General features: G+C 52.7%; 21 protein-coding genes across 34 annotated transcripts; 15 read left to right on the top strand and 6 right to left on the bottom strand.

The window, feature by feature from the left end:
* The first annotated feature begins 3,349 nt into the window (after window positions 1-3,349).
* Window positions 3,350-18,825, top strand: CD4 (CD4 molecule). 2 transcript variants are annotated; one of them, XM_082304784.1, is made up of 10 exons: window positions 3,350-3,623; window positions 12,653-12,790; window positions 14,933-15,088; window positions 15,174-15,317; window positions 15,544-15,819; window positions 16,259-16,621; window positions 16,741-16,983; window positions 17,074-17,192; window positions 17,432-17,499; window positions 18,747-18,825. In XM_082304784.1, exons 2-10 carry the CDS (start codon window positions 12,730-12,732, stop codon window positions 18,760-18,762), a joined length of 1,446 nt encoding a protein of 481 aa, XP_082160910.1. In that variant the 5' UTR covers window positions 3,350-3,623; window positions 12,653-12,729; the 3' UTR covers window positions 18,763-18,825. The 2 variants fall into 2 exon arrangements, with proteins under 2 accessions (XP_082160910.1, XP_082160909.1); XM_082304783.1 differs by lacking the exons at window positions 17,432-17,499; window positions 18,747-18,825 and having other exon boundaries at window positions 17,074-17,347.
* An 11,591-nt stretch (window positions 18,826-30,416) lies between these two features.
* Window positions 30,417-33,815, top strand: GPR162 (G protein-coupled receptor 162; the record flags this gene model as incomplete). Its single annotated transcript, XM_082334441.1, has 4 exons — window positions 30,417-31,256; window positions 32,071-32,260; window positions 32,830-32,981; window positions 33,148-33,815. 4 exons carry the CDS (start codon window positions 30,417-30,419, stop codon window positions 33,673-33,675), a joined length of 1,710 nt encoding a protein of 569 aa, XP_082190567.1. The 3' UTR covers window positions 33,676-33,815.
* Window positions 33,816-35,789: 1,974 nt separating this feature from the next.
* P3H3 (prolyl 3-hydroxylase 3) lies at window positions 35,790-46,838 on the top strand. The gene is made up of 15 exons (XM_082337948.1): window positions 35,790-36,246; window positions 36,520-36,672; window positions 37,396-37,585; window positions 37,713-37,844; window positions 38,756-38,889; window positions 39,179-39,268; window positions 39,599-39,651; window positions 39,859-39,917; window positions 41,092-41,216; window positions 41,341-41,436; window positions 42,413-42,563; window positions 42,737-42,854; window positions 45,288-45,363; window positions 45,774-45,914; window positions 46,210-46,838. The coding sequence occupies exons 1-15, from the start codon at window positions 35,830-35,832 to the stop codon at window positions 46,414-46,416; spliced, it is 2,142 nt and encodes a 713-aa protein (XP_082194074.1). The 5' UTR covers window positions 35,790-35,829; the 3' UTR covers window positions 46,417-46,838.
* A 5,994-nt stretch (window positions 46,839-52,832) lies between these two features.
* Window positions 52,833-57,730, top strand: GNB3 (G protein subunit beta 3; the record flags this gene model as incomplete). The annotated part of the gene is made up of 9 exons (XM_082337958.1): window positions 52,833-52,889; window positions 53,445-53,483; window positions 53,656-53,762; window positions 53,874-53,937; window positions 54,054-54,216; window positions 54,318-54,384; window positions 55,219-55,420; window positions 56,557-56,773; window positions 57,624-57,730. The coding sequence occupies 9 exons, from the start codon at window positions 52,833-52,835 to the stop codon at window positions 57,728-57,730; spliced, it is 1,023 nt and encodes a 340-aa protein (XP_082194084.1).
* A 1,789-nt stretch (window positions 57,731-59,519) lies between these two features.
* CDCA3 (cell division cycle associated 3) lies at window positions 59,520-61,987 on the bottom strand (the record flags this gene model as incomplete). Its single annotated transcript, XM_082304943.1, has 5 exons — window positions 59,520-59,660; window positions 60,059-60,180; window positions 61,402-61,590; window positions 61,669-61,798; window positions 61,874-61,987. 5 exons carry the CDS (start codon window positions 61,985-61,987, stop codon window positions 59,520-59,522), a joined length of 696 nt encoding a protein of 231 aa, XP_082161069.1.
* Window positions 61,988-62,437: 450 nt separating this feature from the next.
* USP5 (ubiquitin specific peptidase 5) lies at window positions 62,438-78,752 on the top strand. Of its 3 annotated transcripts, none has more exons than XM_082304382.1 (20): window positions 62,438-62,547; window positions 63,955-64,080; window positions 64,372-64,438; window positions 67,304-67,437; window positions 67,741-67,886; window positions 68,186-68,370; window positions 68,964-69,058; window positions 70,011-70,204; window positions 70,366-70,437; window positions 72,259-72,340; window positions 72,530-72,655; window positions 73,074-73,227; window positions 73,643-73,817; window positions 75,163-75,251; window positions 75,462-75,584; window positions 76,199-76,342; window positions 76,502-76,647; window positions 76,735-76,888; window positions 77,511-77,595; window positions 78,306-78,752. In XM_082304382.1, the coding sequence occupies exons 1-20, from the start codon at window positions 62,440-62,442 to the stop codon at window positions 78,397-78,399; spliced, it is 2,499 nt and encodes an 832-aa protein (XP_082160508.1). In that variant the 5' UTR covers window positions 62,438-62,439; the 3' UTR covers window positions 78,400-78,752. The 3 variants fall into 3 exon arrangements, with proteins under 3 accessions (XP_082160508.1, XP_082160507.1, XP_082160509.1); XM_082304381.1 differs by having other exon boundaries at window positions 75,462-75,653; XM_082304383.1 differs by lacking the exon at window positions 67,304-67,437 and having other exon boundaries at window positions 62,442-62,547; window positions 75,462-75,653.
* Window positions 78,753-79,087: 335 nt separating this feature from the next.
* On the top strand, window positions 79,088-81,866 carry TPI1 (triosephosphate isomerase 1). 2 transcript variants are annotated; one of them, XM_082334383.1, is made up of 7 exons: window positions 79,088-79,275; window positions 79,878-80,001; window positions 80,087-80,171; window positions 80,302-80,434; window positions 80,683-80,768; window positions 80,940-81,027; window positions 81,295-81,866. In XM_082334383.1, the coding sequence occupies exons 1-7, from the start codon at window positions 79,164-79,166 to the stop codon at window positions 81,411-81,413; spliced, it is 747 nt and encodes a 248-aa protein (XP_082190509.1). In that variant the 5' UTR covers window positions 79,088-79,163; the 3' UTR covers window positions 81,414-81,866. The 2 variants fall into 2 exon arrangements, with proteins under 2 accessions (XP_082190509.1, XP_082190510.1); XM_082334384.1 differs by lacking the exon at window positions 79,088-79,275 and adding an exon at window positions 79,665-79,686.
* A 4,942-nt stretch (window positions 81,867-86,808) lies between these two features.
* LRRC23 (leucine rich repeat containing 23) lies at window positions 86,809-92,417 on the top strand (the record flags this gene model as incomplete). Its single annotated transcript, XM_082336756.1, has 7 exons — window positions 86,809-86,904; window positions 86,981-87,093; window positions 87,880-88,133; window positions 88,230-88,360; window positions 91,148-91,284; window positions 91,865-92,087; window positions 92,379-92,417. The coding sequence occupies 7 exons, from the start codon at window positions 86,809-86,811 to the stop codon at window positions 92,415-92,417; spliced, it is 993 nt and encodes a 330-aa protein (XP_082192882.1).
* A 3,582-nt stretch (window positions 92,418-95,999) lies between these two features.
* ENO2 (enolase 2) lies at window positions 96,000-102,111 on the top strand (the record flags this gene model as incomplete). 2 transcript variants are annotated; one of them, XM_082337615.1, is made up of 11 exons in its annotated part: window positions 96,000-96,084; window positions 97,044-97,139; window positions 97,434-97,492; window positions 98,517-98,586; window positions 98,741-98,874; window positions 99,567-99,789; window positions 100,225-100,422; window positions 100,551-100,752; window positions 100,959-101,067; window positions 101,634-101,692; window positions 102,015-102,111. In XM_082337615.1, 11 exons carry the CDS (start codon window positions 96,000-96,002, stop codon window positions 102,082-102,084), a joined length of 1,305 nt encoding a protein of 434 aa, XP_082193741.1. In that variant the 3' UTR covers window positions 102,085-102,111. The 2 variants fall into 2 exon arrangements, with proteins under 2 accessions (XP_082193741.1, XP_082193742.1); XM_082337616.1 differs by lacking the exons at window positions 97,434-97,492; window positions 98,517-98,586.
* An 11,193-nt stretch (window positions 102,112-113,304) lies between these two features.
* On the top strand, window positions 113,305-141,514 carry ATN1 (atrophin 1). 3 transcript variants are annotated; one of them, XM_082303896.1, is made up of 10 exons: window positions 113,305-113,390; window positions 132,355-132,548; window positions 132,748-132,885; window positions 133,269-133,382; window positions 134,704-136,712; window positions 136,957-137,173; window positions 137,282-137,999; window positions 139,257-139,400; window positions 139,671-139,851; window positions 140,278-141,514. In XM_082303896.1, the coding sequence occupies exons 2-10, from the start codon at window positions 132,471-132,473 to the stop codon at window positions 140,309-140,311; spliced, it is 3,633 nt and encodes a 1,210-aa protein (XP_082160022.1). In that variant the 5' UTR covers window positions 113,305-113,390; window positions 132,355-132,470; the 3' UTR covers window positions 140,312-141,514. The 3 variants fall into 3 exon arrangements, with proteins under 3 accessions (XP_082160022.1, XP_082160021.1, XP_082160023.1); XM_082303895.1 differs by having other exon boundaries at window positions 113,318-113,525; XM_082303897.1 differs by lacking the exon at window positions 113,305-113,390 and having other exon boundaries at window positions 132,507-132,548.
* A 746-nt stretch (window positions 141,515-142,260) lies between these two features.
* On the top strand, window positions 142,261-143,034 carry LOC309586787 (protein C10). The gene is made up of 3 exons (XM_082304273.1): window positions 142,261-142,367; window positions 142,443-142,619; window positions 142,710-143,034. Exons 1-3 carry the CDS (start codon window positions 142,316-142,318, stop codon window positions 142,856-142,858), a joined length of 378 nt encoding a protein of 125 aa, XP_082160399.1. The 5' UTR covers window positions 142,261-142,315; the 3' UTR covers window positions 142,859-143,034.
* Window positions 143,035-148,716: 5,682 nt separating this feature from the next.
* Window positions 148,717-160,580, top strand: PTPN6 (protein tyrosine phosphatase non-receptor type 6). Its single transcript, XM_082304272.1, has 15 exons — window positions 148,717-149,434; window positions 149,704-149,826; window positions 150,133-150,327; window positions 153,440-153,662; window positions 154,352-154,468; window positions 154,638-154,751; window positions 155,149-155,245; window positions 155,646-155,725; window positions 155,817-155,966; window positions 156,086-156,217; window positions 156,485-156,639; window positions 156,918-156,985; window positions 157,388-157,539; window positions 157,697-157,794; window positions 157,906-160,580. Exons 1-15 carry the CDS (start codon window positions 149,427-149,429, stop codon window positions 158,012-158,014), a joined length of 1,821 nt encoding a protein of 606 aa, XP_082160398.1. The 5' UTR covers window positions 148,717-149,426; the 3' UTR covers window positions 158,015-160,580.
* A 5,042-nt stretch (window positions 160,581-165,622) lies between these two features.
* Window positions 165,623-170,325, bottom strand: PHB2 (prohibitin 2; the record flags this gene model as incomplete). Of its 2 annotated transcripts, XM_082304880.1 has the most annotated exons (9): window positions 170,160-170,323; window positions 169,994-170,078; window positions 169,816-169,895; window positions 169,535-169,719; window positions 167,576-167,705; window positions 166,996-167,099; window positions 166,520-166,597; window positions 165,878-165,954; window positions 165,623-165,647 (listed from the first exon to the last, which is right to left on the bottom strand). In XM_082304880.1, the coding sequence occupies exons 1-9, from the start codon at window positions 170,284-170,286 to the stop codon at window positions 165,638-165,640; spliced, it is 876 nt and encodes a 291-aa protein (XP_082161006.1). In that variant the 5' UTR covers window positions 170,287-170,323. The 2 variants fall into 2 exon arrangements, with proteins under 2 accessions (XP_082161006.1, XP_082161007.1); XM_082304881.1 differs by lacking the exon at window positions 165,623-165,647 and having other exon boundaries at window positions 165,874-165,954; window positions 170,160-170,325.
* A 184-nt stretch (window positions 170,326-170,509) lies between these two features.
* EMG1 (EMG1 N1-specific pseudouridine methyltransferase) lies at window positions 170,510-172,830 on the top strand. Of its 2 annotated transcripts, XM_082304899.1 has the most exons (6): window positions 170,510-170,722; window positions 170,809-170,910; window positions 171,240-171,381; window positions 171,764-171,822; window positions 171,988-172,137; window positions 172,507-172,830. In XM_082304899.1, the coding sequence occupies exons 1-6, from the start codon at window positions 170,573-170,575 to the stop codon at window positions 172,618-172,620; spliced, it is 717 nt and encodes a 238-aa protein (XP_082161025.1). In that variant the 5' UTR covers window positions 170,510-170,572; the 3' UTR covers window positions 172,621-172,830. The 2 variants fall into 2 exon arrangements, with proteins under 2 accessions (XP_082161025.1, XP_082161026.1); XM_082304900.1 differs by lacking the exon at window positions 170,809-170,910.
* A 214-nt stretch (window positions 172,831-173,044) lies between these two features.
* LPCAT3 (lysophosphatidylcholine acyltransferase 3) lies at window positions 173,045-187,988 on the bottom strand (the record flags this gene model as incomplete). Its single annotated transcript, XM_082304898.1, is given in 14 exon segments — window positions 173,045-173,393; window positions 173,524-173,650; window positions 173,756-173,914; window positions 174,449-174,596; window positions 175,142-175,308; window positions 175,627-175,713; window positions 176,435-176,543; window positions 176,976-177,154; window positions 178,226-178,263; window positions 178,385-178,478; window positions 178,632-178,738; window positions 178,858-178,965; window positions 187,792-187,945; window positions 187,947-187,988. Coding segments are annotated over 13 exon segments (1,509 nt in total). The 3' UTR covers window positions 173,045-173,393; window positions 173,524-173,533.
* A 9,478-nt stretch (window positions 187,989-197,466) lies between these two features.
* C1S (complement C1s) lies at window positions 197,467-205,527 on the top strand (the record flags this gene model as incomplete). Its single annotated transcript, XM_082304919.1, has 10 exons — window positions 197,467-197,625; window positions 198,905-199,082; window positions 199,348-199,473; window positions 200,140-200,339; window positions 200,559-200,712; window positions 200,946-201,061; window positions 201,294-201,372; window positions 201,620-201,757; window positions 202,268-202,342; window positions 204,431-205,527. The coding sequence occupies 10 exons, from the start codon at window positions 197,467-197,469 to the stop codon at window positions 205,222-205,224; spliced, it is 2,019 nt and encodes a 672-aa protein (XP_082161045.1). The 3' UTR covers window positions 205,225-205,527.
* A 3,937-nt stretch (window positions 205,528-209,464) lies between these two features.
* Window positions 209,465-216,637, bottom strand: C1R (complement C1r; the record flags this gene model as incomplete). Its single annotated transcript, XM_082336748.1, has 11 exons — window positions 209,465-210,541; window positions 210,771-210,845; window positions 212,437-212,577; window positions 212,997-213,075; window positions 213,672-213,793; window positions 213,878-214,025; window positions 214,523-214,719; window positions 214,867-215,010; window positions 215,192-215,384; window positions 215,611-215,839; window positions 216,630-216,637. The coding sequence occupies 11 exons, from the start codon at window positions 216,635-216,637 to the stop codon at window positions 209,739-209,741; spliced, it is 2,139 nt and encodes a 712-aa protein (XP_082192874.1). The 3' UTR covers window positions 209,465-209,738.
* A 6,299-nt stretch (window positions 216,638-222,936) lies between these two features.
* On the bottom strand, window positions 222,937-224,975 carry RBP5 (retinol binding protein 5). Its single transcript, XM_082337863.1, has 4 exons — window positions 224,844-224,975; window positions 224,413-224,591; window positions 223,838-223,939; window positions 222,937-223,455 (listed from the first exon to the last, which is right to left on the bottom strand). Exons 1-4 carry the CDS (start codon window positions 224,914-224,916, stop codon window positions 223,402-223,404), a joined length of 408 nt encoding a protein of 135 aa, XP_082193989.1. The 5' UTR covers window positions 224,917-224,975; the 3' UTR covers window positions 222,937-223,401.
* Window positions 224,976-225,742: 767 nt separating this feature from the next.
* Window positions 225,743-241,013, top strand: CLSTN3 (calsyntenin 3; the record flags this gene model as incomplete). The annotated part of the gene is made up of 18 exons (XM_082337833.1): window positions 225,743-225,833; window positions 228,465-228,587; window positions 229,559-229,754; window positions 230,400-230,608; window positions 230,909-231,058; window positions 231,718-231,903; window positions 232,340-232,609; window positions 232,899-233,011; window positions 233,082-233,244; window positions 234,351-234,407; window positions 235,193-235,350; window positions 235,533-235,681; window positions 236,135-236,361; window positions 237,432-237,602; window positions 238,626-238,771; window positions 238,906-239,041; window positions 240,290-240,507; window positions 240,592-241,013. 18 exons carry the CDS (start codon window positions 225,743-225,745, stop codon window positions 240,760-240,762), a joined length of 2,934 nt encoding a protein of 977 aa, XP_082193959.1. The 3' UTR covers window positions 240,763-241,013.
* A 307-nt stretch (window positions 241,014-241,320) lies between these two features.
* LOC309603532 (solute carrier family 25 member 36-like) lies at window positions 241,321-250,532 on the bottom strand. Of its 3 annotated transcripts, none has more exons than XM_082337646.1 (8): window positions 250,455-250,532; window positions 245,026-245,202; window positions 244,495-244,572; window positions 244,074-244,174; window positions 243,370-243,436; window positions 242,887-243,170; window positions 242,591-242,786; window positions 241,321-241,958 (listed from the first exon to the last, which is right to left on the bottom strand). In XM_082337646.1, exons 1-8 carry the CDS (start codon window positions 250,493-250,495, stop codon window positions 241,952-241,954), a joined length of 951 nt encoding a protein of 316 aa, XP_082193772.1. In that variant the 5' UTR covers window positions 250,496-250,532; the 3' UTR covers window positions 241,321-241,951. The 3 variants fall into 3 exon arrangements, with proteins under 3 accessions (XP_082193772.1, XP_082193774.1, XP_082193773.1); XM_082337648.1 differs by lacking the exon at window positions 250,455-250,532 and adding an exon at window positions 249,706-249,906; XM_082337647.1 differs by lacking the exon at window positions 244,495-244,572.
* Window positions 250,533-258,306: 7,774 nt separating this feature from the next.
* PEX5 (peroxisomal biogenesis factor 5) lies at window positions 258,307-271,344 on the top strand. 3 transcript variants are annotated; one of them, XM_082304224.1, is made up of 16 exons: window positions 258,307-258,348; window positions 258,823-259,042; window positions 260,107-260,142; window positions 260,315-260,447; window positions 261,137-261,271; window positions 262,428-262,533; window positions 263,776-263,866; window positions 264,197-264,313; window positions 264,699-264,791; window positions 264,966-265,085; window positions 265,652-265,795; window positions 268,769-268,839; window positions 269,010-269,225; window positions 269,368-269,533; window positions 269,729-269,886; window positions 270,242-271,344. In XM_082304224.1, the coding sequence occupies exons 2-16, from the start codon at window positions 258,893-258,895 to the stop codon at window positions 270,441-270,443; spliced, it is 1,938 nt and encodes a 645-aa protein (XP_082160350.1). In that variant the 5' UTR covers window positions 258,307-258,348; window positions 258,823-258,892; the 3' UTR covers window positions 270,444-271,344. The 3 variants fall into 3 exon arrangements, with proteins under 3 accessions (XP_082160350.1, XP_082160352.1, XP_082160351.1); XM_082304226.1 differs by lacking the exon at window positions 258,307-258,348 and having other exon boundaries at window positions 258,671-259,042; XM_082304225.1 differs by lacking the exons at window positions 258,307-258,348; window positions 264,197-264,313 and having other exon boundaries at window positions 258,793-259,042.
* The last annotated feature ends 459 nt before the right edge of the window (window positions 271,345-271,803 follow it).

Here is a 271,803-nt window from a genome sequence, read left to right as displayed (position 1 = left end):
AGGGGAGAAAACAGGGAAACAGCCAAAAACGTGGCTGGGGGGAGCGGTGGGTAGTGCTCAGGCTCCTCTCACTCCGCCGCAGGGTCAGCGTGTGACGCTGGATAAGCCCCACTTTCCCCATGGATGCAGTACAGTAACTGTCCCAGCGAGGTGGGAACCAGACTCGCATGGAATTTAAAAACCAGTTAAATATTTATGAGAAATATTACATTCAGAAGAGAGACTGGCTGGCTAATATTATTCATCCCTCCTGGATTCTGATGTTTTATTAATGCTTGCAACGGGTTTTGAGATGCTTGGATGAAAGTGATACAACCACGTCACCGCACGCTGCGACCCTTGGTCCCAGCGGTACCTGTTTGCCACACAGCTGTAGCAGCTCTGAGAGATGAGGCTCCCTCCTGAATCCCTCCCCTGGGCCCGTGTAGGGGCCAGGCCTGCAGCTTTGTCACCTCAGACCCGCAGCCCTGCTTCTCCTTGCAACTCTGCAGCAAGTTCAAGTGTGTTTTGGAAGCTTCACCCCTTCAGGGAATGCTGTTTCTGGTAGATATTTGCAGTGACATAAACCAACTGTTTAAAAACAAGCCAGTGTTTGTACATTACAGCATGCTGGGAAGACAAAACGCAAGCCAGAATCCGTGAGAACTGAAGCATCAGCTCGATGCCCCGCAGCCCCAAGCCCCGAGACACCAGGGTCTTACAAACCCAACCTGACTTTTCTCAGCTCTGTTTTTCCCGGGACAGCCCCTCTCTGGCAGCTAGGGACCAGAAGGGACATTTCTATTTGCAGGCACGTGAGAGCGTTTTGAAGATACCGAGGTGATGTGGCAGGTTCTCACCGGACAGCCGTGTGTCTGAACAGGGCTTTCACAGGCTCCGGACACTGGCAAAGCGAGCGCCCATCCCATCCCATCCCATCCCATCCCATCCCATCCCATCCCCTCTCACCCCATCCCATCCCTTCCCACCCCACCCCATCCCATCCCATCCCCTCCCACCCCACCCCATCCCACCCCATCCCCTCTCACCCCATCCCATCCCATCCCATCCCCTCTCACCCCACCCCATCCCACCCCACCCCCTCCTACCCCACCCCATCCCATCCCCTCCCCTCCCACCCCATCCCACCCCATCCCATCCCATCCCCTCTCACCCCATCCCATCCCATCCCACCCCATCCCATCCCCTCCCACCCCACCCCATCCCACCCCACCCCATCCCATCCCACCCCATCCCGTAGCCTGTATCCCACTGGATAGTTCCTGTCTCACACAGGCAGCTCTTTCCCTGTGATGGGACAGCTTCATCTCTCCCCAAAGACACAACCAATGGAGCAGTTGTTGCGCTCGAGGCCTGATCAGCGCTGTTCCTTTCACACCTGGCGGCACATTACCAACCTCAGTGCTGTGTCTGTCTGTCCATGTGTCTGTCCCTGTTCCTCCAAAGCCTGGTTGCCTCTCGCACCCCCATCCTCCAGACAAAGGGGCAAGTCGCTGCCAGGAGAAGAGTGGGCGGCACAGAGATGAAATCTCAGCCATGTCTGGGGCTCAGTGGGTTTCCGCCGTCTTGGCTGAGGCTGGGATTCAGAGAGAGAGACACCAAATGTGGGTGGAAAACCACAAAAGCCCCCTCCTCCACCCTACAGAGAAGGGAAACAGCTGAGATTCAGTAGTGGTACAGGTTGTCTAAGAATAACCTTGTACTGGGTTTGCATGGCAAGGTTTTGGTAGTGGAGGGGCTGCATGGGTGGCTTCTGTGAGATGTGAGCAGGAGCTGGCCCCATGTCAGAGCTGTGTCCAGCCAGCCCCAAAACAGACCCACTGCAGGCCAAAGCTGAGCCAACCAGTGATGCTGGTGGTGCCTCTGTGATAACATATTTAAGAAAGCGTAAAAACCACTGCACAGCAGCTGTGAGAGAGAGGAGTGAGAAAATGTGACAGAAACAGCGCTGCAGACACCAAGGTTAGTGAAGAAGAAGGGGGAGGAGGTGCTCCATCCAGGCACCAGAGATTCCCCTGCAGCCCCTGGAGAAGACCATGGTGACGCAGGCTGTCCCCCTGCAGCCCATGGAGGTCCACGTAGGAGCAGAGATCCACCTGCAGCCCCTGGAGAGTCTGCACTGGAGCAGGCTCCTGGCAGGAGCTGTGGCTCGTGTTGAGGAGTCCACAATGGAGCAGGTTTTCTGGCACGAGCTGTGGCCCGTGGAGGACCTACACTGGAGCAGTTAGAATCATCAAATCATAGAACAGCCCAGGTTGGCCAGGACCTTGAAAGATCATCTGGTCCAGCCTGTCATTGGAAAGGGGCCCTAGATGAGATTTATCTAGCACCCTGCCTTGAAAGCCTCCAGCGATGGGGACTCTACCATGACCCTGAGGAGGTTGTGCCAGTGAATGATTGTTCTCATTGTAAAAAAAGTCTTTCTTACGTCGAGGTCAACACCAAGAACTGCAGCCCATGGGAAGGACCCGCACTGGAGCACTTCATGAAGGACCCCACGGTGGAGCAGGGGAACAGCGTGAGCAGGAAGGAGTGGCAGAGACGAAGCGCTATGAACTGACCACAACCCCCTCTACCCGTCCCCCCGCGACACCCAGGGGGAGGAAGGAGCAGCAGAAGAGTCAGGTGTGAAGTTGAGCCTGGGAAGAAAAGGGGGGTGGGGGGAGGTGGTTTTAGCTTTGTTTTTATTTCTCACCCTCCTACTCCATTTTTAATTAGCCATAATTTAAATTAATCTTTCCACAAGTTGAGTCTGCTTTGCCCATGATGGTAACTGGTGAGCAATGTCCCTGTCCTTATCTCGACCCATGAGGTTTTTTTCATCTTATCTTCTCCCCCTGCCTTGCTGGGGAGCGGGGGGAGTGAGAGAGCGGCTGGGTGGGGAGCTGGCAGCCAGACAAGGTCAACCCACCACTGCTATAAAGTAAATATTCTCTCATCTCACCCCAAATCTCAGCCATACTCCACAGACAGGTGCCCCTAACATATCACCAGGGGTCCTCTCTCCCTCTGTTATCATCCCTGTCCAACCCCTGGGGTCAGGTCCATGGCCCGCTCCTCAGAGGTGCCTCCTCTTAGCGGTGATGCAGGAGACAGCCTGGGAAATGGAGGTCAGCTTGCTCATATAGCGTATCAGAGGTGTGGGCTGGGTCCGGATCTGCTCAGCTAACATGTTAATTTGTGAGCTTTCTTTGTCGGTAGAGCAGAACTGGTTTCCAACTGTTCGCTTTTAAGTTTCAGCCCCGTCGCGGCCTCCCATCAGCTGCCATATGGCCAATAGGCTCTCTCTGTTTTACACACTCATTCTCCCCAGGCGCCGCAATACATCGCCTTCCGTTATGGTCTCCATTTCTGTTCGCACCCAGAGTTGAAATCACATGCATCTGGAAAGCCACCATCTACCTAGAGAAGTTGGCAGATGTCAGCAGAACCTGGACTGGCAGCAAGACCTTGCCGACACTCCGACTGGAGAGGAGGAGACATCAAGGCCGACGTCTGTTGAGCTGCTTTCTGAACATCAACTTAGTTCTTCTTTTGTTTCAGCTGTAGCTGGGTGAGATCAATTACGGCAGGTGACGAACACACGGAGACAGAAACACAGAGGCAGAGAGGAAGGAAAAGAGGTAAGGAAACTTTCTTTCTTTCTTTCTTTCTCTGAGAAAAGAGGCCAATCTGTTTTCGTTTTTTTTAATGTTACGAACTTTACTATTCCACGCAAGTTGCTGTTTCGGCACGGACAGATTGGTTTTGTCCCACTTAAAGATCTGATGTAAAACCATCTTGAACTTCTGACTTGATAATACTTCTGGCTGTGCAATTCTCCGAGGTGTTTTAGTTTTAACTAAGAAGCGTTTGTCTCCCTGGATTTTTCCCTGAAAGGGGCAAAAAAAAGGGAGCTACAAAAAGCTCAACCTGCCTCGGGGCCTGGGGATCTCACAGATCTTTTAAACCCATGTATAGGGAAAAATGTCCAATATGAGGGCCTGGCACTGGTGACTGTATATCCCCAAGGTCTGGAAATGCACCGGGGAGCAGCCCTCCACCAGCTGCCACTTGCTATTACCTTCTCCACGTGTCCTCCAGGAAGGGGAACTTTAAAAAAAGCCTGAAAAATAAGAAGATGCCGGTCGCTAGCTAACTAGGGACGTCTGCTTACATCGGTACGTGCTGAGACCGGAGGGGTCTGTTCTGCTAATCCAGGCTGACTGGCTCACTGCCTGACACCGGCTGCCGATGCAGCCTGATCTCCCAGCTCAGGGCTGAGCGAGCAGGATTTCTTGGAGAAAGAGGGATCCTTTCAATTTAAGGACACCAGAAAGAGACTTGCCTCCCCCTTCCATGGGCTGCCGCACTGTTGAAAATGGGAGTTTCGTTTCTGGTTGAATTTTTCAACTTTCAGGTGGCGTATCCTATTCAACCTTCACAGCCACCTCAGATATTCCTCTACATGGTGCATTAAGGTTGAGCTCAGGTTAATACTTAACGTTCTCCACTATAAACTGAAGAGTCCTCTTAAGTCCCTGGTGCACGTTAGCCTCAAATCAATTTGCAGACTTTTCCTTTATCCTCCCCAGTCTTTCACAAACATGGCTGCCAAAGCTGCCTGCAGTACGGCAGGGCTTGCCTCATCTACGCTGAGCATCCATCCCGTTCCCGCTCGCGGTTCTCAGGCGCCCAGGGACGGTGCTCACCCCATCTGCCGCAGCCTCGCGTGGGGTCCCTGTATTCACCAGGGAAAAATTAAGCAGGGATGTATTTTTGGTCTGAATGGGCATTTTGCTCTGAATACGCCATTTTGCTGGGCTGACCTTATCAATATATGTACAGACCCTTTTCCTATCTGGGCTGCACATCAAGTAAACTGCATGGTAAGATCTCGCTGTTTCTATTTTGCCGGCTTCATTAATGATACCTGAACGTCATCCCAAGCACACACATGGCTTGGGAGGGTGATGGAGGGCCTGCCTTCGGAGGGCATCTCAGTGCCTTTGCTAGTCACAGCCTCCAGCGGCTTTAGAAAGTCAGCTCTGGGTTGCGGTCGTGAACTGCAGGATGAAAGATGGTTTGCGGAGCCAAAAAGAGGAGGGTTAGGAGGAAAGAAGAGGGGCTAGGCGGAGGGGGGAAAGCTCAGAAAGCAAATGCTGAAATGTCTGTGAGGCAAAGGCAGGTCTTGGCTTCCCCTTAGGCCGCCGGAGGGGTTAGAGGCCGTAGCGAGCAGCCCGGGCTGCGGAGATGGAGCCACTTCTCATGGCCTCCACATGGGTCCAGGCACGCGGCTAGGCCAGGGGGACTTCATGGCTGAAGAGAGCTCAGCTGGCGCTGACACAGCGGCCTTGCCGTCCTGCCTCGTCCTGACCGTGGGACGTCTCTCTCGGGGAACCGGCAGCTTTCGCCCGCCTCGGCCCCGCGGGTGCTGCTCCAGCACCTCCCTCTCAAGGGCAGCAGCTGCTCTTGATGAACGGCCAGAGGCGCTCGAGGGGAAATCGAGGCAGGGTCGGCCAGTCTTGGGGGGAGAGGGGGGCCCGTGAAATGACCTTCACTGCTATCGTCTCTTTGCTCTCTGCTGGCTATTTTTGTTGCATTTGGTCTCTTACCCTGCCTGCTGCTCACATACGTTTGCTTTAACGTTAATAAGTAATTTCAAAGAAACCGCTACTCAGTAAAAGAGCCAGATCAGCTTTGCTTTAGGAGTTTAAACTGAGAAAAAGAGAGGTGATCCTCTGTAACCCACAGCCCTGAAGCCAAACCCAACTGATGTGCAGGGACGAGAGGCAGCTGTGTCCCTCAACTCTCGCCCGGCAGCCACCGCGAAGGGAAACGCAGAGCAGCGGCGGAGGCTGAGGTGCGGAGCCCTTGTGCGGACGGACGGATGGCTGGGAGGCCCCCCCGCCCCGGCAGCGCAAGCGGCTGCCAGATCAAAAGCACAGCCACAAGCAAGAGCGAGAGAAGAAAACAAGAAAACCACACTGCATGAAAGAGGCACAGGAATGCACCGAGAGAGGGAGATGGCCTACTCTGCATCAGGAGCGGTTTCTGAGTTTTTGGTTTTTTGGGTTTTTGTTTTGTTTTGTTTTTTTTTAGTTCAGTTTCCTCCTGTGTCATGCCAGTGCCAGCCTGGGGGAGAGCTCTCTGCAGCCCTTGCCTGCTGGGGCTCAGTGCCGGAGGGAGCGAGGGGCTGCCGGCCCCTCTCCTAGGCAGATGTTCTCCAGGCCAGACTTGATCCTGTAGGACATCATTCCCCAGAGCAAGACAGCTCACTACCTCAGCTCTCCTTTTCCTATCCCTCAGAGAGGCAGGGATCATTAAAATAAGTCAAGAAGGAAATTAAACCAGTTTAATAAGAGGGGGAAGTTAAAATGAAATGGAAATCAATGTTCGCTTGGGAGGGAGCCTTGCTCCTCCATCGCTAGATGTGCTAATAAATCAAGTATGCCTGGACTGTTTCTGGCACAGAGGCCAACTGGCATGAGATGGTCTGGGTTATTAAACTCACTTAACCTCCAAAATGAACTGGCTACATGCCAGCCGCCTAATGGGAGTGGTCCCTGGCCCATACTAACACCTAAATGCATCCCAGGAGTTGCTTGGGAGAGCGAGAGTTGTCCTGGGCCAAAAATGTGTCAGGAAATGTTCTAGCAATTTAACAGGACTGATGAGTGTGTTCCAGCGCCTGGGGACATTCCCTGACACCACTTAATTTATGAGTACCACCATAAGATACAGCTGGGCTGCCTGTAAGGAGGCTGCGGGTCTGCCACAGGCGTCCGCTAATGAGAGCGGCTTGCTCAGTTAATGTAGCAGAGCCTTGCTCACCGAGATCTGTAAACTCCAGAGGAGCATTGCCTGCGACCTGGCCTGCAGGGATGCAGAAGGAGACAGAAAGACCAGGGAAAAATAGGAAGTGGCATGAACGAGAAGGAGAGAGAAACAGGGAGAAAGGGTATGAAAGAAATGCTAGCTGAACGCAACCCGTTTTCCCCACTGACTTGTAACATGTAGGTGGTAAACATCATGTTGTAGAGATCTGCCACAGAAATACAAAGATTAGTGTGAATGAAGTAGGAATGCAGAACGCGTGAAACCATGAGAAGAAACAGAAAAACAAAGGTGCATCCATCTGCATCTACCAAGCTGCGCAAGGTCGGCAGTTCAGCCGTCCCACGGAGCTCTGCTTGGGTGGCTTTGCTCAATAACCAGGTAGCAAGAAGGCAAAGACCAAACTGAAGCCATAAGATGACAGGAAAACAGAGATTCCCAGCCGAAACAAAATGATGGGGTGTGACTCAGCGATTTCAGTCATTTTTACCTGTTCCATTACCTTCAGGTTTTACATAAAGTGGAATGACTTAAAATATTTGAAACCCAGCACTGACGCTGTTAATTTGTAGGTATTGCTTCAGAGTAGGGGCTGACTTTTCCTGCTGGTCCCACTGGGATGAGCGACGCAAGCGTTCGCAGCGGGGACGAGGTTTCTTCTGTCGTCTCAAGACTGGATCTTACTCAGGGCTCTCCGCCAGTTCTCGGTTATAGATGGTTCTTTGGAGTGAGATGCATACAGATGCCTCGTCGTTGCCCCTTTCTTTATTCTGTAGCGTAGCCCAGCAAACTGCTTGATCACTGCTACTGCATCTTGTTAGAAGTGATCTCCCATCACATGCACTGGCTCCTTTGATTTACTATTTTCGCACAAAACAGCTCATGAAAATATTACCTGGGGCTAGGATGGGTTTTTTGCTTTGCAGAAGGCAAGCCACAGGTCTTCTCTGACTGTGCCTTTGCCACCTCTCTCTCTTTGGATGGCGCACGCGGCTGCTGCCTTGCTTTTGCATCTGTATTTTTCATATGTGCACGTGCGTACATCTGTCTAGCTGTCAGATCGTCGGTCATGCTGACCTGATCTCCATGTAAATGTAGGGCTGATGTTTTCATCTACTCTTTGATAGTTCCATGTGTTCTGATCATTTAAATTAATTTCAACACTAAATTATTCTCTAATAGAATATATTATACTTAATTTTGCATATAATACATATAAATATTGTATAAAATTATTCTTGCATTTCTTTTGAGTTCAGTCCCATTACGACTCCGGCCTTCAGTCTAGCATGCTCTTGGCATGGGAGTGCCTGCTTTCAGAGAAGTGAGGTCGCCTCGCTGGTTTTGCTTGCTCCCCAGGCCAGTTAACCTGCTTGGCTTCCTTTTTGTGATATATGCCTTGCTTTAGGGATAGCGAGCTCGGCAGTCGCCTCACGCCAGCAGCCATGGTCCCCTTCACCTTGTCCGCCCACCCAACTGCAGCCGATACCAGCACTTGGTCTCTGCTACAGTCAGATACTTCATCTCATTTGATAACCGACCTTAACATGACAGTTAGCTCCCAGTTCCCACTTCAAGTTTTGTTACCATCAATGCAACTTCTTCTTTCGGACCTCGTTCCTCCCTTCTCCCCAGACCTTTTGCTGAACAGTCCTAAGAATTCAAGCAAGTCTTTCCAACAACATCAGACTTGGTGGTTATTGAGATTTTTAAAGTAAGAAATAAGTAGACAAAAAACAAACTAAAGAAAAATATGAATAGCAGCCTAAAGATGGCCTTAATCATAGAATCATAGAACCACCCAGAAATATTTAGATGGCAAGGGAGCTCTGGCGTTCTCCAGTCCAACCTCCTGCTCCCAGCTGGGTTGACTCTAAAACTACAACACGTTGCTCAGGGCCTTCTCCAGGGAACTTCTGAACATCTCCAAGGGTGGAGATTGCCTGGCATCTCTTGGCATCTATTCCAGTGCTGAACCACCTTCATCGGGAAGAAATTTTTCCTTATATCTAGTCAACAGTTCCTTGCTGCAACCTATGGCTGCTGCCTCCTGTTCCTCTCCTATGCATACCCGAGAAGAACGTGGCTCCTTCTTCTAGGTAATATCCTTTAGATAACGGGAGACTGAAATTAGATCCCAGCTTGGCTCTCTTCTCCCTACCAAACCCAGCTTTCTGTCTCTCCCTGTATATCATGCGCTCCAATCTCCTCACCATCCCAGTAGCCCTCCATCGGATTCTGTCCAGTTTGTCGGCATCCATGTTGTACTGGGGGCCCAAAACTGGATCCTGGATCCTAGGTGAGACCTCATGCGTGCCAAATAGAGGGAAATAATTACTTCCCTCAGCCTGCTGGCTGTGCTCTTGCTAACGCAGCCCTGTGTGTGTTTAGCCTTGATCGCTGCAAGAGTGATGATAACCCACTGTAGAGAAGTAAAAAAGCACAGAACTCTTGGCAATATAAACACCTGCAGTCCAAGGAATGCCAGAAACCTAGGGATGAGTAAAATGAAATGGTTAATACCAAACCCTAGGGGGAACATTGCAGCTGGATTCTTTGCTGAAACACAGGGCTCTGGTGACTTTACCAATGCGTTTCCACTTTGCTGCACTGAAGGATGGTGGGTGCTGACTGGGAACATAGGCACCAGTTACTGAGCTGAACCAGCTGAACCGGCTGAACATCAACCATTATTAACAGAGCATTAGGGTCTTCCAGGATAGCATCCCTTGGCAGCGACGGCATTTCCAGCCCTGCAGTCCGCAGCAGGGAGGAGCGTTCCCGCATCTTGCCCTGCCCGGACTGGCCCAAGAAGGAGCGTTCTCACATCTTGCCCTGCCCGGACTGGCCCAAGGGCTACTGCGTGGGCTACTCTCCTGTTTAATTTCTTCAAAGGCTTGTTGTTGCTCAGGGCCCCATTTGAAATCATTCTTCTTCCGGGTCACTTGATAGAAAGGAGTTAAAATCAGACTATAATTTGGAATATGCATTCTCCAAAAACCCACAACGCCCGAGACAGCTTGTGTTTCCTTTTTGCTAGTTGGTGGATACACGGCTGTTATTTTGTTGATCACATCCATTGGGATTGGACGATGTCCATCTTGCCATTTTATTCCTAAGAACTGGATCTCCTGTGCAGCTCCCTTGACCTTACTTTGTTTTATGGCAAAACTGGCTTTCAGGAGGATTTGGACTATTTTCTTCCCTTTCTCAAAAACCTCTTCTGCTGTGTTGCCCCATACAATGATGTCATCAATGTATTGCAGGTGTTCCAGAGCGTCACCCTGTTCCAGTGCAGTCTGGATCAGTCCATGGTGAATGGTGGGGCTGTGTTTCCACCCCTGGGGCAGTCGATTCCAGGTGTACTGGATGCCCCTCCAAGTGAAAGCAAACTGTGGCCTGCACTCTTGCCGCCAAAGGGCTTGAGAAAAACACCTTAGCGATGTCAGTTGTGGCAGGCCACTTGGCTGCCTCTAACTCCAATTCATATTGAAGTTCTAGCATGTCCGGCACGGCAGCGCTCAGCGGCGGCGTGACTTCGTTCAGGCCCCGATAATCTACTGTTAGTCTCCGTTCTCCATTAGACTTTGGTGCTGGCCACATGGGTCGTGTGCACTTGACTTCATCTGGATCTTTGGGTAACTGCTCGTTGTCCAGGTCACCATAAATCACCTCCAGCACAGCTAATTCCCTCAGGTACTGGATACCTCTCTCCATGGTGGTCCGCTTGCCTTGGGTGACATATAACGTCTTCCCTGAAGGGATACCTTTCCTTCACACCTGACAGGAGTCACCTCCAGAGGCTGAGGGCTTGTGCCCCTTTTCCAATCACTTTGTCAATGCCCCCTTTCCTAGAAAGGGATCCCAGCTGCTTCGCTTCCCTGCCCTCTAATTCCAGGCTACTGGCCCCATTATCCCAGCATCAGAGCAGCCAGGTGATGATGTGTTCGCCTGGACAAGGGCTGAAATCCTTTTGCATGTCTCGCAGCTCACTCAGGGATAGAGATTGGGTGGTTGCCATCTCGTTTATGAGTTCTTCCTCTTCTTCCTCCTGTTCTCATGATGGCCCTGTTTTAGAGTAGCCTGCCTCGCGCTGTCGAGACAATATGCTTCTTCCTCCTGCTTCCTCTTAGCTTTCTCATCGCTTTCTCAACGAGCTGACTTCTGCTTCCAAGATTTCTTCTTGTATGTAGGGGCGACTGATACCAGCACAGGTTGGTTCCCTCGTTTATCCGCAGTGCCTGTCGCCAGGGTCTGAGTCGCTGCAATGCCTGTCACCAGGGCTGGAGTAGCCACAGTGCCTGTCATGGGGTTTGAGTAGCCGCAATGCCTGTCGCAGGGGTTGGAGTAGCTGCAATGCCTGTCACAGGGGTCTGAGTAGCTGCTATGCCTGTCGCGGGGGTTGGAGTAGCTGCAATGCCTGTCACAGGGGTCTGAGTAGCTGCTATGCCTGTCGCGGGGGTTGGAGTAGCTGCAATGCCTGTCGTGGGGGTTGGAGTAGCTGCAATGCCTGTCGCGGGGATTTGAGTGGCTGCAATGCCTGTCGCGGGGGCTGGACTAGCTGCAATGCCTGTTGTGAGGGTTGGAGGAGCTGCAATGCCTGTCACGGGGGTTGGAGTAGCTGCAATGCCTGTTGCAGGGGTTTGAGTAGCTGCAATGCCTGTCACGGGGGTTTGAGTAGCTGCAATGGCTGTCGCGAGGGCTGGAGTAGCTGCAATGCCTGTCGTGGGGGTTGGAGTATCTGCAGAGCCTGTCGCGGGGGTTGGAGTAGCTGCAATGCCTGTCGTGGGGGTCTGAGTAGCTGCACTGCCTGTCGCGGGGGCTGGAGTAGCTGCAATGCCCGTCGCGGGGGTTGGAGTAGCTGCAATGCCTGTCGCGAGGGTTGGAGTAGCTGCAACTAGCCTGAATGAGAAAGGGAAGGTGAAGGGGTGGGGAAGGTGTCCCCCCGTCTCCCCATAGATCGGTTCTCCAAGGAGAAGAGGTAAAAAGTGTAATTATTAATAGTTTCTGAGAGATGGCTCCCGAAGTACAGGGATAACAGCAGCGATGAGTACAATTTCATGACCGATAATTTTATCATACCATAAGCCAGCGTTACGCAGTACAGCAAAGCGGTAGCTTTAATCCAGCTCCCAGAGGTGATAAACAGCAGCACAGGGAGCGCACACGGCAAGTAAGGTGCTACATAACACAACTCTGAGAGCAAACAAATCAACATTGCGACCAGCGACTATTAAACTCCTATAATGAATGCTTATCACAAATTTGTTTTAACACGCTCTTGTCAGATCTGTTGTTATCTTGAACCCTACGGCTCCACGTTGGGCGCCAAAAAGGACCATTGTGGTTTAACCCCGGTCGGCAGCTAAGCATCACGCAGCCGCGCGCTCACCCTCCTGCAGTGGGATGGGGGAGAGAATCGGAAAAAAAAGTAATATCTGTGGGTTCAGATAAAGACAGTTTAATAGCACAGCAGAGGAAGAGAAAATAATAATAATAATACCAACAATAATAATGATTAAAGAATATACGAAACAAGTGATGCGCAATGCAACTGCTCACCACCCGCCAACCAATGCCCAGCCCGTCCCTGACCAGTGATCACTGCCCCCCGGCCAACTCCTCCCAGTTTATATACTGGGTATGACATCATATGGTATGGAATAGCGCTTTGACCAGTCGGGGGCAGCTGTGCTGGCTGTGCCCCCTCCCAGCTCCTTGTGCACCGGGCAGAGCGTGGGAAGCTGAAAAGTCCTTGACCAGTGTAAGCCCTGCTCAGCAACAACTAAACCATCAGTGTGTTATCAACATTATTCTCATACTAAATCCACAACAGAGCACTACACCAGCAACTAGGAAGAAAAAGAACTCCATCCCAGCCGAAACCAGGAGAGGAGGAGCGTTCCTGCAGCGATGGAGTCACATGGCACGGTGGTGAGCAGCACGCTCACCATCTTCTTGGTTCTACACCTGGGTGAGTCCTCGGCTCAGCGAACCCTCCCGGTTCTTACAGCCTTTTCACAAGCCTCACAACATTTGGAGCATCACCAGGTTTGGGGAGCTGCCCTGTAGAGATGCAGGAGTGGGGTTCCTGGGAGAGCCAGGCTGCACGCCAAGCACGGAGTGGAAAATACCGCCCTTCACCCTGCCTCCAGCTGCCTGGGCAAAACTGTGTCTTTCTCATCACAGATTTGCCCTACAAATGCGATGCTACCCGCTCGCTTAGTTTGACTGAGGTCAATGTTATAAGATTTAGTGGACTTTTTAGTGCTCATTTTCCAAGAAAGGAAGGCAGCTGAATAAGGCCAAGCCTGCATTTCTCACTCAGCTTTGATTCCTCTGGTTGCAGAGGCAAGACTGGAAATCTTTTATGCACCCTAGAACCAAAAGCAAAGCAAAAGATACCAACTCTTATTAATAACATTTATAATTTCACAGTTTAAGACAAAATAATTATTTTCTGAGGTCCAATGTGTAATTATTGAAAATCTGTATTGGTGATGTTGCAGATCACCTCCGCTCTTGGAGGAATATGTCACTTGTGGAAAACCCTCTGTTAAACTCATGTAAACTTTTTCTTTTGCTCTTCTGTGGCTCTCTAGTACCAGGGTCACCTGGGGGATCTGCAGGTTTGGCAGCTCTGAGAGCTAACCAGCAGTGAGGCAGGAGACCACAACCCCCTTATTCCCAGTCCTACCTCTGGCAACTCCACCTCCTTCTTATGGTCTCCTGCAGAAATCCTCTTTACAGTGAAGGAAAGGAAGTCGTTCTTCCAAGAAACCACTCCTAATGTTTCTTCAACGCTATACATCCTACTGCGGGAGGAGCGGCTGGAGAGCTGCCTGGCAGAAAAGGGCCTGCGGGGGTTGGTCAACAGCCGCCTGAACATGAGCCAGCAGTGTGCTCAGGTGGCCAAGAGGGCCAATGGCATCCTGGCTTGTATCAGGAACAGTGTGGCCAGCAGGGCCAGGGAGGTGATGGTGCCCCTATATTCGGCATTGGTGAGGCCGCACCTTGAGTGCTGTGTTCAGTGTTGGGCCCCTCACTCCAAGAAGGACATCGAGGTGCTGGAGCATGGCCAGAGGAGGGCAATGAAGTTGGTGAAGGGTCTGGAGCACAAGTCTGGTGAGGAGCGGCTGGGGGAGCTGGGGTTGTTCAGCCTGGAGAAGAGGAGGCTGAGGGGAGCCCTCATCGCTCTCTGCAACGGCCTGAAAGGAGGCTGTAGCGAGGTGGGGGTCGGTCTCTTCTCCCTAGTAACGAATGATAGGACAAGAGGAAACGGCCTCAAGCTGCGCCAGGGCAGGTTTAGGTTAGACATTAGGAAAAACTTCTTCACCAAAAGGGTGGTCAAGCATTGGCCCAGGCTGCCCAGGGAAGGGGTTGAGTCTCCACCCCTGGAGGTATTTAAAGAACAGGTAGATGTGGTGCTTGAGGACATGGTATAGATGGACTTGGCAGTGATAGGTTAACGGTTGGACTCGATGATCTTAAGGGTCTTTTCCAACCTTGACGATTCTGTGATTCTATGATTCTACTTCTTTTACTGTCACATAGCCCTCATCCCAAGAACAGGAGCCTGACGTTAGGCCAGCCTTCTTTCTTTCTTTTTAACTTTATCCTTTCGTTTTCCTGGGCCTTCAGTCTTGCTCCATGCAAGAATTGGAAGAAGGGATGGGTAAATTTGCCAGTGCTGCTTCCAGTCTTGACAGGGGAGCGAAGGAGGGCTGGCATATGCTCCCCTGCCTTTGCTACCAGTAGGACAACTAAATCTTGACCAGTGGAAAAAGGTTGTTTCAGTAAAACCATTGACATCTCAGAATTGTGAATGATGGTGAATCCACCACAACCAGTGGTATTTTTCCTATTTCTGAACGTATGTGAAACAGAATAGCTGTTAGCCAGGTAAAGTGCCCAAAGTGGAGGGGAGGGAAGCTACGGAGCCAAAAGGAAAAGGGATTGATTCATTGATGAGAAAAAGAGTGGAAAAAATCAGAAACTGAGGATAATCTTCCCAGTATTTGGGAGAGGGAGGAGAAATAGCTGCGTCTTTCTGGAGGGCTGGAGCCACCCTTCAGAAAATGACTGCATGCCTTTTTTGGTGGGTATTGACTTTCAGGTCTGATCCCCGTTATGGCTCAGCAGACCGAACTACAGATCGGGATGGCAGGACAGGTGGTGATCCTGAACTGCAGAGGCATACCTCCTAACACAGGTGTCACCTGGAAGTACTCTAAGCTTGTTATAAGGCTCTTTACGACTACCCATTTGAAAGGTAAGGCTTCCAATTCATCACCCCTTCTCCCCATTATATGCCTGAGAAACCTCTTCCCTCCTAACCAAGCTTATTTTTTCAAAAGGCAAAGCTGCCATGACCGATCGATCTGAAATCATCCCCAGCACTAAACAACTGAAGGTGTTGGACTTAAAGCTCTCCGATGCTGGCATCTACACCTGTGAATATGGCTCTCACGCAGTCAGTATCTCACTGCATGTCTTTAAATGTGAGTGATTAGAGGGCTTTTATCCACGAGGAGGTGAGGATACTGTAGAGCTTGGAGAGACATCTCTGCTGGGATTCTTTAGCCAGCCGTCATTTCTTCTGGCCTGGGCTAGCATAGTTCATTTCTCCTCCACCTCCAGGGCACAGTCTCCATATTCTCTTTGCTGTGACACTTGTCCCTCTCTCAAGAGGAGCTGACTTACTGGCTGAGCTTTTTCTTTTTACAGTGACAATCTCTTCAGATGGGCGCTTCCTGCCAAATGAAGTCCCCAGGCTGACTTTAATACAAAATTCACCCGATCCTCTACCCAATCTCAGCATCACATTGTTTAACAGTAACAACGAGACAGTAAGACCAAAACTCTTACAAAGCAAGGCCCCTCAAGAATACATACTGGAGTTAAAGAAACTGGAGGCTACGGACAGCGGGGCATGGATGTGCCGCGTCCATTCTGACTCTCCATTGATTAATCAGGACATCCCCTTTGATGTGAAGGTATTAGGTACGTGTCAACAAAAATGCAAATCACACACAGGCTCGGGAACCAGGGCTCCCTCCAGCTCATGAGCTGAGCTTTTACTTTCCAGCATCCCAAGCAATGGTGCTCCAGGGTCGATTTCCCAGGGCTTCCAACACTGCAGCTTGGGGAGTGCTCTGCTGCCTGAGCTCTGTTCCACACTTGCTCCCATTTTCCTCTTCAGGCTTGGTGAGGAGAGGATCCTCCTCTCCTTGCGGTCTGTTCTCAGCTCTGGTGAGCTTGGGAGCTTTGGCTCTTTAAACTTAGACACTAACGGTTTATCCTTCCTGGGGTATCTCGTGGCTTTTCTTCAAGTCCCCTTTCAACTGAGCACAGCGTGCATCTCTCCAGATCAAGGGTGGACATGGGGAAGTGCAGCCATGGCTTTCCCTGCCTCTGTATTCCTTGTCTCTTCTGAATCCAGGTTTTCAGAATCCAGATTTCGAAAGAAAGTACGCAACTGTTGACAGCACTGTCATCTTGTCATGGCGTCTGAACTTCCAGAAGATAGACTGGAAAGAAGGTTTCACAGGACAACTGAATTGGAAACAACAGGAAAATGCAAACACTCATGAGCTGCTTGATTTCAATGTCACGGCACGAGGAAAGCAGCATGAGACCAAAAAAAGCAGCCGCTTTCGGTTTGAGATACCTGAAAGCAAACCTGAAAGTACCATAGAAGTGAAACTCCCCAAAGTCCATTTCAACCACTCTGGGCAGTACCAGTGCCAGCTGGCATACAACAGAAGACACGTGCAGAGCAAGATAGAGCTGGTGGTGATGAAAGGTGAGAGAGAGAGAAGTGGGTCAAGAGATGAGGAGCTGCAGAAACCTGGAAGCCACAAGAGTATGGGTGGACCCATCTTCCCATCCTCTCACTCACGTGTCCTTTTCTTACCTTTACAGTCTCAGCTAACTCTGTTGGGCCACTCCCCAGAGGGGCCGAGATGACCCTGATCTGCCAGGTCTCCAGTCCACTCCCATCCAACGCCCACTTGAGCTGGGAACGTGTGAACGGGACTCCGACCGACATCAAGAAGTCAAAGCAGCATGAAGTAAAGGTGGAGGTGAAGGTCAGGGCTGCAGGGCTGTGGAACTGTCACCTCATGGAAGGCGATGACAAGAAGATCAGCCTTAATTACCGCGTGGGTATGGAAGTTAGCATCCCATCCCTGCCTCCACCCAAAAGCCTTGAAATGCTCTTTGTTTCTGTGTCTGAATACTTTTCTCCTTCCACAGAGGAAGCTCCGGTTTGGATTAGATATGTGATAATTGGAGCGAGTATTGGAGGCAGCGTACTGGCGTTTGGCCTTGCGTGCCTGTGCATCATCAATGGTATAAGCTGGCAGCGGAGAAGGGTGAGTGCCCTGGTCCCTGTGAAAGGTGAAGAGATGGCAGTGTCCCCAGACCACGGGAGGAGTCTGATTTTCTGTCTGAGTGCGGGGCAGAACAGATAAAGGGTCAATCCTTAGACTCAAAGCAAGTGATTTGAGATGGACAGTCTACAGATGTCAGACAATACTTTATTACCACTTCAGAGGAAAGCATTTGAAGCATAAAAATATCCAATCGTTGTTTATCCCTTCTCTCCTGGCAGCAACGGGCAAAAAGGATGGCACGAGCAAGACAATACTTGCTGGAAAACAAGACGTGTCAGTGTCAACAGTAAGTGGCAATGAGGGCACCCAGAATGGGCAAAGACCCTGGTTTCAAGACAGGGGAGCTGGATGGTCGAGCGGGGAGAAATGGAGCTTGAGCCTGCTTGGTGCTGCAGTACAGCTGCATTTCAGCATTTTCAGGTCTCACTCATGTTAAGTCGTGCTTAAGGTTTATTAGCTCTCTTTAATGAATCTCCTGTTAACTGGGAAACCTTCGAGCAGAGAGGTTTCACCTGAATGACCTTGATGTTGAGAGGTGTTAGCCAAACCCAAGCAGGAGCTCCAGACTCCTTTGATAGGTTCCACAGTGGATCTGGGACCTGGATATCGAGGTTGTGGAGGTGGAAGGCACACAACCAAGCTCAAGGATGAAACCCAAACTTTAAAAATCCATGATGTCTATAATGTAATTCCAGCTCTGCCAGCACAGTGCTGGGCTGCAGTCTGTGAAAATTGCCAATAACCTCCTGGGAGCAAGGAAAGAGAAGAGAAAAATCACAGAACACTGTGAACCATGCCCTTTCCCAAAGGCTTTGGCTGATACACCATCATGTCCTGGCCCTTTTCACGGGAGCAAGGATTTCTCAGCAGAGAAGCTGCCCTTTTCCAGGTCTTTAAGCTTATATGGTATCAGGCATCAGAAGCAGCTGTGGAGAAACACCGACAGCTATTCTGTCACTGAAAGTGGAGAGCTAAGGACAGTATAAATGATTGCACGAACAAATTAAATCAATGTATAGGTACAGAACTGGACTTCTGCTTAATTTTCAGTGGTGACAGTGGCAAACTGACAGTTTCACCTATTTTTTCACTGTCACTGAGAATGCAGTGGGAGCGTTTATTGGCAAATACTACTTCATAGCCGGGATGTATACATGGTGAAGAGTTGGTTGGCATAACGTGTCAAAGAATTCACCTCGTTTTCACCTACTTTTTCTCAAGGTTAAAAAACAATCCCCATAAGGGAAGGACAAAGCCCACACAGCTACTTCGAAAACTAGATAAATCTGTGCAATACAAGTGCTGATACAGTTGTTCTTTAACTCTCTTTGTCAAGTAAGCAGCTCAGCGTAACTGAAACCTAAACCGCAGCCATGGGGATGCACAAGTAACCATTTGCATCCTCAGCTACAGAGCCGAGCAGTCATTCTCTACACCACACGAAAAACTGGGGGGTTGGCTGGCTTCGAGGTATCCGAGTGAAGCCTTTCACCTCTACAATACCGGTACTCACATAATGCTTTTCTCTTGCAGCAGGCTGAATAAATAGTATTGCAGCACCGGAGTCAGGAGGACTGAGGAAGTCTCTGCCTGTACCTAAACACCTGCCAGCCCATAGTGCTCTGTGAATCCACCTCCCTTTCTCCTGGTTTGATGTAATTCTTTATTCCTTCATCATTCCCCCAGTCTAATGCCGTGGAGGAATGTTGTCTAGGAGTCGATGGACAAGACAAGAAACCCTTAAGGGTTATGATTGATCCCCAGTTCTACAATGAGAGACACTGAAGAGAAAATATATATACACATATATATATGCTTGTATTTTGCTCATGCACTTAATTTGACCTTCGTGTGGAACCAATTTTATGTGCTTCTTTTATCCGCCTGAGCTACAATAAATTACTTCGGGGTTGGGTTTTTTTTTTTGCAAGCTGGAATAAATTTTCTCTGAGACACTCTTGTCTGGTTCAAATTCACATTTTTCCCTTTCCTGCTAGGATGTGGAATCCTGATTCTCACTATCTCCCACCTCCCTGGCTGCCACGAGCCTTCCATAACGCACCGGCCCTCTGCTCTCCGGGAAACCTGTCCATCCTCATTTGCTCTTCCCGGGCAGTCCGAGCCCTACAGTACCCCCAGACCCATCCCTCAGCCTGTAGTCCTCACCTCTCCCACAACAAACCAACGCACGAGCGAAAACACCACGAGCAGTGGGAAAATCCAGGACTAATTTTGTCGGGAAGGCAGTTCAGGATACCAATAGCTTCTGGAAATTGGAGCCTGAAGAAGCTGTGAATGCTGATCTAGAAGGTAAGTTTGGGAAGGGGGTGACAAAGTCATTGCCTAGGAGAACAAACCAGCCTTGGACTGAGCAAGCCCACCGAGTGTAGGGAACAGATGCTTCTGAGAAAGCCACCAAAAATGGTTCTCACCAAAATGACTGTTTGTTGGCTCAAGCAGATGGGAAGAAGAAGTGAAAAGCCCAGGAAATTTAGGATGGAACTAAAAGCGTGTTGCAGAGATGCCAGAATGTCCTGAAAGAAAAAGAGTGTTAAAGTATGTACACAGAAGCCTTGTGTTTATAGAAGTTATCCCACTGAATGCTAGCGGCGGGTCAAAAAGGCCTTGAGGTCCTACAGCTGTCACTGGCTGCGGTCCAGGTTTGTCTGTCTGCACTGGGCTTGCTGGGGGGAGGCAGAGAGGGGCACTGGGCTGCGGGAAGGGGAGAGACCCCCCCAGGATGGCCGGTGCTGGAGGAGGGGGTTTCTCTGTAGCGGTCGCGCCAGCATCACGCTGTTACCGACAGAGAAAAGGCAGGTGGCAACAACGGCAGAGACAACACCTGTGAACTGGGGGAAGTCTTCCCCCCCCCAACCCCATCGCTCCCGTGCAGCGGGGACGCAGCCCCAGGCAGCTGTGGCAGCAGGTGCGGGCCACCGCCGCCGTCACGCCCGCTCCTCCACCATCATCCTCACACAAACAGGAGTGACGAAGGCCCACGCTGATGCTGTTTTCCTTCCCGTAGCTTGTGCTTTTGCACACAAAAGTCCGTTAATTTGGGAAAAGCCTTGGTCTGTATCCTGGTGCATGCCGTCGCTCCTCCTGCTCCTGTCCTGTCCCTCAACTGCCAGCGTAAATTGGGTGCTGGTTGAGGCCCATCAGTCTGCTAAAGAAGGCATCATCAGGGCTTAAGGAGAAGTCAGTTTTGGCAGCTGTATGAGAGAAAATGAGTGCAGGGTCAGCGGTGGTCGATATAACGATCATGACAAAGTGCTTGGCATAGTCCCCTCAACAGAAACCAACCCCCGCTCCTGCAGTCCAGACCCTTTTCTTTAAATAACTGCTCAAATACCCAAGTCTGCTCCTCTTTCCACTCAGCATGGGTGTCCGGAGCAGAGGGATTCTCCTGAACCACCTGATCCCCGGGCAGGACAAAGCAGGACGCTGGGTGAGCATCCATTGTGAGCTCCTCCAGCGCTGCAGCCATCTCCAGTGGTTCTGATGCACACCTGAGACTCCGGCAGCTGAACCAACCCCCTCTGTACCTAAAAACACAAGCCTTGACCTTTTCACTGAGATGCTCAGCCCGACAAAAAAAAAGACTAAGCTAATAGTGCCTACGTGGCCTCCAGCACAGGGTCCATCAAACCTGGCCTGTCCAGGATGAAATGCATGGGTAGCGGAGAATGCCCGCACCGATGGCTCGGAGAGCATGGAGGTGCCCGCGCTGCCTGGCAGCGCTGCCCGCAGCTGTCGAAGCCAGGAGGCAGCACAGCCGCCCCAGCACAGCCCTGATCTCCTGCTAGCAGGCGGCAGCGCAGTCTCCGAGCCAGGCTGGTCCTCTCATGGGGTGAGGAGTTGCACCGCGTGGACGCACGACCCTTAGGAACCCCAGTGCCGCGTTCTGCTCTCTTCCAAGGGCTGGAAGAGGGACGCTGAGTCCCCGCAAGCGACCAAAGGCTGTGTCCCCACTCACAGCTGGGATGGACCTTCAAAGTGCCGTCAGGCTCACGCCCCCACCATCGGTGCAGAAGGTCCCTCCGCTTGTATCCAGGTGGCCTGGCCGGTGTTACAGCGGACGCGGTGGTGCCACTGGGATGCCTGTAAGTGCACAGCCGCATCCACAGATGCACAGCTTCCAGTTCTCCCATCTGGATGGGCGTAAACAAGAATGATAAGCCTTCCTCAACACTGCACGTTTCCTCAGTAGGTCTCCCGATCTCAACAGTCGTGACCCTGCCCTACTCTACTTGAAACTCACCTGCAAGCACAAACCATTCTAGGCTCCGATCTCATAAATCTCTTTTTTTGGCAGCTCTCCTGTCTGTATCTTTTCATATGATGACCTTCTTTGTTCCCTAGATGCACAGACTGCCCTGATTGAGAGAAAAGTCATCCACAGAGCGAGTCGTAGACGGGCTTTGCTTTCCACCCGAGTGCAATACTGAAAGCTTCAGTGTGGGCTTCAAGGCAGTACAGAGGTGGAGATTCAGACCACATAAGAACAAGCTTGTGCAAAACGTGTCTATGTAGATGTACTTGACGAGTCCCCGGCTGGAGTGGATTGCAGTAACGTCTTGCCCAGGCCGGGGCTGCAGTAATACAGCAGCACGTTCCCCTTCGGACACAACACGCTGCCTTCGCAGCCCGTGCAGCAGGCAACGCTGTGGCAACAGCGCTCCTCTGCGGCACTGAAGACAGAGATGAGAAGCCAGGTGTCCCTATCAGATCACTTTTGTCTGGTCCCTTCCTTGTGGCATCCCAGGGCTTTACAGGCTATGTTGCACGTATCCTGGTCCTCCTTCTCAGGAGGCATCGAGGACTTCTCCCTTTGCTAGGTGCGACGAGGGTGTATCTACACTATGCAACAGAATACTGCCTCTGCCTGACGCGAACCACAGTGACGTACAACTCTACAAAGCAGCAAACACAATGACAGACGCATTTCATCGTGTGGCGACAGCTCATCAGAGTAGCCCTGAGATGATGGCAGCACTCAGCAAGGCATACACGGCAATACTTACAAAACGACAACGGCAACCAGAGCTCTGTGCAGTGATGTGGAAACATCACGGAAAGCAAGAATTTAGAAAAAAATGAGAAGTGCTGGTTTTCCCTAACGTGTTGGTCTTTCTGGTGCTACTGTTCCCCACATTTCTGGGCTGCAGAAGGGAAAAAGCACATGCTTCAGTCCTTTGGACCCACCTCCAATGCATGGTCCCCTGCCAGGACCCACAGACCTGCTTGCTCCAGCGGAGGACGGGGCTCGGACGCAGCTGAGGCTAATCCGCCCTGTCCAGGTTTGCTGAACCAGAAACACGTGGGCTGAAATAACCCCGGCCCATAGCTCTACCTCCCCGAGCCCCTCCTGCTTCCTAGTTTCTGCCTGGCCTTTGAGGGCACGCGCGGCGGTGGTTCGGTGGATGCTGTCAGCCCGGATACACCGAGGCAGTCCACGTGACTCACGCTCCCCGCGGGCTCTGCAGCCAAGCGCTCGCATCCCTCGGCCTTCAGAGTCAAACGACCCTGTGTGTTTCTTTGCGTGTTCCCAAGGTCTAGAAGGGAGGAAGCTGTGCACTTCAGGCTCTTCTAATTTCTTTTTATCTCAGGGGGGAAAAGAAAGAACAGTTTTCAGCGTCCATTTGAGTGGCTCATCAGCTTAATGCAGCTGCAGAAAGAGAGCAGCTTCCATCTGCCCGTCTCGGAGGTGAGGGTAGAGTAGGAGTACCAGATCCTTGCAGATGCTCAGCTCTGGACTGCTTCCTTTCTGAGCGCATTCCCACGTGCGTGTTTACAAGGAGGGACCCCAGGGTTCGTTAGTGCGCTCACATCCCAGCAACCCCTTCAAACCACGGCGGGCTGCCTTTGCCTCCCGCGTGTCAGCATCCTTCCCCAGCGTCTCCCCTGAAGAAGTCTTTGGCTCTCCTCCTGTTCGTTTTTTATCCAGCTTGGCCAAGCCTTAGACATGCTTCCAGATTGGGAGAATTAGAGAATAGCAGAATAAGAGGTGGTGGCAGACTGCCTCGCTGGCAAGGAATCAAAAGGGAAGAGAGGAGAAACCCCAGCTCCTCGATGCTTCGGCACCAGCCGGCCGGTGTCAAAGTGCCCGTTTCAGGCTCCGGTGCTGGGAAGTCCCTCCTCTGAGCTTATCTGTGAGCTGCGTGGAGGTGAGGTCCTGGAGATGAACAGCAGGAACAGCGATGCTGGCTCTGGAAGGACCACGGCTCCGGAGGGGCCACCACACCAGCTGGAACGAGGAGGGAAGCCAGAGAGCTTCCCTGGCACGGGCCAGCTCCTGAAATCCCAGCCTATTTTGAATTAAGAAAAGATTGTCCTGGTCTTGAGAAACCTCAGACATACTTAGACAAGCTAGGGGAACAGGTGGTAAACTGAAAATTGCAATTCTGTGTTACAAATCCAAAGAAAAGAAATCATTTCAGCTCCTTCCAGATATCGTAAGTTCCCCGATTAATGATTCAAGAGCTCCTAATTATCCTTTCTGTGTATGAGAACAAACAAGGAAGCGTTCAGTAATTTTGGAAAGTGGCATAATTAAGTACTGAAATGACATTTTTACATCCTTTACAGACTGGAACTCACTGTGCTGGGCTATCAGTGAGGCCGCAAGGGCAGGAGGGATGAAAAGGGGGTCAGTAACACCGAGAAGAACAGACACGGCATTACCTCGGGCGGGGAGGGGGGCGAGGGAGCGGGAGGATATACAGACCTCTGCCAAACGGCCGGCAGCGTCACAACAACCTCGCATCTGAGAAGCCTACCCTGGTATTTCCTTTTCTCAAGGAAAATATCATATTTATGTATGTGACAGAGGAAAAAAAAATCTGTTAGAAGGTGCCCAGCTGTGGAAGGAAAAACATTCAGCTGTAAACAAGCCCCCACAAGTTCCAGTCCTAGTTTTTACATTGCAAGCCTTTAATATTTCTGTGTAGCTCACAACCAGCATTATTCGTCTGTCCCCTGATGTGAGCTATTACCACTTGCCCATTTTGCCGATGAATTATCCAAGAAACCTTCACTAAATCTTTCCGTACGGTGCTAGAAATAGAATCTAAGGTTTGGATATGACAAAGCGACATCGCAGCCGCTGTCTTTTCGGAAGGAATATGCTAACGCATCTGCTTGGCTGGATTCTTGTTAGCCATTAACCGCGCCCTGCTCAAAGAGCCAGGAAGGATGCCAGGAAACCTGCTTGCAAGCACACCAGCCTAGCCTCACAAGAGGCCGTGTAAGCCACGTTGGGGCTCTCAGGATGGATTTAATCGCGTCCGTGATCTGCGAGAAACGTGTGTAAACCTCCCGTGGTCACTATCAAAGTCCTGAGTAAGCTGCGAACCCTCAAAGCCCCGTGAAGTCAAGCTGGCTATTCTGTTAATGCTTTTGCTTTTCGGATTCTGGTGTTTGTTTCTCGGTTAATGAGCTCTGTTCCTTTAAAAATCCAGGGCACCTCTGGGAAAAGCATTTCCCTGGACCTGCAGAGCTGCTGTCCAGAAAAAAACCTGATCTTTATGCAATGAACTTTTCCAGAAAAACATTTCTTACCCTGACATTGTAACAGTGGTGTTCCTTTGGGCCTGGATGCCTTAGGATATTCTAGTGAGCTACTGAGCCTTTAGACAACAGATCACTGGTCGGAGTCCAGCCTGGTTCTGTACGAATTAAAAATCACTGCCAGCTCTGTAAATCCGTCTAGGAGATGAGTCGGGGGGGTCTCACTTCATGCCAAGACTTGCTAGATACAGAGGGAATGCTGTACCCGCAGGGAACCCTGCACCGTGGGGCTTCAGGATCCCCAGAGCCGAGCATCGGTGCTCCTTTGGACGTGCACTGTCAATACACGGCGCATACACCGCTGCGACCCACCGCTTATCAACAGCAGTGAAACCAGGTGTCTGGAAATCCTAAGCAAATAAAGAGAGTCTTTGAAATCCATTTCGATGAGGTGGATGGATGGACGAGCATCTGCTGGGGAGTATGACAGCCCTAGGGTAAACGCACTCCTCCTTCCCACAGAGTTCATTCTGCTTCCCAGTAAATCTTCAATTTTGTGCTTTCGTTCCAACGAAGAACCCAGCCACATTTGCAAACACAAGAAGCCTCCTGAAGGCAGGAGGACCTGTCGCCACCCAGCTCGGCTCACCAACCTGTCGGGCGTAGCCCAAGCCATGACGAGGTCCCTACCTGAGCGGAGCTGAGGCAAGCAGGCAGCATAGAAAGTGCCGGAAACTTGGTTCGCTGTTTCCCTGAGATAACAAGAGGATTTATTCACCCACGCAGGCAGGCTAACAACTCACACTGAGGAGACTCAACTTCTGAATCAGAAGAGGATGGTAATGTGGAAGTTATCACATTAAGTGATTCATACAAATGACACAATGGGAGATGCACAAATGTTTACATTTGTGGATACAGACCTTTGCAGTTCAAGGCACAAACCCCCCGCAAATGCGAGGAGTTGAAAAGAAATGATTGATGGGGGCCGTAATTGTCCCTTCTCACGTCTTTGGCTCCTGCCATCGCTGGACCGATCACCGAGATGAACCAGCTCGGGGCTGGTCCACCGTGGCAGGTCCGGCGTGCCGGAGAATAGCCACAGCAGCCCTGTCACCACCCGCCTGCCTCAAAAACCTCTCTTATCACCTACCTGAGGCAAAGCTGGGTCTGTTCTAGCGGTTCCTGATTCTACTCACTCGATGCAAACAGGTCTTGTCGCAGAGATGATCCCTTTTATACCTCTGGAACTGCCTTCACCGCTGCCCCTAGGCCTGAGAACCCGCAGCACCTCCAGCTTCCTTACTCAGGAGTCTCTCCTTCTGCTGACCATACAAACCTCAGACGAAATCCCGTGGTATCCAAGGCACTCGGCATCACCTCAGACAATATTTAGAATGAGGTATGAGATCTGCCCTGTCAGAGGGGGTGATAAAGCTGAGCAGACCCTGGATCTGTAGGGTCAGGTCCACTTTAGCAAACAGGGTGATGCAGCAGGAGCAGATCTGTAGGGGAAAAGAGCTGACGCTGAGGACTCAGCGGCCATGTCTGGGGGCTTCCTTCAGACTAACCCTGGCCCAGGGGTTAGTCTGGGGTTAGTCCCAGCAAAGCTGAATTCTCATAGTCCTCACAGCACCTTTGCTGCAGACCTTGCAGGTCCTTTCACCTGCATTGCACATGTTCTCCTGATCCAAACGGGGGTGCTAATGCAGCTGCACCCTAACAGTCCAGAAACATGGACTCCCATCCCACCCAGTTCAGATGGAGGAGTAGACATCCCTTCTTAAAAGGAACAAAGACGAGGAAGGTGTTGGTGCCTTCACTTCAGTAGCAAGACGGTAACAGGAAAATGAGATGCCTGTTGCCTCGTGAAGACTTTCTAGCCAGGCTTGCCCTTGCTGAGGTGAGGCAGCTGGCGAGGGAGCTTTACCCCTCCGACGCGACCGACCCACTCCTCTGAGCACAACTCCCGCTCCATCTCCTTCCTTCTCTTCCCCTTTCCCTGTTCGTGGGACCACGCTGCTGGCTGGCGATGGAAGAGGCCATTGCGGCAGCTGAGCAAACTGAGTCACCTCCGCTACCAGGGCTCACCCTGGGCACCCAGCGTCCTGGGCACCAAGCGTCCTGGGCGCCCTGCCCTCCAAGCAGCCCTGGCGGCGCCCCGTTAGCACTAGCTCTTTGCCTTTCCCCTCACATCAGCATCCATCCCCTCGACGTCTCTTAGGGCCTGGCTGCCTCCTCGTAACCCTCTTTTTCTTTGGGAACGGGAGCCTGGCACCTTCTTATCCCGTGACTCCCGTTCCCGGGCGCGGCCGGGCTCGCCCCGTGGGGCGGGAGGGATGGATGCGGGAGGGATGGATACGGGAGGGATGGATGTGGGAGGGATGGATGCGGGAGGGATGGATACGGGAGGGATGGATGCGGGAGGGACGAATGCGGGAGGGACGAATGCGGGAGGGATGGATACGGGAGGGATGGATGCGGGAGGGACGGATGCGGGAGGGATGGATGCGGGACAGATGGATGCGGGAGGGATGGATGCGGGAGTGATGAACGCGGGAGGGATGGATACGGGAGGGACGGATACGGGAGGGACGGATGCGGGAGTGATGAATGCGGGACAGATGGATGCGGGAGGGACGGATACGGGAGGGACGGATGCGGGAGGGATGGATGCGGGAGGGACGGATGCGGGAGGGATGGATGCGGGAGCAGCCCCCGCGGCTGGGCCCTGGCCAAGCCCGGCTCCGGGAGCCGCGCGTAGCCGGGCAGAGCCGGGCGCAGCCCGGCCCGGGGCCGGGGCCGGGGCCGGGGCCGGGGCCGGGGCGGCGGCTCCCGCTGCCGCTGCCGCTGCCGGCCGGCCGTCCCGCCCCCTGGCTGCTCGGCCCGGCGGTGCTCCCGCCGCCGCTCCCCGCCGCCGCTCCCCGCCCCTCAGCCCCTCGCCGTCGCCCCGCCTGGCGGATGGCCGGAGCTCGGGGCCGGGGCGGCTGCCTGCGGCGTCGGCTGCGGCGGCCGGGGCCGGGGGCCGGCAGAGCCGGCGCTCACAACCGCGCGGGGCGCCCGTCGCCATGGCAGCGCTTGCTCCGGCGAGAGGTAAGATGGGTCCCCCCGGCCCCCGCCGCCGCCATCGGCCCCCGCCGCCGGCCCCCGCTCCGCTCCGCTCCGCCGGGCGCAGGGAGGCGCCGCCGCCGGCCCCGGCCGCGCCCCGGGGGCTCCGCGGCCCCGGCCCCCGCTTCGCTCCCCCGCCGCCCCTCCGGCCGTGCCCGGGCTGCCGGGCGGGGGGCGAAGGGAGGGGGCGGCGGGGCCAGCACCGCACCGGCCGCCCGCATCCCCCGGCCCCCCCCGCCCCCCGGGTTTCTCCGCTCTCCCTTGCCGTTATTCTGGGTCATCTTCCCCCCAGACCCCCGCCCTCGCCTTCCCCTGAGTCAGCGGCCCCTCTCACCGCTGGTGGGATGAAGAGGGGGGGCTCTGGTCGGGGAGCAGGGCCAGGTGAGGATGGGTTTTCCCCGACCCGGCCATCCCGCATCAGCCCCGGGGCTCTCCCATCTGCGGGAGCGGGAGGACCGCAGCTCGGAGCGGAATTGGGCCCCGAAGGCAGCAGGGCAGGAGGGTTCCTGCCTCATCCAGGGAACAGCGTGGGCCACCAGAACAAGCTGGGTGGGAAGGGCGGCAGAAGGAGGTGCCGCAAGGAAATTCATTCCCCTGGGATTATCAATCAGGGCCGGCTAGCTTCCTAAGTGTCTCCAGAAGCCACAGGCCTAACTGCAAGAGCGGTGGCACCGAGGGGAAAAAAAGATGAACCAGGGCAGAAGGGGGGCATGGCCAATCCAGCCACGGCAAAGTGCCCCAAGCAGGGAGGAAAAGCCTCAGGTGGTTACGGAGAGGGTGAGAAAATAGGGAGAAGCAAAAGGGGAGGGGTGGGAACTGAGCCACTATCTCAGACTGAGGGGGCACGGATCCATCCACAGAAAGATTAAGTTTACATCTGCTCCGGACAAGGAGCAGGCCTATACCTTCCTGGAATATACTGCTTGGGCATCCCCTATAGATTAAGACAGGAGAGGGGGGTCTGGGCTCGTAGGACCGGGGGTCACTGGCAAAGGGGAGTAGTCTCAGGACTAGGTTAGCCGTCCCGTTCGCTGGGTTGGTAACCGCAGGGTGTCTGGAGACCAAAGCTGCTTGAGCTCAAACGCCCTAGGGCGGGTGAGGCGTGCGGCCGAAAGATTGGTGCTTCGAGACCGCGGGATGGCAGGGTGTTGCTGGAGTGGTGGCACGCACCCGTGGATGGGACGGGACGGGACGAGAGCGGCAGGTTGCCATCCAGAGCGCTGGCGGAGAAAAAGCTGAGGTCTGAAGACTGGCGGAGCTGCGGGAGCTGTACAGCGGGAGCGAGGGGTGTCGGAGCGGGTGCGTGGGGAAGGCAGGACCCGCGGGGCGGGGAGCGAGGCGAATCAGGCCTTCCATTGCAGAAATGGCGTGAGTAATGCTTTGGGTAGGGAGCCTCAGACTGGAAGGGCAGGGAGCGCAGGGGGTCTCAGCAGCACTGGAAGGAGTTGCTGGGGGCCGGAGGCCAGCCTGAGGTACGTAGGGACTGGTGCAAATCTGGCTCTTCGGCCCTGAAAGACACGGGGAGTGCTCTGCACAGCCTAAATCATGACCAGGTGTTTCTGTGGGCAAGGAGAGAGGGGGATCCGGGGAGAGAGAATGATCTTAAATTACTTTTTCTCTTTTGTCTCTTCTACAGTGAACCTCGTGCCCTGAGTCTCCAAGGGAACCTTTGAAAAGGATCTTCCCCTCCCCGCCATCTCCTTATTGTCTGCCAGCTCTGCCCTGCGCTGTGCAGGGAAGCTTGAAAGAGCAGGCTGAGCCCTGGATGACAGCAAAAAGGACAATGTAGCGAGCGTGCTGTGAGGTCTTGGATAGGGAACCCTCTGAATCTTGTTCCTCACCCTTCGCTCTCCGCTGACGGCTCTCCAACAGCCTTTGGCAGGAACATCTACCTGGCCACGAGCGTGGCATTTGGCGAGAGGGGGATTACGCACGGTGTACGCGCCACCCTCACCATTTCCGCGGGACCTTTGTCCTGCCGCCCGTCTTCTCCGAAACTCTTGGCTAGCTCCTCGTTCACTAGGACGCTGGGCAGCAGGCACCTGCTCCTACCAAACTGTTCGGAGTCCCCAGCAGTCCCTGTTTGCGTGTGGCCTTCACCAGTCCCAGCAGAAGGTGGTCCCTGAGAGAAAAGGTGCCTGGTGGGCACATGAAGTAAGGAGAGCTTTTTCTTTGGGGGAAGAGCGGAGGAGGGGGATGAAATAGATGGGGAGGAAAAAAGAAAGTGAGCCCAAGCGAGTGAGGGAAGAAGCACTGGCAAGCGTTCATGAGAGAGAGAGAGAAAGAAGGTGGAAGAAAGAAAAAGAAAGAGAACAAGGGAAAAAACAGGTGAAGAAGTTAGAACAAGGGAAAGAAATATAAGCAAACAGAAGGGAAAGGGAGGACTGAAAGTGAGACGGAGTTGACGGCTGCTCCGCTAGCACCTGGTGGCAATGCCTTGAGGAACCCCTCCGGCGTGCGTACACCTCGCGTCGCAGCAGCAGCAGCAGATGAGGAGGGACGTGGCTCCCCCAGTGCGGAGTCCCACTCGCCCTCTCACAAAATCCCAGCGGCGGGGACAGGGTGCAGCCTAGCAGGGGCGGCAGCATGGGGGACTCTGAATCAGAGTCCACCTTGCACAACAACTCGCTGTGGTGGCTGGCGTGTGGGATGTTAGCGCTGTTGGCCAACTCTTGGATTATCCTCAGCATCACGGCCAAACAACAGAAACACAAGCCCCTGGAGCTGCTGCTATGCTTCCTTGCCGGGACCCACATCCTTATGGCAGCGGTACCCCTCACCACCTATGCCGTGGTGCAGCTGCGGCGTGAGTCCTCCGACTACGACTGGAACGAAAGCATCTGCAAGGTCTTTGTCTCCACGTACTACACCCTGGCGCTGGCCACCTGCTTCACAGTGGCCTCCCTTTCCTACCACCGAATGTGGATGGTGAGATGGCCAGTCAACTACCGGCTGAGCAATGCCAAGAAGCAGGCTCTGCACGCAGTCATGGGTATCTGGATGGTATCGTTCATCCTCTCCACCCTGCCCTCCATCGGCTGGCACAACAACGGCGAGCGCTACTATGCCCGTGGCTGCCAGTTCATTGTCAGCAAGATAGGGCTGGGCTTTGGTGTCTGCTTTAGCCTCCTGCTGCTCGGAGGAATCGTCATGGGCTTGGTGTGCGTGGGTATCACTTTCTACCAGACCCTGTGGGCACACAGAAGACGCCGGCGGTGCCGCCATCAGAGGGCGGAGGAAGCGTCATCCTGCTCTTCATCAGCGCACACCACTTTCAACGTGCCGGCCATTGTAGTGGAGGACGTACGAGGCAAGAGGAGGTCTTCACTGGATGGCTCTGAGTCAGCCAAGACCTCCTTGCAGATGACCAACCTCATCAGCGCCATTGTCTTCCTGTATGACACGCTCACTGGGGTGCCTATCTTGGTAAGCAACGAGTTCTCCCTTTCCCTTCAGAGTCTGCAGTTAAACTAAATTTCAGTTCCTCTCGAGTTTTAAAGAAACTCTTGTCTTCTTTCCAACAGCCACAGAGTTGCCGCATCTGAATCTGTGTTATTCTGAGGGTCGGTTTTTAAAAGATTGCAGTAATTCTCTCATTCTTCCGCAGAAGCATTTTCTTAAGACAAATCAAAGCTTGGGGCATACACACCACGCTGCTAAAACCACTGGTGAAAGTTTTAAGTGGCTAAGAGGAGACGAAATTATTCTGCAAACTTACAGGGGGATCTACCTCTGTAAAAACAATGAGATTTCTGTTTCTCCGGTTTGCTTCTGGAGAACTGATACACCAGCTTTAAAAGCTGTTGCAGGCAGGTTTTTTTTTTGCTTTTATGGTCATAGTCAGCACTCAGGTTTTGGCTGGCTGGTTGATTCTCTGCAAAACTGGAGAGCTGGGGAAGTTCTCAAAGGGAACCATTAAGAGAACAGAGGCTTAGTCACAGCTTTTTTTTTTTTTTTCCCAGTGGCTGTGTCCTTTGTTAGCACCTATTTAGCTCCAGCTCGTAATGTGCACGGGGAAGAAGGGATGCTAACACCAGGTCTCACGTTAGAGATACGACAGCTCGCAATATGGCCCAGCAAATCTGGGGCAACACCCCAGGAACAGTTTTTCAAAGGGGCACAGGGTAATTGCTTGATGAATCCTTTATAGACAGATTGTGTTCTACAGAATTGACTCCCATTATCTTGATCCCCGCTTCTGTCTTCTTTCTCGGCATTGTTTCTCTCTCTTACCTCGAAGGTCGTGAGCTTTTTTAGCCTGCGCTATGATACGGCCCCCACCTGGATGGTCCTGGCTGTGCTCTGGTGCTCCATGGTGCAGACCCTGCTGCTCCCCTCCTTCATCTGGTCCTGCGAGCGCTACCGAGCAGATCTCCGCACCGTGTGGGAGCAGTGTGTGGCTATCATGTCTGAGGAAGACGGAGATGATGGTAAGCTCCTCACCACCCCAGTCACCTTTCTTCACCAACCCCCTCCCCTGCAGAGGAAAGAGGGGTCTGCCTTGGGAAAAGGACCTGACGGCACTAGGAGTGGTGGTGTGGGTGGCTAGGCAGGATTCAGGTGATAGCTTGGAGATGGCAACCACGAGAAAATTTATTCTGGAGAAGGCTCTGCCACTCACTTGCTGCCTTAGGACTCACTAGCATCCAGGAAAAATTAGTGCAACATCCTTCACAGTAGATGCAAGAGTAGAGACGATGTGTACAGCTGCCAAACCGCAACAAAAATGACACACCGGGCCTCAGCCCAGCTCGCTGATCCAAAGGTTCAAGTTCTGGCAGTGAGCGATTCAAAAGTGAGACAGAAGAAACAGGGGAGTCTCTGGGTGCTTTAGTGCTGCTGCAAGCAGAAAGACGAGGTCCTTGTTCCGAGGTGAGCCCTGAGGGCTGCAAGTAGGGCAACAGAAGTCAGACAAACGTTAGGATGGCGTCCAGGTGCCCTGACAACGCTCCTCTTCTGGCTGAAAAGTGTTGACTGCCATTCTCCTCTTTGCCAACAGATGGTGTGTGTGATGATTATGGTGATGGCAGGATCTGCAAAGTGAGATTTGATGCGAACGGTGCTGCAGCTGTGAAGCGGGACTCCCGGGACATCAAGCTGCTACCCATGCACCACATGTTGTTGCCCCAGGACAAGGTGCACTATCTGCAGGTGAGCCGTGAGCTAGCAGGGGCAGCCCCACAACCCACTGCCTTCTCTGTCAGTCTCCCCCGCCTTGGTGTCCTCTTGACTCTCTTCTCTGAGAAAGCCTCAGCTACTCCCCTCCTGTTCTGTCTCTTCACGTCTTCCATCACCTTCCTCCTTCTCTGTTTTCCAGGTCCCTATCTCCCGGAGAATGTCACATGATGAGACTAACATCTTCTCCGCCCACCGCTCTGCTCCATCCTTCCTACACAAGTGGTCTTCATCTGACGACATCCGCATTTCCACCCCCCGCAAGCCTGGAGGCCCCGGCTTCTTGCCTCCTCAGCTGCACGACTACCAGCACCGCCGGCGGCCCCCAGAAGATGAGCTGACGACCCTACGGCAGTTTTTGGAGGGGGGGCTGATGCCCCGGGGCTCCAGCTCCAGCGCCTGCTTCTTCCGAGATGAGATCACCATGTTCATCGACGAGACGCCACAACCCACCCCAGCCTGCAGCCCACGGCACTCCCGTCTCCCGCTCGCATCACGCCGCGATCGCCGCCTCTCCCTCGGCAGCAGAGAGGAGGAGAACGCCGACCGGCCACGGCGCTGCTCCTTGGCTGGCAACGAAGCCTGGCATCTGCAGGACGGAGAGCAGGCGCCGCGTGAAAGGACCCTTGAGGCCTGCGAGGCACAGACCTTCCAGGATCCCAAACTATGAGAGACAGCATCGAAAACATTCAGTGCCATCACGATTTTTAAATAAAACTTCAAGTGTTCCCTTTGTCCCCGGACCCGATCACTAATTTGCATTCTCATCTTTCTCGCCAGCAGGCAGGAAACACGGCACCCCACGCTGGTGGGGGAAAAAGAAGTGGGACAGACCCGCAGACGGGAGCTCGACGACGGACGGACGGACAGACAGCCTGTGCCTGCTCTCAGGTTACAAACACACCCACCGCTGCCACCGCCACTTGGCACCCTCGCCAGTCCCGTCCCTTTGTGAACTCCACCCTCGCATCCGCTCTGCCCTAAGAGACAAGACAGGTGCAGAATGGTATTAAAATTCTATATTTGGAGTGTCAATCGTGTATCTGTTTTTATATATTAGTAATAATTTTGTTTCCATAGAAACAAAATGACTGGCCCAATGTTTAATGAAGCTTCACAGGCTTCTGGAAGGGAAATGCGGAATGTGCGAGGCTCCTTTCCTCCCTCTCCATCCCTTTCTTGTCAGTGCATCTGGAAGGCAGCAGATGCTTAGCAGCCCAGGGAAGGGAACGAAGCCCGTAGAGGAGTTGTCATGGGAGACTGGGTGAAAAGTTTTCCTGTCCGTTTCAGGGGAGACTTAGGGTGCCTACAGATAAGCAGGAGCGGCCTCTGTGCTTTCTAATATCGCCCAGCAAAAGGTATTGCTTTGAGGCAACCCCAGGCTTGAAAACCATTAAATTCTCTCCAAAAAAACCCTGACCCATAACATCTTATTTCATCGGTGCAAACTTGTTGATTCCAGTGCGAACTTTGCGTGAAACGGGATGGCCCAAACTTCTCACCCAAACAGGAAAGCTGACAGAGCCTTCCAGGGGGAAGGCCCCTGACCGCCCACGCCATCGAAGCTGGGAGCGATGAGGTCTGGAGCAGGTTCCTGCCCCGCGCAGTACTCTTGGAAGGGAGGTGCAGAGGTAGCGTGTGGGAGATGGACCTTCTGCCCGGTGCTGGCTGTAGTTCCAGCCATGGCCAAGGGTTTCGCTGTGTCGGAGGGGCTGTGGGAAACAGGTAGCCCTTCACCTCCAAAGGGCTTCTCCATGTGATGGGGCTTGGTCTATAGAATCATAGAATCGTTTAGGTTGGAAAAGACCTCTGAGATCATCAAGTCCAACTGTTAACCTAGCGCTGCCAAGCCCACCACTAAACCATGTCCCCAGGCACCACAACTCCCCAGCTTTTAAATACCTCCAGGGATGGAGACTCAACCACTGCCCTGGGCAGCCTGTGCCAGGGCCTGACAGCCCTTTCGGGGAAGAAATTCTTCCCAATATCCAGCCTAAACCTCCCCTGGTGCAACTTGAGGCTGTTCCCTCTCGTGCTATCGCTTGTTCCTGGGGAGCAGAGACCGACCCCCCCGGCTCCAGCCTCCTTTCAGGCCGTTGCAGAGAGCGATGAGGGCTCCCCTCAGCCTCCTCTTCTCCAGGCTGAGCCCCCCCAGCTCCCCCAGCCGCTCCTCCCCAGCCTTGTGCTCCAGCCCCTGCCCCAGCCTCGCTGCCCTGCTCTGGCCACGCTCCAGCCCCTCCATGGCCGCCTTGGGGTGCGGGGCCCAGCGCTGAGCACAGCATTCGAGGGGCGGCCTCACCAGTGCCCAGCACAGGGGCACCATCACCTCCCTGCTCCTGCTGGCCCCATGAACTGTCAAAGCGTGCCTCGTCCCCGGCGTGGGTGCTGATAGATTAACCACAACCTCTTACGAGGCGCCTCGTTGGAGGGCTCTGGGTGCCCCGTACCAAAGGGAGGGTCGGCGCTGGGCGATGCTTGGCGGGCGCCCGGACGAAGGAGCAGGGCAGCCAGGTTGGTGCCGGGGCTCTGCTGGCCCACGCAGGACCAGCACCGCGCCGCTCCAGGCGCCCACGAAGCGGCGGGCAGGCCTCAGCCGGCGCAGCAAGGACCCGCTCCCGCCGAGCGACGCGGGGACGGCGGGGGCCTGGCCCCCGCCCGCCGCCCGCTCCCTCACCTGGAGGCCGAGCCGCCCGCCACCGCGGCCCCGGCCCGGCACCGCCCGCCGGCCCGCCCGGCCCGGCCCCTGGGTGGGCCTAGCCCGGGGCCCGCCAGGAGGCCCGCCCGCCCCGGGCCCCCTCTCCTCCTCCTCCCCGGCGGCTCGGCCATGGCCTCCCTCCTCTGCCTCCTCCTCGCCGCCGCCGCCGCCGCCACGTCGCCGGGCCGCCTGGTCCCCTACGACCTGCTGTACGCCGACGGGGTGCGGGCGTACTTCGCCCGGGATTGGGGACGGGCGGCCGAGCTGCTGCAGCGCGCCCTCCACAGCTACGCGGAGCTGCGGGCGGCCCGCCGCGCCTGCCGTGCCGCCTGCCGCCGGGAGGCGGCCTTCCTCGGCGGGCCGCCGGGGGCCGGGCCCTGGGAGGCCGCCCTCTTCGGCCGGGTGCTGCAGCGAGCCGACTGCCTGCAGCACTGCTTGGGGAACCGGTTGGGCGCCGCGCCCTCCGCCCACCGAGCCAGCCACACCATCCGCCGGGACTTCGAGCAGAGGGAGCCCTATAACTACCTGCAGGTCGCCTTCTTCCAGGTGGGGACCGGTCCCCCCCCGGGGTGGGCTTGGGTTGGGAGTTGCCACCCCCGGGCAGTCGGCAGAGGCAGGGTGCTCTCCTGCAGGGCCACCGGCCGGCGGGGAAGGTGGTGGTGGGCAAGGGCTCGCCAGCCCGGGGCTGGGGCTGTCGGGGCGGCGCAGGGCACAGGCGCCTGGTGGGTGACTGCGGGGAGCAGCCGGGGCGAGGGGTGGGTGCGAAGAGAAGGGGGGGCCCGCAGGAGCGTGACGGGCGCCGCTGCCTTGTCTCCACAGCTGAAGAAGTTGGATCAGGCCGTCTCCGCCGCCCACACCTTCTTCGTCGCTAACCCCCAGCACCTCCAAATGCGGGAGGACATAGAGAAGTACCGGCGTATGTCAGGGGTGAAGTCGGACAACTTCCGAGACCTGGAGGCCACGCCGCACTGGGTGAGGGTGCAATACAGAGCCAGGCGTCGGCAGCTCTTATCCCGTCCTAGGGACCAGTCTGGGACTCTGATCTGTTCCCACACAAGGGCCATGGCTTGAGACAGGGTCCCCGTACATAGAATCACAGAATGGTTTAGGCTGGAAGGGACCTTTAAAGATCACCTAGTCCAACCCCCCTGCCATGGGCAGGGACATCTTTCACTCGATCGGGTTGCTCAAAGCCCTGTCCAGCCTGACCTTGAACGGTTCCAGGGATGGGGCATCTACAACTTCTCTGGGCAGCCTGCTCCAGTGTCTCACCACCCTCATCGTGAAAAACGTCTTCCTTATCTCCAGTCTAAATCTACCCTTTTTCCCTTTAAAACCGTTGCCCCTTGTCCTGTCACTACAGGCCTTGGTCAAAAGTCTAGTTCAGTCTTTCTTATAAGCCCCGTTTATATTTGAAAGGCTGCAAGAAGGTCTCCCTGAAGCCTTCTCTTCAGGGTGAAGACGAACGCTTGCAAGTGTGACACAGAGACTTTCTGGTGACAGTTACGGCAGGCTACGGGGCCTTGGAGAATTATATTTGGCTTAAGTCCAGAAGATTTGCTGTCACTGCGTGGTGGGCTGTGCGTGATCAGGCGGGCCCCTAGATGTCAGCACTATCCTGCGAGCGACTCCGAGTCTCGGGGCGTCCTTTGGTGTCACCCACACTGATGAGGGACCTGGATCTGTCCTTCGCAGGAAGCATATGAGGCTGGGGTGCAGCACTACAATGCAGATGAGTACCTGCAGGCTGCGGCCAGGCTGGAGGAGTCACTCACAGAGGCACTGTCAGCACTGGAAGAGTGTCGTGCCCTGTGTGAAGGGCCTTGGGAGGATGAGGACGAGGAGGAGGAGGAGATGCAACCTGGCCTGTACGAAGCCATTGCAGGTAGCATTAGGGGCACAGAGGGCTGGGTAGGAGGGCCATGCTCTCCATACTGGACAAGCCCCATTTCCCAGCGCTCCTGTCTGGAAGAAGTGTGAGCTATTGCCTTTCTTGCTCCTCTCTCTTGCAGCCCATTATATTCAGGTTTTGAAGTGTAGACAGCAGTGCGTCCTTGAAATTGCCACAAAGCCGGGACGGATTTCTGCCACAGAAGATTTCATACCCTCTCATCTTGATTTACTGCAGTTTGCCTACGATCAAGGTGAGCGGAGTCACAGCGGGTCATGCTGTGGCACCCCTAAACTTGCCCTTTGCCTCTGGACTTGGAGGGCGGCATGTCATGGGGAGAAGTGGCACACTGACCTGAGCTCTACCTCTCTCTCCCCTCTTCTCCCCCCCAACTCTTCCCACAACCTCTCTTCTCTTGCTCAAGCCTGTGGCCACCTTGTGGTCCCTTGGTCCCTTGTGGTCCACTTCAGTCTCTTTGTGCAGCTTCTGTAACGTGTGGCCGTTCCCGCTTCTTTCCTCCAGCACTCTCAGTTATTTCAAGTCCTTGCTCCAACTGTCCGCTGTGTATTTTATACCTTCCTTGTCAGTACGTGGCTCCAGACCAGGCCCCCACTTCCTATCTAGAGCGCGCGCATCTCATCTCAACCGCGGTGTTCCTTCGGAGTCAGCCCTGCCTGCCTCACTGAACTGGTGGCCTGTCATGATATTGGTCATCCTGTCACCCTGTCACTCTCACACATCCCCCGGCTCTTGGATACCTCTGCTCCTTCCCACACTGACCCAACAGTCTCTCATCTCCTCTGTCAGACCATTGGTAAAACTTGTATCTCAAAGAAGCCTCCAGACCCCTCATCGTGTCTGTTGGCTGAGGGAGGTGGGACCGTCTTTCTTCCAAATATATACTTATTTTTTCTCCGTCTCCTCTGAACAAGCTTCCAATAGGTATTGAAAGCGGGCCCGTTCTTCACCAGGCTCATTCCCTGTATTCTCTGCCCATCGTTGGGTACAGGCCCAACTAGGCAGGGACTGATGTGTACTCGGTGTAGGGTCTCCTACTGCCGGATCCTGACGGGGGCGTGGGGTGCTGCTGGCCTATACAGATTTGCTGCTAACGTCAAGTCTTTCAGAGACATATCTGTTTGTTCTGTTCTTTCCCTGCCCAAGTTGGGAACCAGGCACTGGCTGCTGAATGTGCTGCTTCCTACTTGCTCTTCTATCCCACGGATGAGCCAATGTTGGAGAAAATGAAGCAGTATCGCACAGAACTGGGAGAGGACACAGCTGTCACAGCCAGAGAGGTAGTTACAACCCCAGGTCTGTACTTTTTGACCCTCCCCTGTTCCATACGACAGGATCACAGTCCAGGAGACAAAAAGGGGAACGTGTTTCACTGCGGATATGTGCCAAGCCCAGGGCTGAAGAAACAGGAGCCTGAGTTTACTTACAGTCTGTACCAGGCAGTGTCCCTTCAGGATAGAAGCAGGCTTTTGTAGTGCACAGCAGTGTGTTGGGGCAGGTTTCTGCCCTGGACAGGGATGGGGTTGTCTTTTGTGGGGTGGTTATTTGACAGCCTCTTTGCTTCCTTAGAGTATTCAGCATTACGTGCAGAGATCTTTGATGGAGAAGAAGTTGATTTATTACGCAGTGGAGCATCTAGGAGGAACTTTTAACGACCCTGTAAGTAACGGTATCATCTTAATCTTCCTGCCCTGATCTCACCAAGACGGTTGCCAGAATTCACTTCTGTAGCACGTGATCCAGAAAGGATCAGATGCTGATGAGAAGGACCCCCAAGTCCTTATGAGGTGGATCTTTAAGGCCTTTCCACTGCTCCAGGACTGAAGTTAGTTTGAAATTGCTGCTGTAACCATATGCATTAGCCCCATCTGGCTGTCATCAGAAGCAGGCCAGAACCATCAGGCTGATATTCACTGGAGAAGCTGTTTGACGTGATCCAATGTGGGAGAAGTTTGTTGTGTACTGAACGGTCTGCATTTGTTCCTACAGGATCTTTGGACTCCAGATGAGCTGATACCTGAAAGCCTAAAGGAGAAATACAGGTAAGGTTGGCCAAGTCGACTAGGACTGAAATCTAAGTGTCGGAAGTAGGGGATGGGGTTGGACTGCAGGGGTGGTACAAGGAACAGTAATCCTGAGGAACGGGCAGAACAGGAACAGGAAGGGTGTGAAATGCTACCGCAGAGAAGGTTTAGGCATAGCTCTGTGTACTGACAGCCCTGGTCTCTGTTTTTTCCCTTGCTCCCGAGAGAGGATCAGGAGAAGCAAAAGCAGGAAACTCTGGATGTGGAAGAGAGGGAGAAGAGGGGTGAGTAAAAGAGCTTGAAGAAGGACTTGGATGCAGTCAGCCAGGCTTAGTCAGGCTAAGTGCTGTCTTTTCTTCCATCCTCAGACATTTGAATGCTAGCATAGATGCAGACTGACTCGAATGGCTCTGCAAGTCTTCTCACTGTTTCTTTTCTCCCTCTTTGATGCATGTGTAACCTTGCAAAATCTCACTGCGTACATCTCTGGGATGGGAACTCAAAGAGCACTGTGGCTGGAGAAGCTGAGAGCAGTGGTGCCTGAATACGTGCCAAGCCTGTGGACATGCAGATGTTCAGTGTGGCAGGAGTGTCTACACCAAACCTGGTTCAACTCCACCAGCCCAACTTCAAACAACATTTTTCTGAAGGGGACAAAGAGAGAGGCAGGGGGAATGGAAACTGGAAACGGACTATTCGGCTTGGGCAAGTCTTTCCCTGAAAAACACAAGTCGAAATGATTTGTGGCTGAATGCTATAGGCTGCCGTGCAGAGTCCCGTGTTCTCGCTGGTCCTCTGGTCTTATGTGTGGACACACAGCCTCTTGCAGGGCTCTGGCGTAGAGTCTTTGCTTGAAGTGACCCCAAGTGGTTCTCTGCTGTGACACGTGGGAGAGCAGATCATTCTGAGGGCCTGAGTGCCTTGGCATTCCTGACCATCCAGAGGTCAGAGGGGGGGGGAAAAAAAGCCAAAGATCAAAAGATCAAATCACCGACTAATACCCATTGCTTCTCTTTGGGGCTGAAGAAAGTAGAAAGCTTCACTGGAGATCATTCTGGGATAAGATGTGTGCTCAAAAGGAAGGTTGATGGAGGTGTTTACCTGCTTCTTTTCTCCAGAGCCTCGCCCCAGTAGGCTGGACCTGTTCTGCTGCTGCGATCCACAGTGCACTCAACTTTCCCCAGCTCCCTGCTGCTCTCCCAGCAAGCCCCAAGTTTCTGCTGGCTCCTGAAGCACTCGCTGTAGGCCAGCTTCCCCAGCTGATGCTCTGGTTCCCCTGAAGCATGTGAGGGGTGCAAGTGGCCCAGGTCTGCGAGGGATGGGCCCTTCTGGGGAACTGTCCTGTCTTCTCAGAGAATGTATAGTGTCTCTCCACTTCCTTATCCAGGCTGGGGGTTGGTGGCTGAGGGCTTCTTGTCCAAAGCTTGCTCATGCCTATCTGTACTTGCTTCTTGACAGGTCCTTTGCCTTTTGAGGGTATTGCTGTCACGATGGATTCCCGCCGGATGAATGGTACCCAGAGGGTTGTGTTCGACAGAGTGCTGACGGAGTCTGAGTGTAAGGACCTTCTCCGGCTGACAAAGGTGAGGCCTGGGTCTTGTAGGGGCTCCTGTATGTGTTCTTTCCTCCTCAGCAGGCAGGGTTGTAGTGTTTCCATGGAGGAGAGATGGCAGCCTAATGTCTGTCATCCGTATCCTTCTATTCCAGGCAGCAGGAGAAGCAGGAGACGGCTACCGGGCAAGGCGGTCACCTCACACCCCACATGAGAGATTTGAAGGGTTAACCGTTTTGAAGGCCATGCAGGTACGTGGCTCTGTGAGTCTGCCGCCGCCTTGATTGTCCAGAAAGAGTGTTCGCCACCCGAGCGTTTTTCTCTGTGAAGTGCGCTCCGGATGGGGTCATGGGTGTGTTATCTTCCTCACAAGCACATGTGCGGTCTCCTCTGACCCTGTTGGTCCACGATCACGTTTAGGCACGTTGTACATGGAGGGCTTGACAAATGCTTTCTCTCCTTTTCTTTCAGGATTGCTACTTGTCCTTGTGCGGTAGTCTTACAGACATGCTTAGCTTAGAATTGGGGAATAAATTAAGGTGGAAGGAGCCTCTGGAGATCTCTAGTCCGACCCCTGCTCACAGCATGGCTAATTCCAAAGCTAGATGAGATCCCTCAAGGCTTTGCACGGGCAAGTCGTGAACGTCTCCAAGGGTGGAGATGCCCCAGCCTCTCTGGGCACCTGTTTCAGTGCCGTAGCACTCTTGGGAGGATGAAATCTTTCTTAGTATCTAACCAAAATTTCCCTTGCTGCAGCTTTTGCCTGTTGCCTCTTGTCTTTTCAGTGTTTCCCTCTGAGAAGAGACTGTCTCCGTCTTCTCTGTAACCCCCTTTTAGGTGACAGGAGACTGTAATTAGATCCTCCTTTGGCCTTCTCTAGGCTGAAGAAACCCAGCTCTTTCAGCTTCCAAGTCATGTGCTGCAACACTGCTGCCATTTTAAGACCCTTCACTGAAGACTCACTGCAGTTTGCCAGTGTCCCTTGTGTACTGGGGGACCCAAAATGATGCTGCGTTCCAGATGTGGCTTCATGTGCTGAGTAGAAGGAAAGAATTGCTGTGCTGTACAGGTGTACTCCTGACTTATATTTACATGAGAAAGCACGTTATTTTCTTACATGTGTGACCACAGGGCTTTACACAGGTCTCTTCTGTACTGTGTACGTGTATCATTTCTTAGAGTATCTTTGTATGTAAGTATTCTAACAGGCTTGTTTTTCACTCGCAGCTGGCCCAGAATGGGGACGTGGACTGGAGAGACGCCAAATTGCTTCTGCAGGCCAGTGAGAAATCGCGGAAAATCATAGAGTCCTATTTTACTCCTGGAAAGAAACTCCATTTCTCATTCACACACCTTGTGTGCCGCACGGCTGTAGACGGTAAAGAATCTTTCACCCTGTTAGTCCCTGTGTCCTGGAGAGTCTCCTCAGCCCCAGCCACGTGCTCTCAGGAGACTCTCTTTCCTTTGCTCTCACTGTGCCCTTTTCGCTCTGCCTTATTCTTCCTTGCAACTGAAAATGCCCATATTCTTTTTTGTAACTTCCCTTTTCAGAGGAACAGGAAGGTCGCATGGATCTCAGTCATCCTGTCCACGCTGATAATTGCCTCTTGGATCCTGAGGGGCAAGAGTGCTGGAGAGAACCGCCTGCCTACGTGTACAGGGACTACAGGTAAGAGAAGAAGGGGACCTGCATTAGATCATGTGGAGATCAGAACATCTCCCCGGCCCCATCAGAGGATGAGCTCAGCTTATAGAAACCAGGTGATGGGTTGTTGGCTCAAAGCCAGCCAGGACTGTAGCATCAGGCCGCATCGGTGGCTTCAGACCGAGGTGTGAAACACCTTCGCTAGGCTGGGAAGAAGATCTGCCCTTTCTCCCTCCTCCCAGCCAGCATTAATGGAGAGCAGAACCAGGCTGGGAGGCTGCACGGACATGTTATCAAGTTGTTGTCTTGTGGGTCTACCGCTACAGTCCACTGCCAGCCCTTACGACAGTCTGTTTCTTCTAATCAGGTTCTGTCTTTCACAGTCTTCCGTGCATTACAGAGGAGGGAGAACCAAGCTCCTTCATTTCCTTTCTTTGAGCAGTCAGTGTACTTTGGTGACTATTCTTTCTGTTCATCTCTCTCAAGATCCACCACCAATACTTTGTGTTAGGTTTTTCCGTTCCATGTGAGAGTTTTTCTCCAGCCTGTGGCAGGTTTTGTTACTCATCTGTGAAAGAACCTGAAATGTATTTTAAAGATGGTGGCGATTGTTGCACGCTGCGGCCAAATGAAGGCAGTTCACTACAGTTGATTCCTCCTATTTACCATCCCATCCCTGGGCATCCAGATATCTTATTTGTCTTTTCTTTGAGCGGTAGCTGTACCCAGAGCAGAAATCTTGTCTGAGCAGCCTGTGGTAAGGATGTGGGACTTAGAGGGAATTCCAGTATCACTGAGTCCGTTTCCCTGCTGATGTAGGTGTTGACTTAGTATAGGCAGATTGTAAAGTTCTCAAGCTCTGTCATGTAACCGGTTAGATCTCTGTCCCTCTTGCGGGAAAGCTGTCCTGTCACCTCACTCCTCCCTGGGTAGTGGGCTTCTCTGGCTTCTACTTGAATGTGTGCTAAAATATCTTCCTAAAATATCTTCTATGCCACTGAGCTATTTCCAGGAGTATTCCTGTCCTCTCGCAGAGTGAACTGTGATTGACCAACCAACTCACAAGGCCTGAGCTCGCTCTTCCAGCGTCCTTTTGAAAGCGGTCCCTGTGCTCCAGACTTCCCGGATCTCTTCTGTGTATTTGTGCTATGGTTATTAATGAAACGATTGAACAGGATTGGGCCCAGGGGTCCAAGAGGCCCAGGCGATCCTCCTCCAGGCAAACAGTGCTCCTTTCGGTGCCGGTGGTGCGCTAGTCGCTGTGTGCTGTTCACGCGCTCTCCTTCACCTTCTCGGTGTTCGTTAGTAATTTCTCTAGCGGCACCATTCTGAGTGCTTTTACCCGAGTCCGAACTGCTGAGATCGAGCGTTGTTGTCTTTCCCTTGCAAATCGACTGTTTTGTCAAAGGTTGTGTGGAGGTCTCCCAGTCTGCTTGTAGTACCCCTGTTTTAAGACCGTTTCGCGTTTACCTCTTCAATTATCCTTCAGTTTACCTTCAATTATCCTTCTCAGAAATGGAACCTAAAGCCCTGCAGACTACTGAGGTCAGGCGAACGGGCCTGTTTATGCTTCAGCCGTTATCCCTACCCTCCTGCCCCTTCGTGCGTGCAAGAGCTATCCTTGTTTTTCTCCAGTCATGTTACCACCCTGACTTCACGGTCTTATTAAAACCCTATGGCAGAAGAGCTATAACGTCCCGGGTTTCAGGGTTGGTAATCCTCTCACTGCCCTTATGTCCTTAACGTTTTGCTTCAGCAGCCACAGTGTTGATTTCGATTTCTTTCTCCCGGTCCCTCTCTTGCTCCTCTGACGTTTTCTATCAGCTTAATTGAATACCAAGAGGAACTCAAGTAGTTTGTGGTCCATTCTTTCGCCTAGTTGACTGTGGTCTCACCTGCACTGCACAGTGGCCTCATTACTTCTCTTTTTGTCTAACATTAGTGAAGAAATTTCTTGTTTTCATTTTTTTCTGCATGCACTAAGCCTCTCTTTGACCATTCTTAGGCTACCCTGAAATTCCTTGACTCTCAAGACATGACTTTCTTTGCTGATCAGTCTCCTCTTCCAGGCTTTGAATTATTTCCAGTCTTAAAACATCATGTCATGCCAGGTCAGAACCAAGGTCCGTCTAGCCCAGGGCATTGTCACAGCAGTGCCACAGATGCAGGCTGCAGGGGATTAAAGAAAAAAAAACAAACCAAACGAGGACAAGCACGTAGATCTAACTCCCTGGCATACTCTCCTAGCCTGCTGTGGCTGGCAGCTCGAGGACTCCCCTGAATGAGGCACTGCCATATTTAACACCCCCAAATAGATTCTCCTGTTAACTGGTCTAGTCACTTTTTGAACCTGTGGGATCATTCAGGTGCCACAGCCTCCTGTGACGAGGAGCGTGGGGAAGCACCTGGGAGGAATGAGCTTCACCCTCCATATGTCGTCTTTCTTTTTGTCCACAGTGGCATTCTCTACCTCAACGATGACTTCCAAGGTGGGGGCCTTTTCTTCACTGAAATGGACACGGTGACTGTCACAGTAAGTCTGGGACTGGCCAAAAGAAGGAGGGAGGACTGAGGGTGAGACTTAGTCTGGGCAGGAGGAAATTAGTTGGCTATTGGATGCCACCGCTCCAAAAACAATCCGGTGCCGTGGCAGATTCAAATAGGGACAGCTAAAGGCAAATTGAGGCAAATCTCAGAGGAGAGGTTAACTCCTTTCTAGCTGAGATGTTCCAGGCTCTTGCAGTCTGTGGGTGTCTGTGCTGTAGGTTGTCCCTTTGACTCTCTCTGCTCCCCAAGGTCTGTCTTGCTCGCAGACTGGCAGTGGATGCCTGGTGGATCTCCGCTCTTCCACGTTCCCAGAGGCAACCTTGCCTCCGTACAACGACCGTATACCCCAGAGCAGGGGGCTGCTGGCTTCATTGTCTCTTCTCTCTCTCCTGGCAGGCCGAGGTGCATCCGAAGTGCGGGAGGCTGGTAGCCTTCAGCTCTGGCAAGGAGAACCCCCATGGCGTGTGGGCAGTGAGCCGCGGCAGGCGCTGCGCCATTGCTCTCTGGTACACGCACTCCCGGGAGCATGCTGAGCAGGTAAAGGAGCACGCTGGAGAAATGGATACGAGTACCTCTGAGCTAGATCAAATCCCTCTGAGGAATGGCTTGTGGGCTTTCTCGGGGGGCAGGGCCTAGTGCAGCAGCTGGGGGTTGTCCTCTGACAAGGTATCTGGTGGAGGGGCCAGCCTGTGATGGGTCCCGCAAGAGAGAACGGGCTCTGGGGGGGTTGGATGGATGTGGCAAAGGCAAGATGTGTCTTGTCAGCCCCTGCGAGCCGGACGAAGACCCTTGCAGGGAAGGGTTCACATCATCCCTGTCTCTGTGGCTGCAGGAGCGGGTGAAGGCAGAGGAGCTGATGGAGCAGAGGGCTGTGGAGCAGCCTGGTGGAGAAGAACGTCAGAGGGCTGATCACGGCGGCAGATCCTCCTCGGAGCTTCCCGTTCCCAGCGGCGGCACCGGGCCCACGAGCCGGAGACACAAGCCTGGCTCAGACAGGACACAGCAGCCCAAGGAGCTGCGGGCCAGAGATGAGTTCTGAGTATGCGGGGCCCTGGGGGCAGGACTGGCACGCACCATGGCCTGGCAGGTCATGGTAGCACCGGGACCGCAGAGGCCTGGAGCAGTGTATTAGCATGCTAGAGCCGTAGCGATGGGGAGGGATGCAGCTTTCTTCTCTGTGACATCTCAGCAGCTGAAAAATGGGAGCAGGGACAGAGTATTAAAGTCAGTGACACCAGGAACTTTCTTCACTGCCTCACCGACGTGTTTGTGTCACTCAGAAGTAAGAAGGCAGGGTCTCCTCACCCCACTCCTCTCGGTGCCAGCTTCTTGGTCATCCAGGGCCAAATCCGAGAGGGGGAGGAGGAGCCTGGGGTCTTGGAGCAAGGGCTGTCTCACATTCAGGAACTCAAAACAGAAGCCTCTGGATTTCCTAGGTACCTGCAAACTCCAGAAACTCACAAGTGGTCTGAGAGAGGGAAGGTGAGGGGCTCTGAATATATGGAATAAAAGCAAAATGCTGGACAGAGATGTTGGTGGGAGCTTCAGTCTGTACACCAGGAGGGAGACATGCACGCTCACTGCTGATGGAAATTTAATTAACAAATAGCAGAAGGAGATTGAGCCCTCAGTGAAAGAAAACAAAGTATTTACCCAGATGCCAGCTACTTCCAATAAGGGAGAGCAAGAGAAAATGTCAGGTCTGCCATGACTGGAAAGGGCGGGGAGTGCCTTTAAGGAAAAACACTGTACGCTCCCATTTCCCTGCAGCAAGGCCTCTCTTCCTTTTTTTTTTTTCCCCTGTTCCATGCACCAAATTGCCCCTGAAAGCAGAAGAGGTATTTTGTCTATCATTTTCCACCCTGATACAAAGACAATCTGCTGTCACTGCCCAGGGGATTAGTGTCCCGAGATGGGATTATATTGTAGCCAAACAGGAATTGAATGGGGTGGAAATGGAGTACCAAAAAGAGCAGTGACCCTTTTCCTGGGAAGCTTCAGAGCCAGAGATCAGTCTGTGGTCATGACATACACAGGCCGTGACGAGAGCTGTGCGTGGAGACCCCAACTGCGGTTCAGCTGGAAGAAATCTGTAGGGCCAGGGCCGGTGGTGGGAGAGGTGGGTGGGTGATGCTGTTGGCACAGAGCCTCTGCTCCGTGGAAAAGGAAGCCTTTCCTCAGCCTGAATCCCGGCGCTTCCTTAACATGCAAGCTTGGGAAACCTGCACCGGTAACCCTTTTTGCCTCCCGTCCTCCCCAGGGTCCCAGGAAAAAGATAATTTGGTGTGTGCCTTTCCAATTCCCTCTCCCTGGCAGGAGGTCCGTCACATCCCAGCACTCGCATGTCCGTCCCGATGACTTCTGTGGGGGCACTGGATGGTTCCCGCTTGACGGGGACGTGTTAGGGGGTGAGGGTCCGTATCTCTGGCTTGCTTTGCCCAAAGGTGGCTTGGGTGATTAGACTGATGGCCTCCTGACGTCAGATGAGATCCGTTAAAAGGTATTTATCTCGGGCTTGGGCCAAAGCTGCAGGAGAGATTAAAAGAGATTGAGGCCAAGATAATCCCCTCGCAGCATCCCGCTAAAGTGGCTGCCAAAAGGCACGCCACCAAATCTTTTGCCGCCCCTGGCCCCTGTGCCCAGTTCTGTTTTCCCCACGCGGAGCCCAGTTTGCTGCCCGGAGAGGGTGCGACCCCAGCCTCGCCACAGGTTTTCCCTTGGCAGGGCCACCGTGGGTGGCACCATCCCTCTTCCCGCCCTGCCCAGGATGCGAGTGCCACGCTGTTCCCGGGAAAACGGGAATTCCTGTGGACTGTGAGGAGCAGCAAGCCCTGCCCCAGCAGCTGATAATCCTAGCCTGTTCCGGCTAATCTTCACTTTATTAGTTTGTTGCTGATATAAACGGAGGTAGTCAGATCCGCCTGGTCTGGTTTCTTTCCCTTCAGGAGCAGCATGCTACTCTCTCTTTTCACCCCTCCCCATCCACCTGCTTTGCATTACGTCCCAATCCGATTTCCCCCAAGTCTCTGGTGTCTGATTTAATTTGCCTGACGCTGCTCCTGGAATCAGCCCTCCCCCAACCCCTCCCGGCCACAGCCTTCCAGCTCCCCATGGGGAGATCAGTCCTGGGAGAGGCTGAGGAGCAGAGAGGGAGCAAGGCACTCGCCGGGTGGACGGGCAGGACTGACTGGAGAGACCGGACAAGGACAAGGGGCTCCTGGCCGGCGGGGAGCCATTCTCAGCGGGGGACGCAGGCCGTGAGGGTCCCATCCAGGGGGGACTGCAACCCACCTCGCTCTACAGATCCCGGTAAGGATGCCGCCTTCTTGTGGTGCCTGAGGTCACCTTGGTGAGCCTGGCACTTGGGACCCTGGGTTTCTTGGTGTGATGCTGTGGGTTTTTCTACGCGGGCTGATGGCATCTGAGGATGTGGGAGGGAAGATCACGGTGGGGAAGGAGTTGGGGTTAGCGCTGAGATGTCTTGACGATGATGGGGGGGTTTGCACTGGGATGGGGTTGCTTGGTCTCCCCTTGGCAGGTAAATCTCACCAGTTTCCAGACTGGAACAGGAGGGTAACGCCTCCCCTGAGGGACCTGGCACTCGCTCCCCGTACACAGTCCCGCGCTCCCGCTGCGCCCCTGTGCTCACCGCTTTGCAGCTGCCTGCTTTTCTGGATGGAGAAGGAGCCCTCAGAAAGCGAGGAGCAGAGCAGGGTAATTCTACCCTGGCCTTTGATCTCCATCCCAGGAGAGGGGGATCATCTCTGTATCCGGCTCTGCAAGGAGCCCAGGGTCACCAGGCCGAGCGTGCGAGGCCAGCCAGGGATTACACAGAGCCCCAGGGATGCTGCCTATTAATACTCAGGCATCGCTCCTGCACCTTTCCCTTTTCTATTTCCAGCCCTCTCCCAGCATCCCAGAGGGAGCACTCCCTCCCCAGTGCGGGGAAAACTACCTGGAGGATAGGAAATAAGGGAGTTCACCTCCCCTTTCTTCCCACCCATCACTTGTGCCCCAGTCTGCACAAGGGAGTGATGCAGGTGGCTGGGTAGGACAGCCCCTGGGGCGCAGGCTGGGCCCCCGCCGTGGCACGGTGCGAGGGACGTAGCCGCTGCCCTGAAAAGTCATGGCGTGGCAGCAAAAGGCAGAGGGTGGATGATTCCAGACCCCCCTCAGCCTCACACCACGGTAGAGGCGTTTGGTCTGCTACGAGCAGGCGCCCAAGGACTCAAGATGGGTCTGGTTGCCCACAGACAGGAGCACTATGGCAGGTGCCGCCAGCGAGTTTGTCAGAAAAGGCAGGAGGGGGAAAAACTGTCACGTTGGAGAGCAGAAGAAATGAAACGTGGTTTCAAAAGCCAGTAACTCTGAACTGGATGAGCACAGCCAAGGCAGAGCTCAGAAGAGGGCTGGCGTGAATTGGCTAAGCCCAGGCTCTGTTTGGCTGTGCCGCTCTCCTCGGTGATGCTTGTAGGAGGCACTGGACCAGTGCTGGTGCCAAGGTCCTGCTGTCAGCAGCTCTTTGCAGCGCTGGGGGGGTGGTGGTGAATTGCTTTTTCAAAGGTACCTAAGGACTTTGTTTCCCCTACTGCTTAGCATCCACCAGAAAGAGCCCTTACTTCCAGAAGGCACCGAGCGTGCACCATTTAGAAGCCTTTCCCACTAAAACCAGGCTGGGCAGCTACCGTGAGCAACCGCGAGCTGATCCGCGGATCCACAAGGAATGCACATCCCTAAGGTCCCGCTGGTCATGGCAGGAACGTGCCTTGGCCAGACTCCAGACTCCATTCCCCTTTCCCCTGTTGTTCCCCCATGTCCTGGCCTAAATTTACACGACCGTGACGAGCTGCTCTTTCGCACGCCGCCATGGGCCTCCTGGGAGGCAGCCGCGCTCTGCTGGGGACCAGGTACCTCACTCTCCACAAATTGCACTGGGACGTGACGGGTGGAGGCGACAGGCGAAGCTGGAGCTATTATTATTGCTCCTCTGTGGCTCCTTGTCCTTCTGAGGCTGAGAACAATTCCCAACTTCATTTAGAGCCTTCTCTGAAAGGGATTTAAAGGTTTGGACAGAGTCCTGAACCTGAGCTGCACCTTCTCTATATTTAGCTCTTTTTATCCGTCCTCGACACCGTGCCCCCGCCCTTTGATCTGCCTGCCAGCTCCGAAAGCCCCTCATCTGGTTGTGCAACTTGAGAGAGCAGGCGCCCGTGAACCGGCTCTCCTGTGCCAGCGTTGAGAAAGAAACACCCAGCGAAGAGAAGGGGATGGTAAAAAAGCAGGAGAGATGCAAGGAAGACTGGGGAGCCGATGGGTGGTGGGGAGGACACGTGGAGGCAGCTTCACCTGGGGCAGAAATTGGGAGGAAAAGCGAACAAGGCTCCCACCTCCATGCAGGTCTGGGTGGGCAAAAGCAGAAGTCCACAAACACAGATTAGGGCGGGCGGCTGGATGATGATCTCAGATGGCCAACGGTCTGTGAAATGACAGCCTGGAGAGCAGAAAGCCAGCGCTGATCCAGCTGGGAGAAGCTCTAGGAAGGGATTACCATGGGGAGGCCAGGCCTTGGGGACCAAGCAGAGGAGACTGGAAGGAGAGAGTAGAGAGGGAAGAGGTGGCCCAGCAGGAAAAGTCAATCCAACACTTACAGTTGATGGAGGGGACGTAGGATTAGTCCTGGGGAAAACTGAGAAAGGGGAAGGCGTGGACCACGGTGGCTGGAAGAGTGGCTGGAAGTTCAGGTTTGCCACTTGGTGGGCTGGGAGGCAGCAACCAGAGCTGGACACAGGCTCTGCAGCTCGACTGTGCACCAAAGCTGAGGGGCAAACCCCACAAGATAAGGGCGATGTGCCTGGGAGATCAAAGGAAAACCACAGAGATGTTCAGGGAAAGGGATTCCGGAGGGAAACTCGAAGAGCTCTGCGAAGCAGCGAGCAAAGGTGGGACTCGGGAGCTATCTGCATGTGCTTGCCCACAGCAAGAGAGCAACCTGGCATGGAAGGACCCAAAACCTCGTTGGCTGGAAGAAACAAGGCCTTCAGGCAACAGGCCGGAGGGGAACGGAGGCGATGTGGCTCACAGGGACTAGAAGGAGAAATTCTGCAGGTGCTGCTGGAGCATTTCTTGGGCTTGGGGAAAGCGCTGGTTCTAATGACGAAGAACACCTGGAGCACATCTGGACACTCATACCTGCCCAGGAGAAAGATTGAAGCAATCAAGACCAGATTTGTCTGCAAGACTGGGAAATGCTAGAACCACTGATGAAGTTTTAAGTGCACGTAACAAGAAAGAGAGACCAAACCAGAGATGCTGTATAATCATATGGTGCACCTGTATCTTGAATGCGGATTACAGTTCTGGTTCATTGCCCTCTCTGCAAAAACATAGCATCTATACTCTGTAAACAACTGAAAAGGGCTTAGAGAACAACAGAGGTAATAGGATGTAAAAGCTTACATGGGAGGAATGACTAAGTGTACTCTGCAGTCTGGAAAAGAGATGGCTGAAGACGGATAAGACAAAGATCTATAAAAAAACCCAAGTGATGCTGAGGTGAATAGGCATCAGTTGTTTGCTGATTCTTCCAACTCAAAAGCTAGGTACCACCACGTGGAACTAGCGCCATGCGGGAGTAACAGAACCAGGAACTTCTTCGCAGAGCGTGCCATGAAGCCGTGGAAGTCCTCACCACGGAGGACGCTAAATTTCAGCACGGGTACAAAAAGTGTGTGGACAAACACATAGAAGAAAAAGTCATCGAGAACTTGCACACAGTAATGCTGCCTCTAGCTTCGGAAGTCAATGAAAAGCTGGGGCTAGGAGAAATACCACTATCTGCTTACGCTTAGATCATTCCCTAGGTATCCACCTTTTTTTTTTTTTCTTTTTGGATGGGAAACTAGAAGGGAACTCTGACAGAGCACCTCAACAGCCTCCAGGTTTCTTTGGTGGTCAAATTGCTGGTGGGCACTGACTGGTGATGCTTTGCTGAGGACAAATGATAGGGAATAGCCTCCATCAAGTTTTCTCCTCCCGGAACTGAGATGGACGGCTTGGCCATGGACAGGGAGAAGCTGATGAAGAGGACCCAGGACTTGGTAGGGCCTGGAATGGGGAGGTTATAAATAAAGAGGTGAGGGGAAAAGTGCAGCCAGAACCTCAGCAAGAGGCTCTGGAGGTCTTCAGCTTCCCAGTGTACATGTAAGCAGGATACAAGACCAAATGGACCTTTGAGCAGGCCCAGTACAAACTTTCCAAATGCTAAGGGCTTTGACCAGGTACAGCATGACATTACCAATCGTTCAGCCAAGAAATGGTCGCTAAGCCCTTACTGGCAATGCCTACATTTGCATAATTGAGCAGTCAGTGCCCTCTCTACCTCACACCTCTCTCCTTTGATTTGCCTCCCCAGAACCAAGGCTGCCCCAGTGGAGGAGCCGCCTCTAGGTCAGAAAGATGGGGGAAATGGAACAGATGAAGCAGGAGGCTGAGCAGCTGAAGAAGCAGATTGCGGTAATGCTGGCAACAGTCGTGAAACTGCTGAGAGAGTGTCTACCCCCCTGTGTCCAAGTTCTCCTCCTCAGCCACAACTTGGAGTTGAGCTTTCTCCGTCTGTATCCTTGGAGCCCTCTGCAGTTCTGCACAGCCTAACGGAGATCTCCATAGCATGGTGGGGGGAAGAGGGGGAGAGAAGAGGGGACTCTACAACGGTGAGAAGGGAGTGGCCGCGGGCATCGTGTCTGCAGGGCGGCAGAGAGCGTAGTGTGTCCCCAGGACCTCCGCTGTCTGGGAGGCAGCTGGTGTTTTGCCAGGCGGGAGGATCCATGGGAAGGGTGTAGCATGGGGAACTGCATGCTGAGTAGCTTTTGGCTCACCTTCCTGATGTTTGACTGGTGCCGTGGTGCCCTGGTCACAGACCAGGATCCCCCTGTGCTGGCCACAATCCGAACACAGAAAACCCACAGTTCCTACCTCTAGCAGCTCCCAGGCTATGCCCTTAAATTTCACGTGTCATTGCCTTCATCACACAGCTTTCTTCTGTCTCATCTGCTCTTGTCTCTTCTCCAGGATGCCCGGAAAGCCTGCGCAGACACAACGCTTGCTCAGGTAAGGGGCAGGGCTGGCTGGGCAGGTGAGTGTGTGCGGGGGCCAGCTAGCACCATGCCAAGGGGGAGGCTCTCCAGTTGGGAAGCAGAGTTAGGAGGCAGAGATGTGGGGAGCAGTACAGCTCCTGCCAGTCCAAGATTAATCTTTTTTCTCCCCCCGACTCTTTCCCCAGATTGTCTCTGGAGTGGAGGTTGTTGGCCGCATTCAGATGCGGACCCGAAGGACCCTGCGCGGGCACCTGGCCAAGATCTACGCCATGCACTGGTCCACGGACTCCAAGTGAGGGAGATGCTGCTGATCCGCTGGGTTCAGGGCAGCACATGGGTGTGAAGGGCAAGAAAGCTCCGATGGGAAGAGAGCCACTAACATGATCTTGTTCCTCTCTCACAGACTTCTGGTCAGTGCCTCACAAGATGGGAAACTGATTGTGTGGGACACATACACAACTAACAAGGTAGGAGTCAGATGGCCGCAGCAAACCGGGATGCTGGAGTGGATCCCCTCGGAGCTGGTGCCCTTGCCGCGCTCTCTCTGCTGCCGGAATCCCGACGTGGTTTCTTGTCCTCCCAGGTTCATGCCATCCCTTTGCGTTCTTCTTGGGTCATGACCTGTGCCTATGCTCCCTCGGGCAATTTTGTGGCCTGTGGAGGCCTTGACAACATGTGCTCCATCTACAACCTCAAGACTCGTGAAGGCAACGTCAAAGTGAGCAGGGAGCTCTCAGCCCATACAGGTGTGTGTGCTGCCTGCCTGCAACCTGGGTGCCCTCTGCTTCCAAGCCTCGCTCTTCTAGCCCTGCCCCGTTTCTCATGTTCCCCTGTTCCCCCTTCCCAGGTTACCTCTCCTGCTGCCGATTTCTTGATGACAACAACATTGTGACTAGCTCTGGAGACACCACATGGTGAGTGTTACCTTCTGCGTCCTAGTGACATGACTTCTGGCTCTGAGAGGCACAGCTCACACCAGCAAGCGCAGTCCTTTCGCTCTGCAGCAGTCTACTATCTAACGACGAATTGCTCCTACACAGGGAAGCCATGCAGACACTTTAGGAAGCCAGATCCATTCTTCCTTGGCAGAACAGGTACTTCTTTTCCCGGTTGAGGTCAGGTCAAGATGCAGATCTATTGGTGAAGCAGTAGGGACCGTGTCGTCAGCTCTCACAAAACACAACGTCGTCTATCCCAGGACACAAAACCGTAAATTTATGTGAAGGCCACAGGCACGCTCCACTTCTCAAGTCTGTGCAAGGGACACCTGCAAAGCCAGTGCCTGGATCCTTTGGTTCCTGGCTCTCAGGTCTCGCTGTGCTGTGACTCCGAGCGGTGCCCAGTCTTTATTCACCCCCACCTCATCCCAACATCTGCTTTGGAAGAACCTCTTGACCAAGGTTGAGTCAGGATGTGGCACTTCCATCAGAGATCAAGGTTACACAGGGCTTGTTCACCTGGCTGTAGTGGGGGAGCCCAGTGAACACGGCCCGTGCATCCTACGATCTTAATCTAACGCTTTTCAGGTCTTAATCTAATGCTGCTTTGGCAAAGGTATGACCAGCAGCAGCTGTGAAGCCATCTCCTGTTGTGGACAGCTGACTCCAGTGATACCCTCACCCATTTTCCCATGCTGTAGCCAGGCCCGTGGCTTCCCTCCTTCCCTTTGCGAGTAGGACAGCTCTTCACCCCAGCTGTAGATCTGTTCTGCCTGGGTTGGCTCTCAGAAGTTCTCTCCTCTCCCGCAGCGCGCTCTGGGACATTGAGACGGGGCAACAGAAGACTGTGTTCCTGGGTCACACCGGAGACTGTATGAGCTTGGCCGTCTCCCCAGACTTCAAACTCTTCATCTCTGGGGCCTGCGACGCTACTGCCAAACTGTGGGACGTGCGGGAGGGCACCTGCCGTCAGACCTTCTCAGGGCACGAGTCCGATATCAACGCCATCTGCGTATGTATGCCGTCCACACGACGGTGGGGAGGCAAGGAAAATGGAGGGCGGAGCAGCTCTGAAATAGGGTCTTGGGATAAGGTTGGGTGAAAGAAGCTGTCACAGTCATGTGGACAGCAAGGGTCTCAGGAGACCTTGGCCCCATGATCCAGCCTAAAGCAGGGAGGGCCTGAGTTTGTTGAAGTTTGGAGGCTGGCTCTTCCCAGGCACCGGGGCACCAAAGCAGCTACGTCTGGCAGCTGTTCTCAAAGCGCTGCTTGGACCCAGCCAGCACGCCGTGGTCTGTGGAGCTCAGCACCCCAACACGGGTGCTGGCGCAGCTTTGCTCATCGCAAAAGTTCAGGCGTGCTCCAGGAGCCCCGGCACAAGACACGAGTGAGGCAGCAGGAATACCTAGCTCAGCTGAGGGTCAGCTCCGGACAACAGAGGTGGTCACTTGGGACCACAGGGAGATCATCTGAAGATGAAATCTTCACAGGAGGCAGGTCAGACATTTGCCCTCTCAGAGGCAAGGATTCGAACCAGAGCCCTAGAGGTGGCAGGACAAGAAACTTGTCAGTTTAATCCCTTTCTGCTAACCAAATGATCTCCCAGCTTCCTGCAATGTTTGCTGCTTGAACCACCCTCCACTGACTTCAAATTAGTACAGCCTTTCTCAGCTCTCCCATGGCTCCCCTGCCAGCCGTATGGTTTTCTGCCACACCTGCTCCTGAGGAGCTCTTTTTTGCTCCTCAGAGCGAGGACACACAAAAGGAGTGTGTATGAGAAGGCTGGGGTGCGAGGATCAGACAGAGGAAGGCTCTCGTAGCGCTGAACCGTGCCAGACCCCGTCTGGGGGATAACGGCTGAACATTTGTCAAGCCCTGAACTAGCGTTACAGAGACGATAATCCTTCCTCAAGCACTGGGACGTCTTGCAATAGCTCTAGCCCCTCGGCCATTGGCTTTCTTGAAGTGGAAGGGGACTACTTGGTCTTAGGAGAAGCATCAGTCTCACCCTCCAGCAGACTCAACTTTTACGAGCCAGGGTCTTGTCCCACTGGGTTTTCCTACCTCTGTTGTTAGCAGGGAGGTGAAGATGTCGAGGAGATCTGTAAGGCACAGCCTGATTAAAAATCTGGTGTGTGCCCTCCTCAGTTCTTCCCTAACGGTGAAGCCATCTGCACCGGCTCAGATGATGCCACCTGCCGTCTCTTTGACCTCCGGGCAGACCAGGAGCTCATCGTGTACTCTCACGAGAGCATCATCTGCGGAATCACATCAGTCGCCTTCTCCCGCAGCGGGCGCCTCTTGCTTGCTGGATACGATGACTTCAACTGCAACATCTGGGACTCCCTGAAAGCAGAGCGTGTGGGTGAGTGGCTCCTGGAGGTCCCTCTCCCATTCCCTGCAAGGTCTTCTGTCCCTACCAAGGCAAGGAAAAGGTCCTTATTTTTTCTAAAAGGGACACATCCTATACTGACTGAAACCCAACAAAGCTTCCTCGCACTTAAGGAGCACACCACACCATAAGTAGTACAACTATCTTTTGTGTAGAAGAACGATTGTTTTTAATGTTAAGGAAGTCCAGGCTTTAAACAACATTATTTCCAGGGGGAAAAGAAAATGAAGGTGCCCATTAACCAAACTGCTCACAAGCACCAGTAGTATTCCCTACTTTCTCCTCTCTCTTTGCTGTTTGCCAGTTCCAGCTACTCACAGTGCCTCTTGGTGGCCAGGCACTGAGCTGGGCACGGATCTGGGCTTCCATCCAACATCTTTGGATACCCTGTGATGCTCATACACAGAATACACCCAAGTGCCATTTTTCTTCCAGATGTGGCCCCTAGCCTCTGAAAATTGACAACGCAGCCCACCAACGGCATTGCTATTTCTCAGTCTTACCAAGGACGCCATCCTTTCTTAGTCCTACCATCGCTCCAGGGTGAAAGCAGTTGTATGAGGATTCAGCTAGCCAGACCTTCCCAAGCACGTTGTTCTTTGGCCAGTCCCCGTGGGTGGTGGTTGTCCCCCACGCACTAACGTTCTTCTGCACGTTTGTTCTTATTAGCCACATACTGACCGTAACACGTTGTGCGGGAACAGCCATCGTGATACGCAGGGGTGTAGGTACACAGCCTATGATGAGTGTCCTCAGCGTGGTCAACCCCTTCATCTCTCCCAGGCCCCGTTTCTTTCCCGACCTCTCTTCTTTCTCCCCATAGGAATCCTTTCTGGCCATGACAACAGAGTGAGCTGCCTGGGGGTGACGGCAGACGGCATGGCCGTTGCCACCGGCTCCTGGGACAGCTTCCTCAAGATTTGGAACTGAGGACGGCAGCAGAGAGGGAAAGAGCAGCGGAAGCATGGCCCACAGCCCACGCAAACAGCATCGTCAGCTGATCACAACAGAAACGTCTACTTACTACTCCCGCTTGTCTCTAGACACAGGTCTCTTGTAGGGGTCTCCCAGAGTGAAAGGGAAAGGAGAGGTTGGGGAGCAGGAGGAGCAGGAGCACACACACACTGGCCCTCCTCTCCACCTCTAAACAGGCCCAGCAGTTTCCAGCCTCATGCAGGCTTGAAGACCTGCAAACCACTCTTGGTTATGTCTCAGGACTTTACAGTACAGTTCGGACACCCTGCATCTTCCTTCAGACACCTCTACCCACGTTGACACCCATCCTTCAGAGGACCCCTCATGCAAGAGCTCCGGCCCAGGCTAAGCTCTGTCCCTGATTTAACTCTACCTAGCTTCTCTGTGCAGCTGTCCTAGATCCCTGCAGACAGCCTCAGAGATGTACTGGGTTTGAGATTTCTGTCACGCGACATCAAACAAAAAGGTAGTGTCAATTGGGCTCATTTTCCATCAGGGAAGACTTAGCTCAAGTCTTATCTATGCATAAATGGGGGAAAGGTAGCCCTCAGGCCTGCCAGAATACTAAGGAATATTATCTTTCTTCTTATTTATTGTCTGCTTCTTGCTGTTCCTTCTCTTTTTGCCTCACTCCTGCATTGTGTGGTGACCCCGTCTAACCAGTAGCCATCAGCCCCTGTTTTCAAGTCTGTTCTAGATCATCATAGCCCAGGCTAATAAAGAAAGCTCACATAAGCGCTGCAGGCTGTGTTCTTTCCAGCATTGCTATGAGCTACCTGCAAACATCTCTCCTCCTGTGAACACTGCCCACTGACCCCATCCAGAGAAGACCTCATCCACAGGCCTTGCTCCAGCTCAAAGTCCCCAGGGGAGGGTGTTCCTCACCTCTATTTGAGTTGAGAAGAGGCTGCTAGTACCAAGGCTTGCTGCCCTAGAGTTGGGCTAGAGAGCTGAAACTGCATCCTTGCAAAACTTGGGGATCGGAGCTCAACTATAGGACACAGCTGTTGTATTCAGCCCCTGTTCCACTTGTTGGCTCATAGCCACATTCCAGGGTCCCAAGGCTCTGCTAGGGACTGTCGAAGGTCAACAAGGTGTAGCATCTTATCAACAGGTCAAGATATTAACGCACAACGCTATCTCATCCTATTTTGGATCTCGCCCTCATGCCAGAGCCTTGCAATTGGCTACAGTCCTCTGTGTGTGTTAGTAGGTCCAGCAAAACCCCAGCAATTACACTACATACATCGGTCTCCTGCACAGAGCTGCCAATCCCCGACCCACTCCATAGCACATGGGTTCAAGGTCAGACCCTTCTCAGCCCAGCTCTATGGTGGCACATTACAGCCAGGAGACAGAGGTTTAGGGCTAATGGAAGGCTGAGCTATTTGTTTCTGAATCCTTGTCCCCAAAGAAAACATCGCACTGGGCAAGCAAGGGACTCCTACTGTCCTAGCAGGACATAGATACAGTCAAAGGTTTAATACAAATTTATTTGCTACAGATAAGAACTCTACAGTAAGTCAATAGAGCTGATATACAACAGAAGAGCCAACGCCTGTACTGTACATAAGACATGCAAAGCTGGGAGAGAGAGAGCGTGCTCTTTCCCCTTTCCCCAACAGGGGCAGGTGAGAAGAGTGACCACAAATCTGGAGTTTCAGCCTGTTGCAGGATTTCTCACCCCTAGGAGCCTCTCAAAACATAGAGGCAAATTACAGCAAGATCCTGGGAAAGGAAATCTCTAGTTCTCCACAAAAGGACACTGTTGGTTCTCTTTGTCCAAGTTACTCCAAGCACAGTTCCCAGATTTGAGGCTCCTGCTCAGATCCACCGTTACCTCCTTCTTCTCCCCAAGGTTTTCTCCCAACACGTGCCTCTTACCCTGGAGAAATCAAAAAAACCCAAACGTACAGTGTAAAACACAAGTTACCAGAGGGTTAGTTAATTCTCGGTGGAACACAACCCATTTCGAGGTCATTCAGCTTTGGCGCTCTTGTGATAATGTCCAAGAGTGACAGACCTCTTTCTACAGCCTAAAGAGAAAAAAGATGCACCGGAACGGGCAATATCATGGTAAGGCCAAAGACACAGCCATTGAAGAAGCCTTGGAGGCACCCAGGGACAAGACTGACCCACAGGAAAATACTTGAGGTCACCAGGCTCTACAGGCCTAGGAGGCCACAGTTCCAAACTGGGGCCCTGCAAAATACAGAAATTGAAGGATTTGGGGTTTCTTTTCAGCCCATTCTCCCTCCCACAGGACGACTCACTAAGCTTTACCTGGCGAGGGGCAGGAGCACTGGGGGAATTATCATCTTGTAGGATGCTGAGGGGAGAGCGGCCAGTTCCACCAGGTGTTGCCATGATTTTGTTGTTGGTCTTGCGTCTCACAGGCTTGCTCCCTAGTGACAGAAGGAAGCACGTCAGTCGATCGCAGCAACGCTAGAGGGTCCTGGATTTTAAATGCCTCCTGGCCTTTACGATCTAGCTTGCTTGCCTGCACAGCAAAGACTGTTAACCCAAGGACTTCCAGGTGAAGGGATCACAGAAAGGTTGGGGTTGGAAGGGACCTCTGGTCCAAACCCCCTGCTCCAAGAGGGCCACCTAGAGCCAGTTGCCCAGATGGCTTTTGAATATCTCCAAGAATGGAGACTGCAACCTCTCTGGGCAACCTGCTCCAGTGCTCAGTCATCCTCACAGTGAAGAAAAGTGTTTCCTGATGGTCATAGAATCACTTAGGTTGGAAAAGACCTTTAAGATCATTGAGTCCAACCGTTAACCCAGCACTGCCAAGGCCACCACTAAACCATGTCCCTCAGCACCACATCTCCCTGGCTTTTAAATCCCTCCAGGGATGGGGACTCAGCCCCTGCCCTGGGCAGCCTGGGCCAGGGCCTGGCAGCCCTTTCGGGGAAGGACTTCTTCCTAATATCCAACCTAAACCTGCCCTGGCGCAGCTTGAGGCCATTTCAGATGGAGCCTCCTATGTTCCAGTTTGTGCCCGTTGCCTCCAGTCCTGTCACTGGGCACCACTGAAAAGAGCCTGGCTCTCCATTCCTTATACCCTCCCTTCAGGTATTTATACACTTTTATAAGATCCCCCCGAGCCTTCTCTTCTCCAGGCTGAAGAGTCCCAGCTCTCAGCCTCTCCTCATAGGAGGAACGCTCAGCACGGAGCTTTCTGAAGGATGGTCTCCATTAAAGACCCTCGGCGCCCCTCAGTGCTCCCGCCCTCGCTCCCCGGCTCTTCCCAAGGAGGAACCGCAAGGTCCCTGTGGCCAGGCCTCCGCGAGGACAGACCTGTCTCGGAGAGAGGCGGAGCTGACATTTACCTCTCAGAGAGGCACGTTGACCTCTTGATTTTGGCCGCAGATTGCAAACATCATTTTTTTGATACCTGAGAGATGCAAGAAGGGTCCCCGGAGGGGCCGCCCACCTGCAGAGCCCCGAGGCCAGGCTACCTGAGGCGGTGGGAGACGGACGAGGCCTCTGTAAGCAAACGAGCCTGGAGGAGCCTCACGGACCGGAGGGTGCCGGGAGCCCGGACCCGCTCACCCCGCCGAGGGGCCGCTCCCCGGGGCCCACGGAGCCGTAGCTGCCTCACCCCCACACCGAGCACTTACCCGAGGAGAAGCCGGGCCCGGCGGGGCGGGCTGGCCGAGCCGGGGCCGTGCTGGGGGAGGGCGGCCTCTCCGCCGCTTCCCCCGGAGGGGCGGCAGCCTCCGGGCCACCGGAGGGCGGGGAGCTCCGCTGGGCCGCGGCCTCCGTCCCGAAGGCATCGCTGAGCTGCTTCACCAGGCGGTCCACGCTGTCTGCCGGGGAGGGAGGACGGGGTGAGCCGCCGGGCCGGGCCGGGCCGCCCCCCCCCCACCCGGGGCCGCCTCACTCACCACTCGATACGGCTCTCATGGGCGTGCGGGAGATGCCGGGCGTGGGTGAACGCGGGTCCCGGTCCTGGCTGGTGCCCACCGCCGGTTCGGCGGGGCCGGGCTGAGGGCTGGCCGCCGGGGAGCTCGCCACCTACGGAGAGGGCAGGCGTGGGGGCGGCGGGCCGGGGGGGTGTGGGGGGTAGGGGGGCGGCGGGCTGGCTCCTACCTCGATGGGGGTGCGCAGGATGCCGGCGCTGGGGGAGCGGGGGTCGCGGAGGTGCGCCAGGTGCTGGTGGCGGGGGGCGGCGGGGGTGGCCGGGGCGCTACCGGAGACCCCCATGGCGGCGGGGGCCGAGCCGCGCTCCTGCCCCGCCGCGATTCAAATCTCCCGCGCGTCGGGCGGTGCCGCCCCATTGGTCCCCGCGCCTCGGGCGGCGCCTTCCCATTGGCCCCCGCACGGAGGAGGGGCCCGCCCCGCCCCGCCCCCGGGAACGCCCATCTCTCGCGCCGGCACGGGGCGGGGGGGGGGCCGCCCGGCCGCTCCGCAGCCCCCGCCCGGCACGTCCCCGCCTCGCCCGCTGTCAATCTTCGGGGAGCTCCCCGCCCCCCCGCCGCGCTCTACGTCGCCATTGGTCGAGAAGCCCGGCACCGCCTCCCAAGGGTGGTTGCGATTGGGCGAACCGCTCTACCGGCTCTCCCGTGCGGCGCGGGATTGGTCAGAGCCCGGCGTGGTCAGGCGGGCTTGGATTGGTTAGGGTGGGGCTGTGGGCGGTGCCGCAGTCAGCCGCTGTCATGGCGGAGCTGAGCGAGGCGCTGCTCTCGGTCTTGCCGTCCATCCGGGTGCCCAAGGCCGGCGACCGGGTCCACAAGGACGAGTGCGCTTTTTCCTTTGACACCCCGGTAAGCGCGCCCCGCCGCCGGCCCGCCCGCCCGCCCGGGCTGCCCCCGCTCCGGCCCGCTCCCGGCCCACCCGCCCGCCGGGGGTGGGTGGGTGGGGGGGGGGTGTGTGTGTGGGGGGGGGGGTGCCGCCCGCGCGGGGCACCATGGGATTTGTAGTTCCCCGGCGGCCGGAGCGGCCCGAGGCCGGGCGGAGCGCGGGGCCCTTCGGGGACTACAGCGCCCGGCGTGCCCCGCTCCGCGCCCCTCCCGGCCGCGGCGCGCTGGGGGATGTAGTTCTGGGGCCGGAGCGGGCGTGGGCAGGTCGCTCGCCCCCTTCGCCGGACCGGAGAGCGGGTGCCCCCCCCCGCTCCCCCGCACCCGGCTGCGGGGGCCACGCCGGGAGCCGGCGAGGGGACCGGGGGTCCCGCCCCGCCCGGGTCTGAGCCGCCCCCCTCCGGCCTCACCGCGTGGCGTGGCCCGGCAGGCGGGGGGCGAGCCGGTGCTGTGTCATTAAGATGGCAGTGGTCCCTTCTCCACCCGTCTCCACCCCGCCGGCATCCCTGCTCCTCCCTCCCGACCCCCGCCTGGCCTCGGCGGACCCGCGGAGGGCGAGGTCCCCCCGCCTTGGCCTCCTCCGCAGGCTCCGGCCCCACCAGAAGAAACGGGCTGTGGCTGGAAGAGCGGGGTCCTTCGGGGGAGCAGCGCACGGCAGCCTGGCCCTCTTGCCCTCCCCGAGCCCCACGGCCATGCCTGGCCCTGCGCTCCCCGCTCCGACCCTGCCCCAGCTGCTGGGAAGCCGGCTGAGGGCTTCTTTTGCAGCCTCTCTATTTGGGTCCCTCACCTCTTCGGTTTAAAAAGGGTGTCTCTGCCGAATGAGCAGGGCGTTTTCCAGGTTCTTCTGGGATGGGGAGGGCTCGTTCCGTATCCGTTTCGGAGCTGCTCACCAGCTTTTGAACGCAGCAGCAAAAATAAACGGTGGTCTGTTAACCTTCCTCACGCTGTACTTCGCCAAAGCCCCCTACGGCACTGGGAACTGGCGCTTTCAGACAGGGCGGCACAGGTTTGCTGGTCATGATCGTACCGCGCTCTGCACGCGTGAACTGAGCGTGCGAAGGGCCTTTTGCGAGGTGAGCTTCTGAGGAAGCTCAGGCCCTCCTGATTCGGTAGCATCCTGCCAGGAATGAACAGGCAAATTGGTTTTCAAATCCGTCATCTTGACAGCAGTACCTGTTTTTTGGGGACAGCCAAGCTGGGGCTTGCCATCTTAATTCTGACTAGCCACTAAGTGGCTGGTATGTAGGAATGAGCTGTAGCCATGAGTTAATGAATAACGAATGGTGTTCCTAGAGGTAAGCCTGTGCCTGTCCCAGCAGTTGGGATGGCGTTCTTTACCACCTCCCTTCAGTTTTTGTCTCTCCTTCCTTCCAGGAGTCCGATGGCGGCTTGTATATCTGCATGAACACGTTCCTGGGCTTTGGGAAGCAGTATGTGGAAAGGCACTATCAGAAAACAGGCCAGCGGGTCTACCTGCACCTCAAAAGAACACGTAAACCGGTAAGAAATAAAAATACCTACAGTGAAACTTGTTCTGAAATTGAGAGCTGGGCTATGTTTCTGTATTCAGTCAGATATGGAGTTTTCTCTCCTCAGATATAACCAATGTTTTTCTTGGTGAACTGAGGTGCACCGGTCCTTCAGCTCTGCTTACGTTGAATTGTTGTATGGACTGCCCGCGCTATTTCTGCCTGGCCTCTTTCCCGCGTAGCTTAATTTCAATCCTTAGGGCCTTGCCACAGCTTGCCTGTCCCCCTAACTCTATTTCCCTCTCTCTTCTCAACACGATAGAAGGAAGAAGACACCAACTCCAGTGCTGGGGACCCCCCAAGGAAGAAACCGACTCGCTTGGCTATTGGTAAGAAAGCACTTGTGTACCGTTATCGTCCTTCTCGTTTTGGACCAGCTCCTCTGGAGCTGCCTGGCTTCGTGGCACGTCTCTTTTGCCTTTCTTCACCTTTTCTAGCGTGTCGTAGTTGGGCAGTTACAGCAAACCAGTTGTTGAGGTGGTCGTTTTGTTCTGCGTTCAAAGTTGCATCGTGTTTTCTGTAGACAAATATGTTTCGCATCCTCTCGTAACTCCGCGTGCCTGAGTCAGCCTGGTGTGGGTATAACCAGTGCGGGGCTGTTACTTTATGCATCCAGTGTGAGGCTGGAGTAAGTTTGATGAAATGTGTAGGTCTGAGAAAAGTGAGTTGGAAGTTTCTGATAGAAAAACTATTTTTTAAACCTCTGAGAAATTGAACTAGGGTTATTTATATAGACGGGGAAGAAATTACTGGTAAATGCTGTATTAACGCTTTGGGCTCGATAGTTCTTTGAAATGCAAGGCTGATGCTGGAGGAAACACACGTGAACATTAAAATATTAAACAGAAGCCCATTTTTGGAAGAGCAGGGCTGGTGTTCCATTACTCTCTCGCACCGACTGCGAAGGCTGTCTTGGCAATCGGTGAAGATGCTGCTTATTTGGAGCAGTAATTTCTGAACCATTACGGAGAGCCATAAAGCAGAGGATAGGAACATTTTTTAGCAGTAACAGGTTCTTGGCTTGCTGGAAGCTGACCACTAGAGGGAAATCCAGAACCTGGACCATGCACGTCTTGCTTTTTGCTCACTTTTTCCCTGGCTGTGCCATTGTGTGGCAGACGCCCGGCGACTCCAGTGCTGCCACAACGCAAACACCAACGTTAAGACTTTCAGCTGCTCCCTGATTTTATGGTGAGGTGAATGAAGTCCCAAAGGTTACGTCAAGCAAAATTGAGACTAGAATCTACGTTTCTCCCGATAGCCGGTGCTTTTATGTATATGATTGTGCTGCTTTTGGAGAGGTGAGGCCCAGTCTGCGTTATGAGTTATTTCTGCATTCTCGATTCTACAGAGGTCTTGAGACCAGTGTTGTCACTGGGTCAGCAAATAGCTGCCTGTGATAACAGCTTAGCGGCGTGAACGGAGCGGGAGGGAATAAAAGACAGTATTAGCCCTGCGAGGCAGCGATCTTAAATCCAGGAGAGATTTTTTTTTTTTCCCCCCTCTTTTTTTGCTAAACTGTGGTGGTTTAGCTAATCCTGACATGGGAAACTTTTTAAAGTACTAGAAAGATTTAGGAGCAAAATGTTACTGGCTGCAAAATGTAGCCCTTGATCTCTCTGTAGCTTAGCTTTCCCTCCCCATGGGGAAAAAAAAAAAACTATAGCGCTTGCCTCCCATGCCCGCACGTTGGTTGAACGACTTTCGGAGTTTGCGGCGCTTCGATACAACCGTGGAGAGGGGGGCAGCGTGCCTCGTGGCAAGCTGTTGGCTGTACGTGGGGGGAAAAGGGCTAGGAGGCAGTCTGCTGGCTGAAGACCCTCTTCCTCATCCGGAGCCTCAGAAGGTTCACATAACCACCCGAGGGGACCTCAGTTTTGGTTTGTTTAGAGTTCAGGAATTGTGTAATACCCCGAGGGATTGTGTATTGCTTTACTCGATGAAGTGGTGACAGGAGATCTCTCTGGGGTGTGCCGAAGAGGCACAGAAGAGGATTATTTGGGTACGTTGTTGCATGACGCTAGTGACTGTTTTCAGGTATTTCTAAAATCATTCAGGCTTGCAGCATCTGCCTTCGTACGTGGCAGTTTGTGCATAGGCTAAAAATGTAGGTATTCGAGGGGAGAGTTGCAGGAGATATTGTGGGAACCGGGTATTTTTGTCAATGTTTTAACTAAATGCAGTAACGGTTACCAGAACTGTGTCACACACAGGATTCTGGAGGCTGAGGCATTAAACAGCAAAAGCTCGTATTCCCTTCAGAGATTTGTTGCAGCAACAGATCTTCAGAGATCTGTTGCCGAGATCTATTGCAATCACGGCATGCCGTTTTTAAAGAAATAAAGGAAATTCAGTTAAAAAAACCATAGGGGGTTAAGGCTGCTAGTAAGCAACATGTCTTCTGCCTGTTCCCTTCTGGGATGTAAAGTGTCAACGCTCGGAGAACAGGAAAGGCCAAGGTTTTTTCCTGAGTACTTCTATAAATCAGAAACTGTTCCCTCCACTGCAAATGTCGCTTTTTGGTGACCGTCCATCATGACCCTTGACAACTGGCAAATAACCCCTTATGTCTGGAACTCCCATTTCTGTTGCAACCTCTGGAAAGCATGGCTAGGTGGGCATGAGAAACTACTAGCGCTATACCTTTCCTAAGACTTTTTCTGTAATTCTGGATGTTCTGGCTCCAGAGGAACTCCTGGTTCTCCTTGCTTAAGTTCAGGACTCTGAACTGTCCTTCCTGGAAGAGGCAAGAAGCAGAGCCAGGCTCCTTAAAGATGCTGGTAGATCAGACCTTCGAGCACGGTTAGAATATGATCTCTTCATGCACAACTCCGTTCATCCTCTTGGATATACCGCGAAGGATGAAGAGCGGTGCTTTCTCATGGCTCTGTTCTGGTGACCGTCTCCCTAGAGCAGGGCTTTTTTTCTGGTTGTAGTCAGGGTCGGGAGATTCCTTCTAAGCGTCTGTAAAAAAGAGCTGGGAAAAGCAAACCTATTGTCGCTGGGCTTGTATTTGCTCCTGTGAAGTCCACGCCTCCAGCAGAAACTTTGGGATCCAGAAATAGAAAGATTGTGGATCGTTGATCTAGAGCTTTGCCTTAGTCATGGTGCCTTATTTCATGTAAGCTATGGGCAAAGAGGCCTTGGAAGCTATTTAGTTTTACCTGTTACCGTAATGTTTTTTCTTCCTGTAGGTGTAGAAGGTGGATTTGACATTACAGAGGAAAAGTTTGAATATGACGAAGATGTAAAAATAGTAATTTTCCCAGAGCATTTGGATATTCCTCGTGATGGGCTGGAGGGACTACCAGACATGGTCAGAGACAGGGTATGTTTGGGTGGAGGGCTGTGTTTTCTATTGGTAAGGAGGAAACGCACCGTTACAGAGAAGGAACGCTGTCCTGTAAAGGGGGTCCTGCAGAGCCGCTGTGAAGTCTCAGCTTGGAGTAAGCAGGGTTGTTCTATGTTTATACAGCGCTTTATATTTCGGAGCCCTGGTTTGTGACTGAGGCTCCCGAACGCTGCCCTAGCACAACTGACTTGCCAATCTGAGCCTAAATGTGGAGTGTTGTGGCACTGGAAGCTTCTCGCCTTGTGCCCTTCATTTTTTTTCCTGCTGTCCTAATTCCAGATTGCCAGTGCAGTCGAGGCCATCCTGACAGCAGATTCTGCCTCACGGAAGCAGGAGGTGCAGGCTTGGGATGGGGAGGTTCGACGCGTATCCAAACACGCTTTTTCCCTGCACCAACTTCAGAACGATGTCCGCATCCCACCGTGGTGAGCATAGTACTGAAACGAGCCGTGTCGCGCTCTATCCCAGACCCGCCCCCATCACCTTCTTCTGTCCTGGACTGCAGCAGCAGATGAGACTTCTTTTGCCAGTCTCTGAGCGTGCCTTGTCATAGTAAATTCAGGGGAAATGGCAAACTAAGGTAATTCGGGATGCTCAGTGTTCTGAAGTAAAAGAGGAATGAGATTGCTTATGCTACGGTCAGCGGGGAGTAATGGAGAGAGCTTGGGAGGCAGAACCCAAAGGTTTTCACCCCCATCTCTTTTTCTCTGTTCCTTGTCAACAGTGGCTGGAAGTGCAGCAAGTGTGACATGAGGGAGAACCTGTGGCTGAACATGACCGATGGAGCCATCCTCTGTGGTCGGCGCTATTTTGATGGCAGTGGTGGCAACAATCACGCGGTTGAGCATTACCGGGAAACTGGCTACCCGCTGGCTGTGAAACTGGGAACAATTACTCCTGATGGGGCTGGTGAGAAGGGGGATCCGGTGAGGGTTATAGACGCCAGGCACCGCTCAGGCTGACTGTGGTCTCTGACAAGGGAAGTCAGGGAGGATTTCCAGGAATTAGGCTGGTGTTGCCCATCTTGTGACCTGGAACATTCCGTGTCATCCTCTCATGAACTTTCCTGCTCTGACCCGCTTCTTGTGGCAGGCAAAGAACCAGCTGATAAAACCTCGCCTTCCTCCTCCCCTCCCTTGTAATTTGGAGGGGTTTAGAATAGTTACCCAGGTTGCCGTCTTATTTTCTGTGGTGGGATGTTTATCAAAGAATTTTGTGTGCGAAGCCTGAGTTGAGAATATATGGCACAGTAACCCACTTTCCTCTCTCCAGACATACGTGTGCCTCTGTACCTTGATCAATGACGAAATTGTTGGTCTTGTCACGTGTTTTGGAGGAACCTCAGTATTCTGTCTTTTCGTGCTACTCTCCTGAGAAAGGAGAGAAACCCCAACTGCTCAGTTTGTCAAAACTCCCGGTTCCGAGCACTCTCTTCATCCGGCAGTGAACGTTAGATCACAGGCCACTGAAAGTCTCTCCTTTTCCTCTGTGTTCCTGCGCAGACGTCTACTCCTACGACGAGGATGACATGGTGTTGGATCCCAACCTGGCAGAACACCTCGCTCACTTTGGGATTGACATGCTCAAGATGCAGAAGGTGAGGCGGGGGGATGCTCCTCCGTAGGCCCAGAGGGGGAGAGAAGCAACTCCGAGGTGTCTTAGCTGGATCCCAGCTTTTCTGTGGCTATGCAGAACCATTCCTGGTCAAGAAACCCTGAGTTTTGTCAGGCAGTGAGTTGTCTCGTCTCCCTCTCTTCTTTCATTGCCTTTTTTGCCTTTCTTTCCTGTCCCTCGGGTTTCTTTCCTTGGAGTTCTGTGTCGGTACTGTGGGCAGGGAGGTTTCCAGGCGCCGCACTTTGTTCCCTAGATTCAGTGTTAGGCTGTGATTTCCATGCCCCTTTACAGGGGGTGATTCAGATTTAGAATCATAGAATTGTTAAGGTTGGAAAAGACCTTTAAGATCATCGAGTCCAACCATTAACCCAGCACTGCCAAGTCCACCACTAAACCATGTCCTCGAGCACCACATCTACCTGGGTTTTAAATACCTCCAGGGATGGAGACTCAACCCCTGCCCTGGGCAGCCTGGGCCAGGGCCTGACAGCCCTTTCAGTGAAGAAGTTTTTCCTAATATCCAACCTAAACCTGCCCTGGAGCAGCTTGAGGCCGTTTCCTCTTGTCCTATCGCTTGTTACTGGGGAGCAGAGACCGACCCCCCCGGCTCCAGCCTCCTTTCAGGCCGTTGCAGAGAGCGATGAGGGCTCCCCTCAGCCTCCTCTTCTCCAGGCTGAGCCCCCCCAGCTCCCCCAGCCGCTCCTCCCCAGCCTTGTGCTCCAGAGCCTTCACCAACTTTGTTGGTTTCTTCCTTCTTTCTTATCATTCCTCTTTCTGTCCCAGGTATTCAGATATTTCTTGTATCTTCCTCCTCTTCTAATTTAATAAACCAGAACCGATTTAACTCTATGTTTCTCTACAGCATTGCACTTTTCACACCTCTGACGTTCCCTTGAGTCCTCTTTGAGGTTTTTTCCTGTTCTTTCCCTCCACAGACAGACAAGACAATGACAGAACTGGAAATAGACATGAACCAGCGCATCGGGGAGTGGGAGCTCATCCAGGAGTCTGGCGTGCAGCTCAAGCCCCTCTATGGGCCTGGGTACACTGGTATCCGCAACCTGGGCAACAGTTGCTACCTCAATTCTGTGATGCAGGTGCTGTTCAGTATCCCAGACTTCCAGAGAAAGTAAGTGAGCTTAATCACTCCTTTCCATTAGCTTGGGATCCCCGGGATCGGTTCAAAGGTCTCCTAGAGCTGGGAGCTTCTCTTACAGTAATCAGGCTCAGAACCGTGTCTTTGCTAAATGAACCCATATGTCCCTTAGATTGCTCCGTTTTGCTTTGCAGGTACGTGGACAAGCTGGAGAAGATATTCCAAAGTGCACCTTCGGACCCCACACAGGACTTCAGCACACAAGTGTACGTAGAGTTTTGGTGAGAGAAGGAAGGCTGAGGCTGCCTGGGTGCGTCCCCTCTGCGCTGCTACATTGTGCTTTGCTGCAGGTTTCTCCCTCGAGCCTCGCCTCTCTCTTTCCGTGTCCATCACCAGAGACACTGATCCTCAGTGATCAGTAAGGATCTAAGCCAAGAAAGTTCAGCTGAGTGCCCTAGGTGGAGAGGACAGAGCGCACCTCAGTGTTCACGAGAGGCTCTTAAATGTGTGGGGAACGCAGTACCGTGTTACCGCGGGGGGATTTCTGGTAGGCGTATTCTGTCTGTGTGACAACAAAAAGGACCTTGCTCCCTGCAACGGAGGGAGATGGCTAAGAGCAACGAAATACACGGATTTAGGCAACTTTATTCTCAGTGGATAATTTATATATGCTTAAAGAGGCTTCCTGCAAGAGGTATTGTGCGAGCAATAGCAGGAGAATATACAGAAGAAGGAACACAAGATTTGGGAGGGTGTTGCGTTTTAAATACGTGAATTCTGTGCTATATCTGCTCCAAACCAGCCAAGCAGTATATGGAGGTTTGGGGTGGAGGAATGGAAGGTGGCATTTGTGGAAGGGAGTTCAGCGGTAAGAGAGGAGATTCTAAATTTGGACAGCCTGGGGTGAGGCGCTCACTGAGGAGGGGATTAAGCTGAGACAGCCAGAAAGATTTTTTGCCTGGGCAAAGGGAGGAATCAGTAGGGTTTGGTTCCAGACAAATGGCAGCAGCGATGGGGAGGAGCTGGAGTGCAGTGGAATAGCAGGAGAGTGAGCACAGGAGGAAATCGCTGAACGTTACTGTTGTCCATTAAGAGCCTCACGCAGTCATTCTTGATCTTTCCCCTGGGAAAATGTGATCAGTCTGCTCGCAGCGATGCTATTTCTGGCTCAGACAATTTCACCCTGCCCTGTTGTCTCCTACACGGATACACCGCTACCTTACCCATGTCAGGCTGCAGCTTACTTTGGCTGTTAGGCAGCTGCGGTATGGCTTAGCACCAGCTGCCCTTCTGTGGGGAAAAGGAAGCTGTTCCCTTCTGTGCTCCCCACTGGGCAAGCAATGGTTGAGATTGGTGCCCAGAAGTCCTAGTAACTTTGAAGTCAATGGTGTCTCATGGGACCAGAGAGCAGACCAAGATCATAGAAACATAGAATCGTCAAGGTTGGAAAAGACCCTTAAGATCATCGAGTCCAACCATTAAACTATCACTGCCAAGTCCATCACTAAACCATGTCCTCGAGCACCACGTCTACCCATCCTTTAAATACCTCCAGGGATGGAGACTCAACCCCTTCCCTGGGCAGCCTGTTCCAATGCTTGACCACCCTTTCGGTGAAGAAGTTTTTCCTAATATCCAACGTAAACCTCCCCTCGCGCCGCTTGAGGCCGTTCCCTCTCATGCTATTGCTTGTTACTGGGGAGAAGAGACCGACCCCCACCTGGCTACAGCCTCCTTTCAGGCAGTTGTAGAGAGCAATAAGGTCTCCCCTCAGCCTCCTCTTCTGCAGACTAAACAACCCCAGCTCCCTCAGCCGCTCCTCATAAGACTTGTGCTCCAGACCCTTCACCAACTTTGTTGCCCTTCTCTGGCCACGCTCCAGCACCTTGATGTCCTTCTTGGAGTGAGGGGCCCAGTGCTGAGCACAGATAAGATAAGATGATCTTGGCTGCTGCAGCAGAGAAAGCTGATCTCTGAGACTGACAGTCCATGGCAGCGTTAAAGCTGGATGGGTTGGTGTGGCTCCTGGAGTATGTGGGATTGCAGAAACCTTTTTGATGCTAACAGTGACTTCTTCATCATTCCAGAGCCAAACTGGGCCACGGATTGCTTTCTGGGGAGTATTCAAAGCCAGCTTCTGCAGATGGGGAACAGCAGCCCGATCAGAAGGTAAGACTTGGATACGGCATCCTCGTGATGCGTGTGTTACGTGGGGACGGAGAGAGAACCCTTTCTGAAGACATTGTTTCCAGGGCCCTGGCACCTGGAGAAAAGCATGGCTAAGAGTAGAGTGCTACATGCCAGGACACGTGCTTAGCAAATAATGACCGCCTTCCTCTTCCACCTTGTTATTTGCAGGGTATGCAGAACGGCATTGCTCCACGCATGTTTAAGTCCCTCATTGGAAAGGGGCACCCAGAATTTTCCACTAACCGACAGCAGGACGCCCAGGAATTCTTTCTGCACTTCATCAACATGGTGGAGGTAATGGTTGAGTTTATCTGTCAAATCGTGGAAAAGCCCAGCTTTGTTTTCTCCCCACAGCAGGGGGTGAGGAGCGGAGGTGAGAAGCTGGCAATGGGAGCGGAGAGAGAACACGGGGAAACGGGCCAGCTGGCACCTGCGGGAGCAGAGGAGGAGTTTTCAGGGCTGATTCCTTGGAGGAATGTCTTTTGGGAATGGCACAGCTGGAGATGTAAATTGTCTTCTTTAGGAGCAGGGGTGGTGTGGGTGCCTGGGGTACAGAAGTTGGCTCCAGTTTACCCTTTGCTGTCTTTTCCAGGGGCCTGGGTACAGAAGTCAATACTCTTTAGCCACGTCCTGTGTGGAACCGCTGCTACTGCAGATATTTCTTTCTGCCGTTCTGATGTGACATCTATCTTTCTAATCTCTGCTTCTTCAGAGGAACTGCCGCAGCTCGGAGAACCCTAATGAGGTCTTCCGTTTTCTGGTGGAGGAGAAGCTGAAGTGCCTGGCCACAGAAAAAGTGAAATACACCCAGCGCGTGGACTATATCATGCAGCTGCCTGTGCCCATGGATGCTGCACTCAACAAAGGTCAGTAACGTGCCAAGGCCAGAGCAGTAGCAAACACGATTACGTTTGGATATTGTACTTTTATTACAGAACTCCTTAAATGAGAAAAGGGCTTCCTGTAGGCCTGGCTTTGCCACTTCTGAAGCCAGATCGATCCTTCACCTGCCTTTGTGGGATCGGGCTGATTTCTTCAGAGGCGGTGTGACGCGGTGATGTCCCTCTAGAACCTTTCCCTCCGACACCATGAGCCGGGGTGTGATTCAGCAGCAAAACAGGACTGCTGTAGCAGAACAGCGCTCCGGAAGACGTTGTCTGCTCTGTGCTCCGTTCGTGATGGCGGGCATCCATAGGCCTATTCTGCCTCTGGCTGTAGCTTACACCAGGTGCTTTGTAGGTACCTAGAGGTGGTCCTTGACTCCTCTGCTTTATTCTCTAGATGAACTACTGGAATATGAGGAGAAGAAGCGGCAGGCGGAGGAGGAGAAGCAGCCGCTGCCTGAGCTGGTGCGAGCCAAGGTGCCTTTCAGCTCCTGCCTAGAGGCCTATGGAGCTCCAGAGCAGGTGGATGATTTCTGGAGCACAGCCTTGCAGGCCAAGTCTGTGGCTCTCAAGTGAGTGGGTGTGAGTTACCAGCCAGGCTGTGACGAACCGGCAATAGCTGCATCTTTGGGGACTTCTTTTAGTTGCTTGGGGAAGAAGCGTTACCAAAGCTTTGTAGTCCTCCGCGCCCTGGGCCCAGGGAACATTGAAGCAGAGGGGGAACGCGTCTGCCGGTGCCGAAGTGATTGCCCCCACAGGCAGACCAGCAGTGCTAGTGAAATCCTTAGCATCTGATTTCCGTTGCTGAGGGGCTACGAAAATACTGTGATATTCCAGAAAACTAGCAGCTTTTATTCTAAATTCAAAATTTAGCTTTAAAATCAGTACTGACAGTGTGGCAACACTGGTCTTGCATGGTCTCTAAAATTTCTTTCAGAGAGGTTTTTAGCTATTAAAGTTTGAGCAAAACATTGAGTGGAACAGACACGTGAGTTATCTTAAAGAATGCTAACTTAAATGCTAATAGCAAGGTTTAAAAAGCAGCTTTAATTTGTCTCGCTGCCTGCAGCACATGCGACAGTGCAAAGGGGTAGTGAGATTACAAACTCAAGCAGCTTCCTGCTGTGATGCTACCGACTGTTCTTCTGCAACGAAAGAGTGGTCCTCAAAGAACTGGAAGTGTTTTTCTAACAAATATTCTGTTATTAAGCAATAGCTACTATAAACGAACAGTCAGTAACTCGATCACATTGAAAAGTAACATTTTATTTTGCTTTTAAGTAGTGAGTCATGTTCAAACACTTTGTAGGAATTAGCATTGCATATATACCGTTGCTTAAATTAATTTTACGGCATGTTACAATTATCCCCCGATAATAAGTATCTGTCTCCCTTATTGCTGCTTCTCCCTTCACAAACATTCCCCTCTGTTTCATAGATTCCAGACACCCCCTCTCTCAAATTGTCTAACTAAATAATGTTCAATCAAATTCAGTTAGCTTAAAATTCTCTGCTTTGTATCTGAAGAAGTGCTCTTGTGCTTGAAAGGTTGTCAGTTCCTGCAGCTGTATCTGTCGGTCTAATAAAAGATGTTATTTCCTCTACATTCCTTAAGGGTTAGACTTGTAATTAAATACTAAAATCTGAGGAGCCTTGTGAAATACAGGATTGGAAGGTAGAGAACATGTACTATTTTTCCTTGTCCCCCAAGATTTTGTAAATGTTGCATTCTGTCTCATCTTGTCAGCGCATCTGCTTTAGGTTCTGCGGTTGAGGAGCTTGAAACTCGGCATAGGAGAGCTGCGCAGATACATGTATCCCCTCTTAGGACGTGCCTCCATCCTGCTTTCTTGAATCAACTAGGTGCCCGCAATCATTGCTGCCAAAGTATTTAAAAGTATTATTTCTCTCTTTCAGAACAACACGATTCGCCTCTTTCCCGGATTATCTGGTGATCCAGATCAAGAAATTCACTTTCGGTCTGGACTGGGTGCCCAAAAAGCTTGGTAAGAAGGATGAGAAGTATAGAACGTATAGGTTTTGGGGGTCATATATGGGTATCGTGGTCATTACGGCAGAGAGGAACGTAACTACCCCAAAAGGAGCTGCAGACTGTAGCCTGTCGCATCCCCAGGGACTTACCCTTCCAGGTCTCCCAACCCAGTCCTTTGTTTCTGCCCCGATGGGGAGGCTGAGCAAGACTCTCTCTCTTGCAGATGTCTCCATTGAAATGCCAGAGGAGCTGGATATCTCTGCGTTGCAGGGAACAGGGCTGCAAGATGGAGAAGAAGAAATGCCAGACATCGCACCCCCACTGGTGACACCAGACGAGCCCAAAGGTAGCCTGGGGTTCTATGGCAACGAGGACGACGACTCCTTCTGCTCCCCTCACTTCTCCTCTCCGACATGTTAGTGATTCTCCTCCTCTCTTCCTGATGCCTGACTCATCTCCTTGCTCTCCTTGTCTTGTCTCCCATGCTAGCGGTTTCCACCTGCTCAGACTTTCCCTGTTCCTCTGTCAGCGAATGCCGGCTGCCTCCCTTGCATCCCTGTTATGCAAGGGAGTTATGCAAGGGAGTTTGTTGATTCCTGTTCCATGGAAGATGGGGAGGTGGCATGTCTCGTGCGTTTAGAGGGGGCAGAGCTGGGGTCGATACAAGATTTAACTGGGAGAGGTATTTTGTTTTCACAAAACGCAGTGGGAGGTAAGGTTGGGAGGGTAGGGAAGAGCCAGTGCTCCTGAGTTCATGCGTTGAATCCTTTTGTTCCCTGGGGTGCCTGTGTGCGAGACTTCTGAGGAAGAAAAGTAGCGAAGGATGAGAAAAGCAGAGAGATGGAACCTGAGTGAAACGAAGGCCGAAAACGGCGGCTGGGGGGGGTGTGCGACACTGCGGAAAACGCAGCAGGCAGGGCTGGGTGGGAGTGGGTGGCTCTAATCTCTGTCTCCCCACAGCACCCATGTTGGATGAGTCAGTGATTATCCAGCTAGTGGAGATGGGTTTTCCCATGGATGCCTGCCGCAAAGCCGTGTATTACACAGGGAACAGCGGGGTTGAGGCTGCCATGAACTGGGTCATGTCACATATGGATGATCCAGGTATGAGACCACGTGGCTGCGGTGAAGCTTATTGCATCTGGGCCGTCATACGTCCCGTCCCGCTGCCGCAGTGGAAAACTGAAGTAGTTGGGACCGCAGACTGTATCCCTTTTGGAGATATCTGACTGCTCTGAGCTGTAATTCTGTTTTCTGCCGCAGACTTTGCTAACCCGTTAGTTCTCCCTGGATCCAGCGGACCAGGGTCAACTATTGCCTGCCCGGACCCTCCTTCAGAAGACAGCGTGGCCACCATTGTCTCCATGGGCTTCTCCCGGGACCAGGCTATGAAGGCGCTTAGAGCCACGGTGAGAGGGCGTGGGTAAGGTTGGAGTGAAAGGATATCCTCAGGAACAGGCATTCCCGAGTTCAGCGTCTTCTCTTCTTCCTTCCAGAACAACAGTCTGGAGCGTGCTGTGGATTGGATCTTCAGTCACATTGATGACCTTGACGCAGAAGCTGCTATGGACATCTCAGAGGGGCGTTCGGCAGCCGAGTCCATCTCTGAATCTGTCCCTGTGGGTCCTAAAGTGCGCGACGGGCCTGGAAGTGAGTTCCAAGCAGTAGGAATGTGGATTTTGGGGTTCAAATTCAACATGGCTTTATCCTCCCTAATCCATGTGGTACCACGGGTTTCAGCAGCAGCAGCTGCCACAGAGCTGGTCTGGTTGGTGCGGTGGAAGCAGGGAGGAAAAGGAGAGGGATGGCAAAGTAGGGTCTACACCCTGCGAGCCAGTAAGAGAGAGGCAGAGGAGGCATCATCAAGCGAAAGATGGGAAGGGCTGTGCTGCTTTTTCCCAGTCATCCCGGGAGGCTTTTCTGTTCCTCAGGCTCCCGTTGAAAAACCAGGTTCCAGTCTTCGTGCAGAATGGGTGCCAATGCTGCTCGGCCGCTGGGTGCCATAGAGAGGGGGAATCTCTGCCGATACCCACCCGGCACCCACGGGCCAAATAAACCGTCGGAAGAGAGGAGGCTCAGTGGCAGTTACCGTCTCCCGTGTGGCCTTCAGACCAAATCCTCACAGTCACGCCTGACGGAGCCCCGCTTCTAAATTATTACCCAGCAGAGCTCCCTTCAGGGATCCTTTTCTAGAGAGGGCCTTGCACAGGGTGTTTCAGGGTAAGAAGCCTTGCTTTCTCTCATCGCTCCTCTCTTCCCTTCTCCTCCCAAGAATATCAGCTGTTTGCCTTCATCAGCCACATGGGCACTTCGACTATGTGCGGACACTACGTTTGCCACATCAAGAAAGAGGGCAGGTAAGAGGGATTTTCGCAGCGTAAGGAGACTCTGAGGTACAGCTTTAAGTCACTGTCCTCCCCCGTTTCTTCAGAGGTGTTGGGGGGTCAGGGACGAGAGCGGGCGAGGGGAATCAAGTCATGTCTTAGCCACAGAATGGCATCCCTGAGCTCCCCTTCTGCTTCTTTTGCCCCTGTATTTGGCACTGGTGAGGCTGCCCCTTGAATCCTGTGCTCAGCGCTGGGCCCCGCACCCCAAGGCGGCCATGGAGGGGCTGGAGCGTGGCCAGAGCAGGGCAGCGAGGCTGGGGCAGGGGCTGGAGCACAAGGCTGGGGAGGAGCGGCTGGGGGAGCTGGGGGGGCTCAGCCTGGAGAAGAGGAGGCTGAGGGGAGCCCTCATCGCTCTCTGCAACGGCCTGAAAGGAGGCTGGAGCCGGGGGGGTCGGTCTCTGCTCCCCAGGAACAAGCGATGGGACGAGAGGGAACGGCCTCAAGCTGCGCCAGGGCAGGTTTAGGTTGGATATTGGGAAAAACTTCTTCCCCCAAAGGGCTGTCAGGCCCTGGCCCAGGCTGCCCAGGGCAGGGGCTGAGTCCCCATCCCTGGGGGGATTTAAAAGACGGGTAGACGTGGTGCTTGAGGACATGGTTTAGTGGTGGCCTTGGCAGCGCTGGGTTAACGGTTGGACTCATGATCCTAAGGGTCTTTTCCAACCTGAACGATTCTCTTGCAGGTGGGTGATCTACAACGACCAGAAAGTCTGTGCTTCTGAGAAGCCCCCCAAGGACCTGGGCTACATCTACTTCTATCAGCGGATTCCCAGCTAGAACATCCTCTCGCCGTGGGTGGCGGGGGGCCAGCGGGCTGAAGGCGAGGGGGGGGGGGAGAAAGGGGTGAGGGCAGTGAGGATGAGAGCAGGGCCCTTCTCTTCCCCTGCTCCTCTTTCCCCACTCGTCCCTTCATGGCCTCTCTGTGGAGACACGGGGGGAGGCAAAGAGTTCCCTGACCGGGGGCTGGAGCCCCCGTGGACGTGAGTGAAGGGGTCTGGGGGGGGGGAATATCTGTTTCTATAGGAAATGTCCTCACTGTCCCCACCCCCCTGTGCCACACAGCTTTGCTGCTCGGTGGGGTGATGCCCCCTCCTCGCTGTCTGGAAAGGGGAGGAGGGGGCTTGTGTGTACGTGTGGCTTCTGTCGGGGGGGGGTTGGGGGGGGGGGGGTCCTGCCGCCTGCCCTGCCGGGGCGGGCAGCGAGGCGGGCCGCCAGCAGCAGCCTGCCCTTCACATGCCAAAATAACCCGAGGGACGAAATAAAAGTGGAAAACACCCTCCTCCCCCTCACCTTCCCCGCTTGGTTCCTGGCCGCCCTCTGCGTTGCGGCGGGTCTGGGGGCGGCGGCGTGTGGCGGGAGGGCGGGCGGCGGGGGGGGGGGGCGTGGCCAGTGTGGGAGGGGCGGGGCTTTGAGGGCGTGGTCAGGGGAGGGGGCGTGGCCCGGGTGATAAAAGCGGGCGGCGGGACTCGTGCGCGCGCGCCGCCGCCGTTGACCTTCGCCTCTCCTCCGGTACCGGTCGCCGCTTCCCCCGCGCTGCCGCCATGGCGCCCAGGAAGTTCTTCGTGGGGGGTAACTGGAAGATGAACGGCGACAAGAAGAGCCTGGGCGAGCTGATCCAGACGCTGAACGGCGCCAAGCTCTCCGCCGACACCGGTGAGGGCGCGGCCGCACGTAGCGCACGTCCCGCGCGGCGCCTGAGGGCCCGGCGCGGGGAACGGCAAATGTCAGAGGGCGGCGGGGGGCCTAAATATAACCCGGCGGCGGGGCTAAATATACCCGCGAAACCGGATCCGCGGCTGCGGGGCCGGCGGACGCGTGCGGCTGCAGCCCCGGGGCCCCACGGCCTTGCCCCCGCCCGGCCCCGGAGCCCCGCGTCTCCGCCGGGGCGGGCTGCGAGGCCGGGCCCCCGCCGAAGCCGGTTACAACCCCGGGCGTAACCCGATGCTGCCCTCTCCGCCCCGGCCGGGCCCTCGCCCGGTTCCTCGGCTGGGCCCGCTCCGAGGGACCCGTGCGAACCGGCGGGGGGGCCCGGCCCTCGGCCTGACGGCGCCCGTCTGCCCGCTGGTAAAGGGCTCCCTGCCTTCTGTCGAGTCATCAGATAGCGGGGACGTCCCTGCTGCGGAGGCTCCCCCAAACGTCAGGGAGAGCGGGCTGAGCCGTCCCGGGAGCGAGGGGTGACCTCCTGGGGCCGGTGGCTGGGTACGGTGTCTGCCCTTCGCCCGTCCGAAGGGTAACCCACCACCTTTGCCTTCCAGAGGTGGTCTGCGGAGCCCCTTCCATCTACCTCGACTTCGCCCGTCAGAAGCTCGATGCGAAGATCGGAGTCGCGGCGCAGAACTGCTACAAGGTACCAAAGGGTGCTTTCACAGGAGAGATCAGGTGAGCCTGCGGGGAAAGGTAAAGCCGGGGTGCCTCTGGGACAGAGATTCCCCCCAGAGGTGCGAGTCATCTCCTTTCTTCCCAGCCCAGCTATGATCAAAGATATCGGAGCCGCCTGGGTGATCCTGGGCCACTCTGAGCGAAGGCACGTTTTTGGAGAGTCCGATGAGGTGAGTGACCCTGGGATGGAGAGATGGCCCAGCTCGGGCGGGCCTGCGAAGGCCGGAGGGGTGAGCGGTTAAAATCTGACTGCAGGAGTAGGTCTGACTACCAGTTCCCATGTTTCTTTGCCATTCCCAGTTGATTGGGCAGAAGGTGGCTCATGCTCTGGCTGAGGGCCTTGGAGTCATTGCCTGCATTGGAGAGAAGCTGGATGAGAGAGAAGCCGGCATAACGGAGAAGGTCGTTTTTGAACAGACCAAGGCCATTGCTGGTAAGGGAAGGAAACGGGTGCTTTTTTCCTGCTTTGGACATTTGGGAAATGGCCATTCTGGCCTTAACTGGAAGGCCATAGCGGCCGTCGTGGCCTTCCCTGTGAGGCTGGCAGATACGTTGCTGCGAATGTTCACGTGCAGTAACGATCCCGTTCATAAAAGGCCTGCGTGTTCCAGAAAGCTTTCCAGCTCTCCCCTTCCCAGCACGGGGTACTGTGCTTGCTTACACCTTCTCCTTCCTCCCCAGATAACGTGAAGGACTGGAGTAAAGTGGTTCTTGCCTATGAGCCGGTTTGGGCTATTGGGACTGGTAAAACTGCAACTCCCCAACAGGTAGGAGCAGGGAAAGGTGGCTGACCCTTCCCGCTCGAGATCCTCTTAAAGATTCTCTCTAAAGACTCAAGATTTAGAGGATCTCTAGGGATTCTCTAAGAGATTCTCCCTTCTCTTTGGAAGGGAATTGTATGCGCAGCCCTCAGTAGGACTCTTTCTGTTCCCTTGCAGGCTCAGGAAGTTCATGAGAAGCTGAGGGGGTGGCTGAAAAGCCATGTGTCTGATGCCGTTGCTCAGTCAACTAGGATCATCTACGGAGGTAAATGAATCTGAATCTACTTTCCGGTGCAGGAAGCACTTGGTTTCTCTGCTCAGTGCTGCATCATGCTCTGCTGATGAGGAAACCTGAGGTTGGCAGAGCATGAAGAACCACCTACTAGCTTCTTTCGGTAAATGGGAGACAGTTTTACTGTCTGCAGAGTAAGGTGTGGCTAGTCTTTGTGCCCTGGTTCCCTTTCCTAGAGCTGGCTTAAAATACTGCTCCCTCCTTAAATACTGCTCCCTAAAAATACCGCTCCCTCCTTAGGCTCGGTCACTGGCAGCAACTGCAAGGAGCTGGCCTCTCAGCATGATGTGGATGGCTTCCTTGTTGGCGGAGCTTCTCTCAAGCCAGAGTTTGTGGATATTATCAATGCCAAACACTGAAGCAGCCCGTGAGGAGCAGTCCCTTGTGGTTAAGAGCAAGAAACGGAAGCAAGAAGGGACCTTTCATTGCACACGTCTTAGTCCAGCGGCCTCCTCTGAGGCTTTTCCCCCTCCACGGTCATTGTTCTACCTGTGCTGCTAACCCCCGCCACCACGTTGCAATACGGTTAGCGGGAGCCTGTCTCGGCAGAGTCGTGACAGCCTCCTCTCTGAATCGGCAAAATCCTCGGTTGCCTGTTGACTCGTAAGAGCCCACAGTCAACCTGGCCGGTGCCTCCCCCTTTCTCTGCAGCGCTGCAGGGAGAGGGGGCCTCTGGGGGGAAGGAAAATGGAGCTCCAGTCTCTTGCATCCTTCAGCTCCATCAGCAAGGAGCCTGTCAGCTTCGACCCTTGTGAGATGTCTTACCTCACCTGTGTCCCGTACTGAACAATAAATGAAAAAAAGCAAAGGCATGTCCTGGATCTTATTCAGCAGCAGCTGGGGGACAAGCAGGGTACAGAATTTATTACTTCTGGAGGTAGCTGGTTGAAGAGAGGGTGGTGTGGGTTCTGAGGGCTTTTTCTCTGAGGGCTTTTTCTCTGAGGGCTTTTTCTCTGAGGGCTTTTTCTCTGAGGGCTTTTTCTCTGAGGGCTTTTTCTCTGAGGGCTTTTTCTCTGAGGGCTTTTTCTCTGAGGGCTTTTTCTCTGAGGGCTTTTTCTCTGAGGGCTTTTTCTCTGAGGGCTTTTTCTCTGAGGGCTTTTTCTCTGAGGGCTTTTTCTCTGAGGGCTTTTTCTCTGAGGGCTTTTTCTCTGAGGGCTTTTTCTCTGAGGGCTTTTTCTCTGAGGGCTTTTTCTCTGAGGGCTTTTTCTCTGAGGGCTTTTTCTCTGAGGGCTACCATTGCCCCAGTAGGTGTTGCACAGGTTCAACCTCAATCTTGTTATCATAGGTTTCACCTGCAGCGCACCCTGAGCATCTCGTTTCTGTCCTGTTACAGCCCTTCTTTGGGCCCATGGTGATTCATGTGCGTCTTTTCCATGTGTGTCTCTGTTCCAGTAGCTGCTGGAGCACCTGGCTGTCCCATTAGTGAGCCGGTCTTTCCAGGCAGGCTTGGGAACGCGCTCATCCCTACGCTGTGTGAGGACTGGTAATTGATTTTGCTGCTCATTAAATGTGGAGCAGAGCAGCTCCCTCTTGATGAAGGTCTTTAGGCCGTGTGCGGAGCTGTGCTCGCTGCCTGCTTGCAACCCTGTGCTGATGGGTGAGAAAGCACGACTAGGTGTTAGTTCCCAGCTGCTGCACCAGCTAGGAGATCTTTAGGCCGTACTAAGGGTCATGAAAAATGAAATGCCTCGGGAGGAGGAGCCCGCCTGCGAGGCAGCGGGTCCTTGGGAGCCTGCGGGCGGTGCGCTGGCAGGGCGCAGACGTGCGAAGGGGCGCTCAGCCTGTCCCTGCGCATCCGAGGGATCCTCTTCCCTTTCGTGTTTCTGGTCTGCAGTCGTTTTTGCAGCTGTGGCATGGTTCTCCCCCGATACTCCGGCTGTCAGCGTGTTGCCCTGCCAGCATCCCCTGAGGGATGAAAGGCAGGAGGTGAGGGACCAAGAAGGAGAAAATCTTGGGAAGCCCACTGATCCTGCAGAGTGGGAAGTCCACTCCTGGGAAGTGGACTCCAAAATCTTGGGAAGTCCACTCCTGGGTTGCTGAAGTGCTGCTAACGGCGTTCCTCCCTCCTGGCTGGGAGGGACAGGGAGATGAGAGCCTCTAGCTCTTCAGGGGCGTCTCCTTCCCGGCTGGGAGCAGATGTCTGTTCCCTGGCCCTGCCGCTTCCTCGGCAGGAGCCTTTCAGCGAGCAGCGTGGGCCGGGCCATGCTAAAATGGCACCGAAACTGGCGGTGGGGCGATTGGGGTTACGAAGCACAGGGTGATGGGCCCCTCTGCGGCGAAGCTCTGGTGATGGAAGCAAGGCCATCAACCGGGGAAGGGTGGGAGATGATGGCCTGAGAAGGAAGAGCCTGACTGCAGCGCAGAGCTGAGAGCTCCTGGCTCTGGGTGTGCACAGAGTGATGTGGAAAGGAGGATGCTTCAGAGGCAAAAAAAAATAACAAAAAAAAAATGCTGAAAACTCTGGTTTCTACAACCGGAGTGTTTCTGAGAGGCTGCTGGGGCACGGCTGTAGTTTGGTGCCTCAGGGCACTGGGGTCAGGATGACCGGAGCGGGGGTGGCTCGGTAGGGATGCGGACTGTGCCGGAGGCTGCCGGGAGCCGGGATCACTCGGGCATCGGCTGCGGGCTGTAGCTCCGCTGTCGGTTCCCGCTCCTGCCCACAGAGCTAGGCAGGAGCCCAGGAGAGTGACCTACATAGGAAAAACCGGATGGGAGCTGAGCATTGATCTTGCTGTTGTGAGGAGAATACAGAGGCATGAAAGCATTCGTTTAATGAGGAATAAACTCATGGAAAATAATTTCTGCATCAGCAGGAATGCCAGATCTTGTTGTTTGGTTTTTTTTTTTTTCCCTTTTTGTCTGCTTTCTGGCAGGCCCACAGCTCTGTGGAGTGGAAATAACTGCCAGATTCTCACTGCAAATTGTAGTCGTTGGATTTTAAAACAGGTTGCTGTTGGGAAGAATGCGCTGCGCCAGATGTGAGAGCCCGAGAGAGGCTGCTGCGGCTCCGCGTCCTCAGCCCCAGCCCGTGGCCAGGCTGAGCTTGCATTCCCCGTAGGCGCAAACACGCATGTACACCACGTACGTACACGGATGGCTACACGGATAACGGCCAGCCACACCGAGCGCTCCCACGAACACGGCACCGGCAGCCTCAACCCACCCCTCCTCTGGCTGAGGAGGATGGAGGTGCACTAGTGAGCATGCGTATATATGTGCATTTATACATACACATATGCATATGTGCAGCGTGGCTCCCTCCAGCAGCTGGGCTCAGGCAGTCTGCCCAGTAGCTGCCCTTCGATCCCAGTCTCTCCAGTCCCTGTGGTCCCCCAGTAGCCAGCTCCCCCGTGGGGCTCAGGCCCCGCAGCCTCTTCGGCAGCTGCCGGGACCCCCCTGGCAGCCGTCTCCTCCCTCGCAGGCCCCCTCGCCGGCTGGTCCGGCTGCATCCTCGCTGCCGCTCACACGCTTGCCCGCATGCCTGGGCACCCGGACTCCCCCCGCAGCCCCTGCCTGTGGCAACGAGAGTCCCTCGCCCAGGGCACAGTGGGAAGGGAGCTCCGTGAGAAGATGGGACAGGCCGCGCTGATCAGCGCCGGGCACGGCCAGGCAAACCGTCACAAACCATCGACACGCGACCGCACCTTTTTATTCCTGTATCCCTCTGTTCCTCCACGAATCGCCTACATCCCTCCCTTTCCCGCCTTCGGTTCCTCCCCTGACGAGTCCTGTGCGATCCCGATGCTCTCCCCCTGCATCCCATCGTGTGTCCCACCCCCGAACGCAGCGACCCCCGGCCCTGAAGGTGCTCGGGGGGCTGAGGCTCCCCTGGGACAGCCCCGGGAGGGGCCCGGACGGGGCCTCCCTTCCTCCGAGTCCATAATTCGGGTTCCCGCCAGCCATCGTGCCCCTGTGCTCCTCTGGGACGGCGGAGATGGGCCTTTGGTGGGCTGACGGCTCCTGGGACGGGCTGGGAGCAGCCCGGCAGGGCGCTGCCGTCGTCTCCCTTTGCTGACGAGCTCTTGTCACACAGCCTCCTTAATGACCAGTATAGTTAGGTTTGGGATCTTTTTTTTTTTATATAACCTGAATACAATTTCTCTTTTTTAAAGATGTGGGTTTCCTTGTATAATTTCTCTTCTTTCTTGTAAATTGTTTAGTCATCTACGAACAAAGCCATTGACCCGTATGTTCCTGTCGTAAGACTAGATAAAACGTGCATAGAGGCGCACACAACTTCTACCAGTCCGTTAACGTACAAAGGGACAAGGGACGGGAAGAAAAGCATGTCACCGCTTTTGCGACATGCAAAAGCGATGCACCGATTTGCTGAAGGGCTCCTTAAAGCCTTGGAAAGCAAAGGCAAGAGGAGCTGGAGTGCTTTATGCGTGGAGGTGGTTTGGTTTTTTTTTGCAGGGGATATAGTGGAAAACCACATCATCTGCAGGTTAACGACCAGGGAGGGAATTCAGCTGGGGCGAGCGTAGCACGGGAGGTCAGTGCCGAGGAGTCAGGCGGGACGAGGCAGGGGACAGCCCTGAGCACAGCGGGCCGCTTTGCAGGAGGGGCGATGGCTGGCAGACGCGTTGCGAGAGAGCGAGGTTCGTGTCTGACAGTTGTGTGTCCAGCTCAGCTTGGACCAGCTTATCTAACGCTGACGTTGCCTGGGGACTGCGAAGGAGCAAAGTGCACCGGAGGGAAAGGGAGTTGAACTAACCGCAGCATTCCCAGCGGGCTCTGCTCGGCAGCCGGCGGGGGCACGGCCACCCGCGTGCCCTCGGTGCCACAGCTGGGCTGGCACCGATGGCGTCTGCTGGGCACCGGCAACCTCGGCGTCACGGGCAGCCGGTGGGGACACCGTATCCCAAAAGCGGCTTCCCGGCATCCGGGAGATCGCGTCGTGGGAGGTTTCATGCAGAACCCAAGCCTAATTCAGCTCAAGGTGTTAATTAAGCATTTACCGGAGGGAATGTCTTTCCTCAGAGATACTCACCACTCAAGTGACCACCAGCCAGTGCAGCCCAGCCTGACTTTGAAGCTGGCCCCATTTTGAGCTGGGGGGGGGGGGCCAGGACGGCCTCCAGTGGCCCCTTCCCACCGAAATGATCCTTCAATTCTCCGGATACGCTCCTAATAATTGCGGATGTTACCCAGCTGGGAAGGGCCGGGAGCACTTGGGAAAGCAGAGTAAGATCACAAAGTCCTTCCAATGAAGGAGAGACACGCTCTGAGGTCTCCATGCAGAATTTAACACCAAAAATGACAAGCTACTGCGGCAAACGGACCCAAGCGGTCCGCTGGGAGGAGTATGGCCAGCAGGACGATGAAAAAAAGAAACCCCGGGGAGCTTGGATGGCCGACGAACGGCAAAACCCGCGGCGCCCGCGTTGCCGCCGGAGATCGAGCGGGACGCCCTGGCCGTGAGAGGCGAGCAGTCTCCTTTTGGAGGGGTTTCCTCCGAGCTGATGAGACTTTGGGTTTCACATTCTGTCGGGAAAGGTGAGGATTAGGGGGGTGGTCGAGGACAACGCTGGTGAGAGAAGGGGAGGCTCTGGGCAAGGCCGCAGGATGAGGCCGGCGCGGCTGAGGCGGCTGAGGGGAGGAAGAGGCGCCCGCCCCGCCCCGGCGCTGTCACTCAGCGCGGTTGCTATGGCAGCGGCGCCGGGCCCCGCCTCCCCGGTTTCCATGGCAGCCCAGGGTGGCGACCGCCGGCGGCCCTGAGGGAGCCTCCCGCCCTCGGCGGGGCCTGCGAGGATGGAGGGCGAGGAGCTGGAGGGGGACGAGTACGGCCTTCAGGAGGAGGGAGAGGAGGGAGAGGAGGCGTTGTCGGAGCAGGAGGAGGAAGAACAGGTGAGGGAGGGGGCCTCAGCACCCTCTGGCTGCCGTTAGGCCAGCGCTGGCCTTGGGCTCTCTCCTTCTCTCCCAGGTGCCGGCCCCGCATCCCCTGACGGAGGAGATCTTGAAGGAGGGTCTCTCTCTCCTCTGTAAGACCGGCAATGGCCTGGCCCACGCCTACGTGAAATTTGAAGCCAAATACAAGTGAGTGTGCAACACCCGCCCCAGGAGAAGGCATCTCTCTGTAGCCGTGAGGCCACCGGTGGGGCAGGAGCCTTGCCAGGCCGTGTTCTCCAGCTCTCTGGCTTCCAGTCTGCGCCTCAGCGTAGCTCGTCCGTCCGCAGCCCTGAGCTGGGGACTGCCTCCACCGCAGCCAGACGGACTGGTGGGAACGTCGGCGTCCCCGTAGATCGAGGGGAGCCCGTCCATCCCTCTGGACTCCGGTCTAGGGGGACCTGGACAGGGTGACCTCCCCACAGCCATGTTGAGAAATATCCATTAAGCATCTCTCCTGTTAACTGCTAACTTTTAAGGCAGGCACTTGTAAATACAGTGCCACAATGGCCTGGGGACAGTTTGGAGCCAGTGAGACTGTGTCTTTCAGCAGCCTCATAGGTATCTCAACCAGCTTTTTCCCACTAGGAAAGTCCTTCCACACAGTCCTTGGTATTACTACTACTGTCTAACAGCCCCATCCCCCAAATTTATCCTCTTTTCTGCTCTGGTCTCCTGAGAGCTACATTTCAATGGGAAGAAGTAGTCCTTGTGCCAAGAAAGCAGGTCGAATCTTACCATTTGGCCTTGTTTACAGACTATTTGGCCTGTCCCTATCGCCTGCCTTTTTTCTCCTTCCCTCCAGCAAGGCTTCCTAGGACAGCAGGGAAGTGGGAGAGGAGGATGCCCTCCCTCCAGTGGCGGTGAGGAGCAAACTGAAAGCTGGTAGCAGGGGGAAATATGAGAGATGTTTTATTCACATCCTCCCTCCCACAGGGACTTGACAGACATCAGCCTCCTCGAACACTTCATTCATCTGCGGTATGTGGATTTGTCAGAGAACAAGCTGCAAGATTTGTCTCCGCTGAGCAGCCTAACCCACCTGCTTTGGCTGAAGGTGGATGGGAATCTGCTTAGCAGCGCCTGCATGCAGGAGCTGCCCTACCTCCAGATCATCAGCTTTGCTCACAACCGCATCAAGGATACGGCGGGCATTACTCACCCCCGCTTAGCCAGCCTCTGCCTGAAAGGTGACACAGACCATCTCCCTTCATTCTTGTGCACATGGGATGCTCCCTTTGGGTGGGATTAACTCTCTCGTCGTTTCTTCCCCCTCTGGCACTCAGGAAATAAAATCCAGACAGCGCTGGGCCTCAGTCATGGCCAATTGTTCAACCTGCAAATCTTGGAGCTGCGAGGAAACATGCTAGAGAGCACAGCAGGGCTCAGTCTTCCCAAGCTCAAGAACCTCTACCTGGTAAGGGATCAGCCAGCTCGGGAAGTGGGACAGAGCTGCTGCAGAGCCCGGCACCTCCAGGCGCTGGGAGGAGGGGAGGAGGCTGTCCCCTTCAAAGCAGCGGCATTTTTGTGCTAGCCCATTCAGTTCAATCTTCTCAGCCCGAGCGAGGAACAGATTTCAGAGAGCTAAAGAGACAAAATCACTTCTTTGAGGTAGCTCCTTCTACGCTGTCTGCCCAGATAGTGCGAAGGGAGTAGACGGTAAATCCTCTGCAGAGAGCGAAGGAGTTGGCAATGTTCAGTGCGCCGGGTTCTTCCCTCCCAGCCTCCTACGGGAGAGCAGTATTCCCCTCCGGCAGCGCTGGGCAAGCCTGTCTTTTGTGTGTCCCAGGACCCCGGGAGGTCAGCGGGGAAAGCAACAGGTTTGCTCTGGGTGACAGGGGGAGGTGACGCCTGTGTCTCCTCTCTGATGAGCCTAATCAAATACCGGTTCACAACCAGCACAATTATATGATTCACACCTTCAGCTGCCAAAACAGCAACGGATTGAAGAGCGCAGTGAAACTAAGATAGGAGAAGCAATTTCTTAATGCCATAAACAATTGCTTCAGGGAACATTTACTCCTAGAGACGCAAGTGAAGAAAGCATGTATGGCTTAGTCCCATGCATCACACCATGCTACAGCTTACGAAGACTGGATGGGCGTCCTGAGTCACTGCCTCTTAAAAAGCAGTTAAAGATGATAAAGGCTTTGCAAAGCTGTATGATTTCTTTTCATCGAGGCTCCCTGGCAGAAAACACTGAGGAGATTGCTTGCTGAGATTGTCTGCAATTTTCTGGTAGAAAACTGACATTTTAGGGCTAGAGGTGCTGGGAGAAGGGATGAAGTGGAGAAGTCACTAGATACAATACAGAATTTCAAAGTGAAACCAGCCACTTTAGTGAATGATTGGGGGGACGCAAACACTGCACCGATATTTAAAGAAGGTTCCTGGCATGATTGAGCAATTTCTGAGCTGCGCATAAGAAGCGGGCAAATTGCAAGACGTGATTATTAAAACTAGAACAACTGACTCATTTCTCAGGAATCTTTGGGGCTTGAATTTGTCTCCCATGTCCGCCTGCTCACTAAATCATTTCAGAGGTGGTCTCTCCCAGCGCTGCTTTGCTTTCTATATAAAGATTTTGGTATGACTTGAGCCATGGATAGGTGAAGCTGATGCCTCAAGGACAGGGTTCAAGACAAAGGGTTCAATTTAAAGGCCCTGAACCAAATTTGGTTAACGTATGACATAGTCGCAGATGAAATTCAGTGTTAGAAAAGTTATACCTACTAGCGGGAAGACTACGAGCTGGCTGCTTACCGTGCGGCACTTGCATCGGTTTGAGGATCGCTGCTGTCAGCAGAGCTGTGTCGGTTCCTGGTCGCTGTGCAGCGGTGGTGACAAAGGCTAGCTAGGGCAAGGTCAGGTATGCAGGCAGGGGAGAGGGAATCATGGGAAACATGTTGTAGTAGCTTTCCGTAAGAAACGGAAATCACGTCTATGTGAAGAACTGGTATCTAAGGTAAGGTGATGATGCGAGCGTTTAATTAAAGGAGTCATATGGAATGTTCTTTGATTGAGGGGAAAAAACCCAACCCTGAAAAAAATCCATTCGGCATTTGTCCCGTTAGGGCTTGCAGGGCCAGAGCCGTTAAAATTATTCAAACTGGAGTAATGAAGAAAGTGGGAGTGATGGGAGGTTCCTATCCATTTTACAGACCAGTGGTCTGTGAGCTCCCCACCCCATTTCCCACAGCAGCTCCTGGTTTCCTCTGAGGTACAATTTACCGATCCGTCCTGGTTGTTAAGTCTGTTCACATGACCTTCGCTACATCTCCGACTTTCCTCTTTTTGTCCTTGTGTCACCCTCTTTACTTGGCCCAGCCGGTCCAGACTTCTCCTTGTCCGGTTTCCGTTAGAGTCCTCCTTTTCTATAAAATGTCCTTTTCCTGAGTGACCCAGTCCTAAACTCTTCTCTTACCCCACCAGTTCAGCCTGTGCCCCTTTCATCAGTCTCAGGCATTCTCAGCTTCGTATTTCCCCGTCTCGTAACTCACATCACAGTGAAGTGAATGAAATCCAATAATGGGGAATTTTGAACTGGCAGGACACACTCTTCCCGCTGTAAGATTGTCAGATTTGTTGCAAGAAGGTGCGCTTATATATGGATAACAACAATTATACCAGGAAACGCTTAAAATTAAACCAACCGACAACTCCCACCCCCCCTGCGGCCTCTCTCGGGAACACTCACCCCGCTTCTGCTCCTAGAGGAGTAAAAGGGGAGACTTCTTGGTAGTAGATTTCCCCCACAAGAGAAACAGCTGACGCTGGAAGATCCCTGGACTGCGTGGGCTGTGTGACTGAGAGGGGCTGGTTGAAACACGTTTGTTCTGGGCTCAGCTCCGTGCTTTCCCCTCCACGCTGTTGCTCTCTGAGGCCTCGGGGGCTCAGATTCGGCACTGCCGGGGAAGGGGATGCTGTGCTGGCAGTGAAGTATTCATCTGGGGTGGTTTCCTCTCGGTCACCAAGTGATGCTGCAGGAAACACTTTTTCAGCAAACTTTTGGTCCTTGAATGGGAATACTTAGAACCCATTTGGGCAAGACCCTGAGGAACCTGATCTAGCTTCAGAGAAGGCTGTGTTATGAGTGGTGGGGAGTCTGAAGGGTAGAAAGAGCTTTAAAGGCCAGAAATAACTCCCGTTCCCTCTCCCGCGTGTCCCCTTTTCCCTCCTCTCTTCCTGCCTCCCTGGTGCCCAGGCCCAGAACGCCATTCGGAGCCTTGAAGGCCTGGAGGGGCTAGAGCAGCTGACAACGCTGCACCTGCGTGACAACCAGCTCGAGACCCTGGATGGATTCTGTAGCAGCATGAAGTCCCTGCAGTACCTCAATCTACGGTAGGTCCTCCCTGCTCTCTGTCGGGACCAGAGACGCCTGCATCAGGCTGTACTCCCGTTTAGGTCTTTAGGATTTTCTGGCTCCTTTGGAAGTTGAAGACCTGATGGGAAGGGGTTGATCTTTACCATCCTTAACTGTCTAGGACTGCTCAGCTGTCTAGGAGTATAACAGCCAGGACCTTTCCCGGGCTTCTCGGAAAACAGCTTCAGCCACTCAGACCCCACCTCATACTTTTTATGCCTTGCCATAACTCCTTTGGAGCCCTCGCTGCGCGTTCTCTGTCTCCTGGCCGTGACCGCAAGCGCCCTTTGCTTTTCAGCATTTGCCGTACAAGGCGATGGCGACAGCAGACAATGCAATGGGCTGTTTGAGCACAGGGAAATCCAGAGATGTCCTTTTTGTCCCTCGGTCTGGGGAGCTGCGGCCAGATCTGGATCGTAGATCGCAGGTCTGTGGTCTAAGGTCTGTGGTCTACCATGCTGCTCAGTTTTGCCTTGTCTTGCCAGCTTACTGTTCCGAAGGGCCCTCACTCCTTGCGCGTGTCTCTTTCCCCTGCCCTCTCTGCTTCTTCTTCTTCAGGAACAACGGGATCAGTAGCCTTCAGGAGGTGGCAAAACTGCAGGTCCTCCCCACGCTGCAGGCACTGGTGCTGTTGGACAATCCGTGCTCTGATGAAGCCAATTACCGGCTGGAGGTCCTGGCCCTGCTGCCACACCTGCAACGCCTCGACAAGGAGTTATTTGAGCAAGATGAGCGGGCAGAGGCGAACAAAATCCGTCAGAAAAGACGGGAAGAAGAAAAGGTGAGAACAGCACGGCGGGGGGTGAGGAGAAGGAAGTGAAGGGAAAGAGAGAGGACCAAACATGCCGATCAAGCCTCTACTCCTCTAGATTACACGAGGAGAAGGCTGAGGGAGCTCAGTCCCAAGGGCAGAGGAGCCTGAAACAGAGACCAGGCTTCGCAACCTGATTGTGCTGGCCGGCAGCGCGACCCTGCTGCCATTCCCGACCCCGCTAGCAGAACTGAGTGGTGAAAGGGGAGAAGAAGTCAGGCATGGTGGAGTCATTTAACTTCTCCCTCTTTCCTTCGTCAGGAAATGGAGGGAGCTCTCCAGGGTGATGTGAATGAGTGACCCCTGGTTTTAACACCTCTTCCCGGAGCCAGTCAAGATTTAGGGATTCCTTCCCCCACGTACGCAGCTGGGAAAGCGACCTTCACCTCGTTTTGCCCCTGGAGAAAAGAGGAGGGCTGCCCGCCCTGGTCCCGCAAGCTGCCCTGAGGTACTGCAGTGGTTTTGCAGTCGCTGCACTCATATGCTCTCTTCTCAGCAGGCCCAAGAGGGAAAAGGGGAAAGGGAAGAGTTACAGGTTCTGTGGTTTGATTTACGGCTCCCAAAAAGATTTTCTGATTTGAATAAAAACAATTAATGAGCCTGGAGTGACTGGAATTGTTTATCCTGCACACCCACTCCTATTCCCTGGCTCTCTCACCCTCGTCTGTCTATGTCTATCCCCTCTCTCTCTCTCTCTCTTTCTCTCTCCATCCTCTACGTGCTGTTTGCAAAGCTTTGCTAAATCCTGACTCATCGCAGCTCTGGGTCACATGCTGCTGTCCCGGCCCTATCAGGGGCGTCTCCATCCTGCTGCTGCCGCCGTTGGCTCAGAGGACACATCATCTCCCCTTGAGGTCCTGCATCCCTCCTCGGCTTCGTCCTCTCTCCTTTCTGCCAGCACTCTCTCAATCTCTCCTTCGCCCCTGCCCTAGGAAGGTAAGTGTCTCCCCCCTCACCGCATGCAGGTTTCTGCTCCCCACCCCATGCCCCCCAAACCCCACGGGCACTTTGGGGTCCCTGCGGAGAAGGACCCCGGTGAGCGGCATTAACAACGAAACTCCCCTCACTTCCTCCCACCTCTTTCTCCTCACCCGCCCCCCCCTTCTCACTTTTCTTTCGTATTTTAATTTCAGGTACTCCCTCCTTCCCTACTCCCGGCAAGCATCCCTTCAGATGTGAACCTAGGGAATTGCGGAGGGGGGCAACCAAGAAGGATAGGTGCTGCTCCCAAGGGCATTGCCGGGATGGAGCTTTACCGGGGAAAGGGGGTGGGAGTGGGGAGGAGGCAAAGCCCCCCAGCCTCCCGAGGTGTTGACATAAACACAGGCGCTCAGCCGGGTCCCAGGGAGAGGGAGGGAGGAGAGGGGGTGTTTTCTTATCTGCACAGCCCCACACCACACAGGGGAGGGGAGGGCAGCAGGGAGAGGAGGTGACAGTCAAGCAAGCGAGAGCTGCATCACCCGTGCGACACTGCAGCAGTGCGGGCTTCCTGGGAGCAGTGCCCAGCCCCGGGGGAATCGCAGCAGCAGCACACGGGACCCGGTGGCGGTGGCTTGGGGAAAAGGTCTTCGCCATGCTGGCCTGCCTGGCGGGGAGGGGGAACTGCTGCAGCGCGAACGCCAGCGAGACGATGCCCTGGCGACGCACAGTGCCACGAAGGAAGGCACTGCAGCAGTGCCCGTCTCCCCGTGTGCCCTCTTCAAGGGAGGCTGCCCAGCCTCCAGCCTGGCTCCTCTTTCCTCCTCACTCTGATCTACGGGCTCCTGGCTATGGCTCCATCCCAATCCCTTATCCCGGCTTATCCGCCTTTGACCTCCTTTCAGGACAGCGCAGCCGATGCCGGGGATTTCAGGGTGGTTCTTTGCGCTGTTCAAAGGAGGGCAAACGCAGGGCGACACGGGGCAGCCAGACAAGTGGAGAAAGGGGTGTGAAGGACTAGAGAGGAGAAGGGATCGAGCGAGTGATGGGGTGGGGCAGGCAAGGCAGGATTTGGGCTTGTCATTTGGCTTCCTCGGAGCTGGCCCCAACAGGAGGCAGGTGGATGTGGGCAGAGGGATGTGACCACAGGCAACGTGACCACGGGGAACGTGACCACGGGCAACGTGAGCACGTAAGCAGAGAGGCACTGTGTCTGGCATGGGTCGTGCTGTCAAAGATCACTTTAATGGGGGTCCTGCTCCTCTCTCCCCTGTGGAGGCTGTTGGGGCACGGCCAGGGCACTGCTGCAAAGGAAGCTCGCAGCTGCGCGGGCACGGCTCTGGCAGAAGTTCCCGCGGTGTGTGCCAGATGGCGTGAGGAGCGCTGCCAAAGTGGCTGATGGGGGATCCCAGCCCAGATGGACACGGTGGAGGGCCCTGCGCAGGCTCCAGAGAGCCCTGGTGTCGCTGCTGAAACTTCAGAGCAGCGCGATTTCCTTGCGCCCGTGTGATTTCCACCCACCTGAGGCAATGGGGTCGAGAGCCGACTCCGGCTTCCCCCAGCCTGCTTCTTAGCTCCCCTCAGTGCCGCGATGTGCGGTTTGCAGCACACCCCCGTGCTGAGCCCCTGTGCTGGCCGTACCGCTGCCAGGCGCTCACACGCACCACGGCGTGGTTCTGGCTGGGGCCTCGTGGTTACCCCGGGCCCGGCCTCTGCACCGAGTTTTGCGTGGGTCTGGCCCTGCTCAGGGTTGAGTGAATCATCCGTGGGAGGAAAACCTGGCGGGCCTGGGATGACACGCACCTCGCTGCTGCTCCCTCTCCAGGGGGATGCAGCTCCCTGGCATCGCACGACCGCATGGCCGGGGGAATCAGAAGGTGGGATGGGGGGAACGAGTTGGTTTGGACCCCCTAGGGAGCAAACTTCAGCAAGAGAAGCTCTTTCAAACAGCCGTCCTCATCCACCAGCCTGTTTTCCACTTCAGGTTCAACCCGGTGCCCCAAAACACCAGGTTTCCTCACCCTCCTCTTCCAACAGAGATGCCTCCTGGTCTCATCCCCTTCCCCATCTCAGGAGCGGAGTGAAGGGTCAGGAGCTGGGCCCAGCCCCTGTGTTCAGGCAGGGCCAGGTCCCCCCTCCCTTCAGAGTCCTGTCTCCCACGTCTGAGGCACCACGGCCTTCAGCAAGATGGCTCCTCTGGCTGCTGGCCTCCTCCACGCTCCCGTTGTTTCAGCACAGCCTGAGCTGGCGGTTCACGGGGGAGACGGGAAGGCTGAGCCGGGTGCTCGGCCAGGGGGACGCGGCTGGGGGTCTGCGAGAGCCAGGCTGGGGCAGCTCCCCCCGCCATGGGCTGGAGAGGGGCTGAGGTTCCCCGCGGGCCAGCTGCCCCCCTGCCCTGCCCAGCTCTACCCCAGGCAGCCACCGCGCTGGGCTGGCTCCCTGCCCACTGCGCACGGACACAGCGGCCGCTCGCTGCCTGGCCCTGGCGGGGACCGTCCTCGCCTCCCGGCAAGGGGAAGGGAGACGCCGGGAGCTGGTGCCCCGTCCTTGGCGCTGGGGCCAGGGGCAGCCCGCCAGCTGATCCCTCCCTCTCCGCTGCCCGTGGATGCTGTGGCACCCTCCCCGTCTCTGCCACCCGGGCTTGTATCAGGAGCCCTGAGCAGCCGTGGTGCAGGGAGAGCAAGCTCCCAGTTTGTCATCTGTAGCAAAGGCACAGAATAAATTCAAATAGATAACCAGCTCCTGGACAAAATGTGGGTAGACTCCCACAATCTGGGTTTTAATAGCAATTTCTAAATTTCCTTGAGCCAATAGTTTTAGCTCCAGCTCCTAATGCCGCTCTTCCCTGAGCTCCCTTCTCTCTGTTGATATCTTGTCTAGACATTAGAAGGGCGAGCATCACGTCCTGAGGCCTCTCAGAGCTGAACATGTCCTGTCCTCTCCTCTCCCCTCCACAGACTCACCATGGCAGTCGAGAGGATCCACGCCCGCGAGATCCTGGACTCCCGTGGGAACCCCACCGTTGAGGTGGACCTCTACACACACAAAGGTATGCGGGCGAGGACAAGAGATGGAGGGGAACTCCCGCCCACCCCGGCGGAGCTGGCGCTGCACGGCAGCCTGGCACGCTCCGCCGAGAGCACGGAGGGTCTTCTCCGGTGAACCCCCGGCAAACAGCAAGCCAGGGGAAGAGGCAGAGTCCAAAGCTCTGCTTGTAGCTCTGCTTGTGTGTGTGCTCAGCATTTTTGCACATGTGCTGGGCAAATCACGACGAGATAGCTGGCTGCCGTGTATGTGACTTGAGCCACGTGCCTGCTAGTTGCAGGGACGGAAAGTTTCGTTAACATAAATGTATTTACCGTCTCGTCGTATCCCCGCGATGCCCTGCTGCAGCTATGCTTTTAGTCCTGGGACACGGTACAAGTTTGGAAACGCATCCATGGCCGTGCTCATGGGGGGGGAAGGTTTGTCCCCGAGATATCTGTGCAGGCATGTACGTGCACATGTGTCTCAACTGGAGGAGCTGCATCTGCGCTGGGCCCAAAGCTCGGTGGGCTGAGGGATGAGGAGCAGTGAGGGGCCAGACCAGGCATCTGACCAGTCTGTTCCTTCTTCAGCAAGGCAGAAACCCAGCCCCAGTCTGAGGGTGAGGAAGCCACTGGCAACTGTGGTCAGGCTGCCTCTGGAAGCGGGAGGAGGGCTGAGGAGACAGACTTCCACCCATCACCCGTAGTTCTGGGATCAGTGTGGACCTCTGGGTGCAGGACATCTAGGTTTCTCAGTCTGGAAGCCCTGGGTGCATTTATTTCTGCCACCCTGGTGCTCCACCTCCGAGAGGTACTCCACCTCTGAGAAGACCAGCCACGAGCAGCCAGCCAGCAGGACCACCTGTTTGCACAAGCAGTTGCCACATCCTTTCCCACGAAAGCAGGCCAGAAGCAGTCCATGAGGGTTTTCCCTCTTTTTCACCCTCTGCTCGTCTCACACCCGTGTTTTGCTGTTTCCCAGGCATGTTTCGAGCGGCGGTCCCCAGCGGTGCGTCCACCGGTATCTACGAAGCACTGGAGCTGCGAGACAACGACAAGTCGCGTTTCCTCGGAAAAGGTGGGCAGGTGCCTGCTCCGCACCCCGTCCCCGGGGCTGCCTGTGCGTGGGGCTCCGCCGGAGGGTACCGCTCATCCTCTGGCGTGATGTGGATGTGTCCCACTGCCCTCAGGGAGACCACAGAGGCACAGACCTAGTGTAAAGTGAAAGATCAGGCCTCGATCTTCCCTCGCTGCCTCCCTCTCTCAGTCTCTCTATCGGTCCTCTCCCTCCCTCTTTCTGCTCTCTTCTTTGCCTCACCCTCTCTTTCTTTCTCTCTCTCTCTCTCTTTTTCTCTGTCTCTTCCACCTTTAGGGGTCCTGCAGGCCGTGGATCATATCAACAGCACTGTCGCCCCGGCTCTCGTGGGCTCTGTAAGGATTTCTCTTTGTTCTCCCTTGTCCAACGCTTACTCTCGTCCGTCTCTGTCCCCCGTTCTCTGTTTCTGCCTCTCTTCATCTCACTGGGTTAACAGACATAGTGATGCTCCCTGTGAACCTGGGCACACCCCTCCTGCCCTCCATGCCTGTATGTGTCCACAGCAATCTTTCCTCTGGGCGGAAAGGATTTAACGCTACCTGGTCCACCGCAGCATCTGTACCACCTAACTAGTCCCCTCGATGCTCCCTGTAGAGCTTTCTCCCTCTTTCAGATGTGCTCCTCCTCAAGCACTGAACCTCATCCACATGTCTGTGGCCTCACATCCCTTCATCCCACGCAGGATTCATGGTGTAATGAGCAATGATTGTACCGTGCAAGGTCTGGCAGCACCCCCAGCACAGCCTTGCGGAGCGGTGGTGTCACATCTGCAACCTGCTTGCACCGGAGGACCCGGAGTCTGCTTTGAGGAGAGCTGAGCTGAAGCCACACATCACAGCCCATGCAGCCCGTGGCTGAGAGCCCAGCTCTCTCCACCCCTGAAAAATACCCAGCCTGGTGGAGAGCTGCCTGTGTTGGGCCTAATCCTGCTCTCCACCTTGCTCCTGGGGATGGCTCCATCCAGTCTACATTTGCTTGCTTGGGGTTGAGCATGTACTGTTGTTCTGCCTAGCTTCTGTGTGGCCACAGCACCACAAAGCTCCTTGGAAGCTGCCGAAAGGCTGGGTAAATCCCCAAGGGAGTCCTGTGTCCCCAGCAATGCATGGCCTTGCCTGGGCTGCTGCTGATCCCCTCTCCAGCGTGGGTACATCTACACCGCGCTGCAGCAACATCATCGTGGTTGCCTAACTTGACTACATACCGAGGCACTAATTTCCAGAGCTTTGTGTGTATACGTACCCCCACAAGCTAAAAAGGTTCCCGTACCCGCAGCTTCTCCATCCACACTGCCTTTCTCACACACCAGAGCCAACGGCTCTTCTCAGCCTCCCCTTCTCAAGAGCTGTTTCTTTCTTGCAGGGCCTCTCTGTTGTGGATCAAGACAAGATAGACAATCTGATGCTTGAGATGGACGGCACAGAGAACAAATGTAATTCCTTCCTTTTATTTGGCCTGGGAAGTAAAGAGCGTGGGAGGCTGCAGGGCTGGAGCGGGGGGCACTGTCAGAGCTATGGTAAGCCCAAGGCTGGGCTGGCAAGGGCACCTGGTGGGCAAGCCTAACTCTTCCTTGGCTTTGCCCACAGCCAAGTTTGGTGCCAATGCTATCCTGGGAGTTTCGCTGGCCGTGTGCAAGGCAGGAGCCGCAGAGAAGGATGTCCCCCTGTACCGGCACATTGCTGACCTGGCCGGCAACTCCGATCTCATCCTTCCTGTGCCAGTAAGACTCTTCTGTCCTCGATATCCACCTTCAGAAACTCCAAAAGAAAGTCCAAAGGGTGTGTTGGGAGGTAGAGAAGGAAGGGGTATAGGACATCAGCTGAATGCACTGCACTCCTCAAGGAAGCAAACCAAGGCCTGAGCTTTGTCGGGTTTCAATATGGAAAAGAGGGGCCTGAGGAGGATACGGCAGAGGTTGTGGTGGGGGCTGACTGGGAAGCCCACTCTTAGCACAAGAACCAGAGGGCATCATGCGAACCCTCTGCGGCGCAGTTCAAAACAAGGGAATGCGAGTCTTCACGCCGGGGTAGCTGCCCTGTGAAATTCCTTCACAAAGGGTGTTGTGGATGCTAAAATGTTCTCGGGGTCAAGGAGAAAGATCCTGGAAGAGAGATTGACATAGCATTGCCAATAAACACATACAGATAAACACAGCACAGGTAAACACATAGAGCTCAGGAGATCTCTGAGAGGGAAACAGGTGGGAAAGTCCTCTCCAACCATTTGCTTTGAGCCACTGTTGGAAGGAAGACACCGGGCTGTATGTGCCTTTGGTGTGATGTGTTGTAGCTGGTGTGTTACGTTACCCTGTAGGATGTGGCATGAACGGGCACGGTGACTCATCTGCGAGTCTCGTCTAGGTGGTGCCAAGACCGGGTCCTTCAGCTCTGATTCTCTCATGGCCTCTTCCAGGCTTTCAATGTGATCAATGGAGGTTCCCACGCAGGCAACAAACTGGCCATGCAGGAGTTCATGATCCTGCCTGTGGGAGCCGAAAGCTTCCGCGATGCCATGCGCATCGGGGCCGAAGTCTACCACAACCTCAAGAGCGTCATCAAGGAGAAGTACGGCAAAGATGCTACCAATGTGGGTGATGAGGGAGGCTTTGCCCCCAACATCTTGGAAAATAGTGAAGGTGAGAGCCCTGCAGAGATGGGGTACCCCTGCCTGCAAAGCTATGGCTTCCTGCACCCAGCTCGCAGCATTCCCCAAAGATTGGTTCAAAATATGATGCCTCAGTGTCATTGACCTCCTGCGTTAGGGGATGATTTCTAAGGTGGCCTTGATCTGTCACAGCCTCTCCATACAAACCTTTCACGTGCATGCAGACTTTTCCAAGGCCTTCCCCCAACTGAGCTGTGGATTGTATTTTAATTCCTCCTCGTCCTTTTGCATATGGCATCCACAGCTCCTCGGCCTGTTTCTGTTGCGCCCTGGGCTCCCTTCTACCTCTCCCATCACACCGTCAGACTCTCAGTGGCTCTCAGGACCCTCCTAGGAGAGGTTCCCACTGAAAGTCAGAGCTCTCTGCACAGGCTGACTCTCATGACTGCAACTTTCCTCCTCCCAGCTCTGGAGCTCCTCAAGGAAGCTATCGACAAGGCGGGCTACACAGACAAGATTGTCATCGGTATGGACGTGGCAGCCTCCGAGTTCTACCGTGATGGCAAATATGACCTGGACTTCAAGTCCCCAGATGACCCAAGCCGCTACATTTCTGCAGATGAGTTGGGCGATCTCTACCAAAGCTTTGTACGTGATTATCCAGGTGAGCTGCTGTGCTTGGCAGTAGGGAATCAGCACTGGTGTTGCATACTTAACAGGTGCATTCCCTCTTTGTTTTTGGGGTGGGAAGGGAGGCAGCTTTGACTCATGTCTCTTCTGTTCTCCCTTCAGTGGTCTCCATCGAGGATCCCTTTGACCAAGATGACTGGGAGGCCTGGTCCAAGTTCACGGCCAATGTGGGGATTCAGATAGTGGGGGACGACCTGACAGTGACAAACCCCAAGCGCATCGAGCGAGCTGTTGAAGAGAAGGCCTGCAACTGCCTCCTGCTCAAAGTCAACCAGATTGGATCTGTCACGGAGGCCATCCAAGCGTAAGTCCAGCCCGCTGCCCTCCTCCTGCGAAAGGGTTGGTGATGAACCACAGCAGGCTATCAGGCTATCCATTGGATGAATAGACTTTTGTTTCCACCAGAGCGTAGGATGCTGAGGGTGGGAGGACAGAGTGCCTGGATCTCGCCCTGTGTAGGCGGTGGTTATAGGATTGGGAGCTACTGACTGCATTTCTCGCTCCTTGCAGCTGTAAGTTGGCCCAGGAGAATGGCTGGGGTGTGATGGTGAGCCACCGATCTGGGGAGACCGAAGACACCTTCATTGCTGATCTGGTTGTAGGACTGTGCACCGGGCAGGTAGGTGAGACCTAGGCCACGCGCAGGCCTGGAGGAAAGCGAAGAGGGGTGAAGACAGAATCCCCTGCCCCACCATGGGAATCCAGAGCATGAGTCTTATGAGGAGCGGCTGAGGGAGCTGGGGGTGTTTAGCCTGGAGAAGAGGAGGCTGAGGGGAGACCTTGTCGCTCTCTACAACTGCCTGAAAGGAGGCTGTAGCGAGGTGGGGGTCGGTCTCTTCTCCCAAGTAACAAGCGATAGGACGAGAGGGAACAGCCTCAAGTTGTGCCAGGGGAGATTTAGATTGGATATTAGGAAAAATTTCTTCACGGAGAGAGTGGTCAGGCACTGGAACAGACTGCCCAGGGACAGGGTGCAATCACAGTCCCTGGAAGTGTTCAAAAACTGTGTGGATGTGGTGCTTAGGGACATGGTTTAGAGGTGGACCTGGCAGTCAGGTCAACGGTTGGGCTCAATGACCTCAGAGGTCTTTTCCAACCTTAATAATTCTATGATTCTATGATTCTATGAACTGGTGCAAGTTATAACAGTGTCTTACAGTGTTTGTTTTGGGGAATGCTTTACAGATAAAGACGGGTGCTCCCTGCAGGTCTGAACGCCTGGCTAAATACAACCAGCTCATGAGGTAAGGGGCTCCAGGGATGGGAACGCAGAAGAGAGAAGAGGGGAGTCACTAATTGGGGTGGGAGAAGCTGAAAGCCCAAGAGTAGATGGTGCTTGTGGGGGAAATGTTATGAAGACAAGGCGCAAAGATGGCAGTAGGATGCCGGGGAGCTCTCTGGAGCAGAGGCCTTCCCTCCTCCTTGGTGTGAGGGTGCAGCCCCACAGGCACAGCGGCTGGCAGGAGCCGAGCCTCCGGCCCATGCTGCCTCTCCAGCACCCTGGTGCCTCCGATGCTCCCTCACAGCAAGGGCCTGACGTGCGCCGTCTCTCTCTCTCTCCTGCAGGATTGAGGAAGAGCTTGGTGACGAAGCACGCTTTGCCGGACACAACTTTCGCAACCCAAGTGTTCTTTGAACTTTGTCCCCAGGGCACAGCCACCCTGCTGCTCTTTCCCACCTCACAGACTCTGAAGCCCCCTCCCCTCCACTGCTCCCTTTTTTGCTCTTTCTCCTCCCTCCACCACCCGGTTCCCTCTCACCTCAACCCCCCCTTGAGTTCAGGTGTCCCTGGCTAGGTGTACCCAGGTGAAGGATGAGAGAGAGACCTACACCCTGTCCCTTGCTTTGGGATCATAAGCATTTCTGGATCTAGGCATTGTGTGTCTTTTGGTTTTTTTGTGCAGGGCCGCATCTGAGCTGCTCTGTTCACGTGTTAGACTACGGGAGCATGCTGCCCGGTGTGTTCCCCTTGTACGCCAAAGCATGTGCGGTGAACATATGTATGTCGGCTGGTGTGTTTGGACAAGTGTCGCACCTGTAGCTGTGTTTGGAGGAGTGTCGCCAGTGGCTCGCTCTCGTTGTGCATGTGTGTAGGTGTACGTGTCCCGGCCTACGGCGTCCTTGTGCCCCAGGCGTGTGTTTGCGCTGAGCCCCGGTGGGACCCGAGCGTCCCCTCCGTCCACCCCGAGTGCTGTGCTGTGTTGGGCTGTGCTTGCCAGCAGCTTAGCGTCGAAGTGCACTGCTGTTCCTCACTGGGTGTGCGTGTGTGTGCGTGCCGTCAGTCTCCGGGTCAGCACATAGTACTGTGGGGTGATCTATTAAAACACATCCGTAAATGAACCCATGCTCTCATTTGCCGCTCGTGACATTTTTCTCTCTGTTTCCTTCCCTCTTGCACTCCTTCACCCTCTCTTCTGCCCATAATGTCTGCTTCACCTTCTGGACAGCCCATGCTCAGCTGAGCAACAGACAAACTACAGATCCCTAAACTCAATTAAAATGTATTTCACACCTGAGTTGCCTGGCTGGGCCTGATGTTTCTCTCTACACACCAGTGTTTGGGAAGTGGGGACATTTTGCCATCAAAGCAGGAGGGGCTTACGCAGAAAGGTAACCAAAGGAAGCAGAGGGGACTGGCAAGAGAAAGAAAAGGCCCGGGTACCCTCACCTCCTTCCACAGCCTTGTCCCACAGCCAGACTGCTCCGTCGGCCACCCAGCCGAGGGGAAAGCAGCTGGGAGGGTGGGAATTGCCCCCGCCATCTCCACCAAACGACGTCGCATGAAGATCTGCTGTGCAGGGATTTTAATCGTGCCCTCCGCTGATGTAAAGACCTCAGGACCGGCCACAGGCCAGCTGCCCACTTGACATCAAGTGATGGTACACTGGAACTGCAAGTCTTTGGGAGAGAAAAAGCTGATCCCCCTCCCTCAAAAGGGGCTTGCAGAGCTGTGAATGGAGGGGTGGGTGGGATGTCCGCCTCTCTCAGCTCCGTCTTGTTTCAAAGGAGCAACACAGTAGTACTTGGTGAAAGTATTCCAGCTCCAGCTGGTCCCCCAGCAGGCCGAGTGCCAGCAGACCCCAGCGCCTGTTCAACAGCGTTGATCTGGACAGACTCCAGTCAAGGTCCAGTCCAGTCTGGAGTCAAGGTCAAGTCCAGTCTAGAGCAACTGAGGTTGCTCAGCAAGTGCCGAGGCCCCTCGACTGTGTCCTGATGCAGACTTCGAAATCGAAAGACAACACTTTAAAAGATTGGCATTTCACTGCTGATTCTTTACTAAATAGCATAGAAAAGGCATTAGGCTCAAGAAGGGAAGACCAAGGCTGTGGCACACGTGCCCAGAACAGAAAAGTGGGTGGGAAGGAGAATGTAAGGGTAGAGGCAGGATTGGTTTCTCGGGGATCATCAGTGAATACAGAACGACTCTCGGTGGTAATGAAGAGCTTGTGTCCTAGCTGCAGGCCACCTCTCACCCATGGTCTCTGTGAAGTCTCCCCCTCAGCCTCTCGGGGGGTAAAACTCACCCCAAACTCCAAGGTTGCACCTAAAAGCCAGTGTGTCCGGCTCCACACCTCATGCCCATGGGTGAACGAACCAACGCAAACCCCAAAGATGCTGGGAGGCACACGGAGGCCGCTGCCGGCCACGCCACGCGCTCACGGGGGGATCGGCAATAAAGCGTTGTCCCAAAAGTAGGGTTCTTTTACCCCGTGTGCAAAAAGCCGAATAACATGCACAGTTGAGATGTCAATTTATTTCATGTCTGCACAGAGATGGGTGCTAGGTGATAACTCCGTAACGCCAGCACCCCTTGGTTAACATGCAGTGACATTTTATACATTCTGAGTAGCTGTTATCAGTGTTTTTACCATTCCACATATTCATCCTTGCTTCTATTGGTTCTCGCAAGCCTCGTCTCCTACTTAAAGGTACAGTGTGTTTTAAATTTACAGAGCATGCTCAGTGGGTAGGGGTCTTTGCTTGGGCCGGGGTCTTCATTGCTGGAGGTGTGGTTTTTTTTACTATGTCAATAGTTCACTCATGGTTCAAGTGATTCTCACTTCAGCTTTATCAGCGGCCTTTTCTCATGCTTGTCTTGGTATTTCCTGGTTTGACTGTTTTATAGAATCATAGAATCGTTAAGGTTGGAAAAGACCTCTGAGGTCATCGAGTCCATCCGTTAACCCAACTGCCAGGACCACCTCTAAACCATGGCCCTCAGCACCACATCTCCCTGGCTTTTAAATACCTCCAGGGATGGAGACTCAGCCCCTTCCCCGGGCAGCCTGCGCCAGGGCCTGACCACTCTCTCCGTGAAGAAATTTTTCCTAATATCCAATGTAAACCTCTCCTGGCACAACTTGAGCCCATTTCTTCTTGTGCTGTTGCTTGCTACCTCAGAGAAGAGACTGACCCCCCCCCCGGCTCCAGCCTCCTTTCAGGCCATTGCAGAGAGCGATGAGGGCTCCCCTCAGCCTCCTCTTCTCCAGGCTGAGCCCCCCCAGCTCCCCCAGCCGCTCCTCCCCAGCCTTGTGCTCCAGCCCCTGCCCCAGCCTCGCTGCCCTGCTCTGGCCACGCTCCAGCCCCTCCATGGCCGCCTTGGGGTGCGGGGCCCAGCGCTGAGCACAGCATTCGAGGGGCGGCCTCACCAGTGCCCAGCACAGGGGGACGATCCCTGCCCTGCTCCTGCTGGCCACACTGTTCCTGATACAAGCCAGGGTGCCATTGGCCCTCTTGGCCACCTGGGCACACTGCTGGCTCATGTCCAGCAGCTGTCGACCAGCACCCCCAGGCCCTTTCCCGCCGGGCAGCTCCCAGCCGCTCCTCCCCACGCCTGCAGCGGTGCCTGGGGTTGTTGTGCCCCCAGGGCAGGACCCGGCCCTGAGCCTTGCTGACCCTCACCCCGGGGCCTGGGCCCATCGACCCGGCCTGGCCAGGGCCCTCTGCAGGGCCTCCCTGCCCTCCAGCAGATCAACGCTCCCGCCCAGCTGGGTGTCACCTGCAAACTGACTGAGGGGGCCCTCGATCCCCTTGTCCAGATCATTGATAAAGGTATTAAACAGAACTGGCCCCAGCACTGAGCCCTGGGGACACCACTGGTGACCGGCCGCCAGCTGGATTTGACTCCGTTCACCACCACGCTCTGGGCCCGGCCATCAGCCAGGTTTTCCCAGGGAAGAGCGCGCTTTTCCAAGCCGTGCGCAGCCGGTTTCTCCAGGACAATGCTGTAATTGCTGTGTGGGAACTCCTCAGCCCCGTGACCGGCAGACTCCTCTTGATCAGTCTTTTGTTTCTTCTTCCTCATCAGAAGTCCCTCATTAAACCACTTCTGTCAGTTCCAGGGTACGGACTAGAAAAGGAGGAAAATCCCGGGCCCAGGGCAGAGGCGGGAGCCGAGGGCCGGCGGGGGCCGCGGGGGCCTTCTGGGAGCTGTAGTCCGGGCCCCGCTGAGGGAACGCTCCATTTTCCCGCGCCGGAGCCCGCCGCGCCGCAAAATGCAGCCCCCCGGCAGGGATGGGGGGGCCCGGGGTGGGGCTGCGCGGTGACCCCCACAGCCGCCCCCGCGGCCACGTCTCCCGCAAAAGCCTTTGTGCACGGCGGCGCTGGGTTTTGGTGAAGGAAAGGGCGTTTTGGGTGCAGTGCCTGAGGTACAGGGAGCGCGCTGTTTTGTTTTCCAGTCGTGCATCTAACTGCTGTTTTCCTTTGTTTTAGACACTGGGGGTTTGCAAACGGTATGGCTGAGCAAGCAGGGGCAGGTTTTCGGATATAAAATTTTTTAGCTTTTAGCACGCCCCCCCTCCCATTTGTCTTTTTTGTGCAAGGAAGGAAATGAAGTACCCGAGGTAGTCTGCATTGCCCGTTTAAAATGCAGCAATGCTGTAGCAGCAGGGAACCGGTATATCCATCCATACGCTGTGGTAGGAATTTGTTAGCGAAGAGTTAGTGCCGGTGAGGAATCGTCACGTCCTCGTGTCGGAGAAGACGCGCGAAAGCGCCAAGGCGATGAGGACGCCTCGCGCCGTAGCAGTGCCTCACTTTGGTGCCTTTTCTCAATCAAAAGAGTTTGGCATCGATGGTATATAAGGAGTATATGACCCTGGTGTGTTTGCTTGGGTCACTGCAAATATTTATCCTTAGCCAGTGCGTCATAAGATACGTGCTGCTTTCTCTTCGCCTCAGCGGCAGAGATTCGGTTACAGTTTCTCTGTGGCAGAAACGTCCAAACGCTTTACTATTCCTGCACCGGAGGACTCCCGTTGTATGAGCTGCTGTCTCCATCAGAGTGCTGTGCTGTAGCGTGCATTCCGTCAGGGTATGAGGAACGGCACGGAGATGGGCTGGAGATGCGACATCTGCGAAGGGCAACATTTGTTGGGTTGGTTTTCTTTTAACTCTCAAATGATATTCTGTTGAGATGACATTTTTGAGCAATGTCAAGCCGTGAAAGGGATAATTTAACACTGCCCCCCCGCCAAAGCCTGCAGAATCGTTCTGTCGTTTCTAAATAGGTGCCCATGAAGGAGCTGGAGGGGGAGATGTCACTGAATTAGGCTCGTTGTAAGGGAAGCCTTAACAATGAAGAGCTACTCCAGTATCTTTTCGTCTCTCTCAAGAATGATGGGGTGATGTTCAACCCTGGGAAACCAATACCTTTAACGTTGGAGGCTGTCAGAGACGCTCTTCTGCTGAACATCTGACAAGAGGACATGGTATAGTGATGGACTTGGCAGTGATAGGTCAACGGTTGGACTCGATGATCTTAAGGGTCTTTTCCAACCTTAACGATTCTATGATTCTATGAAGAGGTCCAAAAATTTGGGTGCTGGGTAGTTCCCGTAAGGTGCTGGGCACTGTACTCGAATGAAGCGTGTTTGGCTCTGGGGCTGGAAGGCTGAATGCAGGCAGCTTGGGCAGGGTGTCAGGAGGGCGTTACGATGCTCGCTCCCTGGGCAAGGATCAGAGCATTGCACGTCTCGCTGCAGACGCAGCTGTAAATGTGTGTTACGCCAGGTATGGGGGAGATAAAACACCTCTGTAAATGACACAGGTGCCACCGTTTTGGATAAACTGTGGGCATCTTTTAGGGGTCCCTGCTGGCCCAGTGCACGTCCTGCTGTGCCTCGGGAATCGGCCGTGCGGCTGTGACGTACTGGCACATCTAGTGGACAACTGAACTGGGGCGATGGGTACGGTTACCACCCTCGCCCCTCACTTCTAGAGGATGCCAGAGTGGCACATGAATGAACCTCCACAATTAACACCTCCCTGAGGGTTATCCCAGGCCCAATTAGCTTGATTAAATGGTAAACTGAGGCAGCTCGTTGTTTCCTTACCAGTCACTGAGCCATCTCAGCCATGGGGACAGCCATTGCTGGGACGCTGGTGAGACTGGGCGAGGAGGTTTATAACCTGCTCAGTGTTTCATTTACCAACAAACACCAGTTCGCAGGTATTATTTGTGTGAGTTTGAGAAAGCAAGCCAGGAGAAGCCATCCTGGGTGGCCCTGGCTGGGTTCTGGCTTGGAGAAAGCCTTTCGCCAGGCCTAGCGGAGACTGGAGGGCTTGCTTGGTTATTCTTTTCGTCAAGGAAACTACTACGTGCTGTGTGTCTGAGCTGTCGAAAAGGGAAACGGGGCTCTGTGTGTTTGTAGAATCAGAGTTTCATAGGAAGACAGAGGTGGGAAGGGATGGCTGGAGGTCTCCCCTCCAAACTCCTGCTCATGGGAGGGCTAGCCCCAGAGCTAGATCAGGCTGCTCAGGGCCTTGGCCCCTCCAAGGGGAAGATTCCCCAGCCCCTCTGGGCACCTGTGCCAGTGCTGAACCACCCTCGGGGAGGAGGTTTACCCTTATCTAGTCAGAATTTCCCTTATTGCAAATTTCATAACCATTTCACTGTGCATATGTCAGAAGAGCTTGTCTCTGACTTCTCTATACCCCCCCACCCCAAAAAATAGCTGGAGAGAGTGATTAGTTGCCCCCTAACCTTTCTGTACTCCAGGCCAACTGCATGAGATTCAACAAGGCTCAGGGCCGGGTCCTGCACTTGGGGCACAACAACCGCAGGCACCGCTGCAGGTGTGGGGAGGAGCGGCTGGGAAAGGGCCTGGGGGTGTTGATTGACAGCCACCTGCACATGAGCCAGCAGTGTGCTCAGGTGGCCAAGAGGGCCAATGGCATCCTGGCTTGTACCAGGAACAGTGTGGCCAGCAGGAGCAGGGAGGTGATGGTGCCCCTGTACTGGGCACTGGTGAGGCCGCATTTCAAGTACTGTGTTCAGTGTTGGGCCCCTCACTCCAAGAAGGACATCGAGGTGCTGGAGCGTGGCCAGAGAAGGGCAACGAAGTTGGTGAAGGGTCTGGAGCACAAGTCTGGTGAGGAGCGGCTGAGGGAACTGGGGTTGTTTAGTCTGGAGAAGAGGAGGCTGAGGGGAGCCCTCATCGCTCTCTACAACTGCCTGAAAGGAGGCTGTAGCGAGGTGGGGGTCGGTCTCTTCTCCCCAGGAACAAGCGATAGAACGAGAGGAAACGGCCTCAAGCTGCGCCAGGGCAGGTTTAGGTTGGATATTAGGAAAAACTTCTTCACCAAAAGGGTGGTCAAGCATTGGAACAGGCTGCCCAGGGAAGGGGTTGAGTCTCCATCCCTGGAGGTATTTAAAGGACGGATAGACGTGGTGCTCGAGGACATGGTATAGTGATGGACTTGGCAGTGATAGGTTAACGGTTGGACTCGATGATCTTAAGGGTCTTTTCCAACCTTAACGATTCTATGATTCTATGATTCTATAACCAGCTCCTTCAGCCTTCCCTTGTATGCCACGGGCTCCAGCGCCTGAACTATCTCATTGCCCCCCCGCAGGACTCTGGTTTATCAGCATCTCTCTCGTGCTGTATTTCTGTAAGAAGGCTACGTCCCAGCCAAGGCCTCTCGGTTCGCAGGCTACTCTTTGTCCCCTGGTAGAACTGGAAAGCAGTGGGATGATGTGGCTGAAGAGACCTCAAGAGATGTCACGGCCCATCTCCCTGCTCCGAGGGAGGACCAGCCGCACCCCAGCAAGCCCGGTATCTGCTTGCCAGTCCTTCTAGCTGGCTCACAGACTCTCCGACTCATTTATCCATCCTGAAAAGATACAGCTGTAATGCTCTTGATTTGCCCAAGGTCTTCAATCTGTTGATTTCAAAGGTGAGATCATGTTATTTCCCGTGTTCTCCAGCCAGTCTGCCTTGGTCTCTCCGCAGGAGCACACACGACCGCTTGTGTTTCTCTGGTCCATTTTCCGCTTATGGTGACCGCCCTGAATTGGAGTAAAAAGTGTGGTTTTACCTAGCAGCAATTTGGCTACGAGGATTTCTGAGCGGGGAAGGGGAGAGAGTCGGTCACCTTTGGGAAGGCTGACGGCACCCGTGTCACCCCTCCTCACGGCCCCCTGGAAGCCTCCTGGTGACATCCTCCATAGCCTGTCCTCAGCCAGCCGTAGACCCAGAAAAGGTCCTGACCAGCTGCGCTTGTCTTCAATCCCTCATCGTTTTTGATCCCACTGGCCAAAAACCGTGGCCTTATTAGTGGAGGTGTCGCTTTTTGGCCACAAGTAAGCCCTCAGGAGTCAGGATTACACAAATGCAAATTGCTACCCTGCCTCCCCGGTCCTGCTTCTTTTTTGAATCACCTCCGATGTGTTTTCATAAACCGCGACTGCAGGCTCTACAGGAGACAGGCCACCTTCTTGAAATAACGCTAAACCTAGTAAGATTTTCATAAGGCATTGGGGTCTCTGCCTCTTCTCTGACGGAAATAATAAATGACGCTAAAATCTTGATAATAAATTTAACATTTGTTGAAGTCAATTTTTTTAACTCAAGCAACTTGACGTGGTTATGGGAGATGACAACATGAAAACCATTCGGGGCTTGACTTTGTGGTTAAATAAACTTGGTGTCACCCGTTACTGATCCAGAAGACCCCGGGACTGAAGCAATACCAACCACCGTAGCTTTCACAGAGGCTTTTCCCCAGATCACGAACCTTAGGGATCTGGATATTTTGTTTAGCATCCAGAAAAGAGGGATTTTGACAAGATCTTCCTCCTTCGCGAATCAGCACTTTGGCCTCTCAGGGTCATGCTCGTTACGAGCTCAGGACGCAAGGCTGTCAGCTCCTAAGGCAACAGTTTGAAGCAGCCGTGACAACTGTAAACGCTGCTACGTCAACAGCAAGAATAATATTTTTTCTTGTTTTCTGGGACTCGGCTTGGGGAGACGCTTCGTGAAGCAGATAACGCTCACCGCTGCGCGTGGGATCAACTTCTCTTCAACATAGCACCTCTGCAAAATAATATTCTGAAATGTTTCGAGCCGACCACCCAAAATCAGCGGGCGTTTTTGCAAACTTTAGCCGTGGCTTTTTCAATCCCACGCTCCCCGTGTGGAAACCAGAAAGTACCAGGGAACAATAGCGGCCCGGGATTACTGCTGGCAGGGCGGAGGCTCTCGGCAAGGGTCAAGACAAAGAGGTAGGCTGGGGAAAAGGCGGATGAAAGAATGCATGAGGGCTGGAGACATGAGGCGTGATTATATTGTGCAACGGGGTGCTGCCTGCCAACGGGGCTGGCTCCGGAACGAGAGGCACCAAGAGCAACGCCGTGTCCGGGATAAATAGGGAGACCCCAAAATGGTACGGTACCCTTGGGAAGAGGGGGTGGAACAAAGGTGTTGGGAGCCATCGGCTTATGAGAGTGTTGCGGGGATGTTGTTATTAATGGTTTTAAAGTGTTTGGGTGATTAGCGCTCCAGAAAAACCCACGAGGAGATGAATACGTCTGTATTCGGTGCCGAGTTTGGATGCCGTACAGTGCTTGGAACCACATAACGGACAATAAGAATTACTGGCTAAAATCCCGCTGAGAGCGCACCGTCCAGCCTGCCCGCCGAAAGGCCCCGCCGAGGAAAGATTTTGTGATTATACTCAAGGGCTGTCAGAGCACAACACAAGGACTCGCCCACAGGCATGCCAGGTCTCTCTTATTTCAACGTGCAGACAGACGTGTCTGTACTGGGCAGCCTGGGTTTTGCTTAGATGATCAGCCCTAGGTTCTAGATCTAAGATGGTTGGTCAGGGCAGCACTTGGTCACTCGTAGCTTCTCCTAGGTCTAAGATGGTTGGTCAGGGCAGCACTTGGTCACTCGTAGCTTCTCCTAGGTCTAAGATGGTGGGTCAGGGCAAAACTTGGTCACTTGTAGCTTCTCCTAGGTTCTAGATCTAAGATGGTGGGTCAGGGCAGCACTTGGTCACTCGTAGCTTCTCCTAGGTCTAAGATGGTTGGTCAGGGCAGCACTTGGTCACTCGTAGCTTCTCCTAGGTCTAAGATGGTTGGTCAGGGCAGCACTTGGTCACTTGTAGCTTCTCCTAGGTGCTAGGTCTAAGATGGCGGGTCAGGGCAGCATTTGGTCACTCGTAGCTTCTCCTAGGTTCTAGATCTAAGATGCTGGGTCAGGGCAGCACTTGGTCACTCGTAGCTTCTCCTAGGTTCTAGATCTGAGAGAGTTGGTCAGGGCAGCACTTGGTTGATCAGGGCAGCACTTGGTCGCTTGTAGCTTCTCCTAGGTTCTAGATCTAAGATGGTGGGTCAGGGCAGTATTTGGTCGGTCCGGGCAGCACGTGCTCACTGGTAGCTTCTCCCTGGCCCGCGCTCCCCAGCTCCCGCTGGCCGTGCCCCTGGAGGAGCCCATGGCTACGTTCGGATTAGACCCTTCGGCCACTTCTCGAGCAGCAAAACCCGCGGGCTCCCGCCTTTCCCCGTCCCCAACGTCTTCCTTCGACGGCAACTTTTCCAAAATGGCCTTCTAGGCCCGCGCTGGGGCTGAACTTCGCCATCGGGGGGGGGGGGGGGGGTGTGCAGCCGCCTCCCCGCTTTCCCAACCGCACCGGGGCACCGGGGGGGGGGGGGTTTGTCACATTTTTAACATGAGGGGGACGCGGGGCCCCCCGGGAATGGCGGGGGGGGGGGGGGGGGGGGGGGATGCGGCGCCGCTCGGGCCCGCCCGGGCGGGGCCCCGCCGCTGACGTGCCCGCGCTTTGCGGGGCGGGAAGGGGGACGGGGCCGCACCGGGACCCCCCCGACCCCCCCCCCCCCAAAACCCCGGTGCGGCCCCGTCTCCCGCGGCGGCTGCGGGCGGGGCGGGGCGGGGAGGCCCCCGCGCCAGGCTCTCCCTTTGTGCCGTTGCCATGGTAACCGCATGCTGATGAGAGCGAGGCGGGCGGCCCCCCCCCCTTCCTCCTCCTCCTCCTCCCCCCCCCCCCCCGGGAGGCCTCGCCGCAGGCCCCGGCCCCGCCCCGCCTCCCCCGCCGGTCGCCTCCCGCCGCCGCGGGGAGCCCGGCCCCTACCGGCGGCTCTGCCCCCACCCCGGGGCGGGGGGGGCTCGGTCGCCGCGGGCCCATCCTGCCAAAAAAATGGCTCCTCCGTGTGTGTGTGTGTGTGTGTCCCCCCGGCCCCGGCACAAAGGCGGGGGGGGGGGGGGGGGGGAAGGAAGGAGCCCGGTCCCCGCCCCGGTCCCGCCGCGGGTGGGTTGCGGGGTGCGGGTGTTTGCCGGGGGCCCCCCGCGGGGAAGGGAGGCGGGGAGGGGCGGCGGCGAGCGCGGCTGGGGGGGGGGGGGGGAGGACGGGGCTGGTTCTGGGCTCTTCGGAAATGGGAGGTGGCTAAGGCGGGCAGCGGTGGGAGCGATGGGAGGGCGGCGGGGCGGCGGCGGCTGAAGGCGGGGTGGGCGGCGGGAGAGAGGAGCCGCGGGGGTGGGGGTGGGGGGGAACCGGGACGGGACGGGACCGCTCCGGTCCCCGCCGCATCCCCCCCCGGAGCCGCTGCCCCCGCCACCCCCGCCCCCGTCCACACTCGGTTATTCCGGAGCCGCGAGAGGAAACGAGGGAGCGCGGAAAAGGAGGAGGGAGGAAAGGGTAAAAAAAAAAAAAAAAAAAAAAAAAAGAAAAAAAAGAAAAAAAAAAGGGGGGGGGGCAGCGTTTAAATCCCTTCCCCCCGCTCCTCGCCGCCTCCATTCCTCCCTTCATTCGACCTCCCCTCCGCAGCCGCCGGTGAGTCCCTCGCCCGCTCCCCCCCCCCCCCCCGCGCTTGTCATTCTCGCCCACTCGCCGCGTTCCTCTGCGGGTGGGTTTTATCCCCCCTCCGGTCCGTCTGTCGGGGGGGGGGGGGGGACGGGACGGGACGGACACACAGACACGGGACGGGATGGCGGTTAACCCCCGCGGCGCTGGGGAAAGGCCCCCGGCGTGGATGCGGCCGACGGAGGCTCGGCGGGGCGGGGGGGGGGGGGCCCATCCCGCTCCCCGCGGCGGCGGCCGGGTCCCGGGAGCGATCGTAAATCACCGGGGGGGGGGGGGGGGGCGCTGCCCGCTTGGGGGGAGGGGGAACACGGGGGGGGGGAGGGGGCTCCGCGGGGGTCCCGGGGCGGGGACACCCCCCGCCGCGCGCCCGGCGTGACGTCACCGCGCGCCGTACCCCCCTTCCCCCGCAGCGGAAAGTTGGGGGTGCGGGGGGGGGACGGGGACCGGAGCGGGGGGGGGGGCGGGGGGAGTTGGGAGTTTGCGGCCCGTTTGCGCCGTGCGGGGGGGAGGCGGGACGAGGCTGGAGCCGGCGGCCCCCCCCCGAGCCGCCCCCTCCTCCCGGGGAGCCCCGTATTGTCCCCGCTTCCCGGGAAGCGGGCAGGGATATTTGGGAATAACGTTTCCCGCGGGGTCTGGCCGCTGAGAAGTGGGGTTGCTCGCCCTCCCTGCCCGTGGGGGGCACGGGGGGGGGGGGGGATTCAGCCCCTCCCGGTGCCACCCTCAAGCTGGGGGACCCGCTGCCCTCGCCGCCGAAACGCCCGCTCGCTGCTCGGGGCGCGGGCACGACCCCGGCGGTTGGGCGGCATCAGGATGGCGGTCGCGCTCCCTTGTGAACCATCCGCGGTCCCTCGGCGCGTCGGGCTGGTTGTCCTCCCTTTGCTATTTAGGTTTCGGGTTGGTTTTATTTTTTTTTTTTTTTTTTCGGAGAAGCGGCATCCGTATTTCCCACGCCGGCCTTTCCGTGCCATCCAGCCGGTGGCCGTTCTGCCCCGCTGGCTCCCGCGGGCTGCTGGCCTGTGGCTGCCTCGGCTGTTGTTGCCCAGCGAATCGCCGGTTGTATTTTGCCGAGTGGCCGCTGTGCTGTTGAAGTGGCAGCCATTTGGTCACCGTGGCATTACTTGACACGCTGCCTTTGCTTGCCGTCGAGTCCTGCCTCGATAGCTATTGTACGCTCCTGAAGTTGCTTTCGAGACGGGCAGCGTCTTTCTTTGCATTTGTCTCAGTGCTGTGGCTGCCTTGACTTCTGCGGCCAGTTACTTAGTTGCCAGGATGGCTACTGTAAGATTTTCTATGGCTTTTGTCTGCAGGGTCTGTTTTGCAGTGCTGTGGTTCTTGGGGAGCAGCGTGTCCTTACCCAGCTAGCCACTCAAATCTCTTTTCCTTAGCTCCGATTGTACTGGGTGGATTGCATGGGAACCGCTGTGCTTTCCAGCATCGGAAAAGTGAGGAGAAAGTAGTGCGCCGTTATCCTACGGTTCGTAGCAGGAGAGCAGAGGAGGAGGAGTTGGAAATGCCCCTCATTTTGTGTCCACCTGAACGGCGGAGCGTGGTTACGCACCCTGCGGGTACGCTTCTGCCTAAGGCTTCAGCCTCCGGCCCTGACTTCCCACCAGAACCAGCGTCTCGGTGGCCGTGCGTCTGCCAAATCCGCCAAATCCGTGCCTGGTTACCTCAGCTTCGTAACCCCAAAAATCCCAGGGTGGTTTGAGTTGAAAGGCAGACCCTCCTTTCTTCTAGGCCCGAGGGTATTGCGCATCACTGCGGTGCTGCACGTGCATCCCCGAGGGGCCGGAGCCCCGAGCTCATTCCCCATGGATGGGACGCTGGTCAAATTGTTTGTTGGAATGAATTTCATCCTTTTTCCCCCCGTTTCTTGGCCAAGTTGTTATTTTTACGTGCGTTATTGGTGGCTGCACCACCGATGGCTTGTGTATTTCCCCAGCTTCTTGGGGAACGATCTGGTTTTTCAAACCAGACTTTTCCCACTGTGATTCATGACAGAGCTTTTCAAGTACGGCCATTGAGAAGTGAACAATATAGTCCCATGGATCGTGCTGGAAACGATAAAAACCCTCCAAACATTTGAAAATTAAATGTGCAGTGAATCCTGATGAAGAAGATGAACAGGTTTAACCTGCTGCCGTGGCCTGCCTTTACCTCTCTTCGTATGCGTTTACCTCCTCCCCCAGATTTTCTGCCTCTTGGATACCTCTGAAAGGTTCTGGCATCCTCACCTTTAGGTTTGTCTGCCCAAGGGATTGCGATCAGGTTTCTTGTGGGCATACTTGCATTCCAAAATAATACCGGGCATGCAAGGAACTATGATTCTATAGCACAGTGGGATCACTATGCTAAAAGCAACCCAATCTGTATTTTTCTTCGAGAGGGGGGAGCCTTTATTTGTAACTGAACTGAATCAGGCAGGTTTCGCTCTTCCCAAAGCTGAGCCTCTGTCACTCCTTGGGTACCTTCCTGGTGCCTCCTGGAGCTCCCCCATCTTCATCAGTGTTTTTCTGGGGGGGTGGAGGTGGCGTTGAGGGATCGCTGTGGGATACGGAGCTGTGTAGGGAAGGATATGTATTTACCAGACCCGGGGTGAAATAACCTTGGCAAATGCAGTCTCTGGAATTGGTCTGAGCATTTATTCAGCTGTGCCCCTCCTTAAATATCTACCTGAATGTTTATTCAATCTTATATTTTTCCTTTTTGGCTGTCTGCCTTTTCTTCTGAGAACCCAGTTACCTCCTCCATCAGGCTCTGTCTTCCCCAGTTCTGGTTTTTGTTTCTCCCATTCTCTTTTGGATAAAAAAAAAATCTTGCCTCCAGTGGATTTTCTGATCTCTTTCTTCCTCCATTAGGAGATGCTATGGAAGTATGAAGTATGTTTCCTGCGTTTATCGCTTCATCTCTTCCATCTGTACTTCGTGAGGACTGTTCCTAGTGAAGCACAGAATAGCAATGCTTTACAAATTTTTTAAAGGCCAAAGGAGAAGGCAACACAAGTTCTGAGTGTGTTTAAAAGTGGAGGCATCTCTGAAAAAGTCGTGCCCTTAACTAAGTGAGCTACACCCAGGGTATGTATTCTCTGCAGAATTAATTCATGTCGTCACTGCCCGAGTCTGGTCACAGGGGATGGTTTAACACGAACGTGGGGTGCTGCGTCTCGGTGCCTCGCCTGTGTTACTGAAGCTGCAGCGGCGTCCAAGACGTGTTGCCAGGTTGGCCAGGTACCTGTCCCATTGCTCTTTGCGTCACGCTGAGCTGGACACCAGAGAATCCTTCTGTCCTTCCAGTCAGTGTGGTGGGCAATTGTGGGCCCACAACCCGTGTCCTCAGCGGGACGTGGATGGAGAATGATGAGACAGAAGGAGATGTTTCCAGCTCAAGTGGTTTGAGCTTCACCTCTCTACCTTAGTCTGGTTGGCCGATTTGGGCTTCGAGCGTTTGGGGGTGAGGATTTGGCATACGTTAAAAGTTTAACACAAGTCAACTTTGTGAGGAAGCGATCCCTTCAGAAGCCTCGCCTTGCTTCCAGTTTCGGATAATGCTCCTGCGGAAATCTCTGGCAGTCTGTTTGCTGTGTTTGTTGTGGCAGCAAACACTGATTTGTTATTGTCTCCTGCAAAAATATCAATGTTTGATTGATTGTCGTGGCAGTATTTTCACCTACAAACCAAAGGGTAACTGCAAGATCGTCTCTGAGCAATTTTAGCCAATGATGGTCTGTCTGGGCTTTGCTGAAGCAGGGTGGCTGGTTGCTTTCAGTCTTCCCTCGCGTCTCCTGCCCTGGTGACGTTGTTCGTCATAGATCAGTTTAGCTGGAAAATTTTAGTCTCGTACTTCCCTGCCTTACGAGGCACCTGGTGATACCCTGTTTCTTCCACAAGGTCTCTCTGTGTTACAGATCGTTTAAGGGACGGTTGCATTTGAGCAACCTTCATCTCTTTGGACAGTGGACTGGATATACTGTGTGTGTAGGTACATTTATGTGCGTGTATATATATCACAATATGTAAAATAGTCTGTGTAACATAATACATCTTAGATAATGTTATCTCTTATATTAAATTTTATATTGATACATATAGCGTAGTGTATTAGAATCATAGAATCTTTAAGTTTGGAAAGGACCTCTGAGATCATCGAGTCCAACCGTTAACCCAACTGCCAGGTCCACCTCCAAACCACGGCCCTCAGCACCACATCCACGTGTTTTTTGAGCGCTTCCAGGGACTGTGATTGCAGCGCTTCCCTGGGCAGTCTGTCCCAATGCCTAACCATTGGATATAAATTATTGGATATAAATTGTATCTATAGCATAGTATTTTGGATATACTACTGCTTTTCTTTCAGGCAGTGCAATAGATGAAGTGGTTTTCCTCAGAATTATTCAGACTTTGCCAGGCACATGAAGAGGGTCTGCCCTCTATGAAAAGTGGTTTATCCAGCCATGCTTATCCACCAAGCTTTCCTCATACGTTGCTAGACCATCGCTTTCAAAGGACATTTTCGCCCAGAGCTGGGCTCCATCGCCTCTTGGCCACCCTCTCTGTGACTGCTGATGGCTTTAGCATTGAAAACCCTGTTCTGATCAACTGGCTGGTCACAGCACGTGGCAAGGAATGTCGCCTGGCGGTCTTTGCAGAAAATATTAGAGCATTTATTTTAGAATAAAATAAAAAAAAAACCTGTAAAGATTTCCAGTGATACGCTAGATCCCCGTGCAAGTTTTTCAAGTGATTGATTTCTCCCACTTTTCAGATTTTGCACTGTTTCTGTGTGGAATTATGGATCTAGCTGAAGGTGAAGCTAGATCCGTTGGCTCTGGGGGCTGGGGTCTTTGTCTTGTAGGTTAAAGAGCTCTCTGCTGTCAGAAATCTTCTCCCTTTGTAGTACTCATAGGCCATGCTCAAGTTGCCTTTTAATCTTTTCTCTGATAAGCTAAATATATTGAGCTTCTTAACTCCTCCCCCTTACACTAAGAGCCTTATCAGACTGACTTCTTGTTCTTTTTTGGAAGTTTTCAATTTGTCAGCATCCTTTTTGGAGTAGGCCCGTGAAAACTGCATGTGCTCCTTCCAGAATGGTCCCACCGATCCTGTATATAGTCAGGTAAAAATCATCTCTCCGTTCCTGCTCCTGCGGAGTGTTCCTCTCTTTGTGCACTGGTGGATCTCATTCATTCAGGAATAGCCGCCTTAGAGGTCTTGTGCTGGGAACTCGTGTTCGGTTTGCCGTCAGCCGTTAATTACAGGGCCTTTTCAGAGCTTCTGTTTATCCTTGGATCTTCATCCTTGAAAGATGGATGAAGATCCAAGATCCTTCATCCTACGTTCTTCTGTTCTTGATGTAAAAATCTTCCATAATTAAAACACTTGTCTTTCTGTGCCAACCCCGTTGCAGCGGTAACACGAACTGGTCTGTGCCAGAGTTTCCATTTCATCATTTACCGTCTCGCCTGTCTCGGCACCACCTGCAAACGTTACCCATGTTTCTGCAAACTTTGTTCAGCCGGCGCCTTCACTGGCTACCAGCGGATTCCGTGATGGGCCACCGTGGCCTCTCAGCGGCGAGCTTTGGGCGACTTGCTTTTTGACGGTGGATCCATGCGTGAGGTCTTTTTGCTGGGACAGGTCATGCTTGTGCCGTAGCTGTGCACCAAGCTTCAGCCCACAGGTTGTCACGTGCTGCTTTACAGAGATTACCCAAGGCATTAAAAATATCTCGGGCAGTGGTTTCACTTGCAATCATGCCTTTGCTCCTGGCATTCCAGTCTGAGCCTAATTTGGGGTGGGTCTCTGGGCCCAGGTGCCCTGTGGGCTGTGAGGCAGATGATGTACCTGGAGGTGGTAGCGCTTTGGCATGAATTGCTTGCTTTGAATTCTCTTGGGATCGGGGAGAATTTTAGATACTTGTGACTTTTAATCCTTTGTTGTATTGTGACCAGGAAGATCTTGATTTAGCCGTAAACATCATGTTTTCTGATTTCATAAAATTGCAAGAACTTGGTGAAGTACGTAAGGCAAAGCCTCTTCTTCCTCCCAGGGGAGGTTCGGCACTGGCACGGGTTCCCAGGGAGGCTGGGGAAGCTCTGTTCGTGACAACCTCAGCTGGCTTTGCAGTTTGCTATGAACAGGGGGGGTTGAGTGGAGACCTCCAGCGATCTCTTCCCGTGTAAATCTTCCTGTGACACAGGTGGGTTTCCCTTCCCTCAGCCCTACAGGTGAAGGCAGGATCATCCCACTACCCAGTTCTGTAGACCAAGGAAAAGCTGCGGGATCCCATCCCAGGCAAGGGAGTGACTCAAAGCTTATCAGTGTCTCAGGTCGGCTGTACGATTGTTCCTGTGCCCATCTCCCTCGCCCCAATTCACGCCTTTCCTTCTCGATCTGTCTGTCCATCTTCCTCCTGCTCCGATGCTTGCCCTTTGCACAAATGGTTCTCGCATTGGCTTCGCCGTCAGTCGTTGAATCCCTAGAAGCACAGAATCAAAAGGGCGTCCTTGGGTCCCTTTGGGCACTGTGCCAGCTACTTTCTTTTGCAAACTTAGTGAATTCTGTCTTAATGATTTTCTTTTGCCCCTGTTAAGCTCTGTGTCCCTCAGCATTCTGGAAACTGCTTTCTGCAGCTTCTCCAGTCCGCTTTCACCTTTCCTGATGTTGGGTAACTGAAGCATTACATGGTCTACCAGAGGATGTCTGACACGTGCAATGTCCAGCGGCATTAATACTTTTTCTTGTTGCTTGATGATGCCTTGCCTGATGCCTTCAAAAGAACAGTGGTGCCCATAGCTCTCCTGTGATTAACAAATCCCTCTCCTCAGTGCTCCCTACTGAAGACCAGAAGTTCTTAGGGCGGGTGTGCTTGTCACTTCTCTTCAGTGTATCACTCAGCACTTTGTACTATCGAACTTGTTAAAAACATACCAGTGACCCTACTAGGTCCATCTAGTCCAGAGTCCGCTGCTCCAGCAGTGGTCACTACTGGATCCCTAGGAAGGAGTGGGAATTACGGCAAGCTGCCGTGCTGTTGTCCTCTGATACTCCTACAGCTTCCAGCTGTTTTCAGCGGAGGGACTGCCGTAGCTGGATGTGGTTTCTCGCTGTTCGATAAGCACCAGTTACTCTCTCTTGCACGAAACTCTCCAGTCTCCCCTCAAGCCCATGCAAACTTCTAGCACCCATCGTGTCCTGTGGTTGGGAATTCTGCAGCCACCCATTTCAAGAACTCTTTTTGTTCGTTTTGAACGTGTTTCCTTGTGGCGTTATTTGATGGTCCTCAGTTCTTCTACTGCAAAAGACGGTGAAAAATCATTTCCTATGCAACTTCTACTTTTCATATACGGTTTTACAGTCCTTGATCATATCCTCACTTAGTGACCCTTTTCTCTGGACAGAGATGTCTAACCCGCTCAGTCCGGCCTCTTCACTGCCCTTTCTAGTTCCTGTGGAAGGAGCAGAACTGCACAGACATTTCAAGTTGTGGGAAAACCATGGGTTTGTGCAAGGGCATAATGACATCCTCAGTTTCGTTTTCAGTTCCTTTCTCAGGAATTCCTAGCATGTGGTTTGCTTTCTTGATGGCTGCTGAACGCCAAGGTGACGTTTTCATGGATCTGCCTCTCATATCCGAAGGGTATCACTCTTGAGTGGCACTGGTCAGCTGAGAGTCCATCGTTTCATGTGTGGAGATGGAGTTGTTTTTTCTCTGTGTGCATTGCTTTATGTTTATCTAGATTGAAGTTCATGTGCCATTTAATTGCCCAATCACTCCTCTTGGAAAGTTCTCCTCAGTTGGTTCTCATCCTCATTATTACCCTCCTTAATTTACTCTAATCAGCCTCATTGGCTTCCCTCTGCCCTTTTTCTATATCCATCCTGGTTTTGCTTCTTAAGTGTTTTATTCTCTTAAGTTCTCTCTTCAATCATGAGCATCTGCGATACGGACGGTGTCTCCTAACTTAACGCTGTTGGGAGATAGGACCCTGATCCCTGCGAGGATCCCACAGGCTTTCTTCCACCTAGCCTGATACTTTCAGCACTTCATTCATCCATTCAAATCCATTTGCAGAGTTTGATCCTTCTAGCTTCTTCTCTACACTCTGACTAGTTTGCCTGGGACTGAGGGCTCTGCGCAGAGTCATATCCTTGCCTGGACCTCCCTCTGCCAGCTTCAGAACGATACGGGTCTTGGCAGAAAGGGGTGACCGTGCTTTTCACTGGTCTGTTACTGAAGGGAGGGGTGGATGATGTGGCTGCCCTGACTTTGGATTCAGATTCTGGTTTCCTGTATTCTTATATATGTCCTGCAGCTGCAAAGTTGCCAGCAATTTCCCCTAGTAAACACCTGCAGCCGAAGTCTGGAACCATGATGGGTTGGCAGGTGGATAACTTCCATGTACCACCAGTAAGGAGCTATGGTACGTGGAGTCACGGTCACAAGTTGCAGCAAGGAAATTACGACTGGTGATGGGTGCTTCAGCACTGGAATGGGTGTCCAAGGTCAGCTGGGAAAGCTTCGCTCCTGGAGATCATAGAACCATAGAATCGTCAAGGTTGGAAAAGACCCTTAAGATCATCGAGTCCAACCGTTAACCCAGCACTGCCAAGTCCATCTATACCATGTCCTCGAGCACCACATCTACCTGTTCTTTAAATACCTCCAGGGGTGGAGACTCAACCCCTTCCCTGGGCAGCCTGTTCCAATGCTTGACCACCCTTTCGGTGAAGAAGTTTTTCCTAATGTCTAACCCAAACCTGCCCTGGCGCAGCTTGAGGCCATTCCCTCTCGTCCTATCGCTTGTTACTGGGGAGAAGAGACCAACCCCCACCTTGCTACAGCCTCCTTTCAGGCCGTTGCGGAGAGCAATAAGGTCTCCCCTCAGCCTCCTCTTCTCCAGACTAAACAACCCCAGCTCCCTCAGCCGCTCCTCATAAGACTTGTGCTCTAGACCCTTCACCAACTTCGTTGCCCTTCTCTGGCCACGCTCCAGCACCTCGATGTTCAGGACTTGCCTGGACGAGGGCCTGAGCAACCCCGTCTAGATTTGGGGTCACCCCACCTGTGAGCAGGAGTTTGGAGCGGAGACCTGCAGAGGTCCCTTCCAGCCAACATCTTCCTTTGAGTCTCTGGGCAGCTAACCTGTGATGTCTGTGAGTAATTGACTTTGCATTCCTTACTAAGGGGACATCTATGTATAAAAAGAGGGGTGTTAAGTATTCCAATAGACCCTAAAACCCTAACAGCTCCGCAGGTAAGGTGTGCTCAGGCGTTGCAAATAGAGAAGACGCTGCACTTCTGAAAATAGTGAGTATGGAGAGCGTGATGTGTCCGTCCTTTGCGTCACGCGTCCATCCCGCTCGCAGAGGGAAGAGCCCAGTGTGTTGCGTTTTGTGGTCCTCCGCCGGGCTCTGCCGGCCTGTGTCTCCAAGAGATGATGCAGAGGCCCTCCTCTGGGGAGACCGAATGAGTCTTCCGAGATTTTTAAGTAAATCTGTTACATACTTACAGTCATTTTAGTGTGCCCTCAGGAATCGTTTTACGATTAACATAACCTTCTGTAGTACATCTAACCTTCATTTAGTGAATCAAACTTTATTTTCAGTTGCTTCTGCAAAAATTAATATCTTCTTCTATGCTGTAAATTAAGCTATTGTTAACTGCATGAATGTTTTTATTATTTATTACCTCGCTTTAGCTCTAATTGTGGTTTTTTTTTTTTCACTGTGCTTATCAAAAAATATTTTTTTTTTTTCCTCACATACATTTTTCATTGAATGGAAGTTCCAGAATTACAGCTTTCATACTTAAAATAACATTCTTACTCCTTATGGTTGTGCGGAATTAAGAAAACAAAACATTAATGTAGACTTAATAAAATGTAAACTGGCTTTGTCTCCTAAGACTGCCAGTGCTATGCAAGTTTATTTTTAGTACTCTTATTTGGCACCCTTTCCTGAAATGTGAGCATTTTAATTTTTATTTATCATTTTACTGGGGAGAAGGGGAGCACCATGACAAGAAAATTTGTCAACAAGTACTGTTGACAAATAAATCAACAAGTACGTATAAGAGAAGGATTAAAGCTGTTGTCTCAGGTTGAGTCTGGGAGGTATTACATTAGCCATAGAATTGTAGAATGGTTGGGGCTGGAAGGGACCTTTAAAGATCATGTAGTCCAGCCCCCCCGCCATGGGCAGGGACACCTTCCACTACATCAGGTTGCTCAAAGCCTCATCCAACCTGACCGTGAACTTTTCCAGGGATGGAGCATCCACAACTTCTCTGGGAAACCTGTTCCAGGGCCTCACCACCCTCATCGTGAAAAATGTCTTCCCTGTGTCCCATCTCAACCTACCCTCTTTCAGTTGAAGACCATTGCCTCTTTTCCTTTCATTACAGGCTATGGTAAAAAAGTCTCCCTCTGTCTTTCTTATAAGCCCGCTTTATATATTGAAAGGCCGCAGTAAGGCCTCCCCAGGGCCTTCTCTTCTCCAGGCTGAACAACCCCAACTCTCTCAGCCTTTCTCCATAGCAGAGCCATTCCAGCCCTCTGATCATTTTCGTGGCCTCCTCTGGACCTGCTCCAACAGGTCCATGTCTGTCTTGTGCTGGGGAGCCCAGAGCTGGACGCAGGGCTCCAGCTGGGGTCTCACCAGAGCAGAGCAGAGGGGCAGAATCCCCCCCCTCGCCCTGCTGGCCACACTTCTTTTGATGCAGCCCAGGAGATGCTTGGCTTTCTGGGCTGCGAGCGCACATTGCCTGCTCATGTCCAGTTTTTCTCCCACCAGTATTCCCAAGTCCTTCTCCACAGGGTTGCTGTCAGTCCTTTCATTCCCCAGCCTGTATTGATACTGGGATTGCCCCGACCCAGGTGCAAAACCCAGGATCTTGCACTAGGCCTGGTTGAACTTCATGAGGTGAGGTTCATATTGGCCCACTGCTCTCAAGGTCCCTCTGGATGGCATCCCTTCCCCCAGGCATATCAGCTGCACCGCTCAGCTCAGTGTCATCTGCTAGCTTGCTGAAAGTGCACTCAATCCCACTATGTCATCGATTAAGGTATTAAATAGTATTGGTCCCAATATGGCCCCCTGAGGGACACCGCTCATTACTGGTTTCCACTTGGACGTTGAGCCGTTGACTGTAACTCTTTGGATGTGGCCATCCAGCCAACTCCTTATCCATCAAGCCCATATCTTCTCCGATTTGGTGGCAAGAATGTTGTGGGGGACCATATCAAAGGCCTTACAGAAGTCCAGGTAGATGATATCTGTAGCTCTTCCCTTGTCCACTGATGCAGTCACTCCATCGTAGAAGGCCACTAGATCAGTCAGGCATGATTTGCCTGTGGTGAAGCCATGTTGGCTGTCTCTAATCACCTCCCTGTGTCTTCCATATGCTTTGACCTAACTTCCAGGAGGGTCTGCTCTATGATGTTACCAGGCACTGAGGTGAGGCTGACCAGTTGGTGGTTGCCAGAGTCCTCCTTATTACCCTTTTTAAAAACGGGTGCAATATTCTCTCTTCTCCAGTCACTGGGGACTTCATCTGACTGTCACGACTTTCAAATATGATGGAGAGTGGCTTGGCAACTACATCAGCCAGTTCCCTCAGGACCCTGGGGTGCATCTCGTTGGGTCCCATGGACTCGTGCATGTTCAGGTTCCTCAGGTGCTCTCAAACCTCGGCTTCCCTTACATCCATGGGTAGATGTAAATCAAGAGGGGTTCATTCAGCTTGTCTATTAAAGAGTGTGTAATTTGCCCTTCCGTACAGAATGAAGTTTTGGAAAGCGGACATAAACATCTCTTAGTGACTCATTTTACGCAATATTTTGAAGATAGAAGAATCCAATGAAATCCCAGTACATTATCAATTTTTGTAATTTTCTAGGAGTAAATTGATTTTATATTGGCAACTGTCACTGGTTTTATACTGAACTAGTATATTTTGATTTCTGAGCAGTAACAGCAGTTTTCACTGCAGTTGCAGACGGTTGTTTCGTGATATTTCTAAGTTTGCTGTGTAACACCGTGCTGCCAAGCCTCCCCAGTCTTCGCGGCCGACGGCTGCTGGTGGTCGGATGCTTCTGCCGCACGCGCGGTGTTGGGGGGCTGCAGAGGACGGGGAGGTGCGTGCTCCGATCACGGGGTGCGTGCGTGCAGTGGCGCAGGAGTGGCCCACGGGAGCGGCCCACGGGAGCAGGGCAAGCAGGCAGAGAAGGCTTTAGCCAACGCTCGCTGCCTTCAGCCTGGGCTCGTGAGTATTTTAATCCTCGGGGATCCTCCAGTTTCACGTTAGTATTGGGGGAGGGATGTAGTTAAACTTCATCCACTGGGTAGGCAAGAGTTTTAACTGGAGTATGATTATTTGTCCAGGTCTACAGTCTTATTCCTTGATTAATCCGCCTTCCAGCCGGACTTCACAGCCCCTGCATCCACCCAGTGTTGTAATTATTTTGTAGGAGACAGAAAAATGCCTGTGTTTCAAAACTACCTTTCATTTGGTGTCACGTAAATATATTTCTTCTTAACAATATTTACCGAGTAAAAAAAATTTGCAAGTCGTGGGAATAGTCACGCCCAAGATAATATTAGCCGCAAGTGTTTGCCCGCTGTCATCTTGGTATTCAACCATTTTGGCACCCTAATCTCTTTGCTCACACAATCATTTTCCTTTTTAACAGTAATGTCACGCTCAATCAAAAGACTGATGATAAGACTGTGATGTGCAGCCTGAACCCTGAACTATTAATTTATTGCTATCTAACGCTAAAACCAGCACCCTTCCCTTTCCTTCCCTCCCTGTCTCTACCGTGCCCTATAGAAAGACACCAGGGTTCAAACATGAAGTCAGGTCTGTAGCCGTTGGGAAATGTTTTACTTCAGGTTGTCCGATTGCAGTATTTTGGACGAAACTTTGTGTTTTCAAGATACGACGCAGTTGTTAACCCCGATTAAATTGCTGGGAATTTTCCTTTTGTTTTATAAATGAGGGAAATGGAGACGGGAATTAAAAATGTATTCCCTGGGACCGTCGTTCGCTGGGCGTTATATATAAATATGCCGACTTCTGACTTCCCACCCACGGTGCGTGTCCCCTGGCTATACTGCTCCAGTGGGCACTCCCTTCTGAGTGATCTTTGCCTGTCAAGAGGGATCCCTTGGTTATCATCCCATCTTACTTGCAGGACACTTCCCAGCATCTGCGATGTGTTAGAAAGCAGCTGTCCCGTGCAGTGCTAACCCGTCCCTTTGCAGAAGGGGGAAGAGAAAAACCAGGATGGGAACGCAGAGCTAATGAATTGCAGAGAAGCAGACCCAGTTTAATTCTCACATCTTCTGACTTCTAAATCCCTGCCTTTGCAAGCCAAATGCCTTTGATTTCACCTAGGATTTTGGATGTAGTTCCTACATTTCAAAAAATTACTTAAGGAACGGTCACGGTGTACTTTCGACAGCTCCCAGCTGAAGAAAACAAGAGATTTGAACTTCAGAACATCTGTACTTAGACTAAAGGGGGAGCTGACTCCAAACTTATTTTCCGTGGACTGGCATCTAGCGGCAAATAACGCCGGCTACGTCTGTAATAACGACACCGGTGCGCAGCGCTGGCTGTCCATCACCGTGGTGTTGCTTTGTACGGTCTTTGGTCAACGAGTGCTCTCCCTGACGATGCCCGAGCGTGGTTTAGGAGTTAGCGCAGGACCGTGCCGATTGCCAGTGGCTGGGTTGGATGTGTCCGTCCCCTTTTGGAGGGTCAGAGAATTTTGCTGTGTAATGCGTCGCCCCCAGGACCAGACAACAGGCACTGTCCCATTTTATTTAAAAGTACAGATGCTGTCAAATTGCCCCTTCTTGCAGCATTTGTGGTCCTGATGGCTGGCAGAGTTTTTAACTCATTTCTTCTTTGAGATTGAATGATCCAGCCGCGCACCTTGACATCTTTGCACTCAGTGCCTCCAACTATGTATATGGTCTACCAGGCGATGCGTAAGCAGAGCCTCGGTGGAGAGAGGAGGCTACATCAGTGCTGTTCCCCTCCGCCCCCGAAGCATCGCAGCTGGCTCGGGGGGGACTCCTGTGTCACGTAGCACAGTCACGCTCTGCCTGCTGCACCTCCCCTCCTGCTTGGACCAGGTCTGGATCCGCCTGAGATGACTGGGACGTTGCAGCAGGAGAAGATCAGGAGTAGCAGATAATAAAAGGAGGGCTAGCTGGACCTTAGCTGGCTTTTAACCTTCTCAAGCAGACTGGAGCCCCATGCTCGGGCTGCCCATCCTGGAGCTTGCTCTGCCGTTGAGTGCCAGCCAAAGTGACAAAGCCCTTCAGCCCTCTGTGGATTTGGAGGCACCTCCCAGACCCCCCTGTCTCACTGGAAATTGCCTGCCTTGCTGTTGGGACATGTGCTGGGTGTACCTGTGTGTGCCGCCCCGGCACGTGCAAGCCTTTGGGGCACAGATTTGTCATTTACAGTCCGGGGCCAAGCCCCCAGACACCATCCCAGACAAGTTGGTCCTATTCCCATTTCCTCCGCTTCCGTTGCCATCTAGGAAAGTTGATTTTCTCAGCCCCTCAATGTGTAAATGTTATCCTGAGCCAAGGGCAAACATTCACCCAGCTTTCTAAGAGAGACCAAGGTTTATACTTTTTACCTATTTATACTTAAATAGGTAAAAAACCTGAGTGCATCTCATTTGAGAGGGACTCGATTCCAGTTTTGTTATCCGTGATGGGTTGCTCCACACTACAGCCTGGGAAGGAGAGAGCTTATCTGTGTCCTTCAATAGAATCATAGAATCGTTAAGGTTGGAAAAGACCCTTAAGGTCATCGAGTCCAACCGTTAACCCAGCACTGCCAAGTCCATCACTATACCATGTCCTCGAGCACCACATCTATCCGTTCTTTAAATACCTCCAGGGGTGGAGACTCAACCCCTTCCCTGGGCAGCCTCTTCCAATGCTTGACCACCCTTTCGGTGAAGAAGTTTTTCCTAATATCCAATCTAAATCTCCCCTGGCGCAGCTTGAGGCTGTTCCCTCTCGTCCCATCACTTGTTACTGGGGAGAAGAGACCGACCCCCCCGGCTCCAGCCTCCTTTCAGGCCGTTGCAGAGAGCGATGAGGGCTCCCCTCAGCCTCCTCTTCTCCAGACTAAACAACCCCAAGCGGAAGAGGAGCTGGGACCCGTGCTCTCCTGGCTGCCTGTGCAGGACAGTCCACCTTTGGCAAGGAGAATTACGTGAAGCTGGGGAGGAGGAGGAGCAGGATCCATTTTGGATCCCACGTGGGGATGCCTGTTGAGCGTGCGTTGCTCGCAGGAGACTGCACCAGGGCTTACATGAGAATATGGAGGGGTTTGGGCAGTAAGCCAAGCCAGGCTGGGCTGTATGAAATGCAAACAGAAAAAAGCAATTTGCAATGCCTCGTAACTCAATCAAACCTGTAAAGGGCTTCACAGGGCCAGGAAAAGGTTATCCCGTCGGCAACAGCCCTGCCAAACGTCTTGTTTCCTTTCCAAACCTACGGAGACCTAAGAACCCTTCAGAGACATTTACAGGGATCTTTGGTGACGGGAAGGGTTAGGTGTAACTTCGTTAATTGTCAAGGCTCACATTGCAAGCTTTTATTTCATGGATGTTAAAATTAGAAGGCGGTGTCGCGGTCCTCTCATCTGGCCTCCGACATAGCAGTTGCTGTACTGAGCCTAACAATGCGCACGTCAATTCTGTTAATATATTTTAGAAAAGTCTTTGCTCTCAAAGTGATAGAAACTTCTGCTCCAGTGGTTAATTATGTCTGCTGAAACATACCTATTTGTTTCTGGCTCTCTTTGGTACTGCGTATTCAGCGGTTGACATTAAGTACCGAGTTGGTATTTCTTTTAAAAAGGGAAGTTTCAGGACGTGGTTGGCTGCGTATTATTCCTCCGACTTACTTCTCTGGAGAGAAGACCATAATTGTCCTTACAGGGTTGCTGGAAAGCCGAAGTGAGACCTGTGCGCTGCATTATGGCGTTGGGTTCTGTGGTGTGGGAGGTGTGGGTGGCATCCCCGTTGAACGTGAAGAGCAGTGACGTATGGGTAACGTGCTGTTGCTGCTTCCGTGCGTTCGGAGCTGAGCTAATACTTGAAGGTTGCCAACACGGCGTGTGTTGAAGTTGAGTTAAATTAGGATCGCCTTACTTACAATGTTTGTTTCATGTAGGAAATGTTAATTCTAGATGCTTATCTAGAGTCGCATCAGTGTAACGGGCTGAATTAGCAACCAAAGGCCAAAGTATGACAGAAGTGTAAGGCTGTAAACCACGTCAGCTGGTAGGGATTAGGAGAGTGCTCTGCCTCCATTAGGTCAGTTATAAACCATCCTGAGCTATTTTTCTATTAAAGAAGAGGTCTCAGTTAATGAATTGTTGTGTATGGGAATTAATGCTGGATGAGTCCCCCGTGGCTTTCATGATGAGGGCCAAATAAAATATTAATGAAATTAAAACAAACAATCCCCTGCTCTTCCCAAGTACCTTCCAGATGGGTTTCTCTAAGCGTTGGTCACCGAAAGGGCTATCAGGCACTGGCACAGGCTGCCCAGGGAAGTGGCTGAGTCTCCATCCCTGGAGGTGTTTAAAAGAAGGGCAGACGTGGTGCTCGAGGTCATGGTTTAGTGGTGGACTTGGCAGTGATAGGTTAACGGTTGGACTCGATGATCTTAAGCGTCTTTTCCAACCTTAATGATTCTATGACTCTAAGATGGGGAGCCCCACAGGAGGCAGGCCAGTGCCATTACTCCCTTTCAGAGGTAGGGAAATGGAGGCGGTGGAAAGCAGCGGCCCCAGGGCCACACAGTCCAGCAGCAGGGCTGCACAGGAGGCCCAGGAGTTCTCCTGGCTGGCGCCTTTGCTCTGATCCCTGGTTTCAGCTCCCTTCTCAGAGAAATGAAAGCGCATCCAGACTGCTCCTGCACTGGCCGGCTGGAAGCTGATCTTTCCAGGTCTGGGATGGCCTTTAGGAGTCCCAAATCTCAAATATCCTTATTCACAAAACTTCCCTGTGCTTCCAGATCAGAGAATAAAACCAGGAGATGTGGATCTTTTCTCCTGATGCCTCATCCACAGGACACATTTCCTTGTCTTGCAGATTGTCCATTCTGGAGGCCGAGTACAGGAGCTGGAATGACAGGCTGGGGAAGGACAGTCTCTTTTTGGTTACATCTGCGCAGTACAGTGCAGTGCAAAAGATCTTGAGCTGGATGGAGCCAAGCAAACTAACTTCAGGAGCAGCATCCCTGAATCATAGAATTGTTAAGGTTGGAAAGGTCCTCTGAGATCATTGAGCCCAACTGTTAACCCAACTGCCAGGTCCACCTCTAAACCGTGTCCCTCAGCACCATATCCACACGTTTTTTAAATGCTTCCAGGGACTGTGATTGCACCACTTCCCTGGGCAGCCTGGGCCAGGGCCTGACCACTCTCTCCGTGAAGAAATTTTTCCTAATATCCAATCTAAATCTCCCCTGGCGCAGCTTGAGGCTGTTCCCTCTCGTCCCATCGCTTGTTCCTGGGGAGCAGACACCGACCTCCCCGGCTCCAGCCTCCTTTCAGGCCGTTGCAGGGAGCGATGAGGGCTCCCCTCAGCCTCCTCTTCTCCAGGCTGAGCCCCCCCAGCTCCCCCAGCCGCTCCTCCCCAGCCTTGTGCTCCAGCCCCTGCCCCAGCCTCGCTGCCCTGCTCTGGCCACGCTCCAGCCCCTCCATGGCCGCCTTGGGGTGCGGGGCCCAGCGCTGAGCACAGCACTCGAGGGGCGGCCTCACCAGTGCCCAGCACAGGGGCACCATCCCTGCTCTGCTCCTGCTGGCCACACTGTTCCTGATACAAGCCAGGATGCCATTGGCCGCCTTGGCCACCTGAGCATCACTTCAGTCCAGTTCCCAGGCTAACACAATCATGGTGCTTTCGTACTCTAAACTAGGAACCGTGTGGCATAACGGCGTGTTAAATATCTACGGTGCTTTTGGATGTAGCGCAAAGCTTTGAATTTATTCAGAGGGAGCTCAGAAATCTTCCCGCTGCTGCAGAGTGTAAGGATGTACTCTGCATCTCTGGGCATGACTCTTAGGTGGTACCCCGAGAAGCAGTCCAGCGTATGGAGAAGGCAGGCACTCCAAGCTAAACAGAGTTGATTCTGTTTGCGTCACGCAAAATCAAAGCTAAGCGCATTTTCTCGCACCTATTTGCGTACCTTGGATACCGAACAGCCCAAGCAAGACTTGCCACATTTTCTGCGTACGTGCTGGTGCACGTACGCGTGTGCGTGTGCTCTGATGACAGCACGTGGCCAGTTAAGGGCAGTGTAACTTACTGCACTGACAACAAGTGCAAAGAGGAACTTATGAAGTCAGAAAAATTGTCATTAGGAGCATTTTTAAAGCACTTTCCCATTATTGTTTTCCCCTGTCTCTCTGAAGATCAAATAAACAAGGAAATGGAAATACTAAAATGATTCCAGAAGACAGTCAACATACTGATAACCATCCCTCCCTGCTCCCTCCAAAAAACTGGAGGACCGCCTGCCTCGCGCCGTGTGGGTATCACGCCTAAGAAACTGGAAATCAGATGTGACAGGGGCCAAATCTTTTCCCCTTCTGATGGGGAAGTTTATTGAATTTTTGGTAAAGATCCTTGCATCTGGAAGTAATAATTAAGGAAGCAGTAATAATTTTGTCATACTTCTATAGCAGACCACAAAAGGATGTCCTGCAGCCCACTCGCTCTTTCTCCCCTCTCATCTCCTTGTCTGCCTTTCAGGATTCACCGGGATCTTGTTGCGTTGCTGGTGCAAGCCCCTCTTCCAGAAGAACAGCTTTTGCCTGTCTCCGCCTCCGCGGGAACAGCCGAAGGGGGGTGCAGAGCGATAAAAATTTATGTTTTCATCAAACCGGGCCAAGGAGAATGGGGGTCCCACACCCAAAAGAATGAAGACACGACAGAACAAGGACTCGGTACGTGAGATGGGAGAGGGGGGGTGGGACACCGGAGCCAAGCTGGAGCTGTGGGTTGGGACTGGGGCTCACAGCAAAGGTTGTGGCCATGAGCTTGGCGTAGTGGAGTGCCAGGGGTTCAGGGGCTTTGGGAGGCTGGGGAGAGGGCAGGAGTGGAGGGAGATGCAAAGCAGGGCTGATCCAGTGATCCCTCTCTTAGATGTCAATGCGGAGTGGACGGAAGAAAGAGACTCCAGGGCCCCGAGAGGAGCTCAGGTCACGGGGTCGAGCTTCCCCCGGGGGCGTCAGCACCTCCAGCAGCGATGGCAAGGCTGAGAAATCCCGACAAGCGACAAAGGTAGTATAAGCTAGTATGCGAGCGTGGGGTGCCCGAGGACTGCCCAGACCGGGTAGGATCTGTTTGGGGATCCAGGGACGCAGACCAGAAGGGATCCACCGAGGAACCCCTGCTGGGTTAGCTCTCTGGAATGGGTGGGATCCCTCTTTCTTCTCATCCTCAGCATCTTGCACTTCCCATCGTCTCCCAAGAGCTGGCCTTCAGTCTCACCAGCCCTTTTTAGTGCTAACTTTTGCCATGTTCTGGCTCAGTGTTGCACTGCTAAGCTCTGCAACGCACGCGCCGTGGCGGCTGTGTCTCACCTGCTGCGGTCTGTGAAGGTCTGGCAGGGTGGGAAGTGTCCCCATGACCCTCCCACCTCCCTGTTCTCCTCTCCCTTGCAGAAAGGCCGGGTGGAGGAATCCTGCACCCCCAAGGGCAGCAAGCAGGGCCGAACAGAAGAGATCTCAGAGAGCGAAGGGGAGGACACCAACGCTCCCAAAAAAACCAAAACCGAGGTGAGCTGTCCCTGCTGTGATTGCTGGCATGTCCAGGGCAAAGGAGTCTCCTGTTCCCTACCTGTGCTGCTCTCGCCCACCCGGCTTGAGGTTCCCGCTGCTCGGGAGCCCTGGCACCTTGGGTTTCGCACTGCAGCTCTTCCGACCTAAATGGCGTCCGCCTGGCTACAAAAACGCCACCAGGAGTGACGACTGAGCAGATGGAGGCTCTCCGTCTCTTTTGCCTTGTCTGCAGGGTGCTGCTGCGCTCTCAGAGCTGGGCACGTGCCCTGCCTTTCCCGGCTCGGCGGCAAGAGCCTGGCTCCGCGCGCAGCTGCCGGTCGGGTTAGACTCGGCCTCTTTTGCTCCCCCAGAGCAGTGTGAAACGGAGGTGCTTAAGTCGTGGTGGGGTCTGGGCGATGGCTGTGCAAAACCTGCTCACGCACACGCTCTGCATAGTTGTGGCAAGGGCTTTTCTGAAATGCCAACGGCACCAGGCTGGATTAGTGCTGGGATGGTTGGAGTAAGACTCAGTTCTTGCGCTTCTCAGTTCCCCGTTAGCCTGTTGAGGGAACCGGCCTTAAAGGCCTGCAAACGCGGGGATATTTGCTCGCGTTATGAGGTCATTGTAATGAAACCACTGTGGTTACACCTATGTAATTTCTCCACGTGGACACTCTGTTCAGCTCGACAGTGATCTTTTTCAGTTTAGCCTCTCTTGTAAGCCCCGAGGCTCAAGAGTGGTACTTGTTACGTGGCCATGCTAGCTGTTGAATCATCAGGGGGGATATCGGGAGGTAAGGAGTGGGGCAGCCAGAGGAGGAAACGCTTGGGGCGGGGGGCTGGAGGGGAGCGGGGTCTCCTGACCGAGGGAGAGCCCTGCAGGGACAAGAAGAGAGATTCTGGGTCTGGGGGCTGTGCTGGGCTGTGCTGGACGTGCTGTGGTGCGTGCTACTCCGTGCTACCTGGTGGTAGCACTGAACCGTACCCCGGCTGACGGCCCATCGCCGGTGGTGATGGTGGTAGAACCTTTCGTATCTATTCCATCTCAACCTCGTCCACAACAGTTCCCTGCCCTCCCTCGCTGCGTCTGTACCCAAGGTGCTTGTCGTTACCTCTTCCCTGAACGTGTGATGCTCACAAAGGACCTGAGAGCACTGAAGTTGCTCCAAGGGGAGGCAGGAGGACCGGTGTTATTTATACCTTGCCAGACAATGTCTCCTTCCCTCTGTGGGGTTTTCTAGTGCGGGCAGAGAAAGGTCAGAAAGCAAGTTCTCTGGGAACTTGTATTGTGCATGGTCTGGGAGGCCACATAATGTCTCTCTTCTTTGTCCTACTTCAGGAGTTGCCCTGCCCTCCATCCCCATCCGATGTTGACAGCCTTGACGGCCACAGCTTCAACGATGAGATGAGCAGCGACCCACGGGACATTGACCAGGATAACAGGAGCACTTCACCCAGCGTCTACAGCCCCGGCAGCGTGGAGAATGACTCCGACTCCTCCTCGGTGCTGTCCCAGGGGCCCTCTCACTCCTACCACCACCCTCCGCTCTTCCCCCAGAGCCCGCCGGTAGCTCCCCCTCCCGACAGCCTGGCCCGTCCACCCGAGCCCAGCTTTGGGCTCCCGGGCGAGGTGCACCCCCAGGGACCCCCCGCAGGGAGCTACCACTCCCAGCTGGAGGGCCAGGCCTCCCGCATTTTCCAGGCTCAAGCCCCGCAGACACCCGCCTCCTCCTCCTCTGCTGTTGCTGCCCCTTCTGCTCCCTCTTCCTCCTCCTCCTCTTCATCCTCTTCCTCCTCCTCCTCCGCCCATGCTCCTCTTTACCCTACGGCCAACGTGGTCCAGGTTGGGGCCAAAATTGCCGGTGGAGTTGGGGGGCTCTCAGCACCAGGGGGTCGCGAGCAGGCCCTCAGCGCCAAGCACAATCCGCCGCCCACCACCCCCATCTCGCTGGCGTCGGTGGTCGGGGGGCTGCCCCCTCAAAAGACGCCCCCAGCCAACCCTCCGGCCGCCCCGCCGGCTTCGGCCCCTTCCTTCCCCCACGTCTCCGCCAATCTGCCTCCCCCTCCAGCCCTGCGCCCGCTCAACAACCCGGTGGCCGCCTCCAGCTCCCCGGGGATGGTGGGGCAGGCCCTGAGCGGCCATCTTCCTTCACCCCACGGGATGGGGCAGGACAAGGCACCGGCCCTGGCCCCCTCCCGCTACCCCTACGCCCCGCCGCCGCTGCCACCCTCCAGCTCCTCGGCCCAGTACCCCCAGCCCTCCCCAGCCCAGCCCTTGCCCAGTTACAGTGCCTCCTACGGCCACTCATTCCCCCCTCCCAGCGGCCTCTCCGTCTCCAGCCAGCCCCCCAAGTACACCCAGCCCTCCCTGCCCTCCCAGCCCGTCTGGAGCCAGGGGCCACCCCCCTACAGTCGCCCCTTGGGCAACGCTGGCTCCCACCCCGCAGCCCCCTTCCCCGGCCAGCCCCCCCATCACCAGCAGCCGCCCCAGCAGCACCACCACGGCCACGGGAGCGGCGGGGGGGTCTCGCCGGCAGCCACAGCTCCCCCCCAGCCCCCCGGGGGTTACCCCCACGGCCTGGAGTCAAACAGCCATCACCCTTCCCATGCCACCTACGGGCTGCGCCTCTACCCTCCCCACAGCCAGGCCGCTTACAGCCAGGCTCCCTCAGCTGCCGCCGCAGCCCCCTCTTCCTCCTCCTCCTCCTCCTCCTCCTCCTCCTCCTCTTCTTCCTCCTCGTCCTCCTCTGCCGCCTCTTCCCAGGGAAGCTACCCCAGCATGTGCGCTCACCCCCCGGGGCAGAGTCCTGCCACCTACACCTTCCCCCCGCCGCCGCCCCCGTCCCCTGCCCATGGGGCCGGCCCTCCGGTCACCTCTGCCGCCACCACCCTCTCCACCGTCATTGCCACCATGGCCTCCCCCTCCGCGGCCCCCTACAAGACCATCTCACCCCCGGTACCCGCCTCGGCCGTGGCTCCCTACGGGAAGCGGGCGGCCTCCCCTGTCCCCACCTTCCAGCCCCCAGCCCCCTACAAGCCGGGCTCGCCCCCCGCTTCCTCTGCTGCCCCTTTCCGGGCAGCCACCCCTCCTGGTTACCGGGTGGCATCTTCCCCCGTGGCAGGGGGCTACAAAGCCCCCTCGCCCGCCCCCTCTGCCCCACCACCCCTACCAGGGAGCATGGCCGCCCCGGCCCCCCCACCGCCCCCGCTCCCTCTCAGCGCCGCGCAGATCAAGCAGGAGCCGTCGGAGGAGTACGAACCCCCCGAGAGCCCCGTGCCGCCTGCTCGCAGCCCCTCGCCGCCCCCCAAGGTGGTGGACGTGCCGAGCCACGCCAGCCAGTCAGCCAGGTGAGGGGTGGCTGTGGGGGGATTTCGGGGGTGTCCCCAGGCTGGGGAGGGACATATGGGGCAGGGAAGGGGAGGTCACCCTGAGCGTGGGGTGCAGCTGCGCTCTTTTGCCTTTTCCATGATGCTCTTTCCTTTCCCACAGTGTCCCCGTCCCCGTCCCTGTCCCCGTCCCCGTCCCTGTCCCCGTCCCCATCCCTGCCCTCCAGCCCCTTCTGCGCTGACAGGCTTCACCTCTCGCCCCCAGATTCAACAAACACCTGGACCGCGGCTTCAACTCCTGCTCCCGCACGGACCTGTACTTTGTGCCCCTGGACGGCTCCAAGCTGGCCAAGAAAAGGGCAGACTTGGTGGAGAAAGTGCGGCGAGAGGCTGAGCAGAAGGCGCGGGAAGAGAAGGAGCGGGAACGGGAACGGGAGCGTGAGAAGGAGCGGGAGAAGGAGCGGGAGATGGAGAGGAGCGTGGTAGGTCTGGGGGTCCCAGTGCCACAGCGCAGCCAGGGCAGATGCTTGAGGACCCCCTCAGCCGCGCCCTGCTGGGACCCTGATGCTGGTCTCTCTGCTCTCTTGCAGAAGATGGCCCAGGAGGGCCGGCCGGTTGAGTGCTCGTCCCTCGGGCCGGTTCCCCACCGCCCCTCCTTCGAGCAGGGCAGTGCTGTAGCGACTGTTCCCCCGTACCTGGGCCCCGACACCCCAGCTCTGCGCACCCTCAGCGAATACGCACGGCCCCACGTCATGTCCCCCAGCAACCGCAACCACCCTTTCTACGTGCCGCTGGGTGCGGTCGACCCGGGCTTGCTGGGGTACAACGTGCCGGCCATCTACAGCAGTGATCCAGCAACGCGGGAGCGAGAGCTGAGGGAGCGGGAAGCCCGCGAACGAGATCTGAGGGACCGGGACCTGCGTGAACGTCTCAAGCCCGGCTTTGAAGTCAAGCCAGCCGAGTTGGAGCAGCTCCACGCTGTGCCAGCTGCTGCCATGGATCCATTCCCACGCCACGGCGGGCTGAGTCTGCAGACGGCCCCCGGCCTTCATCCCGCTTTTCCCTTCCATCCAGGGCTGGGCCACTTGGAGCGGGAGAGGCTGGCGCTGGCAGCCGGCCCGACCCTTCGTCCCGACATGTCCTACGCCGAGCGCTTGGCAGCTGAGCGCCAGCACGCCGAGCGGGTGGCTGCTCTCAGCAATGACCCTCTGGCCCGGCTGCAGATGCTCAACGTGACACCTCACCATCATCAGCATTCCCACATCCACTCCCACCTCCACCTCCACCAGCAGGATGCCATACATGCAGGTAAGGACCCCGTGGTGGTGGTGCCCTGCACAAAGCCCTGCTCTCCCCTCCTTGCGCTCCCTCCTTCTGGCCCTGGGGAAGCCCAAAAGCTGCCGAGACTGGACTTTGGGGTCCCAGAGCCACCTCTTCAGCCAGAAGAGGTCAACATCATGGTCATTGAGCCTTGCCCTCCCGCCCCGCCAAAGACGCTGACGTCTGTTGCAAGTATCGGGGCGTCTGTGAGTTTGCTGCTTAGTGGCGGGCAGCGTTGTTTGCACCTTTAGTTCAGGATTTCTGGGGATGCAACAGGAGTGCTGGGGTCCCGCTGGCTACCAGGGTGGTGGTGTGTGGACCTCATCCCTCACGCTGCGGTCTGCAGAGGGAGCGGGAGCCCTGCTAACGACAGTATCCTTAGGACTAACGAAATGTTGGTTCTCTAGTTTGCTCCTACGGCTCTTGCTGCAGGTGGTGGGATGGGGCGGGAGAGAAGATGGTTAATTGTAAGGAACTGGAGGCTGCTGTCCTTCAGAACTGAGTGGTGGTCCCTTCCATCTCCACATCCTACAGGAAAGCAAAGTAAAAAGAAGCGTAGGGATGAAAATCTCAGGGAAGCAAAGCCCAAACTACAGTACGATAGGAAAAAAGTGCTGTCCCCGCTCAGGTGAGCGGTCGGTGGGATCTGGTGGCAGTCACAGACACCCACTCTGAGCAGCCACAACAACTCAGAGATGGCGTCGGGTACAAGCGAACGTCCATTCCCCACGCTCTGGGGGAACGTCCATTCCCCGCCTCCAGCCAGCACTCTGGCAGTCAGTCCGAAACACTGGAAAGAGCAGTTTTCATATAAACAGTACCTTGCATTTCAGCCTTAGGTAGTACTTGCAAACTCGAGTGCCTGGCACTGAGCGCCTGTGCTGGATGAGACCTGGCAATGGAAGCACCCAATAGGAGTACGCACAGCCAGGGTGGCAGATAGGCACGATACTGGCTACAGACGCGATTGCAGAGCCGGTCCGTGCAGAACCGACTTTGAGGAGCAGTTCTTCTCCCTGAGGAGTGTAGGGACAGAGCTACGCCAGACTGGTTCACGCGAAATTCACGGCAGGCAAAAAGAGCAAGAGTCGGAAGGACGTGGTACTGCGTCGTCTAGCCTTGAAATCATCCCATCCCTAACACACCGACCCTCTCCGCGTCTGTTGCGTTGTGCCTTGCGCCTTTCTCCGCGTTACCTCTTACAAAGCACGGGACAATTATCTTGCGGTATCTTTTTCTTCCCAGCCTCAGCCTCTGTTCACCCTCTTATCGATCCGCTCGCCTCGGGATCGCACCTCACCCGGATACCATACCCAGCTGGAACCATCCCCAACCCTCTCCTGCCTCACCCTCTACATGAGAACGAAGTGCTGCGCCACCAGCTTTTCGGTAAGGGCGCTCGCAGGGACCTCTGGTCTCCTCTAAAGAGCATCAGCAGCGCTCCAAGGGGCAGGGCGGTGACGAGGGGGGACCGGACCAAACTGAGGTCTGTTAAACAGAGCTCTGGCGTGGCGTAGGAGAGGCCTACGCTGTCGGGGGATGAGCAAGGGCAGGGCTGGGAATGAAGTGCGGTAGAGTCTTGACTGAGCTCTGGGGCCATGGGGGAGGACGGAGCCGTTACGTTCACTTGTTTATTCTCTGCTTCGTCTTTGGCCGCAGCTGCACCCTACAGGGACCTGCCGGGCTCTCTCTCCGCGCCCATGTCGGCAGCACATCAGCTCCAGGCCATGCACGCGCAGTCAGCTGAGCTGCAGCGCCTGGCGCTGGAACAGCAGCAGTGGCTTCACGCCCATCACCCTCTGCACGGCGTGCCGCTCCCGACGCAGGAGGATTACTACAGGTGCACGGAGCCGCTCTCTCCGCGCCGCGGGGGCGAGCAGACCGCTCTGCCCTCACAAATACGCCTCCAGGCCCGGCCTGGGGGCGGCAGGGACGGTGGGGACGGGGAAGCGTTGCCCCTAAAACGGGTGACTCGGCCCTGGGAGCGGGGGTGCCATGCCACTGGGGCGCAGCTGTGGGGTGGCCACCGGGAAGGTCATTCTTGGCAAGTGGCTGTTCGGCGGCTAATCTCCCGTGGGGTCTCAGCTCAGCTTTCACAAGCGCGTGGGGAAGCACGTTGGGACGGAGGGAGGTGCGATGTCGTACCTTTATCGACAGCATCTCCTACTTCAAGGATTTGCAAAACTTTCCCAGCCAGCTAGACTAACAAAAGACAAAATTGCCTTTTTCTCTCACAAAATCACCTTGTTCCTCTTCTTTATCCTAGCCACCTGAAGAAAGAAAGCGACAAACCCCTTTAAATGGACTTCTACTGTCAACGTGACATCATCATGTCTTTCTCTCAAGAGGAGCAATCAATCAACCAAATCCTGGGGGAGGGGAAGCTGCAGAGTGACACATCCTGATCCCACCACGCAGGAGAGCGCAGGAGAAGATGGGACAAAAAGTGCAGGATGGCATCCTGGGAGCAGAAAGCGGAGGAGAGAAAATGGGGAGGGACTGAAACGCCACTAACGGACACGAAACGATCGGTACGTGATTTCGGCGGAGCTCTGAGGAAGCCAGAATCAGCATTGCAGAGCTCAAAAAGACAAAAGACTGATGTGAATTCAGGATGGCAGCAGCTCCATCCTTTGTTTTTTGGGGGGGAACGGTTGGATTGAATAAAAAGTGCAGAGCGTTACGGGACTGAACGTACAGGATGCTGCTGCCTTTTTTGCTTCTGCGAGGAGGAGGTGCGGCCAAGAAGTAACTCAAAATTCCAACAGAGCCTTTTTTTCAAGATGCCTCCTCGCCCCCCACCCCTCTTTAGGTGTAAGATACTGCTTAGCGCTACGGAAAAGCAACGTGGAACTTTTTCAGATTAGCCGGAGTGGCTTCCCATTCTCCGCCATCCCTTCGGATGCAACCGAAGCGTGACGGGACCCCTTCAAAAAAGCGGCCGCTCCTGCCTGCAGAAGGACGGGTCCCAGCCGTCGGGGTGCAAAGCACCGGCAAGACTGGTTTGCAAGACGGTGGCCGTCCTTTCCCCGCGGCCGAGGCGGGGAACGGGGCACGGCCGCGAGGTGCCAAGCGCCGGGAGATCCTTTGCAAGGCTGCCGTTGACCCCTTTGAGCCCCGCGGGGAGAGCCGATGCGGCCGAGCGTCCTGCGTCCCGCTGACTGTCTTCAAGCTGGCAGCTGCCCCTTTCCCCTCGCCCATTCCGATCGATGTACTTTTAACTCATGCACATCCTATTAGACGTGGCAGTTTTATGTAGCAACTTGTGACTCCCTTGCCCCCCCACCCCACCCCGCGTGCGTGTCCGATTTCACAGTTGTATCTCTCGATTGGTCCCCATATTATATATTTACTTAACCATTAAATGAAAACCAACCAACAACCCAGCTATGGGGGAAAAAAAAAAAAAAAAGAAAAAAAACAACACCCAAACGAAGTTCCCCACGCACTCCCAAGCCCCAACACACATTCTAATAATTTATATATATAAATATATATATGAAACTCTTAAGAAAAAACAAACAAACAAACAAAAAAAAAACCCTTCCAGAAACAAGACTTCGGTGTGTTCATTTTTAACCGGGGCCAGGAGGGGATTTGGCCGTGTGGGGCCGCGGCGAGCGGGCGGGGGGGGGCGTTGAGAACCGGGGCCGCTCGGAAGGGCCGGGGAGCCGGCGGGCACCGCCTGAGGAAACGCCGCGGAGGAGCCGGCGAGCGGGCCCGTACGGCCGGGGAAGCGGCCTGCGAGGGCCCCGCCGGCGGGGGAAGCGGCCTGCGAGGCCCCGGCCCGGGGTGGAAGCCCCTGCCCGGGGTGGAGGCCCCGTCCCCGGCTGAGGGGCGCCCGGCGGGGCCCGGCCCCGCTCCGCCCGCTCCCGGCAGCCCCAGCGCCCCCCCGCCTCGCCACAGCCACCGAGGGGCGGGGCCCGCGCGCCGCTGCACCAATGGCAAGCGGCTGATCTGCATACGGCCGAAGCGGCGGGGTAGGGCCGGGCTTTGCGGCGGCGAACCGGCGCTGCCGAGGCGGGGTGGGGTGAACCGCTGGGGCGCACGGCCGGGAGCCCACGCGTGAGGGGATCCGAGGGGTGAGCAGCCCTCGCCCTCACCTCGGGGCGGGTCGGCGCGGGTGGGGCCCGCCGCGGGCCGTTATTGCGGCAGTGATTTCAGCTCTTTTAGTATTTGTCCAGTAGGTTTCCCGCCGCGCGGGAAGCCACACCCACCAGCGGTCTAATGGTAGCCAGGGGCGGGGCTGCGCATGCGTACGCCGCTGTCGTGAGGGGGCAGTGGCGGCAGCGCCGCCGGGCTCCATGGCGGCGGCGCAGGCCCCCGCGGTGCCGCTGAGCGCGGAGCAGGCGAAGGGTGAGCGGGGGCGGGCGGCGGGTGAGGGGCTCCGGTGCGCGGGCAGGCCGGCAGCCATGTGTCCCTCTCCCGTAGCGGTGCTGGCGGAGGTGATCAAGGCCTTCGGGGCCCCCGAGAACGCGCAGCGCATGGAGGAGGCTCGGGATAACGCCTGCAACGACATGGGCAAGATGCTGCAGTTCCTCCTGCCCGTGGCCACCCAGATCCAGCAGGACGTGATCAAAGCCTACGGCTTCAGCAACGATGGCGAAGGTGGGTTGTTCCCCGCCGGGTGGGGAGCTCCGGGCCCGCCGAGGCGGCGGCGGTGGGGCGGGTGCCTCCTTCCCATCTCTTTCCTTGCAGGGGTCCTGAAGTTCGCCCGGCTGATCAAGTCCTATGAGTCGCAGGATCCAGAGATCGCCAGCATGTCGGGCAAGCTCAAGGCCATGTTTCTGCCGCCCATGACGCTGCCGCCACACGGGGCCGGGACCGGCGGAGTTGCAGCCTCCTGAGACCGTGGAGCCCGCTGGGCCGCGGTGCCCTGGCCGGGGCTGTCCTCCCAAGGCGCTGGTCCTGTCAGCCCCAGGAATGGAGCGCTTGAACAAGGGAGTCGCTGACCGGAAAGGAACAGGATGCTTTGTGCATGCTTATGTGTCTGCTCGTGAATAAAAAGTGTCTTGAAAATGCCCTTGCTTTATGGATGAACGTAAGCTCGGCGGTGCTCCTCAGGCACAGGTGCTTCTCCCCGGTACAGAGGCAGTTACAGCAGTGCCTACCTCGCTCTCGATGAAACCCGTGCTAGTGCTTTGAGGGGCCCGGCACGTACCAAGTTCTGCAAAAAGGTAATTGCTTATACAAGCCTCGGCGTGAAACCTTAGGACTTGATATCAAAGTGATTTTTTTTTTTTTTTTAACATTTCAGAGGTGCTAAGCCCTGTCTAAGAGCAAGCGCTTACAAGCGTGCTATTTGAAATGTACTAGGTAATGTGTCCCTAAATGCAATCTGGTGCTGTTCAGCAAGTGCCATAAATGCCGCTGAGAGCCCCGTCCCCAGCAGGGTGGGTGCAGGTAACTCGCTCCTACCCCCGGTGCCTGTGGCTGCGTTGTTTTCCGGCCGAACGCGCGATCGAGCGCGCCAGCCCTAACGAAGACGGCAGCGGAGAGGTGCAGCGGGGCTGGGCTTGCCCCGTTTGGCTGCAGCCTGGATTAGAACAACAGAAACGATGTCAAACTGTATCTCGCGCCTTCCAGGACCGAAGAGAGACAAACTTAGCGGAGCGGCGTGACGTTTTGTGTCTCCAGCTTGATTCAAAGGCAGGGCCGGCAGCTTGCAGCCCCCTGGCCTGCGCCCCTGTTGCCCTTGGAAGCGTTGAGGTCTTAGGGGAGGGCGACGGGGCGGGGAAGAAGCCAGGCCAGGGAGAGCGGGGAGCTGCCAGCCAGGTGCGCGGGAGCTGCGGCCGCTTTTGCCTTCTGTGCCTTTCGGTTAGGAAGCAGGCAGGAGCGAAGCCAGCGAGGGCGTGAGCTTAGTGGATAGGAGGCAGGAAGAGCTGTCAGTCCCTTCCGTCTCCATCCACCTCTCCCAGCTTGGCCTTGGCCTTCCCCCACCCCTCTAATTATTCATTAACCACAGCCCAGGAAGTGCTTTGCAAACAGTGAAAATTAAGTACTCTGCTTGAGGCCTGTGGTTTGCCTGACCTGGAGCTACCTTCTTCTTTAGTCTGCCTGGGAACAGGCGGAGTTCGGGACCGTGCCTGTGCGGATCAGAGGCAGGTGAGTCACGGGAGGTGCCGCAGCCCCCGAGCGCTGCCAGCCATGGCGCTCACCGCCATGAGCAGGAGGGTGCGAGTCCACCCCTCCTCTGTCAAGGTCCTTGATCTCCCTCCCAAGTCCGTCTCCAGATACCGTCTTGATAAGTCCAATATCGCTTTATTTTCTTTAGTAGGACCCCCCTGGTTAAGGGCTGTGGCGCTTCCTCCACCAGCTGCTGTCAGTCCCCCATCAGCGGGGATCTGAGAGTGGAGATCCTGATGCCATCCCGTGGGTGAGTGCTGCGAAGGGGAAGAAAACAGGAGTTGCTGGTGAGAAAACGAAAAATACTGGCAGTAGGAATTGGGCACAGAAGGGGAAAAACTCACCTTCTAATAGGAGCTACGGGATAGCCGGAGGACTGGAGTTCACGGCGGTTTGGGTTGTCGCTGCTGTTACCGTTGCTCCTTCTCGCTTTGATGAAGAGCGAGCGGGGTTTGCGATGCTCGGCCCGCTGCGGTTACTCTGCCAGCCCCGCAGCTGCAGCATCTCTCCGTGTTTTTGTTCAGAGAGAGGTCGGGTGGCTGACCTTCTAAGTCCTGCTTATTTCTTGATGCGCTACGGTCTTCCTAGCCCTTTATGGAACAGCAGGATGTAAAACCTTCACGGTCAGTCCAAACGGCTGCTCTGCTCTGGGCGCTGCGGTAGAAGGAAATGGGATTCGCAGTAGCGTTACTCTGTGGTAAGGATCTGGGCAGCCTCGATGGGCCGGCACTGTCCTGGGGTCCCGTGGCCTGACAGAGAGCTTGGGCAAGCCACGGGAAGATGGTCCATCTGCCCGTTCCCCAAGCCCAGGTGGCCTTCGCTCCGCACTAACGGCTGAACTACGATGCAGCTCTGTGCCGAACAGCAAAACCTCCTGTCTAAAGTCATCTCGGCGCTGAGAATTCGAAGTAACGAGCGCTGATTCTCAAAAAGGGCTCCCAATGAGATCCCCCCAAATGCGAGGGAAGCGCAGAACGATGAAGTCGATGTCTGGGCGAGAGGGTAAAGAGAATAACAGAAAGCAATGAGCGTGATACTGAAGAAAGAGTCAGCGCCTGCTTTTGTAAAGGCAAATCCCGTCTCGTAAAATGAGTTTTTTGAGGGACTTAGCAAGCTCAAAATGAGTTTTTTGAGGGACTTAGCAAGCTCGTGGACAAGGCAGGTCTGGCTGGTACAGTTTCCTTGGATTTCTAAAAAAAAAAAAAATGATTTTACAAGATTTTCTCATTAAAGTCTTTAAATATAAAGTCATGACATAAGAAAGAAGACGATATTTTTCTTGAGTAAAGAATTAGTCAAAAATAGGAAGCGGAAGGTGGTTATAAACATCCAGTTTTTACAGCAAAGGGAAGTTGTCAGCGATGAGGTCACGGGGGCCTAACTTGAAATATGTGCTGTTCAGCGTGTTCCCAAATGGCCTGGAAATCGGGCTTGTATGGTGAGGTGAGAAAATCGGCTGCCGGTAGAGAGTTATTCAGGATAATAGGGTGGGAGCTGACCGTGAAGTAATTGCAGAAGGACCTTACGATAGTGAATGAGTGGGCAACAGAACAGCCGCTGAAATATAAATGTAGGCGTATGTAAAACGATGTTCATGGAGAAAAAGGACTTCAAAATTTACGTGTAAACCAAGGAACAGTGAACTCATCGCAACCTCTCTGGAGGAAGACTGTGATCATATATAAGTTAATGCAATTGTTAGTGTAATGCTTGGTTGTGGTGAACAAATAGCAGAAGTCATCACTCAGTCTATATATATATATATGTGTGTGTGCATATATATATGTCCATGTCTCACCAGCATCTTGACCGCTGCAGCTCTGTGCCACCCTTCACCCTCACCTTCGAAACAATACAGCAGAGTTGGAAACAACTCGGAGAGGGACAGCAAAGGTGATCGGAGGTGTAGAAAAGCTCGGTAGGAGGAACGCCTAAACGGGGCTGGAGTCTTCGGCCTGGCAAAGAGCTGAGGAAGGATACGGACGTTACGGGTCCGTATCGTGAGCAGCTGGGAGGGGGTGAATAGGAATCAGTCGTTGATTTTTTTTTTTTCTTTCTTTACGACAACCAGATGTCAATAAAAATGAGGCAGGGAGCAGGTTATAAGCAAGCCAAAGGAGGGGGTGTTTCCGTAGCTGAGCAGTGGAACTCCTTGCCAGAGGATGCTAAATTTGTTATGGATTTGAGGGTTGATGCTACCGGTAGCTGCAAATAGAGGCTCAGGGAGGACGGGGGGAAAAGGAGCTCCACGCGTAACCTCTTCCTCTACCCTTCCTTCGACTACCGTTTTATCTCTGGATCGCCGAGTCCAAGCCCCTGCTCACAGCAGAGCTAACCCCAAAGTGAGGTCAGGTTGCTCAGGGCCTCGTCCAGGTGAGCCCTCACCACCTCCACCAGCGGAGATTCCCCAGGCTCCCTGGGGACCTGTGGCAATTGCTGAACCTCCCTTGCGGGGGAGTGCGTGTGCAGTTTTTCCTGATACCTGATCAGAATTTCCCTTGCTGCCAGTTACGCCTGTTGCCTCTTGTCCTTTTGCTGTGTCCCACAAAGAAGAAGGTGGCTCTAAAACCCCCGGTCCCCCTCGAGGTAGGCTCAGAGAGCTGTTAAACCCCTCCTTAAGCATCTTTTCTCCAAGCTGAACAAACCCAGCTTCCCCCGTCCCTGCTGTGCTCCAGGCTCCTCACCGCCTTCGTGGCCTTGTGCTGGGTTCTGTCCAGTTTCTCAGTGTCTTTCTTCACAGCAGTCCAGATGCGGGTGTCTTTTAATTAGCTATATTTCATTTATCTTCTTTAAATTTCTTCCTGCGCTAGCTGCGGCTCGGCTCCGCAAAGGATTTACAAGATGAGGTTTCTACCATCTGTGTCGTGCTGAAAGCCAAACAACAGCGTAAGAGTAGTCTCTTTGCTGAAACCTCTTGACCTGTTAATTATATTAAGAAAGTATTTTCGCGGCTCAGTTGTAGTCTGCTGTTGCAGGCTGCGACCATTCGGGAGAGCAATCTCAAAGACAGCAACAAATTGCTTCTCTACTGTCATATTCCCCTCCCTTCCCACCAGGAGCTCCTCGATGGTCGTTTTTAATTAGGTGGTCCAGATCAAAGACACCAAGGCAGCTGCGTGCGTCCAGTCCTTTCCTGAGCCGAAAGCAACCAGAAGTAAAAATTCCTTCTGTAAATTATGTGATTTGGGATTTGTATCCACACAAATACTGACACGTGGGTTACGCTGCACCCCGTGGTTTGTCCTGCCGGAGGATACTGAATTACGCGGGTTTAGTGCCAACTCGCCCTTTCTATTCTGATCTGGGCTCTTTGCTACCTTGTTCTTTCCCTGTTCCCCTGTGTCCCATTAATGTTCTCTTCCTCGGACAGATTTTTTTTTTTTTCTGCTGTTTATAAGGTGTAGGGATGTCTAGGTTTTATTTTTGTCCACCGTGGCTTCATATCAACCCTATATAATCTAATATTCTTTTGATATCAGGAATTCTCTTTTGGGATTTCTGCCCAGAAGTTCCTGTCATTGCTGTCCTACCACTAAACAACATTTCTTTCCTGTGCCAGTGCTAGATTGGCTCAGATTTAGGTGCAGTATTTTAGGTGCAATTTCTACAACTTTTGTGTAGAAGTTGTTCCCTTGAGCCCCAGGTCTCTGTGCCTTTAAAGTCTCCTTTTTTTTTTTTTTTTTTTAATACCGGTTTTAAGTCAGTGCAGCTGGATCCCTGCAGCTCACCACATCCCAGCTCATCATGGGTATGAAACTAGAAGTATTTCAAAGGAAGCTGTCATAGGTGCCTGGGCTGCCTTTCTAGCAATGAAGTTTAGCTTCCCACCCGTCTCTCCTGTACTTCCCTTTGCCGTTAGTTTCTGTCTCGGCCACGAGTTTTGTCTCAGTCCTTGCTGGCAGCTTTTTGCAGGATTTCCCAGTCTGGTGGTGTCTAGGGAGGTCTGCAGCTGCTGAGACTTGAAATGGGCAAGTTTCTTGCTGTTCCTGCTGCCTGCACCACCATGCAGGGTAGCTGAGATGGCCCCAGGGAAGAGTCAGGCTCCTTTGCCAGCTGGATTGCCCTCTTTGGCCACTGCTTAGCTCCCGTTCCTTCATGAGACCCGCAGACCTTGAAACCAGTGCTATGGAAAAGGCCAGTCATGGGCCGTAGCTGGAAATGGCTAGGTAACTGGAAATGGTTAGTTTTCCTTCTCTGTATCTGGTTGTCCAGGTTGACAGCTTTGGGACGCTGGACTGGGATCTTGAAGGAACTGGGCTACGCTCTCATGGTGCTGTGTGGACCCACTGCAGGTAGCAGCCATTTGCCCTGCTCTCTGCCTGCTTTTCTGGGCAGCTTCAACACCACCTCCCACCCCATCCCTTTCGAGCTATTAATGCTCCTGCCAGTCGTGTCCCCCAGCAGGCTGTTTTTAGGCGGTGCTGTGCTCAGGGTGCCAGCCTGGACCTCGGAGTCTGCAGCTCTGGGTTGGTGCAAGTTCCCCCCGTGGCTGTGCAGAGCACGTAGGATATTCACCTGCCCAGAGGGTTCATCAGGGAGCCGGAGATGGAGGTTGCAGCTGGGTACCTGAGGGCAGCCCAGCAGAGCCAAACTGTGGGGCTGGGCGGTCAAAACCTGTAGTAGGGTGCTTCGTTGCTCAGTGTACGCTAACGTGTGCTGCCTGCTTCAGCCTTGCAGGTGTGCGGGTGACCCCAGGCAGCCGTGGTCCCCGTGGCACCATGGCGAGGGCTTGGGGGTGGAGAGCTCTCCTGTCTCTCGCTGGCCTTTTGGGGAAGAAGGGGAACAGAGGACATGCAGAACTGAATTTTGTGACTGCAGCTGGGACCCAAGATGCACTCGTAGAGTCAACCCTGGTGTGAAAAAAGGCAGGGACCCAAGAATAACGGGGGGGATGGGGCAGAGAGACGCAAAAGGAGAAGCAGAAGTGTGTGCAAAGCAGCTTGGGGCTGGGGAGTCGATGGCTCAGAGCGCTTCCTGTTCCTGGAGCCGCGCGTGCCCAGCTGCGCACGGGCTCGCGCCCGCCTGTGCCCAAGAGCACTGTGCAGAGGGCCGGAGACCAAGGCACGTACCCAAAAACAGGGGGATGGAGAGGCTCTGAATGGACTGACGGTAGACGCCAGGAGAGATACATGGCCAGCTCCCAAGAGGTGCAGAAACAGCTTGGCGTTGGGTCCTCCAGCACAGACCTCCGACTTCCCTTTTCTCGTCAGCGCAAACTGATTTTTCCTCTGTATTTTTTGAGTTGCTTTGGTGGTAGCTGCTTGGCCCGCTCTTCTTTCACCCTCCACGATGGTGAGGTAAGAGGGGCTTAGAAGTGTGTGTGTAGGGAGGGGGACCAGGAAAGTAGGACAGATCAGAGCAGGGATCATCCTGGAAGCTGTATCTCAACGGAGATCTTTCATAGGCTGGGGGAGGTATCAGGTAGGAGGGGATGCTGCTGCTGGCTGTCACCTGTATGGGTACCTCTAGGGATGCTGACTGGGGTCTGTTTTTCACTGTACAAATCTCCACAATAGCGCCTGGCCTTTTTTATTCACATGGTCTTGTTTTTTATCTCCTCTGCTAGGTGGTTTCACCGTGACCTGAGTGGGCTGGAAGCTGAAGCCTTACTGAAGGGACGAGGTGTCCATGGGAGCTTTCTGGCCAGACCCAGTCGGAAGAATCAGGGGGATTTTTCTCTTTCAGTTCGGTAAGTAACTTGGATGCCAACTTCTGTCTTTCCAGGGTACATCTGCAGAATGCTTAGATACTCACATGTCCTCCGGCCTCTTCTTCATTCTGTCCTTATTCCTTTGAGTTCTTTCCAAGCTGTAAAAGGACCTGAGCTTCCCAGCATCTTCTAGACCCTCCCTCAAGTTGCCCCAGGAGCTTCTCTTTCCCGTCATCTCCTTTCACTGGGATGGTTTGCTCTGGTTCCGTGGCAGGAGGTAACGCAGAACATTTTCTACCTCTTTTACAACCGCCTCACTGGACTGCTCTGTGCATGATCCCACAGGGTTGGTGACCAGGTAACCCACATCCGCATCCAGAACACTGGGGATTTCTATGACCTGTATGGAGGGGAGAAGTTCGCCACCTTGTCAGAACTGGTGGAGTACTACACGCAGCAACAGGGCTCGCTGCAGGACAAAGATGGAACCATCATCGACTTGCGATACCCGCTCAACTGTTCCGACCCCACTACAGAGAGGTACGGAGAACGCAAAGCAGCTGGCGAGTCTGTGATGAGACCTCCTTTGTGTTGCGTGGTCTTCTTTCTGCATCCCGAGGGCAAACCCTGCAAAAGCTGTCTCCTGCTTCCCATGCCCTCCCGTGCTTCCATGGGGACAGCATCCCCAGGAATAGCTGGGCATACCTTGACCCATCACAGCAGACCTAATAGGGCTCTATTTTTACTTCTGGTTTCCTGTTGCCTTTGCTATTTATATACTATTCTTCAAAGCAGAGGTTGTGGTGTTAGTTCTGGGTCTGCAGTGGTCCACAGAGTGACATGTTATGTGGAAGCCCTCAGCCTTGCCCCAAACCTCCTTGGTTATTCTGGGCCTGGGTGACTCATGTAGCTAAGAGAAGGACCATGTTCCCCTGCTATTCCTAGCCTGCTGAGTCTCCTTCCTGTCCCTGCTTTGCATATGTCTCTGACACCAAGTTCCTAAATCAAATCAGGTGGTTTTGCCCTTGCGTCGTGCTTTCAGGCTCTCTGATTCCGCTCGGGGAGCAGTTGCAAGCCATGCTCCGGGGAGGACGGGTCCTCCTTGTGCACCTGAAGACAGGGAGCAAAGACTCCCTGGGCGAAGCGCCCCTGCTTACTCTGGGGTCTGGATGCAGAGGGGCCAGCGTCTGCGTGCCGGCTGTCCTCTCCACACAAGGCCGTTGGGTTGTGGCCCTGCAGTTTCCTCCCTTCCTCCCTGCGGTTGGAAACTTCTCCCCCCGCCAGGCTCTTGCGAAAGCTCCTCTCACTCTCTCCCCAAGTGATTTTCCATCACGTGGCTTTGAAGATGCTGGGCTCTACTGGGGGAAGGGAGGGGGAAACTGGACCCATTAACCCCTTCCTACCTGCGGAGGGGAGGCCCGGAGACCTCTTTGATGAGCAGGAGGGGTTAACCATTCCCCGGGGGGCATCTGAGCGCTGGCACATGGTGGTTGAACCCTTCTTTGGGAGGAGGATCAGCAATTAATGACTGCTGTGCAATGGAAGTCACCAGCTATTACTTGCAGTGCATGAGGTGAGGATCAACAGAAGTTACTTGCCAAAGCACAGCCGCCTGCGACGTCGTGCTGTTCCTAGATGCCGTGTAGAGGAATGTATTGGTCCGGCCAGATAGAGGGGTGAATGAACGCCCCGGCTGCTTCTGTTCGGGGGCACGGCCTCCTGAACTCCATTTCAATTCTTGGGAACAGGTAGCCCTGACAATGTGCGAAGTTCACCGTAGACACCAGTACCACTCCAGGGCTCCCCTGTTAGCTGCTCCGTGGGCAGTAAACCCGCTCCTGCAGCTCTAACCACACTGGCTCGTCTACTAAGCATCAGCCTGGCCTTGATGGCAGTGTGCGCAGTGACGCAGGGAGCGGGTCTGGTGCTCGTTACGGTACCTGCAACGAGCGGGAGCAGGGAGGGACGTTGCAAGTCCGTCTGATGCAACAGCTACCTGCTTTTGAAATGCTGTGCACTAGGGGAGATGGCCAAAACGGCTGTGTCTCCAGCTGCTGAGGCAGCTCTGCGGAAGCGGGACAGAGCCGCAGTGAACACGGCCTTTGGCTGGCGCAGCAGCCGTGCAGAGCCCAGCACACGGCTGCAGCTGGAGACGGGGATGCCCCGGGACCAGAGGGGTTTGCTTGAACCAGGCCCATCCCTGCTGGAGGAGAAGGGCCCAAATCCCCTCCCCGATGCTGAGCTGGGAAGGAGCTGGGGCAGGAGCACCAGGGCTGCGGTGGCCCCTGGGCTGAGATGGGTCCAGACCCAGTAGAGGCTCCACCAGAAAATAGGTACTGGGAGGAGTGGGATGATTCAGAGCATTTCCCAGTGCCCAGAGCACCTCACGGCTCTCAACTTTCTGTAATTTGGATCTCTATCTCCAGCTTCCAAGTGAGTTTTGCGGCAGCAGGACAGAGCTGTAGTGAACATGGCCTTCCGCATCTCTACTTGGCAGCTCAGCAGTGCCCCCCAGGACCTTCTGGCGTGGTCCAAAGAGACTGCGGAGCTTGGGACAGGCATGAGGAACTAGAGAATCTGCACAGGGACAACCTGGCTCACATCTGGGGTTTCTGCAGGGCCAAGAGCCCTGCAGTAGGAGGAGAAGCCAGGGTTGTCCCATCTCCCAGCCTGCTTCTGGTGTCCATCACTTGCACCCACACCGCTCAGTGCAGTGAGATCCCACCAGGCAGGCACAGCACCCCCCCCCCCCTCCCCGAGACTTTTGTAGATCAGAAGGGGCTTGGCAGCAGCTCTGCCATTTGCCCCATGCTTGTGTCCCTCTGCACCCTGGCTCCAGTCCTGCAGCAAGGCAGAGAGCACCTCGGTGAGATAGGGATGCTCCTCACCGTGTGCCGAGAGGAGAGAAGGAGCTACTGACTGGGTGTTTGCGTTGAGGACAGGAACGTGCACATGGACCAACAGCAGTGATAAGTACCAGGAGCAGAATATGGGCTCCAGGTGGCTCCTGGTGTTCGCTCCCATGGCTAGGCTGATTGCTGCAGTGTGACGTGCCCAGAAAAGGGGAATTATCTGTTGATTGAAGAGGTGACCGAGTTTCAGAAAGAGGGGTCGCTGGGATGGATCTGATCTCAACACAGCCATCTGGGTGCTGCTAAATCTGATGGGAGAGTTTCTAATTCACTGGGGGTTTATTTTTGTTTCCCTGGTGTTTGAGTTTCCAAAGCACCCCACAGCAGTAAGGCTAGAGTCCCAATAATGCTGGCGGGTGCTGAAACCCAGGGACTACCCTCCTCCAACTGGTCTTCAAGCCAGCAAGGACTGCTTACCTGTGCTTGTGCGTATCACACAACTGGATCACACTTGGTGCTTTCCCACTGTGTCCTCTGGTACCAGCATTCTGCTCCCCGGGTCCCTTCTACCTCCACCTCATCCCTTGCCCTTTCCTTTTCTTGCCACCTCTCTACTTCTTTCTGTCTCATCTGCTTTTCCCAAGATCCTGCTCCTCCCTTGGTTTCCTTCCTTCTGTCTCCCCCTTCCGTTCTTCTTCCCTCACCCTTCCCCAGTGCTGCCGTCCTTCACTCATCAGCTCAAGGGCACCCACTTACCTGCATCCCCACCTCTCTTCTGACCCTCTCTTGTTTTTTCCTAGGTGGTACCACGGACATCTGTCAGGCTCTGCAGCTGAGTCACTTCTCCAGGCCAAAGCCACCCCTTGGACCTTCTTGGTGCGGGAGAGCCTCAGCAAACCTGGGGATTTTGTCTTATCTGTGCTCACTGACCAGCTTAAACCTGGGTCTGATGCTCCACCAGCTGGGGCAACCAGTGCCTCTGGGCCCCGGCTCAAAGTCACGCACATCAAGATCATGTGTGAGGTGAGAAACTGGGAGAGCAAAAGGAAAGGGAGTGGAAAAGGCCTCTGCTGATCATCTCCTCAAAAGCATGGGCTCTGCCAGCTTGATTACCACCAGCAGGGTTTCTGAATTTGGATCAAAGTGCTGTCACCTTACAGGTTCCTTATGTCCTCACCCCAGCCTGGGTGACGATGGGCAGTGCTGGGTGCTCAGACACGGGAGGAAGCAGGGCTCAGCATGACCGAGAAATCCAGTACAGGGAATTTGTGGGGAAAGAGAGAGGAGGATTCACAATCTAATTAAGAGTTCATCAAAAGAGTTAAAAGCTCTTGGAGGAGGAGGAGGGGCATCTGCAAGGCCTCCACACTTAGTCTGAAGGATGTCACCAACCTGGCTGTCACAAGCGCTCCTATTTCTTTCATGTGGGATGATGCAGAGAGCGAAGGGAGATTTCAAGGAGAGAAAGCAACTGACCTTAAATGAGAGCTGAGGGCAATATCTGGGCTTCCATCCACTGAGAACCCGAGTCAGTTCACCACGCCATGAACTTGGTGTTCTCAGGGCAAACTACTGTTTCACCTCCCTGCCAGAGGAAGTGCTTTTCTAGACGGCATGGGGTGGTGCCTATGGCTTTGGACCCCAGCGTCACCTTCTCCCTGAGGAAACGGGAATGTTATGAGGGGGATATTACATGTTCTTCCTCCATTTAGAATGGACGCTACACAGTTGGGGGTGCCGAAATGTTTGACAGCTTGGCGGATCTGGTGGAGCACTTCAAGAAGACTGGAATTGAGGAGGTGTCTGGCTCCTTTGTGTACCTGAAACAGGTAAATCCCGTTCCCTCTGTTTCTTGGGGATCCTTTGGAGGGACCCACTTGCTGTTTGTTTCTGCTTCGTGTCCCTCTCCTCCTTTTCTCCACAGCGCACAGAGGAGACTTTGCTCCCCAGCAGCATCCCCCTCTCTCATGCCAACCCACTGTGTTTTCCCATCCCCAGCCTTACTACGCTACGAGGGTGAATGCTGCTGACATTGAGAACAGAGTGCAGGAACTGAACAAGAAGAGTCTATCTGAGGAGACGTCCAAGGCTGGATTCTGGGAGGAATTTGATGTAAGAAACTGCTGAGGGACATTATTCTGGCTTTTTGGGAAGTCCTTGTGCACTACCTCATTCTTCATCCCCGATTTCTTTCTGGACACAAACTTCTCAGGTGTCTTGTAAATTCTTGTCGATTTATCTCTGAAAGAAGTCTCTGTTTGGAACCTGTTCCTCTGAGGAGCGAGTGAACACAATGAGGTAGAAATATGTGCCTTTTCATGGTTGGGAGAACGAGTCACCAAGACAGTAAGGGCATGAACCTTGGATTTTTCCAAGTCTAGGTTTGCTTTTCTCTGCTCCCCCACAAGCATGCCCATGTGTCCCCAGAGTCACCACTGTTCCTCTGAGTGCCCACCTCTCCTGTCATACACTGTGACCTTGCCGTGACTAGTCTCTCTTCTGCCCTCAGAGCCTGCAAAAACAGGAAGCCAAGCACCTGTTTGACCGTCAAGAGGGTCAGAGACCTGAAAACAAGAGCAAGAACCGATACAAGAACATCTTGCCCTGTGAGTCTTGCTTCTCCACTATAAAAAAAACCCAAGTAGACAGGCAATGAAGAGCTGTCTGAGTCATCCCTGGCCCTGCCTCAGCCCGCTCTATCCTCCAGAGCGGGTTACAAGGTGTGTGGCATTGAGGATTTAAGAGCTGATGAAAGAGGTCACAGTCCTTGAAGGAAGAAGGGAGGGTTGCATCAGACTCATTAGCTTCTGATGGTCCATCATAGGGGTGGAGAGATGGGAGGACGGAGTGAGATTGGTCTGACCCCGGAGAAGGAGAGATGAAAATACTGGGCATGCTGCATGCGCTGGGTAACAGGAATGAGGTGGCGTGGGGCCGCGAAGGAGCTTCATGTGGCTGGGCCCAGAGTATCTCATTGTTCTGTTTGTTCTTTCACTGCACCCTCAGTTGATCATTCCAGAGTCATCCTCCAAGGAAGGGACCCAAATATCCCTGGATCTGACTATATCAATGCCAACTATGTCAAGGTGAGACTCTTGAAAGATGGCTGGACGCCCAAAATGGGGGAGGGCCTGCCTGCTCCTGCAGCCCTCCTGATCTTCCCCTGTCCACACTCAGAACAACCTGATCAGCCCAGACGAGTGCACCAAGACCTACATCGCTAGCCAGGGTTGTCTGGATGCCACAGTCAATGACTTCTGGCAAATGGTGTGGCAGGAGAACACACGGATTATTGTGATGACCACACGGGAGGTAGAAAAAGGGCGGGTAAGTAGCAGTTTGTAGGTGTCTTGGAGCTGCCCTCTTCTCCCCTTCAACCACTGCTCTGTTCTTTCTCTCTTTCCTGCCTTCTGCCCGTCCTCACCCTGCCCTCTCTGCCCACACAGAACAAATGTGTGCCTTACTGGCCAGAGGTGGGCAGCACGAAGGAATACGGTCCCTACCTTGTGGAGAACACTGGAGAGCACGACGCACTGGAGTACAAACTCCGGCACCTCCGCGTGTGTCCGATGGATAACGTGAGTGTGCCTGGCTGTCGTGGAGCCCATGGGTCTAACGGTCGCTGTGTGCCTAAGGCTGGGAACTGGTGGGTGCTGTGGTGATGCTGCTGTTGTATCATTCTTGGGGTTGCTGTTCCCACCTGGTTTGGGCTAGAGTCACGCTGTTGGGATCACTAAGCAGTGCGCAGGAGACGGAGATTCCCTCTGGCCCACCTCTCCCTGGGACAGAGGCCGGGGATAGGCCTGGGTTGCAGTTTTACCAGTAGGGTGTTTTATTATTACCAGAGTAAGGCTGTGCGTGAGATCTGGCACTACCAGTACCTGAGCTGGCCTGACCACGGTGTACCCAGCGAGCCAGGAGGAGTGCTCAGCTTCCTCGACCAAATAAACCAGAAGCAGGAGAGCATCCCAGACGCAGGGCCTATTCTGGTGCACTGCAGGTTGGTACAGAGGCTGGGGTTTGAAGCATTCTCCATCTTTTATATAGGGTGAGGTGCAGAAAGTCTGTCTGGGACTTGCAAGTGAAGCTTATGCCAGCCCCAGTATTCGCTTTTTCCTCTTTGATGCCCCCAAACCGAACTCTGCTGCCTGTCGCATCCTCGGCTCTTTTGTGGCATCGCTTAACAGCTGCTACAAGTGCCGCATCCTTCCCCGTGCACAGCTGCGTTTTGTTTCAGGAGCCGCATTGCTCTGACTTCTGCTTGTCCTCTCCTTGCAGCGCTGGGATCGGCCGCACTGGGACTATCATCGTCATTGATATGATAGTGGAAACAATCTCCACCAAGGGTAAGAGGACCCCAAAGTGTCTTGAAGTGAACTGGCCTACCCAGTAGGGCTGTGCCCTTAAGTCCAGCCGCAAAGGGATGAAAACTGTCGGGTATCAGTGGGAGAGATCCTGCCGCAGCCCCGAGAAGGTTGTGCTGTCCTTGTGATGTGGCAGCTGCTGGATCTCTGCACCGTATCCACTTACTGTGGCTTCAGCCTTCCCTGAGCTCGGGCTCTTTCTCCGGGGCCAGACTTGGAAGACACTGAGCAGGAAGGAGGGATAGGAGGTCCATACAGGAGTAAAGAGTGGGGGGGGAGGTGGAAACTTCTTGACTGATCTCCACCATGGCTGCTTTTGGTGGAGAATTGGGAGGGAGGGTGTCAGCGAACAGGTCCGTAAGCTTTTCTGGTGCCCCTTGCTAGGGCTGGACTGTGACATTGACATCCAGAAGACCATCCAGATGGTGAGGGCCCAACGCTCAGGGATGGTGCAGACGGAGGCCCAGTACAAGTTCATCTACATGGCCATCTGCCAGTTCATAGAGACGACCAAGAAAAAGCTGGAAGTTATCCAGGTGAGAAAGGGGCCTCTGCTTTCCTGTCCTGTCAGTCTTTTCTGTCCTGTCAGAGATCCTAGCATGAAGCATGGTTAAACGGCCAGAACTCTTCCACGATGCCTCGCCTGCTTCTCCCAGACCACACTCTTCTCAGCTTGGTTTTTCTCTCCTGTAGTCTCAGAAAAGCAAGCCGAACGAGTCTGAGTATGGGAACATTGCCTACCCCCCTGCAGTGAGGAACGTGCACGCCAAGGCTTCACGAAAATCCTCCAAGTAAGAGCTCACCTAAGCCAGAGGCCCACCTACAGTAACACTCTCCCTGCTGGCTTGGCTGGCTTTTTCCTCTTGCTCACTTTTCCTCTTGTTTTTTCCCTGTTCTTACAGGCAGAAAGAGGAGTCAACGATTTATGAGAACTTGGGCAAAAAGGAGGAGAAGGTGCGGAAACAGCGCTCCTCAGAGAAGAAGCTGAAAGGCTCACTAAAGAAAAAATAAGCGTACATTGCAGGTAGCCCCATCGTGATTCTGAACCCGGGGTGCAGGACTGGAGCTCACGTCCAGGCTGGCCTCTCCCATTCCTCGCTCTTGGACTGGAACTAGGCCTTCCCCTTCTTTTCCGTGCCACTTTTCAGTGCCCTGAACCAGACTGCTTTCCAGCTCAGCTGATTGACCTCATTGTCCCTTGCCTCTGCTGTCCCTTCATCGTTCATTAACCAGAAAAAAAGAATCACCCCCCCTTCTTTCCCTTGCTCTCTGAGCGCTGGGGCCCAAACTCGCCTCTGCTGCGTCAGCTTCAGCGGACTTCTTGAGGAAGAGCTGAGGAAGCTCTTTACAAGAGCTACATCTCTGCCCACTGCTGTGAGTTAGAGTTTAGCCTGTTCGTGTCCCCTGAAGCCTCATCTTTTATAGTCTGGAGTCTTTGGCCCGTTTCAGCTCAGCTCCTCTGTAATTCAACAGGAAACTTCCTCTTGCCTTAATACCATCCCTCTGCCCTGTGATCCCTTTTCCACTTGATCCTTCGATTGGATGCTGTAAATACACCAGAATTTGATGTGACGGCCACGGTTTCTCCTTTGTTTGTAAATAAACATGAATTTGTTTGAATGCCGAGTCTCAAAACAGCTGTACTCCTGGCTTCGCTTGCAGCCCTGCAAAGACTTACAAGTTTAGTTTTCATCGCTCCTGCAGCCTTCAGACCCCTGAAGAGAAGCTGTGACCAATTACGGTGGCTCCTTGCTGTGAGACTTGAGTGTTGGTAGTCATCAGGTAAGTCTGAGCGCAGAAAGTCAGCTGTGCCAAACTCAGACGCAGGCTTTTGTGCTTCAGTTTTGGTATTTGGAAGAGTCGTCCTCATGTCCCCAAGTCATTGGTCACTTTGTCATCTGTCTTTGGTGGGATCCAGCCTCAGCTGGAGGGTAAGCGAGAAGGGCTGCTTCAGCAAACAGCATAGTGCCGACTGCTCCTTCCTAGGCACCACTTGTAGAAATGAAACTTCACCTTTCTGGAGAAGGTAGACCAGAGCGTGGCCACGTTGTGGCTTCACAGATACTCGTCAGTCACCTGCAAGGAGGGGCTAAGGGAGCTGCATCGTTTAGTCTGGGAAAGAGGAGGCTGAGGGTTAAGTGACTCTCATCTACAACTGCACAGAGGGGTGGTAAGAAATATGGTAGTGGCAGATAATAAAACCAGAGGCAATAGTCCCAAATTGCAGCTTAGGAGGTTCACATTGAACGCTCCGACTGCTTTTATCGGACGGCATTCCAACGGATGCTCAGAGGGGAAACTCCGTCCTTGCGGGTTTTCAATACTTGAATGGACAAAGCCACAGCTGAGCTGACCTGGTGCTGGTAACAGTGCCACTTCCAGCGGCAGCCCGGACTAAACACTTCCAGAGGCACCTTCCCATCGCTATTTGTATCATTCTGTGAGTGCTGGAGCCCATCCTTGGTGGCGTTAGAATGGGCCTCAGCACGGTTTTTAAAGTCTTGCCAGTTAAAACTGGGCCCCAGCCTGTGAGCTCTACCCAGGAACCATTTGGGAGAATGCTGAGCGTACAGATAAAGCCGCAGGTAAAGAGTGCAGACCTGGACCCTTCTGCGGCAGCTGGCCTAGCTGGCAGAGAACGTGCTGGGGAAGCCTTAATTTACAGGTACAGACACCGCTTAGGCTGTGGGCTTTTGCTACGCAAAGAAAAAGATGGCTCGGGTGTACCGGCCTAGGACCTGGTTAGAGCTGATGGCAGGAAGAGCTTGGTCCCACTTAGGGAAAAGTCTGAGCTAGGTCACAAAGTCACCTACGACGCCGGCCAAGAAGGCTTGGAAATGTGGGACAGGGAATTTTGTCTGGTCTGAGCCCCGTCTAAGCCCTGTGTGGGAAGACAGCGGCACCAAGGGACCTGCGCAATCAACCCCTACCAGCTGCCTGACACGGGACCGAATTGAGCACTTTAAAAGCCCAGCTGTAATCGTCCCCCGCTTTGGCGTGGGAACCCGAAGACTGGGCTCTCTCCTGGCAGTTCAGAGCACAAATCCAGATGGAGGAAGGGGCAGAAAAGAGAAGGAATCTGGCGTGCCCTGAACTCCGGTCCACGTTGCGTGTAACGCAGTGGCAATGGCCAACGAGCCGGCAAAGTGACGTACCTGCCTGGGAGCCAGCACGGTGAGGCAGCTTCCAGGTTGTACGAACCAGCTGGAAGCAGGCGCTGCGTCCTTGTAACGCTGCCAGAGGAGAGGCCCTTCGCGGCGGGAGCAGCAACCCCATCGGCAAGGTGGGGGCAGGATGATTTAGCCAACTTCAGCTAAAAGTTCCCTGCTTTGATCTGGTGCCAAATGCATAAACAGAGCCACAGCAAGGGTGGCCAGCATACAAAGGCTGTGGAAAAGCTGGAATTGATTCAAACTGATTGAAAAAATCCAAGCTCTGTGGATGCTGTAGTGATTTCAGCCACGCTAACACCGAGAATAGCGTTCCCCAAGCCAACGCTGCATGGCACAGGTACAGCAATAATGCACTTCCAAGACGAACGAACTCATCCTGTTAGGAAAAAAAACAACTTCACCCTACGTCTAGGCAACAGGCAAGCTTGTGAGGGACAAATCACAGCCCCAAGGACGAGTGCCACGTGCCATCCTGCGCATCCTAGGGGCTAGTCTGCCCCTACTTAGCTGCAAACTCTGCCTCAAGCAAGCAAAGGCAGAAACGACGCCACGGGGGCAATCTCATCTTTTTTTTGAGTTCAGCAGCTGGTTCTGGAGCACGTGGCTGAGAAAGCTGCCTGGGATGAAGCTTAATGTATCCATAATATCCACTGGCTGCAAAGAACATAGACTGAACGAGAACGTTCATGATGATTGTATGTCAAGAAACGCAGCACGGAAATAAGCGGTCTACTCTGCCTTACACTTAGGCGCTGTTACATACAGATTCGTTCGGGTGGCTATTTGAGAACGCGTTTTCAGAGCTGGTTCAAAAAAATTGGTGTTTCCTTGATGTTGCAAGTCAAGACATACGGGTATGAGTTATGGCTCTGATTTCCAGCCAGTTGGAAAACCAGGAATCCACAGATTTTATCTGGTCCTGTAAACATCTTGTGCTCTGCTTCGCCTGCGTCAGAGGTCCCTAAAGGCCTCTCTTCTTCATTGGAGAGCTTAAATTGGAGTTGGTTGTAAATAGAGATGGTTGGTTGTAAATACAGATGGTCTCGTGGGTGGCTGTCTTAGCCATCGTGATCATGGAATAGTTGAGTTTAAACTCTGGTGATATGAGAAAAACTGTCAGCAGCGCTACTACCCTGGATTTTGGGAGAGCGGACTTCAGGCTGCTCAAGGAACGAGTTAGTAAGGTGCCTTGGGAATCTGCTTTTGAGGCTATTAGGGTCCATAAACGCCGGTCACTTTTTAGGGGTCGTCTTTCAGGAGCAGGCAATTCCAACGTGTCTGAGGTGAAGCAAGCGAGGCAGAAGGCTGGCTCGGCTGAACAGGGAGCCTTTCTGTAACTCAGGTGAACAAAGCAAGCGTGTGGCCTGCGGCAGCAAGGACAGGCCACGCAGGAGGACTGCAGACGCTATTCGCCACTACGGAGAGCAAATTCGTACGGCCCAAGCTCAGCTGGAGTCGAAGCTGGCTGGTACTGTGGTGGATAACCAAAAATGCTGTTTTAAGTATGTTAAGAGCAAAAGGAAGAGTGAAGAAAACATGGGTCCGTTACTTGATGTATAACCCAAAGAGGGATGAAGATAAAGCAGAGACATTTAATGCTTTCTTCGCCTCCGTCTTTAATGCTGATGATGGGCTCTGGGGTGCCCGGAGACCTGGGTTGGAGGACTGCAAGCGGGGGGGAATGATAAGCACCCAGTTGACTTTGAACTTGTATGGGATTTGCTGCCGCAACTGAATGCGTACAAGTCCATGGGGCCCGATGGGATTCATCCCAGGGTGCTGAAGAGTTGGCCGATGTTATTGCGAGATGCCTCACGGTTATGTATCAATGGTCTTGGGAATCTGGAGAGGTCCCAGCTGACTGCAAGCTGGCAAATGTCATCCCCATTTTCAAGAAGGGCAAGAAAGAAGACTCTGGTAATTACAGGCCTGTCAGTGTCAAAGGGACGGCAGCAGATGTGGGGTTTTTTTGGATTTTAGCAAAGCTTTTGATACTGTATCCTTCTGGACAACGTCCAGCACACAGCTGGACATGCACGCGATACAATGGGCGACAGGTCAGGCTCAGAGACTTGCAGTAAGTGGGGTAACATCTACCTGGTGGCCAGTGGCTACTGGTGTTCCCCAGGGCTCAATTTTAGGGCCAGTTCTCTTCAAAGCTTTTATCAATGATACAGGAGCCCGCTACACACTAGGCTTGCTGCCAATACTAAATTAGGAGGAGCCATTGATTCCCTCAAGGGGACAGAGGCCTTAGAGAGAGCTTGATCGATCAGCATGCTGGGCAATCACCAACCATCTGAAATTTAACAGGAATAAATGCCCAATTCTGCACCTGGGACAGCATAATCCTGGATGTACGTACAGACTGGGGGACAAGAGGCCGGACTGCAGCCCTGCAGAAAGGGATCTGGGTGTTTCAGTCAGCGGCGAGCTCTGTGAGTCAACATGCCCTGGCAGGCAAAAGGGCCAACATTATCCTGGGGTGCATTACGCACGGTATAGTTAACTGGTCAAAAGAAGTGATGGTCTCACTGTACTCAGCATTGGTGCAGCCTCACCGTGGGTGTGTGCAGTTTTGGGCTCCACAATGTAAGAAAGATAGAGAATCACAGAATCGTTAAGGTTGGAAAAGACCTTTAAGATCCTCAGGTCCAACCGTTAACCCAGCGCTGCCAAGCCCACCACTAAACCATGTCCCTCAGCACCACATCTCCCCGGGTTTTAAATCCCTCCAGGGATGGGGACTCAGCCCCTGCCCTGGGCAGCCTGGGCCAGGCCCTGACAGCCCTTTGGGGGAAGAAGTTTTTCCCAATACCCAACCCAACCCTGCCCTGGCGCAGCTTGAGGCCGTTCCCTCTCGTCCCATCGCTTGTTCCTGGGGAGCAGAGACCGACCCCCCCGGCTCCAGCCTCCTTTCAGGCCGTTGCAGAGAGCGATGAGGGCTCCCCTCAGCCTCCTCTTCTCCAGGCTGAGCCCCCCCAGCTCCCCCAGCCGCTCCTCCCCAGCCTTGTGCTCCAGCCCCTGCCCCAGCCTCGCTGCCCTGCTCTGGCCACGCTCCAGCCCCTCCATGGCCGCCTTGGGGTGCGGGGCCCAGCGCTGAGCACAGCATTCGAGGGGCGGCCTCACCAGTGCCCAGCACAGGGGGACCATCCCTGCCCTGCTCCTGCTGGCCACACTGTTCCTGATATAAAACTATGATGTGCCCAATGGAGGGCAACAAAGATGGTGAAGAGGGCATGGTTTATGAGGTTTGTTCAGCATGGAGGAGACTGAGGTCTGACCTCATTGCTGTCTGCAAACTTCCTCACAAGGGGAAGCAGAGAGAGGTGCTGATCTCTTTCTCTTTGGCGTCCAGCAACAGGACACGAGGGAACGGCTTAAAGCTGCACCAGGGGAAGTTCAGATTGGATATTTAAGTTCTTCACTAAGAGGGTGGTCAAGCTCCCCAGGGAAGGTCACGGCCCCAAGCCTGTCTGTGTCCAAGATGTGTTTAAACAATGCTCTTATCCATGGTTTAACTTTTACATTGCCCTGTGGGCATGAGGAGTTGGACTCAATGATCCTTGTGGGTCCCTTCCAACTCAGGAATATTTTATGATTCTATGATTCTCTGAAATCTCCAAGTCCTAAATCCAGTATAGGGCAGCCCAGTGAGGCAGGGAAAAAGCTCGCCCCTGAAGCAGACAAGATTTTGCCTTGGAAACCCAAGCGCAGAAGAGAGTTTAGTCAGTGGAGGAAGACTTCTCCTATACTTTCGGCCAGGAAAGCAGGGGGAAAAAAACCACAGCGTAACAACGGAGGTCAGGACACAGCACGTAGGCGCTGCTGTACGTGGAAAAGCAGGGAAACCTGTGCTCGCCTCTAGCATCTACAGGCAGCCAAGAAACCGGCCCTGGTCACCCGCGCAGCGACGAGCATCCACACTGTGGTTCCTCAGTGAACAGGAGGGTATTTCCCTTGCTCCTTTCCCCACAACATCCCGATTCTGCCTTCAACCAAATAAAAGCTCTGTTCCACCTCCCCCTACGCAAAAGAACCTCTTTTTCTGGCACTAAGCACACTTAGACACAGTATAAATTTGGGGGGTTTTAATTTTTACAAATGTTTGAAAGAATCACTGAGCAGACAGTGACACAAATAGATATTCCAGCAGTGAGAGCCACCTAATGAATGACATTTTCCTGAATTCAGTCCCAAGTTCTCTTAGGATCAAGGGTGAAAGAGAAACAAAATGTACTAGAAAAAAAGCCTGGTGCCGATGGCAGCAGAACTCTCCCTCACTTGGCCAAAAAAAAAAAAAAAGGAATTCTCATTTTACCCTACAGAAATCTAAAAATTAATGAAGATTAGAGGTGAATTACTATATTCACATGGGTTAATACCAGTAAGCACCCTTGCCCCCTCCCCAAATTTAACTGGTGGGGTGAGAAAGGGATTACAGCTGCCTAGCGGCAGAGCCCAGTCCCGTACCTGGCTCACCACAGATGGAGCAGGGGCATGGGAACCAAATCTGGCTACTGGATTAACAACTTCAAACTGAGGGCAAACAACGCTCGTGGAGGGAGTTCAAAGCTCCTCACTCGTATCTTCTGCTGGTCAGCGCCGGCGGTTCTAGGAGGCTTTAGTTTCTTTCATTTCTTCCCTTGTTTGAGTAGGAGATTGTCACTGAAAGGCAGAGAGAAATGAGTCCAGAAAGCACAAGCAAAGCTGCCCCAGACCCTCGCTACAGACTTGGGGTGTGGTGTGTCGCACCCAAAGGATCTGGACTTCGAGTCCTTCCTGCTAGGTACTTTTTTTCAAAGCCCCTTAAGCCTTCTGGGATGAATAAGACGGAATCTGGTCAGAGATAAGGAAGAAGGACCTTACAATCAGAGAGTCCACAGAAAAGAAACCAGCTCTGGCTTCCTTTCTTGCTTCTAAGAAAGCTAAGCTTTTAGCTGCCCGCTCTCAGCTCAGCTGGCACTGCCCTGGCCAGTAAACACTGGACAGATTAGGCAAAGCCACCAAACTCCTGCCAACTCTGAAAACAGGGAATGGGGTTTTCTAGCATGGGCTGGAAAGCTTTTGGAGAGTAACAAGAGCATCTTTCCTAGAGTTCATTACCCCAAACCAACACAAACTCCTACGATCATTGAACTGCCTTCTTACAGCTCTCTTTGCCGTAAACACAGGATGCCCTGCGTACGCAGACGACGCTCCTCAGTTACTCCTGCCTTCCCCGTGCAAGGTTCCTTACGGGACACGCACACAGAGCTCCAGCCACACAGTACCTCCTACTTGAGGTAGATGTTTGTGGGGGCCCTGCAAGGAAGGCTTCAAGCTTCACATCACAAATGGGAACTGAGGTAGAGATGGAATAAACTTCCTGTGGCCGGAAAGGTCCAAGCCAGAAACATCCCAAGCAAACATCACCACCCTTGTTCTAAGTGCTAACAAAAGGATCCAAATAAACAGTGCCTTACCTTCCTCTGTGTGTCAGGAGATGCAGTAAGCGGGGGTGGAAAAAGGAAGAAAAACAAGAGTAAATTGATTAGATTTAATAAAAATCTCCATTTCCACAGTAAGTAAGACTGCTCCCTACTTGGCTGTGTCCTCTGGCATCAGGCTCCTCTCAGAGAAAAGATCCCGAGGGAGCTCCAGAAAGAGGACCAGCTTCACAGGTAGGGGGCCGATAAATCCAGCCCCCTGGCGCCTTTACCTGGTGAAGCCCTCATCCTGCAGGTTCAGTACCAAGTTATCTGCTGCGAGATACACACGGTTTTGCGAGCCAGCAATCTGAAAAAAAAAAAAAATCCATTACAGGGACGGCATAAAGCAGTATAAATGCTCATGGAGGAACAGCACTAATAAAGAACCTATCTCCCCCTCCAGATACTGCAGTCTTCTTTTATTCATTTAAGATCTCGGTTAAATCAATGCTATTCCCCAAAACAACTCTGTAACTTCCTGACTTCCCATCCCAGCGCCATCAGACTTTCGGAAAGAAGAGCTCATTCTGTCTCCCTGTCAGACAGATCTTCGATCCCACAGTTATCTGTTCCCTTTTCTCAGCCTGCAGGAAACCAGGAGCTTTTGGTGGCTGCAGCCGAGTGTGGGTGATGGAATCTGATGTGGATCTGGCCTTGTCACATGGAGGGCATGAACTCCTAGCCTCCCATCTAATTGCCGATCATCGCAAGCTAAATCTTAAGCTCTACTTGAGCAGAAAAGGGTTGGGCAGGAACAAAGATCAGGACGGGGCAGGTCACATTCGCCTTAAATTCATCATGTGGCCACTGGGCTGGGAGGACAGCGCAAGGACAGCAGAAGGACAAAGGAAAGTCTGTGCCTCGTTGCTCACCGTTTTTGAGATGTTTTGAGCCGCTCGGATCTTACGTAGCTTGATGTAGCCTGGATTCCTGCTGAGAGCTTCACCGAGGTACAGGGGAGCAAAAGTTAAGGAAAAACCTGCTAGCAGAAGCTGCCTACCCTCAAGGAATTCTTCCTAAGCCATATCATCAAATATCTTAGCAACCTCTATCCCAATAACGTGGGCCTTTGGGCAGGCATATTTTTACTTCCCCAAATCAAGAACAACGTTATGGATTATGGTCACAATAAAAGTCAAACCTTAGAACAGGGAGTGAAGGCTCACGGCCTTCTCTGCTCTGACCTGTAACCTCACTCCAGCCAACTGTAGGGGGAAAAAAAAAAATTAGAGACCTACTTGAAGCTATCACCTGGTAACACTCTCCTAAGCGTGAGCCCAACGTGACAGATTCTCAGGACTGTCAAGCTCACAAGCCACATCCCACAAAAACTCCCAAAGCAGGATATCATCTTGGCAGCCGTAGCTTCCCCTTCAGCCTGAACAATCTTCTGCTTCTGCTCCTGCTTGGCCTTCTCCACCAGAAACTGCGCGCGCTGTGCCTCCTGCTGGGCTGCAGAGAGAACGGCCAAAAGCATTTGAAGCAGATCCCATTTTCAGAGCCCTCCACCTCCTCCAGGATTGAGGGCTCCGCTTCCGAAAGAACTGAGAGCATTCTGGGGCCATATCCACAAATAAGAAATGTATCTAAGCGTGCTTTACTTTTTCTTAAATAAAATCAACAGCATCCAGACCCTCTAAACGTAATTCCCATAGTAAGTGATAGAGTCCCAGTCTGAAAAGGAACCCTACAGTCCCGGGAACCCAGTCCCCCTGACGCGCTATCCCATTAGCTATGACCCAAAGTTTTCTGATAACACTTGTGAAATAACCTGTTTAGCTCCTTTACTATGGAGGCTGAGATTTAGAACTCCGCAGCTGCATCAATGCAAAAACAATGACACGCTAGCCCAAATTCTGCTTCCTTGTTTAATAATTCAATGAAAAGGCAAGGGCAATCCACCCTTCCCAGGCATAAATTGAACTCACCCACTTGCTTAGCCTCCACCGCTGCTGTGTATTCACGACTGAAGCTAAGCTCTGTGATAGCCACATCGTCCAGGATGAGGCTGAAATCCTTGGCTCTCTCTGTCAATTCTCGCCTAATGAGCAGAGAGACCTGAAACACAAATATAGCAAAAGGAGCACCAAACACAGGCTGTTTCTCGCTTCCTGTCCACTCCGAAAGCGAAGCACAACTGCTCTTCGCAGTTCATTCACATCGGGCCCCAGAGTGACGTTGCCTTAAACAAACCCTGAACCACGGACCTTAAATACCATCTCTGAATCTGTCGCCTCTAAGTCATGCTGCGTATCTGTAGCTACGTACCGCATTTTCAAAAGTATATTACAGCTTATTTATAGTTATTACTTAAATATACAATTAATAGTGCAACAATAAAAAAAATCTTTAAAGTTTTTTCGCTTTCACATCCTGTCACACCTAGTTCCACAGTTCCTACGCGTGTTTTGGCAATAAGCATTTCCTTCTAGATCTTGAATTTGCCACTGTTTGCAGTCTGACTGTCTCCTCGTATTTGTATTCAGATTAAGAAAATAAAGACTACTGCTACACATTGTAGACATAAAATGTCTCTTAATTACTGTGGCTAATTGTCTAGTGTGGCTACTCCACTTTTTTTAGTCTCTTTGGATGAGTGTCGTTGGTAGATTTTTGATTTATTTTACTCATTTCTGAGTTACCTTTAACTTGACAGTATTTTTTTCAGACAGGCTGACAAGCCTGACTTAAATAGAAATTATTGCCACAGTATCACGTCCTTGACCAGTCTAGCGTTTGCTTTTGTTTTTATTGCAGCTGTTTCTGAGCAGAATTCTAAAATGATGCCAGAATCCTTTACGGAGTGAACCGCGAGCACGTAACTACGTAAAGCCACTTCATTTTCTTCTGATTATCAACTGCTTCAATACGCATAACTTCACAGTCACGAACAGTAGATGAATATATGACAAAAAGGCAAATTCAAGTCAGTTTGTTCAGAAATTTCAGAGATACCCAAGTCTTTCACTTCTGGTAAGCCTACATCCCTTGCAGACATTGTTTCTTTGCTGTCACATCCTGCCTCTTCACTCATTCTCTTTATACAAGATCATTAACAAATCCCTTCAGTGCACAGCACGCGGCCTAGCACAAAACCCTGAAGTCCCTGCAGATCAGTTCTCGCAACAAGACCTGGACGCTTAGTTCCATTCTCTCCTTTTTTGTCCTGGATCAGCAATTAGTTAAGAGATGCTTTGTATTTCATCTTTCTGACAACTTATCCTCTTTAGCAGTCTCACGCGGGGTCTCCTCTAAAGCCTTTTAAAAGAAGATCAGCAGCTTCTCTCTCCCTCAGCTGTGACAGATATTCTCAGAATCCCTGGCAATCAAATTATCAGAACACAAACTTTCAGGTATAGGCTTTTACACGCTAAAGATTTCTATTATTTTGCAACCTGCCCAGATTACTCTCTGATCTTTTTCTAAACAGAAATATTTACTACCCTTCTGTAGCACCCATCACTGAAAGTTTACTGCTTTAACTGCTCATCCATTTTGCTTTTCAGATCCTTTAAAACTGTTTAATTTGCTCTGACAGCTCTTCTGAGACCCATGAAGCGCCAGCTAATTATTTTTTTTAAAACCAGTTCTACTGTTACCTGTGGACTATGCTGTAAATCAGCTCTCCCTCCCCCATCGCTACGTTACGGTGCAGTTTGGCACTCTATATACCAACGAATCCGATTTTCTTCTCGGAAGCTAGTGGTACAGCCTTAGTATTTGCATTTGTATCGGAATCAGACTGTAAGCGGGATACAGTTCCGCACCCTTTCCGTTTGGATGCACCATCTACCAGCCTAACGTATTTATCCTTCAGCTGTTATAACATTCCTTGTATGCACTAGCTGTTTGCAATCTGAGGGTAAGCCTCCTCCAGAAAAGTTCACCTGGGCTCTCTGAGTGATGAGCTGCGAAGCGTTAAACTTGGCTACCACGCTCTTGAGCACTTCGTTAACGATGGAAGGCAGGACTCGCTCCTCGTAGTCCAGGCCCAGGCGCTGGTACATGCTGGGCAGCTCTGCAGCGTTGGGGCGTGTGAGAACCCGCAGCGAAATGTTCACCATCTGCAAATCTGGAGAGGAGAGGGAGACGTGAGCAGGGCCAGCGCCGCAGGCGGACTCCTGCTCCCTCCCACCCCACCGCGGCCGGTCCGCGGGGCCGCTCTCACCTTTGGAACCGGTGGGGGAGGAGATTTTCCGTGGCCGGGCTCGAATGTCGTAGATGATGGGGTACTGGAACCAGGGGATCCTGCGAGGGGCGGGAGGCCGGTTAGGCGGGGCGATCAGCACGGCGGGGGCAGCCGCAGCGGCCGAGGCCGGGCTGGGGACGGGGGTGCTGGGCCCTACCTGAAGTGCAGCCCCTCGGCGAGGATGGTGTCCTGCTGGACGCCGCCGATGCGGTTAAAGAAGATGGCCCGCTGCCCGCCTTCCACTGAGGAGAAAAGCGGGACGGTCAGCGCGGGAGGCGGAGGAACCGGGGGAGGGGGGTGGGGGGGAAGCGAGGGGGACTCACCGATGAAGACGGACTCACGGACGCCGTAGGCCAGGGCGCCGGCGCCCAGCAGCAGCTTGAGGGCGGTGCCGACGCCGCGCGGCCCGGCCGGCAGCCGCCCCGCCAGGTCCTTCAGGTTCTGCGCCATGGCCGCGCCGCGCCGCGCTCCCCGCCGGGAAGGACACCGGAAGCTGCCGCCGCCAAGGCGCTCCGGCGGGAAACCGCGGCGCGTAGAGGCGCTACCGCCCCTTCCCGCCCTGCCGCCGCCTTCCGGCCGGGCCGCTCTGCCCTCCGGAAGTGGGTCCGGCCGGAGCGAGATAACGGGAGCGCCCCAGGCGCCATCTTGGGTAGGGGCGGTGGCCGGGGGGGGCGCGGCCTGGGGGCGGGGCTCCCGGTGCCGCGTGCCCGGTGCCGCGCGGTGCGGCGGTAACAAAATGGCGGCGCCCAGGCGGCATCGTGAAGAGGGGGAGGAGAAGGAGGAGGAGGCGGCAGCGGCTGAAGACGCTTCGTTGGAGGCGAAGCGGCCCCGTGGGTCGCGGCGGCTCGTGGTGGTGCTGGAGGGGGCGAGTCTGGAGACCGTGAAGGTGCGGGCGGCGGCGGGGGGGGTCCGGCCGGGCCGAAGGCGGCGGCGGCGGGCGGCCTTGCCCACCTTTCCGTGCTTTGGCCCTAGGTGGGGAAAACGTTCGAGCTCCTCAACTGCGATAAGCACAAGGCGCTGCTGCTGCGGAACGGCCGGGACCCCGGGGAGGTGCGGCCCGACATCACCCACCAGGTACCGGCTGCACCCGGGCGGCGTCTGCGGCGGGGCCGGCGGCTTGAGGGAGGCTGTCCCTCCGTCTGGGGGTCTGCTTGTGCCCCTGGAACGGGGCTGAGTTTGGCCTTACCCGCTGTGCTCGTGGGCTGTAAGTTTAGTAATAATCTTTATTTGGATGTGGGATCGCTTTCTCTCAGCGTGATGGTAGAGCTCGCACAGCCAGATGAACTCCTTTCTGCCTCAGCATCGGTCCCTTCTGCGTTCATAGGGCCTAACCCTCAAGTTTTCTATGAGTCCTCTCTCTGGCACCTTTTCTACTTCCACTACTGCGTGTTTTTCTATTTCAGAGTCTCCTGATGCTCATGGATAGCCCCCTGAACCGGGCTGGTCTCCTGCAGGTTTATATCCATACCCAGAAGAATGTTCTAATCGAAGTCAATCCCCAAACCAGAATCCCAAGAACTTTTGATCGATTCTGTGGTCTTATGGGTAAGTGGTTCAAACTTTATACCAGCCACAAAATAATGCAGGAAGGCGGTTAAGAGTAGAAGAATTTTGGGGAAAGTCAAAAAGTTGCACCAACCTTAAAAATGTGAAAGTGAGAAAAGAGCAGAGAAATAAAAGTGTCTTTTTGTGAGTTCCAGGGTGCGTAGACCAACTGTGTGTCCCTTAGCACAGTGGGGAGGGCCTGCAGGAGACTATGCCAGCAGCAAAATAATTGGCTGATCAATATTTCGTAGGACTGCTTTAGAAGGTGCAGGGAACTCTAAAGATAGACCTTTTTGTCTACTTTAGTTCTGGCCACTAGGTAGAGGACAGGATTCCTCTGGCAAAAGAATAGAGAGCTTAACGAATTTTCTTCTCTCGTCAGTTCAGTTGCTGCATAAGCTCAGCGTTCGAGCAGCTGATGGGCCTCAGAAACTGTTGAAGGTAAACATTTGTTGACTGTTCACAGGTAATGGCGCAACATTCCTCCTTTGCAGCTTGTGATGTAGGAGTGATTTTTTTTTTTTTTTTTTTTAAACAAACCAAGGACTTAGCTATGTGGCAGGGTCTCTTACCTCTGCACCCCTATTAACTTTCTGCTTCCTGTAGGTGATTAAAAATCCAGTCAGTGATCATCTCCCTGTGGGCTGTATGAAGATAGGTACCTCCTTTGCAGTTCCAAAGGTGTCAGATCTGCGTGAACTGGTTCCTACAGCAGAGCCAGTTGCCATTGTGGTGGGAGCTTTTGCCCATGGTTCGGTAAGTGCGTGTATGTGTGCCTTACTTAGAGCTGTAAAAATCTTTATCAGTCTTGTTCTGAGCATGGGTGGTTTTTTTCTTCCCTTCTGCACTTTTTTTGCTTGGTTCCCCCTGTCCCGCCCCCTCTTTTTTCCCCCCAGGTAGGCTTGTAAAGAAAAAAAAAAGGCCCAACGCTGCAACACTAGGGACTTTTCTCCCTCCTGCGAGAGGGCACTAGTGAGGGCTGGCAGTTGTCCTGCTGTGTTTTATTGTGGCTCTGCTCAGCCTCGGAGAAATACTGTGCCTCTCCCCCCAATGGAGACAGATGGGACTAAGTGAAAACTTGTAGCTTGATTTTTTTTTTTTTTTTTTTCCTCTCTCTTCCTCTAGGTCAATGTTGACTACACAGAAAAGACAGTCTCCATCAGCAACTATCCCCTCTCTGCTGCCCTGACATGTGCTAAAATTACTACTGCCTTTGAGGAAGTTTGGGGAGTAGTATGAGCTTCTGCTACTGCTGTCACGGTGGACTCCTGTACAGTGACTCCACATCCTGGAGAAGCTCTTTTACTGACGTGTGGACCTGGTGCAACTTTGGGCTCCTCGAAGGAAAAAGGTTTCAATTTCATCCTTGTAGCTTCTGGAGCAATGAGACTCGAAACGGACTGCCCCACCAACCTTTTTTCCTCCTATTAAAGGTTACTTTTGATAAGAGTGCTTGTGTATTTTACTTTCTCATGTTTAATACGTGGGCAGGCTTGATCCCTTTATAGCAGGGACTCAGCCCAAATTTGTCATGGAACTGAACAATTCTTAGCTGTGCCCTGCTCGCCCTGCAGCTGAAGTGACTCAGTCCTGTAGTGAGTGGCGTGCGACAGTTCACACTCCCGCACCGAAGCACCCAAGAGGAAAGGAGCTGAAGCCGATATGAAAAAGACCAGGAGCAATTTTTATCTCGGATGACAAACGTAGAAAAGTCAGAAGGTGGCTCCAATCCGATACAGTGCTTGCGTTGAGTGTTTTACAATCATCTGATACCAGCAGAGAGACACGAGTGTCCGCGGGAGGGCGGCAGAGAGATAAGGCAACATACAGAAGGTGGAGGATCTGGAAGGAGGCTTCCTCCGTTCCCCTCCTTTCGGGTCTCTGACCCTGTGCTTTCTCTTTCCCCCTCCTCGCGTTGAAAAAAAGTCGTACTTCAACACAGCAAACTTGGCAGGTGATGCGTTGCTTCTGGAGTGTTAAATCGACTCCTACGAATGCACAGGTGGTACAATCTGAAACAGAGAAAAGCGCTAGATTCGTGTCGGTTGTTTTTATGGTTGCCTTTCACCTTGGGATGTAACTGCTGCCCCCCTTCACCTCCTAGGCCGAGTGTGGGATTCTCTCCACATCGTACAGCCTTACCTTTTGGCTGTTATTCTGCTTTTTTTAGTTTTTCTTTTCGTGGCACAAATAACCTGCGAATGTAAGGCAACACCAATAATAGGGTGAAGACCAACACGTGGCCGAGGAAATAAATAGACCTGTACACCTGTAAAGAGAAAAGTTTAAGGATCAGCAAGCAGCTTTGAGCCAAGAACATACGAGAAGGCAGGGAGGGAAAAGGATGGGTTGTCTGTACGTGGCTGCTAAGTACCTTCATCCATTTGTCCCAGGTGAAAAGGCAAAATGGCACCAGAGAGTAACCCATAAACATCCAGTGGTTCACCTGCAGCAGCACGTAGAAGATGGGCTGCAAGGCAGTGATGGAGGCCAAAGTGCTTAGGAGAGGACTGTCCCGAACGAGGTTTATGACCTAATAGAGAGAAAAAAACCAGAATTCTCCTCAGTTGGATGTCCTATGGCTATATACACAGGCGCTGGGGCCAAAGTATCTATCCAGCTGTGTAAAATGAATTTCAGTAAGCAGTCAGTCTAAAAAAGTAGCTAAAAGTACCCCATCCTGCTCAAAGTTTTAATTTAAAAAAAAGTTTAAATATGGAATATTGTTCTCTCAGTACTGGGAGATTTAGCAGAGGCATTCAGCTCACGTGCTTGTCCTCCAGCCTTGCCAGCTGCCACGCACTTCAGTTGCCCTCTACTCATATGCCAAGTTCTCCACTTTTCTTCCTGTCAGCTTCTCCAGTAAATTTACGGCTGGCCCGTGCAGAAGCCAGTAACCTACTGAACTCTTGAGAACAGAACTGTATCGTGTTTGAACACCAATTCCAAAGTGAGCAGCTCTTTTTCATATTTAATCCAAGCAAAGCCTTCAGCATGGCAGTTTCCAGACGCATGGGGAAAGGCTAATGCAGGCCACCCCGTTCTGGTTAAGTCAGACAAAGCTCACCTGTTTTTCAGCGATGACTATAAGCAACTCCATCTGAAAGCACACCAGGTAGCCAGAGTGCAGCCCATGCCAAATGGCCAGGAAGAACAGTGCCAGTGCCTGTGACAGCAGTTTGTTACCCAGGAACTTCAGACGCTTGAAGATGTAGCTAGAGCAGAAAAGAAACAAAGTGCTTCTAGTTTATTGTCCGTCCTCTCCGTGTCAGAGGTGCAGGGCCCAGGAGACCGTACGCCTTTGTACACCCCGTGGTGACGGAAACGGCAACACAGCTCCCCTCACCGGGGCAAAAGGCACCTCAGCCCTTGCCTTAAAGAAATCCCGGCTAATGTGAAGTGGTTCATCCGACAACGCACCCAGAAATGAAGGTGTTCTACAATTCAATTTTGCCCCCCAGCGTGTGTCGAAGCAAAACCCGGTTGAGTCATTGCACAGGGAGCGTCCTAGCCTCTGCCCTCCTGCTGCCATCAACTGCTTGCCTGTATTAATGAACTGCCCTTCTAGATCGAATGAAAAGATCCGTCTAACCCAGTAACCTGGGTCAAATGGGACAGCAGCAAAACGTGGAAGAAAGCGTGTAAGAAAGACCTGAAGACTGGCAGATTCTTCCTCTAGTGCCCCCTCTCAGCCTAGGATCTTGCTTCTGCTGACAGACGTTACCGACACATTATAGAAGGGGAATTTTGTCCTGCTCACCGGGCCACCCAAGCGTTGGTGTTGATGTTGAAAGAAGCAATGGTCCCTGTGAACAAAGGGGTTGTCTCGTACAGCCAGATCTTCATGTTGGCACAGGCATCCCACAAAGGCTTTCCACTTTGGTCCTTCCCATTGTACCCCAGACCAACAAGGATGCAGACACCTTCCTATAGAAAAAGATTCACAAGAAAGATGAGAGGAAACCATTGCCCCTTTTTTTGGGAAAGGCAGAGCTGGGGAAGCTCTGACTCTTCGCTGTGTTGAGTGGAGAGATACCACTGCAGATGGAACGAACAGATTAAAAACAGCCTGCTTTTTAGTTAGTTAGCCTTTGCTAACTCAAAGCAAGCTATAGTGACCCACTCTGATCTCCAGATATTTGGATTACTTCCATTTAGCGCTGAGTCCAAGAGCATATTAAGTAGTTGCAAAGGTGCTACCTTTGTTCATTTGTCTTTTGTTTCTGGAACAATATCTAGACTTACCGTAACAAGCCAGCAGGTTACGTATTTATAGAGTATAATTTTGCCCCAGATCAATATGTAACCACAACGGAACCAGAAGGGCTTCTCCTGCAGAGATAAGAGTGAAATAGAGTAAACATTAAAAATGGAGTCGAGTGGCAATAACGAGACAAGGTGGATGAGATCTCATCAGTGTCTTTTGTTTTAATCTGATGTGTGCGTTGAGACTGCTACATGGACTGGAGTGCCAGGCTTATGAAAATTTACACATCATTCTCCTTTCGTTGGTCATATTTGGCTGTACTGAAATAGGTACTTTGGGAAGACTCTGGGATGAGCATAATCCCTGCGGAATTTACACCCTTGTTTATTCATACTGACACAGAAGCACTGATAATCTGCAGGTAGGAATTACTTGTTAAGAGTTTTCTAAGAACCTCAAAGGTTCTGGTAAGCCTTGCAAGTTACTCTAGTGAAGTTCTTTGCATGTAATGGTTAAATGGAAGGTCATTAAAAGGCCACAAAATACATATGTTAGGTTTCCGAAAACAACAGTAGCATTTAAGATTAATTCGCTATTTGTAAAAGTTTTCATTTGGTTTGGGTCAGCTTAACACATTCCTGTTCTGCATCAAACAGAATCCACAGGACAGGCAGTAAAGCCAATTCAGTTGTGGAAAGGCTTATCACTAGTTGCTGACTTATCCTATTTTTAAATTGAGGCAAAACTAAAAAAAATAAAAAATAAAAAAATCCACTCTTGTAGATCCAGCGCCCACCAGAGGAGTGGATTTCTTCCACACCCCAGGACTGCCAAATGAATACATACCATATAATCATCTGAGATGAGGTATTCATCAGAGACGTACAGGCTTGACAAGGTATAGGTTACTAGAAACAAGAGACCCAAACTCAGGCGCTTGAGAGCAGGCACAAAACTGAGAAAGAAAAATATGAAGGTCAAAGAAAAGCCTTGGAAAGAGACTGTCAAACTCATAATTTTAAAAACAGCAGTGGAGAAGAGGAGGTAGGGGAGGTAGCGATGGGGAGTCACCATGTTCCGCTGCAGCAGATGCCTCCGTTTGGAAGTTGGGATGCTAACGTTACCAGGTTGGGACGCTAACATTACCAGGTTGGGACCGAGTCTGTACTAAAGATGTCAAATGGTTGTTGACGTTCGTGCCCTGGAACGATGCTAGGACATTACGCAGAGAGTTACGAGTAACTTTTGAAAGACTGCCTTGTCTTATACATCACTTTTGGTCACAGTGCTTCAGCGTCCAGGTTAGAAGGCACTCTGCTGCAGGGAACATGTGGAGGATTCAGCATTCTGGGATCTTAGGAAGGCGAGCTAAGTGGCTTTTTATTACCTATTGGGTCTCTGGCCTTGAACGTCAGTCATCTCACCCCTTGCCAGTTTCTGATAGTCTGTCATGGAGAACTGAGGCCCCACCATGAAGGCACCATAGAAATAGGAGAATCCTGAGACCTCCAGCAAGGTAGGAACTCCCCGGACAGCAAATCGCCGCTGCTCAAGGGTCAGGAACTCCTGCACCAAAGGGAGTGGCATTAACATCATCCTAGGGGATCTCATACTAGCTCTGGATGTTATGTTCTCAGCCTGCCTCCTTAATGGTCTCAGTTCTTGCTCTCCATGTATATGGAACTTTCCACTTTGTATTTCACATCCATTCCTCTTCCCCAGCCCTCTCTGTCCCTACCCCCTCTAAATACCAACAAGATCCAATGGTTGAGACCAGTTGCACAGATCTCTATTCCCAAATAAGCTCAAAACACGGAAGGGATCTATTGACCTGCATCCCTGCCAGCATAGCAGGTATAGTAAAGGCACTGTATCTGACCTATTCCAGTCCCCGACTGCAATCGCATGTACTCTCCCAAGAACTTATCGTCCTATAATTCCTACTTCTTGATGCAAGAATTCATTGTCTTTAAAGACTTGAAACTTCAGCTTAGGAAATTTCAGCTCAACCTTGCTTTCTTGCAGTCAGCAGTGATTCCACAGATGCTAAAGACTGGGTCAGGCCCCAAACAGGAGATGGGGAATGCAAATACTTGAAGCGGGATTAAGAGACTGTAGCAAGTGTTCTGCCCTCTGCCACACATCGTGCTTCCCTCCCTGTTTCATCTGCTCTAAAAACAGGGCCCTAACAAATGATAAAGGGCAACCATTCACAAGGATATGGTAGGATTAAACAAAGGAAAGGAAGATGGGAACTGGGATCCAGTGCTGATGGTCTGCAAGTTAAAGGTACGCTACCTACAAGACACAGAGCATTGGGGACTGGGAATCTAAAGCAACAGATTTGGGGGAAGGAGATGGTGGGGAATTTGGAAGGGGGCAGAATAACATTCTGACATGATTGAAACAACTTTCAATCTCTAATCACTACTGTCTCTGTTCAAAATTGGTTCTTTCCACTCCAGAATTCTGTGTCCTCAGACACTCAGATGCTTCCCTCTCAGCTACGGCTTTTACCAAACAATGAATGCAGCTTGCCAACTCGCATCCTTTGAACTTGATTTTTCTGACTCCTAGCTCACTGGAACGGCACGGAAGAGGGGATGAGGAGTGAAGGAGAAATGGTGTCTTACTCACCGGATTTTTTCCTCCATCGTAGAAATCAATGGCCAGACCTAGAGGTGAGAAACAATTATTTGAAGCCCTGGGATGGGCTGGGTGGGCTGAACAAGCAGTCCTCTCTTCCCTGAGGCACGGCTTGCAGAGTGCAAGAGATAGAAAGGAGGTGTCACTCACCAATCAACTTGAGCGTCAAGACACAATGTGGCATTGTCCACTTGATGTCATAATGCTCCGTGGCTGTGAAGTAATATCCAGCCATAAGGTATGTCTGAAAGAAACCATTGTTTGGGTTATTCAGACTAATTCCTCCAGCTGGTTTTGATCTGTCTCCACTTTTCCACCCACAGTTGCTACTGGGAAGTGCAAAACTGAACAGAGGGCTCCTTTCTACAAACCGATGCAGTAAGAAAGAGAGTTTTACCATCTGAAAGAAGAACGTGGTGAAGACGGCAGTGATTGTGCGACCCATAAGTCTCAGTATGAGGAACTGGATTAGCACACATAACAGGGAATGAAAGAACTGCATCCCTGTGGAGGAGGGAAAGAGAGAGAGAGATGAAGTAGAAATGACATTTTCCCATTATAGGTCCTCCCAAACCACAGCACGCCCTGGGCCAGGCAGCTCTCTCTTCCCAAACTCATCTTACCAAAATTGAAGTAAGCAATTGAGAGTCCTGTGAACACATTGTAGAGATGAATGAGGTAGGTCTCCTTCTGGAAGAGGAAATAGCGCTGGAACAAGGCAAAAGGATATCCTGAGTAGAGAAGAAAAAAAAAAAAAAGGTGAATGAGTCGTAAATTAGTGTAGACAAGCATTGGTAATGGTCCAGGTTACAGCTTTCTTGAACGTGTTACTAGGAACATGTACTTTACACAGATACATCATCAACACAGGTCACGGTGTACATTCCTGATACTGTATTTCCAGCTTGAGGGATAGATGCCAGATGACTTACTCTTTATATTATACAGAAGCAAATACTTTAACAGGAAAGTTATTATATCAAAGTTGACATTGAAGTGCAAGAAATTCCAGGATTACAGTTTCTGGCCTCATTCAATACATGAGATGGATAATGCTGAAATACATGAATCAGATTTTAGTCTCCGATTCATTTCCAAATTCTATGACAAATACAGTGAATGTGGCAAGAAGCTAGATTAAAAAAAAAAAAAAAAAAGGAGGGAAGGGGGGGAATTTTATGGTTAATACCGTTACATTGTCCTAAAAAATTCATTCCTTGCTCCCACCTCAATGAGTTCTTACATGATGCTGACCAACTTGAACACCAGAGTTCCCCAAGTGACCTCCAGTAGTATACTCTTTCTTTTCTAACTCTCTAACTTCAGATTTGCATCTGATTTGTGAAGTACGGGGCACACAAAGCTGTAATTAAAATCCACGGGGACTACGCACGTAATTGTTTAGAAAAAAATCAAAGTCAGAAGCATTTCATATGGAACAGCTAAGATGCGTGGAAGGATTTTTTTCCTTGCATTTTCTGCGTGTTAGCTCCCAGTCTAATTTAGGAATGCCTCCAGATTATTCATCTGTGGCTCTAGTGAGAAGCAAACATTTGTGAAGCACTCTGGTAGTATGGTGAGAAGTGCCATACAGAAACCCATGAGTAAATTAAATTCTGTCGTCTAGGTGAGGTTCACGTAGCACGGAATAAACATTGCCACATATTAGACAATAAATATATTATGTTTTAATACATATTGACGCAGGAAGCGTTGTCCATCTCATGAGTACGTGAAGGCTGTTCACGCAACTGGTGTTTCTAAAGGCACGTCCCCAACAAGCTGAAGCGGGACAGAAGCAGAAGCAAGTTTAATTCTGACATTTCATAACTTATTGCTTTACTTTGCAAGCTTGTGTTCTTTTATCCTGATTAAAAACAAACCAAAACAACCTCTTCGACCAAAAAAAAAAGGTAATTCATCACATATCACAATACTGGCATCCACACTGCTTATTAACCTAGCTGAAGTCTGTAGCAGATCTCTGCTACTTGCACTAATGGAGTAATAGTAGGAGTAGGTAGTCATGTTTTATATGGAGCAGTAATAAAAGGTGATGAAATGCACATTTTGCCGAGAAGCGTTTGATGGATGAAAGGTTTCCAATAAGCAAGGCCAAATCTAGTCACTACTGTGAGAAGAAAGGAGAAACTCTTGTCATGTTATGTCAAATACACATATTGCAGTCTGTCAGTGCTAACGGGCTGAGGCATGACTGGAGCCATTTCAAGGTCCTTTCTGTCCCCCCAAATCCCTTGGGAGGGAGTCCCAGAGTTTGGGACTTCTGGGTTCCCTTCTAGATCCTGGACGGTGGGATGCTCTACTCAGGTGTGTACCTGCTGCTTCGTGAAACCGAGCTGCTGCTCCCCATTTCCTCAGCCTCTTGCCACCCCTCTTTCGGTCTTCCCTGCCTCCTTGTTCCTGTTCCTTCCTCCTTTTGTGTCCTGCGGCGGTTTCCATGCCACAGGCTGCTTTCTCGGTCCGAGCGGCCGGCCAGCCCCACATACCACAGCCCTTCGCCCGCAAAGCCTGGCAACCTCGCTCCTGCACGGTCATCCAGCTTGCTCTTCCCTTCCACAGCAGCGGCTCCAAATTTCCCTACAAAATGCCTTACCCAAACCATCCCTACCCCTTCCTGCTCTGACACCAGACTCGGAGGTACGTGCCTCTGCCGTCCCTGAACGCCAGCTGAAAGAGGGAATCGGCAAAGAGTTCATCACACGGGCTCTCTGGGGAATACAGGAGTAACTCAAAGAATTAGAGCAATTCACATGATTTAAAAAAAAAAATAAAAAAATAGTAGCACTGTATATCAGCCTTGTACGCGGAAACATATAGATGGGGATACTTTTTTCACGTGTCGATTTTCCTGCTGAAGCTTAATAAACATGTTAACAACTGACAACAGACTGGTGAAATGGAAAGTGGTTAAAAAAAATTATAAAGTGTTACCATCAGTTTAGGTCAAAAGTTAAAATGCTGAGGTTTACCGTTGGAAAAATGTTTCCCCCTTTTGAGCAAGGGGGAGAAATCAGATCAGAAATCAGAGATCAGATCACAAATCTAGGCAAAGCACAGGTTATTGCTGCTCGTGAACACCTATGGTTTTAAAAAAATCACACTTTCAAGGATTTCCCACCCTCTCAAAAATCAGTACGATCTTGCAAAACCTTCCATTTTCATCAGAAAAAAAAATATCTGATTTGTGGCTTCAGCCATTGCTGTAGACAGAATTAAATTATGACTGAATACTATAATGTACCTCAAGATTCTAAAAGCCAGAAATTTTATCTGTTTTCTCCCATCCCCAACTAGCATTTCTACTCTTTAAAAGACCTGTCTCACCTGTCATGCGTACTCCTTTTTAGCTCTACACAGGAGATCATATCGTGGTTTGGGTAATGCTGCTCTGAAGGAGAAAGAATTATGAGCCCTTGCAAATAGAGAGCACAGCATATATGTTTTTAGAAAGCCACAATTTTAAATCCCGGTCTTGTAGTACCTGGGTGCTGTTCCAGTTCAAAAGTCACGAGATCAGCCTAAACTCTTCCGATATCCAGAGCGACTTGCTAGTACTCTGGACTGCAATTTAGTTATGGTTTTGCTGCACACAAGGCAATTTTCTCAGTTTCACAACTGGGGCAGTTCCACACCGCAGATATAAACTTTAACCCCCAATGGGCAGTGGATACTGAATATTGACGGCCATCCTGCTGAGGCCTGTGCGTTTTTGAACACTCGTAAACTATTTATATTAAATAACGAGCTATTCCTACCAATGACAACAGCAGTACTCCCGCTCCACTACGGTGTTCTTGAAGCAGCCTGAATCAGCACAGCATAAGCAGGAGAGCAGTTTTTGAAGTTACCGTTGCCACCCGGCAAGCTTGCTGTCACATTTGGATACGCCAGCGGCAGGATGCTGCTCTGCTTTGCTTTTACCATTCAGAAGCAACGGGACCGGAGTCCCCGCTCCTTGCTGCCGAGGGACCCCGCGCAGCAGCTCCCAGTCTGCCAAACTCCGCTTTCGCAGCTCCGTCAGGCGGAGCGGACCGAGGTGGGAAACCAGCTGTCATACTCCTGGAGAAAACAGAAGGTGACCTCCCGATCCGAGGTAATTCTCCTTCTCTATGCACCACGGCGTTGAAAAGCAGTCTGCGCGCAGAGTTGATTTTTGCCTCTAGACAGACTTTCGATAGAAGGGAATTAGCAATTGATATAAAAGGGACAAATTAGCGGATACATGCTGCTGCTGATAAATTCCTCCCTTTTTTTTTTTAACTTCACAGGAACAAGAGGATGACCTCTGGTTAACAGAACCCCGGCACTGGAAGGAAAGGACATCAGCTTCTTCACCACAGCCATTTGGGAGAGTAACGGGCCACTGCACGACGCCCAGGTTGTCCACAGATACAAGAATCTAATTGAGCCAAAGAAGTAAACGAGCCAGAGGCTGGATTAGGCAGGAGGAAAGTTCTACTAATTCCAAGCAAAAATAGCGCTGTCAAGTTTGCCATCTTCTGGAATGGGTGATTAAGATGCCTGTCTTTTCCCGGAGATAAAGCTGCAAATAAGAACACCAGAAAAATTCTTTTAACCTCTGCTCCCTTTATTTCTCCTTTTATATGCGTTAGCTTCGTTTCATCTTCAAGAGAGGAGATCAGACTATTTTTCCTCTTCTCCCTTTTCCTGATCAGTTAACTCCACCTTCGTTAGCATCTGGCAGATCAATCGTCTCCCTTTTCTTATAAGAATGCTAAAACTAAAAGGAAGGGGACAACAGGAAAAAGTCATGTTAAAATACAAGCCTTACCTAATATTTTGACTTCAAAGGTATTCTCTTTTTCTGTCTGCAATACTGCAAAAGTCCCACACCTTGTTTCACACTGAGTGCATATACGTGAGCGTTTTAATTCAGCTCAGGAGTGTACTTTTGAAGTCCACTTACGGTGCTTTAGTTTGCACAGCAGAACCCTCTCAAAGCACGCGGACAAGGCTCTCTTCAGATGAAACTGAACTGAAAATGCACTCCGATGGGTGCTCAGTCCGTATGACCGGCCTGAAGCAAATCCAAAGTCAATGCCCAAAACCCATGTAGTGAGGACGTCAGGTACTGCACACCAACCAGTCTGCTCTCCAGATCTGCTCCTACTGTGCCATTTTACTTGCTAATGTAGACACAGTCAGTGTGTAGCATTATGCAGCTTGCTCTTTTTTTTTTTTTCATTATTATTTAAGGAATAAGATGTATTTGAAGTTAAGAGTTTAAAAAAGGCAGCACATGAGTGCTCTGTGACAGGGTTTTAGCACCTGTGACAGGATGGTGCTGCCTCTTACAACTGCTCCCATCTCTTACCCATTAAAACCAGTTGTTTGCCTCCCCTATCAGTAAGGTTCTTGCTTGGCTGACCAGCTGGGGGCTTGATTTGGAATAAGTCATCAGCTATGGGTGACCAGAGGGAGAATTTCACTGAGCCTAAAAATCTTCAGGACGCAGAGAGCAGGAATAAGCAGAGGATGTAAAAAAAAAATTAGTGTGAGGTAGAAGAGGAGGAGATAAGACCACTTGCAAGCAAAGCAGCTGGTTTCTGGCACCTATTCAGCAGGAACGTGTTGCTTTCTGCAGGTCACTGCTGTGTCTGTAGACGAGGGAACACTTCCCCAGCGCTTTTCCTGGCAGGTCTGGGCAGATCAGCAGGGTCAGTTCTGGCTCAGGGCTGTAAACAGCATGTTGGCCCCTCTCCATATTATGCAGCAGAACATGCCAGGTAGCTTGCAAGCCACTGTGTAATAGTATGGCCATATAAACATCTTTAATTCTTTGGGATCATACAGCCACACAAGACAGAAAAATCAATGTAAAGACTTAAATACACAGTGCCACGAGGCCTTCTGTATCCTGGCTTACGCTTTGAGCGGTGACAGCAGGAAAGAAATGTCTCCTTTCGTGGGAGGACAAGAGCAGCGGTGCAGAAACCCTCATCTCTCCTTCGTACCGCCGGAGGGGCTCCCTCCCTTTCTCCTCCGAGATGCTAGGACAGCATTGGTTCAGCCTGCGTACAACAGCAACTAGAAAGTACCTCTGTAGGTACGGAGCTACACCGTTGGTGTCTTCCATGCTGACCTAAAGACAGTTTCTCCTGGGGAAACGCTGGGCCCCGGACCTACTGAAGAATGCAAGGTAGAGCACACCTCTCAAAAGACATTTTCATGTGATTGACAGACGTTCATGTACTAGACATACCACAATTTTCTAAATGACAGGGTCCCGAACTATACTTCAAGTATTACTGCTGTTGATAATATTGCCAAATTGCAGCCTAATTTCTTCAAAGGTCATGTATGCAAATTTTCACATACGGGAAGTCTGAAGTAAGTTTTTAATCTTGTACAATCCGAGTAATGGACTCTATTCTAGTTGTATGCTTTGCTTCAAAATTGCAGGATGTATAAAAGGTGTCTCTGACTTAAATACAAAGCTGTGACTAAAATCCCCATAATGTACTCAGCAGCGTGCTGTTACAACCTTCATTTGTTCACTGAGAAAACGTGGTGCCCTTTAGGACTACTCCAGTTTTTGTTCTTAGCTGCTCTTCCTTCCTCCTTTCTCCTTCTCTCATTCTCCCCTGTATGTAACTTTTTTTCAGTAGTGGCAGAATGTTAACAGTTTTACGTGACCTCTCTTGGTTATTGCAGATCACGACTACGTGAACATTCTTATTCTGAATCAAGAGAGTCCATTCAGGCTATTTTTTCAACAATAATTCAGCTTTCTCCGGAAATTAATGTTAGAAGTTGCAAAGTCCTTTGCGATTCTTCCTCTTTTGCAGAAGGCTATTTTTACCAGTTTCTGGTGATCTCCCGAACAGTGAAACCCTAGAAACAGTTGTTGCAGTAGAACTGCACGGTGTAGATGGTAAACTGCGTCACCGAGGGAGAAATAAGCAACGACTTTTCAATCCGTCTTTGGAACAGAGTACTGCCCTTCATCCTCATGGTCTTGTTCCGAAATAATTCAGCAGTATTAGCTGCAGCCAACAAAAATAATTTTCTTCCTGAATCCATGCAAACACCTGAAAGGGAGGAAGCGAAGGAAAAGCCATACCTTGCCCGTCCTAATGCCATTTCCAGCTTTTAGGAATGCCTTTCATTTACACCCCATGCCATCCTACGAAGTGGTCACCAGTGCTAGTCGCATTACCAACAGGCTTAAGGCTTTCAGTTACATTAAAAGGATTGTAAGCTAAGCTGCAATTAAATGAACACTTCTTTCCATGTTAGCATTGAGTTAAGAAACTCTTCTCGCTCTCCTCTCTTGCTGCTCTGGAGTGGTGCTTGGCGCTTCCTTTTAATGTAATGGTACCATGCTTTACTACCCATCTATTAAGCAGGAAAGCTGGAGTCAATCCTCTTTGCCTAAGTGCTTCAATCTACATGACCTGCAAGAGTACCAAACAAGAGGCAAGGCTGTTTTGCATGCCTTTAAGCCTTCCGTCTGAAGTACTGCCTCCAATTGCGTGTCATTAAGAGATACTGAGCGAGGGAGAAGGGACAAGGAAATGCGCAGCTCTGGCCTCCTGGTTTGGTATACGTTTCAGGTATGCAGGGGAAAGAGATGTGAGGGGGTTCCCAGTCCCTGATCCCCAGACTTTTAATGCAAATGATAAAGATCCATGAAGACTTGAAGGAAAATAGACAGCGGCGTACATCAGGAAGGGACACTGTGCCATCTCAGTGGCTTGGTGTCAACACTGTATCTGGAAACGTTTGTAACGACGCACTTAATGAACCTACTGTCTGCAGTGGGCATCTCTTCTTATCATTAAGATGATAATTACCTGCTGTTCGTTTCAAAGAAGTAAGTGGTTTTGCTCACCCCTAGGACACCAAGCAGGAAACAGCCTTCCCATGTCGTGTTCTAGCTTATTGCTAGTAAGAAGGAAGAAGGAACTCTGAGAGTACGTTCAAGGTGCATTCTGCAAAGGCATCGCTCTACTGTACGCACCTGCCTCCACACACGCTTTCTTACACCTTTTCTGCATCAGTACTTGTCAGACTAGTCCCTTGGTTGGTTCAGTTGACTAACCTGGTAGTAAACTATCTGCTTCTTCTGGTTTAGGTTTCTGCCAGGCAAGCAAATTCAATCAGATCTTAATTAAAGTACCAGAGACAGACGTGGGAGAAAGGAAAGCAGGACTTTTCCCATTCAGCTCTGGGGAATTAATTCACACTGACTTATGTGCATGTCCTGTATACGTTTCCTATTACATTTTTCTTTATAGAAGAAGTTAGGTATAACTAACTTCTAAGTTAAGTTCAAAACGATAGTCAGTTCAATCCCCTGTATCTACCCTTGACTTGAAGAACGATTTGGTTCAGTTTGATCTTACACATTGTAGATTGAATCGGGCAGAAATAAGTCTGGTCCAGACCACAGTTATGAAGTGACACAACTTTTCTTGCATCCCTTTTTAAAAATCATACTTTTAGTTAGCCAAAGGAACTTTATTCTGCCACATCACACAGTAGCAGCTGTATCCCTTCAAATACACTTTTAGGTTGAGAGAAAAGCTTGCATTTCCTATCTGCTAGGTGACTACACCACCAAAAGCTTGCAAAACCCAAAGTTTCGTTGGGCATCTGCAGGGATTTATGTAGACAGCATGTATACGTACATTTGAAGTAATGTTTTGGGAGCTGTAACTTCCTCCTCAGTTGTTAGCCCCCATCGTAACTCCAGCCCTGCCTTAACCATTTTACGTGTGACTGAGCTATCTCACGTTTGGATACGCATAAGCAGCACGCGTTCTGCGACACGCTTCACATCGCAGGTGTAGCGCGGCACAACATCCCAGGTCTTCTGGTCACTTAGCTAGCCGGCTTTGCTCGCCCTACCTGGTAGTCCCCGCGATGACATGCCGCTCTCGCATAGTTGCACGATTGCCGCAGACGCTAAGAACGTCTCTTGGCAGGGAGCTGCCCTGCCCTGGGACGGGGCGACATCTCAGAGGGGTTGTGGAGATTCCTGAGCGTGCAGCCCTCACGGGGAACCTGATGCCCGTGCAGCACCTGGCACTCGGGCAAAGACGGCGGAACAACTGCAAACAAAGTTCTCGCGCCCGCAGAACTCAGGACGCGGGCCCAAACCGGACTCCCGAGCGCCAGCACCACGGCGAGTGGCTCCCCGGGTCTCAAGGCCGGGCTCTGCCCCCCGCGGGGACACCCACCGCCCCGCTCCACAGCCGCCTCCCCGCTCTCCACCGGGAGAGCCGGCGGGCCGCCACCCCGGCAGCTGCTGCGAGGCGCTCCCCACGCCGCCACCCCCCGCCGGCCGGGCCGTGGCGGAGCCGGTGGCGGCGGGGGGGCGGGGGGGGCTGGCCCGCCGGCTCCGCGCACACACGTGGCCTGGCACGGCGGCGCTGACACAGGTGCGGCTCCGCACCGGCAAGGCGCTGCCCGGCCCCGGCCCCGGCGGAGCGGCGGGGTCGCCCAGCCCCAGGGCGGGCGGGGCGCCGGACCCGTCACCCCCCAGCGCCGCGCCCTCTGCCCTCCCTTACCCATCAGGATGGACAGGATGAGGCGCAGCGCCTGCTCCGACGAGCCCAGGGCCTCCGCCAGCCGGGCCAGGCCCCAGCCGGACCCCGCCACCGCCATCTTCTCCCCCGGCCGCCCCGCCGGCCGGTCGCTCCTCGAACCCGGCAGCGGCACCAGCCACCGCGGCCCCCGCACCGCTCGCGGCCCCCTCCGCGCCCATTGGCTGCGCCGGGCCGGCCACGCCCCCTCGGCGCCTCCGATTGGACGCCAGGTGGCAGCGGGGCGGGGCCCCGCGCTCAGTAAGGCAAAGGTTACCCCGCGAGTGGGCGGTGCCGCGAGGGGCTGTCCCCGCTGGCCGATGATTGGAGGAAGCGCTCCTGAGGGCGGGGCCCGGGCGGGCGGCCCGGGGGCGGGGCCAGGCAGGCGAGGCGGAGCCCGCCTTCCCATTGGCTGTGGCGGGACAGGAGAGAGCCGGGCGGGGAGGGGTGGGGGGACGGGGCGGGGCAAGGGTTATTCGCGGGCACGAGGCGCGCGGGAGCAACGGTCGTGCCAGCGGGGCAGGTCCTGGGCCTGGGCCTGGGCCTGGGCCTGGGCCTGGGTTTAGGCCTGGGTCTAGGTCTAGGCCTGGGTCTCGGCCTCGGCTTGTGGCGCTGCTCTGCTGGCTGGGGCCAATGCACACTACTGAGCGTCCCCATTGCCGCCGGGTCCCGCCAGCCCGGTGGCTCCTGGAGGACAGGCTGTCGGTGCTGGGCTCTTGGGGCCCGGCGGGACCCGCTTCCCATACCAGGCGTTATGGCAGCGCCTGTCCCTCGCCCTGTCCCTCTGGTACCCAACTGGGCGGCTCTGCCTACGCAGCCTCCTCGTAACTCATCCATCGGAGGACCTCCTGGGTGTCCCTTCATGCAGACGTCCATGAGTGCACCCCAAGTTCTCCTCCTCAGCAAAAGCTTCAGGTGCAATGGATGTGGTCTTCCCCTTGTTTGGGTTACCATTTTCCTGCTGTGTCGTTCAGGTGGGCAGTAGTGCCCAAACTTAGCCAGAGGGGCAAGCGCAGACTCACACAAAGGTGTAGATGAAAAGGCACCTCTGGAGGTCTCTGATCCAAACCCCTGCTCACCAGCAGGACTCCCAAGCTGGATGAGGTTGCTTAGGGCATTGCCCGGGCAATTGCTGTACATTTTCACAGATGGAGAGCTCCCAGCCTCCCTGGGCACCTGAGCCAGTACCGAGTCATGCTTTGGGGGAAGGATTTTTGTCCAGATTATGCTCTGAATTGCCTCTGTTGCAAGTTATGCCCATCGCCCCTTGTCTTGGGAAGAGTCCGACTCCATCCTCTTTATAACCACCCTTTAGGCAGTAGCACCTATTAGAATCATAGAATCATAGAATCGTTAAGGTTGGAAAAGACCTTTAAGATCATTGAGTCCAACCGTTAACCTATCACGGCCAAGTCTTCACTATACCATGTTCCTAAGCACCACATCTATCCGTTCTTTAAATACCTCCAGGGATGGAGACTCAACCCCTTCCCTGGGCAGCCTGGGCCAGTGCTTGACCACCCTTTCGGTGAAGAAGTTTTTCCTAATGTCCAATCTAAACCTCCCCTGGCGCAGCTTGAGGCCGTTTCCTCTCGTCCTATCGCTTGTTACTGGAGAGAAGAGACCGATCCCCACCTCACTACAGCCTCCTTTCAGGCCGTTGCAGAGAGCGATGAGGGCTCCCCTCAGCCTCCTCTTCTCCAGATTAAACAACCTCAGCTCCCTCAGCCGCTCCTCATAAGACTTGTGCTCCAGACCCTTCACCAACTTCATTGCCCTGCTCTGGCCACGCTCCAGCACCTCAATGTCCTTCTTGGAGTGAGGGGCCCAACACTGAACACAGTACTTGAGATGCGGCCTCACCAGTGCCCAGTACAGGGGCACCATCACCTCCCTGGTCCTGCTGGCCACACTGTTCCTGATACAAGCCAGGATGCCACTGGCCCTCTTGGCCACCTGGGCACCCTGCTGGCTCATGTTCAGCTGCTGTCAACCACCACCCCCAGGCCCTTTCCCACCGGGCAGCTCCCAGCCGCTCCTCCCCAGCCTGTAGCGTTGCATGGGGTTGTTGTGCCCCAAGTGCAGGACCCAGCACTGAGCCTTGTTGAATCTCATGCAGTTGGCCCCGTTAGATCCCATTCCTTGTCAAATCTGACTGGGGAAGGGACCGACCGGCGGCATGCCCACAAAGACTGCATTTACTTAGGATTATTCCACCTTAGATGCAGCTCTGATCGTGAGGTTGCAGTGTGGCTGTGGGGTGGGCTCACCTGCTGGGAACAGGCCTCGGTGGAGGGTTTCGCTTTAAATGATGTGTTTTTTTTCTCCTGCCTTCTTTTCCCTGCCCCATTGTGGCAAAGGCACAGATCCAGAGAAGGACGAGGAAATAAATCTTGAAAGAGCAGTTTTCCCTGCACATTGGGCAGTGCAGCAGAAGATGGAGAGAGCGCAGAGGGTAGAATAGATACGAAATGGTTTGATAGAAACCTCACAATATTCAGAAAAACAAATGCACCCCATATAACGTGGGGCTAAGGAAGAACTGAGCCAGAGTCACTTCAGAGGTCCACAGCGAGACAGTGAGAAGCAATGGTCTCAAGCTGCCACAAAGGAAATTTCAATTGGACCGAAGGGCGGTTCACCATGGGAACGGGTGCTTAGAGAGGCTCTTAAATCTTCAGCCTTGGAGATGTTCAGAAGATGCCTGGACAAGGCCCCCAAGGCTCACAGAAGGTGAGAAAGATGGAAATGAGGTGTAATCAGTGCAGTAAGGAAGTGCATGAAGAAGGGGAGATCTTGGCCTTGACCTCCAGGAGTCCCCTGAAGGCAGCGTAAGATGCGGAGTGGCAGGCCAAGCTGGTTAGTAGGGGTTTAAAAACCCTCCTGGATAGCTGACTCCATCAGGTTAGACTTTACAAATAGGTTACTGTATTTGTTCACCCTAACCGGTCACTGTGTGCCAACCTTTTTGCAAAGTCCAAGGACTGACTGGACATCAGTCTGTCATTTCCATATTTAATTGGGTGTTTATGGTGTTTAGGACAGTTTCCTAAGTAAATGAGGCCTACGTGAGCATGCTGACTCTCTGTCCCTCCCCCAGTCACGTTTGACAAGGAATGGGCATCTCAAACTTCTGTGTTTGCAGAAGTTTCATGAAAATGGAGAGCCGGATTGGAGGCAGAGGCCTGTTAGCATCACCGCTGAAGGAATCCACTCCATAATCAAGCTTCCTCCCATGTTTGAGACAATTAAATTATCCCACAAATTTAACACTTCTGGGGTTATAACCTAAGAATTAGGTTATAGGTTATAACTAGGTTATACAGGTTATATCTGTTATAGGTTATATAGGTTATATAGGTTATAAGTTATAACTGATAAGTCTCTATCCTGCTTGACTATGCTGTTGTCTGACAGGGGATCATCATTATAATTCTATCAAAAGTCCATGAACAAGTTAAAAAGTGATGAGAACGTTCATGTAAGAAAGATCTCCTGAGGACATGTAAACAGTAAGATACCGGATACAACTTCTGGCTCAGTAAGCCTCTACGCTTTAGATAGCAAAACTTGGGAGAATATACCAGGGAAATATCACCATATGCTTGCCTCCTTCCTTAAACCTCCACATCTGGCTTCCCCTTCCCTTTCCATCCCCTTTTTATAAAAATTTAGATCATGCCTGGAGGATGACTTAGATTCTGTGGGCGATGGCCTTGCTTTGAAGGTCAGACTAACCTGGCACCAACCATGCCAATGTTGCTGTGGCCACTGGTCCTCTGTTGGGCTGGCCACAAGGGCTTACGGCGTGGGGCTTATGCACCGGTACATCTCCTGCCCGAGTAGACCTCCATCTCCTGGCAGACACAGACTCCTTCTGCTTTTGAAAAGGCAAAGGGCTCCATCTGGCTTTGGAGGCCTCATTTGTAGCAGCAAAAATGGCTTTGGACCAAAATATTTCTCAACGGGTCTCCTCCCATAGACCTGCATCCAAAACAGACCTGAGATTGCAGAAAAAGGGAGAGTTAGAGGCTGTATGCTGGGTTGGACAAACTTCTGTCTGGGTCCTTTGTGTTCTGGAATAGCTCAGGAAACAAACCCGTGAAACACTCCTTTTGTGCACCGAGTAAATTATTCGAAGTGTCCACTATTTGTGAAATAAATTTAAAAAATACTGCAGTATTTAAATACACTTGTGGTCAGTTAGCTACGTGCAAAGTGAAACAGGGTGCATATGAATGTTTAGATTTATTTCGTTCTCTAATTTACTGTTGTCAGAGGAGGGTTTCAGAAGCAGCATCTGCTCCTGAGGTTGCCTCACAGTTTCCATTGCGAGATTCTGTTTTCAGTTGCTGGAAATGTTTGCTATATTTGACCTGTTTAGATTAAATGCTAGATAGCCACTTCGGGTCAGAGCACAGTAGCTGTTTTTGAGACTCAGATCATGGTGAGCACCATTATTTTTCAGCATTATTATTTTTTGATAATCGGGGCAGTGCTATGCTTGGAAGGAGGGGGTGTAACCAAAATCTTTCTTTACTGTCCTGAAGATATACCGTGGTTTTATGACATTACATAGGTGTTAGCGTGAAACTTAAAGTTCACATGAGCTCAGCGTGGCAATAAGGGAATGTAGCTGCTAAAGCTTCTGCAAATTAATTTTTATTGACTGTGTTCAAGTAGGTCATGCAGCTTCCCCACAGACCGCAGCTGCACAAAACCCCAGATGGTTAGTCAAGAGCTCTGCAGGACTTTCCTTCCAGGACCATTTCTTCTGCGCTGAGGAACCGAAACAGGAATCTTGTGCCTTGCCTTGCCAGTGCCTCTTCTCCCGGGCAAACGTGGGAGCCCATCCTGATTCAAATGGCCACGGGAGAGGAGCAGGCTACCGGGGGCAAGTTGGGACTGGAGGGTGGGTGGGACTGTAGTTTAGGGTTGAACACTGACAACGAGGAGGAAGATACTGGAAAAACAAGAGTCGGAATAAAATTAAATCTAACTGAAGTCTGCAGCTGGGAATCGCTGGGTCAAGGGAAGAGCGCAGAGAGGGTGGGGAGAGAAGCACTACTAGCGAGAGATGGAGTACGGAGGGAGAAGGGTGACTGCTTGGAAAAACAGGCAGGGGAAGACATGAAAATAAGGTTTCATTGGAAGCGTGGGTAGGAGGCCTTGGAGCCAGTAGGGAAATAGAAGTCAGGAGTGGGTGAATGGCAAACCAGAGAGAGCCGGAGGAAGCTGGGTGGACGTTTGAGATGGGGAGGGAAGGGTGTGCTTGAAAACAAGTCACCTTTTTGGTGTGGAAATTACTGCACAAATAAAGGTGATGGCAGAGCCTGTTTTTCAGACATTGCTGGCTCCGTTCCTCAGCCCTCCTCCACGAAATTAGAGAGTTGCAGTTCGTGTCCCCTGTTTACGGTGGGTGAGCTCGGGCACGACGTGACCGGCACACGCTGGTGTCACCTTGGGGGTTCAGGGAGCGCAGCATCAGGCACGCCACGCCGGTGACATCCATTTTGTTGCTGGGATGAGCTGCGGCGGGCTGGGCCTCCGCCGTTAGCTTCAGGCTGGGGCAAACAGGCAGGAGACCCTCGCCCATACCTGTGGCGCTCATCGCTCATGGCGTGGCAGCTCTGCCTTGGCTGGCAGGAGCGGCTGGTGCGTCCGAGAAACCTCGAGCATCTTGTCACTCCCGCCGGCCCAAGCTAGCCATCTCCTGGAAGTTACTGGTCCTGCTGCAGAAACGTTGCATTTCCTCTCACAGCGGCTGCTCCGCCACTGCAGTTTACAGCTTTGAGGTTTAAAGTAAGCCAAAGTGTTTAGGAACATTTTACTCTAACAGACGAAACTCTAAACTGTTCCTCTTCAGCCACTGGTTCACCGCTGGTGAAGCCATGCGGGCGGTGAGGATGGAAATCCCTAGGAAGGTCATGGAAGAACCCACGCCGGTTATCCCACCCTGGATATTTCCAGCTGTGAGAGCGCTTGAAGCTGTATCCAGGGGTGTAGAGGAAGGGAATCCAGAAGGGAAGAGGCATCTCGGTGTGGTACAGTGCACGGAGGAGGATGGTCCCAAGTCCCAGGTTTTACTGGGAGGCTGTGGGAGCTTTGCATTCAGCCTCAGTGCTGGAGGGAGTAAAAGAGGTGGATGGACTCTGGTGAAAATCCTCCTGGTACAGTATGCAGAGGTCGAAATCAGTGGGATATATCCAGAGTTCTGAGCCAGCGCAGGTTTTCCCGGGGCTTACCCAAGGCTCTGAATTCAACCAGTGACAACAAAACGGGCCCGGGTCGCAAGAGCCTGGTGCGCAAGGAACCCACTGAATCCTCTTATGGGCAGAACGCGAAGCAGGCAAATTACTGCCGAGGTCTTGGTGGATCAAGGATATTTTCCTTGCTACTTACGTATCCTTGATTCCCTGCTGATGGATTTCGCCTAGTTAATGTTATATTTTCTCTTTTAATATTTACTCCCTTTGTTTTATGCACCAACTCAGTGTTTCCAGATGGGAAAGTGGCTTTTCTTAAGAACTTGGGAAAAGCTTTTTTTCCTCCCAGCTTCCCGGGGGAAGACAAGCCAGTCGAGCCTGTTTTAGATGGCAATTTTATGAAAACCGGAACACTACTGCTCTTCATAACATCTGGCAGAAAGGTTGCAGCTACGCAGCTCTGAGTCATCTTAAGAAAAGGTTTGTCCTATGCAATTTGGGAAAAGTAGTATGTGGTCATGTAATTTAGGAATTTAAGAGAATGTGTGTGCCTCTGAGCAGAATTATATTGCATTGGCAAAGTTAATGTTATCATTTATTAATTTTAATGGCATGATTTTGCCTCTTTTAAATTATTATTTTAATATAATTTCTGACATAGTTTCAGTGAATTGTAAAATATATTACCAAGCTGTTTCCTCTTATGAATTGTAAAAGCAATACAGATCTAGGCAAATGCAATCAAATGCTGCATGTGTATTCAATGTAAATACATACATCAATATCACTGGTCTTCTGCATAAATACTTAGCATTATGCAGATATGTGCCCATATAAAATGCAGCTACCTTTTTATTTAACTATCTTTGGCAATCTTTTGCTTGATTAATAGGTATTAGTCTTTTAAAGAATTATTAGTATTCACACACATTAATTTACCACTGCTACAGACAAGTTGAGTCAGGTTTATATGAAAATATACAATTCCCTTGTGATGAAATGACATGCATGATATATCAGCCCCCACACATTTTACTTCTGCCATGCCCATTTGAAAATAGGATTGTGACTTAAAGAGTCACTGGCAGGGTTTTTACTTTGCCCGGTTCGGAGAGGAAGACATCTCTCCGTGATTTGTTGTGTTTTCCTGGTTCTCAAAATTCTGGTTAGAAACATCATGCTGTGCTCCCAAGAGACAGCAGAAGTGAGATGACACGCTGTTTTCTTTCTCTATCCGTTCTCAGTTTGACAAAAAAAACAGACTAGGCATGTTCTTCAAGTAAAGCCTTTATCCTGACTACAATGAAGGCAGTTATGATTCATCTGTAGGTGTTTCTCTCTCTTCATAATATAGAGGAGTCTTTTGGCTGGGCTTTGCTAACGCGCTTTGCCTATGGCCTGTTGAAACTTGAATCATTTTTTTCCTGGCCAAAACAAGCTCTGGAGCGTGCTGTGCTGATTGTAAAGGGTTGAGGTTGTAATGGAGTTTTAAATTTTCATTTATAGTCCGGTCCTGGTATAGCTGGTTTGTGAAGAGGAGGGGTTATCTAGAGTATTAGCGACAGGTCTTTTAGCTTGTACGGTGGGATTTTGGTCTTGGCTTGTGGGCACTGGCTGGACTAAGGGTCCTACCTGCTCTAAGTCTTGAAACTCCGTTCCTTAAGGGTCTTAAATCTAACTCACTCCAGAGCTAAGTCTGATGAACAGTTGCTCTTACATGAAGTTCACTTGATAAATAAAGAGGTAGTCATGAGTTCTTAGTCAAGTTCTTAATTACAGGAGTGTTCCCATAACAAAAACAAGGAAAACAACGCACTCTTACTCCTGCTGGTAGCCTCAGCGAGGCACAACATGGAATAGGCCACTATCTTTTCCTTCTTTTCCCCTAAAAAAAGGGTCTCTGAAGCATCAGATGAGGAGCAGTGGCAGCAGCCCCGTGGCCACCAGGTTGCGGTAACAGCATGGACTCGGGCAAAGCGGTCGCTGGACAGGATGATCAAACTTTTTATTCCATGCAAAAGCATTGGACCAGTTCTCACGTGGACTCTCCCTTTTCTACACCCTTTGGATTTTGTTCCTAACTTTTAAAAGGGAGAGGGAAGAAGGGGAGAGGAGAGGCAGCTGAAAACTGTCTTCCCCTCCCTTTTCCCAAAAGTCATCTGATTTCTCGAAAATAGATCTGCGCAGTCTGAGCCAAGAGGATTGAGCAACTTGTGCTGGAAATTCCCCTTTTCCTGCCGAAAGCCGGCGAGGCCAGCATCTCCCCCAGGCCGGGAGGCTGGGACGTCGCATCCCACAGGCAGAGGGTGCTGCGATATTGCGAGTTAGAGCTCCCTTCCCCAGCCTTGGGTGGGTTTGGAGAAGGGTGTGAACAGGAAGAAAAAAGAATAAGAGAGAAAAGAGAAGGGAAGAGAGAAGAAAACCAGGCACGAACTAGGGAGAGAAGGTAAATATTGCAAGCGTTAGAAATGGGAAAGGCAAATATTCCTGAGCATCACTGGCTGACAGCTAGAAGAGTCAGGACAAGTTGCTCCCCAACCCCAGGGTCTTAGCATAATTTTTGGGGTGGTGGGAAGAATGGATTGAGTACCTCGGGGGGGAGGTGCTTTCTATCTTAATTTGCTGTGCACCAGCATGGTGTTTGGAGACGCTGATGGTCATAAGGGGAGTACCAGTGAGTACCAGTGAGTACCAAGATAGAGATCATCTCTCCATTCTGTCAGTACGGAGCCTGGCATCCCTTCTTGATGCTTGGGGTTGCTATATGCAGGAAGGAACAGAGGTATAAACTTGCTTTTGAGGCAAAACATTGATGTATTCTCCGCAAGCTGGGGTTTTAGGGTCCTTGACCTGCATAGCAGACATGCAGAAGCACAGGCAACATTAATCAATCACACTGTTTTTTTTGTCCCAGGCCATAACTCCAAAGTCCAGTTCCTGGAAGTTTTCAGAAAGGGAGATCTGCTTTTTCCAGATGTGGTGAGTTATTGAATCTCCAAGGGGAACTCAGGTTTATGAATAATTTCATTTTATAAATTAGGTGTTTTTCCTGTAGTACTGTACTGATTCTCAAATCTGAATGTATTTATAGCCCAAGCAGCCTCCAGAACAAGGCAGTGAAGTAGGGAATAGCACTTAAGACCCTTGTGTTCAACTCCTGCAGCATTCCCAGCTCTTACAGAGCTGGAGAGGAGCAGAGAGCACGACTGAGGTTGTACTCCTTCTGTGTGAAAGGCTACAGGAGAAGGACAAGCCCCACACAGCCACAGCGTTGGTCATTAAAAGTCCAAAGCCAGGAGCTATGCTGCATGCTATCTACAGCCAAAGACTAGCTTTTTCACTGGGGATTGTGTGCGTATGCGGACAGAGAAGACTACTGCAATGTCATCTTCCTTCCTCTTTTCTCAGGTACCTTATCTTCTTCTGCCTCCCTGTCTGGGCTGGCGCAGCCTCCATGTATGGTGAGATCTTGTCACCCAATTATCCTCAGGTGTATCCCAATGATGTGCAGGAATCTTGGGAAATCAAGGTCCCTTCGGGATATGGCATTCGCCTTTATTTCACACATATGGATCTTGAACCATCACAGAACTGCGAATATGACTTTGTGAAGGTACTGTCCCTGTCCTCAAGTGAGAAAAAGACAAGAAGGCGGGTTAGAGCACAGAACAGCAAAGCTGTGTACAAAGCTCAGGGCTGGAAGAGGAGATAGACACATCCTTCATGTTCTGAGCTCCAAGAAGCCCAAATGACTGAGTGTATCTGCACTAGCAGTCACTAAATTGAGTTGAGTTTGCCTCATAACCACATGAGCATTGTCGGCCAACTGAGCGTCCCATCTATGCCTCTCTCCCCATGTTTCTCCTGTATTCATAGGAAAAGCCGCCTTAGCCATCACTGAAACCTCCCTATTGCAAGACATATTCTTAGCCAGTGAACTGTAGGTATAAAAGGACCATTTTCTTAGGGCACTGCTTTTCTGTTCCTGATATTATTCAGAATTAATCCATGAATGGATATAGATGATTTAATGCAATCAGAAATTGACTGGAAATTATGAAGATTAAAAACAATCAAGAGATCTGTGTATGGATAGTGGGCACTCAGATGAAGAGCTGTGGTCCGTTGCACCACAGTTTTCTATGACCTATGCGCCACAGATCTCTTAAAACTTAGAGACCCACTAGCTCTGCTCCATGATGTCCCACAAGGCACAAAAGATCAGGTATTTCCACACAAACAGACAGAAACAAGACCATCCTATCCCGCAATAGCTATGTGTGAAAAGGGGCAATAAGATCAGGTGCAGAAGGAGACCAGAGACCAGAAGGAGACCTTGGAGAAGGACCAAGGTGGGACAGTAGGATGGATGTGCTCTGCTGGGAGCTGTAATAACATGTGTCCTTTTGCAACAAACGGATGAACCTGTTAGACTGCTCTGCGGACCATCAGTGATTGGTTTTGCCATTTTGAACCACGGTGTTGATTTTTTGTACAAGTGGGCCTGAGGAAAGGACGTTAAGAGAGAACTTTCTGGATTAATTTATATCTGAGAAATTAAGACAGGTATTTCACAGCTGGGAAGTCAGTAGAAGGAAACACTACTCAAGCGTCTTACAAGTGTCACGAAACTGGTTTTCTAGGGGCTCTGTTCAGCTGTACCTTGGCTGGCTGTCCTCCACCCTCGGCCAGCTCGGTGGATGACACAGCAGCCTTGGTCCCTCCTGCTAGCTATGTGACATAGCTGTGCCCTGGGAGATCTACCTGAATGTTGTGAGAAATGTGTGCAATTTAGGAGCCTTTGGTTAGCCACCTATAAGCTGAAAGACTCAAGTGTTGGTAATTACACATATTCCAGTAATGAGATAAGACCTCTTTGCATTCCTCTGCAGATCCTGGTTGCTGACCATGTTGAAGGCGTGCTTTGTGGGCAGAAGAAACCTCGTGCCCCTGGCTCCTCGATTGTGGAGGAATTTCATGTCCCTTATAACGCCCTCACTATGAGGTTCCAATCAGACTTTTCCAATGAGGAGCATTTCACCGGTTTTGCGGCCTACTATGTTGCAGTGGGTAAGGTTAAAACAGACTCCTCTGAATCTCTGTAGTGTCCAGGCTAGCGGGGGAGGAAGGCTGAAAGAAGGGTTTTCCTTACAAGAATGCCTTCTTTAAAAGAGATCCCAGCAAACAGGACTGCTTTCCAGTATGGCCAGTATAAATGCTGTCTTAGAAATACCTTTTCCTTGTTGTCCACCAGTGTTTCCTTTACTTTCTCATCTTCCTCCTGCCCTTAGGGCCCTCTCCTAATCTTGGCTGATTCTTCTTTTCACAATTGCAGACTTGGACGAGTGCATGGATTTTGTGGAGGAACCTTGCAGTCATTACTGTAATAATTATATTGGAGGTTACTTCTGTACCTGTCCACCAGACTATTTCCTCTATGAGGATCAGAAAACATGTGGAGGTAAGATATCTACATGAGCTGTGGTCAACAACAAGAGTTAATTTAGGCCAAGTGAGATATTGTACATGGAAGACCTTCTCTATCAACCTTCTCAACCAGTTGTGACAGGTATATTTTGGGGAAAAAAAATCCCAGTGCAAATCTGAACTGGCAGTAGACCATGATTTTGGGCATTTCTGTTAATGTATTCTTAACATTCTTCTTTTTTGTGTCAAAAGAATGAAGAAACTACTAAACGACATTCTTTAAAGGCTGTGATGGAGACCCTTCTTAGCATACTGCTATCTGTGAATCTTTTCATGTCTGACAAAACAGGGCAGTTCAATGAAGACACAAAAATGGCCAAGGGGCTGCTTGGCTTGAATCAAAAAATTGCAAAGTCACAAATAGTGCATGTTGAAAGGAGTATGAGGACCTGAGCATGAGGGAAGGGGGCCTAAATCGCAGGTGGAAGGTAAAAAGAAAGGCCACTAGAAATTGAAGTCCCCGGCTAATTGGATAGAGAGTGGCCCTGGTTTCAGTTTCTTGGAAAGATGCAATGTTGTGACATGGTTAATGCGGGTGACTGGGGAGTCTGGAGATGTAGTGGAAGAGGGAAAGCTTGTCAGCTTCATATGTGGACCATTTCCTTTCTGAATCCTACCTGTGTTCCTTCCTTAATCCTAGTGAACTGCAGTGGAAATGTCTTCACTGAGCCATCAGGGGAGATTGCCAGTCCCAACTATCCCAACCAGTACCCAGAGAACTCGCGGTGTGAGTACCGAGTGGCTCTGAGGCCAGGCTACTTCGTGGCGTTGACCATACGCAGAGAGGACTTTGACGTGGAACCAGCCGACTCAAAAGGGAGTTGCCACGACAGCTTAACAGTAGGTGTGGGGCTTAGGGAGGGAGTCAAGATGCTCTGGATCTCCTCTCAGTCTCCTCATATTCTGAAGACCCTCTGACTGCTTAACTTTATTTTCAATTATGTTGCCTTTTGAAGTTCCTGGGAATACATTTGAATATGTGTATATTGAATATATATTTAAATATCTCTCTGAATAGTTTTGGTGTTTCTCATTTCTTCTTGTTTGTTATTTTCCCAGCTTGTCTCTGGAAAGCAGCGTTTTGGTCCCTATTGTGGCAGCAAATTCCCAGGTCCTCCTGAAATCAAAACTAGGAACAACGTTCTTGATATAATCTTCCAGACAGACCGCGCAGTACAGCACAAGGGCTGGAAAATACGCTACTATGGAGATCGTGAGTAAACACTTGGGAAAGCGTTCCCTCTGCTGCTGAGTTAGCGAGAGAGTTTGTCCCAGGTCAGATTCATGGTACAAGAGCATGTTAACATGTTCACAGCTGCTGATATTGAGTAAACAGAGGATGCCTGTTTACTGGGAAAATAATCACTGGGGAGAAAGAAGTTGGGAGCTGGAAGGAGAGAAAATCTTGAACCAGTTAATCACTGATTTCCACCTATCTCTTCAAAGCTGTAACTTGCCCCCCAAGTGTCATCCCCAACTCTGTTCTTGACCCAAAGAAGGACAGGTATATCTTCGAGGACAATGTGAAGGTGACCTGTGTAGAAGGCTACGAAATTGTGACGGTAAGTTACATAAAAAAGCATATATCCTCTCTGGCCCTCTCAGCAGCTTCCTGATGCCATTTGCCATCACGTGTCCTGAGCACCTTTGGGCACTCAAAGTTTTCACCACAGCTGTAGTAAGCAGAAACTTCTTCCAGCCACTGCAGCATTTTGAGGACCCTCTACTGCAGTGCCTGTGTCAGATATATTTCATGGCCAGGGACTTACGTGGATCATGTGTTCTTTTCCCCAGCAACGAGACAGCATCATGAGTTTTCACTCCAGCTGTCAGGACAACGGTGAATGGAGCAACTCCCATTTCAGCTGTGTTCGTAAGTGACCCGTCTCTGTGTTGTGGGAAGCCAACTGGAATGGAGCCTTTAGGGTCTGGATCCACTCTGTGTCCAGATTAGGAGAACGCTGAAGGACTGGGATGTGAGCTTGCTGAAGGGACAGAAGAATTGAGTGCTGTCTAGGGACCAGAGGAGCTGAGTGGTTCCCCATCATACAAAATGATCATATTGTTGGGTGAGGATGCCCCTTTGATCATATTTCATCGTTTTTGTTTCTTCTCTACAGCTGTGAACTGTGGTGTTCCCATTCCTATTGCCAATGCCCAAGCCGTATACGTCTCCGAACTTCATCAGCCTCTCTACAAAGCTGCTTTCCGGTATCAATGTGATGCACCTTACTATACCCTAAAAAACAAAGGGGATGGTAAGCATTGCCTCTGCTACACAAACATATCTCTTTGATCAAAGGCCTAAGAAATGGTACTGGCATTGTCATGGGGCTGGGATTATATCCCATCAGGGCAAGACTGGGAAAAAGTTCTTACTGGTGTGGGGTTTTAGGCAGTGGTTTTGTGTTGCCTTTGTGTTTCAGACACTCTAATAATGTCTGTACTTGGGCTGTTGACCTGAAATGCATTAGCAAGTCCTCTCTCCATTTGCCTGGAGTGTGAACCATGGAGATTTTTGTCACATCTAGCATAAGTTTCTGGTGGAGAAGTAAAGGACTCAAGAAATCTGTTAGATGAGGTGCCTCCAAAATAGGGGCAGAAGCACCCTGGTGGGGTTGTATACTTCCAGGGAGATCTCAGCAATGTTTACCAAGTTGTGCTTGCTTTGGAAATGAGAGGGTTAGTATCTTATACAGTAATGGTACTTACCCTGCCTCCATCTTGATTGTATCCTTATGGCACTCTTTTTTCTTTTGTTTTCCAAGCGATATATCAGTGCTCAGCCAGTGGAGAATGGGTCAACGAAGAGATGGGAACAAAGCTACCAACATGCGTCCCAGGTACTACCAAAAACTGTCTATATGTACACGTGGTGTATGAAGACCACTGCTTCTTTCGTCTTTCTGTTTTTAAACTGTTAAGCCTGAAAGCACAGTTGAGCCTTTCTATATTGTTTGAATCACATTGGACAGGGTATTTCTGAAAGCTGTGGGCCCCAAAGAAAGGTCAGATGAGGCAGCAGAAAGAAACTGGAAACAAAAGTGGGCAAAATGATAAGACATCTGGTATAACAGGACCTCTTCAAGTATCAGTGTGTGTTTCTGCACCAGTTTCTCCACCTTCAAGTGTGCACATTCTCAAGTTGTTCAGTGCTTTAGATCTCTGTCTGCATTGCAGGTAGCAAAAAGACGGACAGGTCAAAAGAGATGTCCGACAATGCTGGACCTTTCTGTCTTCGGTCCCTCCCAAGCTATATGGAGATCTGTAGCTTCTCTTCAAACCTCTCCTGGGGGTGGTGCCCAGCTGTCCACTGGGCACTACAGATGCAGCACTACAGAGAAAGGTCTTTCACTACGCTCACTGGAAGTCACAGCCTAAACCCTTAAGGTTTAATGTGTCCTTCAGTATTCAGCTACACTTACTGTGCCTGAAAGCTCAAGCAAGATCCCTGTCAAGGATCTTCTCATCCTCTCTTTGTGGACTTGGGAGACACTGAGGAGGGAAGTGCATGGCTACTACTCCTGCTCCTGACTGCTGGTAGTTATGGCTGGGTCTTAACTTCCAGCTGACAGAGAGAATTTTAAATTCCATGTATTTTGCACGCTATTCACTTACCCTTTTAGAGGAGGCAGCATGCCTAGGGCTGGTTGTACATGATGCCTGTTCACTGCTCCAAACCCCCGAATCCTCATTGGCAAAGTATAAGATCCAGATGAAGATGATTCAACCCTCTTAAGGGCCTGCTCAGCCAGTGACTTGGACTACACAATTGCCCACTGCAAAAAGCAAGTTGTAAGGTAAAGCTTAGGGAATTTACTACCCAAGAGGAGGTTACGGAGAATATGAAGCCAGACTCTTCTCAGCAGGCCACAGCAATAAAGGACAATGACAGGCAATGGGCACAAGTTGCAACAAAGGAAATTCTGAGTGTATTTAAGGAAAAATGCTCCCCCGGAGCACTGGAACTGTTGCCCAGAGAGGCTGGCTAATCACCACCCTTGGAGATGGTCAGAAGTTACCCGTTAAAGCCCCTGAGCAACCTGGCTTTGCAGTTCATTAGGAGGGAAGAGGGAAGGGCAGTTAGGGATGAACAGGTTGAACTAGAGACGTCAAAAAGGACCTTCCAGCCTAAATCTTTCTACAATTACGTGAAATTCTTTAACAAACTCTGCTTCATTTAAATTGGAAGCTACCTACTGGCTATAGTTCCTTAATCTCTGACCATATGACTAAGGGTTCAACGTAAACAAGGCAATGTGATAAGAAATCAATTTCCTAGCTATGTCAGAATAACCAGCCTTATTTATGCCCCTAGTGCTCACATTCTGCAAAACCTCATAGAACATTTTACTCAAAGAGCACGGAGCATCTCTGCACCCATAAGACCCACAGATAAGATCTCCATTAACCCACATTTTTACATACTAAAGGAACAGACAGGAAAAATGGTAAAACATCAGTGACAAACATGAATACTTAACCTGAGACTATTTGGAGTTCACCAAAAAAAAAAAAAAAAATCATTTCTAAGAACTTCAGCAAATATTTTTTCAAAGTCAATCCCTTCACCTACAGGACATAACTCATCAAAGGAAAAATGCTAACTAGAATGCAATTAAATTGTGAGCTTTGACATACCTGACACTGGCGGGGTGACAACTGCTTTCCAGAACAAGAATTTGAGAATGAGTGTTTTCAGCCTAAATTGAGTGTTGATAGTAGTTTTGCTTGAATTTTCTTTAATTTCTCTGTAAATACTAGTTGCAAGTTCTGTGACATAGAATATAAGCATAGGTTACTCAGAATAAAAAATGATTTAGAGGACACAAGAAGGAGGGGACTATGGGCTTTTTAGCAGTACCAAAGAACCCCCTATTTGTAACTGCTAATTCTCCCATCTGATTCCTCTTTTTTTCCATTCTTTCCAGTCTGTGGAGTGCCTAGTAATCCCATCCGAGAGAAAGCAAAGATTTTTGGAGGCACCCTTGCAGAAAAGGGCAACTTTCCTTGGCAGGTGTATTTCGATTACCCAAGAGGAGGTGGCGTACTCATCGCTGAAAGATGGGTAATGACTGCAGCTCATGTGCTGGAAGGATACGACAAGCCCAACATGTATGCTGGGGTAATCAATGTTGGTAGAGAATCTCTGTTCTGGGAGGCCAAGCACCTGATCGCAGAGGCTTCATTCATCCATCCTGGTTGGAAGAAGCAGCCTATAGAAACCAGGACCGATTTTGATAACGATATTGCACTTCTGAAGCTGAGGGATCCTGTGAAGATGGGCCCAAACATCTCACCCCTCTGTCTGCCTAGTAAATCACCTGAGTATGAGCTGCAAGAAGGGACTCTGGGCTACATTGCCGGCTGGGGCCAGAGAGAGAAAGGAAGACTGCCTATTTATCTTTGGAAGGCCCAGATTCCCGTGGTGGACATGGATAAGTGCCGATCTGTGAAACCAGAGGGCTCTGCTGATTCCAGTGCTTACAGATTCACTGACAATATGATCTGTGCTGGTGGTGACAAGGACAGCTGTAAGGGGGATAGTGGAGGAGCCTACGCTATCCCAGATCCTCTTGATGACAGACGGTACTATGTGGCCGGGCTGATCTCCTGGGGACCAAGATGTGGTACCTTTGGTCTTTACACCAAAGTAGTGCGTTATTTGGACTGGATTACAGAGACCATGAGCAAGCATGAGGATGAAGAAGCTTGGCAGGATTAGCTCTTTCTCCTTTCAGCACAGTCACCCTTTCTAAATGTGATGGTTACACCTTCAGGCTGGCTGTGATCTTGTTCACTCTGTGTTTGTAACAGGCCTACTCATTGTGTCTGTGCTGAGTGGAGAGTCAGCAGTATGTATCTGTTTCTCCCACTGTCATCTTGTCTGGGAAGGGAAATTCTCTTTCTTCCACTCATAGTAGCATAAGAGGAGGATGCTATTCTGGATAAAGAGGCTCCTTCTGCTTCCTTTCATTTTTTTCTATCCGATTTTTTCCCACTTGGAGAAGACCTAGCCATACCCCACCTTACAGGGAGATTTCAATGAAGACGAGAGAATAATTGTTGGTTCCCAGGGAAGGTTCAGAGCCTCGTTTCTCATTTATGTATTTCCTGTATTGTACAGACTATCTAACAGCATTAAAGAATGACCAAATTGCCTTTTGTGCGATGTGCTATTGTGTGTGTATTGCCTTTCTTCTCAGTCTAGACCTAGTTCTCCTTGACTCTCCCTAAATCAAGCATCTAGTCACATTTTGACCCACTACACTGCCAGCTTTTGTCAAGCTGTAACTTGTGCTACCTCACCTCTCTACCTGAGAGTCTTTATGAAGTTCTTCTGAGATGGCTGCATCTCATGGACCGACCATTACCAGCGAGGAGGACTTCAGACTTCTGAATCAAGCCGAGCAGAAGTGACATCTTCAAAATCCTTTCATTCACCTGTCCTCAGGGCTTTATTTTTCAAACTTTATTCTGTTAGATAAGAAATAAAGCTTGCTTGATCTAGGGAAGGTAGTGGTGTGGGAGAAGGTTACCTGGCGTGCGTTAGAGGTGTCTTCTCCTCCAGAAAGTCCTATATCACTCACAGATATCCTTCCATGAAGATGGTCAGGGAACTGGTGCAGATGGCACATGATGAAAGATGGAGGAAGCTGGGTTTGTTCAGCTTGAAAAGGAGGAAGCTAAGAGGGGGATCTAACTGCTGTATTCAGATACCTAGAGGAGGGCTGGAGAGTACACAGGGCAAGACTCTTCAGAAAGGTGAACAGCGACAGGACAAGAGACAATAGACACCAACTGCAATAAGGGAATTTCCAATTGGGGCTTTTTCCCAGGGTGTGGGTCAGCACTGGAACAAGAGCCAGAAAAGACTGGGGAATCTCTGTCCCTGGACATTTTCATAACCTGCCCAGGCAAGGCCCTGAAGCTCTGAAGTTAGTCTTGCTGTCGGCAGTGGCTTGGACTAGGGACCTCCTCTTCCAGCCTAAGCTTTTCTGAGAGTCTAGGAAATGGTGAAGAGGACATGTGCAGCTCTTGGGAGCTTTCATATAGATCCCTGCACTCTGCTCAAGCACCTTCAATTTTGTGTGACAAGCAACAGGTTGGGCTAGTAACCAAGGATCTTATACTACATTCCTGAGGAACTGTGACCCACAGGACCTTGAATGCTTTTCACTTTTATATCCATATGTGCCAACTTTAATCTAGTGTGAAGTTTTATAGTCATTCCTTCTTGTCGCTAAGTAGGTGGACTCATCTCAGCTTTCACCTTTTGGAGCACAAAGTCATAGAATCATAGAATTATAGAATGTCCTGAGTTGGAAGGGACCCACAAGGATCATCGAGTCCAACTCCTGTCCCTGCATAGGACAACCCCAGAATTCACACCATGTGTCTGAGGGCATTGTCCAAATGCTTCTTGACTGCCGTTAGGCTTGGCGCCATGACTGCCTCCCGGGGGAGCCTGTTCCAGTGCTCCACCACCCTCTGGGTGAAGAACCTTTTCCTAATGTCCAACCTAAACCTCCCCTGGCAGATCTTCCTGCCGCTCCCTCGGGTCCTATCATTGGTCATCAGGGAGAAGAGATCAGCGCCTGCCTCTCCTCTTCCTCTCGTGAGGAAGCTGCAGACCGCGATGAGGCCTCCCCTCCGTCTCCTCTTCTCCAGGCTGAACAGACCAAGTGCCTTCAGCTGCTCCTCGTACGCCTTCCCCTCTAAACCCTTCACCATCTTCATGGCTCTCCTCTGGACACTCTCTAGTAGCTTTGTATCCTTTTTGTACCGTGGCGCCCAAAACCACACACAGCACTCAAGATGAGGCCGCACCAGTGCAGAGCAGAGCGGGACAATCCCCTCCCTCGACCGGCTGGCAATGCAGCGCTTGATGCACCCCAGGACACTGTTGGCCCTCTTGGCTGCCAGGGCACACTGTTAGCTCATGTTCAACTTGCCATCAACCAGAACCACCAGATCCCTCTCCGCAGGGCTGCTCTCCAGCTTCTCGTTCCCCAGGCTGTATGTACATCCAGGGTTGCCCTGTCCCAGGTGCAATGGAAGCGTCCATCCCTGGTAACTAGTCCAGGCTGCAATCTTAGCCCATATTCCTCTTGTGCAAAGAAGTGACTATATACTGGCAAAAAAACAATAATGAGGCAGTGGTGCAACTGTACAATATTTTATAACTTCACAGTATATATTAGAATTTCATAAATCCTACAATATTTTACAACTTTACAGTATATATTAGAATTTCATAGATCCTAGAGACGTGCCCAGACATCTGGGGTAATCATGAGCAAAAGCCACAGGAAATCTTACAGGCTGCTACGTCTGGCTGTTAGGACGCTTCTGCTTTGGTACGTGATGGATACTTCAGCAGTAGAAATAGCTCAAAGTACAATTTGGGGAAAATTAATCCATTTTAAGTTCTGAAAAAGTGACCTTCAAACTAAGGTAAGACACTTCCTTAGCTTCTATGACCACAAAGCTACTCAGGCAAGCCGTGTCGCATGATTACTCACTAGCTCACTAATTAACTCCAATCTTTCTGGAAAAGGACAGGAAGACAAACTGCTGAAATCAATTCAGGGCAGCAGAGGAGAAGAGAAACAGAAATGCGGCTGAATGGTCCAGGAGTAGGAGACAAGAAAGACACTTATTTAGCTGGGATTGCTATTCCTAGGAGGGTCACAGATTCCTATAGGGATTTTGGGCAAATCATCTATTCTCCATGCCTCAGCTTCCCAAAGTTTCCTAGTCACCTGCAAAATGGGAGATTCTTTAAGATGGCTTCTCAGTAATTTTTCCCAGTTTTTATAAGGACTGAAAAGTTGGGTGTTTTGTTCTTCTTGTCACCTGTACTCACTGAGCATCCCAGAAATTCCCTGTTCTTCACCTGGAATACCCCCCAGTTTCATATGCCTCATTCTCCCTTCCCTCCCCCAGACCAGGGTTTATCCATTGCTCCTGTAGAACTGGACACCTTGTTTTTCCATGCTCTTGTTGCCTCTCATGCTCCCCTCTTGCCCATACAAATCAGAAAAATCAACAGAATTCTGACCCCTGGAGATCATGGATGAACTTACATCAGATGTGCAATCGCACAGATCACTCCCCAGGGTATATTATCTCAAAAGCAAATGAGAGATGCTGACACTTGAGAAGATCTGGAGCTGGATCTCACAGAAAACAGTGCGAGAAGGCAACTGTGACCTTACCTGCAGAGTTCCCCTGTTGAGCTCTTGCAGACCTCAGTTCTCTCAGTGAGTCACAAGAAAAAGGTAGGTTGTTCTGCAGTAGCAAACCTAGTCAAGAGACAACTCCAGAGAATGCCCACAACACAACAGAGGTCATCTTCTCTCTGAGCCAGCATCATTTTGGAGCTGCTGTCCTGCAGTCAGAGCTTTATTTCATATTAAAAAAAAAAAAAAAAAAAAAATTCTATCCTCAAATTCTGATCAGTGAAGGTTCCTGGGCTCTTTTCTCCATGAGATGGGTTGTTGGCTTCCCTGTCTTTTGAATGTGGCATCACACAGACAACTCATTTTTGCCTCCCTTGAAGCCACGTGGAGTTTCAGACTGGGTAAGCTAATGGTAGTTTTGTGACAGGTGAGCAACTGCCACATGCCATTGCAGACCTGGAAAGACTTTAGCAGTAGGTAAAGCAATCCCTATATAAAGTCCGTAAGTTGCTTTCAGTGATGGGGAATATTTCGTAGTTGTTAAAAACGAAGACAGAAAAACATAACACACCTGGTTTCTCCAGCAATGATTTTAATATTCATAGAATCTCACTGATGCCAATGGGCATACGCACACTGTACTCAGCAAAGCACCACGTCCTTCAGGAAAGTCTGCTGCCCTGCAACCTTCCCACACAATAGAGTACAAAAAGAGACTGCAGGAGCCTGATGATATCGCCAGCACTTCAAACAATACCATGTTTGCTGTCATGAGCTATTAAGGCTTCATCCAGTAATAAGATTTGGAAGAACTAGAACGTCCACAAAGGCGTCCCAGAAGCTGCCAATGGTACAGCAGCTCTGGTAAGTTTTGATGGTACCACCAAGAATTCATCAAACAGAATGGTGGCTTTCGGAAATGCTCATGATGAAGGTTACACGGTCTGCGTGTTTGAAAAGCCTTTGGGACATCATCAAAAGCTTTAGATATGATTTTCTGTGTCTGGAAATTTATATGCTAGCAGTGATCCTTCAGCTAGTAGGACAGCAACATTTAGAGCCTGTCCTCCCTTACTATCCCTTTGATCCAGTCCAGATAGTTGAGGATCTTGGTGTAGAAGCCATAACCTTCGGCACAGCCGATACCCCAAGAAACGATACCAGTAGCAACCCAGTGACCACTTTCTCTGTCTAACACCGCGAAGACACTCCCACTATCCCCCTGGCAGGTATCCCGTTTGACTGTGAGGAAGCCAGCACAGAACATGTTCTCAGAGAAGACCATAGGTATATCTCTCTTCTTACTGTCCAGCCAACTCTGACACTTCTCTCGAGCAACTGCTGGTAGGCTCACATACTTCAAATGATTTGAAATAAAGTTTTTTTCCACACCAAAGCCGCTCACGTAGCCCAGGTGCCCATCCATGTAGAACGTGGTGTTGGTAGTATCTGGGAGACAGATGGGCAGTACTGTAGGGCCCAGGGTTACTGCGTGTTTCAGCTCCAGCAGAGCTATGTCCCCATTGAAGTTGTACTCATCTTGAGGGTTGTAGTCTGGATGGATAAAGATCCTGCGTACAGGGTGGTTACCCAACTTGTGGAGCTCTTCTACCTTGGTGTGGCCAAGGAAAATGTTAGCCTCCTCTGCTAGCTGGTCCAGGCTTACATTGTTCCCTCCTGCCCCTTTGGGGAAGATGGTGTGGGCAGCGGTGAGGATCCAGCGATCGCCCAGGAGCGCACCACCGCCTCGTCCGTGGATGCCGGTCAGAGCCTGCCAAGGGAAATTGCCTCTCTTTGCTGACTTGCCGCCCAAGATCCGCTGGACTTCAGTAACAGGATTGACCGGCTTCCCACACACTGTGGAGAAATGCAAGGAGACCATGACACCCTCTGTTACCCTGCCTTGTCTCCCTCTTTCCTACACCATCACTGTTCGATTTCACCTTATTTTTGCCTTCCTGGATAGATTTCCCTGTCCTCCCTGATGCCGTTATCCTTACTCCCCTCCCTGCATGTTGTCCCAGCTTTGTACTGACTGTAAGCATGAATCAGTAAACACCAGACAAAGTCAGAGTTTTTTACTGACCTGGTAAGCAGGCAGGAATCCTCGCCTGGCCATCTTGATCTACCCAGGTTCCCTCAGGAGAGCAGGTGAATCTGTCTGTAAGATGAGAGGGAAGTGAATGAGACCCAGGCCTGCAGGCATAGGGTGGGAAGAAAGAATAGAATAAGAGAAGAGAATATTTTCAAGGGGTTCCTCTCTCCAAGGTGTCCCACATGCTGCATTCAGCCCTTCTATCCCAAAGGCACCCTTTCCCAGGAAAAGCCGCCTGTGGTACAGTCTGGAATGTCTCCATCTGGGGTAGCGTGTACATCTCGAAGCACCTCACTTCCAGGGGACCAGTAAAGCTCAGACACTGCTTCGGCAGAAGAAAAGCCTTAAGAGCCATCTGAGTGAGGTCTTAACTTCACTCAGACCACATGCTTACGGAGCACTGTTTGACCTTACTTAGTCCAAGGAAGGGAGAGAAGAAGCCATGGATTTTAGATTCAAGTTTCCGGTCTCTGTAGTTTGCACAGGGTAGGACAATGTAGTTTGTTCCAGAAACGGGAAAAAGATGAGTCCGTTACATGCTCAGTATCTATTTCTGAGGTTATATTGCAGGTCAGCTAACTCGCACGTCACTTCTCAACACAAACTCCACTACCTCCAACATTCTTGCTTTTCTTAGAAAGTTTGTGCTGGTCACTAAAAATAATTTATATACAATTTATCTTACACTGTATAAGTGCTTCCAAGAAAGCGTTTGCTGTTCTCTTTCAAAATTGACCAAATCACGAAGACTCCCCATCAGAATTTGGCTGGTGCTGATATTTTGATTTTTTTCTGATGGGATTGAGCTCTGACTCTTTATGAAGGAGTTAAACTCGGATGCAAGAATAATCCAATTCAACATTAGTACCAACTTAAAGAATTCCTTAGCTGCTTGCTCCTGGCCCCAGCGCTAGCGTGTCACCTCTCTTAGGCACGCTGCACAACTGTGCGTCCATGCAGGCAACCATATCCAGGAATTGATTCAGCTTAAAAATCGACATTTTTTGTGGAGGCTAAATGAGCAGTCAAGGCAAGGAAATCATTAACTCCTTATACTGTTCTTGTAACCAAAGCTCCTGTCTCATCACATCATGTCTCAGGTGCAAAAAGAAGGCACGTGAATGGTTTTGAACATTGCCTGAATTTTTCTGACCTGCTGCATAAGAATAGATTTTTCCGCATGTATGTTATTTAGCCCTTAGATGTCTCTGCTGCTGAACAATATTCCAAAGAGGTAAACAGCATTACAGTGGAGTGGAGTGTGAGCTTATTTATTTGCATCTGTAGCAACCTGGACTGGTGTGGTGAGGTTTCAGAATTTTGGTGATTCCCAGACACTGTGCCTCAAATCTCAGTGAAAGAATGAAATCCATTAGAGAAGAATAAGTCATGACTACGGCTGAGAGAATAAGACCTTCTGCAAAAGTTAAGGAGAGCGTGGAGGAGGGATGTGATGGACTCTGGGAATGAAACAGGGTGGGAATAGGCTGAGACAACGAGCCTCGGGAGCTATGCTGCAGAGGCAAGGAGAGGTTGGAGAGCCTTCACAGGAGGAAAGCATGAGCCCTAAGCCTGGGGAGCGGAGACAATTCTAATTGGAAATCTGAGAGGGCTTTTCACGTGCAGGTTTCAATGTCTGTGTGGGATTAGGACTCACCACCGCCTGTTCCGGTGACAATGTGATAATATGGCTCATTGCATCGGTATGTGATCACTGACTGGTAGTTGTTGTTCGCAGGTTTGTTAACATAGCTGAATGCCCCATTGGTCAGGTCTGTAGGGTTGCCACAGTTCACAACTACAAAAAAAAAAAAAAAAAAAAAAAAAAAAAGAGATGAGTCAAAGACAGCCTTGCTGCCTGCAGGCTTAGGCTTGACTTGGATTGTGGCCATGATGTGAAGGATCAGTTAGTACAGCGGGCAGAGAGAAGTTGTTCCAAAATGGATTCCAGACTGGGATCTTTTGCTTTTAGATGTTACATTATAGCAAATTTTTAGTGATATTTTATGCGTTTTTGTAAGGGAGGAAAAACATTTAAGTTTTTGCAAGCAGAAAAACGTAATGAAAGTCAACAGTGGACCTCCACAGGTCCTTCCAGCCAGCATATCCATGAGCCTATGGCCACAGATAAATTGAGGCATAGAGGCTGAACTCCCCATGTTCTTGGAGGGGGAAAGCCACGGCAGGGGCCACGATCCCCATTCTCAGATTACTCACTTTCACAGCGGGGCATGGATTGATGCCACGTCCCATCAGCCTGGCAGACAGCCGTGAAGGACATCAGCTTTCGGTTGCCCTGCATGGGAGAGAAAAACATCTCTGTTGGTTGTACTAAGCCTTACATTCCCTTCCCCACATTAAAATAGTATTCTCTTTGCCCATCTTCTCACTGCTGTCCAATGGTTGCCCCTCTGCAAGCTGTTCCCGTTGCTGTCCTCTCCCTTTGCTGCCTTCCCTCTATCCTGTGTTTGCCGCACAGGCTACGAATTCTTCATAGCAGGCCAAGATAGCAGCAGCCAGCAACCACAAAACTGTGACAAGTCTGGGGCACTACCCAAGTCCTGGCAATAGGATGGCAAGGGAGGCAGGTAACATCTTCTGCTTCAAGTCTGATTTCACATCCTTCCAAAGAGATATTCTTGTTTGGCAATGTTTCCTGGGATCTTTGTCTCTTATCTTCTACCAGGACTTTGTGAAGCAGTAACTGCATAAGGAAGGCAGCTAGGAAAGGAGAAACCACTGGGAGAAAGCCGACAGAAGCAAAGAAGAAACAGAAATTGCAAGAGGTTGCCACGAGTGAAATCTCCAAAGGAAGTTTTACTGAAAGGTGAGACTTACACAAACTGAAGAGAAGCCAGAATATGGCTAAAGGGAGTGGAAAAAGGATCTCACCTCCATCAGGTTATACCCAGTCTTGCAGCTGACAACGAAATAGTCCTGAAATTGATACACAGGCTGCAGGTTTCTGATGACGGTAAACTGATCCCGTGGGACAGGCTGTGGGCACCGTATTTCTGTTGGAGAATGGGACAGAGTAAGTTGGTATTAACAAATGGTGTAGATAGGCTGTAGCAGCCTCTGGGGAAGAAATGTCTTACTCTCCGAGGTGTAGTGGATCTTCCAGCCACGGCTGAACCCTGACTCATCGGTGAGGAAGAGTATGTCCACCTCATTGCTGTTGGTTTCAATGCTACCAGGCGACTCCTTGCCACAGTATTCACCGATCTCTCTCCCTCGTACTTGGATCTGATGAGGAAAACGTGTATCACAGGGACAGAAACACGCACGCCTCTCTGCCCCAGCGTCCCTCTTTCAATCCAGACCAAGTGTGCCACAGTGCCTACGATGGTGAACAGGGCTGGTTGTCTGACCCACCTTTGCTGTTGTCTGTACCGACAGATCAGAGCAAAGGGCTGACCTACCACAACCTCTGCTTCTCCCTTATCATGGGAATCAGAGCCATCAACCCCTTCAAATCCTGAGATTAAATCAAAGGGAGATAAAACTGGAAGAAGGATGATTTTTTTGGTTCCGCTCACAGGGGCCTGTGACCCAGAGCTTCTGACCTCAGGATAATGGTAATTAAGCACATTGAGGGAGGGACAAGGGAAGAGCTCAGTCCTTCACGCTGGGGCATTCTCCTTGTACTGATCCCATATTTCTCATCTAAATAGTCGTGTCCCCACAATTTCTGTCGGGGTCTGGCAGCAGGGTTGGAAGCAGAGTTTGCTAATCTCTCGTACCTTGAGCTGGTCATAAGGACAGCGGACTTGCTGGTGTTCGTCAATCTCAAAGGGTTCCAAGAACTTGAGGTTGACAGACAGGCCCTTTTGCAGACGGATGCTGTAGTTACAGCGGAGGTCTTCAGGATAGGGCTGGGGGTACTCAGGGCTGCTCAGGTACCCAGACGCCTCTGTGAACAACTCACTGCTGCACTCCACTGGTGTAGAGGAAGAAAGTAGAGGTCACATTGTGGAGCTGTGTCTTCTGCAGCCCCGTCAACTGCTCCCTAAGTCACTTCTCCCACCCCTCCTGGCTGAAGGGCTCCTTCCCTGGAGCCCTCTGTTCTTTCAAAATTTCAATTTACCTTTGCAGGAGTGGTGGTCACTCTGAAGCCGGTAGCCAGTCCGGCAAGAACAGAAGTAGCCACCCACATAGTTGTGGCAGAAGTGCTGGCACCGAGGCCCTTCCTCTTTCTCAGCAGCATTGTTAGGGTCACATTCATCAAGATCTGAAGACACAGGAGATGCAGGGACAAGGGGAGGAAAGTATTAAACCTCTCTGCTGTACACTGAGAGTACATAGAGAGCCACATCCTTGCTTACAGCTTCTCTTTATTTGCCTGAGAAAGAGGAAGATCGGGTGGAGCCACACAGGCTTCTGCCTGCATGCTGAGGGTATTGCCTACTCACCCACAGCTTGGTAATAAGCCAGGAAGCCCCTGTAGGGAATCACCGTGCCATTGTCTTCATTGGAGAAATCTGAGTGAAACGCCAGGTGCATCCTATTCCCCTTAGATACAAACTCCTTTCTTCCTGGGTGATTGCCCGTGGTTGACCCAAGCCGGCCACAGTATCGGCCCAAGTTCTTCTTGTCTGCTTTGATCTGTCAAGGTTAAGGAGAAATCACTGTAGCCTCATAAGATTCAATCGGCTCCGTGCATCGCTATTACCCAGCCATGAGTTGCTCCCACCCATTTCTATCTTTAACTCCTTCCCTTTCCTTTGCGGGAAGTATGAGAGGAGGCCTGGTGAACGAAGAGCCACTGCGTGTGGTGGCCACTAGATTCCCATCTCCAGCCGCCCCTTGGCCCAGGTATCTATGCACATACCTTAACATAGTCATAGAAGCAGGATTCAGATGGCTCCAGGTCAAAATATCTGAAGGTCAGCTTCACCACATAGCCTTCTGGGACGTGGATATCCCAAATGCTGATGTTATTGTTGGGATATGGCTTGGGATAACCGGGGGATCTGATCTCCCCAAAAAGCTTTCTTGGGACTGGACTGGAACTGATGGCTCCAAAAAAGAGGAAGGCTCCCAGGAGAAAAGGAACGTGCCTGTGAACATGACAAGTAAACTATGACATTGCAGAAAATCAGGTCATCCAAAATCAGGGGAGACTTGACTTGGGCTCCATCTCATGGAATCCAAACACGGGAGGCCTCGTTGCAGGTCCAGCTACTGGCTTGGATCACTCAGGAACAAGGAGGACAGCTGAAATGAAGACACCAGCACTACCCAGGTTCCAGCAAGGCACTGTGACCCAGCCAAAGAGCTTCATCAACCCAGGAAGCCGTTTGAAGGAGCGCGGATGAATTCCCTGCTTGTTCCCAGCAGTCGTGGGGCTGGGTCCCTTAGAAGCAGTGGAAGCTTGGCTCCCTTTGGCTCTGGGCCAGCGGGTCATTTCTGTTTATTGCTAGCTTAGGATCTCTGCCCGGTTCATTTGGTGAGGGTCTGAAGAGCTGAAGCTCAGCTTGCTGAGGAGCAATCCCGCAGTGCCTCCCTCCTGGGCAGCCCTCCACCCTCTTGTGCCTCAACCCCTCTCCTCCAAGAGTTGGCCTTCATTTTTTTCTTTTTATTTTCCCTTCATTCTACAGATCGTTCCCCTCTGGGGAACGGAACTACCAGTGCTCCTCCAAAACAAGCTCACCGCCCAGATCTCATGAAAACATCAGCCAGAAAGATCCTTCTTCCTCAACCCCAGGCGCTAGCAAAGCTTTACCGGAGGGACAGAGCCCGAGTTTAGCCCCTTGGACCTCTTCTCCTCCCTGGAAGGGTCCAACCCTCCCGTTCCCTCCCCGCAGAGATGTGGCTGGCCCCCTCCCCTCCCCGCTTGCCCCCACTCACAGGTCCATGGGCTCGCCCGCCCCGCAGGCAGCCCTGCCGGTAGCCCTGCCCGTCCTCCCCGCTGCCCCGGCCCGGAGCTCCGGTTAGCGGGAAGCCCGGGGACCGGTCAGGGAGGTGGGGAGAAGCAGAGGGAGGGGAGATCAAGGCCGATTACAACCAGCCTGGCACCGGACCAGGCTCCCGCAGCCCGGTCCCTGCTGCCCTCTGCTGCCGAGCTCCCCGGCCGTGCAAGCAGGGACCCCGGGGAGGGCTTTTTTTTGGGGGGGTGGCTGTCACATCCCAGCCAGGCAGAGCCCATCCGTCTCTTCTGGGCGAGAAGGCAGGCAAACCATTGCTAGAGACCTTTCCTAGGGTTTGGTCTGCAATCCAGCAGCGGCTCTGAGTCTGTTCCCCCCAAAGATGTCCTCCGAGGAGGTCTCCTCCGCTCCCTCGGGGCGGTTTTCTGGTGTAGGAAGATGACCAGAAATTTCAGTCTTAACAAATTCAATTTAAAAAAAAAAAAAAAAAATCAAACCCGCAAAAAAGTCAAGTTTTCTCTGTCCTGGCACGAGTGCTTCAGAGGTTTTTTTGGAAACTGGGAGCTTCTTCAGGGAAAGCAAGAAACCTCAGACATTTCAGTTAAAGAGATACTAAGAAAAATGAACAAACCTGTAGGATTAAAAGCGTTCTGAGAAGAAGTCCCTTTTCGAGGACCCTTCTTGCTGTTTGTTCTGCGAGCATTTTTAGGACAAACAAGACAGATAGCTAAGGCCTTCAGTATTTAATGGGGAAATGAGAAAAGAGAGCAACTTCCCAACACATTTCAGGCTTTTATCAACGTAGTGCCCAAGACATATATTGTGTGCCACCAACTTCGCGAAGTTTAACATTTCTTGGCTTAGGCGTAAGAGGTAAAACACCATTTTAGTGTTTCCCCTTAGAATTATGGGTGGCTTCAGAGAAATTAGCGAGTTTCTTGCATTGAAATCATAGGAAATAACTCACAGCTACAAAAATATGTTGAATGAAGATGAATATAGTGTTAAACAGAATGAAGAAGCATCTTTGGGATATTTATGGAAGTGTACTAGAGAACCTGCTCATCAAATGTCTTTGAATTATTATCTGAAAAAGATCACATAAACATGTAATTAGTGCCTCTGTAATAACACCATACGGCCCCACACATCAGAATTAAGATTAAGCAGGGGACGTTGCCCCACTAATTCCTGATGTCCACATATCTCCTCTGCACGATGAACATACTTGGGCTCACCGCCGTGCCGCGCCGGAGCAGGTTCTGCCGGCTTACTGTCCCACCAGAAGGGAAGCTTCTACCCAGCAACCACATCTGGAAAGTAGCTGGGAAGCACTGGAAACTACTCGGAGAGTTATGAACAGGTCACCGGTGGGAAGAGTCTTCCCTGGCAAAGCATGGAGAGACAGAGGTGCTTGAGGATCATTTGTTAGGAAGTACTTCTCCCCAGTAACAAGCGATGGGATGAGAGGGCACGGCCTCAAGCTGCGCCAGGGCAGGTTTGGGTTGGGTATTGGGAAAAACTTCTTCACTGAAAGAGTAGTCAGGCCCTGGCCCAGGCTGCCCAGGGAAGGGGTTGAGTCCCCATCCCTGGAGGGGTTTAAAAGCCGGGGAGATGTGGTGCTTAGCGACACGGTTTAGTGGTGGCCTTGGCAGTGCTGGGTTAACGGTTGGACTTGATGATCTTAAGGGTCTTTTCCAACCTTAATGATTCTATGAAGCTGACCATTTCAGTGTGTTCTTGACAAGGAATCTTCTATCAGAGGGCACCCCTGGGAGTTCCCCATGGCACTTTCAAGGCACATCTCCCATGTCTTCATTTCCCCCACCCCTCCACCCTGAGAACACCATCTGGGCTACTAGGAGACTACTTCAGCTGGTAAAGCAAGGGTGGTTAGCTGGGGTTATGCCTAACTGGAGCAGCCCAACTCTAATACTGTGTCCCATAGACCACCTGATTTGGATAATACAGCTATGCCCTCGGTCCTGCTCCAGCGCTCCCACTGGTGGCGTTCCCCTTCAGATGCTCTGTGCAATCCTCGTTATGTCAAGTTCGAGCCAGGAAATAACTGGTACCTTTTTTCTTGTTGGGGGGCTGTCTGTGCCTTTCTTCGCTTGAGGGCAGAAAACATGCAGGACCACAGAACGCCAGAACTAAGCGCCTGTTTGCTGCCTGCTTGGCTCAGCTGGGTTACAAGAGGACTGGCAAATAAATCCAGACAATATCAGAGCAAAGTAAAGAAACTGCAGATCTTCAGCGCGGTCAAAGATGCCAACATCCTCTCATGGAGAGAGACTCCTGCTTTGAATACAGTGTGTTGCAGGAGGTCCTTGGGAAGAAACCTTCTCTACAGCCTCAGAAGCCAGGAGATCACCCTCTGATGTGCAGAGCCTCTCATCCACTGAGAAGGAGAAGATGAATTGGATACTTTATCCTCAAACCTGAAGCAAGGAGGATAGAGAAATACCTCTGTTGGTCCTCCTACAGCTACACCACCTACCCTACCGCACACCAGGGCCACAGACCCAGGCTCACCTGTAGACACCGAGCTGCCGTCTCAGGCCACTCTGCCTTCAAGCCCTTGCTTTGACCACCCACCACAGCCTTTTGTGGCCACTCTGCCACTAGCCATAGGGCTTGGGCTTGACGCAGCCAGGCCTGTGCTATCCAATGGCTTACCACTCAGGCAAATCATGCCACTCCTGCAGCTCTGGCTGATATGGAGAAGATGACCTACACCAAAAGAAGGCTCAGGACTCTAAGAGTGGCTCTTCCCCCTGGTGTGAGATGGTGAGGAGCAGCGTCATCTTGGTAGCCTGTTTCTGTGTCTTCTAAATCAAGGAGCAAAGCCAAGCATAACACCCCAGGAGGGATGTGGTCCTGCAGCACTAGCCGCTCCGCAAGGGGCAAGAACAAAGGCCGTGTCCTCCCAGTATCGCACCTTATCCCTGCCTTACGCTCGCATCCTCACCTCCCACAGTCTCAGCGATACAGTACGGTTGTGCAAAGTCACCGTCTGACTTCGGCATCACACCTATAGCATGATTACAAAAGTAAAAACAGTGAATTACTAGTGCTGGCAGTTACTAACTGAAGCCCCAGAACAGGTTGGAATAATCTCCCTTATGATTATTAGGAGTGTGGACCACATCAAGTGGCTACAATTCCTATCTATGGTTCTGGCACAATCAGATGTTTCCTAAAGACGAGAGGCTGTCACGGATATACGATGGCTGGCAACCAGTCAGAAGGAATCCGCTCAGCATATCACCTCACAGGCTCGCACGACAATTATGTGGATGGCTGGCACGCCAGTGGAAGAGTCTGGGTAACGACCTGAAGGCAATAGCTGTCTACCATCAAACCGGGATGTAGGCTCAGAAAATGGAAGTTTGTGCCAGCTTTTGGTGCAGGGCCTGAAATGAGTTGATTAGGTGTTGATCACACCATCTGGAAGTTATCAGTCTGGACATGGGGACGTGAGCTTGGTGTTGGGGATCAGAAGCAAAGGGCTCTCATTGCATGGAGGAGTACGAAGAAGGCAACAGTTGAGGCAGCTTCAGCTGCTGTCAGTCAAAGCTTTGCCTTTTGCAACCTCATGATACAACAAAGATGATGTAGAGGCTCCTTATGATAGAAGGAATGATGGGTTGTGGAGCGCTGCATAGAGCAGATAAATGACACGCCGGATGGCACGGCCATGATTGCTCGTTGGATTTGATCGTGTTCCACCCCACGGTGCCCTTGCGCTGTGGGTATTGACGGGGTGCTGCAGCCTGGGATGTCGTATTGGGTTTGCCTGGCAAGGTTTTGGTAGCGGGGGGGCTACAGGGGTGGCTTCTGTGAGAAGCTGCTGGAAGCTTCCCCTACGCCCGATAGAGCCAATGCCAGCCAGCTCCAAGATGGACCCGCCGCTGGCCAAGGCCGAGCCCATCAGCGACGGTGGTAGCGCCGCTGGGATAACGTATTTAAGGAGAGGAAAAAAAAAACCCAAACTTGTGCAATTGCAGCTGGAGAGAGGAGCGAGAATATGTGAGAGGAACAACTCTGCAGACACCAAGATCAGTGGAGAAGGAGGGGCAGGAGGTGCTCCAGACGCCGGAGCAGAGATTCCCCTGCAGCCCGTGGTGAAGCCCATGGTGAGGCAGGCTGTGCCCCTGCAGCCCATGGAGGTCCACAGTGGAGCAGAGATTCCCCTGCAGCCCGTGGTGAAGCTCATGGCGAGGCAGGCTGTGCCCCTGCAGCCCATGGAGGTCCACAGTGGAGCAGAGATCCACCTGCAGCCCATGGTGAAGCCCATGGTGAGGCAGGCTGTCCCCCTGCAGCCCATGGAGGTCCACAGTGGAGCAGAGATCCACCTGCAGCCCCTGGAGGACCCCACGCCAGAGCAGGGGGATGCCCGAAGGAGGCTGTGACCCCGTGGGAAGCCCGTGCTGGAGCAGGCTCCTGGCAGGAGCTGTGGCCCTGTGGAGAGAGGAGCCCAGGCTGGAGCAGGTTTGCTGGCAGGACTGGTGACCCCACAGGGGACCCACGCTGGAGCAGTCTGTTCCTGAAGGACTGCACCCGTGGGAGGGACCCACGCTGGAGCAGTTCGTGAAGAAGCCCATGGGAAGGACTCACATTGGAGAAGTTCATGGAGGACTGTCTGCCGCGGGAGGGACCCCACGCTGGAGCAGGGAAGAGTGTGAGGAGTCCTCCCCTGAGGAGGAAGGAGCAGCAGAGACGGCGTGTGATGGACTGACCCCAACCCCCATTCCCCGTCCCCCTGCGCCGCCGGCGAGGAGGAGGTGGAGAAAATCAGGAGTAAAGTTAAGCCCGGGAAGAAGGGAGGGGTGGGGGGGAGGTGTTTTAAGATTTAGTTTTTACTTTCTCATTACCTTACTCCGATTTGATTGGTAATAAACTAATTTCCCCGTGTCGAGCCTGTTTTGCCCATGACGGGAATTGCTGAGTGACCTCTCCCTGTCCTTATCTCGACCCACGAGCCTTTCGTCCTATTTTCTCTCCCCCGTCCAGCTGAGGAGGGGAGCGACACAGCGGCTTTGGTGGGCACCTGGCCTCCAGCCAAGGTCAGCCCACCACAGATGCCCTCAGAGATAACCTTGAAGAGCCAGAGGCTGGCATCGTAGGTGCAGCTGCAGCTCCCCGACCCCTTGCTTATCTCGCTCTGAAGTAATGCTTTTCTCATGGCACTCATCTTCGCACTTCCCTGAAAAGCAGCTCTTTGGCAACTACTACTTTTTAGATGACCTGCTGGAGGAAAAAATTGCATTTTCTCAGCTTGAAAAGGGCCTGTTATTTTCAAAATCTGCCAACCGCTTGGTCCTCCGTGATGCTACGCATTTCTGTGTACCCTGCCCTTCAACATTTTGTTGGGGGGCAACCACAAGCATCCTTCAGAAATAACTGCCCGCGGGCTCGTCCACCTCCCATCAAGCGTCTTCGTTAAAGGACACCTCTGTCTTTGGCACTGGTCTGGGTTTTCAGGGGATCTCACCTCCTTTGGTCTCCGATTGCAGAGAGGAGCTGTGGACCAGGGGAGCTCTGATGGCCATGGGGAACGCCAGGAGTGCTGGGACTGGAGGCGGTGGCCACGGTTTCTTACACCCGGAGGAGAACCCGAGCCTTCCTCACCCTCGGGACCTTCTCAGGAGCACAGTGAACCCGGGGCTCCTTCCCTTGCCCCAGCCCTCGGATTTCACACCATTCCATGAAAATCCTCGACTCCGAAGGACAAGTTTTCTACCCACCCCGCTCGAGGATCCCGGGTCCCTGCGAAGAACCTGGCGTCCCCGGGGGACAGGCTGGTTGGTGGTGGCTGCAGAAGAAGGGGCAGCCTCTCCCACCCCCTTGCCCGCTCGGGCATCAACCCCTGCCCCCCCGGGCTTCGGCCTCCGGTTGGGGGGAGGCCGGGCCCGGCCCTGGGGCAGCCCCCGCCCCGCTCCTCCCCGTCCCGCTCTTATTCTGAAAGGAGCCTCCGTGCCGCCGGCGGCCCCTCGCCCTCCCCGCCCCGGCCGCCTCCTCTGCCCGCCTCCCCTTCCGCGGCCCCGGGAGGTCCCGGCCCGCCCCGGCCGCCGCTGGGCCGGAGGCGAGGGAGAAGAAACCACGCTGCGACGGGGTCGGGGAGGCTCGGGTCTTGTTTCGTTTTCAATCCGGGGCAGTTTGCACTCGGGGGGTCCCGTCCCCGGAGGAGCGGGGGGGTCCCGTCCCGGGGGGTCCCGTCCCGGGGGAGCCGGGGGGGTCCCATCCCGGGGGGTCCCGTCCCGGGGGGACCCGTCCCGGGGGAGCGGGGGGTCCCGTCCCGGGGGGACCCAACCCTAGAGGAGCGGGGGGGGTCCCGTCCCGGGGGGTCCCGTCCCGGGGGAGCCGGGGGGGTCCCATCCCGGGGGGTCCCGTCCCGGGGGGACCCGTCCCAGGGGAGCGGGGGGTCCCGTCCCGGGGGGACCCAACCCTAGAGGAGCGGGGGGGGTCCCGTCCCGGGGGGTCCCGTCCCGGGGGAGCCGGGGGGGTCCCATCCCGGGGGGTCCCGTCCCGGGGGGACCCAACCCTAGAGGAGCGGGGGGGGTCCCGTCCCGGGGGGTCCCGTCCCGGGGGAGCGGGAGGTCCCGTCCCCGGAGGAGGGGGGGGTCCCGTCCCGGGGGATCCCGTCCCAGGGGAGCGGGGGGTCCCGTCCCAGGGGGGTCCCATCCTGGGGGAGCAGGGGGTCCCGTCCCCGGGGGGGGGGGGTCCCATCCCGGAGCGGGGGTGGGAAGCGCTCACTTCACTTTCTGGAAAACCTGGACACAAACTTCGTCTTCCGCGGTCATGCGCTGGGGAAAGAGGGGAAGCAAAAAGAGGAGTTTTAGGCTGGATCCCCTTCTTCTCCCCTGTCCCTGGCTGCCGCCCTGCCTGCCCTCCCGCTGCTTGGCTGGAGCCCCGCAGGCCGCACGCCCTTCCCAAGCCTGCCAAAGCCCCAGCGGGTCAGGCTGCGGGGCAGGGAAGGGGCCGTCGCCTTTGCTGACCTGCGTTAATTTTTAAACCCCGGAGACGGAGGGTTGCGTGAAGGGGTGGCTGCCCCCGAAAGGAGCCGGGGGCCGAAGTCTGAGAGGAGCTGGAAGGAAGCGGCACGGCTGGCTCGGAGCCCGCGGCGCTGTGCGTCCCCCCCGCCCGCTGCGACAGGGATTTAGCCAGATGCACTGGACCCCTCCTCACCAGATGCAGCTGGTCCCCCTCCAGCCAGTGCCTCCAGCCTCGGTTCCTCTTCTCTCCCAGCTGCTCGCACACCAGCTGATCCCCCTCCCAGGAGACAGTTGTCTGAAAAAAAAAAAAACAAGGAGTAGAGGGGAAGCCATGGTCCCACGACAAGCGGGTCCCGGCCACACGGGTTTCCAGCGATGCCACCAATTGTTCCTCTCGGACACATTTTCCAACGCAGTCCCTGATCTGGTGTCTCTTTGGTGGCTCCTTGGGCCTGATGCTCTTTGTGGGAGGGGAATGACCCTCTGGCTTCCAAGTGCAACAGAAGCGGGCTGACATTCCTTCTTTTCAGGGCTTTGCTCCGGAGGACAGTACCCTCTGGCTCCCAAAGTACTGGGTTTCTGGCTGTTTGGTGCTCATCCCCTTTGCTGCGAGTGATTTACTCCTAGAACCACTTACTCCCGGACCTGCAGGGGCACGCCAGCTCTGGGCTGGGCTCTCGTCTGGTTCCTGAACCAAAAGCTGGGCAAGTCCCTGAACTTCTCGTACAGCCCAGGCCGCCGTCAAACTGGGCCGCTTGGGCTTCTCACCTGGCACTTGCGTCCGTCCACGGGTCCCAGGTCTTCCTCAAACTGGACTCCCAGGTCAAAATCCATAACGTAGTCCCGCAGGGAGGTGATGGTGCGGATGACCATGTGATCGCCCGTGTGGATGATCTCTTTATCGGGCTTCAAGAGGCAAACCAGTTTTCGCAGGACCACGTTGATATCTGGAGAAAGAGAGGGAGGGGAGATCTGTGGGGCGACCTGGGCCCCTCTTCTCACAGCATCCCCGCATCCTCCACTCTTAACCAGGGAGCCCAGCCGCGATACCTCCTCCCCTCTCCCACCACAGCCCAAAAGCGATGGTGACAGACAGAAGGACTGTTTGTTTGGGTTTTTTTCCCCAAACCCCGTCCCGACTTGTGACATTTTTGGAGTCAGAAGGCAGCAAAAGGGGAGGAAGGAGCGGGATGAGTTACCTAAGGCGCGCAGGTAGTTGTCCATGTTCTCCTGGGAGACGAAGCGGTAATAGCCGGTGAGGTTGGGAGGCATCCCGGGGCAGGGGGATGGCGAGGAGGAGAGAGGGCGAGGGAGCGGGGCTGGCGGCGAGCTGGGACCGAACTCGCTCGCCGGGCGGACCGGTCCCTCTGCGGGCTCCCCGCTGCGGTAAGAGTCCCGGCGGCGGGGGCGCGGACAGGGCCGGGGGGGCGCGGACAGGGCCGGGACTGCCCCTGCCTCCCGCATCCCCGCCCCGGCCGGGGAGGGCGGGGGAAGCGGCAGTCCCCTCCTCGCCCTCCGCCCTCCTCGGGGGCTCCTTGTCTTCAACCTCCGCGCCGCCAACCGCCTGCAAGGGGGGCTCCCCCCGCCCCCTTTCGCACACCGTGACGCCGCTGGCTGCGAGCTTCCTCAGCGCAGTGCCCCGGCCCACGCTCCCCCCCCCCCCCCCCAACCCGTCGAGGAGCGGGCTCCCCGCTCCGCAGCCCCCCTCACCCCGGTACCCCCCCAAACCTTCCCCCCCCCCCCCCCCCCCCCCGGCCCGCTCCTCCCGCCTCCCCCCGCAGGCGCTGCCCGGGGGCGAGGCACCGGTTTGGGAGCCCCCAGCCCTCGCCCCGATTGCGGTGAGAACAGCGGCTCCCCCCCCCCCCCCCCCCCGCAGCACCTGGCGCGGCGGCCCCTCCCATTGGCTGCCGACCCCCCGCCGCGCCCGTGACGTCATGCTGCAGTGACGTGGGCGGGGCCGGGCGTGGAACCGGAGCGGGGCTGGCGGAGGTGCCGCGCCGTCCCTGCCCGCCGCCGCGGCAGCGAGGGCGTGGGCAGGGCCGGGCCGGGGCAGGCAGGGCCGGGGCAGGCAGGGAGGGCAGGACCCGCCGCCACCGCCATGGGCGACCCTCGGCCCCGCGCCGCCGTCCTCCTCCTCCTCCTCCTCCCTCTCCTCTGCGCCGCGCTGCCCGCCGGCGCCTCCAACAAAGGTGAGCGGCGGAGCGCCCCGACCCCGGCCCCCGGCCCCGGCCCCCGGCCCCGGCCCCCGGCGGGCAGCGGGACGCACCGGCCGCGGCTCCTCCATCCGCCCCTCGCCTTCATCCCGCACCTTCCTGTCGGGGGAGCGCCGCGGTCCCGGGCGGCTCCGGCTTTCCCAGCCCCTTCGGGCGCCCATCGCCTCTCTCCACTTTCTCCATCTCTCCTCCTGCCACCGCTTTCTTTTTTTTTTTTTTCCCCCTCCGTTCTTTCCTTCTGGCGTTCCCCTGGCGTGTTCCCCTTTTCCACCCGCTCGTCTTGCTTTTGTTTCAGTTGTCGCTGCGTGGATTTAGCATTCCTTCCCCTCCTTAGCATGCTGAGAGAGAATGTGTTGCTTCTCCCCAGACCCCCGTGGGCTCCGAAACACATCGCCTATCTCCATCTCCCAATTCTAGCTCATCCATCTACAATCTGCCGATAGGAATTACCGTACAGTTACGCCTTAACTCTGCAGGTTGCTCATATAAACCAGTATTTTATGTGCTAAGCCCCCTAACGCTGCCGCCGTAACGTTCTGCATGCAGATGTTCTTTGAACACGTAGAGCGATGGAGAAAGATGCAGGTTTCCAGATCTGTGGCTGTAGACCCAGGCGCGAGGAATTCATTCCAAGGGAGCCGGCACGTCGATAATCTGTCGGGAGAGGGGGGGAGAATCTGAAAACACGCGAGGGGCTGAAGGGTCACCGGGGAATGTGACGCCTTCGGGTGCTTTCGGTGCTTGGGAAGAGGCAGGGCTCCGGGGCGGGTGCGACGCCGAGCTCCGGGTGTGCTGACATTGGCAGGGGCCTTTATTTGTGCTGCTCTGGTGCCAAGGGGCCCAGTGGCGAGGCAGGGCCCCTGAGGCTCTGGGTTTTTTTTCCTCTCCTTTGTGCATTTACGCTCTGAAACATCTCCCCACCTTTTGCAAATGATTTTAGATTTACAAGGGCTTTCTTGAAGCTGGTAGGAGTCCGTATCCTAAAAACATTCCCCAAATGTTTTTCTAATCTCCAGTAACTCGTTTCCCGAGAAATCAGACTGGTGATTCCCAGGTTGCAGGTAGATGCAGCAAAGGATTTCTCTCTCCACCACCGGCTTGTTACCCCAGCAACAGGGCATATTTGGCATTTGTAGCTATGGATTCCCACCTCGGTGGCGTGGCGCACGGACCAGAGCCGTGGCAGAGTGGAATCAGCTGGGGGGCAACGGAGGGGTGGGGTGAAACGTGGGCACTGGCACACGGGAAGGATTCCACCTGCATACCGAGCAGGATGGATGTTTCTCTGGATTTCCTACGCAACGCTTTATAATCTTAATCAATACGGCGAGGGAGAAACGCCAACCCACGCTCTTTGCTGCTACGCCAGGCTGGCTCTGCCCTGCTGGGGCATCCCCCCTCTGACCCCTCGCCCCGTCCGCTGCCCCACCGCCCGGCTCCGACAGCATCCCCGGCCCCGATTTGCAAAAGCGCTTGGTTGTATGGGATGCCGTCCCTTTTGAGTCAACACGTCCCGCGATGCCGGTATGGTTTCAGAGGATACTGGGCTGCAGAGGATGAATTCGGATATTGGGAGTAGTGCCCTTGACGGAAAGGCTCTGTATCCTACTCCCCACCAGCTCTGAGCCATGCCACGCGCAAAGTATTGCTCGGTTGTAATAAATCTTGGGTCTCCAGGGGGTGGGAGAGTGGGGGATTATCTGGGAATGGGGGTTGTAACTAGGCCATGTAATATAATCTCTGAGGCCCATTTGGCAGGGAGTGGGCATGGGGGAGGGGTTTTTAATTTGTAATGATTTTTCTTCTCTCTCCCCTCCTCTCCCCTCCCCTTCCCTCCCCCCCACCCCTTTATTTCTCCCTTTCCCTGCCCCGGAGCCTGTGTGATAAAGATTAATTTGCTATTTCTGGGCCTGTGACATTTTTCAGAGCCTCCTGCTGGCTGCTGCCTCCATGCCAAGCCTGGCTGGGCTCCAGCCAACGGGATTAGCAAGGAGGGGCCAAGGGAATATGGTGCTCACCATGGAGTGGGGAAGGAAGGAGCAAGGGACTCTCGGAGTAGGTTGTTGTACGCGTAGGATGACTGACTGAAAGCGTACCTGGGTACGTGTGTGTAGATCCTGGGCCTTCGTCCAGAGGATGCGAGGCATAAGCGATAATGGCTGCATGCAAGACTTGGCCCCTGGGGACACCCCAAGGGAAGACGTATCCTGGATCCTTTAATTAGGGCTTCAGTGAGCTAAAGGATTTAGCATTTGGAATCTGTCTCCAGAATCGGGCTACTTCTGCCTCTTGATTTCATATTTTTTAACTGCTCCAGCTTTCCTGGGCACCCAGATGCCTCTTCACATATTTCTAATAAGGCAGTAATGAGGAGGCCAGAAGGAACGCGTTGTTTCTGACGAGGTCCCCCAAGAGCCATGTAGAGGAGAACTAGAGAAAGACAACTTCTTCCTCCCAGCCTGTTTTAGGCTTCTTTATTTCCAGAGAAGAAGGTGGGGAGGGGTGGTTGTTCCCTGCCCCTGGATGATATTCTGCTCTTTTCCTACCGAATCTGTCATCGGCGGCTAACCCGTTCCTGTGCTCCATCCCTTACCACGTCCACCTCAGCAAACAAGCACAAACCTTGGATTGAAGCTGAGTATCAGGGCATCGTCATGGAGAACGACAACACAGTCCTGCTCAACCCACCGCTATTCGCACTGGACAAGGACGCTCCGCTGCGCTATGCAGGTAGGTGGGCAACAGCTCCGGGAAGGGTGGGAGGCAGGGAGAGGCTTACGAAGAGGCAGGGAGAGGGTGACATTCATCCCTGTGCTGGAGTCTGGCTCCCTCCAGGAAACGATCACCTCCCAACCTTGTTCTGGAGGAGGTCCCCAGTGAAGTCTGGAGGCAATTCGGGCACAGCTTGATTTAGGATGCTGTGAGCCGTCTCCCTTAGGGAGAGAAATCGAGGGTGGAGCCAGCTACTTTTTGACGCAGTTCTGCTATTTCCAAGGATCACATGCACAGCTCTGTGTCTGCGAGCGCTGGAGGAAGCTGGTAGGGCACACTTGGTTGGCAGTGCCGCGTCCCCTCACGGTAAGCACAAATCCCTGAAACTACAGATGAGGCTTTATGAGGGTTGTTTTCCTGGCACTTGCTTAGGCCGTGCCTGGAGCTTCCTCACGCATCCTCCCGCAGCTTTGGGAGAGGAAAAGCGGTCCTTGGGAGCTGAACTTTAGGATTTAGGTGACCCTATCCGCAGTTCCCTGCGGTGCTGTGCGCATCCTGCGCGTGTGGGTGGATGAGACATCATGGATCTTCACGCTTTGGCTGGCTGGCTGGCTGCGATATACGGCCTGTTTTGCCTCCCTGAGGGATGCAGAGGAGAAATAAGGTGCTCCCTCAGTACTGTGGCTGCGTAGGGCTAATAAATCTAGCTCGAGCCTTGTAACCTCTAATCTTTCTTGATGCTGGTCAAGACTCCTTGCCGTGGGAGCAGTCCCCAGCAGAGGGCAAGCTACGCCGTTAATGGCTGTGAGAGATGGCAGGAGGAGCTCCTAGGGAACCAAAAATTGCTCAAAATGAGAGGTGATAATGAGGGAGAGAGGAGAGCGTAAGTTAGAAAGGAAGAAAATATGGGAGAGGAAAGCAAGGGGGCATAACGCGCGCTCCTCAGTCCTTTTCTTTCTCCCCTTCCTCTCTGCCTTTGTGGGTACCAGGTGAAATCTGTGGCTTCAGGATCCATGGGGCAGGGGTACCTTTTGAAGCTGTGATCCTGGACAAAGCTACAGGTGAGGGGCTGATCCGGGCCAAGGAACCAGTGGATTGTGAAGCACATAAGGAGCACACGTTCACCATCCAGGCTTATGACTGTGGAGAGGGACCTGATGGAGCAAATACCAAGAAATCACACAAGTAAGTCCTCTAGTCGTTGCCGCATGTTACAAAATGCTATCTGTCACAGAAACGCAAATGAAAATTGCTGTGGGAACGCTTCCTTTAGCCAGAAGTATTTTTCTCTAGCCTTGATACTACAGCTTAACATGTTAATAAGACCCAGAGAGAAATGTTCACTGACTGAGTCGCGTGAGTGAATGCACTAGAAACGAGGGCTGCTTGACAGTTGTGTCTAAGGGTGGTGTTTTATGTTGCTGCATTGGAACAGGCTGCCCAGGGAAGGGGTTGAGTCCCCATCCCTGGAGGTATTTAAAAGACGGGGAGATGTGGTGCTCGAGGACATGGTTTAGTGGTGGACTTGGCAGTGCTGGGTTAACGGTTGGACTCGATGATCTTAAGGGTCTTTTCCAACCTTAATGATTCTATGATAAGGTCCAGATTACATTATCATTCCTTTTGCTCTTTCTCTGGGGTGGGAAACCATTGTCCAAGCTCCGGTGTGCCAGCATTGCTGCGTTGAAACCAAGGTCTCTTTCCTCGTCCTTGCTTTTGACGGCTGGAAATCAGACTAGTGCACTTTAGGGGAGTGACTTACACTGAAATTTCGGCGGTGTGTGGCTCCTAATCAGCCATTCGGTTCTTATTGATGTCTCTCTGCATCAGGGCCACAGTGCACGTTCGAGTCAACGATGTGAACGAGTTTGCTCCTGTCTTTGTGGAAAAGTTATATCGTGTGGCAGTGACCGAGGGAAAGCTGTATGACCGCATCTTGCGTGTGGAGGCCATCGATGGAGACTGCTCGCCGCAGTACAGCCAGATCTGCTACTATGAGATCCTGACCCCCAATATTCCCTTTCTGATTGACAATGATGGTAAGAATCCGCACCTACTCCACCTTTCCTACTTTGCTCCCTCTCTGCCAGTCCCATTTGCTGGCAGAGCTGTGCTATATGAATTTTCTAGCACTGCTGATCTGTCCCTCCTGGTGCAGAGACGCAGCAGCCATTTTGTGGGATGCTATAGCTTCTTACAGAGTGGTACTGGGGAGGGGGACTCAACCCCTTTTTGGTTGTTTTTGTGGTTGATCAAAAATAAGAGTGATTTCTAGAAAAAGGAACATCTTTGAGGAGACTGTCTTTCTTCTCCCTTGATCTCTTTGTTTTGCTAACCAGGGAACATCGAGAACACAGAGAAGCTGCAGTACAGTGGAGATCATCTCTACAAATTCACAGTGACGGCCTATGACTGCGGAAAGAAGCGGGCTTCTGATGATGCTGAAGTGGAAATCCAGGTGAAACCCACCTGCAAGCCCAGCTGGCAGGGTATGAAACCTCCAAACACAGTTACGCCTTCCCTGTGCTTTTGCTGAACTACTACTCAGTCCTACTCATTGCAACTGTTTGTATATACACATATATAAATTTGTATGCCCATATTTATCATTCAGGTCCGGCACCAACCCATCAGTCCCATCTAAGGAGACGCAGCAGACATCCAAGTCTGTTGCAAAGCCACTGAAAGGCAATTCTAACATTGGAAAATCATTCCTTGGATTACTGTGAATTAGTATGTATTCAATAAGGCTTATAGACTGTATTCAATGTAGACTGGTTTTGGGGCTGCTCATCTTGAGGATAGTTGGCTTTTCCAGAGGGGTTGTATGCCTACAGGTTCACCTTGGTCAACAGAACTAAGGGGAAACAACACAGCTAAATATCTGCTCTGCCTGATAAGAGAGGCTGACAATCCAAGGAGTGACACTACACTGGTACTAGCTGTAGAAAATGAGAATTTGGACTCTGTGCTTCTAGGAAATCTTCCCTTGCACTGATGCCAGTTGCATAAAGTCTTTTCAACATGGGAAGGGCCAAAAATCTCTGTTTCTGGCCTAGTCCATAGATGCCATTTGTGTGTGTGCCAAATGTTCTGGCCTCGGGTCCTTGGCAGGACCTAACCCCTCTCTTTCACTCTTCTTCATTAGGCTGGAACAAGAGGATTGAGTACACCCCGGGTGCCGGCAGCCTCGCGCTCTTCCCCAGCATTCACCTGGAGACCTGCGATGAGCCCCTGTGGAACATCCAGGCCACGGTGGAGCTGCAGACAAACCATGTGGCCAAGGGCTGTGACCGGGATAACTACTCCGAGAAGTCACTACGCAAACTTTGTGGTGAATTGATTCTTTCCTGGGCCGAGAACAGCTGTGGCACAGCACCCTGCCCCTTCCCTTGGAGGGGTTCACAGTGGTAGCTCTGGGCCTCACATAGCAGAGATGCAGGGGACACATTCCTCACGTCTGCTGTGGTCAGCGGGGCTGGGAGCGCACCTAGCTCGCATACTGCGTTGAGGGGTGGTGGGCACCCTGCCCGTATGTACGAGGGGCTCCCTGTGCTTTCCTTGCTGGGAAGCCGGAGGTTTCTGTGCATTGCCCCAGTACGCAGAGTCTGTGGGACTTCCCTCAGCACAGATGGAGAAGTCGCCATCCTTCTCCAGACAGGAGAAGGCCTATAGGCAACCTCCCTCTAGCACCCTCTTCATCTGTTCCCCGGTTCTTGGGCTCCTTGTTCTCCTGTGCTGACGTTCCTGACTCCTTCCCTTCTCGGTAGGTGCTGCCTCAGGAGAGATTGACCTGCTGCCGGTGCCTAGCCCCACAGCGAACTGGACGGCGCGGCTCTCGGTGCACTACAGCCAGGACAGCAGTCTCATCTACTGGTTCAATGGCAGTCAGGCTGCCCAGGTGCCTGTGGTAAATGGGCCGAATGCCCATGAGGGGCTGAGTGACCACTTCACCCTGTCCGTATGGATGAAGCATGCTGTGGTGCCTGGCAAAGGCAGGCGGGAAGAGGAGACGGTGATCTGCAGTACAGTGCAGAGCGGTGAGACACCTTTCCTGGGGTGGTGACACTTCTGCCCACTGCCTCTCACTTGTTAGAAGGGATTGTCCCTGCAGGGGGGAATCTCTTGTGTTCCAGAGCGGGACCTGGGCAGGGTTCCCTCCTTAGGAACGCAGCTTCTTCAGGTGTCACTTGTTCTGGGAGCAGTCAAGCCCGCTGTGAGCACGCGGTGCCAAGTGCCAGTCGTGCAGGCTGGCGTGTGCTTCTGGGCTCTGGCTAGCGAGGTGGCTCTGAGGTGTGGTACCTAACTCCCCGTGCTTGTCCCTGGCAGAGGATGGCTACTCGCATTACTCTCTGGCTGTGCACGGCTGTCGGATTGCTTTCCTCTACTGGCCATTGCTGGAAAGCGCAAGGCCTGTGAAATTCCTCTGGAAGCTTGAGCAGGTGAGGAAGCGTTTGCCTCTTCCCCGTGTCCCTTCTCCTTCTGCCCTTTGCTGATCCCTTCCTGCCATAGGTCTGCGACGATGAATGGCACCATTATGCCCTCAACCTGGAGTTCCCCACCGTCACGCTCTACGTGGATGGCGTCTCTTACGACCCTGCCCTCATCCACGACAACGGCCTCATTCACCCGCCACGGCAGGAACCCTCGCTCATGATTGGAGCCTGCTGGACCGGTGAGTGCCTGCTCCCTGAACCGTGCTCTTCCCATACGGGGAACAAGGGAGTGGAGGGAGAGCCAGAAGAGGAGAAAGAAACACCACCCAATACTAAATGATGCAAACCACGTTGCAGCCGTCTTGCCTCCTTGGCACCAAAGCCAATGTGGCTCCTTCCTTCTTTCCGGACCAAGCCAGCAGGCCACGGTAATAACAGCTCAGGGACAAGTGTCATTGGCAGCTTCATGGACAGCAGGAGTAGAATATGCAATGGATAACCAGCTTTCAGGCAGAGGAGAGTTGAAAGTCTGTACCTTGTTTAGGCTTTGGCATTTCTATCAAAGCTTTTCACCAGAGAGCAGGCAGTGCTATTTGTGCTGCTGTTTGTGTTGATGGGGATTTCTGTGTCTTGAGGGTCTATATGAAGAAGTCACAATTCATTCTGTAGAGGAATTGGGTTGGAGGACAAAGATCAGGTTAGGAACACAGTTAAGCCACTACCAGATTAAAACCCGTTCTGTGGAGATGTAAGGCTGCGTTTCCCAGGTCTTTCAGATCTCCTGCAAGACTGAAGCAGGACAGAACAAAAGGAATTTGCCTGCTGCTTGCCTTCACTCCAGCAGAAATTTCTAGCAAAATCAAATCTTCACTGTAGTACTGCTTTTCCCAGGTCAGGGATCTTCCTGAGCTCTGTGCTCTCGATTGGCCTTTTGCAACCAACAAATATTCATCAGCTTGGGACACCCTTCTGGAACCATCTGAGTTTCAAAAGGACGTTGAGAACATGTCTTGTTGCGAACATGGCTAGGATCATGTTCCGTAAATGGGAATCAATTCGTTCCCAAATAGATATCATTAGGAAAGGAGGAAAAAAAGCCCCTATACTTTCTCCCTTGTACAAGTTACTCATCCTACAGTCTCACCATCCCCTTCATGAGAGGGGCTCTGCCCTCGCTCATCTGTGATGTGCTCTCTCTAGGGTTGAAGGGTGCGCTGCTGGGCACACGGCTCCCAGAGCTGTTCTTTTGGACTGGCCGATACGGCGCTTATATAGATACTTGCCTGACCCTGTAACTACCCTCTTCCAATGCCTTATTGCTTGTCTGAATGTTCTCCTTTTGCAGAGGAGAAAAACAAAGAGAAAATCAAAGGAAACGAGAACTCCACTGATACCGTACAAGGTAGGAAAAGAAAGAAGATGGTTCTCTTCTGCTCTTCACCGTGCATGACTGTCACTTCTTGCATGGTGCCTTCCTCATACAGCTCCCCCAGTCCTGTCCTGCCACCTCCCACCATCTTGGGAGGAAAACCCTTATTTGGCAGATTGGTCCTTGATACCTTGATATCTGTGGAGCATGAAAAGGCTGATAGGAGGACTACAGCCTGCTTTGAGAGATGGAGTATGCTTTTCGTGTGGAGTAAGAGTCCTCATGCCTGATCATTAAAGTTGGTCTCCGAAGAACACAATAGCCATTAGAGACATCAGGAGATGTCACCTCATCCCTAACTATCTATGGAATGTATAGTTTCTTCTAAAAGCCCTCACAGGAAGCAGAGTGAGAAGGGGACAAGAAATTGTTTCCATCTGGCATTCAGCGGTTTGGCAGAAACTTCTCTATGCTACCCACCGTTCACTGCCCTGGTCTTTCTGTTGGTCTGTTTTTCTCGCTTTCCCCTGTCTGGAATTCAAAAAAACTGTCGTCATCTTAGTTCAGCATTCCCCGTCTTCCTGTTGTCTTTGCTTTTCCATGTCCTGTGCACCCCTCTGTCTCACTCTACCTCCCCTAACATCTCTATGTCCCTCACACTGTTGCTTTGTTGTCGTCGCTTTGCCATGCCCCATGCACCCCTCTGTCTCTCTCCACCTCCCCTAACATCTGTATGTCCCTCACACTGTTGCTTTTGTTGTCTTGGCTCTCTTCCTCGCCATGTCTCTCACACCCTCCACCTCCCATGTTTCCCTCAGGAGATCCTCTGTCGATACACCACTACTTCCATGGTTACTTGGCTGGCTTCACTGTGCGCCCTGGTAGCTTGGAGAGCCGGGAGGTTATTGAATGCCTGTATGCCTGCCGTGAGGGGCTTGATTACAGTGACTTCGACAGTCTGGGCAAAGGGATGAAGGTATGCCCATCTGCCCAGCTTGCATGGGTCTCCTCCGCTCTCCTCCCCGGCCTTGCTTCCCAGGACTTTGCCTGCTCTCCCACCTCAGACAACTCCTCACCTTTCTCCTTTGTGTCTCTCTCAGCCTGGACTCTTGGCACTTGCCAAGGAACCCTGAATATTTTCTTCTCTTCCACCTGTAGGTTCATGTGAACCCCTCTCAGTCCCTGCTCACCTTGGAGGGTGACGATGTGGAAACCTTCAACCATGCAATCCAGCACGTAGCTTACATGAATTCCCTGCGCTTTGCTACCCCTGGAGTCCGGCCACTCAGGCTCACCACTACTGTCAAGTGAGTGGACAAAGCAGCACCTCCAGCTAAGTTCAGCAAGAAGATTTACCTCTCTTTTGACTAAAATCACACTCCCTTACCTTGTATTTTAATTCTAATGGATGGTCTCAAAACGGGTAGGAGTCTTCCTGAAAATAAATATTAAAGTATCCAATATCCAAATGGATACTGTAATACTGGGGTCTCTGCAGGCAGCAGAACTTCTCCCTTCACTCATGGTGTTCTAGGCATGTGGGCTGGTTTTAATTTTCTCTGTGGTGTGTGGATGTGACAAGCCACCATGTTATTCCTACCACACCTGTCTGTCTTGCACAGCAGGTTATAGGGAAGCTTTGGGAAGCCTACCAGCAAAAGGATCTTCCCTCCACTGGCAGTAACGGGCAGGAGATGTTCTTTTACAGTGTTGCTGGTGGAAGCTTGGGCCAACTGATGCCTTCTACTTCTCTCCTTCAGGTGTTTCAGTGAAGAGTCCTGTGTCTCCATTCCTGATGTGGAAGGTTATGTTGTGGTGCTACAGCCTGATGCTCCCCAGATCCTGTTGAGTGGCAATGCCCACTTTGCTCATCCTGCATCAGACTTTGAGGGTCCCGATGGGGTCCCCCTCTTCCCCAACCTCCAGATCACCTGCTCTATTTCTCACCAGGTGGAGGCCAAGAAGGATGAGAATTGGCATGGTACCGGTGAGTAGAGTAGAGGGGGAGGTGCTAGAGAGAAAGACCTGCAGGTGTTGCTGTCCTGCAGAGGAAGCAGAGCCCCTCATTACACCTGAAATAGGAGAGAGTTTGCAAATACAGAAGCAAGGCCCATTGTCAATATGTAGGCTAATCGGTTCTTATCCCTTTCTGCTCCTCCCTGTACTCTTTCAATCCACCCAGTTCCTTTGCCTCCCTCTCTCCTCCTTCTTTCCCAGGCTGCTTATTCCTAATCCCTTTTACATTTTACCTACATTTCCCTTCATTGAATCCAGCACTGGATGGATGGCCTGCCTGTTACCCTCTCCACTCCTGCTTCCTTCTCACCTGCTTTCCTTCTCTCTCGCCCCCCTCCCATCTCTCCCTGCATCCCTTATTCCGGTGAATTCCCCAGTCGGTTTCCTCACACCCTTTAATCTCTCATCCCTCAATTTCTCTCCATCATTCTCAGATTACTGCTCTGCACTCTGTGCTCCACGTGTCCTTTCACTTCTTTCGTATCTTTTCTGGTAATGGGATTTTTTGCTCGTAGTTTTCTGTTAAGCAGCTTTGCCTTTCCTCACACAATGATGAGTTTCTTGACTTCGAGCAGGTTGGTCTTAGCCCTGCCGAAAGCAGTTAGTCATTGAATGTGGTGGCCATTTTAATGAAGATAAGATCTCAACCATGGTGACCAGCAGGCGTGAGACAGGGGAAGGCTTTCAAAAGCACTCAGGGTCTGGGAACGTGTAATAGAGTTGATCCTAATTTACACATTGTCGTTGTCAACAGAGTACTTACAGCCAAGATGTGTTACCATGAACCAGTCCGATAATAGTATGTTGTTCCAAAATAAAGTGACTTTATTATGTGCATATATAATGTCATTAGAACTGGAGGGACTCCTCCAACAAGTAATTAGACCAACAGTGATTTCGCTGACCTTGAGCCAGAGAAAGAGAAGTCATTACGTATGATGTGAATGCTTTTAAGTAAGTGGGTGCCACTCTGAGTAACTCCTGCCTTCACTGATGGCTCGCTGGCTTTCTGGCCCTGTCTTCTTTCCGTCTGCATCTCAGTGACGGACACACGAATGTCAGATGAGATTGTGCACAACCTGGATGGCTGCGAGATCTCATTGGTAGGAGATGACTTGGACCCAGAGAGGGAGTATCTGCTCCTGGATGGGGCGTTGCTGCAGCAGCGGGGCCTGGAGCTTGTTAACACCTCTGCCTACCTGACCATCACGGGTATGTCCTCTCCTTTGCCACAGCCGTCTAATTACACCTTTGTTGCTGCCTGTCAGGCATCGCTGGGCGAAGCACTTAACCCGATGTTAGAGATGTGTTGGTGTACTTTGTGAGACGCTGAGGTGAAGGGTCTAGAGCACAAGTCTTATGAGGAGCGGCTGGGGGAACTGCGGGTGTTTAGTCTGGAGAAGAGGAGGCTGAGGGGAGCCCTCATCGCTCTCTGCAACGGCCTGAAAGGAGGCTGGAGCCGGGGGGGTCGGTCTCTGCTCCCCAGGAACAAGCGATGGGACGAGAGGGAACGGCCTCAAGCTGCGCCAGGGCAGGTTTGGGTTGGATAGTGGGAAAAAATTCTTCACCGAAAGGGCTGTCAGGCCCTGGCCCAGGCTGCCCAGGGCAGGGGCTGAGTCCCCATCCCTGGAGGTATTTAAAAGACGGGCAGATGCGGTGCTTAGGGACATGGTTTAGTGATGGACTTGGCAGTGATAGGTTAACGGTTGGACTCGATGATCTTAAGGGTCTTTTCCAACCTTAACGATTCTGTGATTCTATGATTTGTTGATCTCCTGGTTTTTGGAAGTCCCAGGCCATCTCCTTGGGGAGGTGGCTCCTCCTCCAGCACACAGTATGGTGTCTGAGCTCTGACCCAGGCTTCTGTCTCTCCTCCTGACTTACTCCCATTGCCCTTGGGGTTTGGTGTTCTCAGACACCAGCAGCATTTTGCATGACATGACTGGGGGAGAGCAGATCCCACAGGTTGTGGATTGGCACAACACTATTGTACTCTCCAGAACTTACAGGGCCGTTGCTCTTGATTCTTCCTTCCCTTCCACGTTTTAGCAGTGCAAGCAGGGATTTCATCAGGTCCTTTGCAGCCAGCTCCAGCTCTGCTCACTTCGCAAAATTAATCAACCCAGCACTGCCTTCGATTCTTCTACAGCTCCTAGTTGCTACAGCGTTATGATGCCAAATGACTTTGAAGCAAGAGCTTCCTCACCCCACGCCAATTGTCCCTTCTTGTCCCAGGTGTGGAGAGCATTGCAGTTTACGAGGAAATACTACGCCAAGTCTCATACCACATCAACCATGGCGCTGCTCTTTATGAAAGGAAGTTTCACCTGTCCTGCACCGAGATGAATGGACGCTACTCCAGCAATGAGTTTACGGTTGAGGTACAAGATCAATACATGGATGTATAGGTGCTTGTGCATGTGTGGAGAGGACATGGTGGATGGGAACGCACACAATGTAGAATGTATCGCAATGAACGCAGGGCTGAGTCTGTCTTACTCTGGTCTTTCTGTAGGTGAACGTCCTCCACAACATGAACCGAGCTGCTCATCCTAACCATATTCTGAGTTCCCAGCAGTTCGTGCACCGAGGCCATCATTTACCCCCAGAGCTATCTGGGCACAGCTTGGCAAGCACCCATAACAACCCAAGTATGTAACGCTATCTTTTGTTTTATTCCTTTAGGTCAGGATGCTGATTTTCTGATATCCAGGTAGAACCTATCCTTCCAGGCTCCCTCTACCCATGTTATTGAGTTCTCCTTATACCATCCTGTCCCACTCTTCATTAGCAAACAGACTGCGGTCTGCATCAAGTTGTATTTTAGAGCTTGGTGCAACAAACCTCCTCTTTCGGCGTGGTGTTTTCATGATGTAGAAGCAGTCTGAAATCTACAGCTGAGAAGGTCTAAAAAGCACAACCGTAAGCTGGTGTGATTTCATTCATGCACCTTGCAAAGGTGCCATGCGGGCTTGCGTAATGTAATTTCAGAAAGAAGCTTCAACAGCAAGAGAATCAAGATTGCCACTGCTCTAAAAAAAAAAAAAGAGATGGCACTAGGTGGTGATCAGCAAGGCAGAAAAATACAGGAGATAGCACCACACAGGCAAGAAGAGGATTCTTGCCCCCAAAACAGAGGAGAGAAGCCTGAAAGCTAGGCTAGAGATTAGATTTGTTGGTTTGCCCTGGCAACCAAAAACCAGCCTTTGCCACTCCCTTCCCCAGCTCTGCCCAATCGCAGCAGCAAAGGAAAAGTTGTCCCTCGAACCACCCGGAACAAATCCATGGAGGGCATGGATAGATTTTGTAGGGAAGGGGGTTATCTGGGGAGTCAAGGCTCAGCCTACAGGCCTAGAACAAAGGGGTGGGAGTTGGGCTAAGGGTCTTAGATGAATTTCAAGTTTTCTCCTGTGGAGAAGCTGGGCTTTGACTGTGGCACTAATTAGAAGGCCATCATAGCCCTCACCTCTGCCCCATGTGCATTTTGGCTTCCTTCTTTACTGCTTGCACAGAAATCACACCCTCTGAAAGTCATCCCCGTGCCCTTAGAGGCTCTCCCCAGCACACATTTCTCCCTCCTGAGAGGAGGACACAAATGGCTGCTGTGCAACATAGTCTGGTGACTTCTGTAGATGAAGATGGGCAGTCTACAGGCCGGGCTGACATCAGAGGATGCCTGGACCTAGGCATCCTGGCCAACTGTGCAGGCCTCAGGAGAAGACACAGCAGCTGAAGGCAGGAACTGCCTGTGCCCAGGGGAGCGGAAGAGTCAGGACGTGTTCCTGCCTAGACCAAAAACCCAAGCTCTGCCCAGGAACCCCAGTTCCTGTAGGTTGGGTTGGAAATGCCAGTTTCTGTGACAGACTTTAACTGCACCTTCTCATTTTCTTTATCCAAAGTGGTCCCCAGTGCTGCCACTGTCATCATTGTGGTGTGCGTGGGCTTCCTGGCACTCATGGTGATCCTGGGCATCCTGCGCATCCACTCCCTGCACCGGCGCGGAGTGGGGCAAGAGGTCCCTGGGGCCGCTGAAGGAGGGCCCGCAAGCACTGGAGGCAAAGAGAGCGACATGTTCTGGGACGACTCAGCCCTCACCATCATAGTCAACCCGATGGAGGTGAGGAGCAGCCCCAGCGGCTGTGGCTGGGTGGGCAGTTGGGTTGCCAGATCCTTCCCCTTACGCCACGTCTCCCCTTCCCAGTCCTACCAGAGCTGCCAGGAGAGGGCAGCGGAAAGCGGCGAGGGCAGAGCTAGCGAGGGCATGGAGGATGAAGATGACAGCACCGACTCGGAGACACCCGACTCCCCGGACAGCAATGACATGGATGACCGACACATCATCGGCAAAGGCGACGGCTCTCACCGCTACTAGGAGCTTTAAAACACCAGTCCAATGGATCCCTCCCAAAACATGTGGCTGGAAGGAGGAGGTGTCTTACTTTTAAGTTCTTCCTTCCCCACCGTGTACACATGCTCTCCTCCCTCATTTGCCATTTCTGCCTCCCATGTTCCGTCATCTTCTGCCATTCTCATTGTGGACATTCCCCACATTATTGACCCCCCCATCTGGCTCTCTAGAAACATGTGTTAGGGCACTTGCACATGACAGCGGCACAGTTCAAACTATGATGAGGAAGGAAGGGCTGGGAAAGAACAGGAATTTGGAAGGGCTCAGAGTGGGGTCTCTCTCACAACCCCTCCCCAGATATTATATATATATATTGTATATTTTTTCAATGTTGTTGTTTGAGGTTTATTCTCGTTTCATGCAAAAAAAAAAAACAAAAAACACCAAACCCACCACTGCAGCTTGTGTCGCTTTGTAAAATTGTCGATACTCCTAAACTAAAGGAATGAAGGTAAGAAAGATGAGGAAATAAAGTGGATTTTAAAATAAATGGATTTCAAATAAAATGTTCAGGGCTGCTGAAGTTTTTCTCTACAAGCAGGGAAGGAAACAGTCAGTGTAGCCTCTAATGTGAGACTGGAGATTGTCCAGAGCATGTATTTACTGAAATTACTGCCTTATCTCGGGGAAGGGTTACATTTTTTAGTGTATGTGTTAGAACAAGAAAAACATCACCCCTGACCCTACCCCCTGCCTTTTTGAGAGTCAAAATTCTCTTTGTAAACACAATGTAGCCTTCCCCAGGACACGGGGTTAGGAACCCACAGAGGAACAGAAGGCATCCCAGCCTGTCGCAGGCAAGTGTAACGCGTGCAGCAAACTCAATTCTTGATAACAGAAAAAAAAAAAAAAAAAAAGGCTCTTTCCATACACTGAGTGTATCATCAATAGAAACAGGCCAAATCCTCAGCTTCATCCATCTTTTCACTTGATCCACTTTCTTTGCCAGCATAAAAAGAGTACTTTTCACACTCCAGCTTGTAGCAGAACAGCCCCAGCACTTCTGAAGGTGTCCTCTTTCTGTTGGGAAGGGAGGGGATGGAAACACAACCGAGATTGGCAAAGCATGGCTCTGAGCCCGGTAGCATGAGTTGTTAGGGTAGTGCTTCATAGCAGGTTGTGCTTCTTCCCTTGATCTACCTGGTGTGATGATTTAGACCCTGCAAGACGAAAAGGGGCTGTCAGCTGCCTGACACTTTTCGGGGCAATGGCTGCATCATGTTAAGGACGTAAAGGAAGATTCTGCGATAGGACATTTGCTGGCAGCCAAGGTTGAAAAATCCTCCTTAGGGGCAGGGAGGTAGTGCAGTAGGTGAGGGTGGAAGAGCCCCTCTGAAGGCAAGAGAGGTCTCAGCACAAGATGTCTGCTGGCTCAGCTCTAGCCTGTCTTCATGTCCAACTGTGCCCACGTATGGTTGTTACTGAGTCCAAAAGAAGTGAACATGCTGAGACTAAGATACTCTTACGCCTTCTCCTTTGTCTCCTTCCCAGTAAGTTCCATGCCCTTGTTTCATACAGGGAGCTTACAGCAGACACTGTCAAACCAGTGCCCTGACATCTTGAAGCACTGGAATAATTCAAGTCTCCAGAAAGAAGAAAGGCTACATTGTGCACATCAGAGCCAAAAACTTTGCACAAGATAGTCTTATGTCCTGAGAATGCTATGCCTGACCCAGTTCTGACATGCGATGAAAAGCACCAGTTCTCAGAGCATGGAAAAAGACCAAGTCTCAGGACCATGAGGTCCCTGTACCTCTACAGCAGCCTCAGCCAGGTGCTACAGTGTGCTTACAAGGTGGAAGAGGCCAAATGTACGATGAGTTCATAGGTAGCCATCATGATAGCTGTGTTTGGGATCTGGCGGATCAAGTGAGCCAGGAGCCCTCGGTATAAAGCCAAGGGTCCCTCTTCACGGACCACAAGCTGCAGAGTCTGTATAAAGGAACGGTATCGTGACCCTTCTTCTCGCAACCGTGTCCGAATGACCTCTGGAGAGACAAAAAAGGGAAGTGCTGTTGGTAGATTGATCCTACAGGCATGGCATCTCCCACCGAGGGGAAGAGAAGCAAGGAGGGTGGACCCACTCACCATGTGGATATGCAATGCATGAAGCACATGTTTTGGAGACAGCAGCAGCTCCCATTAGTCCAAAGAAATCATGGCTGTTCGGTGAAAGTGTGAGTGGTGGGGAAAGGGAACGATGGCCGTTTCTCAGCTGCTGTTTCAGAGCTTCATAGATGACAAAGTGTATGATGGTCTCTGACACTCCAGCATAGGAGGCAGTGACACCACGGTAGAATCCACGAAGGCCTTCGGTGCGGTACACGCGCATGGCACATTGGAGAGCGTTGCTGGCCATCTCCCCCTTCACCCTGTGAAGAGGAGGGTGGGTTAGAACGGCATCCGGCTCCACTGACCTAAAATGCTGTTGTGAACACAACGGTATGACTCTTCCCCAGCATGCCTTGAAGACCTATGTCCTGATGGCAGGTCACAGACCCCTACCCAACCCCACCCCCAAACCAGTCCTGATTTGACGGGGAGCGGCTCTGCATCGCTAGCCTGCCTTACCTGGCTTCCAGCTGCATCCTGGTTTTCACTAACCAGATCGGGTTGGTGAGCGTGGCAGAGGTAATGCCTGGAGAACAGAAGAGGAAGACAGCCATAAGCACCAGGATCACGCTGACAGTTTGTGAGGAGGTGCTGATCTATCAGCTCTCTGAATTCCGCTTGGCAAGCTGCAAGCATTTGCAATTTGAGAATGACCTTGAGCTCCCTTGGGAGAAGAGACATTTAGGGCAGACTGATTCTCCTCCTCCCCCATTCCAGCCTTTGTCTGGTGGGAATTAGCTCCTCTGCCTCCAACATAACCCTGCTACAGGCTCTCGTGTTACAAAGAGGCAGGAAACAACGGGCTAAACTTGTAAGAGTGGAAGATTTTGTTAGAAAACTGGGATATATCAAGAGAAATGATTCTGTGAGTGGTCTAAATTACACACTGTCTCCTCCCTCTCACAGCTGAATGGAGCTCTTTTCCTGATAGCAGCTGAAGGGGTAAAGACTAGATCCATGACTTGAAGACATGAGCCAAAGAAGAACAAAGAGTGAGAACATATTTTGGTTACCCAAGGAACTCACTGCTCCAGGTGTGCAGAGAGAAAACTTTTCAGAAGAGAGTGGGACTGATGGGAGCAGCAATGGGGAAGGAATGAAACCTGTTTACAACTACAGACAGAAGGACCCCTTGGCTCTGATTTGAGACAGAAGAGGCTCACCTGCACAGGCTGCTGACAGCATGTGTACTTTCTTGGACTCCGGTACAAGCACAGCATTGAGCCTCTCCTTAACACCAGAATAGGCGGCAAAATATATAGCCCTGGTTGGAAAGAAATACAGAAGAGGTTACAGGTCACCTATGAGGGGCAGAGACAGCACTGCTATGGCATCTCACTCCAGCTTTTCTTACTCCCAGCACAGGTTTGTCTAATGTGACATCAGATACCATTTATACTAGGCCCACAGCGATCATCTGATCTTACAACTATGATCAGGAGGTCCAGAAAATGTCTGTGTCAAGGGGTCCTGTGGCACAATAAGCACAAGGCCCAAACCGCTTTCAGGATGTGGAGCAATAGCTGTCATGAAGGCCCTTTCAAAAGTGCACAGCATACGCTATCCTCAGGAAGCAGTACTCACCGGGAAGGAGCAACCCCAACAAGGTTTGGGCCCAGACCTCGGAACAGGGATCGCACGCCTTCCTGCTCAAGGATCGCCCTACAGATGGAAATTAACAGAGAAATCAGGAGAATAACTAAGCTGGGGGCTCTCTTGTTCCTCCTCCTTCTTCGTTCTTCAGTACTTCTTGTAGCATCCTCTCCTCACCTTCTTTTTCTGCCCTACTCTCATTTTCTCTCCAACCACTTCTCCTCTCTCCTTCAGTCCTTTCTTCCTGTTCTTGCTGACACCATCACTCTGGGCCTGATCAAACCACTGGCTGAGAAATTTCTCAAAGTCCCAAAAGCTGCCTTGCAGACTCAGAGTTCAAAGCACAGATCGACTGTGAGAAGCAGATGTACCTGTGCTCTGAGGAAACTTCCTACCACACTTGCAGTTTCCAGAGCCTAAGCTCAAATGCTACTTCCATCTCCCTCTCCCCTTCTCTCTCCACCTGATGGCCAAACCTTCACCTCCCTGGTGTGACCATGCATGCTGCCCTACCCTACTCACCTCAGCAACTTGAGCACGCCAGGAGACGGTGGGGTGGGGTTCATCAGCCTCATGCTCATCCCCGGCAGCTGTATCTCTGAGAGGCACAGAGGCCGCAGTGTCAGTTGGGATGACTGCAGACGCGTCTTCACCACTTCCAGGGGACAGGTGAGGATGGCTCCAGCTGTGCCACCGCATCTAGGGAATAACAAGGGTGTAACAGCACATGTAAGAACGACCCCTGTGCAGGAACAGGGCAATAATTCTGACCCTGCTCGTCCACAACCTCTCCCCTCTAGGAGAGGAGGTTAGGTCCCCCAGCCTGCGTCAAAAATGACCTCCTGCTCCGACACTGATTAACGTAATAACGGCTTGGCTTGGGACATCTCCTGGCAGCCTCACTCTGAAACCTTACTCGGTATTTGAGACAAACAGTCCCAAGTCCATAGGGACTCAGCAGTCCCTCAGCTCAAAGCTGCTGATCTTTGCATTCAGAAGTTCCCAGAGCAAACATTTCTGCTGCCCAACCTCCCTGCAATGCCTTCTGCTGAGCTCACCAGGCACCGTGCCTCACACCTCCCCACAGCAGCATTGGCTCGGAGAGGGGCAGCACAAAACTCTCCCGCCCCTCAGCCTGCCCGTGTCCTCAACCCATAACCCGTTCAGCCCCGCATCTGCAAGGCCCTGTCAGCAGGAGCTGTATTTTCTGCCAACAGCCAGGCTCACCCCCAGACTGACTTGCTTAACGAAAGCGGACCCTGACCTTCAAGCAGACAGAAGCTATTTTTGGAACTCGTGAACCGTCACCATCCATCACTCTAGACACACCTCAGTAATGCTGGAAGGACACACATCCCCTTTTCCCCTTTCTGTCACCCAGGGACAAGTCAGAACCAGAGAACTGATGCGTTCGGTTCTCAGCTTCTGCCCCTTCAGATCCTTTGACTGACAACTTTGTTCTTCTAGAGGATGCTCAGTGCCTGAAAGACTGTTTTGAGATGAATTTGCATGGAACAGCCATGCAAGAGGCTTCGACGAACAGATGTTCATATCTGTTACAGCCAAACTCGCTTTGTTTCACAAGAGATGGAGGCTTTAAAAAAAGCTCACTCTGCTCCAAAGAAAGAAAAGCCAGCCAAAGAACTACAAGATATCAGGGAAGAATCAAGTACATCAACAGAATTACATATGACGGTACAGAACAGCGAACGGCTGGAGTTCTGAAGAGTTATTTTGGAAAAGTCTATACAGCTACAGCGCACACATACATTGCTCTCCCAGCCTTTGCTCCTAGGGCTTCATTTATTATTGCCTGCAGGTTAGGGCAAAAAAAAAAAAAAGGAAAAGAGGCCTGGATGCCTATTGCAATGAAGTCCAAGAGTTGAAGATCTTGCAGCTAGGAGGTTATGCAGCTAATGACGCTAGCAACTAGTTATGCTACTCCATCACACTCACGCTGCTTTGTCAAGCCCTCTGCAGATCGACGCAGTGGTGATGACTTGCAGAGCGGCTGATCAGCAGCAATTTCCCTCAGGAGCTACGGTGAGTGATGGGAGTCTGGGATCAGGTGGAACATGACCAAAGAGCCGAGCTCAGGCTCAGAAAACAGCACAAAGCAAAGCAGTAAACATCTTGGCTCAGGTTCTCTGGGTGAGCAAGCTGATCAAGCACGGACACCAAGACAGCCTATGCAACGGTCCAGGAGTCGCATGAGGCAGGGCCTCCTTTTACAAAAGCCATGTTGATTCTTCCCACGTAGACCATATTCCTTCAGGGGTCCAACAGTCCTGTTCTTTACCATAGTTTCTACTAATTCGCCTGATACAGGCTCCAGACTTACAGACCTGTTGTTTTCTTGACCAAAAGTGTAGTTTCAAGTTCAGGAGAAGACTGAGTACAGCGGTGACAGATCAAGATGTCTAAGAAGTCTGAATAGAGCAGTTTCAACTTCTTACCTACACACCGAGCAAACACTACAACAGGACAACATTTAGAGAAGCAAGTCCTCGGTATCCTAAAGATTTTTCTCTCGAACAGTGCATAAGGAGGCACAACTTTATGTAATGTTTTCATAATATTTCTTCAAGAAGTCCCTACCTGAGCATGGTCAGGATGTGAAATTGAACCCACACCTCCAGTATATATAAAAGTTTCCTGAGTTCAAGTTCCTCAAGCTACTGATACGTATATATAGTAGAGCACAATTTTAAAAGCAATAATAAGAGTTAAAGAAATTGTTACTCCTTAGCATGGTGGTCATTTAATCAGCAGTAAGAGTCCAAGGTAAAGGGGGACCTCTGAGCCACTATGGGTCAATGGTGAGACTAAGGAGGATTTTTCAGGGAGCAAAGATGACTGACTAAACAAAGCTAAGGAAATAAGGTGTACCAGTTTTTCAAAACTAGAAGAAATCTCAACTATGATGTCTTATCATTCACTGCACAATGATACAGCTGCTCACAAAGTATGAAAGGCATAGGTCTCCAAAATTCTTCTGTTTCAGGAGAAATGGAAAATGATGTACTCTCGTCACAAAGAGATGAACTGTTTTTCAGTCCAATACTAATGAAGGTGAAATTGAACAAAATCTAGTCAGAACGAACATTTTAAGATCAGCAGGCACAAAAAACCCATGGCCACGGATACTAAAAATAGCTGATTCAGGAGACTTAATACCTACAGATTTTAATGCTTAAGAAATGTGAGGGGACTGGGGAAATACGCTAGCCTAGAAGAGTTCTAATGTCTACCAGGACTAAAAAAAAGTGTATTTGTAATAATTTATGCTGCTAAGGTTATACGACCCGAGATTCATGCCAGAAGAGAATTATGGAATCAGATCACTATAGACTCAAGACACTTTGTACTAATCAATGTTGGTGGGGGAGGCTATATTGGTTTGTGGGGTTTTTTAATGGTACTTACCAAATAAAAACTGGATTCACAAAAGCAACTACAAAGATGTAACATACTTCAGCTTTGCAGAAAGTGAGCTTGACATCTCACAAAAACACACTTAGAGCCTTAGCGCTCTGACTACAGCATAGACGGGTTAAAATCAGACCACAAAATCTCAAAAAGAAGAAAAAAAATGAATCAGCCCCACTCTTTCCCTGGCTTGAAACCAGTTGTCAGAAAAAAATCAAACAGCAGTAGTCAGCAAGAGCCTAGGAAAATCACTTCTAGACTAGACCTAACAATTTTCAGTTTTTCCATCAACAGACAGGAGGTAACATTTTACTTTGGTAAAATCCATGGGTGACAAAGACTGTCACAGTACTGACCGAGGCTGCTAATTGAAGAAGGCAGGTAATTTTACCTTAGAAAACAGTCCTTGCCTCTAGATTTTGCTTTCACATTTTAAAAAGAAAACTGGGAAGTTTGAGGTGACAGAAAAAAGAGGATTAGTTGAGAGAAATAAAAAAACCCCACTGTTAATATTTTTTCAATGATCTGAAAAGGGTATGAGAACGTGCACAGAGGTGACAAGGTTTACTGGTAATTCACATTTTAGCCCTTACTTAGGCTAGCCAAAATTTGAGGTGGCTTGAAGATCTTCATTTCAGAATAGCAATGCTAGGTCAGACAAATCTGCAGTTAAACCAGGATTCTGCTTAGGGAACAGGCAAATACAGATCACCTATGGAAGAGCAGGAGAAATACTCATCTCCAGAACACTCTCCCAGCTTCCCGCAATTTTCAGCTCAGGGATTTCCTCAGCCAGAAATGTTGCATTGCATTTAATAGCCTTCAACACATTCTTTTTCATTAATCTTTTTAAAATGCTTTCTGGACACAGAAAAAGCTTTTACCCTCTAATATCCTGTGGCCAGGAGTCCCACAGTTTAACTGCACACTGTGTTAAGAGCTATGTTCTTGCATTAGTTTTGAACAAACCTCTCACAAGTTTCATGTGATGGTCCCCAGTTCTCGTACTAGAAGATAAAGCGAACAACTGTTCCTTCACCAATGAGATCTGTTTCATTAGGTAAAACAGTAATATAAACTACGTACTGCAGCAACAACCTGAACTTCTTATTCATCTTATTCATCTCGTGGGTTTTAATTAATTGTAATTCAAGGATTATTGTTCAGCAGGTGAGGACAGGACACAGACTTACAAAGCTCCCACTAGCGACGCTCCTGTCACTAGCCAAACTCTTATAGTTTTTCAGGAACCAAAGTGGAAAGTAAGGATGAGGAAAAGCTAAGAAATATGAAAAAATACATTAAGAAAGGCTAAGATGCAGTGACTACATAGTTCAAAGGATAAATTAATAAAAGAGAACATATACAAAATAACAGCGGGAAGACAGCGGGTAAGTACATATAAGCAAAGATCAACATAGCCCAACAACTGCATTAGCTGCAGAAAACCGGGAATTTACTAACTAAAAGCAATTAAACGATGTGCAGATGCTATACCACGGACCTCACTGTCACGGGGACTCCAACAGGCTGCTGGAATTTGGAAAGGGATTAGGTGGCTGTTCAGGCAAGAGAGTTCTGCAGTTACTCAGCAAAGTCTGGAGGACCACAAGATCTTCTGCTTTAGGACATCACGAACTTAGAGCTCATTGTTTTTTGAGACTTAAATGATAAATGTTTCTTAAAGAGAGGAAGGGTGAAATGCCGTGCAAGAAGGGCACGCTGCGAATTCAGAGGCACTGCTGGGATCCACGCTCCAAACGCCCGACTCACCAGAATCAGCCGCGCTGTTTAAAACCAGAGAAGACATGCAGGAATCTCCGCCACGCGATGACGGAGGGTTGGCTGCCCTCCCAAAGACAAGGATGCTCCGGCACTGGCTCCGCTGAAGGGGCCTGGCGGTGCCTCTCGTTCCCCGCTCAGCACCCCGCTCCCCTTGCCCCCCGTCCCCAGGCTGGATGAAACGCCAGGCGAAGGCCCCCGTGACTCCCGGGCAGGCTCCCCTTCTTCCCAAACTGCAGAGCCATACGTTCACCCCGCCGGTGCCCTACCAACGCGCCTACATTTGAACCCGGCACAGCGAAGAACGGGCGGGTGAGGATTAGGGGGCAAGGCGGCGTCTGGCATGGGGGAAGGCAGGGTCTCCTCTCCCCCGGCTCCCTGGCAGCCGCTGCTGGACGTGCGGCCCCGCAGCTCCCGCGCAAAGCGCGGCCGCGACCCGAGGCCCGCCCGCGGGGAGCGGTGGCGCGGGCCGCCGCCGCAGGCCTCGCTCCTCAGGGCCGGGCAGGCCACGGGCAGGACGAGCCGGGGCGGCGGCCGGAGGCAGGGAGGGAACCCCCGGCCCGGCAGCAGGCGGGAGACGAAGACGGGCCCGGAGCTCCCCGGGGAGACGGCACCGTAGCCGCGGGGCCCGGGCCCACCGGGGGGAGGAGGACGGGCCCGGCGAGGCCCCGCGCCCAGGCCAGCCCCGGTTCGCAACCAGGCCGCCTGTCCCGGGGCAGAGGCCGGCGGGGGCCACTCACCCTCCGGCGAGCAGGTGGAGCAGGGTGCTGTGCTGCGGCATGGCCCGGCGCTCTGCCCTGCCGCCCGCCCCGAGCACCCCGCGGGCCGCCGCCGGGCCCGCCCGCCGCCCCGCGCATTGGCTCCCGGCCGGCCGGAGGAGGCGCCCGGGCGGCCGCGGGGCCGGGCCCGCCGGCGGCGGCGGCGGCAGGGGCCGGGCCGCGGCGCCGCAAGCCGGGAGGGCGGCGTGGGGAGGGGACCCCGGCCCGCGGGGGCCCGGGGCCCGGCCTGTGCCGCCCCGGGGACGGTGCCTCCCTCCCCTCTGGGGCCGAACCCCGGCATCGCTCCTGCCGGGCGGGGACTCCGTGCTTTTGTGCTCTCGTTTCCCTCCTTGCAGATTTTAGGGTGCTGATTCGCACAGATCCTTCTGCCCAGCCACCCAAGATGGCCAAATAATTTCTTTGAGGTCCCACCACAGTGAAGCGATGGGTGCAAGAGCAGAGCCTAGTCGTTCCTGACTCTCATCCTTGCTCGGTGGGTCCACAGAAGCTTCCTCGGATGTTTGGTTTTATATTCAACAGGCCAACGCGTTTCAGACAAAAAAACCCTCAGAACAAATTAGGCGTGTGATTTTGAAGTTCGAAGGATCAGTATGTCAAAGATGGGGAATATTCAGGGCCAAAAGATCCCGCGGTGCTTTTGCAATTGCAAAGTTTCAGATGGTGTCAGAGTTCACCGAATATCATCTTCCTTGGAAAAAAGCAGAATGTACATCAACATCATGCCCTTGCCAAAAAGGCACACATCATATCAGCTGGTATGGCTAGAAGGATAGCCTGTAGGTCAGATGAAATAAGCTGTCAGATCGACTCTGTACCACTGTGACTTCAGCACTCACAGCGCCGAGTGACACAGGACCGAGTGTCCAGTTTGTGTACCACGCTGCTACAAAACCGGCAAATCTGGGGGAGTGAACCCACAGAGGGGAACAAAGAATGCCTTCTTTGCCTCAGTCTTTAATAGTCAGACCAGTTGTTCTTGGATTACCCAGCCTCCTGAGCTGGAAGACAAGGACGGGGAGCAGAATGAAGTCCCCATAATCCAAGGGGAAATGGTCAGCAACCTGCTGCACCATGTAGACACGCACAAGTCTATGGGGCTGGGTGGGATCCACCCAGGGGTACTGAGGGAGCTGGCGGAGGTGCTCACCAAGCCACTTCCCATCATCTGTCAGCAGTCCTGGCTCACCGGGGAGGTCCTCGTTGACTGGAGGTTAGCAAATGTGACGCCCATCTACAAGAAGGGTTGGAATGAGGATCCGGGGAACTACAGTCCTGTCAGCCTGACCTCGGTGCCAGGGGAGGTCATGGAGCAGGTCATCCTGCGTGCCATCACGCAGCACATGCGGGACAACCAGGAGATCAGGCCCAGTCAGCGTGGGTTTATGGAAGGCAGGTCCTGCTTGACCAACCTGACCTCCCTCTGTGACAAGGTGACCCGCATAGCGGATGAGGGAAAGGCTGTGGGTGTTGTCTACCTGGGCTTTAGTAAAGCTCTTGACACCATTGCCCACAGCATTCTCCTGGAGAAACCGGCTGCTCATGGCTTGGACGGCCGTATTCTTCGCTGGGTGGATGGCCGGGCCCAGAGAGTTGTGGTGAATGGAGTCAAATCCAGCTGGTGGCCAGTCACCAGTGGTGTCCCCAGGGCTCGGTACTGGGGCCAGTTCTGTTTAATATCTTTATCGATGATCTGGATGAGGGGATCGAGTGCACCCTCAGTCAGTTTGCAGGCGACACCAAGTTGGGTGGGAGCGTTGATCTGCTGGAGGGCAGGGAGGCCCTGCAGAGGGCCCTGGCCAGGCCGGGTCGATGGGCCCAGGCCAACTGTATGAGATTCAACAAGGCTCAGGGCCGGGTCCTGCCCTGGGGTCACAACAACCCCAGGCACCGCTGCAGGCGTGGGGAGGAGCGGCTGGGAGCTGCCCGGCGGGAAAGGGCCTGGGGGTGCTGGTCGACAGCCGCTGAACATGAGCCAGCAGGGTGCCCAGGTGGCCAAGGGGGCCAATGGCATCCTGGCTTGTGTCAGGAACAGCGTGGCCAGCAGGAGCAGGGCAGGGATGGTCCCCCTGTGCTGGGCACTGGTGAGGCCGCCCCTCGAATGCTGTGCTCAGCGCTGGGCCCCGCACCCCAAGGCGGCCATGGAGGGGCTGGAGCGTGGCCAGAGCAGGGCAGCGAGGCTGGGGCAGGGGCTGGAGCACAAGGCTGGGGAGGAGCGGCTGGGGGAGCTGGGGGGGCTCAGCCTGGAGAAGAGGAGGCTGAGGGGAGCCCTCATCGCTCTCTGCAACTGCCTGAAAGGAGGCTGGAGCTGGGGGGGGTTGGTCTCTTCTCCCCAGTAACAAGCGATGGGACGAGAGGAAACGGCCTCAAGCTGCGCCAGGGCAGGTTTAGATTGGATATAAGAAAAATTTGTTCACTGGAAGGGCTGTCAGGCCCTGGCCCAGGCTGCCCAGGGAAGGGGTTGAGTCCCCATCCCTGGAGGTATTTAAAAGCCGGGGAGATGTTTTGCTTAGGGACATGGTTTAGTGGTGGACTTGGTAGTGCTGGGTTTATGGTTGGGCTTGATGATCTTAAAGGTCTTTTCCAACCTAAATGATTGTGCGATTCTATGATTCTAACTCACCTGGGCCATCCCAGCAGGAGGATAGAAACAATTGTAGTGTGTAGTCTAGAGAAGAAGGAATTAAGGGAGACATGGCAACTGACCTAAAGTACATAGAAAGATACTTCAAAGAGGAGATGAATAATTACGTTATCTGTGGTGGAGACAAAAAGAACTATTAGCCCATCGGCAGTGCCTGTCACTACATGGGCAGCAAGGAGAAGACCAGTAAAAGGACCGGCCTTCTGGTCAGTCAAATGTAAAATCGACCAAAGATACCAAGAAGTTGCAAGTATTTTTCACTTGTCTTCACCGTGATGAAGATCTGCTACTACTCACTAGGTGAGTACCTTAAATAGCACCAACGACAAGTGGATAAAAAGTCATTCTAGATTTCCAAGCGCTTAGATAAAGTCAACGCTTTCAGACCAGTTAGGCTTGATGCAATTCATCCTGTGATGGCTGGAGAACTGGCTGAAGCAATGTCAGGCCCACTGGCAGTTATCTTTGAGATCTCCAGAGAATGGAGAGGTTCAGAAGACTGGAAGAGGCCAAATATATTGGCTGTTTAAAAAAAAAAAAAGGATCTGAGGAATTACTGGCCAGCTATCGTTACTTTACTGCCTCCCCCTGTGATACTGGAACAAATAAACATTAAGCAGACAACTCACATTTTCCATTTGCCAAAAAAAAAGAAATCAAGTGAAACCAATCTTTCACAGTAGACTAACAGGTCTTGTGGATAAGGAAGTAACAACAGATGTTATATATTTTGACTTCAGTAAAGATTTTTATTCTGTTTCATCTGTCAGTCTTACAAACAAGCTAGGAAACATGGGAAACTGGATCTACTGAAATCACTGTTAGGAGAGTCCGATGCTGATTAGAAAACTCTAAGATTGGTTTTCAGTGGTACGCTGCCTATCTGGAGAAAAGTATCAAGGAGTCCTGCAGAGATCTGTTCTCGGTGTGGTATTAATAGTTTCTTCAGTGATTTATACAGTGGACTAGAAAGTGTGCCTATTAAATCTGCAGACAACGCTAACCTGAGAGGGGTTGCAATATATTCGGAAGGCAAAATTAGTATTTAAATGGTCTCGATCAAAGGGAGAAATGGCCTGAAAGAGTAGAACACCATTTAATAAAAGCCTGTGCAAAGTTCTGCACGTGGAAAGAAATAATGAATTTGACAAAGTTAGGATGGGGAATAGCTAGGCAGAGACCTCCATTTTGTCGCTGGTCCCCCATCAGGCCAGGACCTTCAGCAGAGTACTGGCTACCATCAAGTTCAGACTGGCTGAAGGATGCGGAGCCTGGAATAGCCTTTTCAGGAACTGTGCAACTTGCTTTTCTCACCTCTCCAAGAGTTATCGAGGCCCCCTGATATTTCACTTCTTACTGCCAAAATATTTACACTTCGCATGCAAGGGTCCATTGACTTTGCTCCTTTTCCCGCCAACTTTAGATCAGACCCTTTGCTTTCTACCTGCAAACAGAAATATTTGTGGCTTCAGCAGGATACTTATCCACCGACAGCTATAGTTGCGGTTGTCCTGGATGCTCTGCCACCGCTGCCACTTCTGATTCCTTTAGTTGCATCACAGTCTTTTGGGACTGTAAGGGCTAAACGGGGCCATCCAACTTTTCCTTCTGTTTTCTTTGCTCTGGGTCTAAGACTTAGAAAGTCTCACTCTGCAAGGTCTCTTTGTGTACCTTCAGATGAAGGGGCACCCATGCCTCACTCTTAGGCAACGGCAAACTGTGATTGAGCCATGGAAGATCCATCACTTGGCAGTGAGAGGTTAACGGTTGGACTCGATGATCTTAAGGGTCTTTTCCAACCTTGACGATTCTATGGTTCTATGATTCTATGATCCTTTCTGAAGGCCTCCTACAGGCTGTCTTCAGACTGGTGCAAATGATACCATGACATTTTCAGTAGGTCAAAGGATCGCTTAATGTTGGAACTGGTTCAATGATGAGCACTGCTTTGCAGGAGTCTCGGTGAGCCTGAAAGCAGCCAAGAGCCAGGGAAGAGAAACCACCTTCCCAGGAGAAGAGAAAGAGGGGAAGAGAAAAGAAGAGAGGATGGACTGTTCCTCAGTGTGTCTTGTCCCTGCAGGCAGCAGCCATGACCCTGGGTACGTTCCCTGTGGGGCCTGTTCTTGCTGCTCAGACTGAAGAAGGGAGGCTGTGGGGACTTTCTTACAGAGCAGTCTTTCAGAGTCCCTGTCCCGAACCAGTAGGCCAGGCTGGACAGGTATCATAGGCTGGTGTCATGGGCATACCCCAAGACCCTCATACAAATGTTTATAAATCAAAACTGCTTCATCTTGACTTCTTCACTGCTCAGTCTCTGATGGCTTTTGGGTTTCTGGCCATGCCTTATCTCAATGTTTACTCTCCCCTTCTCCATGCCTTTGTGCAGTCTATTGTTTTTCCTAGGAGCAGCACTGTCCGTCTGTTCCCCTTGAAAGTAATTCAGGATTCTGCCCCAAAGCCTCCTCCCTCTGTCTCTCTCTTCCAGTGCACTTGCTAACCCTTGATCACACTGAGCATATACAGCATTGGCATTTGGTAATAGCGGGTGAGTCTTGTTTGTCATTCCAGGGACTTCCTTCTGGAAGGGTTGGGTTAGAGCACTCATAGTCCTAGGATGACTACAACTTACAGGCAAGTAGGGAGCAATATCATACGGCAGACATCTGGAAGAGTGGAATGTATTGTGCCAGCGTTACATAGCGTGTGCAGCCTCGGTTTCCATGTGTAAGACTGGCTATGTAAATGTCTTTTTAAGTGTCGCCATCTTAATGCAGCTGCCTGCCAGATATAGGGCGCTTCCACATCAGTGCCTGACTGGATGTCTGAGTGTGCTTTCGAAGTGAATCTTCCAGTAATCCCCGCTTGCTGGGCTTTGGTTTGTACTGGAGAACAGTCTCGGTGTACAAACTAGATTCCTTTCAGGTGGCGCTAAGCCATACACAGGAGCACACCTCCTGCACTTCAACCACTAATTGGTGTGCAGTCCATGGGACCAGGGAAGACATAATCCAAAGTAAAGCTTCCCAAACATGTTTGGTGTGGATGCTGGCTTTCCAGCCCCAACTCTATCACTTTAAAGCTTTGCTCCTGTTGAGCCATACTACTTGCTAGCACAGAACTGGCTGCAGATGTCATATGCATTTCAAAGCTGCAAGGAGAGCAGTCAAGAAGACTTACTGCCGAAGAACAGTGTCTAAAACAGCGCCAGATGTCAGTTTTTGGATAGATGAACTGCATCTGGGAAGTCTGGAGAGGAGCCTGCAGAGGAGCATATTCCTTTTGAAAAGGAGAAGATGGGATTTGATTCTGAAAACAGTTTATTTCTAGCACCCTAATGTCACAGGAGGCAGTACACATCATGCAAACACCTCTGTGCTTTTCCCATTCTTTTAGAGGCTATACACGAATGAGCTCTGATTTTCCAGGTGGTTTGCTCTTCCTTTGGAATCACATATAGAAGCATGAAAACTGTAAAGGAGTTGACATTTCTATGGCTTATCTGAAGCCATCACATGCTTTTCAGCTAAATGCAGGCACTTTTAACCTGTTACCACCAGCTGCAATATTTTAGTGATCCCAAAGCAAATAATTAAAATAGCAGTCCATCAGCCAGATCATAGAATAGAATCATAGAATCATAGAATTGTTTAGGTTGGAAAAGACACTTAAAATCATCGAGTCCAACCGTTAACCTCTCACTGCCAAGCCCACCACTAAACCATGTCCTCAAGCAAAACATCTCCCTGGCTTTTAAATCCCTCCAGGGATGGGGACTTAACCACTTCCCTGGGCAGCCTGTGCCAGGGCCTGACAGCCCTTTCGGTGAAGAAATTTTTTCTAATATCCAACCCAAACCTGCCCTGGCGCAGCTTGAGGCCGTTCCCTCTTGTGCTATCGCTTGTTCCTGGGGAGCAGAGACCGACCCCCCCGGCTCCAGCCTCCTTTCAGGCCGTTGCAGAGAGCGATGAGGGCTCCCCTCAGCCTCCTCTTCTCCAGGCTGAGCCCCCCCAGCTCCCCCAGCCGCTCCTCCCCAGCCTTGTGCTCCAGCCCCTGCCCCAGCCTCGCTGCCCTGCTCTGGCCACGCTCCAGCCCCTCCATGGCCGCCTTGGGGTGCGGGGCCCAGCGCTGAGCACAGCACTCGAGGTGCGGCCTCACCAGTGCCCAGCGCAGGGGCACCATCACCTCCCTGCTCCTGCTGGCCACACCGTTCCTGATACAAGCCAGGGTGCCATTGGCCCCCTTGGCCACCTGGGCACCCTGCTGGCTCATGTCCAGCGGCTGTCGACCAGCACCCCCAGGCCCTTTCCCCCCAGGCAGCTCCCAGCTGCTCCTCCCCACGCCTGCAGCGGTGCCTGGGGTTGCTGTGCCCCCAGGGCAGGACCCGGCCCTGAGCCTTGCTGACCCTCACCCCGTGGCCTGGGCCCATCGACCCGGCCTGGCCAGGTCCCTCTGCAGAGCCTCCCTGCCCTCCAGCAGATCAACGCTCCCGCCCAGCTGGGTGTCACCTGCAACCTGACTGAGGGTGCCCTCGATCCCCTCGTCCAGATCATTGATAAAGATATTAAACAGAACTGGCCCCAGCACTGAGCCCTGGGGACACCACTTGTGACTGGCCACCAACTGGATTTGACTCCGTTCACCACCACTCTCTGGGCCCGGCCATCAGCCAGGTTTTCAGCGAAGCGTACGCCCGTCCAAGCCGTGAGCAGCCAGCTTCTCCAGGAGCATGCTGTGGGCAACGGCGTCAAAGGCTTTACCAAAGCCCAGGCAGACGACACCCACAGCCTTCCCCTCACCTTGTCACAGAAGGCGATGATGAGATGAACGTGCGCTACTCGCACGCACTACGGGAACCTCCTCTTCTCCGCTCTGCAGTTCCACCGAGGTGAGCGGTGAACAGGACGCCAACGCCGCGCCAGACCTGCTGCTCTAAATCTATGTAGCGTGTTTATTAACTCTGCGACATAGTTTTAATGATATATTATAACATGAGGCATATTTCTGCAGTATATATATGTACATACCATATACGCACGGCTTCGCTCCAGCGGCGGGGACTGGCAAAGCCCGTGCTGGCATGCCCGTCCCCCCCGCCACCGGTGCTGGCCCAACGCCGGCGGGACTCTGGCCCTTTAAGACGCTCTGGTGCCTGGCCCTTTAAGAGCTGGCCCCGCCCCCCTGCCCCGTGAGCCCCGCGAGCCCCGGCCGCCCCAGGTACGGAGCCGGGCGGGGGGGTCCCGCCGCGCCGCGCCCTCCCCTCCGTCCGCCCGGGGCCGGGAGCGCCGGGGCCGGGCCGGGTTCCGCCGCCCGGGCGGCCGGCGGCAGGGGCGGGCGGGGGCGCGGGGCTCGTCGGGGCGGCCGCGGCCTTGACGTCCGTGGCGAGCGGGGTGTCCTCTCCCGGCGGGGCGGGGGCGGAGGGAGCCGCGGCGGGGGGAGGGGGGGGGTCCCGCTGCCCGGGGCGGCGGAGGTTCTTCCCCGCCATGGCAGCCGTGGCCGCCCGGGCCGCGCTGGGAGCCGGCGGGGGGGCTGGCGGCGCGGCGGTCTGCCTCTGGGCCGAGCCCGGGGCCTCCCCGGCCGGGCAGGTTGGGGGGCGGCCGCTCTCCCCCCGCGCAGGCTCCCGGGGCGGGGGGCAGCGGGGTCGGGGCTCCGCCTGACGTTCACCCGGTGTCCGTGCCGCCCCGGCGCCAGGTGCAGGCCCGGTGGGGTTTGGAGCCGACCTTCCCCCCTTCCTTCCTTCCCTCCCTCCCTGCCTGGCGCCATGGCCATGAGGGAGCTGGTGGAACCGGAGTGCGGGGGCTCCAACCCCCTGATGAAGCTGGCCGGCCACTTCACCCAGGACAAAGCCTTGCGGCAGGAAGGACTTCAGGGCCCGCTGGCCTGGCCCCCCGGGGCTCCCGGGGCTCCAGCCGTGAGTGTTGCCGGTGGCTCCGGTTGCTGAGCTGGGGCTGGGTCAGGCAGCACGGGAGGGGGGCGGGCGGTGCGGGGGGCTGTTGGTGCCGGTAGGGGCGGTGGTGGGGTTTTTTTTTGGGGGGGGGGGGGGAGAGGCCCATGGGGTCACCCGGGTTGTGCTGCGGGGTTGTGGGGTGAGGGCCTGCCTGTGGAAGCTGGATGGCGGGCACTCGGGGGGTGTCGGTGGCTGTGGGGAGCTGTGTCCTGGCTTGTGTCAGGAATGGCGTGGCCAGCAGGAGCAGGGCAGGGATCATCCCCTGTGCTGGGCACTGGTGAGGCCGCCCCTCGAATGCTGTGCTCAGCGCTGGGCCCCGCACCCCAAGGCGGCCATGGAGGGGCTGGAGCGTGGCCAGAGCAGGGCAGCGAGGCTGGGGCAGGGGCTGGAGCACAAGGCTGGGGAGGAGCGGCTGGGGGAGCTGGGGGGGCTCAGCCTGGAGAAGAGGAGGCTGAGGGGAGCCCTCATTGCTCTCTGCAACGGCCTGAAAGGAGGCTGGAGCCAGGGGGGTCGGTCTCTGCTCCCCAGGAACAAGCGATGGGACGAGAGGGAACGGCCTCAAGCTGCGCCAGGGCAGGTTTGGGTTGGATATTAGGGAAAATTTCTTCACGGAGAGAGTGGTCAGGCCCTGGCCCAGGCTGCCCAGGGCAGTGGTTGAGTCCCCATCCCTGGAGGGATTTAAAAGCCGGGGAGATGTTTTGCTTAGGGACATGGTTTAGTGGTGGCCTTGGCAGCGCTGGGTTAACGGTTGGACTTGATGATCTTCAAGGTCTTTCCCAACCTTAACGATTCCATGATTCTGTGCCTTACTGTGACAGGCCTTAACCGAGAAAGTGGTGGGAGGGGGGTTGGACAGTATCATTCAAGGTATTCCTGCTCCTTTAGCTTCCACGTAAGCAGGCAGTGGATGCAAGAAAATGCTGACAGCCTAAGCTCCAGGAAGATGTAAACTAATCGGATCATGGGATGTGTGTGGAGAGGGGTATGGCGTCAAAGCTGTTGGGATAATTGCTCACTGTTCCCTGTAGGTATCCAAACCACTGGGAGTGGCCACCGAAGATGAGGTAAGAACAGATTGATGCATCTCCTTACTGCTTTTCTCATCAACACTGTTTGCTCTTTTTCCCCCTACCTGATATTAATCTTTCCTTCTGACAAGCTCCTTTCTTTCATGCTCCGTGGCTCTGCTGGTTCATCTTTTATGCTGTGTTTCTAATCCATCTCTGTCTTTGGCAGCTGGTTGGAGAGTTCTTGCAAGAGCAGAATGCCCCTTTACTGTCCCGTGCACCCCAGACCTTTAAGATGGATGACCTGTTGGCTGAGATGCAGGAGATTGAACAGTCAAACTTCCGACAGGCCCCTCAGCGAGGTGAGGGGAGCTAGAGTAGGTGGAGAGCTGGAAAAGATCTTGGTGTTACGGTTAAGCTCCCAGCAGGGTGGTTCCCATTTATTCAGCACTTGTGAGACTGTATCTGGAGTATTGTTTCCAGATTTGGGCTTCCCAGTATGCTGAGATACAAGTCCAATAGAGACCAGTAAGGTGTTCAGGGACTGGAGTACATGGTGTAAGAGGAAAGGCTGAGAGAACTGGGTTTGTTCAGCCTGGGGAAGAGGAGTCTGGGGGGTGGAGCATCTTGTTGCTGTCTTTGGCAGCCACAGCCGGGATCTTTGCAGCGTTACACAGCAAAAGGACAAGGGACAATGGACACAACTTGTGGAAAGGGGAACTGTCTAGATGTAAGGAAACGCTTCCCTTGGAGGGCGGTTCAGTACTGGAACAGGTGCCTAGGGAGGCTGGAGAATTGCCAGCCTTGGACAAGTTCAGAAGTTACCTGCTGAATGCCCTGAGCAACCTAATCTCTAGCTTTAATGTTAACCTGCTGTGAGAACGCTAGCAACCTCCAGAGATTCTTTCGAAGTGGAATCTTTCTGTGATTTTATTCTAATAAAAGAGAAAGGGAAAGATCAGAGATGATGAGGGCTAGCCTGGAACACTTAAATGATGCCTTTGAGTCCTCCAATCCTCACTTGTGGTTTTTTTTTTTTTACTTCTTGTAGCTCCAGGTGTGGCAGCCCTGGCCCTGTCTGAAAACTGGACCCAGGAATTCTTGGCTGCAGCAGACAGTGCTGGTGATGTCTCTTCGGATTACAATGAGGCTGACTGGTCACAGGAGTTCATTGCTGAAGTGACAGGTGAAGGGTCCCTTTTGGGATTACTGTCAAGATGTTGCCCAGTCACGTGCCCGTGCGTCGTGGAGAGTTACTGAATGTGAAATTGGAGTAATGCTTTGGGCCCAGCAGTCAGCGTTTACTGTAGCAGCTTTAACAGGGGGAAAATAAAAGCTGCTTTGCAATGGCTTAGCCAAATTGTGAACAATGTGTGTGGCAGCTCAGGTGTAAGGGTCTTGGTTTTAGCTTAGCTTACTTGGAGAACTTAGGAGAAGCAGGCTATTCAAGCTGCTTTTATAAAAATGATTATGATTCAACTGATGCAAATTCTGGAGTTGGTCTGGTACTGCTTCTTGCTTACGTATTTTTTAATTCCCTCTCTTAAAGCTAAATTTGCCTTTGGTACAAAGGTAAATATTGTTTAGTGTGCTCTGGCCAAATACTTCTTGTCCATTTCATGGAGATAGAGGAATGTTGCACCCTGAAAGTGTGCAAAGGGAATGTTTCTGGCGCAAAGGTTAGGCTTTCTGTTTCTAGCAAGCCGGTGGTTTATCTGAAAAGCCATCCTGCGTTGCGTGTAGAGCTGGGGCTGGAATAGGGTCCTGTTACCATCCATGACCTAATCTGGAAGTTATGAATAAGATTTAAATAGACGCCATTCTCTTCTCCAGGAGTGGCCACTGTCAAGAGCCGGGTAGTCCCCTTCTTTGACCTTCACTCTTTATAATTCTGGGAATATAAATCAGCATTTACCAAGGTCTTTGAGAAAGTTCTGATGAAAAGCCAGTGCTTTGTAGGCTGTGCTTTTGACAGAGGCTTGTAACGCATTGCTAATTTTCTTGCCCTACATAGTGTCCCACATGGAGCAGATGAGTAAGTTGTGCCACGAAAGTAGAAAATCATAAGGTTATTGGCACCACAGTGGCATCTGTATTAATACACAGTCTGAACCTGATTGATTTTTGGATCAGAATTGATTGATTTTTGGATCAGAATTGATTGATTTTTGGATCTGAATAAAAAAAGTTAGAAGAAACGAGCATGAACAATCTTTCTTTGAAGTGGTCTCTGTATGTTAGCTAACTGTGTGTAAAGTGGAGAGAGCAAAATCTGCACTTAATCTGAGTGATGGTCTGCCGGTCTTAACTCTTCTCCCCATTATTCCTGATATCCTATGCAGATCCGCTGTCTGTGTCTCCTGCCAAGTGGGCAGAAGAATACCTAGAGCAGTCAGAGGAGAAACTGTGGCTTGGGGAATCTGAAGACCAGTCTTTGGCGGATAAATGGTGAGTCTGTCTCCTTAACACTAGTTATTGCTGCTAGGCCCTTGGGTGGGTGAAGTTTGGATAGGTGATAGAAATCTGCTAGGGCCTGAATGCTTTTGAGTAATTTAACCTAGGTTGATGTTCTCAGGCCTTTGGTTTCAGAGAAAGGAGGAAACAGTGCTCGGAGGCTGAAATTTTTAAGAGATCCTAGCTTTTTTATTTTCTAGTTCAAGGAAGATACTGCGATCATGTAGGCTGACTTAATCTCATGCCTAATGCAGAGCTCCTTAAAGTGATTTCAGGAACTTTCAGGAGTTCAGGAGCTCCTAATCAAGCAGAACTTTTTTCCCCAACAGATGCACAATCTAAAACAGATTTAAAGATCTCAAGTACTAGACTCTACTAGTTGTAAACTCTCGTTGCTTTATTCTCCCTATCTGACAAACCACATCCAGCCTTTCCTCTGCATATGTCTAGATTCAGCCTTCCAGACATTATTTTCATGTGTCTTTGTGTGGTAAAGAACAGTCTGCTACTACGGATCTTTTCTGTATAGGTATTGTTGACTACAGTCAAGTTTTTCAATTAAAGAAACAAAACACAAGCAAGCAATTTGGGCTCTTAGATCTTTCCCTAAAAGAGATTTTTTGCATATTTGGATTCTACTGCCTCCTGGCTCTTGCCTTTTCTGATACCTTTCTGCAAATATGGATGTTTCTGAGTTATTGCTGCCAGTTCCAAAGACTTCACCACGACTGAATGTGGTGGTAACACCTGGAACTGGTCCTGTCCTGCTGTAAGCCAGACAACATACTGAGTTGTGTGCTTGCTATGAGCCCTCAGTCCTCTGTGGAGTTGATGCTTTTCCAAGACGCTGTTCCTCTTCCATGAGCACGACCTACTTTCTTTGTTCCTAGGTCTATGACCTTGTTTTTGGTAGTGCAAGTTAAAACTTGCAAGGCCTGATGGCATGTGAGCTTGCCAAGGAATCCAGACTGTTCTGCAGAACTGTGCTGTCACTGTAATTGTTTAATTCTGCTACTGTTTGTGTCAGTCACTTGCACAGTTAACCTAGTAGTAATTTTGAATTTTTACAGAGCGATAAAGGCACTGAATCACTTAGGAGAACCCCAGAGTCTTTGAGGAAGGGTTGTGTCCCTCAGTACTGTTGTCTGGCCCATTGTGTAGACAGTTGTTAGTGCAAGAGTTCACTGCTGCCTGGTGTCCAGCTTTCTCTTTCCCTTTTACTGCCTCTGAACACAGGTATGAGGAATATCAACCTGAGGATGATCTTAAGAAAACTGTTAGTGACTTCCTCTCTAAAGTGGATGATCCAAAACTCAAGAATTCTGAGGTAAGAAATTCCCTGACTGGGACTGACAGATTAGTGTGAATAAGGGGTGTGGGGAATTGAGAAGGGGAAGACGGTAAAGGAATAAAGCCTCCTGCTGTCCCATGTTTCCATTTCTTCCCTGATTCCTAGAAGTTGAACCCTACAATTCACTCTAGATATTATACATCTCTACCACATGACTGGTGAAGTCCTGTCCTCCCCACCTTTTCGGGCCTTTTGTGCTCGCTTTGCAGAGAGAAGTCCCCTTATTGAAGGAGGGGGCGCACGGGCAGAGGGCTTGTTGGCAAAGCATCTACCCAGCTCCACCCTTGTTTCATTTCTCTGCCACAGTTCCTAAAGTTTGTCCGCCAGATCGGAGATGGGAGGGTATCGATCGAAGCTAATCAGGTGACCCACAGAGACCAAGATCAGGCAGAGCAATGGGCAGCTGAGTTTATACAGCAGCAGGTAGGAGCCCCAGCCCTATGTGCTCCGAAGGAGGAAAGCTTTTTGCCACAAGGCACAGTCTGGGAGCGAGGGAGAAGGGCAAGTCCAACTCTCAGCAATGCTCTACTGATGACTAGGTTGGGGGAGGCAAGGGAGGGGCTGTTGGGCTCTTCTTAGCAGAGTCTAGCCAGAAGCTGGGGAAGTATTTGGGCAGTGTGAGTTTTCTCATCTCCCGTAGCACCTGGGAGGAAGGGGATATCCAAATGAACTCCTTTCTGCTTTACAGGCCATCAGTTCTCGCTGATGGGGAGGAGGGGTCATCACGGACCCTCCTGCTGTGTTGAGATGTGCCCTGAGGTTGCCAAATTCTAAAAAGAAAGATGTGTTTCTGTTTCCAAACTCCCAGGGGGCATCCGATGCCTGGGTGGATCAATTTGCGCGATCTGGGAACATGTCAACTCTTGATACGGAATTTGAGCAGGCAAAGACTGCTGTGGAGGTAAAGCTGACGGAGGAGGAGGGCTGGGGTATCAACTGAGAGCCCATGGTAGGGCTACCTCTCCTTTGCATGCTCTGAGGAGGGCTAGAAACATTTAAGAGGGTGTTCTCCAGGGTGCCTATAGAGCTCAGTTTATGGTTGAGGTACTCCAGTCACATTCTGTTCTTCCTGCAGTCAGATGTGGACTTCTGGGACAAACTCCAGGCAGAATGGGAGGAGATGGCCAAGAGAGATGCAGAGGCTCACCCATGGCTCTCTGATTATGAAGACATCAGCTCCTCATCGTATGACAAGGTAATAGAGAACAGGGTCTCTCAGCCCTAGCGCTGTGATGGACTGCCTCGAGGGGACTGGCAGTATGTCCGCCTCGCAGGTCAGCTCCACAGACCTCCAGTGCTGCTAGGATTCCTTCTCACGCTGATCTTCTGCTGTCACTTGCGCCCTCATCCCAGACCAGCTGGGGTTAAACAAATACTGTTTTCACTTGTGCTTGTCTGCAAATGCTGTCTAGTTCTTGTCCAACACCAAGTACCAGTTAACGCTGGGATTCTTTGCAATGAGTGCAAGCGTTGTTGCTGCATCCCTCCCCACCCCCCAAGCTGACAGGACCCACACCAGATTTTTAATCTCTGTTGCAATTTATTCCAGGTCTGGTTTGGGGGAATTTTTCAGCACAGAGCAGGCAGGGAGAAGAGCCGTTGTTCTCTGCTCTGCTACAAACTAGCAGAGAGGAGGAGGTGCTGGCTGGTCTGCAGTTTGAGTGTTTCTGATGCAGCAAGACTGGACTGTGCTGTGCTGTAGAGAGTGCTTTTCTCCCTAAGCCTCTCCTAGCATTAGCCCCTGTCTCTCTTCCCTGCTAGGGTTACCAGTTTGAGGAAGATAATCCCATGAGAGATCACCCGGATGCATTTGAAGAGGGGCGGAAGCGCTTGGAGGAAGGTGACCTCCCCAATGCTGTCTTGCTCTTTGAGGCTGCAGTGCAACAAAAGCCCGATCATATGGAGGTGAGTGAGAGCAGAGACAACAGGCCTTGGCCAGGTGTCCTGCTGCTTGGATCCTTCCCTTGTGAGGTGTCAGGGTGTGTGTAGAAAACTCACTTCAGTGTTAGGAGCTGTGCAGGGTGTATGAAAACATCTCCTTTTTCTGTGGCTCTGGGTATGTAGCTGATGTATGTGAATCCCCAGGAGGGCTGTGGGCAAGGAGGTTTATGACTAAGGTCAGTTAGGAAAAACACAAAGGCTCTGGCCCAGAGCTGTGTAAAAACCTTCGGAGCACGTGAGACTGTGCGTGGAGCCAAGACAAGGAGATTTCATCTCTTAAATTGCTTCTGTGGAAGTCGTAAAGACATTTTCAAGTTTGGAGATGCTTATGGCAGATGATAACTGCTTTCAATATCTGTATTAAAGACTAATTCTGAGCAGCTCGTTAGACTAGGGGTCTTGGTTAGGTCTTCCATTTAGATGTCAGGAGAAGAGGTAACCCAAAAGAGTTGAGAGAGATGGCTCCGGTGTCTTCACAGTCTTCATTTGAAGCTGTGGGCCAGAGAATTATTTTTATACTGAAGACAAGTTTCCAGCTCCTAATTCAGTGAATATTTATTTCCATAAAGCATTTCAGCTTCTGCAGCCTGGATTGAGAAATGGAATAGTCTGTGCGCCTTTCTGCAGAGGTAGAGGACCTGGAGAGCCTTGGGAGGAACAGGGAGAATGCAAATACACCCGTGTTGTCCGTTTCTGGAGTGCCTGCCTCGAGGACCCAGGGATGATGATTCTCAGTGTGTCTGCTAATTCTATATGATTGGAAATACCTAATTTGTTAATCCTGAGGCTTAGGTTAATCCTGAGGCTTAGAGTGACCTCTCAGAACAGAGGTTCTTGGCTTCTGGCAATACAGGCATCTGACTTTCTAGGGTACTGGGAGTAGGCGAAAAGTAAGCAGAGGTTTTGGAGATCCGCTTTAGATTTAAAGTGGTCAAAAGGTGTCGCTAATATTCCTTTAGGATGGGCACTCTCTTCTCATAGGCAGTGTGGGCTGCACGCTGAGTGTAATGGAGACGTAGTTGAAACCTTAGGGGAAGAAATCTTGGGCCAGTTCTGGCTAGCTGTATTGAAAAAAATTCTGAATTCTTCTACTGTGATTCTACAGAAAGTACAGGAGAAGTCAAGACTTCACAAATGGTACGGCGATCAAATAGACTTGAACAGTTGCTCTGAAGGAAATGTCATGGTTGCTTTGGTCCAAATCACAACTTTACCTTGAATCTCAGCTTTTCTGACTGCAGAACGCTATGCAGTTATCGCTGGTCAGCTCTTCTGGAGTTGCGGCTAGCTGTATGGTGAGGCATTAGGGATTTGAGACAGTAGATTGCCTCTCGCTTGTGGTGGCTTGTGCAGCGTGTCTGGGTCTTTGCTAATGAAACAATTTCCTTCCTTGAGACTGGATGCTGCATTTTGTGACTTACGTTTGAAAAGCCGGTACTTCATGCTGATGGTCCCACCAACTATCTAGCCTATTTTTCAGCAAGGGGTGTGGTTATCAAGATAAAGTGAACAGGTACTTCGGATTTAGTGCCTTAATTAAATATTCCCTATGTCGGCAGCCTGGAGATGGAAGTGGTTTTCATGTACAGGTGTCAGTGTCGTGATGATTGAAGATTCAGTAAAATAACAGTGCTTCTACTTTCAGGTCTGGTGGTCAACTTGCCAAGATTATCACTTGCTAACGGACCACTGCACAAGTATATACAGCTGCCTACCTTGGGGTCTCTTTATTATTAGCATTGCTGCTGTGCCATTTTGTTCTTAGGAAATGAGAGATCTGCTTTTCCCTCCTTCCTCTGCAGTTTGACCGCAGTTAGAAGTTAAAAGTGGAGATGCTGTGACTTAAAAGTGTAAAACTACCAACAGTTGCTTTATGATAGATCTCCAGGTAGACATTCACTTCTTTTCACTGTGACAATGCCAGTTTTATTGGCCTTGGGAACTTATGTGCCATAAAGTCTGTATGTCTTTCGAGAGAAACTTGTATCTGTGGCTAATGTGTAGGCTTTATGAGTGTGTATGAGATCCAGCAAGGCTCAGGGCCGGGTCCTGCCCTAGGGTCACAACAACCCCGTGCAACGCTGCAGGCGTGGGGAGGAGCAGCTCTGAGCTGCCTGGCGGGAAAGGGCCTGGGGGTGGTGGTCCACAGGCACTGAACATGAGCCAGCAGTGTGCCCAGGTGGCCAAGGTGGCCAATGGCATCCTGGCCTGTATCAGGAATAGTGTGGCCAGCAGGAGCAGGGAGGTGATGGTGCCCCTGTGCTGGGCACTGGTGAGGCCGCCCCTCGAATCCTGTGTTTGGTGTTGGGCCCCTCACTCCAAGAAGGACATTGAGGTGCTGGAGCGTGGCCAGAGAAGGGCAAGGAAGTTGGTGAAGGGTCTGGAGCACAAGTCTGGTGAGGAGTGGCTGGGGGAGCTGGGAGCCTGGAGAAGAGGAGGCTGAGGGGAGCCCTCATCGCTCTCTGCAACTGCCTGAAAGGAGGCTGTAGCGAGGTGGGGCCCGGTCTCTTCTCCCCAGTAACAAGCGATGGGATGAGAGGAACTGGCCTCAAGCTGCGCCAGGGGAAGTTTAGGTTGGATATTAGGAAAAACTTCTTCCCCGAAAGGGCTGTCAGGCCCTGGCCCAGGCTGCCCAGGGCAGGGGTTGAGTCCCCATCCCTGGAGGTATTTAAAAGACGGGTAGATGTGGTGCTTAGGGACATGGGTTAGTGGTGGCCTTGGCAGTGCTGGGTTAATGGTTGGACTCGATGAGCTTAAGGGTCTTTTCCAACCTTAACAGTTCTGTGATTCTACTTGCAATATATATTTGGTCTCACTCTAAAAAAAAAAATGTGTGGGATAATACGGTGGATTTAATCTCTGCGTCTGTGGTTTATCGGCTGATCTTTTGCTCTGGATGTGAAGAAGTCTGACCTCGTGCATCTTTATCTTCTGCAGGCCTGGCAATATCTGGGAACCACCCAAGCAGAGAATGAACAGGAGCTTTTGGCAATCAGTGCCCTCAGACGGTGAGTGTTGCAGAAGAGCTGCTGAGCATGGCTCCTTGTCTAGCGCGTAGTGCCGCAAGGACCACGTGGCTAGCGTGGCGTGCTCTGTCTTGATTGTGTTACCTCCTGTGTCTGGGTGTCTCCCAGACTGATTTAATACCGTATTCACTTTTCTTTTTTTTGACCTGCAGGTGCTTGGAACTGCAGCCCGGGAACCTCACGGCACTTATGGCTTTAGCAGTCAGCTTCACCAACGAGTCCTTGCAGAAGCAGGCGTGTGAGACCCTGCGGGACTGGCTACACCATAAACCGGACTATGCCCACCTGCTGGAGAAGGAACCGGAGGAGAGTGTCTCGGGGACAAACCTGGGGCCTTCCAAGCGTGTCCTAGGTTCCCTGCTGTCTGAGTGAGTTAGGGTTACAAATTTCAGCCTTCAGCTGAAAGGCTTCTTGGAAGGCTGGGACTGGCCCAGGCAGGAGCAGAGGGAGCAAGCCACGGCCAGCTCTCTCCACAGTACACCAGTATCTTTTTGTTCTGTGCTTTTCTAGCTCGCTGTTCATGGAGGTGAAAGAGCTGTTCTTAGCAGCTGTGCGAAGCAACCCCTCGACTGTGGATCCTGATGTTCAGTGTGGCCTGGGTGTCCTTTTCAACCTTAGTGGCGAGTACGAGAAGGCTGTGGATTGCTTCAGTGCCGCACTCAGCGTGCGCCCCAATGTAAGAAAGGGCAGACTGGGGACGCTGGAGGTACCTGGAGGTTTGTGGGCGAGGGTTTGGGCGGGGGTGCTGCTTGTATGAGAGGTATATTTTTGGAGTGGAGGAATAAGATAGACACATGAGGAAGGGAGGGTTGGCTTGGAGCTTAAAAAGGTCCAGTTTATCTCAGCCCTTTCTCTCTACCCTGTCCTCCAGGACCATCTTCTATGGAACAAGCTCGGTGCCACCCTGGCCAATGGGAATCGGAGTGAGGAAGCTGTGGCCGCATATCGTCGGGCACTAGAGCTCCAGCCGGGATACATCCGCTCTCGCTACAACCTGGGCATCAGTTGCATCAACTTAGGCGCCCACCGGTGAGCACAGGATGGGCAGATCTGCTGTGACCCGCGAGCGTGCGTGTGTGCGTGGGAGAGAGACCGCGAGAGGTTACGAGGGCAGTGCTGCACTTGGCATAGGAGAGCAAAGTGAGCGTGGGGACTCTGCCCTGAGAACAAAGTGTCATGCAGATGCAGTTGGAGTAGGGGCCAACTGGACTTCATTTTCTGTTAAGAGGGAAAAGGGGGATCTCTGATGGTTCTGGAGCGGGGTGGGATCTGGTGAAGAGAAGGAAGCTGTTTTGGAGGGGAAGTACTTTAGAAGCAAATGGAGGAGGGAGTATGAGATGTCCCATCTTCTCCAGTAAGCATGTGTATGTTCTCATGTTGACAGTGAGGCTGTGGAGCACTTCTTAGAGGCTTTGCACATGCAGCAGAAGAGCCGAGGTCCGCGGGGGCAGCAAGGCGCGATGTCTGACAACATCTGGAGCACCCTCCGCATGGCCCTCTCCATGCTGGGGCAGAGTGACCTGTATGGGGCAGCTGATGCCCGTGATCTTCCCACACTGCTTCAGGCGTTTGGCCTCCAGCAGTGACTCTGGGATGGGCTCCTCTGCGAGTGCAGGGTTGGCCCAGCCCAGCAGTGACCTTCCTTAGAGAGAAAACGTTCGCTAGGGTTCACGCGTATCTTTGCTCTGGTAGGGCAGATTATTGGCAACTTTTTTCAAGGACCTCCCGCTGAAGTATGCAACTTCCCCTACCTGTCTGTTGTGGCCTGAGCATCTCTGAGTGGTTCATGCTATCACCTCCGTGACTGACTGACACTCTGCTGGTAGGCAGATGATCAAAGTGAGGAAGACGGCACCATCCAGCCCTCTTGCCAGACTGCATTTGCAGTAACACCCAGCTTGGCTACGACACCTTACGATAGCCGTTCTGCAGAGACTGCCTGCTGGATTCATCTTGAGCGCAGGTTGCTTTGGTGGGGTGGGATCATCGTTTGGTGAAAGTGAAAAATTCTGGGTTTTGAGCATGCTTCCCCCATGTATGTGCTTGCATGTGTGTATATGTGGGTTGCTGGGAAAACTGGGGCCAGCAGTCCTCTCTTCTGGGTACTGGTAACCCCATGGTACAGCCAGATGCTGGTTTCTCAGTGTCTCTTCATGAACCTTTTAAGAGCAGAGTATTGTACTTATGCTAGGGACACAGGTGGAGGCCCTTAGCCTCTCAGGGTAAGAGGAGATCCCAGAGTTCCGACTTGAGGGAATGTGACAGGAATAAAAGGCTAAAATGTAACCTTCCCTCCCAGGAGGGAGGGGAAAGGGTCAAGTCTTAATTTTCACTTGATCATCTGTTGCTGTTTTCCTTTGTGCAGAAGTTCCCCATCTTGTGTGTAAGTGAATCTTGTTAATTATAAATATCTGTATATGATTCTATTGGGGAAAATGTTTTTTAATTGTAAAGTATTTTGTATAATAAAGGGGGGAGAATTAAAATTGCCCAAATGACATCTTTCTCCGTGCCTCTGTTGGAGCTGCATGCGGTGGGTAGTATAGATCTCGGGGGGTATAAGCCCACTGGTTTTCAAAATATGGATCAGTCTCTCAGTTTCTGTCTCCCCTTTTGACCCAGGTTTTGTTTTATTGATAGCCCATCTGCAAATGAAGCTTAAAGGACCTCATTTTGCTGTAGCCTCAGGCTTCAGTTCTGTGAGCCAGCAGAAGAGCGCTCTCTTTTTCCTCGCTTAGGTTTAGGGGTCAGTGAAGCACTCTCTCTCTTTCATTTTCTTGCCATCTGCAGTGAGGGAAGTTGTGTTACATTTTGTCATCTCTTTGAGAAACCCGACTGCTGCGGCAGTCAAGACCGGGGGCTTAGGCAGGGAGCACTTACCCTTCCTCTTCCACCAAGCACCTGCCTGTTTCTTCATACCTTGACCTCACAGGCTTGTTTTTCTCT

Source organism: Platalea leucorodia (genome assembly GCF_965183815.1).
Source record: "Platalea leucorodia genome assembly, chromosome: 2".
Classification (NCBI taxonomy): Eukaryota; Metazoa; Chordata; class Aves; order Pelecaniformes; family Threskiornithidae; genus Platalea; species Platalea leucorodia.
This window is presented reverse-complemented; position numbering and strand designations above follow the sequence as displayed.

What these genes read in the sequence shown, in the direction of transcription:
- RBP5 (XM_082337863.1), bottom strand. Translation starts at nt 224,916, where the DNA reads ATGCCTCCCAACCTCACCGGCTATTACCGCTTCGTCTCCCAGGAGAAC. An exon ending in CAACTACCTGCGCGCCTTAG is followed by an intron (nt 224,592 to 224,843) that starts GTAACTCATCCC and finishes CTCTTTCTCCAG; the next exon opens with ATATCAACGTGGTCCTGCGA. An exon ending in AGGGGGACCAGCTGCATCTG is followed by an intron (nt 223,456 to 223,837) that starts GTGAGGAGGGGT and finishes CTCTTTCCCCAG; the next exon opens with CGCATGACCGCGGAAGACGA.
- LOC309603532 (XM_082337646.1), bottom strand. Translation starts at nt 250,495, where the DNA reads ATGCCGCAGCACAGCACCCTGCTCCACCTGCTCGCCGGAGG. An exon ending in GCTGTCAGCAGCCTGTGCAG is followed by an intron (nt 243,437 to 244,073) that starts GTGAGCCTCTTC and finishes TCTGTTCTCCAG; the next exon opens with GCATTACCTCTGCCACGCTC. An exon ending in AGGATGCAGCTGGAAGCCAG is followed by an intron (nt 243,171 to 243,369) that starts GTAAGGCAGGCT and finishes TCCTCTTCACAG; the next exon opens with GGTGAAGGGGGAGATGGCCA.
- TPI1 (XM_082334383.1), top strand. Translation starts at nt 79,164, where the DNA reads ATGGCGCCCAGGAAGTTCTTCGTGGGGGGTAACTGGAAGATGAACGGC. An exon ending in GCTTTCACAGGAGAGATCAG is followed by an intron (nt 80,002 to 80,086) that starts GTGAGCCTGCGG and finishes CTTTCTTCCCAG; the next exon opens with CCCAGCTATGATCAAAGATA. An exon ending in AACTAGGATCATCTACGGAG is followed by an intron (nt 81,028 to 81,294) that starts GTAAATGAATCT and finishes CTCCCTCCTTAG; the next exon opens with GCTCGGTCACTGGCAGCAAC.
- EMG1 (XM_082304899.1), top strand. Translation starts at nt 170,573, where the DNA reads ATGGCGGCGCCCAGGCGGCATCGTGAAGAGGGGGAGGAGAAGGAGGAG. An exon ending in GGCCTCAGAAACTGTTGAAG is followed by an intron (nt 171,823 to 171,987) that starts GTAAACATTTGT and finishes TGCTTCCTGTAG; the next exon opens with GTGATTAAAAATCCAGTCAG. An exon ending in GAGCTTTTGCCCATGGTTCG is followed by an intron (nt 172,138 to 172,506) that starts GTAAGTGCGTGT and finishes CTCTTCCTCTAG; the next exon opens with GTCAATGTTGACTACACAGA.
- USP5 (XM_082304381.1), top strand. Translation starts at nt 62,440, where the DNA reads ATGGCGGAGCTGAGCGAGGCGCTGCTCTCGGTCTTGCCGTCCATCCGG. An exon ending in CTTTTTCCTTTGACACCCCG is followed by an intron (nt 62,548 to 63,954) that starts GTAAGCGCGCCC and finishes CCTTCCTTCCAG; the next exon opens with GAGTCCGATGGCGGCTTGTA. An exon ending in CTGGGTGCCCAAAAAGCTTG is followed by an intron (nt 75,252 to 75,461) that starts GTAAGAAGGATG and finishes TCTCTCTTGCAG; the next exon opens with ATGTCTCCATTGAAATGCCA.
- PTPN6 (XM_082304272.1), top strand. An exon ending in GGGAGGTAGAAAAAGGGCGG is followed by an intron (nt 155,967 to 156,085) that starts GTAAGTAGCAGT and finishes CTGCCCACACAG; the next exon opens with AACAAATGTGTGCCTTACTG. An exon ending in GCTTCACGAAAATCCTCCAA is followed by an intron (nt 157,795 to 157,905) that starts GTAAGAGCTCAC and finishes CTGTTCTTACAG; the next exon opens with GCAGAAAGAGGAGTCAACGA.
- P3H3 (XM_082337948.1), top strand. Translation starts at nt 35,830, where the DNA reads ATGGCCTCCCTCCTCTGCCTCCTCCTCGCCGCCGCCGCCGCCGCCACG. An exon ending in AGCCTAAAGGAGAAATACAG is followed by an intron (nt 39,652 to 39,858) that starts GTAAGGTTGGCC and finishes CTTGCTCCCGAG; the next exon opens with AGAGGATCAGGAGAAGCAAA. An exon ending in GGAAGAGAGGGAGAAGAGGG is followed by an intron (nt 39,918 to 41,091) that starts GTGAGTAAAAGA and finishes GCTTCTTGACAG; the next exon opens with GTCCTTTGCCTTTTGAGGGT.
- PEX5 (XM_082304224.1), top strand. Translation starts at nt 258,893, where the DNA reads ATGGCCATGAGGGAGCTGGTGGAACCGGAGTGCGGGGGCTCCAACCCC. An exon ending in CTGAGTTTATACAGCAGCAG is followed by an intron (nt 264,314 to 264,698) that starts GTAGGAGCCCCA and finishes CCAAACTCCCAG; the next exon opens with GGGGCATCCGATGCCTGGGT. An exon ending in CTAGGTTCCCTGCTGTCTGA is followed by an intron (nt 269,226 to 269,367) that starts GTGAGTTAGGGT and finishes GTGCTTTTCTAG; the next exon opens with CTCGCTGTTCATGGAGGTGA.
- LOC309586787 (XM_082304273.1), top strand. Translation starts at nt 142,316, where the DNA reads ATGGCGGCGGCGCAGGCCCCCGCGGTGCCGCTGAGCGCGGAGCAGGCG. An exon ending in GAGCGCGGAGCAGGCGAAGG is followed by an intron (nt 142,368 to 142,442) that starts GTGAGCGGGGGC and finishes CCTCTCCCGTAG; the next exon opens with CGGTGCTGGCGGAGGTGATC. An exon ending in CTTCAGCAACGATGGCGAAG is followed by an intron (nt 142,620 to 142,709) that starts GTGGGTTGTTCC and finishes CTTTCCTTGCAG; the next exon opens with GGGTCCTGAAGTTCGCCCGG.
- ATN1 (XM_082303896.1), top strand. Translation starts at nt 132,471, where the DNA reads ATGTTTTCATCAAACCGGGCCAAGGAGAATGGGGGTCCCACACCCAAA. An exon ending in GCTGCGCCACCAGCTTTTCG is followed by an intron (nt 139,401 to 139,670) that starts GTAAGGGCGCTC and finishes CTTTGGCCGCAG; the next exon opens with CTGCACCCTACAGGGACCTG. An exon ending in ACGCAGGAGGATTACTACAG is followed by an intron (nt 139,852 to 140,277) that starts GTGCACGGAGCC and finishes TCTTTATCCTAG; the next exon opens with CCACCTGAAGAAAGAAAGCG.
- CD4 (XM_082304783.1), top strand. Translation starts at nt 12,730, where the DNA reads ATGGAGTCACATGGCACGGTGGTGAGCAGCACGCTCACCATCTTCTTG. An exon ending in TACGACTACCCATTTGAAAG is followed by an intron (nt 15,089 to 15,173) that starts GTAAGGCTTCCA and finishes TTTTTTCAAAAG; the next exon opens with GCAAAGCTGCCATGACCGAT. An exon ending in CAGCCTTAATTACCGCGTGG is followed by an intron (nt 16,984 to 17,073) that starts GTATGGAAGTTA and finishes CTCCTTCCACAG; the next exon opens with AGGAAGCTCCGGTTTGGATT.